This window comes from Metopolophium dirhodum, chromosome 4, assembly GCF_019925205.1.
Source record: "Metopolophium dirhodum isolate CAU chromosome 4, ASM1992520v1, whole genome shotgun sequence".
NCBI lineage: Eukaryota > Metazoa > Arthropoda > Insecta > Hemiptera > Aphididae > Metopolophium > Metopolophium dirhodum.
This window is the reverse complement of record NC_083563.1, coordinates 21018675-21271437: the sequence shown is the minus strand read 5'-3', so window position 1 is coordinate 21271437 and position 252763 is coordinate 21018675. Positions and strand designations below refer to the sequence as shown.

General features: G+C 30.8%; 1 protein-coding gene and 1 pseudogene across 2 annotated transcripts; both read right to left on the bottom strand.

The window, feature by feature from the left end:
* Positions 1-34668: 34668 nt before the first annotated feature.
* On the bottom strand, positions 34669-213328 carry LOC132942430 (discoidin domain-containing receptor 2-like). Of its 2 annotated transcripts, none has more exons than XM_061010787.1 (17): positions 213213-213328; positions 171112-171185; positions 162504-162665; positions 120365-120470; positions 93350-93581; positions 83136-83283; positions 66937-67113; positions 62013-62146; positions 52717-52924; positions 47502-47603; positions 45992-46426; positions 44498-44769; positions 41593-41966; positions 39553-39645; positions 38450-38591; positions 37433-37582; positions 34669-35777 (listed from the first exon to the last, which is right to left on the bottom strand). In XM_061010787.1, the coding sequence occupies exons 3-17, from the start codon at positions 162592-162594 to the stop codon at positions 35598-35600; spliced, it is 2844 nt and encodes a 947-aa protein (XP_060866770.1). In that variant the 5' UTR covers positions 162595-162665; positions 171112-171185; positions 213213-213328; the 3' UTR covers positions 34669-35597. The 2 variants fall into 2 exon arrangements, with proteins under 2 accessions (XP_060866770.1, XP_060866769.1); XM_061010786.1 differs by lacking the exon at positions 213213-213328 and adding an exon at positions 201168-201706.
* On the bottom strand, positions 204066-210972 carry LOC132943593 (uncharacterized; annotated as a pseudogene).
* Positions 213329-252763: the final 39435 nt, after the last annotated feature.

Below are 252763 nucleotides of genomic sequence, written 5' to 3'. Positions count from 1 at the left end.
AGATTGTCAATGTTTAAAATATTTGGCTAGAGGTTAAGTCCTAAAAAAAAAATTGAAAGAGGGTGTTGGCGCCTGCAGGCAAATGCATTTTAGGAAACCAAAAAAAAAATTTTGAATAAATTTAACTGTATGATTACGCATTACAAAGTACAAACTAAAATGCCCAGAATCTTAAACAGAAAAAACTATTCAAAATATTTATTTCATTAAACAAGGATTATTAAAAGGGTACCAGATTGTCAATGTTTAAAATATTTGGCTAGAGGTTAAGTCCTAAAAAAAAAATTGAAGGAGGGTGTTGGCGCCTGCAGGTAAATGCATTTTAGGAAACCAAAAAAAAAAATTTTGAATAAATTTAACTGTATGATTACGCATTACAAAGTACAAACTAAAATGCCCAGAATCTTAAACAGAAAAAACTATTCAAAATATTTTGTTCATTAAACAAGGATTATTCAAAGGGTACCAGATTGTCAATGTTTAAAATATTTGGCTAGAGGTTAAATCCTAAAAAAGAAATTAAAGGAGGGTGTTGGCACCCGCAGGCAAATGCATTTTAGGAAATCAATAAAAAATTTTGAAAAAATTTAACCGTAGGATTACACTTTACAAAGTACAATCTAAAATACCCGGAACATTAAACAGAAAAAACTATTTAAAATATTTATTTCATTAAACAAGGATTCTTCAAGGGTACCTGATTGTCAGTGTTTAAAAAATTTGACTAGAAGTAAAATCATAAAAAAAATTAATTGAAAGAAGGTGTTGGCGCCTGCAGGCATTTGAATTTTAAAAAACAAAAAAAAAATTTGGAAAAAATTTTACAGAAGAAATATACATTTCAAAGTTCAAACTAAAAAGCCCAGAATATGAAACAGAAAAAACTATTTAAAATATTTATTTCATAAGACAAGGATTATTCAAGAGGTACCAGATTGTCAATGCTTAAAATATTTGGCTAGAGGTTAAATCCTAAAAAAAAAATTGAAGTAGGGTGTTGGCGCCCGCAGGCAAATGCATTTTAGGAAACCAAAAAAAAAATGTTGAATAAATTTAACCGTATGATTACGCATTATAAAGTACAATCTAAAATACCCAGAATATTAAACAGAAAAAACTATTTAAAATATTTATTTCATTAAACAAGGATTATTCAAAGGGTACCAGATTGTCAATGTTTATAAAATTTGGCGAGAGGTTAAATCTTAAAAAAAAAATTAAAGGAGGGTGTTGGCGCCCACAGGCAAATGCATTTTAGGAAACCAATAAAAAATTTTGAAAAAATTTAACTGTAGGAATACACTTTACAAAGTACAATCTAAAATACCCGGAACATTAAACAGAAAAAACTATTTAAAATATTTATTTCATTTAACAAGGATTATTCAAAGGGTACCAGCTTGTCAATGTTTAAAATATTTGGCTAGAGGTTAAGTCCTAAAAAAAAAAATTGAAGGAGGGTGTTGGCGCCCGCAGGCAAATGCATTTTAGGAAACCAAAAAAAAAATGTTGAATAAATTTAACTGTATGATTACGCATTATAAAGTACAATCTAAAATACCCAGAATATTAAACAGAAAAAACTATTTAAAATATTTATTTCATTAATCAAGGATTATTCAAAGGGTACCAGATTGTCAATGTTTAATAAATTTGGCTAGAGGTTAAATCCTAAAAAAAAAATTGAAGGAGGGTGTTGGCGCCCGCAGGCAAATGCATTTTAGGAAACCAAAAAAAAATTTTGAAAACATTTTACTGTAGGAATACACATAACAAAGTACAAACTTAAATGCCCAGAATCTTAAACAGAAAAAACTATTCAAAATATTTATTTCATTAAACAAGGATTATTCAAAGGGTACCAGATTGTCGATGTTTAAAATATTTGGCTAGAGGTTAAGTCCTAAAAAAAAAATTGAAGGAGGGTGTTGGTGACCGCAGGCAAATGCATTTTAGGAAACCAATAAAAAATTTTGAAAAAATTTAACCTTAGGAATACACATTACAAAGTACAAACTAAAATGCCAAGAATCTTAAACAGAAAAAAATTATTCAAAATATTTTGTTCATTAAACAAGGATTTTTCAAAGGGTACCAGATTGTCAATGTTTAAAATATTTGGCCAGAGGTTAAGTCCTAAAAAAAAAAATTAAAGGAGGGTGTTGGCGCCCACAGGCAAATGCATTTTAGGAAACCAAAAAAAAATTTTGAAAACATTTTACTGTAGGAATACACATTTCAAAGTACAAACTAAAATGCCAAGAATCTTAAACAGAAAAAACTATTCAAAATATTTTGTTCATTAAACAAGGATTATTCAAAGGATACCAGATTGTCAATGTTTAAAATATTTGGCTAGAGGTTAAGTCCTAAAAAAAAATTGAAGGAGGGTGTTGGCGCCCACAGGCAAATGCATTTTAGGAAACCAATAAAAAATTTTGAAAAAATTTAACTGTAGGAATACACATTACAAAGTACAAACTAAAATGCCAAGAATCTTAAACAGAAAAAACTATTCAAAATATTTATTTCATTAAACAAGGATTATTCAAAGGGTACCAGATTGTCAATGTTTAAAATATTTGGCCAGAGGTTAAGTCCTAAAAAATAAATTAAAGGAGGGTGTTGGCGCCCGCAGGCAAACGCATTTTAGGAAACCAAAAAAAAATTTTGAAAACATTTTACTGTAGGAATAAACATTACAAAGTACAATCTAAAATACCCGGAACATTAAACAGAAAAAACTATTTAAAATATTTATTTCATTAAACAAGGATTCTTCAAAGGGTACCAGATTGTCAATGTTTAAAATATTTGGCTAGAGGTTAAATCCTAAAAAAGAAATTAAAGGAGGGTGTTGGCCCCGCAGGCAAATGCATTTTAGGAAACCAATAAAAAATTTTGAAAAAATTTAACCGTAGGATTACACTTTACAAAGTACAATCTAAAATACCCGGAACATTAAACAGAAAAAACTATTTAAAATATTTATTTCATTAAACAAGGATTCTTCAAGGGTACCTGATTGTCAGTGTTTAAAATATTTGGCCAGAGGTTAAGTCCTAAAAAAAAAATTGAAGGAGGGTGTTGGCGATCGCAGGCAAATGCATTTTAGGAAACCAATAAAAAATTTTGAAAAAATTTAACTTTAGGAATACACATTACAAAGTACAAACTAAAATGCCAAGAATCTTAAACAGAAAAAACTATTCAAAATATTTTGTTCATTAAACAAGGATTCTTCAAGGGTACCTGATTGTCAGTGTTTAAAAAATTTGACTAGAGGTAAAATCATAAAAAAAAAAAATTGAAAGAAGGTGTTGGCGCCTGCAGGCAAATGCATTTTAGGAAACCAAAAAAAAATTTTGAAAACATTTTACTGTAGGAATACACATTTCAAAGTACAAACTAAAATGCCAAGAATCTTAAACAGAAAAAACTATTCAAAATATTTTGTTCATTAAACAAGGATTATTCAAAGGATACCAGATTGTCAATGTTTAAAATATTTGGCTAGAGGTTAAGTCCTAAAAAAAAATTGAAGGAGGGTGTTGGCGCCCACAGGCAAATGCATTTTAGGAAACCAATAAAAAATTTTGAAAAAATTTAACTGTAGGAATACACATTACAAAGTACAAACTAAAATGCCAAGAATCTTAAACAGAAAAAACTATTCAAAATATTTTGTTCATTAAACAAGGATTACTCAAAGGGTACCAGATTGTCAATGTTTAAAAAATTTGGATAGAGGTTAAATCATAAAAAAAAAATTGAAGGAGGGTGTTGGCGCCCGCAGGCAAATGCATTTTAGGAAACCAAAAAAAAATTTTGAAAACATTTTACTGTAGGAATAAACATTACAAAGTACAAACTAAAATGCCCAGAATCTTAAACAGAAAAAACTATTTAAAATATTTATTTCATTTAACAAGGATTATTCAAAGGGTACCAGATTGTCAATGTTTAAAAAATTTGGATAGAGGTTAAATCATAAAAAAAAAATTGAAGGAGGGTGTTGGCGCCCGCAGTCAAACGCATTTTAGGAAACCAAAAAAAAATTTTGAAAACATTTTACTGTAGGAATACACATTACAAAGTACAAACTAAAATGCCCAGAATCTTAAACAGAAAAAACTATTCAAAATATTTATTTCATTAAACAAGGATTCTTCAAGGGTACCTGATTGTCAGTGTTTAAAATATTTGGCCAGAGGTTAAGTCCTAAAAAAAAAATTGAAGGAGGGTGTTGGCGATCGCAGGCAAATGCATTTTAGGAAACCAATAAAAAATTTTGAAAAAATTTAACTTTAGGAATACACATTACAAAGTACAAACTAAAATGCCAAGAATCTTAAACAGAAAAAACTATTCAAAATATTTTGTTCATTAAACAAGGATTCTTCAAGGGTACCTGATTGTCAGTGTTTAAAAAATTTGACTAGAGGTAAAATCATAAAAAAAAAAAATTGAAAGAAGGTGTTGGCGCCTGCAGGCATTTGAATTTTAAAAAACAAAAAAAAAATTTGGAAAAAATTTTACAGAAGAAATATACATTTCAAATTTCAAACTAAAAAGCCCAGAATATGAAACAGAAAAAACTATTTAAAATATTTATTTCATAAGACAAGGATTATTCAAGAGGTACCAGATTGTCAATGTTTAAAAAATTTGGCTAGAGGATAAATCATAAAAAAAAATTGAAGGAGGGTGTTGGCGCCCGCAGGCAAATGCATTTTAGGAAACCAAAAAAAAAATGTTGAATAAATTTAACTGTAGGAATACACTTTACAAAGTACAATCTAAAATACCCGGAACATTAAACAGAAAAAACTATTTAAAATATTTATTTCATTTAACAAGGATTATTCAAAGGGTACCAGATTGTCAATGTTTAAAATATTTGGCTAGAGGTTAAGTCCTAAAAAAAAAATTGAAGGAGGGTGTTGGCGCCTGCAGGCAAATGCATTTTAGGAAACCAAAAAAAAAATTTTGAATAAATTTAACTGTATGATTACGCATTACAAAGTACAAACTAAAATGCCCAGAATCTTAAACAGAAAAAACTATTCAAAATATTTATTTCATTAAACAAGGATTATTCAAAGGGTACCAGATTGTCAATGTTTAAAATATTTGGCTAGAGGTTAAGTCCTAAAAAAAAAATTGAAGGAGGGTGTTGGCGCCTGCAGGTAAATGCATTTTAGGAAACCAAAAAAAAAATTTTGAATAAATTTAACTGTATGATTACGCATTACAAAGTACAAACTAAAATGCCCAGAATCTTAAACAGAAAAAACTATTCAAAATATTTTGTTCATTAAACAAGGATTATTCAAAGGGTACCAGATTGTCAATGTTTAAAATATTTGGCTAGAGGTTAAATCCTAAAAAAGAAATTAAAGGAGGGTGTTGGCACCCGCAGGCAAATGCATTTTAGGAAATCAATAAAAAATTTTGAAAAAATTTAACCGTAGGATTACACTTTACAAAGTACAATCTAAAATACCCGGAACATTAAACAGAAAAAACTATTTAAAATATTTATTTCATTAAACAAGGATTCTTCAAGGGTACCTGATTGTCAGTGTTTAAAAAATTTGACTAGAAGTAAAATCATAAAAAAAAAAAATTGAAAGAAGGTGTTGGCGCCTGCAGGCATTTGAATTTTAAAAAACAAAAAAAAAATTTGGAAAAAATTTTACAGAAGAAATATACATTTCAAAGTTCAAACTAAAAAGCCCAGAATATGAAACAGAAAAAACTATTTAAAATATTTATTTCATAAGCCAAGGATTATTCAAGAGGTACCAGATTGTCAATGCTTAAAATATTTGGCTAGAGGTTAAATCCTAAAAAAAAAATTGAAGTAGGGTGTTGGCGCCCGCAGGCAAATGCATTTTAGGAAACCAAAAAAAAAAATGTTGAATAAATTTAACCGTATGATTACGCATTATAAAGTACAATCTAAAATACCCAGAATATTAAACAGAAAAAACTATTTAAAATATTTATTTCATTAAACAAGGATTATTCAAAGGGTACCAGATTGTCAATGTTTATAAAATTTGGCGAGAGGTTAAATCTTAAAAAAAAAATTAAAGGAGGGTGTTGGCGCCCACAGGCAAATGCATTTTAGGAAACCAATAAAAAATTTTGAAAAAATTTAACTGTAGGAATACACTTTACAAAGTACAATCTAAAATACCCGGAACATTAAACAGAAAAAACTATTTAAAATATTTATTTCATTTAACAAGGATTATTCAAAGGGTACCAGCTTGTCAATGTTTAAAATATTTGGCTAGAGGTTAAGTCCTAAAAAAAAAAATTGAAGGAGGGTGTTGGCGCCCGCAGGCAAATGCATTTTAGGAAACCAAAAAAAAAATGTTGAATAAATTTAACTGTATGATTACGCATTATAAAGTACAATCTAAAATACCCAGAATATTAAACAGAAAAAACTATTTAAAATATTTATTTCATTAATCAAGGATTATTCAAAGGGTACCAGATTGTCAATGTTTAATAAATTTGGCTAGAGGTTAAATCCTAAAAAAAAAATTGAAGGAGGGTGTTGGCGCCCGCAGGCAAATGCATTTTAGGAAACCAAAAAAAAATTTTGAAAACATTTTACTGTAGGAATACACATAACAAAGTACAAACTTAAATGCCCAGAATCTTAAACAGAAAAAACTATTCAAAATATTTATTTCATTAAACAAGGATTATTCAAAGGGTACCAGATTGTCGATGTTTAAAATATTTGGCTAGAGGTTAAGTCCTAAAAAAAAAATTGAAGGAGGGTGTTGGTGACCGCAGGCAAATGCATTTTAGGAAACCAATAAAAAATTTTGAAAAAATTTAACCTTAGGAATACACATTACAAAGTACAAACTAAAATGCCAAGAATCTTAAACAGAAAAAATTATTCAAAATATTTTGTTCATTAAACAAGGATTTTTCAAAGGGTACCAGATTGTCAATGTTTAAAATATTTGGCCAGAGGTTAAGTCCTAAAAAAAAAAATTAAAGGAGGGTGTTGGCGCCCACAGGCAAATGCATTTTAGGAAACCAAAAAAAAATTTTGAAAACATTTTACTGTAGGAATACACATTTCAAAGTACAAACTAAAATGCCAAGAATCTTAAACAGAAAAAACTATTCAAAATATTTTGTTCATTAAACAAGGATTATTCAAAGGATACCAGATTGTCAATGTTTAAAATATTTGGCTAGAGGTTAAGTCCTAAAAAAAAATTGAAGGAGGGTGTTGGCGCCCACAGGCAAATGCATTTTAGGAAACCAATAAAAAATTTTGAAAAAATTTAACTGTAGGAATACACATTACAAAGTACAAACTAAAATGCCAAGAATCTTAAACAGAAAAAACTATTCAAAATATTTTGTTCATTAAACAAGGATTACTCAAAGGGTACCAGATTGTCAATGTTTAAAAAATTTGGATAGAGGTTAAATCATAAAAAAAAAATTGAAGGAGGGTGTTGGCGCCCGCAGGCAAATGCATTTTAGGAAACCAAAAAAAAATTTTGAAAACATTTTACTGTAGGAATAAACATTACAAAGTACAAACTAAAATGCCCAGAATCTTAAACAGAAAAAACTATTTAAAATATTTATTTCATTTAACAAGGATTATTCAAAGGGTACCAGATTGTCAATGTTTAATAAATTTGGATAGAGGTTAAATCATAAAAAAAAAATTAAAGGAGGGTGTTGGCGCCCACAGGCAAATGCATTTTAGGAAACCAATAAAAAATTTTGAAAAAATTTAACTGTAGGAATACACTTTACAAAGTACAATCTAAAATACCCGGAACATTAAACAGAAAAAACTATTTAAAATATTTATTTCATTTAACAAGGATTATTCAAAGGGTACCAGCTTGTCAATGTTTAAAATATTTGGCTAGAGGTTAAGTCCTAAAAAGAAAAATTGAAGGAGGGTGTTGGCGCCCGCAGGCAAATGCATTTTAGGAAACCAAAAAAAAAATGTTGAATAAATTTAACTGTATGATTACGCATTATAAAGTACAATCTAAAATACCCAGAATATTAAACAGAAAAAACTATTTAAAATATTTATTTCATTAATCAAGGATTATTCAAAGGGTACCAGATTGTCAATGTTTAATAAATTTGGCTAGAGGTTAAATCCTAAAAAAAAAATTGAAGGAGGGTGTTGGCGCCCGCAGGCAAATGCATTTTAGGAAACCAAAAAAAAATTTTGAAAACATTTTACTGTAGGAATACACATAACAAAGTACAAACTTAAATGCCCAGAATCTTAAACAGAAAAAACTATTCAAAATATTTATTTCATTAAACAAGGATTATTCAAAGGGTACCAGATTGTCGATGTTTAAAATATTTGGCTAGAGGTTAAGTCCTAAAAAAAAAATTGAAGGAGGGTGTTGGTGACCGCAGGCAAATGCATTTTAGGAAACCAATAAAAAATTTTGAAAAAATTTAACCTTAGGAATACACATTACAAAGTACAAACTAAAATGCCAAGAATCTTAAACAGAAAAAATTATTCAAAATATTTTGTTCATTAAACAAGGATTTTTCAAAGGGTACCAGATTGTCAATGTTTAAAATATTTGGCCAGAGGTTAAGTCCTAAAAAAAAAAATTAAAGGAGGGTGTTGGCGCCCACAGGCAAATGCATTTTAGGAAACCAAAAAAAAATTTTGAAAACATTTTACTGTAGGAATACACATTTCAAAGTACAAACTAAAATGCCAAGAATCTTAAACAGAAAAAACTATTCAAAATATTTTGTTCATTAAACAAGGATTATTCAAAGGATACCAGATTGTCAATGTTTAAAATATTTGGCTAGAGGTTAAGTCCTAAAAAAAAATTGAAGGAGGGTGTTGGCGCCCACAGGCAAATGCATTTTAGGAAACCAATAAAAAATTTTGAAAAAATTTAACTGTAGGAATACACATTACAAAGTACAAACTAAAATGCCAAGAATCTTAAACAGAAAAAACTATTCAAAATATTTTGTTCATTAAACAAGGATTACTCAAAGGGTACCAGATTGTCAATGTTTAAAAAATTTGGATAGAGGTTAAATCATAAAAAAAAAATTGAAGGAGGGTGTTGGCGCCCGCAGGCAAATGCATTTTAGGAAACCAAAAAAAAATTTTGAAAACATTTTACTGTAGGAATAAACATTACAAAGTACAAACTAAAATGCCCAGAATCTTAAACAGAAAAAACTATTTAAAATATTTATTTCATTTAACAAGGATTATTCAAAGGGTACCAGATTGTCAATGTTTAAAATATTTGGCCAGAGGTTAAGTCCTAAAAAAGAAATTAAAGGAGGGTGTTGGCGCCCGCAGGCAAACGCATTTTAGGAAACCAAAAAAAAATTTTGAAAACATTTTACTGTAGGAATACACATTACAAAGTACAAACTAAAATGCCAAGAATCTTAAACAGAAAAAACTATTCAAAATATTTATTTCATTAAACAAGGATTATTCAAAGGGTACCAGATTGTCAATGTTTAAAATATTTGGCTAGAGGTTAAATCCTAAAAAAGAAATTAAAGGAGGGTGTTGGCCCCGCAGGCAAATGCATTTTAGGAAACCAATAAAAAATTTTGAAAAAATTTAACCGTAGGATTACACTTTACAAAGTACAATCTAAAATACCCGGAACATTAAACAGAAAAAACTATTTAAAATATTTATTTCATTAAACAAGGATTCTTCAAGGGTACCTGATTGTCAGTGTTTAAAATATTTGGCCAGAGGTTAAGTCCTAAAAAAAAAATTGAAGGAGGGTGTTGGCGATCGCAGGCAAATGCATTTTAGGAAACCAATAAAAAATTTTGAAAAAATTTAACTTTAGGAATACACATTACAAAGTACAAACTAAAATGCCAAGAATCTTAAACAGAAAAAACTATTCAAAATATTTTGTTCATTAAACAAGGATTCTTCAAGGGTACCTGATTGTCAGTGTTTAAAAAATTTGACTAGAGGTAAAATCATAAAAAAAAAAAATTGAAAGAAGGTGTTGGCGCCTGCAGGCAAATGCATTTTAGGAAACCAAAAAAAAATTTTGAAAACATTTTACTGTAGGAATACACATTTCAAAGTACAAACTAAAATGCCAAGAATCTTAAACAGAAAAAACTATTCAAAATATTTTGTTCATTAAACAAGGATTATTCAATGGATACCAGATTGTCAATGTTTAAAATATTTGGCTAGAGGTTAAGTCCTAAAAAAAAATTGAAGGAGGGTGTTGGCGCCCACAGGCAAATGCATTTTAGGAAACCAATAAAAAATTTTGAAAAAATTTAACTGTAGGAATACACATTACAAAGTACAAACTAAAATGCCAAGAATCTTAAACAGAAAAAACTATTCAAAATATTTTGTTCATGAAACAAGGATTACTCAAAGGGTACCAGATTGTCAATGTTTAAAAAATTTGGATAGAGGTTAAATCATAAAAAAAAAATTGAAGGAGGGTGTTGGCGCCCGCAGGCAAATGCATTTTAGGAAACCAAAAAAAAATTTTGAAAACATTTTACTGTAGGAATAAACATTACAAAGTACAAACTAAAATGCCCATAATCTTAAACAGAAAAAACTATTTAAAATATTTATTTCATTTAACAAGGATTATTCAAAGGGTACCAGATTGTCAATGTTTAATAAATTTGGATAGAGGTTAAATCATAAAAAAAAAATTGAAGGAGGGTGTTGGCGCCCGCAGTCAAACGCATTTTAGGAAACCAAAAAAAAATTTTGAAAACATTTTACTGTAGGAATACACATTACAAAGTACAAACTAAAATGCCCAGAATCTTAAACAGAAAAAACTATTCAAAATATTTATTTCATTAAACAAGGATTATTCAAAGGGTACCAGATTGTCAATGTTTAAAATATTTGGCCAGAGGTTAAGTCCTAAAAAAGAAATTAAAGGAGGGTGTTGGCGCCCGCAGGCAAACGCATTTTAGGAAACCAAAAAAAAATTTTGAAAACATTTTACTGTAGGAATACACATTACAAAGTACAAACTAAAATGCCAAGAATCTTAAACAGAAAAAACTATTCAAAATATTTATTTCATTAAACAAGGATTATTCAAAGGGTACCAGATTGTCAATGTTTAAAATATTTGGCCAGAGGTTAAGTCCTAAAAAATAAATTAAAGGAGGGTGTTGGCGCCCGCAGGCAAACGCATTTTAGGAAACCAAAAAAAAATTTTGAAAACATTTTACTGTAGGAATACACTTTACAAAGTACAATCTAAAATACCCGGAACATTAAACAGAAAAAACTATTTAAAATATTTATTTCATTAAACAAGGATTCTTCAAAGGGTACCAGATTGTCAATGTTTAAAATATTTGGCTAGAGGTTAAATCCTAAAAAAGAAATTAAAGGAGGGTGTTGGCCCCGCAGGCAAATGCATTTTAGGAAACCAATAAAAAATTTTGAAAAAATTTAACCGTAGGATTACACTTTACAAAGTACAATCTAAAATACCCGGAACATTAAACAGAAAAAACTATTTAAAATATTTATTTCATTAAACAAGGATTCTTCAAGGGTACCTGATTGTCAGTGTTTAAAATATTTGGCCAGAGGTTAAGTCCTAAAAAAAAAATTGAAGGAGGGTGTTGGCGATCGCAGGCAAATGCATTTTAGGAAACCAATAAAAAATTTTGAAAAAATTTAACTTTAGGAATACACATTACAAAGTACAAACTAAAATGCCAAGAATCTTAAACAGAAAAAACTATTCAAAATATTTTGTTCATTAAACAAGGATTCTTCAAGGGTACCTGATTGTCAGTGTTTAAAAAATTTGACTAGAGGTAAAATCATAAAAAAAAAAAATTGAAAGAAGGTGTTGGCGCCTGCAGGCAAATGCATTTTAGGAAACCAAAAAAAAATTTTGAAAACATTTTACTGTAGGAATACACATTTCAAAGTACAAACTAAAATGCCAAGAATCTTAAACAGAAAAAACTATTCAAAATATTTTGTTCATTAAACAAGGATTATTCAAAGGATACCAGATTGTCAATGTTTAAAATATTTGGCTAGAGGTTAAGTCCTAAAAAAAAATTGAAGGAGGGTGTTGGCGCCCACAGGCAAATGCATTTTAGGAAACCAATAAAAAATTTTGAAAAAATTTAACTGTAGGAATACACATTACAAAGTACAAACTAAAATGCCAAGAATCTTAAACAGAAAAAACTATTCAAAATATTTTGTTCATTAAACAAGGATTACTCAAAGGGTACCAGATTGTCAATGTTTAAAAAATTTGGATAGAGGTTAAATCATAAAAAAAAAATTGAAGGAGGGTGTTGGCGCCCGCAGGCAAATGCATTTTAGGAAACCAAAAAAAAATTTTGAAAACATTTTACTGTAGGAATAAACATTACAAAGTACAAACTAAAATGCCCAGAATCTTAAACAGAAAAAAACTATTTAAAATATTTATTTCATTTAACAAGGATTATTCAAAGGGTACCAGATTGTCAATGTTTAAAAAATTTGGATAGAGGTTAAATCATAAAAAAAAAATTGAAGGAGGGTGTTGGCGCCCGCAGTCAAACGCATTTTAGGAAACCAAAAAAAAATTTTGAAAACATTTTACTGTAGGAATACACATTACAAAGTACAAACTAAAATGCCCAGAATCTTAAACAGAAAAAACTATTCAAAATATTTATTTCATTAAACAAGGATTCTTCAAGGGTACCTGATTGTCAGTGTTTAAAATATTTGGCCAGAGGTTAAGTCCTAAAAAAAAAATTGAAGGAGGGTGTTGGCGATCGCAGGCAAATGCATTTTAGGAAACCAATAAAAAATTTTGAAAAAATTTAACTTTAGGAATACACATTACAAAGTACAAACTAAAATGCCAAGAATCTTAAACAGAAAAAACTATTCAAAATATTTTGTTCATTAAACAAGGATTCTTCAAGGGTACCTGATTGTCAGTGTTTAAAAAATTTGACTAGAGGTAAAATCATAAAAAAAAAAAATTGAAAGAAGGTGTTGGCGCCTGCAGGCATTTGAATTTTAAAAAACAAAAAAAAAATTTGGAAAAAATTTTACAGAAGAAATATACATTTCAAATTTCAAACTAAAAAGCCCAGAATATGAAACAGAAAAAACTATTTAAAATATTTATTTCATAAGACAAGGATTATTCAAGAGGTACCAGATTGTCAATGTTTAAAAAATTTGGCTAGAGGATAAATCATAAAAAAAAATTGAAGGAGGGTGTTGGCGCCCGCAGGCAAATGCATTTTAGGAAACCAAAAAAAAAATGTTGAATAAATTTAACTGTAGGAATACACTTTACAAAGTACAATCTAAAATACCCGGAACATTAAACAGAAAAAACTATTTAAAATATTTATTTCATTTAACAAGGATTATTCAAAGGGTACCAGATTGTCAATGTTTAAAATATTTGGCTAGAGGTTAAGTCCTAAAAAAAAAATTGAAGGAGGGTGTTGGCGCCTGCAGGCAAATGCATTTTAGGAAACCAAAAAAAAAATTTTGAATAAATTTAACTGTATGATTACGCATTACAAAGTACAAACTAAAATGCCCAGAATCTTAAACAGAAAAAACTATTCAAAATATTTATTTCATTAAACAAGGATTATTCAAAGGGTACCAGATTGTCAATGTTTAAAATATTTGGCTAGAGGTTAAGTCCTAAAAAAAAATTGAAGGAGGGTGTTGGCGCCTGCAGGCAAATGCATTTTAGGAAACCAAAAAAAAAATTTTGAATAAATTTAACTGTATGATTACGCATTACAAAGTACAAACTAAAATGCCCAGAATCTTAAACAGAAAAAACTATTCAAAATATTTTGTTCATTAAACAAGGATTATTCAAAGGGTACCAGATTGTCAATGTTTAAAATATTTGGCTAGAGGTTAAATCCTAAAAAAGAAATTAAAGGAGGGTGTTGGCACCCGCAGGCAAATGCATTTTAGGAAATCAATAAAAAATTTTGAAAAAATTTAACCGTAGGATTACACTTTACAAAGTACAATCTAAAATACCCGGAACATTAAACAGAAAAAACTATTTAAAATATTTATTTCATTAAACAAGGATTCTTCAAGGGTACCTGATTGTCAGTGTTTAAAAAATTTGACTAGAAGTAAAATCATAAAAAAAAAAAATTGAAAGAAGGTGTTGGCGCCTGCAGGCATTTGAATTTTAAAAAACAAAAAAAAAATTTGGAAAAAATTTTACAGAAGAAATATACATTTCAAAGTTCAAACTAAAAAGCCCAGAATATGAAACAGAAAAAACTATTTAAAATATTTATTTCATAAGACAAGGATTATTCAAGAGGTACCAGATTGTCAATGCTTAAAATATTTGGCTAGAGGTTAAATCCTAAAAAAAAAATTGAAGTAGGGTGTTGGCGCCCGCAGGCAAATGCATTTTAGGAAACCAAAAAAAAAATGTTGAATAAATTTAACCGTATGATTACGCATTATAAAGTACAATCTAAAATACCCAGAATATTAAACAGAAAAAACTATTTAAAATATTTATTTCATTAAACAAGGATTATTCAAAGGGTACCAGATTGTCAATGTTTATAAAATTTGGCGAGAGGTTAAATCTTAAAAAAAAAATTAAAGGAGGGTGTTGGCGCCCACAGGCAAATGCATTTTAGGAAACCAATAAAAAATTTTGAAAAAATTTAACTGTAGGAATACACTTTACAAAGTACAATCTAAAATACCCGGAACATTAAACAGAAAAAACTATTTAAAATATTTATTTCATTTAACAAGGATTATTCAAAGGGTACCAGCTTGTCAATGTTTAAAATATTTGGCTAGAGGTTAAGTCCTAAAAAAAAAAATTGAAGGAGGGTGTTGGCGCCCGCAGGCAAATGCATTTTAGGAAACCAAAAAAAAAATGTTGAATAAATTTAACTGTATGATTACGCATTATAAAGTACAATCTAAAATACCCAGAATATTAAACAGAAAAAACTATTTAAAATATTTATTTCATTAATCAAGGATTATTCAAAGGGTACCAGATTGTCAATGTTTAATAAATTTGGCTAGAGGTTAAATCCTAAAAAAAAAATTGAAGGAGGGTGTTGGCGCCCGCAGGCAAATGCATTTTAGGAAACCAAAAAAAAATTTTGAAAACATTTTACTGTAGGAATACACATAACAAAGTACAAACTTAAATGCCCAGAATCTTAAACAGAAAAAACTATTCAAAATATTTATTTCATTAAACAAGGATTATTCAAAGGGTACCAGATTGTCAATGTTTAAAATATTTGGCTAGAGGTTAAGTCCTAAAAAAAAAATTGAAGGAGGGTGTTGGCGCCTGCAGGCAAATGCATTTTAGGAAACCAAAAAAAAAATTTTGAATAAATTTAACTGTATGATTACGCATTACAAAGTACAAACTAAAATGCCCAGAATCTTAAACAGAAAAAACTATTCAAAATATTTATTTCATTAAACAAGGATTATTCAAAGGGTACCAGATTGTCAATGTTTAAAATATTTGGCTAGAGGTTAAGTCCTAAAAAAAAATTGAAGGAGGGTGTTGGCGCCTGCAGGCAAATGCATTTTAGGAAACCAAAAAAAAAATTTTGAATAAATTTAACTGTATGATTACGCATTACAAAGTACAAACTAAAATGCCCAGAATCTTAAACAGAAAAAACTATTCAAAATATTTTGTTCATTAAACAAGGATTATTCAAAGGGTACCAGATTGTCAATGTTTAAAATATTTGGCTAGAGGTTAAATCCTAAAAAAGAAATTAAAGGAGGGTGTTGGCACCCGCAGGCAAATGCATTTTAGGAAATCAATAAAAAATTTTGAAAAAATTTAACCGTAGGATTACACTTTACAAAGTACAATCTAAAATACCCGGAACATTAAACAGAAAAAACTATTTAAAATATTTATTTCATTAAACAAGGATTCTTCAAGGGTACCTGATTGTCAGTGTTTAAAAAATTTGACTAGAAGTAAAATCATAAAAAAAAAAAATTGAAAGAAGGTGTTGGCGCCTGCAGGCATTTGAATTTTAAAAAACAAAAAAAAAATTTGGAAAAAATTTTACAGAAGAAATATACATTTCAAAGTTCAAACTAAAAAGCCCAGAATATGAAACAGAAAAAACTATTTAAAATATTTATTTCATAAGACAAGGATTATTCAAGAGGTACCAGATTGTCAATGCTTAAAATATTTGGCTAGAGGTTAAATCCTAAAAAAAAAATTGAAGTAGGGTGTTGGCGCCCGCAGGCAAATGCATTTTAGGAAACCAAAAAAAAAATGTTGAATAAATTTAACCGTATGATTACGCATTATAAAGTACAATCTAAAATACCCAGAATATTAAACAGAAAAAACTATTTAAAATATTTATTTCATTAAACAAGGATTATTCAAAGGGTACCAGATTGTCAATGTTTATAAAATTTGGCGAGAGGTTAAATCTTAAAAAAAAAATTAAAGGAGGGTGTTGGCGCCCACAGGCAAATGCATTTTAGGAAACCAATAAAAAATTTTGAAAAAATTTAACTGTAGGAATACACTTTACAAAGTACAATCTAAAATACCCGGAACATTAAACAGAAAAAACTATTTAAAATATTTATTTCATTTAACAAGGATTATTCAAAGGGTACCAGCTTGTCAATGTTTAAAATATTTGGCTAGAGGTTAAGTCCTAAAAAAAAAAATTGAAGGAGGGTGTTGGCGCCCGCAGGCAAATGCATTTTAGGAAACCAAAAAAAAAATGTTGAATAAATTTAACTGTATGATTACGCATTATAAAGTACAATCTAAAATACCCAGAATATTAAACAGAAAAAACTATTTAAAATATTTATTTCATTAATCAAGGATTATTCAAAGGGTACCAGATTGTCAATGTTTAATAAATTTGGCTAGAGGTTAAATCCTAAAAAAAAAATTGAAGGAGGGTGTTGGCGCCCGCAGGCAAATGCATTTTAGGAAACCAAAAAAAAATTTTGAAAACATTTTACTGTAGGAATACACATAACAAAGTACAAACTTAAATGCCCAGAATCTTAAACAGAAAAAACTATTCAAAATATTTATTTCATTAAACAAGGATTATTCAAAGGGTACCAGATTGTCGATGTTTAAAATATTTGGCTAGAGGTTAAGTCCTAAAAAAAAAATTGAAGGAGGGTGTTGGTGACCGCAGGCAAATGCATTTTAGGAAACCAATAAAAAATTTTGAAAAAATTTAACCTTAGGAATACACATTACAAAGTACAAACTAAAATGCCAAGAATCTTAAACAGAAAAAATTATTCAAAATATTTTGTTCATTAAACAAGGATTATTCAAAGGGTACCAGCTTGTCAATGTTTAAAATATTTGGCTAGAGGTTAAGTCCTAAAAAAAAAAATTGAAGGAGGGTGTTGGCGCCCGCAGGCAAATGCATTTTAGGAAACCAAAAAAAAAATGTTGAATAAATTTAACTGTATGATTACGCATTATAAAGTACAATCTAAAATACCCAGAATATTAAACAGAAAAAACTATTTAAAATATTTATTTCATTAAACAAGGATTATTCAAAGGGTACCAGATTGTCAATGTTTATAAAATTTGGCGAGAGGTTAAATCTTAAAAAAAAAATTAAAGGAGGGTGTTGGCGCCCACAGGCAAATGCATTTTAGGAAACCAATAAAAAATTTTGAAAAAATTTAACTGTAGGAATACACTTTACAAAGTACAATCTAAAATACCCGGAACATTAAACAGAAAAAACTATTTAAAATATTTATTTCATTTAACAAGGATTATTCAAAGGGTACCAGCTTGTCAATGTTTAAAATATTTGGCTAGAGGTTAAGTCCTAAAAAAAAAAATTGAAGGAGGGTGTTGGCGCCCGCAGGCAAATGCATTTTAGGAAACCAAAAAAAAAATGTTGAATAAATTTAACTGTATGATTACGCATTATAAAGTACAATCTAAAATACCCAGAATATTAAACAGAAAAAACTATTTAAAATATTTATTTCATTAAACAAGGATTATTCAAAGGGTACCAGATTGTCAATGTTTATAAAATTTGGCGAGAGGTTAAATCTTAAAAAAAAAATTAAAGGAGGGTGTTGGCGCCTGCAGGCAAATGCATTTTAGGAAACCAAAAAAAAAATTTTGAATAAATTTAACTATATGATTACGCATTATAAAGTACAATCTAAAATACCCAGAATATTAAACAGAAAAAACTATTTAAAATATTTATTTCATTAAACAAGGATTATTCAAAGGGTACCAGATTGTCAATGTTTAATAAATTTGGCTAGAGGTTAAATCATAAAAAAAAAATTGAAGGAGGGTGTTGGCGCCCGCAGGCAAATGCATTTTAGGGAACCAAAAAAAAATTTTGAAAACATTTTACTGTAGGAATACACATTACAAAGTACAAGTTAAAATGCCCAGAATCTTAAACAGAAAAAACTATTCAAAATATTTTTTTCATTAAACAAGGATTATTCAAAGGGTACCAGATTGTCAATGTTTAAAATATTTGGCCAGAGTTTAAGTCCTAAAAAAAAAATTGAAGGAGGGTGTTGGCGCCCGCAGGCAAATGCATTTTAGGAAACCAAAAAAAAAATGTTGAATAAATTTAACTGTATGATTACGCATTATAAAGTACATTCTAAAATACCCAGAATATTAAACAGAAAAAACTATTTAAAATATTTATTTCATTAAACAAGGATTCTTCAAGGGTACCTGATTGTCAGTGTTTAAAAAATTTGACTAGAGGTAAAATCATAAAAAAAAAAAATTGAAAGAAGGTGTTGGCGCCTGCAGGCATTTGAATTTTAAAAAACAAAAAAAAAATTTGGAAAAAATTTTACAGAAGAAATATACATTTCAAAGTTCAAACTAAAAAGCCCAGAATATGAAACAGAAAAAACTATTTAAAATATTTATTTCATAAGACAAGGATTATTCAAGAGGTACCAGATTGTCAATGTTTAAAAAATTTGGCTAGAGTATAAATCATAAAAAAAAAATTGAAGGAGGGTGTTGGCGCCCGCAGGCAAATGCATTTTAGGAAACCAAAAAAAAAATGTTGAATAAATTTAACTATATAATTACGCATTATAAAGTACAATCTAAAATACCCAGAATATTAAACAGAAAAAACTATTTAAAATATTTATTTCATTAAACAAGGATTATTCAAAGGGTACCAGATTGTCAATGTTTATAAAATTTGGCGAGAGGTTAAATCTTAAAAAAAAAATTAAAGGAGGGTGTTGGCGCCTGCAGGCAAATGCATTTTAGGAAACCAAAAAAAAAATTTTGAATAAATTTAACTGTATGATTACGCATTACAAAGTACAATCTAAAATACCCAGAATATTAAACAGAAAAAACTATTTAAAATATTTATTTCATTAAACAAGGATTATTCAAAGGGCACCAGATTGTCAATGTTTAATAAATTTGGCTAGAGGTTAAATCCTAAAAAAAAAATTGAAGGAGGGTGTTGGCGCCTGCAGGCAATTGCATTTTAAAAAACAAAAAAAAAAATTTGGAAAAAATTTTACAGAAGAAATATACATTACAATGTACAAACTAAAATGCCCGGAATCTTAAACAGACAAAACTATTTAAAATATTTATTTCATTAAACAAGGATTATTCAAAGGGTACCAGATTGTCAATGTTTAAAAAATTTGGCTAGAGGATAAATCATAAAAAAAAATTGAAGGAGGGTGTTGGCGCCCGCAGGCAAATGCATTTTAGGAAACCAAAAAAAAAATTTTGAAAAAATTTAACTGTAGGAATACACAATACAAGGTACAATCTAAAATACCCGGAACATTAAACAGAAAAAACTGTTTAAAGTATTTATTTCATTAAACAAGGATTATTCAAATGGTAACAGATTGTCAATGTTTTAAAAATTTGGCTAGAGGTTAAATCCTAAAAAAAAAATTGAAGGAGGGTGTTGGCGCCCGCAGGCAAATGCATTTTAGGAAACCAAAAAAAATTTTGAACAAATTTAAACGTATGATTACACATTACAAAGTACAAATTAAAATGCCCAGCTTCTTAAACAGAAAAAACTATTCAAAATATTTAGTTCATTAAAGAATGATTATTGAGAGGACACCAAGTTATCAATTTTCAAGTCAATACAAAATATTCAACTAGTCACATTACTAAAAAAAAAAATTGAAGGAGGGTGTTGGCGCCGGCTTGTGAGTGTTTAAAAAATCTATATAGAAAGATCTAGATAGGAATTAAATAACAGAAAAAAATTCTCTGAAGACTTACAAATTTAAAAATATTCATATGAAGAATCAATTGAATTAAATTTATGAAAAAAAATTGAAAGGGGAACATGGGCTACCGCAGGCAAACGCATTTTAAGAAGCAGATAAAAAATGTAAAAAAAATTATATTGCACCAGGTTGTTAGTGTTTAAAAAAAAGATATATATAGAAAATAATATACTAGAGTTCCATGAAGTGAAAAAAAAATTATTTGAGAAATCTGGGTGAAATAACACTAAACAAAAGAATACGCTGGAAGCTAAATACTGCAATACATATTAACTACAATCCAAAAACTAGGTGTTGTTTACATTATAATAATGTGAACAGTTATTATGATCAGAGGTGTATCACGGTAATATATGTATTAGAAAATGTATAAAAATGAATGTAAATTATAAAGGATGCAAAGAAATTAAATGAGAAAAGGTCCTGCACGGACTCTACTATGTGATTGTAATTTATAAAGGACATAAAATGTTTAATTTAAAATAATATTGTGTTTGGTGGGTCTACAGTCAATATTAAATTACAAACTATAAAGTCTAAATGCAAATAAAAACATAATCAGATATCTGTTTTATTCTTTGTAAATATGTGCGGAAAAAAGTTAGATTTAGTACAATGTAAACAATGTGGAAAGGAAACCCTGAGAATTCTTTGACAATAGGATAATAAAACACAAAATCATATATTAAATTAAAATTATTGATTTTATACATTTTCTATTAATTTACAAAAACTCATAAATATTGAAAACCTTATAAAACCCTTATAAAATAATATTTCGTTATATTTTAAAATACATTTTATAATTTGTTGTGGTAAAAAAATCATTATTTAATGTTGGCTGTATTTAAGTTTTTAATAACTATACTGGTACAACTCTTGCTGACAGTCTTTAAGACCGTGTTAAAAACTATGATAATTAGTTAACATCTAATTTCCTGCCCTATCTTAACCTAACCTAACCTAACCAAATTAATAATATTTAAATATTTTCTTTCATTGTTATGTTTACAATATCGAATACCTTGATAGTTAGTAGGAAAAGATCATCGCAAAGCTCACGACCGGTGATGGTAGTCGTCTATCATCACCATAGCTTCAACTAACCATAGGTTTACCTAACTGACCTTCTTATTATTCATTAGGACACTTTGAATAAAAAGATCCCGAGTTACAGGCTGCCGAACTCACGTGTTTGATTATCAAGTTGATCCTTTGATTGTTGACACCTTAATCCATGCTATGGATGAAGCCCATAGATGATAAAGATATGGATAGTCCACGCCTATTTTAAATACATTTTAGGCCGCGTTCTCGGAGGGGAAGGAAATTGAGGCTCCTTTATATTGATAGTGGATACTCGAGTTGGCCTCAATTGTTCCCCTCGATGATCAGACCGCTGATAAGACTATTATGTCCTATCCATTATGTTATATCTTTATTATCTATGATGGAGCCATACCCAGCTCACTCGTGTAAGCAATTTGAAGCACATAAAACCGATCAACGAATCTCTATTATTATTTAAATATTTCAATTCATAATATGAATTCCCAGCCCTGTCCCCCATACTCTGATATTAAAAGCCCAGCCCACCTTCATATTATTCTCTATACAAAAAATAAATTTAAGACAAATTTGTAAATCAATGCACAGTCTCTCTAATGTATTAATATTTGTGATTTCATTAATTTTCAGTATTTTGTATAATTAGATTGGGAAAACATAAGACAATATCATTTACACAAGACTGTACCTTCTATATTTGAATTAATCGTTTTTTTTTTTTTTTTCGAGTACTTTATTGGTGGACAGCACTTTAACTACGGTCCCTCAACTTACTGAGGAAACCTTGAGGCATTTCCTTTTAGGAAATCAATTAAATCCTCACACATAACTCTTAATTCAAGAGTTTGCAACTAATACAATCATATTTATGGACGACACTTGCACCATGGCCCCTCGATATAGTAATGTGGCGACCCGGCACATCTCTTTTAGATAAATGATTAAATACTTAATCAAGTCTTCCAATTTACTAAACATTTATATTTTGTAGATAATTTGAAGAAAAATTTAAAATTGAAGAGAGACTGTGTGAATTAACAAAATTTTTGGTATGAAATGTTTATTTGAACACCTGTTATAATTATATTGAACTTAAGTTAATTTTTTATAATGTACTATAGTAAACTTTTGAACATTTATTACAATATACGTATATTATTCATAGATTTCAAGTATGATTTTTTTTAGTTTTTTTTTTTGAAAGTTACCCACCTAGGGGTGATCCCTATTATTACAACACCGTTACCAATATTCGTTTTTTTTTGGGTTAGTTAATATAATTGCATGTTTTCATGATTTCTTCGTATTTATGCTTATTTTCTTAAAATGTTTTTATATTTTCGGTTCATCCGTTACCTACCTACATACCTACCTACCAAGTGTGTAAATAAAGAATTTTTTTTTGTAAACTAATTTGAATTATAATTTATTAATTTAAAAAAATTTTAATAAAAACGTTTTCATTCAGTATTTTTTTGAATTTTAAGTGCATATTTTTGAATATTTCAGTGCATATATTTGCCTGTTTTTAGTGCATACATGCAGGCAAATATTTAACACTTTTTCATTGCATTAAATTCACAACCCTGCTAATTACTTTTACTTCCAATCATAATACCTACCACAGTTAATGTTAAATGTCAAATTGTCAACAATCAACTGCTTCTTCAACTTGATAACACTAAGAGGATGTCAGATTTTTAGCGCACCATTTATTTCTCTCTCCGACCCAATCATTTTAGTGTTTTCTTAATCGTACATTTGGTATGCTACGCGTGGGTCAAAGATGGAAAACAAATATTGCGCTGACATCCCAACCGGCAACAAGTTTACACGAGTGAGCTGGGTATGGCTCCATCATAGATAATAAAGATATGGATAGGACATAATACCTTTATTATCTATGGGCTTCATCCATAGCATGGATTAAGGTGTCAACAATCAAAGGATCGACTTGATAAACAAACACTTAAGTTCGGCAACCTGCAACTCAGGATCTTTTTATTCAAAGTATCCTAATGAGTCATAAGAAGGTTAGTTAGGTAAACCTATGGTTAGTTGAAGCCAAAGAGTCAATAGGGCCTTTGCAATTCAAGATCTTTTCCTACGTATTCGGCATTCTTAACATAACTATTCTACCTTTACACTTTTTCTTCCCCCGTCTCTCACAGCTATATACAGGTTCAGCCACTCTCATTCCACACCTCCATATGATCGGTATTTTTTCTATCCATCTCTTCTTCAGTCTTCTCGTCCATCATTTCTCCCCTAAATTAACTTCTATAGCCACTCTCACTATCTCTTATTATACAGTGACCGAACCACCTAAACCTATTCTCTCTTGTTTTCACTACAATATGTACACTACCCTACACTACCCTTAATTAATTAATTTCTTATTCTATCCTCTTTTGTACCTTAACACCTTACTTATTATTCTCATATCTGCTACTCTCACTCCACTTACCTACCCTAACCTTACATTTCTTTTTCATCTTTCCCTTTCATACACCAAACATTCTGAAATCCTGTTGACCCATTTCCTTATCTTCACCATATCACACACTTCCTAATTCCTATTCACTCAGTCTCTAGTTACCTACAAGTCATCGTACTTGATTATCGGTGAAAATTTTTAAATATCATTGAGCGAATTCCCTACTCGAAAGAACTGCTTAAAAAAATATCATACCTCACAAATTTTCTAATTTTGAACACGATTTTATTGATAGCCCGAATAGTGTTATACCAGTATAGTTACAATACAAATATTGAAAATTTTCGGGCAATACATCCCCTGATCAATTAACTATAATAAAAAAAACCTACTGAGAAATAAGAAAATACATATCCCGTGACGAAATCAAAATCTGCTACGAAACTTAGTCTTCGAAACACTGAAACGTTCACACATTTCAATCTGCTTATGATATATTATTCCCAGTTTGAAATGTTCACTGAAGAATACCATTTCTGAAATAACACGCATCTTATGCAGTAAAATGTTCTACAATATTCTAATGACCTATGCGTTACAGTCTACAGCTATTATATAAACCTACCAATAAATACCTAATATTAATTTTTATAACACAGAGTTTGTATTTTTAAATGTTGTATTCAAGGATTTATTAGTTTTATTTTTATACCTAACAAAAATTACATTTATTCACAAGTCAGTTATCAACTAGAACTCGACTACGAGTAAGACAGCGTTTGGATTGTTCGGACTGGCGTATAATTTATTATTATTATACATTGCGCTTTTGGTAGGCAGTAGTAAACGTATATGCTTCTACGTTACTTAGTTAACAGATTTTCCGCGACAATAAATATTTAATTCAAGTCTAAAAAGTAAATGTAAGACCAAAATAATATAAAAACAAACTTACGCATAAACATCGACTCTTCCAGTGAAACCTAGCTGTATTGCAGCACACGCTGTCGTCGAAGAAACAGCTATCTTCATCCGTCTACATCTCGCTCCATCTCCATCTCTCTCTACATCTCGCTAATTGAAACTTATCTAGTATACAATACTAGTATCTTTATGATCTGTAATATATAATGGTGTTCGATGAAAAAGACTGAAATAAGATAAAAATACATATTTTTTTGGTTTTGAATATGAAAGCTGTGAGATGATCGATATGAATTTTGTGAGAAATCTAGAGGTACTAGAAAACTGAGACGAGTGTGTTGAATGAAATAAATTAAAAAATTGATTAACACAACAATCGCTTAAAAATTAATTTAATTCAAATAATGAGATGAACCTTATTAGATCATTTAAATTTTCCAGAACAAGCCCCCAGTTGTTGGTCGCATGCCAATTTTAACCATATACTAGACCACAAGGTTATAGACATTCTATAATGCACTCTGCTGCCGGTGGCCCTAGACACTGTTGGGGAAATTATATTTCTTTAGTAATTAAATTACGATACGAATTATAAGTTACATAGGTACTTGTCCAATACTCGACTTCCAGAATTTAAATTAAAGAATGTGATATACCTAGGTAACATATCGATAGATTCTAAAACAGAAACTTAACCTAGGTACAAATAATATCACAATATAAAATAGTGAAATGTGAAAATTTGAAGAAAATTTCCTGTAGGTATATCCCGTAAAACCCCCAAAATAAAACGTACGTTTGAGGTGTTCTCTTAAAATCCAAATATTTAATGCCCGTATCCCGTATGCATAGAAAATGTATGTTTCACATTTATCGAAAACTAAAACTATCGTGACGGAACTGAATTACGAAGAACGTATAAAACAAAAATAATCGTCACCTAGTGATAGGTATAATCTGCTATGTACTTACAAATCATATTAAATAACATTAATCATTATGTATTTTCTTATTTTGTTAGGTAGGTATAAAAACCTACCTTCCTACTTATAAAAGCATTACCTAATCATTGATTTAAAATTTTAAAAATTATTCTACTATAACAATAAACTAACAGTTGTAGGCAAAGTATTATAATTTAAGGTATTTTTCATAATATCCTAAGTTTTGTACACCTATAACAACAGGATTTTAAAAACTACTCTACGTCTAGCGGGTATATAAGTTTGTCTGACAATAAATATTTACATTAGGTCTACCGCGTCAACAGAGTAGTAGGACAAAACTTACGTAATTATTTATTCTTCTGGCGAAACGCGGTCCCTTTGAGTGTATAATATTGTCTAGTGTCAGAGCTGTGCGTCTCCGCCAAGCAAAATGCAGCGCGCGTCTTCATATCTCCGATCCAAAAGTTCAGTCTGGAAGTATTGAGATTAATGACATTTATAAAAATAGGCACCTAGCTTTATAACCAGAATGGAACAAAATATGTGAGTACGTATTGGAATCGCTGTTCGTCTCAAACGATTGTCATTTGCCATAGATTATTTATAATTATAACCTATCCATCCCAATCATAGAAAATATATATATGGTCCTAACCGATGGATGATGGATATTTTTACAATATTTTCAAAAAAACATTTATTTGTTTCTACTAGACGCATATGCGGTAAATTGAATTCAAATTTATAATATATATAACGGTTTTTTTACTTGGTAACCATTTATTTATTACTTGGTTTATAAACAAATTCTAATTGATATAAAACAGTAATTATATAAAAATAGTTTTATTGATCCCAATATTTAAAAATAATGTTTCAAATAAAATATTAAAAAAAATTTAAGATATACCTATTAATTAATATGTATTACCTAAATAACAAAATAACTAAATATATTCGTGTTTTTTTTAAACATTTTCACGCCCCCCCCCCCCCCCCCCCCCCCCCTTACGAAATTGTGCCACTCCTCCTTAGAGTGGTGCGCCCCTTAGGTTAAGAGCCCTTGAAATAGTGCAGAAATATGATTACTGGATTTTAGAGTTAACATAAAGCCATAAACGTATACAGTAAATTCATCAAATACTATAATACCAACTATATTTTTACAATGATGTGTGTGTTTTTTTTTTAAATATTTTTAGTTGTTTTTTCTTGTGGTCTGTGTAAACGATAAGTATTCGTAATAAAGATTCAATTTTCATATATAATATTATATTATAGGCACTCAGTATGTAATCATATATTTATTTTTAGTTTAGTTTAATTGTAGGTATTTAGTAAATAATAATAGGTATACGAAATTGTGTTTTCGAATAGCAATTTATTGTTTGTATTAATACCTACACCATAATAGGGAACTACAATTTTGTAAATGATGTACAAATGTATTTTTGGTGTTTTAAGGCTGCTGTAAGATCAGTTTATGAGAATCCTTGCATTAAATTGTTAGGATTATTTGATATGAATATTTATTTTATTACATATATGTTTATTACATATTGGTAAGTCGATCAGAAACTATATTTACATTGAATGTTAATAGTAAAAAGCTATTAAAAAATCTATTATTTGTATTTATTTGTTAATAATAATTAAGACTTAAATATTAGCAGTAATCTTGTTCCTTTCACAAAATGTTTTTTAATTATTTTTAATTTAATTAACATTTATCCAAAGTTATCTCTGAATAATCATTCAATGATGAATTTAATAGTTACATTCTCGGTTACATTAATTGGATTATAAATTAAAATAAACTACAGTTTCCAGCTTCTACTACAACATTATTTTATATTTTATTTTATGTTTTTAATTTTTTAAACGCAGTCTGCACCTTGTGTTGGTGATTTTACACGTAATATAATAAAATTAATACTAGTGATGAGTACGTAAGTACTTTATTGTTTAATCAAATTATTTACACGATTATTAACTAAAAAAATATCTATGAAGTATAAACATCCGTACTTCCATTAACTATAAATTCATAATTGTATGAGCTATACATGTTACATATATTTTTCGAAAAAACTATTTAAAAAAACAAGAATAATTCCTATTTGATGTCACACGGGTTGATCTAGCAACTGACTGCTACGACAACTGTGCAATTTTTTTTAAGCATAATACTTTTTGAAAACGTCCAGAAAAGAGTTTGTTTTAAGACTGTCTGTCTTGATAACAACTAATTTAATTTAAAGTGAATTTTTATATTATATTATAATGAAATTAATAATTATAGTAAAATATATAATTGCAAGACATTTAATACCTATATCTATAGCCATCTAGGGTATAAACTACACTAAAAAAGGTGTAAGTATGCTAATAAAATATACCTATGAGGTGTATAATGTATTTATGTATATAAAAATATAAAATATAAAGATTAATAAAATTATATTTAATACTTCGCGCAAACCTAAGGTGATACCCGGCATATAGTATAACATGCAAAAAGGTGCGTATTAAACTTGGCGTGGTGAAACGAAGACGGTCTCCCGTATTTTATTCATTGCGCTATTGGGATTAAACTTATAAATGCTTCTACGTCACCTAGTTAACAGATTGTCCGTGGCAATAAATATTTAATTTAAGTCTAAAAAGTAAATGTAAAATAGTAGGTAATAATATGAAAACAAACTTACTCGTAAACATCTACTCTTCCGGTGAAACGTAGCTAGAGTGCCGCCATCGCCGAAGAAACAGCTATCTTCATCCATCTTCATCTAATCATCTCACTCCGATGAGCTGAAACTTGAAAGTATCGAAATATTTTATGAAAATAACCTGATCAAACGAAATTTGCGAGTTTGTGTTATAACTTATCCGGTTTAACGAACTGTCCGTTTATATTAATTTGTGGCCTATTATTTTTTTGTTCACTGAAATCAAAATATACAATATATTATATTTATAATACAATAGTATTGCTGAAATTATTAGAATTGTTAACCGTGGCCGACGAATTTCGACAATTGACGATTGCCATAGATATCATAAAATATATTATTTAGTATGATAAATCCAAAGAACTTATATATTATTATATAAGTACTCAGTATACATATACGGTATATTTATAAATCGTATGTTCTTTTACAGAAATCTTTGTGATCTGCAATGCACCTATTCTGGTTTTCTATTTCAATTATAGTTCGCATGCCAAATTTAACTATACAAACTCGTCCGCAAGTTTATAGACATTCTAATACATTCTCCCGCCAGTGCCAATAGACAAAGTGTTTGAGAAGTTATATTTTTTTGGTACCTACCTAATTAATTTACAATATGAATTATTATAAGTTACCTATGTAGGTAGGTACTTGTCCAAAACTCGACTACCTGCAAATCATTGGTTTTTATGGTATAGCCTTACGAAGTTCACGATTTTCGGTGTTATACGCACCCGTACAACGCTTAAAGTTTATTGAGCTTAAGTATTACAAATTAATTTTTTTTTTAATCTAGGTAAATCAACGTTTTAAAATTGATGATGCAAAAATAATTCTGACACCCACCCATGGTGGTTTGACATAACAAGTCGAGGGATGTTTTTGATTTTAATTGTTCGAGCAAGCGCAGTGTGGTATACCGGGTACATATGAAAATACCAAAAATTTCAATTAGTTTTAATACATATAACTTAAAAATAAGACTGACCGCTAAGTTCAGACTTCCCTGTCGTTTTCAGTTAAAAATTAATGATTTCCGGCAATTATTTTTTGCAATATCGTTCTTAATTCGTTGTTACTTGTAATATATACATATGCCTATTTTAAAAATATTATTCGTGGGTAATTGAAACGTCTAAAATATATTATCATATACAAATACGATAATAAACAAATAATAATAATTCAACTTAACCGGCTACGGTATTAATAATATTTAATAATATCAATATAAATATAGTATACAATATCCTAGGCTGACAAATCGTCTCCACTTAAAATCGTTTTTCGTATACTATGATATTATATCATTGAATTCAAATTTAACACTATCCATAACAGTCACCCACTTGTAACCTACTGTTCAGCAGAGTCACTTCCAATTTTTTTTTTTAGATTCTGAGGTAAGCGATGAATGTATTGATTTTACAATGGAGTGTGTTTTTTTTTATTTTTTTTTGTGTCTGTCATCACCTTTTAGGACAGTTAAAGTGCTTGAATTTTCTTTAACAGTAACTTTTCTGATAGGAAAGTGAATCTAGTTGGTACTATGGGGGGTCAAAAGTAAAATTTTTCCAGTAGTTTTCAAAAGCGACGTGAAAAACAAAGGAAAAACGGGAATTTTTTACGCAAAGTCCGTTTTCGAGAAAATCGATTTTGGTTTTTGGTGCAACTCTAAAACAAATGACCGTAGGTACATTAAATTTTGACTGAATGCTTATATTAGCATTTTCTATACACCATAACATTTTCCAAATATTTTGACTTATTTTGAGCTGTTTACGGACATTTTCAGTTTCCATTTTATTTTAGTTTTTTTTTCTATAAATATCAATAAAATGTTATTTGTTGGTTAAAAAAGCTTGAAAATTTAATCGTAGGTTCCTAGGTTATTATTTCAAAGGCAGATGAAAAAAATTAAAAATCCTTAGTCACGGTTTTTATTTATAAGCATTTAAAGTTCAAATATTGACAAAATACGGAAAAATCACGAAAATTATCAAATTATTTTGATTTGAGAATTCATAAAAATTTTTCTTTTTCAATCTAAGATTCGAAAATGTAATACAAGATTATCCATAAGTTTACCTACCTATATAAAAAAAAAAAAAATGTCTACAAGAAAGTCAAATTAAATTTTTATGAACGTTTGAAATTCATAATTTTACAACATTTGATATTCACTCGATTTCTCATGTAACGATTTTCTTATTTTGTTGTAATTAAAAAACGTATGACTGTAGATACTTAGAAATTTCACTGAATGTTTATATTAGCATTTTCTATACACGATACAATTTTGAAAATAATTTGATTCTTTTTGAGCTGTTTACGGACATAGTCAGTTTTCAATTATTTTAGTTTTTTTTTCTATAAATATCAATAAAATTTTATTTGTTGGGTAAAAAAGCGTGAAAATTTAATATAAGGCTGCTGATATATCGTTCTAATAGCAGTTAAAAAATATTAAAAATACATAGGCTCAATATTTATTTATAAGCATTTAAAGTTCAAATTTTGACAACATTTATCAAATTTATAATTTAATAATTATTTTATAGTTAAAAATTTATAAAATGTTCAACTTTTGTAGCTAAGGATTAAAAATTTAAAACAAGGTTCCACGTAAATAGGTTATATATAAATTACTTTATTCACTATAATATCATCATATATACTTGGTAATATCATAGGCTGACGGACCGTTTTCGCTCAGAATCGTTTTTTTTATACAATATGGTATTATATCACTGAATTCAAATTTAACACCATTCATTACAGTGGCCCACTTGTAACCTACTGTACAGCAGAGCGACATCCATTTACCCACCTTTTTTTAATTGACCTCCCTTTTTATTTAATTCCTGATAAACGAGTTTTGGATAAGTATTTATATGTTAATATATTTATACACCGTATAAACCCCCACCCCTCCCCTCCTAAAAAGTTATCGGGCAGTAGATTAATGGGATATTATTATGATTGAGATGGCAATTAAAATATAAAATATAATTTTCAATTTTTTTAGTATTGCTGATAATTTGATAAACCGGCACGAATGCGAATGCGATTTATGTATTTTAAAATATATTTACTATACATGCAGTGACCGTTATATAATAAATCAAATTAAAGGCCAAAGGGTAAATATTTTCTACGTGAACATTGATTACCTTCTATATGCCCGTACCTATGTATTATATTATACAAACCTATACCGCCCTATACTATCGAACTACTTTGAATTTTGTTGATAATTTGTTGTGATTGATCACGCGTGAGAGTTGTACAATATATGTATACCACCGAGTCCCACGAGTTGTATAATATATCCACCTATAATCATCGTTACGTGTAAACTTCTACGAGTAGGATCGATTATAGACTCGATGGTTTATGTTATTTCTACTATACATATAGTAGTACCTATAATATAATATTATTTTTATATATTATTGTAGCCACTCTCCGGTTTTATAACCCACAGCACGGTCGCTTGTCTGTTGTCGTATTGTTTGTTTAGCCATTTAGTGTTTTAAAAATCACACCCGACATGCACGTAACACGCACACACGCGTGCAATGTATAATGTATATACATTTTGGGCCCGGATTTAAATGCTCTAATAACCGTCGAAATACGCTTTAAAAAATGGCTAAAAATGTCCATAAACAAATGCATTTTACCGCAATAACGCTCTTAAAAATTGACGTATAAAATAATTATTTTTTCAATGCAATTATGTTATATTAGGTACACCTACCTAATTCAAAACGCACAATCAATTAAAAATAATTTATCAAATCCCCCCCCATCTTGAAGATATATGCATTAAAAAGAACAAAATTACTGAAAAATGCAAAATAAATGTTTCACTATTGAAGTATCTAGTTCATGAAACAAATTAACTACTTGGAAAGCATTGTTCACCCAAAAAATTATGTATTTAAACCTGACCCTATATATAATATTTAAATAATAACATGTTTAATGTGTTTAGAATTAAATGTTAATACGTACTATATATTATATAGGTGCGAGTCCAACACGATTTATTATAAACCGTTTTACCTACATGGCTACATTATATACGTAAATTAGTATTAGTAAATATAAATATATTATAGGTAAATCACACAAACAAATACAGGGAGGATATTCATCTATACTGATGCTGAAACTTGAATATTGAGTTGAATGTAGACACGGAAATTAATGAATAAGTGGATATATGATTATACTATATTAATTGCGACAAAACCACCTTAAAATGACTTACTGGTTCAAGCCAAACCATCCTTGAATCGTCAAAATCAGGCAAGTATTTTTTTAGATTTTATTAGCCTCTGTCATAAACTATATATGCGTTCTATAATATAATATAAGAGCTGCTGTTATATCCGTGGCTCATAATCTAATACGACCAGTCCGGGATCCCAAATAATATGTGCTCAAATAGGGTGGTGGGGTAGCACCAAAAATAAAGTTTTTAGACTGACCGTGTATGTGGGCTTTATGAGGTTATGACCCACCACCACCCCCCAGAAATCAGAATCAATTGCTTCTGAAAAACATAATTCGCTACGGCCACTGCTCTGGCATATTCGGAGTGTATAATTTTATATTGGTTATTTTACTTTTTATAATAAATTAATTTTGATATCGAAACTTTATACGATTTTATAGATAACTGTATACGTTGGTAAGTACAATTTCTACTAATATTATCAAATACATTTAAATACACTTCACTTAAGACCAAATGTATGCAAAATGTCGGGAAAATAAATACAATCTCCCGACTCGACTAAGGGGGGGAACCCGCCTAACCAACAGTACGATAGGCGTCGACAGCGCTCCCAGTGTTAATTTGTTTTGCCAATATTACGATATTTGATATTTAGTGGTTTTTAACCATTAAATTTGATTATTTATACATGTAGTTACCTGTATTCTAGGATGACACACCATCTCCGCTCAAAATCGTTTTTCGTTTGCATTATCATCGAATTCAAATCTAACACAGCCATTACGATGACATACTCGACAACTACTGTTGTACAGCATAGCGGAACCCACTTGTTCACCTTTTTTAAATATGGCTTTTATGTATGGAATTTAAAAATATGTAAGCATATTACATTAGTACACTAAAATAAATACTTAACTTAGATTTCCAAAGTTAAAAATCTAGTCAAAGTAAAATAAAAGTTAGTAAATGCGCATTTAATATGAACGCTAAAAGTCGAATGAGTATCCATCAATATATAAATCAAAATATATAAAGTATAACAGTCTAACTGCACTACTCAAATACTCAATAGGTATATAACATTAAAGACAGTAACGATAAATATATTTTTATTATGCGATAATATCGCGTAGGCACTTACACATTTATATAAACAACTGAAGTCATTATTATTTATTATTGTTAATACTTATTTTTAGCCTGTGGGTGCTGTATAGAATTTTAATATTGGGAGACGGATTGGCCGAGCGGACTAAGGCGTCGGCTGCGACGCAGTCGACACGAGTTCGATTCCTCGGCCATGGGCGGCATTTTTCTTCGGACAAGTCACGGTGTCCGCAGAACAAGTGTCGCCATCCCCCACTTGGGCATGGCAGATACCTACGGGTGTCCGATCAAAAATTCTGCCAAACAAAACACACACGTGTTCCTCCCCCTACTGACTTAATAACCTACAGTAAAAAACTAAAAATAGCTTATGGCCTCAGCTGCCGGGCTCAAGATCAATTAAAAAGAAAAAAAAAGAATTTTAATAGTTTGATGTTTTCCAGTTTTTTTTTAAACTAAATTACATTTTTAATTGTAATTTCGGAGTCATACTATACAATTCAAATATCATATTATTATTAATAATATTATATCTATATTATCCAAAATGCTAAATAACGTAATTCATTTAGAACGTTTGAAATATTAATTACAGATAAATAAATTTTGTTCACATTATATTGTATGTATACCGTATATCGTATTGATATTTGTTTTATTGTATTTGTTTTGGAATAAAGCTGTGTCGCTAATTTTTTTGCGGAGACACAAATGTGGAGTCTTAAAGATTTTTATAAACAAAAATATAATAGATGTATATTTTTACTATAAAATGTAATAAAAAAAAACCCAAAGAAACACTCACAGAGAAACATGTTTACAGGTCGTTTTAATCACATTAACTAACGAATTAAAAATAAAAAGAACATTAGAATATTTAATATTAACTAAACAATAGTGTATATAATGTTCATTATTGCACGTCATAAGCCGATCTTATGTATTAACATACTATGTATAATAATATATTATAACACTAATCATTACTATATAATACAGTTTATTGTTACATAATTAATATTAAGCCTAAATAGTAAGACCCTACCGAAGTAATTAGGCCTATTATAATAAAACGTTTTTAATAATATAATATATAATAATATATTACAAAGATGACATCGAAATTACAACCCATTCCACCATATTATAAACAATATATAATATATTATGTACCCTACCACATTGATTGTCTAGCTAACAACGTTTTCGATTATACAACATAATATTTATATTAATTACATAATATAGGTATATATATTTATTCTTATAAAAGTATACACGAATTAGAAAAATACACGATATGAAATAGTTTATGGAAATAAATTGTCACGAAGCATTTGTCCGGCGGTCTCGGCCGGTTGTGGAGTTAGAAAAAAAAATGTGATTTTTCAAAAAAAGTTTTTATCACAAAGTAGTAGACGAAGCAAAACCCTGTTCTCACTTTATATACGGTTAACCTATGTAGGTATCATATAATAATCTATTTCGTTGAATGCTGCAAATCGAGAGAATTTTTTTGAACAGAGCGGGTAAAGAAAATAGGTTCAACAAGAAAATGTACATTCTTCATACATAATATTATACATATACATAATACACATGCAATACACTAATTCCTATACAAATATTACAATTGATTACAAACAATAATAGTAATAATAATGATAATAAATAATAATAATAATAATAAATAATATTATTACGGTTTACATTATATTATAATCTAACAATACAAAATTTATTATATCGGTGAAATGTTGTGCAGTTGCTTGTCAATCTCGCACGAGTACGTTGTGTGATTGCGTTTCAGGAAATGGTAAAGTTGTTTGAACGTTGGCCTTAGGTTTTGATCGCGCTTCCAGCATTGGCACATGAGCTCGTAAATCTCGGTAGGGCACAGGTTAGGTTTGGGTAGTAGTACCTGGAAACACAAGTTATTCGATAATTTAATTATCGGAAGCTAAATAATATATTATAATAACGTATTACGTATCATGGGTACATATTTCATTGTGTAGTAGGTAATAATAATTATTGATTGTATTAGCTAGGTACTAGGTAATAACTAATAAGTATATATTGGAATCGCCCGGAAATATGATTTATTTATTACGTCATATTCATAATATATCAGAAAGACCTGACTGAGACGGTGCCGGCAGTGATGTGCCAAAATTAATTATTAAAAACGAGGTGTTGTCATAATAATTGTTTTTTATTACTCAATAAAATTATTTAATTGCATTATTGAAAAGCAAAAAATAAAAATTATTGAACACCGGTTTCTTAAAAATGCATTATTAATACATGCAATATTGGTGTGACAGGTTTATTAATTATAATTGACAATACGCGTTTCGATAATTTTAATAACCATGGAGTAGAGTAATATCTGCAGAGTATAATATTCACCATTTTAATCTATTTTATTTTATTTGTTAGAGATTTAGTTTTCTAACAAAATACTTACGATTTTTGGTCTTTTCTAATAAAATGTATATATTTTTGAGTGTTATTAAGACTTGACATTTTAATCCATGGCCACGGTTGTCATTATTTAATATTATTATAATATATATTAAATTAACTACAGTAAGCCAAGCTCTCTTCAGAACCATCTTCAAACGAAATGATTTATCATTGTTTTAAAATTTAAACACACTCATTCCAGTCGCTTTACTCAACTTTCGAATCCCACCAGAAACCCTTTTTAGTTTAACTTTAGGTTTAACTTTGATGCCATATATACGTGTCGGTGAATAATAATAATAATAATAATAATAAAAACTAAACATTGTTTACAATCAACATCCAAATATTTTTTCTATTTTCAAAACCTGGACCTTTTCACTGGTTATCGGGTTATCACTATAACAGTATAGCTCCCCTCTTACACGGCAGGTTTCGGTCCTCAAAGTTGTTTTTTTTTGGTAGGGGGGGGAACGAACACGTAAGACACAGACTAATATAATAAATGTATATTACACGAAATAAATTAACGGCATTCAATATGCCTGCACACTGCCACGAACACTCTCACATGCCCGTCGTAATAAATCGAATAAAATTGAAAATAAAACACTAAAATTGGATTAGGATGTCTTAAATAAACTGTACCAGAATAAAAAATATGTACAAAAGAGACAAGGCGAATGAGTGAATAAGATTTTATTTAAATTCCATAAACATTTCGCTAGAGTTGGTACTGGAACGGACTACTATAGTACCTAAATAGTTTATAATTTTTTTCTCTATGAACATTTTGTCTGTACTTCCGCTATTATATTATGAAAAGGATAATTACTGCAGTACAATGAGTATAATATTTTATACTTACTATTATAATAAAATGCATTTTTTATGCATTATATCTAATTAATTATAATGATATCATCCGTTTTACCATTTATACCTCTCGCTTTTTCTGCGGTATATAAGACGTAATACATATGTTAGTAATTTTGGGTATTTATGTAATATATAATAAATGTAGTGTCGCGTGTTGATGGTGTAAGCATATAGTGCATACACAGTGTATATTCATTTTTATAAAATTAGTCATCAGTTTAAACTCACTTGTAGCTCGCCTCCGTAGTACATCTGCTCAGCGTTGTGTATGACCTGCTCGTTGGTGAGGTGCGGGAATGGTTTATCTCTGGCCATGTTCAACAGTTCCCACATTGTTACGGCAAATGACCACACCGTGCTCGGGCACGTGTATCGATCCTATTTGGAGAAAAAAAAACATAAGTATAAAATTATTCTTACAATCGCAACTAAGTGTAACTAGACACGGGTGCTGCTTGATAATATCCGACCATCCACCCGATACCTTTTTCTCGAAAAAAAAAAAAATAATAATAATAATAACAATTCACTACCGCGGGAATAAAGTAATAAAGTATAAGCGAGAAAAATTTGATTGAAAAAGTTGTGTAATGCAATTATAAGCAATTATTTTAGTTAATGCACTACTGAACCACTTAAAACCTCAAAAGTACAACGAATACGAAATCAAATTTGTATTCATCCATTTTCTATGGAGCACTTGCCTACTGCAAGAAATGCCATATAGTTACGCGTTTATATAGTTCAAAAGCATTGTTTTATCGGAATCTTTGTTAAAAAATATTCGAAACTGAATGATATTTATGTAAATATGTATAGTATGTTTTTAAATTTATTTTTAGCATTAGAATAGTAAACCCGATAATTAGCATATAGTACAAGTTTACAGATGTACATTTAATAGTTATACATAATAGTTCATATTTGATACAGGATACCTACATATTATAATATGATTAAAAACAATTGTTTTTAAATAGTTGGTGTAATAGAACGTATCTAAAAGTTTTAAGGTGAAAACAAAAATATAACCAAGATATATTCTTATATATATACTTTAGGGTATTTTTCAGGTATTTGCAAGCTGCGCGTATTAGTTTTATCATCGATATTGCAGTTCTTAGTTGAAATGTTTAGAGATGAAAAATGAGTTATAACAATAATCATCATCATCATCATTTACAACGCATGTTTATGCTCAATACACATAATTATAATACCAATTAATTATTATTATAATATTACCAGTAGTATGCTTTCCCACGGAAGCCATCGAATCGGTGCCGGAGGTCTGTTTCCGATTTCGCTATAGTCCTTTTTATAAGCCGGATTGCACACCGCCACATCAGCCACTTTGATCGAATAGCCTCTCGAAACCAGACAGTTTCTGTTTTCCGGGTAAAAAGAACAATACGCATTAAATGGATTGCAGTCATGTCATGTCATGTCATGTCATGTCATGTTATGTCTAATTGAAGCCAGGGCCGTGTTAAGGGGGGGGGGGCAAAGGGGTCATTTGCCCCCGGGCGCCACAGCTTGGTAAAATCAAGGGGCACCTCAAGCTTGAGAAACCGCTGTTGCCAGTTGCCAGTTGCCAGTTGGTGACTCCTCAATTTATATTTAATAACAATTTTTATGAAAAAATTACGATGATTAATTCCTTAGTTATATATTTAGAAATATACTTTTGTCGTACCGATAATAAAATAAAAATTAATCGAATTCAATTTTATGTAGGTACTAAGGTACTAAAAATAATGATATAATAAACTGGTGAACTGGTCACAAACTTCTTATCTCGAGTTATTTATACTCGCACAGGTTTTCAGATGAGTGACTGCTGAGTTGTGACCCTCCAACCATAATAGTTAATAAATTTGCTAAAGGGAAAGCGAGAAAAAAATCGTTATAATTTGTTTATGTAATGCAATTTTATTGAAGAAAACTAAAGTTTTCAACATTATAACTATATGATAGCTCAATAAACTTATTACCCCCTAAATCTATGTTAAAGTATTGTAAATGCACATTTAAAATTGACCAAATTAGCCATTTCAGTTCTATTTGTTTTATGTCAACACAACATCAGGGATCAGGATCATCAGACAATTAAAAATATAGATGGTAATCTTTTGGAGTCTCCAAAAAAGGTCATCCTATACTTCTTCACATACCTGAAATACTAAATAACGTGCGAGGTAGTCAATAAATGGATGATATAAAGAAAAGAGCGGGACTGGGGCGCTTAGAAATGAGTGCCCCTGGGCGCCAAAAAGCTTAACACAGCCCTGATTGAAGCACAAGATCAATATTTTAAAAGGTTTGCAGGAAAAACGACTTCAGCTTACCTGGCCGCCAAATCTTTGTGTACTACGTTCTTGGATTCCAGATACTTCATGGCCGATGCGATTTGAGTGGCCATGAACATTAGCGTTGTATAACTACAGAAAAAATAAGCACACTTTAGAACGTGACAATTCATTTTTTTATTTAAAACTATGTCAAGAATAAAATTGTTTACAGCGTTACTGCAGTTATTCAACGTTCAAAGGTTGTGATTTTTTTTTTATCTTCAAACTAACCATCGATGATATAATATGGGATAAAAATATGTTTTAATGGAATATTTCAATATTTGGATTACAGAAATCGTTGAATGCGCCATATTATTCTAAATATTTTTCGTTTGTTACGATATTGTTGAGCATTTGGCGAATTAACCACTAAACTTATTATATTCATTACAGAACATTATTCCAGCGCATAATATGATTCTATTCATTATAATAGGTACCAATTGAGAGTTTATTTTAGGAATACATATGAGTTACTTAATTTAAAAAAATTAAACAACTTTTAAAAAGTCTAAATAATTATATTTTAAAAAATCACTAATAATAAGTTTTAGAAGGTATGAAACATATTACTGTATTTTATAAACATCGATCTACCATAAAAGCTAGTGGTATACTTTTAGGCTTACGTTTGGTTTAATTTATAATGATAATGAAATTAATTTATACATTTGTATAGTTACTAATTTACTATTAAAGTACATTTACAGAAGAACCATTTAATAGACGTTATTATAAGTGTTCAGCAACAACACACATTGAACCATCCCGATTTAAGTATTTTTAAATATTTAAACACGAGACAAAGTTTCTGATGGAAATGAAATAGAAAATGTGATGCGTTTAACTGTTGTACGATGGGGAAACCACTGAGGAACAGTTCTTTAGGCGTTGTCGAGGAGAAAAAGCCATTATATAGTTGAGAAAAATGATGCGTTTGAAAAATTTTAAGTCACCACAACGAATCAAAGTTTAAATTTAAAAATAATTGCCTTGCTACAAAAATCGCTCGAAGCAATGTGATTTTATATGAATGATGCCAAATATTAATCATTTTTTTTAACGGTCCGTATTTGTTTTATATATTATAGACGGAGACAAAATTAAACTGTTTTCGATGAATATATAAGTAATAATTAATAATATACCTAATAACATTGTAAAATAATTAAAGACTATTTTTCAAGAATTTCTTCTCAGATGGATGTTTAAATTTTAATTATTTAGGTCCCACAAGTTACATCGTATACTACTTTTAATTAGTACCTATATAACAATAAAATACTTAGACGTCTGTCCATACGATATCCATATAAAAGCAAGAACTTTGGGATATGTTCATATAGGGATAATAGGACCAATGAATTTTTTTATGACTAACGATTGGTTTTGGGTTTTCAGTGATATGAAAAAGCTGACTCGCAAATTATAAAAGTTTTTAATTTTTCACTTATAAATCATAAAGTATTTGTGTTAAGCATCCACTTCATACATTCATTTGAGTAATATGTTCATTATTATTACGAGCTTGACAAACACGATGTAACTGCTATGCAAGAAAAATTCAAATTTTCAAGTAAGTGTGCTTTAGGTCTTAAATTAAAACATAATTTAAAAAACACGTTATAAACGTATTTTGTTGTTATATTATATTGATAAATGTTCTGAATTTATATTGTATTATGTATCTACCTAATGCCTAAATGCCTAAAGATCAATGGGATATTTTATATATTATACATTTTTAATAATTATTAAAATTTTAAATTACGGGTAAAATAAACGATAAATGAAAATTTTTTTGTAATTTTTCAAAATCTGATACGTTAATTTCTAACTAATAAATGAATTAATGAATAAATGATATAATATATTATATACACAATAAATGTCTTGTACACGAATAGATACAGAAAACGTCGAAACGATAATAATAATGTAATGATATTATATTATGTATTTAGAACATAATATTATCATATCGATGTGTTAAAATATGAATACTGATAAATACAGGGCAGGCGATTGACTCACGTGAGCGCAGAGTGCGTCCTCAACACTATGACCAGGTCGCCAAGCTCGGCCGGGTACTCGGTGATCAACCACGGTGGTGACTCATTGGCACACACTCCGAACACGCGCACTAAGTTTGGATCGAGCAGGCTGCACAGGAACTTGACTTCCCTGGTCGAGTCGGAGTTACAAGTCTTGGCCGCCACGCGTCCGTTGTCCGTCAAGCGGACGTCCATTGTCGTCTCGCACACGGCCACCTCCCCAAGGTGCGAGCCGCCCAGCTTGCTGACCACGTTCAAACAGTACCGCGGTATCTGCACAATGTCCGCTTCCCGGCACTTGTACACTTGGCCCATGCTGGGACTAATGTTCCACGACACCGAAGGGGGCGCCATCTGAAAACGTCCGTATGGTATAGACTATAATAATATAGAGTAAACATGGGTAGGATTTCAAATTTAAGTTGGTACGATTCACAAATGGCTAAATCCTAACTTAAATAGGAAAGAAAAAACAATATTAAACGAAATATTTGACTATGCGATTAGGAAACACAAATAAATGACAACACACGGATTGATGGCAAAGATAGAACTTCTATTATTATGCAAAATCCGCGAGGATCACGTCATTTTGACCGAACAAAATAAAATAAAAATAGTATTATAAAAAAATGTATTTTCATATTTCTTCGAATTCTATTGATGGGTAGGTTAATTGAGTCGTCTGAACACCGATAAATTAGCTTACTTTAGATTGCATACATAGAATCAACAAATGTCGACGTCGATTTGCCTGTATAAAATATATTATAATAATATAATAATATGTTTTATAACGACACATAATACTATGCACTAAACCGTATTTGTACGGTTTATTAATATTTTATATACTATGGGTAATTATTGTTTGTATAAATTGATATTCAGATGAAAATATGAAATTCTGAACATCACAATTGTGTTTGATTTAAATAACAATAACTAACTCAAACGAGTAATACCTATATGGATGTATATCACAAATATAATTTTTTAAAGGCATATATTGGTGTATAATGTGAATAATCCGGTATTATAATAATATGTATAAATTCTAATGCATTTCATAAAAAATTATTTATAATACCAGCACAAAAATCATCAGGTATTTTGGTATAATATTATATTTTATATTTAATAACTGTATCCACGCGACAAAGAATTATAATCAATACCGAACGCATATTATTTCACGTGCCTGTGTTTAATGCAAATGAAACGATACAACGATTAATCGATAACTATATATAGTACACAGTAGTGAATAGTGATGGTCTAGATAGTAAGCACTGTACTTTCATTAAACTGATTATAATTTAGTCATTATATTTTAGTGGCAGAATGTGAAGTAAAATTTGGTTTTAAAATCAGTTTCAATATTAAAGCCCATGTATACTATACTTTATAATATCGTCATTTTTATATTACATTGTAATTTATTTTTGGGTGAGGGTAAGCCTGTTAGAAAAGGCCAGTAAAGCCATACAAAATAAAAAAAAACTTATTTGTGATGCCTAGAAACAATACTGGTACTTTCTTTCGTTAAGTATAATATAACAGACATCATTTGATCTAGAAATAATTATGTTCAATGAAATACCTATCAATTAGCTAGCCCATATCATTAATACCTATAGTACTTACATAGCGAAAAATATGAAATAATATTATTGTTATTACACTACGCATAAAATTTCTATGTTACGGTTGATGCATAATATCAGAAATAATCACATCGTACTAAAAAATATTTATTAAATTTAAATATTTATTTATTTAAATATTAAAACGATAAAAAATCATTATGATATATAATATGTAAGCCGGTATAAAAACAGTTACCTATATATACCAATGTATGTCTTATTATTTATTTATTTATGTTACTTATTTTTTTCTATAAAAATAAAATTGTTTCACCATACAATTAGTTCTATGTCTAGTATAAATCATGTAGGTAAATTGCTTTTGGTAAGCAGTATTAAATACAGAAATGTAATAATTTGTGGAAGCTAAATGTTATTAGTTTGTTCGAGGAATTATGTGTTCAAAAAAATAATATAGATTAAAATTTCATCCCATCAATTACGTCTTTATTGCTATATAGTTTCAATCCGTTCTTTCGATAATAGGCAGGCATTTAATATTAGAAACATAATTTGTTTCAATATTATTGAATGAGGATGCCTTTTCTACGAAAAATATAACTTGATACTTTTCATAGCAAACGGATAGTAATGTAGGTATAGACTAGGTATATAACTATATTATACTAGGTAATATGTATATAATATAGACGTCGTCCTTTGTCATTTATATTATATGCTTATGCTTTATTATTACGTATTAATATTATATCGTGGGCGTTCAATCAGCTAGTACTTGAACTTTTTTATTTTATATCTAATGTCGTATACTCGTATTGTATTATCTCTGAAACAGTAGCACGATTTCCGAACGAATATGATAAAATAAAAAAACAATAGTGAAATAGGAACTTCGTATTAACTGATATTTGAAAAAATATATTTTAATTCCAACAGTCGACCATCGACGGACGGGTATAACCGTAGACCTTTTACTAATAGACGCGGCCCTCGTCACGTTTCCACCGTGTCAAGACAGGTGACGATTTTTGGTTACCGAGTAACTCTATTACAGTAAATTTATGTTCATACTATGGATTTATACGAAACGGGCTGAATCACTGCGCCATGTCACACACATACATCAACGTACCTATTTGATATATTATGATGGGCCCGCGGCTTACAAGTAAAAGGTCTACGGGCACAACAAACTGGCAGCAAATGCCGCGCACCGCGAGTACACGACTTCTGCGCATACCACGGTACTGGTTCGGGTGGGTTAAGTTTACTTACCCTGTGCTTTTCGCGGGGTGCCGTGTGAAACCTTTTCCTGGTGGCCGGTACGTCGGTGGCGGTGTTGCACTGGAGGTGTTTGGGCCGAACCGGGGCGTCAACCTGAACCGGCGGCGGCGGCGGTTGGCTCTGCAGGCTTCGGTAGTGCAGCGAAGTGACGCTGTCCCTTGTCGAATATTCGGCGGCTCGGACGTCCGTGTCCAGACTGCTCAGCGATCCGCGTTCCGAGTCGCTGCGACAAAACTCTTTTCCGGAAATCGTGCTCCTCGCGTCTAAAACCGAAACGCGCGTCGTTAGTATCTTATTTTAGGTTAAGTTAGGTTCATTCGAGTTTTTTTTTTACCTCGAGCACTGCACCTGCCGTAAACGAGAAAGCCCAAATTTGTTTATCAAATTTCGCCCCCTTTTCAACAGCAATGATAACAATCTCAAGTTTCACTAGATATTAATTGTCTAACAAACGTGATATTTTAAATTTTTTATTCGTGCACACGATGGGGTGGTGGAAAGGATTTACGAGATTCTTAAAATGATTAAAGTTAGGGTAGGTTAATTTGTATAATTTGTTAATATCGTGATGGTTTAATATCATCTTCTGTTTAGAGTTATATGCCGTCCTCCCACGGACCTATGAAAATACATTTGTTCACTCTGTTCTCACGCGCAGCACATGGTATTCAGAATAGAATAATCCCGAATGGTCCCATATAAACCCGAGCAGATTTTGTTGTGTTCTGATTCAAATCTGTTTATTCTACGTACCGATAATAATCGTATTCAAGAGCACGATACAATAGTTCATGCAGTCTTACACTTTATTTACCTGTCGATTTACCTACACAGAACAAACGAACGAGAGTGATGTTCTCGGGGAGAATTAATTATTATATTGTTTCCAAAACACGAGTGGCTTTGTTTAATTCTAAAGTTTTACGCGCAGTAGCAGGTACACGTATTAGTGTTTATGCATCTTTGAAATATTATTATTTTGATGTTATATAATATTATATATAAAATAATAATGACGTGTGATGTTTGAAGATCACGTTTGTGATTAATTATTATACTGCAGTCACTGCCGAGCGAACACATTGTTCTCATATATAGTTTTAGGGGGAAAAAGACCCTGCACACAATAATCGGATACTACGGAAATAGATAACAGTGGTTTATATTTTTTTAGTTGGTTAAACGGAGATAAACATTTCCAGAGAAACAAATCAATTGTTCATAATATGTTGTAAATATTATATTATTATTATGAGAGTCGATTTTTTTCGATTTGTACGGTTTTATGTATAGTTCGAAATTCTTTAGAATTTATTATGACTATATTTGGGCAAAATATTTCTCCCCCTTCCCCCTTTATGTAGTGGCAAGAAGTGGCTTTTAACAAAATTATTATACTGTAAAAAAATTGACAAAAAAAATGAGCCAACTTCTCGTTAGGTACCACCAAGTACGATGATTATACTTAATACTATCACTACATACCTTTGCTATTGCGAATTGTCTCGTAGTCTTTGCGGGCCAACAGTGGTGTTTCGTAAACGACGTGTTGCGATTTATCGTAAGCATCCGACGTGAAACTGTCACTGCGCATCTGTTCGCCGACCACTAACGGGTTCTCGGTGATGTGCCGATTACCGCCTCCGATTCCCGAACCGTGGTTATGGTTGTTGTTATTGTTGACGCCGGTAGTGTTGTTGTTGTGCGGTGACAGGTTCATGAATATGTCCTTCATGTTTATGGCCACACCAAACGGCTTTTTGAATATCGAAGTGCTGATCGTCTGATGCTTCTTACGGCGGCTCAGAGCTAACACAATGGCGCAAATCCCAAGCAAGATGAGCGTGGCGGCCGTTAGCACGCCGATGAGCACTTCCACCAGCCCTCCACCTGTCCTGTCATCCTTTTCCTTGTGTGCAGCTGTTGAAATTGACGTGTTTTACTTAGTGTACAATGCTCTGTGCTCGAGACTTGTACGTTTATAGGTATTTATTGCATTTTCCCGAAGTAAGAGAAATAATGTTCATACCTTGTGGATGCAGGAAATGTATCTCCCACGGGGATGACATACGAATAGTCCGCCCCTGCGGGATTTTCAGTCTAAAATGGAACCACCCGTCAATAGCATCTCGCTCAGCCCGAGGACAGGTATAGGATTGAACTTTTTTCTAGTCCGATTGCACTCAGGTCAAAAAGGTTAACTTCAAATTGCATTCGGCTTTAAAAAAAGTTTTGTTCGAATTGCACTCAGATCGGGTAGTAAAAATCAAACGAATATTCAACATGACCAAAAGTGCAAATGAATAAATTTTATTTTTGAGTTATTCCGTTTACACATATTTCTGTTGCAACGTATTCGCTAAGGAGTAAATATTTAAGTTGAAAAATATTTTTATTAAGTAACAAATGAATAAAAACTGTGTTTTTGGACTCGAGTGCAGTTGGACTTACAACGTGGCATGCGATTCGACTACCCTACCGGATCGAAACTTTATGGTTTATTTGCATGGTCTTATGGGCCGGGTTAATGGACGATCCCTAATAGGAAGATCACGCTAAAACGGATATCAGTTCCTGGTGCTGTCTTACAGATTTTTGCGAAATGTTCGTATTTATCTAACCAATAGAACAGACCTCTCGGGAAAGAATGAGTGGTGTTATAGTGGTATAGGAATCTCCAGCTGACACAGAATAAGGCGTAAGACGGGTGGTGTGCTTTTAAGGGTATAGTGGGAAAAATGTATAAAAAAGAAACGATATAATATAACGACGGCCGTTCTACAGCAGGTATTCTCATATATAATATATATGTACCTCATAGTCGCGTTCCCAGTCCGAATATGGAGTCAGTCGTCCCTCCAGGGATCATGCCTCGTTAATAAATGATGCCACCCAATCCACTTCCACCCTTCGCTTTACCACCCCACCCAGGGTAAATCGAATAAAAAAAAAATAAAAACAACAACGGTCACATGAATATATTAAAAACACTTACTGGTGTCGGGCGAGTCCCAAGGCGGATCCACCGCTCCTCCGACCAGCTGCTCGTCCTCGAACGGCGCGTCTGGGTCCACCGTCACGTTCTGAGCCAACGGTTCTGCAAAAAAAAATAAATAAATGAAAAAAAAACCCGAGAGCTGAGAAATAAATTCCACAAAACACTCGTACAGTATTCAATCCGAAACGCGAATGCGATTTGTGGCGATTTATGCGTGCGAGTAAACGCGACGGACACTCTGTAAATCATTGCGCACCATCCCGGGGATGGCATCCCCCGTTTCTTCTTCTACCTGTCACTTTCTCTCTCCATCATATCATATATATGATATATACATAAGGTAATAAATCACACGCGTACGACCTACCTTTGTGTATAATATATAGGTACGTACGACGGCATAGCGGATTTGTCGACCAATGATTTGGACGAAAAAAAATATTGACATTCGTTGCTGAATATATTATTGTGAATTGTATATCGTACGCGTAATGAACAAAAACCGCATTGTAATATATTGTGCAGTCGTCGAGAAATTAGTACGCGTTAGCGCTCACGGTGAGTGTGATTTAGTTTGCATTGTGTATTATACTACAATTATATAATTACTGAAATGGTTTACGAACAACAACAACAACAACAACTCTCTATATCGTCGGGGCTGTGTATTAAATTGTCGGTGATTGTATTAAATTGAGGCTGTTCAAGAGTTGCTGCGGAGCAAAAAAATGAAATTAAAAAAAAATAAAAACTCGACGTAAAAGTAATCAACTTTTAATAAACAGTAAATTATATGCAAAAACGGTCAACGAAGAATGACGTCAATCGAGGTTTTTTTAGTACGTCGTGCGTCGTGGTTAGATAATTAAATTATTTTTAATTTTCTTGTAGACGTAAGACGTTCCAACGACGGTCTGCCAGAGTTATAAATTTTATATGTGCGCCAAGTAGTAATAATGATTATAATAATTGAAGCAAATGCTGAATTCCAAAATACCAAAATTCCAAAATTTTAAAATTACATGACGAGCAGTTGAGTAATTATTTTTCTCATAGTTTATCTACAGTTATTATTTTGACCTAGCTGAGCTTACACGTATTCTGTTCATTGCTCGTCCCTTCATTGCAGGTACGTCAGGAGAAATCTATATTATGACGTTATTATTGATGTAAATAATAAAAATTGCGCACCTATAACCTATATACTATCAAATGTTATTGGTTATTGACTACAAACTTATAAAATTCCATAAAATAATAAATAATTTTACTAAATATGCATTTGTATGCACAAAAAAACATGAATATGCAAATTTTAAGAAAATTACCAATATATGCAAAAATATGCAAAATTTAAATACCAAATTTCAATTCATTAGGTTATAGAACAGATTTTTAGCTCACCTAGCTATAAATAGGAGATATAGAAAAAAATATGCAAATCCTATAACTTCTCATCCCTACCTATAACACACGGTCACATCACAAATACCGCTGCAGCCCACTATACCGAGTCGTCGCTCGCGAGTTTTTGTGGTCTTTAGGAGCGAGCTGCAGTGGCGGGATGGATAGGGGGGGGGGAGTCTGCATTTAAATAAAACCGAGTCCGCTGTGCCGGAAATAAATAGCTTCATAAGACGAGTTCCTATATATACTTTCGCATAATCCCCGCCCCATAAATAACCCGCTTATAAAGAAACGAGAGAGGTATACCCGGTACTCGGTCATAACTTATACACACACACACACACACACAAACACCCATATGTATGGTATGTGCATGTTATATGCGTGTGTACGGTGCTCAGCGGTCGAATAAATGATTCAGCTTTCGTACGTATTGTATGTGTGCGTGCGCGAGTCGGCGCCGGGTGGGACGGATGTGCAGCGCTGAGAGAAAGACAAAATGATAATAAAAGAGAAAAAAAAGAAAATCGCAAACTTTTTCGAAACTGCGCTGTGGCGGCGTGCATATAATATAACGTATACACGTATATTATTGTGTAATATAATATATGTATTTTACGAAACCGCTTAAACCTAAATGCGACCGTCGTGCCTGCCCTCCGTCGCGGAGACGGAAGACTTAAACTTGCCCTCCGCGTGTCGCGCGCGCGTGAAGTCTCTCAGCTGTCAAGGTCTCGGAATATTGTGACTGTTAACCATTACCGCTGCAGCTGCTGTTGGTTGTATATTATTATTATCTTATGCTCGTAAAAAATATAATATGGTTATATTTAGTGATGGTGACTTTGATCGTTTGTGCTCCAGAAAAGTCTAGAGAAAAATTGTTTTTTTTTTTTTTTTTTTAATTGTTATAAAACGCATGCGATTTTCGTTGCTAATCTATATTATGTCAAAAACTTATGATTTTTTTTTGTTTAAGCTCATTTTCAATTTCGATAACGTTTCGTGTGTGTGATATTAATAATTTTCACTTCAGTCGTTTAGTTAATCAATCGAAATCATTATTAAAATAACCGTTATGTACCTATCAATGAGCATCACGCTTGGATTATGTTATACTCTGATATTTAATATCAAAAGTATTTATTTTGGATCTCACTGGTCGTTTTGACCGATACATTTGACGTTAATAACACTGTAGTTGTTAAACACACTATCACTACTCTCAGACCTATCCACGAATTGTACAAAATGCGCGTATTTGATTATATGTGTACAATTAATATCTATATTATGACGTTATTATACGTTCGAATAAGAATGGGGATATTAAATTTCATGGCAAATATTTACGTACGAATATTGTACACAGAACGCGAATCTTTGTTGTACAAAGGTTTTATTTTTTAATAATAAAACGATGATTACATTAAATTTATAATAACGTTCTTTGTTACTTTAAGTGTGTTTACCCGATAATACATAAATTATAAAACGTTTCAAATTAATACGGCTGTCGATTTTACTCTGTTAATATTGAGATTCGCGTTGCGAACGCATCTTTATTATTACTCTACGTGCAGTTTGTAATTTATATTGACGGTGTGTACAAAAAGTCCGGCGGAAAATGCATATTATTGTCTTGCTACAAGAGATCTCATCCTCTTTCGGCCCGCGTGGTTTCGAATATGGCACGCAGAACGAAACTTTTTATACGTTGATAAACGACGTAATAAATTTTATGATTATAAGCTTATTGCCGCCGGCAATACACGATTCGTACAATATAAATGTAGTATATGGATAGAACTTCGAAGGGGTTTCTCCGTAAAAATTATTGTTGGTTTCAAGTTCTATACATTTTTAATAACGAATTATTCGAGTGAAATGTAAATCGGTGTTTCAAGCGAACCAGTGAATTGTATACGCCTGTTGTATCCGTTTTTTTTTAAATATTCCATCCGAGAATTTTGAGTGTATTATTATAATATGACTACTTTTTTACGCTTTTAAATTCTCGTTATTGTCGGTTTGTCAATTAACGTTTAGATACCAACTTTATAATATATGAATTGCACTATTATCCAGAGTACTTAGCATTACATACTGGAATATGAAAAGATTTGTCGACGTTTTGTGCCATTATAATATATACAATTATAATTATATATATTGTGCATACGTATATTTAGTTAGGAAAATCGTATTTATAATAAACATAATTTAGTAATAATAAACATAATAAGTAATTCATGTGTTTGGGAGATTATTATTTTGAGAGTTAATGCAGGAATGTTATATTACAAAAATATATTTTGGTAGATATACTTAAAGTTTAAATTCAAAATGAAAAACTTAATTAGATATTGGGTTTTGAAAAATCTCAGTATAGACTGATAAAGTTTTTGGTTTCAAATTTAAAACTTTTTAAAACCTGAAAACTTCAAACACCAAAAATATATTATATTTTATTAGCCCAATTCTGATTAAAACCGATTAAAATGACTAATTTATAGATTAGTACGCATATGACGACGGTTCGGTGCCACTGTGCCGGCACTCATAATATTATTCAAAGACGTCAACCTGCATATGTCAGTTGTCTGTCAAGCGCTATTAAGAATTTAATAATAATATTGTATTGAACTCTATTTAATCGTATATTAACGTCATATGCAGTTGTGTCTGGGTTTGATTTGCATGTGTTCTATATGGTTAAAGTTCTAATTGTCATTAACATAATACACCATTAACGCACTGCGATTGCGTTCATACAATTACAGGTCGATTGTTTTAACATTAAAAACTCGTCATTCTGAAAAGTATTCGTATAAGAACGGCGAGAAGCAAGGCGAACCCTATGAAATTTGTTTTGCGTCACGTTAGTCAACGTTTAACGCCTACTAATAACTAATAATAATTTTAAAAAAATCATTCAATGTACGAAATGTATTCGTCAATTTTTTTTTTTTTTAAGTATTTTACAATATTTTATGCATTTATAAATACAGGATACAGTGGTTCAAGTGTAAAATTGTAATACTAAACTATGACCATGCTTAAAGAAATCGTTGATCGACACACGCGCATTCGTTGGAATTATTACACGACACGCACCATTGCAGGAAAATATTTTTGAAACAAAAAATACAAAATATTACTTGAAAAATAAATGTAATACTGTTAACGCCCGTGTGAATACTATATTATAATAATTGGAAAAATCAATCAATATTATTATGATCGGTTAAACAACAAAATATTTTGAAAAATGCTTGTGCCATATCCTAGACAGCAATTTTTTGTTTAATAATATTATTATAACATTATAATAACGAATAATATTAGTATAACGTTATTATAACACTATTATAATATTATCATTACAAAATGCTAACTGGGATTATTACTACACAGTTATCCGAATACTGCTACAGCACTACCTACATGAAATTATGCGATTGGCTACTTAACCTACAAACGCAAATATTTGAGTGGTTCAGAGAGAGGCGGGGTTGAGAGCGGAAATAACATGCTTGTTATTAAAATGCAAATGAATTATAAGAAAATGCCATAAATACCCAAAAATTATGTGTACACGACCGCGGTGTAGCTAAATTGCCTATTCAAGGTTCCGTGTTACCATAGGTAATAATTTTACTAACATCGATACGCGTGGAAAAATAATATTTAAGAAAAGTTTCAGCAAGAAACATGCACTCTGTGTACGGTGCGTTTAAGTATGTTGTCGCAGAGTTCAGCGTTTTATTATATAAAAATAAATTATGATCTATGGAGTTCTCACCGGAATCAAACTTCACTTCGCTGATCATTATCCATTTGCTGTAGAAGTAAAGTTGGATTTTCACGTACTTGCCAACGTGATTATGCAACTGTATGTCGACATCTCTTGCATTTTCCAACACAGTGTCCGGCATGTACGTATACCAAACCGAACGTCCGTGATAGTGTAGTCCTCCCACGCTGAACTGTACCCTCGCTTTTGAAAAAACCTTGTGGGATTGAAAAAAGTATATAAGTCGTGGTACATATAGATAAAATTATATCCAATAAAAAATATTTATTATAACTACAGGTATGGAAGAAAAACCGATAAAAATAATGCTGATAAGACGTTGACTGAAGAACAACATGATATGAAAAAAATAACTTTAAATATACTTATTAAAAACCGAAGCTGTATAGTAAGTTTTAAGTGTTCCTCGTCATTGAGATTGGTCAGTGATATGGATTTGTTAAATTTGATAGGTTATTAAATAGATACAAATAATTTTTATATGTTTGGAAATGGAGAGTCAGCCCTCATTATCTACTTCCAAGGATTTCTTACAATTATTTATTCATATAGGTAACTATATATATAGTTATACTAATAATTAGTAATTTATTTTTATTTATTTATTTTTTAATAGGAATATGGTATATTGAACTACTTTTGCCAATACACAGGATTTACTATATAATAACTAATAATTCATATAACCAGTATATTTTATCTTCGAGGTAAATAATAGAAATTAATAAAAAATATCTATATTATTATTTTATTTTATTTCAAAATATAAATGCGATTAAATTCGTGACCTTATAATTATTGTAAATGCTTTCTACATTAAATTTTATTGTAATAGTAATTTATAATCCTAAGTGAATTAAATGTTTAAAATAATAGGATGCTATAAAGATTCTATATTTTGTGTTTAATTTTAATAATTAGATGATATAAATGCGCTGGAAATTTCCCGCAATGTTTCCATTTTGTTTTAAGTTTAACAGTGATGGTTTATGGTCGAATACCACAGAAATATGAAGAATTGTCTATAATCAATGGAATTGTGATAGTTTAAAGGAATTTTCATCATCAATTGAATGTTAGAAAAATACAGTTGTTACTGACTTTTACAATTATATTGGGACTAAATAATTTTTATTATTTGAAGAATTGTCATACTTGAATCAATAGATATTAAAAAGTTGCAGAAAATAATTACCACCGAAGGTAGATTTATTATTTTGGTAATAACAGTTAGGTACGTTGCTGTGCGAGAAATATAATAATTAAATTATGCTTATTTAAATATTTATACCAGGCGCAAATTTATACTGCATCGCCTAAAGCCATTTTACATTAAGCACCCTTTTCTATAGACCTCGCACCACGCTACCACTAAATACCAAATTGTTGTCATTAAAATTTCGTTGTAAAAATAAATTAAGTAAAATGATAGAACGAACTAATTATTGTGACAGTTAAAAATGTTTGCCAATGCGGCGTTCATATTTACATAAATAAATCAATGATAAAAAATGTATATAATATTTCTAAGTTTGATCTTTTACAGAATTTCTATAAAAATAATTATTATTAAAAGGGTTTTCTTATAATAAAATATATATATTATGATATTTTTACAAATATGAGTTATATTTATTTCAAAAGAAAAATATTTTATATAATTGTTGGTCAACGACCAAGAGAGATTACTATTAGTAAAAAGCATAATATTATTTAAAAGGATGTCAGAAGACTGTTGGTTTTCTCTCTCTGGCCCACACGCAAAAAAGACAAAGTGTATTAAAACTTAATTCTTTTTTTTTTTTGTTTTGAGTAATCTTAATGAAAAATAACCCATTAAAAAATTATTGAAAAAATAATTGTTTAGGGTATGTCATATGGTATAATAGGCGATTTGTCTAAATAGTACCCAAATATTGATAAACGAATTTAACAACAATTGTACGTCAATTTTATTTATTTATTTTTAAAGTTTTTTTTTTTTTATTTATTTGAAATATACAATCTATACCTATGAGGTACAATGGGTACATGCGATGAGTGTGAATACATATACAAGTTACATTAATACATACTAACATATATTTACAAGAGACATGGGTTGTGAGAAGCCATCCATCAATGCCACTCACTTTGGGTATTTATTTATTTATTTTTTATATTTGGATGGGGGGGGGGGGGGGATGAGAAGGTCACGACACCATTTGTGTTTTAGACGCCTAGGAGGATTGCCAGGAATGGTCGGGACTGCGAGATCGCGGATTAGTGGATTACTATTGCAGGACAGACGGGTTATTTTTAAAGTTAAATATAAATATTAATAAAATATAAAACTCACAAAAATATAATTTTTGTATTATGTGATTTTAGTGATTTTACTCTGATTACTCAAAAATCGCCCAAAAAACCTACCCTATGTTGCACGTGGGTCTAAGAGAGAAAAACATATTGCACTGACTACATATTCTTTATTTTATTATTTGAAAAGTTGTCTATATACCATATTTTGTGTTTGAAGCATATTATACAAATACTTTTAATACTCATAAAATATCAGAATAATGGAAAATTAAAAATATATTTCAGACTAACAATTTTTTTAAAAATGTTTATTATTTATTTACCTATATATTAAAAAGAAAATAATATAATTATATAAGTCTTTGTTGAAAACCGATGTATATTGAGTTATAAAGCTCTGTAGAATTTTAGATTCAAAGAAAAAAATTGTTGTATCTACGTATACGTTTGTTTCCAATAAAGTTCCTAGTTTTCGTATGAACATAATACCTACATTAAATTTGATCACATTTTTATATGAGAATTGTACTACATACAATATTTTAGCATTGTATTGTTTGTTGTTTTCTACATGATGAATGTATGTATCATGTATTACAATGTTTTGAATAAACAAATATATTAAAAACAAATCGAACATATAGGTATGAAGTATAAGTATACAGAAATAGAATAATGTATATTGTAAAATTGTGAATATAATACGAAACAATGTCAAACAGTGTGTTAAAAAACTCTTTAGTGGAAAAAATCATTACTATATATTTAGTTATTTATTATTAGCTATTGTTAAATGTTAGTATTCGTTATTGTGATAACGTTACTTTTTACACACATTGATCACGAAATATACGCACTTACGCAATGTTTTAATATCGATATTTTTTATATGTCATGTATGATGCGTGTCTGTTCGTGACAGTTTTGATTACAATATAATATTTTATAGTAATTTATGTATTGATAATTGATATTATTACAAGTGATTAAAGATGATTATCTTTGGTCAGTTATATCTCTAATGTGATCATGTACACAAACTGGGACATGCAGATATTCAATATACATATAAAAGTTAATATAGGTATCTACCTACCTATCTAAGGTATACTATTAAGTCATATTAGCACGCAATCAGCAACATATAATAATATGTAAGCTCAAATGTATAGTAAAATTTATTTTACCTAGATGTTATATTATATTTTAGTTGGGTGAGCACTGCAGGTATCTCATAAATAATTGGAGAAAAAAAATATAGCTATTAAATAATAATTTTTAAACCATTCGGTAGTCGAATATTCAGTAACTTCAGTATTACAATTTGGTTTGAATTATTTTTTTGATATTATTTCAAATAATATTTTATAGTTTTTGATTGGAATATATTGTTAAAAACATAATGGATATAAAATGACAGAAAAATAATATTCATCATCGAAGGACAATTTCCTATTCGTGACGTTGTGTTATATACAAATTTAGATTATATCTGAACACAACGTAACATTATGTTTCTCATTATTTAAAATGTGTTTAAATATACATTATTGTTGGCCTATACTATATAATTACTACATACAAGGGTCGCGGTAAATACCTTTGTTGTTTTAGTACAGTCCTTAATGTCGGGTCAGGTTTATAAATTTCAAGTTATTTCAAGAAGTAGGTACCTATGAAAATTTTCTGCAACGCTGACGACTATAATAACATGTAATATGCGTGTGTTAAACCTAATTCCTAAGCCTTGCAAAACATTTTACACGGTTGCAGTTTTTGACTACAACAAATGGTTCGATTTGGTTTGGTAATATAAATGCGTATTCATTATTTTAATGCACCTTTTTCTTTATTATACTATACGTCGTTGATATTATAATGAATAGGTCATAATAATATTTTAATGAATTGCTATTTTCATTATTATTACTTCATACGTCGTGGTGTTACATTATAATACAATTTATACAAATTATTTAAAATCCCAATAATCAAATACGTGGTTATCATAAATAGGTGAGATCGCTTAATGTACCAAATGTGTCCATATAATATAATATATGCAATCAGCGAGTCATGGTCATAGGCAGAAAAATGTTAGTATACCATCTCTTTCGGGTAAGCACAACATAAACACACTGTATATCACGTCATGCAAGGCATGTTTTATTCGCCTAGTAACCGTTTATTGTTGTTATTATATTTCTGGAGTAAATGAAACATATACGATTCATAAATCTGTCACTGGCATTACGCGGTCAGGCCTTAAAAGGTCTTACCTACCGCGAGGCTATAAATTTTTGTCAAAACCAAAAAAAAACGAAACCGGCCGTTTAATGGAGTCTCGTGGACCCTATTTCAGCGCCCCATATCGCTTTTAAACACACACACATGCACACATATATATGTAATATACACTAGTTCAGGCATCAAACGTAATTGATATACATTTTTTCATTAAAAAAAATAAAATTGTTTATGTACTAATAGCGCGTATATAAAGATATTAAAAATAAACTGAAACTCCAAGGGGTGGAAGTTAATGCGTGGGGTGAAAATCTGGAAAACGATAATAAAACAAAAATAAACTGTTTAACTAAAATTATGAAACGCTAATACTAAATCATAGTCTTAATATTATATTATTATACTCTCTGGTATATTCGTGTAAATCGACGGTCGAATAAATAACGTATACTTACTGCAGTAAACCCGCCCAATTAAAATTGCGCAATAACTATTGTCATTTGGATAATGAGTGCATTTAAAAATATTAAATGTGTTTCAACGTTTCGTTTATTAAATATTTTATCAAACGTATTTTTTTGGAAATCTTTTAAAGTTATAAACGAACTTAATACAATTTTTTTTTTTATTATTATTAGGGTTAAGGCTTCAACTAGGTACTAGGTTATTAGCCTGGGTTAATACAATTATAAATTGTAAACATATTAACATTCTAATTATTTATATTTTTAGTTATTGTTTTGGTTGACGTTTCATTGTTTTTTTAATTTCAGATGAATTCTTCAATTTTTTGTTTCGCTAAAAGGCAGTTAGTAATATAACAATTTTAAATAACTTTGGCATCATATTTAGTTGGTAAATACGAAATGCATGTATTGTACGTTTTGATTAATTATAGTGTTCGTAATTTATGTTATAAACCTATATTTATTATATTGTTATACTATACTAAAAACTAAGAAATGATAAATGTCAGAGTTCTAATTATGATAAATAGAACGTGGTGAGAATCTATGCGGCTATCTCAGGGTTTTTTTTTTAATAATTTTTTCTGACTACATACTTATTCCCATTCTTGGGTTAGGAATAGGTATAGTAGGGAAATCGTCTACACATGCCAAACCCTACGGACTGTTATTCGTCGAACTGTGTGGGGCGGCTCCAGGAGAGCTCTATCCCCCCCCCCCCCAAAGCTGTATTTCTAAACAAATTTATACTGTTAAAAACAAAATTACAAAAAAATTATCGACATTTTCTGAAAATTATGACATGGTCACCCCCTAATCATGCCTCTGGAGCCGCCCTGTGAACTGTGCCGGTTATACTACCTAGTACCTACTAACCTACTGTCTACTGCCTACTGTACTATCTACATTTTTTACTTTCATGAGACTGCATATAGGTACTCAGAAAGTCAGAAACGATATGTTAACACATATAAATCCTGACTCTCTCATTATATACCAAATAAATCATTTTATATTAATGCACTATTTTTATTGTAAATTTGTAATTAATAATTTTCAAATTTTGTTTGTAAATATAAGTAATATTGACTTTAAAATAGGTAATTTGTAATAATAATTGCTTATAAAAATAAAAACAATCAATTGACTAGGTACCTAATTTCTTTATATTTTTTGTAATAGGTATACTTTTACATCAAATAATAGTCAAAATGATAATTTTTACCGAATCAAAATGCATCTAGACAACTACAACTTTTACAAAGTAAAATTGTTAGGATATGTTTAAGTAAAAATACTTTAATTGGTTCAACTTTAAGTTATTAGATGTGTTACCATTCAAGTCTGTATATAAAAAAATAACTGTTTTATATATAATTAAAAACTTTAAATCCTTTCTGGATATGAAAAAGGTAATAATTAAAATAGAAAATAGGACATTTGGTGTCAGAATGGAGTATTTTAGAAAAGCGTTTGATCAAAAATTCATAGATTGTCTAGGTCCAAAAAACTACAACTTAATGCTAGTAAATATAAAAGGGTCTTCTATACAGAAGGGAATGGAATAACTATAGAAATGAAAAAACAAAATTAGATTTGGTTATTTTTAATACTTGAATAAATAATAAGGAATTATATTTAATATTAGTTAAAGGTATTTTAATTGTATAGATTGATTATTCATTTCTTGTCTGCTTTTCTGATTTATAATTAAATTGTTCATATTATATTATATAACTCTCTACCAACACCACAAGCATGTGCTTAAAGGGGGGTAGATATTTTTTTTTGTTAAAAAAAAAAACAAAAAAATTAATATTATAATAATTAATGATATAAACAATTTTATTTTGAAGTTTACTCAATTATTGTTTTATAATACAATAAAATGTATCATCCTGAAATTCTTTTTTTGTACTGCACAACGTAACAATTTTCACTGCACAAAATGAGTCTCACTTTACACTAAAAAAAACCCTGGGCTGTCCAAAATGTACTATCATAATATCATCTCATATTGATTATTTATTAAATGGCTACTCTATTTTAAAGCAGAAAGTGAATATCAAGATATAGTGTCGAATTTAATATTTCTAACATAAACCTGAAAGTTATAGTTTAATTAATTTCACTATGAGTTAGTCAAAATTGTATTATTATATATTTATATGATTTACTTTCAATATAGTATGTTGTATTTATATAATTATAGTTACTTATAAATTATAATTATATTATATTATATAAAACGTAAGGTATATGGTACCTAGATACTATAAGTATTTATAAGCTTAACTCATAACGTCATAATATCATATTTTAAATATAAAATGTTTGATGTTTGATATTTATTAATTATTATTTTTAATTTAATATTATTTAATAATTATTTCAATTTAATGTAATTTAGTGTTATTTTTTGTTATTATTAATACGGATGGTTACTAATTAGAAGCAATTAATATGCAAATACTTAATACTATAGGTGTATTTATTTTATACACCTCATTGCCATAATTTGGCTCCAAAATAACGAATCGTAAAGACCCTATTGATAAATAAATAGTAATATATAAAGTTATTCTTGAGCCACGGCTATCGACGATGATAAATCATTCATGATCAATGTTTGCGATGTTAAATTATTACTAATCAATACTAATTGTCTATATCAAGGTAAGTATATGAAAATAAAATATATATTTTTCATAATTTCATTAAAATATTTCATGAAGTGACATTATAGATTTTGAAATTCAGAACCCTATTCACATAGTGTCCAATAATAATGTGGAATAAAAGAAACAAATATGATCCAAAATATAACTAAAAAACTGAATAATTATATTTATATTAGATAATGACTAATGAGTATTACAATGAGAAATGTATACCTTAAAATAATTTATGAATTAAAAAATATTCGAAATAATTATAAAAGTTATTAAAAAGTATATTATATTATTATTCCATTTCATTAAAGTTACATAAAAGTTCATAATTATGTAGAAGGAATTTGGTACAGATTAATATTTTATTACGACCCCCTATAATAATACAAATATTATTCCATCGAAAATTTACAATTTTAACAATTTTAAATTCTTATTATACAAATGATTGACATTTTTACTTTTTAGAAACTGTCAACATAACATTATACGGTTTATTATGGAATAAAAAATATGATAATTAATTTATGGATTGAAAACTTTATTATTGTAAACATAGGTAGGAAAAATATGATTTTTAATTGATAGCTAGGTATCAACTCTTTAGTATCGAGTACGTGGAAAGTGTAAATTTTATATACTTGCTTTTACAAAGTTATAATAATGATATACTTCCCTCAATATAGTTGTAATAATCCTTTAAAGGTATAACTTCAAAGTTAAAACATTTAATTGAGTGGGCCGCACCCAATGAATACACATTAAACTGCGATTTATACACATGCAATTACCATAAGCCTATATTGATGATAATTGCCCATTTACGTATGTATACATAATGGTATAAGATACTTAGATACATAGTTAGCTCATCTTTATTTTGATTTATTCAACATAATATTTCGTACAACTCTGTTATTATTATCTAAGTTACTAAGGTACGATTAACGTCTCGCCGTAATTGGTGCTTATTGTATAATTGTGAAGAGTGCTATAGTGTGTTATCATTCAATTTCATTTTGCGACAGTTTGACAAAATATTTTCAGTTTTCATAAAACATATTCAAAAATCACCATGCGAAGTTATTGGGTTTAAATAATTATATTTGAAGCATTCCAAAATAAATAAAAATAGTTTAAAGAGGTCAATTTCGTGTTATTTTATTGATTTTGTTTTTAAATAATTAAAACTAAAAATTATGTTTGTATATTATGAGGTTCATTAGCACATTATTGTTGTTATTCCTCTATTGTTTTAGGTTAGCATGTTAAAGTGTGGTGTGCGAACACGCAGCCATATATGCTCCGAGTTTTTATTGTTACAAGTATATTTTTTTACACACACACACACACACACACACACACACACACACACATTCATCCCGTTTTAAGGATGAAGAAGTTTGTACAACATACTTCAACAGTGCTTGAAACTTACGATTTTTATATTATTTCTAAGAGATCATTAAGCCATAGCCGGCAGGTTTTCACTAGTTTTAGGATTTATTATGAAAATTCCCCTTTGTAAAACAAAATGAAATAACTCTGACGTGTTTTTTCAAATAGCGTAAAAAAGAAATATTCTGAAATTACTCACCTGTACGTTTTTGCTGAAAAAATTGTTGGTGAATATGTGCACAGCCGAAAAATTTCTTACTTCGCTAAATTCAAATACTAGTTCCACAAATCCCTTTGTGAAAGATTCTTTACGCCATCCAACCCATCCGTTACCTAAATCAAATAAAAAACACACATTATCACACCATTATAATTGTATGTCATTAATATTGTTAACTATTTATACTAACAATATTAGTTGAGATTGAAATTGTATTATAAAATATAAGTAGGTAAAAAGCATATTAGGTCATGCGTCATGTACCTTTTACAAATCATTTTAAAACTCGGTATAGACCTGATCAATCTTTAAAGGAGTATTGGGCGATCGTATTAAAAATGCGCAATCACAAAAAATTTACGCTTTATATAGATTATAGGTACAAAGTAAATTATTTATTAGCGAAAAAAAAACACAATTTTCCTATGGAGAAATAATAAAAAAAACATTATGATGCTGAATGTAATAATTTTAATAATATACCTAAACAAATAGTGGTCGATCACCAGGTATTTAAGAATCTTTATGTAGCCCACTTGTTGGAAAAGGGCGACTTCTGCTGTAATGAATGTGTTAAGTTATGATTGTGATTTTAATAAATTATGTCAACATTTGAACATCAAATGCTTATTAAAAAAACTTCGTATTAAATTTTCAAACTTTTTGATCAAGCAAAAAATTTTTACCAACATTTATAGAAAAAGAAAAACTAATTGAAAATTTGAAGATGAACATGAAATGATCATACATTTGGTAAAAAGATCTGGTATCCAAGATCATTCATTTTAGATTTACTACTAAAAACAACATTTGTCTATAACTGGTTTTGCACAAAATTCCAGTTTTTCTTAATTTTTCTTTTATCCACTAGTCAGTAGGGAATACTTGTACAAAATCAATTAATTTCCATAGAAGATAACTATGTTTGGTTGGCTAGTACCTACTAACATTGGAATTTATAATCCCCCTCACCCACAACTTTTAATCAAAATCACTTTTACAATTTTTTTTCAAATCAATTGGCCATTATGTACAGTTATTTAGTCAATTTGCCAATTGAAAAATTAACAAAACGAATTATTGAATTATTGGGGGGGGGGGGGGGAGGGGGGGGTATTATGACCATCCAAACATCCCTCCTAGGTTTACCTTTTTTTACAACTAACTCTTTTACAACATTTCAAAGTATAATATACCTCATTGATATAATAAGTAGTATTTGTACATTGTTATAATTTAAAATAAATTAAATTAACAATAATCGTTATAAATCTAAAATATAATAAATAAAAAAATATTTTGTGTTTAATTGACAACATAAATAGTGCAACACTAGATAAATAATTTGGACATAAATATTTTTATGAATAATTTAGATTCTAAACGGAGGACAGACACTATACTGGTTTTATAATATGATTTTTTTTTCACTTGTTTTTTATTCTGTTAACATTTTTTTATGGTAGTAAAAAAGATCGAACAGTTTAAGGTGCCTTTGTAGATTGGAAAGAATATACTTTAAGCTGGTCGTCTTTCGAATTTCCAAGTAGTTTTCGAAAAAAAAATAGGAAAAAGTAACAAAAAATATAAAAATATGTAGTGAAATGTTAGAAAGTACTGGTTTTATCAACATCATGAGTCATGACTATTCTCTACATTGAATAATTTTTCAAATGCAATAATTTATCATGAATTTAAAATTTAAATATAACCGCTTATAATGGCCCATTTAACTTTTGAATCTCTCATTTCATTTTATTAAAATTAATATTTAATATTTTTAAAATAGAAAAGTACGTTGATAACTAACTATTAATAATAATATCTATTATTATATTTCAATTTGATGAGAACCGTGTAGATACAGAGAATAATGTTTTATATAAAAACCGATATTATGGTAATAAATTGCCACCTACATAGGTGTAATAGTAGCATTGATATTCAGTATTAGATTATGGTATGCATGTGGTTATTTTTTATACTTTTATCCTAAACGTATTTTATATTTTAATCAATGCTTTAAGTATAGTATTTTAATGAGTCTCAAAAACTACACGGTTGCCTTAAATACCTAGTAGGTACATAATGTAAATATAATTATATCAGAGAAAAAATAACTTTTTAAAATACAAAGTACCAAATATTTATTTTATTATTTTTCGGTACGTACCTTATAAGAGTATTTGTTAAATATTAACCACATGTAATTGTGTTACCTATACCACAACCAACTAGCATATAAATCATAATGAACATATGGGCATGATTTATTTTCTTTAAAGTGTTTAAATGATTTTTCGAGAACATAGGTATACAATATGAGTTGAACTAATTTGAACAAATAACAATAGTCAGAAGAAACATAATGACTGACAAATAAATATTATTTAAGAATGTTACTATAGGTAGGTATTGTTTCACAAATCAATACATAAAAATATGTAAGTATCATCACTTAAACGTCTTTTTGGCCATTTATTTTCCATTTTACTTCATCTTTCAAAATGAAATTTCTTGTTTTATGTTTTAAGTTTGTCTGGTTATTCATTCAACGTGATCTATTATAAATGTTATCAAATCTATTTTGATTTTGTACCTTAAGATCTATTTTGCTTATCTTTGCCATAGGTATATTAGGTGCATTACACGTCTTCACAGACAGTGCACATCGTAAAAATCAATGATACTCAACTATTAGAGTCGTTAAAAAAACTTTTCACAACGTTTTAACGACATGTCGCTTTTTATTTGTCTTATATGCGTTAAACTATAATACTGTATTATTATTATTATTATTTCTACGGCATTTACCGTACTCGGCACCGGAAAAGTAACGATACAATTTACTATTATTTTTATATTATTATATATATATATATAAGTGTGAATTTAAATTTAATTTTATTCCTACGACACAGGCATTTCGGTATAAATTATTTAGGGAGCTTGTGTGTGATACAGTCACGGCGGTTTATACTTATAATACGCCACTGTGCTGTGTAAATTTATTATGACCCTAACCCCGTCACAGTTATTATGGTTTTCTCATTATATACTGTATTAAAAATTTCAATGATGTATATTATATACGTAACCCACACACAATATATATATACATATTTTTCTTTCCCTGATATATAATATATATATTATATATATGTATACGTCGGGGAAATAAATAATAATAATAATTATATTATGTGTATATAAAAAAAAAAAAAAACGAAACGGGGAGGGTTATGCGGTAGAAGGCTCAAGGGTTAAAGTTAAATAACTCTTAGAATGCGGCTGTGGCGCGGCGTGGAGGAGAGGGGAGCCCGCAGTCATTACCCGTTGTTCCATTAGTATATATAGTTTTTCCCCGATTTACTTTATCGTATTTCATGTCATGCTCGGAGAGTCGTAATATTCAAAATTATACGCGCATAACAATATATATACATATTGTATACGATATATATATATATATATATATATACGTTCACCTCCGTTCTGTTATAATGAACCCCTACGTTTCCGTCCAACCATCCGCCACCCACACCCTCTCCGTCGCCCACAACGCACCCCGCTCGCCACCTCTCCTCGCACCGACCCCCCCCGTCACTGGCGCAAAATATTATAAGGCTTTCGCGTTTTCCGAAGTTACGCACGTTTATTTGTTATTGTTATTGCCGGGGATTTTGAAACATGAATTATTATTTATATACACGCGGAGACTGCAGCGTGCAACTTTGCAGGGGCTTATTAAAACGTCCATATCATTAGCTTTTACAAACGTCACATTCCGCGAGCACAAACCGGCTGCGCTCCGAAAGTTTAGCGCGCATGAAAAATATATTAATTGAATAAAACGGTCCGTTGCCGTCACACCCGCAGATGCCCGCGATGTTAATAACAACAATCATCATAATAATATACGCGAATAATAATAATATTGTATAATATTATACGGCCGTATATAATACGTACACTGTAAAATATTCACTATGCCACTATCGAAATAAGCGACTGCTATTATTATTATTATTATTATTATTATTATTATTATTATTATTATTACTGTTACTGTTACTATTATACTATTATAGGTACTATATTATATTATCATCGTCATCGTCGCGTAGTCGTTGGTCTTTATAGTAAACTATATAATATATTATTATTGTTATTAATATATAACTGTTCGATACTTTCTGCCGTCGAACACTGCTGCAGTACAGAAGAAGTAAAATTATTATTCGACAACGAGCTATAAAATTAGACAGAAATTTAGGTGCTCGTAATATAATAATATACCTATATATATAACAATGGGTCGTTCGTGAGCGATTACGTATAAGAACGCTGCTGTCGCTTGGATTTATATTACGTGCTTACCGTTCCTGGATAGTATATATTTTGGAGGATGAGGTTTTACTTTTTGGTATATTTTATCGGTTAAACGGATGCCGTTATATTGCATCATAAAATATACAGATTAGATTAATTAACTCTATTATACGGGTATTAGTCACAATATAGTACCAGCGGTGCACCGTAGTCAAAAATGGTTATTACTTTAAAGTTGAGTATTTAATTAATACATTTAATGTTTGTATGTAATATATATATATATACATTAAAAACAATATAATATTATAAGTTATAACGGTTAAAATAATAAAAAAACATGGTTTCGTTAATCGCACAGACTTAAGTGATTTGTATTATAACTGAAACCATTATATAAAACTATTTATCAATCATAAAAGTGATATTTTTATTTACACATTGTCCTTATACATTATAACAATTCAGTTCGTTCGTTGTAATAATATTATTATAATGCTCCTGAATAGTTAAATTGTTTTAATCAATGTGCATACAATATTGCGTTTGTATAATAACAGTATTACGTTACCTTTTCCGTAACCAATATCCATTTTATAGTTGTCCTCCCCGCGCACGCCGTCGACCAAACGTCCGAGACCTCCTTGAATTTTGTCGTCACGCACCACACCGTCGTAAGAAAGGTCCGCCACGTCCGTGCTGTCATTCGCAGATCCGTCCAACGGGATCGTGTAACTGGTTATTCCATCTGCAAAAATATATACAATTATTTTAACGTGCGTAATGTTACAACTGTAACGGTGGAAATACGTCTCGATTATAATAATCACGCGTGATGATTTTTTACAGAAGAGATTTCGAACCACCCGCAAAGATATTATACATGTATACGCGCACGTCAACAACGGGGTCGACCTTTAGGTGAAAAGGTGGTTCGAGGATATAACGATATTATGCGCATGTCGGGTTTGGAATTTCTGCGCCATAGGTACCTGCCTTCCTAAATAATATACAGGGAACTGGGGGAAACGCGACGTCCGTGAGTGATGGACACCCCGAACGTTTGAACGAAAATAATAATATATCGTATTGGCTTGCGCGTATATCCATCTCTACACACACACACACACACACACACAACACCGTGTAGTATATATGGGTAGGTAGTTCGTTTATTAAAAACCAAACGCGAAAAGCCGATGGACCACGAAAAACTATACTCGGACGGCGGGGAAGTTTCACGTGAAAAGTTTTCGGTAGAACGAAGGACCAGAACGATGGTGTGACAGAAAAATCAAACTCGTACGAAGTATATAATAATTGCACGAAAATCGACACCTCATCGCCAAACGGCAAGTTGTAGATATATTGTCAATATAAATGATATAGTACCCAAAACCCGAACGCGCGTCCATCATTACGTCCGAATGGCAAAATAATACTGCGCAAATATAATAATATATAATATTATATGGTATGTGCGTACGTCAGCGGGAAAAGGGTCGTGTGGGTGTGTGACGGAACCGCGAAAGAGAACATTCCACGCAGCGTTGTCCGGTTGCATAATGATCGTTATGGCAGATTATTGTGGTGTTGCGGGTGGAGGGGGGTGTAGGGGTGTCACGTTTTTGATGGGTATTTTTTTCACCAAGAGAAAATATACACACACACACACACAAACTCTAAACTGTGTAGTACCTATTGCACGTCCGCACATGGGACGGGAAAACGTTTGTTTTCCTAAAATTTCGTAACGGGCGTATAATATATAAATAGTGTAGGTATATTATGTATTATAACGCATAGTTACATAACTCTAAATTGTACTGTGCACGAACATAACCAACGGTACTTTGTGTTTGAACGATGATATTGGTCTTAACGCGTTTCTAAAATGTAACACCTATCACATCCATGCCTTCGAATAAATTAAATAATCATAATATACGAAAAACTATAATTTCCATTAAATTGTACCTGGAATATCTATTCGTTTTTCAATTCGCTTGAATAACACGGTAATGAGATTATTATTATATTATATTATTGTATTTGCGTATAAAATATATATCCGACGTAGGTACTATAACGGAGTATAATAACATGCTATAACATTAATACTTATTACAATATACAATATTCATATAATGTCAATTGTTTTATTCGTCTTGTACGCAGGGCGCGTGGTCTAAGAATGACTGTTACCATTTATTTTCTGAAAAGCATTTCACTCTAGAACGCGAGTTACATTAATGAAAATTATATGGAAGTGTATCATTTTAATATACATGCACGCACATTATAGGTCCTTAAAGGCATAAAGTATATAATATAATATGTTATATATTACATCGACTCCCCGGCCGCGACTTCCGACCCTATCGGACTTCATCGTGAACGCGCACGACTCCTTCGTATGGAGTAAGTATATTATACGAACGAATTTCGTGGTAATAGGATGGTGGTGCAAATGACCGGTGTGGGGAAAGGGAGGTCGCCGCGCGTGCCACCTCAGAGGGGGGGGGGGAATGGTCGGTGAGATTGGTGTGGTTAGGGGATGGATGGGTGGTCGGAGGGAGGGAGGAAGGACGTCCGTCGCGGGATGTGTGTTGTACGCGACTGGGAGAGGACTGAGAAGGGATGGTAGCACCCCGTCGCACCGACGCCGCTGGTCAGTCTGTTGTAGGTGTATGTAATAATATATTAAATTCTTCAAAGCCACCGTATATAATATATATATAATATATAACCCAAACTCCCAGGCACGTCATAATATACGTCGCCGGCAACGCCATTTGGGTGCGGTTTTGCCGTTACGAATTTTCACCGACCACGCACAGCAGCTGTCACTGTACATACACGTAGGTATATAGATAGGTTTAGTCAAAGCCGGCGTCCCCGTGCCTAGAAAATAGCTCTGTAGTGGCAAGTTTTTCAATCTTATAGAAGCAAATTGTATATTTTAAATACCACAGTACCGCACCGCCACTATACCACCTCCACACAGTAACACCTTTACTGCAGGGTATTACTAAACGCCAAAGGGACCAGCCAGCGGGGAGTTTTGCGCCCTTCCCGCATTCTCTCGGTTAAATTTTTCACAAATTCTAATACAAATAATCTGCACGTTTATATAATATATATACATAATAGTGTGTAAAAGCGAAAAATACATTTATTATAAACTACCATACAATCAACAGTAATCTCGACGGAGACCCCACGCGGTTATAGTATGTACCGGGTCATAATCTGAGCACAAACATGTGGTGATTACGCACATTAACCACACATATTAACATATCTGTGGTAGTCACCACGCATGTTTACGTATGGTTTCTAATTTATAACTATTAATTATTATCTTTGGATATAACTTAAAGTCCACGGAACTTGGGTATACTCGTCTGTATATCCGCATATATCTGGCAGCCCAAGTAGTTGCTTCGTTGGGTCCAATAATACTCTTTATCGTCTGGAAACTTAGAGCTTAAACGAGACGCGCAAACGTGGTCGAGTGTATGCGACTTACAAAAACTTGCTTGAAAAAAAATTAGAATTAAATGCACATAAGTACTTGTATGCGTGGGGAATTTAATTCGCGACTAAGTCATTTGGTACACAATAAAATTACAACACATTACCGTGAGAATTAACAAACCCCCGGATTGTGCAAATATTTTATTTTTGAGAGGCTAATTTTTTTTAACCAGCCTGCTAGTTTTGTGAATGTACATATTATTATCGTTCCCATTTAATCTCGATAAAATATAATATGTCCGGTGCATATATACCATAATTAACGCGTATATAGTAATATGCCATGGTATGAGTTATGACGTTAACGCGTGTGAGTTTACACAGAATTAAATAATTTAATTTTTGTCACCCACATTTAACAATATTTTTTACAGTGTTTGTAATTATTTGATTAAAACTGCCACGCGGGAAAGGGGAATCATTGAACTTTAGATGGTAACCATTGTTGTGGTATTAATAATATTGATTTAAAACAATTTAATCAATTGGAGGAGGGTTTTTATGAACGTTTCATTACACTGTCAACTGTGATCTAATACGCTGGAATAATGATGGGTGGATATTGCCTGTTATTATAAAGTAACTATTTTTAAGTTTGGATTGGATAATTAGATAATTGAAATTCTAAAGTAAGAATCGAATAGAAACCTATAGCACTAGGAATTCCTTGTGCAATTTAACCAATTGCAAACAATCTGCAGAGCCCCGTATAGGTACTACTATTGTTAGCAATTATTAATTAATCATTTTAAAATTAAAATGAAAATGTATGAATATTTTTAGAAGTAATATCTGGTTCACGTTAAATATATCCACAGTATAATTTAGTTTATATAACTTGTTATAGAATGTATTCGATTCATTAAGAATGATTTTGGTTATAATACAATAGTTGCTGCGTTAAGAAACGTCTTATTTATATTTTTGCAAATTATCAAAAGATATATGCTGCCGATATAAAACCGATACCAGATAATATATGAAAATATAAAAACAACATTTTTGACAAAAACACATGAGCCGATACCACCATAAAACCGATACCATCCACCGATATATAATAAAACCGATACCCGATTACACAAATATTACCTAGAAAAGTGAAAACATTGATTATTATTTATTAATGGTAATAAATTCATAATTATCATTTAATAGTTATCACATGTTTGTTTATTTTCAGCCTTTAATACTTTAATATTAATTTTTCTATAACAGTCTATGAAATAATAGAAAATAACAAATTTAAAAATAATGATAATTATTAATTATGAATAACAAATAACAATAGACATAAATGTCAAATGAACCTTCACTATACATCGTTGTTTAAATTATTATTTTGAATATTATAAATATACAATATGTACACTAGCATTAACTATTTAGTATTTAATAACCTCGTAAGTAGTAACATAACTTACATAACTATCACTAGTAACTGCTAACTAGTAGTGTGACACTGCGACTAGATAGTAGATATTATAGTGATTGTGATCTATTGTATTCCAATTTTGAATTTTTAAAATAATATTGCTGTTAAAATATTAATTATTATTGTAATGTGATAACAACGACAGTCCTACCAATAATCTATAGTATTTGATTATTCATAACCTAACCTGTGCATTTGTGAATTGTGATAATATACTGTATATATATCTATATGTTTTTTTTGGTAGGTATTGGTTGAAGTATCGGTTTTGAAAAAAAAACCGATACTCATAAAACTGATACCACTGATATCGGCCGATATCTAGTATCGGTTTTAGTATCGACCCATCCTTAAATTAATTAATGTGGTTTTTAACGAACATTTGATATTTAAGATAATTTACAATATTATGGTCATGGCGCATTAAGATGACCGGTAAATAAATTAATGAATTCAGGTAACTAAACATAATATTATGATATGCAAGGACACAGACTCAAATAATTTCAGTCGATATTTTATTGCAATGAAATACATATTTCACTTATCACACAATTGACTAATTATATTGTATTATTGTAATTTATTATTCGAAGAGTACTTATAGAAATCTGAGACAATCATAATATGTATTATATAAGTTTGTAGGTACCTATATAATATATTTGTGATCTTAAGTACAAAAAATGAAATTATGACATTATTTTTTTTCTCTATTTAATATAACATTATGTTGTTTGCGCGTTCTGCAAATATATTTGTATTGTTTTTACCTAAGAAACTATATAGGCGTAACGAGTTACAGACTTCCATCGCTATAAACCGATTATTATCACGAATAATGCGCAATGCACATTCAAAGTATATGTCAAGTTGTTTTTATCTACTACTAAGTTTTCTAAGAACTACTGTTGTTATCTCAAACTAAGTTTTCCGAGCAGAATTATAGGTGAGCACATATTTTGACATCTTAAAAACCTGCCAAGAGATTATCCATTTATCGGAGAAACTGTTTCGAGTGTGATTCAAACTTGTGTATCTTTGACGAAGTTTGCTCTAGTAAAACATCCAAAACACTTGAAACCAGAAACAAGTCAACTTAAAGCGACAAAGGTCCAGATGTAGTGCCTAAGGGGATTTGTTATATTATGACTAATCGCATCATCCGTTTAATAATAACTTAGGCCATGATCTAATTTCATATTTTAAAGTTTTCTGCTATGCTACACCAGTTTTAGATATTCGCTGAAAGCATAATTTCTAATATACCTAATAATACACCTACACTTAAGATTTTGAGATTTTGTAAAGATCCATTTAAGTTTTATAATGATTTTTTAAAACTGTTTAATCCTCATTAAACTATTAGTAGTTATTAAATATTTTAATTAAAAAACTGAGTGACAATTTGATCTTCTGTCTATGTAACACCATACAGCTGTACTTCTAGAAGTGTCTTTATTCGATTGATCAACCTTATATTTTAATTTTTTTTTAAATTTTTTTATATCATTATTTATATTTATTTATAATATGTAAATAATTGAATGACTAATTTAGCACGTTTATACTAATTAAACTGACGAATCTGGATACTTCGAACCCATAGTGGATTTACCGGATTTACTTCTCCTTTAAGTTAATATTCAGTTAAATTTAATAAGTAGGTGTAGGATAATAGCCTGCAATGTAATGCAGCTTTTCTACATGATTTAGTAGTTGTTTAGTGTTCAGTTATATTATGCAACTAAGATTCAAAATTTTATGGATATGAAAATAATGAGATAAATATGTTTATGATAAATACCATGTGACACATATAATATATTTTTATATTTACAGTTTTAAAATGTGTAGTTCTCTATATCATTGTATAACTATTATTAACCAACTGTATTAGTCCTATTAAGATACCTATTTCATATTTTAAAATATGAATAATTTTATATTTATGTTAAACAATTTAAATAGCAGAATTAAGATCGTTCAGATTAGTAATTTGTGTAAATAATAATAATAATAATAATAAATTGCTTTTACCTTTTCTTATTATTATATTGGTACCTACGTAATATAACAATAATACAAAATACCATTTACATTTTAACATTTACATATTGGTACTTAGGTACCTACATAAGGTCATACTCGATTTTAACGTTGGATGATAATATAGTATTAACGTACTACATAAACTAATATATTATTAATTATAATCAATAACTAAATTATTTTTCACTAAATGAAATATTAAGACTAGATGAAACTTTTTCATACGTACTGAGTTAAATAATTTAATTCTAGATTTATGGCATATGTATTACCACCTACATACAGAGTTACGCAGTAAATAATTTAGTTTAACTCTATTTAGAATTTAATATACCTGAATGATTTTATAATCATTAATAATATATTATTTCGTGAAATTTATGTAGGCTTTTCAGCAAAGTTACGACATTTAACTTTAAACTTGTATTCGTTTATATTTTCTTTAATTTTAAACAATATCATTCACTAACGGTGTGGCTTTATAATTAAACTGTCAGAAACTTAAGCCCAATAGCTCTACTGAATGGAAAATCGAACATAACCTCTTAACTTCCAGTTTTAATGATAATGGCTGAAAAAAATTTAATTTTCAAATGTCAATCAATATACGTTTAATTTCCGAGTCATCCGGAGAAAAAAGTTATAAAAATGAATATATATTTATATAATATGATTTTATAATATACAAGTTTTCAGTGAAACGAAGCAGGAATTTGTAAAGGTTTAATATAAATTCTTTAAGTACCTACCTTCTGAAAATAATAATAATAAAAATTACAAATAAAGAAAAATGTCAATTCAAAAGTTTTGATATTATTATAAAAATATTTTTGGCATCTTTATAAGCTAATACTTACAGCCCAACAGTTTACTAAAGGTCAGTAATAAACAACAAAATACTAATGGGTTTTTTTAATTTTAATTATCGAGCCAATCTTTTTTTTACTTATCTTTGTGCAAGGCTATTGAATTATTAAAATTTACAATTCCATTAGGTTCATATATTTTTACTGAATTGTAGGTTCCTAAATATTTGATACATTCAATTCGGAACAAATCTACTATAATATATTTTGTTCCTGTACCTACATACACGACGTAAATAAATAGCTAATATTTATTTAATACATACATACATATCTTTAATCTAATCTATATTAATTTTGACAAATTTTCAAATTGACAATCCCACGTACATTTCAAATTGCAATGCTATATTTATTCGGAAATTTGTTTATTGCCATCGTATTAATATTTAATATTGATAAATAACTAAAAATACTAATATAATAACTAACCTTCTTTAAAACTATTCTTATATTTTGAAAAAAATAGAAAAAAAAAATGAGTTTATATCAATGCAACTTTTCTAATAATGTTTGCAGCACGGCGTTTGTTTAATAGTTTTTTTATTTTTACTTTGAACGATCAAACATCGCATATTATGGAAAATAAATCTCGGAGTATTTTTAATTTGTTTTTATATAATATAAATTATATTATATTATATGTTGATGGTACTAATACGTCCTATATAATCATCGATTGAAGAAAAAAACGTAATATTTATACTAAAATCGTACATACTAAAATATACAACGTTTGAAATTTCTGAATAATATTAATATTATAGTTCTTCAATTATAATTAATACAAACGGCTTAGATCAAACACGTTCAGTTTTTTATTTGTGCAAAAGGTCAACAAGTTGGTCATTGTATGGGTATTGTAACAGTAACAATAGCATTTGCTGTAAGAGGCTCATAACACGGTCATGAACCAGAAACGCGGACGTTTTATATTAAGTTACCCGACAAAGCCAATTTGTGTTCATCGGCGAAACGGACAAGCTTAAGTCAATTATTCACTTTATTATTACCGTCTCTCCAAATACGACTACGGTCAAAATGTCCGACGATCAACCAAAATTCCCACATAGTTTATTAATTAGCTGATCGATTAATTAGAGCGCTTTCTCCGTCAAGAACTCCAGTTATCGAATTACGCACTCTGAATCGTTATATTATTATCGTATGCTTTTGCTAATAAGATATTATTTTTAAAGGACCTGTCAAGTTATTACAGGTATAGATGTAGATTTTTGTAGTATTGGTTCTAGATTGCTTTTTTCATTCAGATGACACCCATTTCATATTATTTAAAAATACTATTAGATGTATTGTTATTAATATAATATTACCTAACCTCTGTAGATGTCAATTGTGGATTGAATATTATTGGATTGATTTCATCTATTGATTATATTATTATTTACATGAAATTTGATTGTTTTATTTGTTTAAAAAAAGTGAAATATTAATAAATTACGCGTGGATAAACGATTTTAAATTTTTTCATTCCGCGCCGATCATTAAAAAGAAACACGAAACACTTTTATCGCTAATTTCCTGTTAGTATTACAATATTTAAATGGAAAGCTACTGTCTCACTCTTTATATATTGATTGTGGCTACCATTGTTGCCAATTAATTAAAAGAAAAAAATGTATATAATATATATATATACACCTATATTATAACGGATTATATATATAAACCGTTAGTCGCCCCTAAAAGTTTGCATTCGTTGAAACAATAACACAGAATTGGAAAAGACGAGGAGAAAGAAAAAAACCCGTCCACCGACAGGAAACTTTTCAATTACGTTTGCACGCAATGGCTAAGTTTTTCATCCTTTTTTTCTTCAACTTGCGATCATTCTTCTTCGTTTTATTATTGTTTATTCTGAGCGATTAATATTGGTTTTGAAAACCGTCATCATAAAGTACTATAGTGTATTCGAACTGATCACTATTCACAATAATGTAAATAATAATAATATGGCGGGACAGGCGAAAAAAATTGTATTTCTAATGTAAAGATGTTACAGTTACACGACGTAGACGTCTTTTTAATTATATTATATTATACCATTGAGTATAATGTAATATGATGGATACTATCGCTACACTCAATTGTTATAGATATTGCTACGAAATGGTATTATTCGGTTAACTACGGACGAACGTCAGTTTATCCTACAATATTTGTTTAAAATACTCGACAAATAATATATTTTATGATTTACCAAAATATTGTTATATTATTAGGTGGATAGACATTTTGGTATGAAAGAGGAAATGTTTTCTTAATACATTACCTACTATTATAACATCAATATTTTGACTTGTAAAAAAAAAAAAAATATTAATATCATATTGGTATTTTTAAATTTAATAAAACCGATCAAAGTGGATAATTTTAATTACTTACTATTTCTAAAGGACCAATCTGATAATTTTAATATTTATTAGAATATTGTTTAGGTGCAGGAATCATATTCTTTATTCTCGAGGATGTTATTTGATTTCAAGGTTTCAGTGAGCTATTGTTTAGAAGATTAAACATATCTAGGTACACTGCACTACTACAGTAATTAGGATTTTTCGCACAGTTTTGAACTTAAGGGTCTCTAGTAAGTAGTAACTCAAGTAATTCAACACAAACGCATCGGTGATTTAAAGAATTGAAACATTATCAAAGTACGGATGGATTTTCACTACTTTTATCAAAATATGAATAATAATATGTAAATTCAATTATTAAAAATTAAAAATTAAAAAGATTATTCTATTGTTATTGATACAACAGTAAATCAGGTAATATTTTTACGATGGAATCGGTTGGAAGAATAATGAGAAAATGCATAGGATTTTATTTTGAATTTAAATTGTAGTCTGTATTTACAATGATATAATAATAATGTATTATGTATTATTTTTTATTTCTTATAAATCAATAATAACGGAATAATATTAATTTGCATATTCGTTTATTTAGTAGGTACAGGGTAATATCTAATATATACAGTTATTAAAGTTTTTAAATATTTAATAAATCTTATAAATCTAATATAGTATAAATATTTTGTAAATCTTGAATGTTTTAGAGAATTATTTGATTAGGGGAAAAATTATTTAAAATATCAGATCGATGGTTATAATAAAAATATAGTATGACAATACGCAATACACAATAAAATCGATACGCAATACAAATGTAAAACAGAGTTGTTTTTTTTTTTAAGCGAAACGATATAAATTAATAATTTAAAAAAAAGTAATTGTAGAGTGGATATCCATCCAAATAAAACTTATTATCATACGATATCATACGCGATATTATAATTAATTATGTGATGTTTTTTTTTTTTAAATTTATCACTGGCATTCGGAGTCAATTAGCCGGATCATCACAATTATATTTTCAATATTATGTTTAATATCCGACCAGCTGACCCTTTTCAACGTCCGATTAATACAAGCCAACACGAGCCGCATTATAATCCGTTAAGGATTTGTCTGTATCGGATATATACGCGGCGGACGAGGGAGGAAAAAAAATCCTAACCCCAGGTAACTGTTAGGGGTCGAATGCTGGTTATTATTTTGGCGTTTGCTGAAACTTTGGTACTCGGAGTAGTGTACACCGCATGGCGAAACGTGTCCAGCGTGATTAATCGAAATTCCGGTCGGTCGTTCGGTAGTAGAATATTGCGAACCGCGGTGTGTTTGTCGGCAGACGATGTTTGTTACGGGGGGGGGGGGGGGAATTCGTGGCCGCCCATATTTTCCTTCGTTTTTGTTACGGTATGTATATATAATATACTGTAAACTATAGTGTACAGTGGGTATATATACAGACTGCTGCAGTGGTACAACACACAGACAGTTATGGTTAGAGGAATATTGCCGTCACGTACGGAAATCTCGTATCCATATATTGCGTTAAGAGCCAATTTTTTCCCCTCGCCGACACTATATTCGCTAGGTTATAAATTCTAAAATGAATTATTGCCGTTCCGTTAGGAATCGACAAACCTAAATGAACGGCAGGCCGGCCGGCTCTCGTTGCGCGAACTCGACCGGTATAGATAGCAACTGCGCAATACGTATGATTTAAAAGTCAGAGTTGTTGGAATATCGTACGAATCACGGATTCACGCCACTTAGGGCCACATATAATTATACATATTATAGCGGCTTAAACGCCCTTGGGCGAAACTCTGCCACTTTTGTTGATCCGCGCGGTCGATTGCTGGGAAAAATTTTGGCTTTTTGGCTATTTTTTGGCTGTTTTGACGATTCCAAAAACGCGGCGGCACGTTTCAATAGCTATGTGTGGCCCTTACACTTCTATACTGATATGGGATACATTTATTTGCCGTTCGTTCCAATGTCGTAGCACGCCGTTATCATGATGTATGCAAATAATAATATTATTATGTACCTATATCATATAATATGAGAAGTCGCCAGAATGACACCGTATGGGTGACTTATTATGTACTTAATGTAATGTAAATTAAATTATTAAATAATAATTAGATGGTGTTCATATACATTTGTATGTTATCTGGTCGGTAAATAACGAGATGTATACACGCTCGGACAATTCAGACAAATCGAGAATAAAGGAAATACGCCTTAATGCTTTATAGTTCATGTATTGATAAGATGGATAAAGCAGTCACCGTACGCACAGTAGGATGTACTCTGAAAGTGCAATAAAAAAAAAGAGTGACGAGGAACGCAAAAAGGGTTTTTGTTTAAAACGAGTAAGCCTTTGGGGGTACAATTTCTTGTTAGCCACAACTATCAAAGGTGCCGGTGGTAAATGTAGCGGGGAAATAATATATTATTATACCGATGGTCCTTTGCGGACCAAAAGGCTTTTAGGTACCGTGCACATTGAAACACGCGTGCAAAGAATTCAACTGGGTCTCGGTAACGGCCAATACGTTCTCGGGGAAAAATTGTTTGATAAAATAAAAAAGGGCGAAAAAAAACATTTCACCTGTTATTTTCCAATTCGTATTTTCCATTTGTATTATTTCTCTTCCAGCCACCGACACGTATCTATCGGTAAATATCAACAGAATAGAAGCTAAAATCTCAGAGACACGTGCGCCATCCATTTATATTATAGACTACAGTACAAACAATAACATTTTTTAGTTTTGATTCACCCAACAACGCTTGCTAAAGTACTTTTGCATTCTGCATATTATTGTTTGAATAAGTAAATCTTGCAAAATCAATACACGCCATGTTTCATTTTATTTTTTTCCTTCATGCAAACAAATTCAATTCTAAACTTATGTTTTTAAATAATATTGCATGGAATATTGTAATGGGCTAGGTTTTTATACATATATAAAATATAAATATATATTATATTTATTATACGAGTGCGTAGTGTATACATACGTTGTATTTGTATATTTTTTTTTTAAATAAGAAAACACATTGAAATATGATTAAATCGTTGGACTGAAATGTATTTAACCAAAGATATGATGCATTGTTCAAATATTGTACAGAGCTCTGTAACAATAAAGCTTAATCTTAAATGTAAAGGCTAAACTGTTTTCATTTAAAAAAAAAATCGATTTGTATTTGTGTGGAATAAAATAACTGTTTGTTAAGATGGTGCAATAGTAACAATGTCTTGGGGTAGGATACTATACGAATGCGTGTTCACTAATATAATAACGGTTATCACAAATACATTTAACCATACATCAACGAGAATAAGTAAAAGATAGTATAATATTATTTTTGAAAATGCTTTTTTTTTTATATTAACGACATCAACAAAAATTTACGTCAATAATCCTGAATATGGAGTAGGTATGAACAACAATATGACACAACCTTCAGTGTTATTTTACACTCGTACCGCCAAAATTGATTTTATTTTGTGTCAAATGACGGGTGTGAGGTCTTATATTGCAGAAACTCAACGCATATAATATGATATAATATAATATAATTGTATTATACCTACTTTAAATGAGGGAAAAGATGGATGTTCTTTGATAAATAATTGGTTATTTTTTTTTTTTAAATTTCTAATAGATTTTATATAACTGTTTCCGATATTTGAGTTCATATTGATATGTATTGTATCAAAACCGTACTAACTATAATATTAAATGTTTGGATGTACCTACACATTATGTGCGCGTTAAATGGGTCATAAATAACAATTTTATTGATTTTTGTGCGCGTGAGACCCTCGAGTAATACTTATTTTAAACATTGGAATAATTTGGTTAATAATTACAATTTACATGTAATTAATAATCGATTCCTATTCTGAGTTTTAGTATAACGCTCAAGTACACTTAATTAATTATTATACAATTTCAGTGATTATAATATGGTTATATTATGACGTATTGCTGTACATTTGGCAAATGTATAGTTTGCACAAATATTATCGGTTATAAATTTTACTGCATAAAAAGATCTGTGAAATCCCATGCACACAAATCCCATGACACATGTTGAGTCTTTATAATATGTCATTTTCAGTAATTATAGTATAGAATATTAGCATGAATGTACAAATTTGTTTATATACAGACATAAATTATAACATTTATATTATAATTTTTATTTCTGTATGATCAGTGTCAGTCTGGCCCATGATTTGGACCCTGGCCCAGTAATTTTTAATAGATTACATACTATAAAAAAAAATAAGTGTATTTTAATACCTACATTGAAATATAATTATTTTATTGTTTTTTAATAATTATTATTAAAAAACAATTATAATCAATAATATTTAATGTAATTTTTTTACATTTGTACACTTAAAAAAAAATATTATACCTAGGTTTCTTATTGTCAAAAAAAAATATTAAAATAATAGTATTTTTAATTAGTTACTATTATAGGATTCTAACTTACCTACTAATATTTTATCTTTGTGTTTTTACATTTAATGTCATCTTCAAGAAGTAGGCAAGTTAAAAAGAACTTGGCTTATCGAATATCTAATTTTTAATATTTTATGTTTTGAAAATGCTTGTTCACACTTTTTATACGTAAGAACCTACATCGAATTATAAAAATGTGTTTGAATGATATACAGAATGTGTTGAAAAAAACAACATTTTTAATTATTTGACAAGAATTCGAAATGTCCTAGTGATTCAAACATTAATTTTCCTATATGGCCCCCAATATTGAAAAATATGCAAGATATCCCTCCCGTGCATTCGCCGGGTGGGTCAGACCAGTGCTGAGTATAATGAAAATAAATGTGTACGATACAGGGGCGGACTGGGAATAAAAATTGGCCCCGGGGAAACAAAAATTCAGCTCAACTTTGGGCTAATAATAAAATATTTATGAGTTATCAACCCAAATTTGTTCAGGCAGCCCAATTTTTCATCAGGCCCAGGTGGAGATCGATCACCCGCCGGCCGCCACCCTAGCCGGACCTCCCTGGCACGTTGTGATAACTGCTGATGACGTATAATTTCAATACATCACAATCGTCGGAAAATTGTATAATAGTGATCGTACGGTTAAGGTCTGACGACCGACAGTGTGCACTGAATTTATAATTTAAGTAGGTAATTTAATTCTACTCAATCCTATCACTTAATTCACTTATACATCTTTGTGCACTAACACCGGGGTCTTACTCGTTAATTAGACCACGCGTTTCGACAAGACGCCTATTTGTTTATTCCGCGAGTCGCGCTACGAGGAAAGGTACCTAAGTATTTGAACGTAACACACACATATACACACATACACACACACACACACACACACACACACACACACACACCACACACACACATAAATAATTGTACAGTGTCATATCTCTGTGACCTGGATCGTTTGAATCAACGACTTCGTTATATAGTGACACGGCGAATGTGGAGGAGTAATTTGAGCGACGAACGTTTCGCGCGCACGAAAATGATCAACACATTGAGTGTGCGCGTGTTCTCTGTTCGACAACATATAGTTTCCGATAGTGTCTCGTTATAAATATGTTTTTATGCGAATTGTTACCGGAAACAGAGCAATAACAATTATTATTTTATAATCACAAACAATATATTGTCGGCAACTCCGGTCGTTTGGCATTTTGGCGCACGTACGACACTTGTCCACAGCGTCTATTGCGCAGAGCAGTTTTTATCGGATACGAAAAAATCGCCCCGATTTGTCCGTGACAATTATTGACGTAAATTTGCTTTTTTAATTCTTCACTCGTGAAAATCGCATTATTATATAATATACAATTCATTATTATGAACCCACCCGAATCACATAATATTATTACGATTGTACGATTCGTAAATCATCTCGCGTATAATATATTATAATATGAAAATATTACACCAATTATATACAGCGTGTGCGCAAGTCCATACAACTAACCGACTTATATATGAAATAGTGAACCTAGGTTTTCTTATTTAATAATGTATTTTATCGGAACATTTTTCGGTCTTCTAAGCGAAGACGGAATTACAACGATATTATACGTCTTATATACCAATACGCTTGTACGCTTATACCTAATATATATATATATATATATCTATATATACACGGAAGACTCGCCGTATATGTACTCCCTCGTGATTTTGATTTCGACGATATCGATTTGAATGTACTGTGCCCCTTTCTATAAATATATATATACGCGGTGCATATACGTGCACAATATGTTGTTTGCGCCGGAAAAGTCTCCGTCTCTCTCTCTACACACATATATATATATATATATATGTATACATAAATACGTACAAACGCACACGGAGATGTACAACTACAACAGTCACTATATATATATTATAATATATACTATTATTATACGACTGCGCCGTCGTCGTTGATATAATAGAAGTCTACGATTATTACTCACGGTCGGACGGGCATCCTCTGATCTCTGCCCTCAGGCAAACGGTGCGACGGTGAACGCTGTACGGCAATATGCGTACTTGCGATGCGTAGACGGGCGGAAGCAGATGGTGCAAGACCACGGTCGAGGTATCCGTGTTGCCGGACATTATCTGAAATAAATCAAACGTATACATGCCTTCAGCAATTTTCAATAGGACGTGCATTCGGTTTTCTATTCCGAATAATAACATAATATACATCATACGGCAGCTAGGTATAATGTGATAGCTGCAGCCTATTCTATTGTACGGCGCATAAAATTATTCACGGTCAGATCGGGGGTTTCCCCCCCCCCCCTCCCGATGCGAAGTCAACGCATATTATTATTATTGTTATTATTGTTATAACATCACTGGGAATTGAAAAAACCCAAATATAATCATAACACATCATGCGCCATTATATTGCACGAATAAACGAAATAAGTACCTAGCTGGATCACGCACCGCATAATATTATAAAAATATATATTATGTAGATATTTACAATGGCGGTAAATGCCTATCTATATAATAACTTTCAAAGAAAATGTAGTTTTAAAAGATGTTACGACCAAAATAAATAATGTTTTACATTATAATTTGTAAGATTTTTTAAATTTAATTTAATACATCTGATTATGTCTATAATTTGAATAATATTAATAAAATATTTTAAAAAAAACCAAGCACTTTGCATTCATGTCTGAAATTTGCGAGTTTTCCCTTGGGTATGCTATAAAACATCATCAGTATGACCCGAGATGGATAATTCGTTAATTTCGGTTGGCAGAAAATTAAAATCCAGTCTTTAATGAGTTATTTTTTTAATTTTCAAAGGCAAAGATTTTACTTGCAGTTTTTTACCAGACTCAATTTTTTTTTATTAGTTTGCTTATTCTTTTACAAGAAATTTGAGATTTTATGTTTTGCTCAGTAACAATAAATTCAAAATAAAATTACATGAACGGAATATTTCACTTTGACTGTATAAATCAAAATCTATATAAATGTATTTACCTAAAATTGTTTTAATTGAGAATAAAATGTACTTATAGCAGTGCTATTAAATATATAAGGTAAGATTTTAGAAACACTTTTTACATATTTTGTTTAAAATCAAATTAATATCTGAATAGCTACCTGACTTTAAAATAAATTGCTTATATTAAATTGTTTGAGATCAATTTTGACTTCTTGAAACCTGGTACACAGATCGAGGAATAAAAATGAACGAGACCAAGCTCATTCACTGTACCATCACTCTGTGACAGGGAATATGCGATAACAAACTTTTCCCCAACAACCAATCTCCATCTTATGCCTAATGCATACAATACGTTTACATTTACATTGTTGACCGTCAACTCGGTTACCTCACTTAATAATCGACTCATCTATCTATGTTCTATGCTTACATTTAAAATTATAAAATTACCTTCAACCTACCTAACAGATTTACTGTTATAACTTATAAGACCCATTTAGATATGTTATGGAATTGAGCTTTGAGGTGCAGCTAAAATCTCCAATAATACATTTATTCAGAGATTGAAAGATTGCAGTCAAAGTTAACTTAATTAGTTAAAAATAGGTACTCAGTGTCACTGGATTAGGAGACAAGCCAAAATCCACTACAAGCGCTTCAACAATCGACTCTCACAATTCCAATCATCCAACCACTCAACTTTCAGCAGAAAATAACCAAGATAACTCCAAAATAAGATTAAAATTACTTGTCATCATTGTATCTAATATTATCAATTATTAAGCTTGTAACTCAACAGAAATAAAAATTATTTTTAAAAAAAAGTTAAATTTTGTACTCCAATTCATAGTAATTTACAAATAAATGGTAAATTCTAACGATACTGCACAGAAAATTATATAACTATTATTTCTCATTATTTTTCATAAAATCGATATTGAATTATTTTTTATCAGTCACGTACTTATAGGGATAAAGTTAAATAATTTACGGAAATGTATACTCTACATGTGTGACGGAGATGAACAATTTTAATATATAGGAATTGTTTTTTATATAGTAGGATTAAGAAATTGAAGAATGTGTTCATTTAGTTCAAACGTTACAGTTAATAAATATGAAAATTCTTGAAAATCCAAAACTTAAAAACAATAATCAATAATCAGGTTTTCTATCATTATTACCAACATTGTATAGGTAATTAAATTAAAGTAAATCATAATTCATGACACCTTAAGAATAACTATTTTTAAGTGACAGGTTATTGGTATTACATAATAATTTGGAATTTTGAAATTTCTACCGAAAATATTAATTCGCATTAGGCTGTTTGTATATTATGTTTTTTTAATCCCTGAGTCGGAGTCAATTCGATTTTATCAATGGAATTAAATAATTAATGTGCATTAGCCTAATGTGAATTAAAAAGTCATTTGTATGCACTTAATGTTAAAAGTTAACTCAATTTACATTAACAATTGTATATAAACAAGAGTAATACAGTGTAAATAAACGTTATTATATTTATACACGTCGTTTTTGAAATCCCATGTGAATTATCGAAATGTATGTCAATGCAATTTCCTACTTATTTTATTTAGAATATCGCAGAATATTACCAACGGTTGTAATTATTGTAAATCACGCTATAGTAGGTATACTTCAACAATGAGAAGCACGATAGACATCTAATGAACTGTTTTTTAAAACTTTACACACCGTCGTGTCACATAAGTCGTACGGTAAGTTCGAATTACGAGTGTAAACAATTATGATATAAGTGTGCATATAACAGTAAGTTGTTGAATTCAGAAGAAGAATATCACCAATTTATAATAAATTATATATTGTAAGATCTTTATAAGAAGGCATGTAGTATCGTTTTGACAATAAAAAACGAATTTCGTTTCCTCGACACACGATTTCTGTCAAAATAGAAAAACGATAATTTTTTTTAAAAAATGTTTTTACAAAAGTCTATGATATTAAAAGTAATATGTAAAACAAATGATTCATCGTTGGTACGTGAAAAACAATTGGCCTGTTTCAATTTATATATTAAGTATAATAATATTATCTAAATTACGAAATCGTTATATCGCTTGTTGAACATTGTTTATACGGTAACGGTAATATCAACAATATAATATTATGATAGTATTAGTTGAACATTTTGGTAAAATATTATCGTTTCAATCAGAAACGATTGGGACCCGTTAAAAACCGTAAACTTTCGATTGCTGTTGTACTGTCCCACTGCTCAGAGGAGCGTGGTAAGAAGTAGGTTCGCATGGTGGCGTAAAACGTAGAAATTATCGGAGATTTGTCGTAGTAATCCAAACGCGGGGGCCGCCCGCGCACACTTGTTACGCGCTAACCGATATTGACCTACTGAAACTTGTCGCCGGTGATATATATTACACACACACACACACACACACTCAAGTTTGTTGCGTGTGTGTGTGTAAGGGTGGTCGCGACGCGGAACGGATGGCGACGGGGGATGATCAATTGAAACGTAAACGTCGCACTTTTATACCCGCCGAGATCGCTGCAAAGTTTCCGGAATTACAAAAGTAGTAGTGCCTTCCGGGTGTAATGTAATAGTCGCGCGCGCCACGCCACCGTTTCAATGTGAATTTATATAAGACCGTACACACACACACACACACACACACACACACACACACACACACACTTACAGAATTTATGCGTATAAGTATGTACGTCGTGCGAGTTTGCGTTTCCGGTCTTCCACGAGGGATGTCGGCGTCGGTGGGGTTAGTGGGACGGAGGACACGTCGAGATTTCCATACACATATATATATATATAATGTGTGTACGCGGGCAGACGGGTCGCCCGAGAGTGCTGGGCGATTTGTCTTTCGGGCCAACTTCTGCGTAATTGCTCGGATAAATCGGAAAGAACGACGATCCCGGGGCTAGACGGGGCCGGCGCGGGGCACCCGACCCGGACTCGAAACCGAACTCTCCGATAAATTCCGAAACAAACTGGGTCGGTTGGCCAGCTTTGTGCAGTGCGGGCGCGTTCCGAACTGAAAGTAATGCTATATATTATATTGTACAATATAATGCTCCATCTCTCTCTTTTTATATATTATACAGATAAAACACATAAATATATTATTATGACCACGGACTTGTGTTTGTGCTTGTCTATCGATCGTCTCGACTCACACGATGATTTTTCATTTCAGTGCTGTGTAAAAATGCATTTTTGATTTAATTTACACGTTTGTGGGAACGAACAATCGACAAACATTAGTACCAGTTATCGTGTCTATTAGAATCTAGCGTAGGTATAACTAAATTATTTTTTTTAAATAACTCATAACTTATGAATCCAACGACTTTGAAAGGGTGATGTTTATAAACCTATAGGATCTGTAATTTATAAACATTCAAATTGTGAATATTTTAGCATGAATACAAATAACTGAATACATTTATTTATGTTTTTCGTACGGAATAACGAGCACACATTTTAATGTTTGGTAAAAATTACTCAGAAAAACTTAATTAAATTGAACAATGTTTGCAGCAATATTATAGCGTAAGAATTTGTGACAGTAACGTCGTGATAAAATATTAGAGGCACTTATAATATATTTGGTCTTAATCATCATAGTGTTATTGACTATATGGTAGTTTGTATAATAGTTTACTTGCTGTATACTTTTTTATTGGATATAAATCAGTATTATAGAAAATCATCGTCGTTAAGGAATAGTATCGCATTATCTTGTCTTATATTGTTGAACATGGGTGTAAGGCGGTCGGTTTTTAAAAAATAAAACCCTATTGATATAATAATATGATAATACATATAATATAATGATACATAAATATTTAATACTGTACCTACCTACTGACGAATATCGAGGAGTACGCGATGAGTACGATTTTGGTTTTGACCGAGATTTTATTTTTTGAACAGTTTGTTACAATATGTTATATAATATATTTAATATGTAAATCGTGTGCGTTTATACTATTGAAAGTCACTAGAAAAGTTTATGTTTGTTTGAACAAGAATTACGGATAAAAAGTTGACAGACAGCTTTTTAAATAGATTTATACTAAGCTTAGCGCGATGCGTAAAATGTACTTAACGAAACTAAAAATTGAAAGAGTTAACCACTTCTGTTTAACTTTCAAAACTATATTAATATAATACAACTTTTGTTTTGACATAGGATTACGTTAAAAATTAATTATTACTTATTCCGTAGTTTGAATTTAGGAATTATAGCCACAGTGAAACGTAACATTATATACTTCTACGAACGGATAGCTGAAGCATAAAATACCCATTGGAATTTCACGGTGAACGGTTATTTCTTATTTGACACCTTATAATACATAACTGTGTGAATACAGTAAATTATATAACTGTCACATGAACACATTTTAGTTAAAAATAATATCGTATTGGTGTAACTTTATAATAATATATAATATTCACGGTAAATCGTGTTATGTTTTCCATTTGCAGTAATGTTGTAGTCGAACTAATGCAATTTATGTCACACCCACGCAAATACGCCAACCGACTACACCAAAAGGGTGTAAAAGGGAGTTATATATTATTATTATTATGTACGTTTGTGCGATGTTATTGAAAATTATAAATAATATATTATATTTTTTCGGATTTGCTTTTAAACCCGTTCAAGGGCGACTGGGCTCACGTTTGTACATAAACATATAACATATATATATATAGATATATAGATATAAACACCTATATAAAATATCGAAACGTTAAGTGGTTGCGGGCAAATGGCGCGCCGCCGTATGACGATGAACGACGCATGACAGACGTACAAGGTTTAGCATTTATACGAGTTATAAAATCATCAAAAAACCTTTGTTGCGTGTTGAGGGAAAAAGCATTTTCCTGTTCTCTAAATATATATATATATATAAACCTATATATATTTTCGAACACATTTAGCCAACATAATATTTCTCCGGAAAGGTACACTCGCACGTGGTATATTTACAGGCTACATCGAGTTTCGTTAATTCGACCGTGCCACACACACGATACACAATCGTCGATGGCGAGAACGCTGGCGTTTAATATTTTCCGCTCGAAACGGTCAAGTGGGCACGTCCACGGGTATAATAGAAAAGTTAACGTATACCATAAACCAGGATCGACTGTTAATGCGTATCGTACACAGTGGTGGTTTCCAATATTTCGTATGTATGTACAGTGCGGCTATATTATATTACGGCCGTTTATATTGTTGTACGATATTATTATTATTATGATACGAGTACCTATACGGCATCTCACCGCGGGATCCACACGTTGATGCACGCGCTAGTAAAAAATAATATTATGTTCTCATACTTTTGACACATGAATGTTAATTGAATACTGAAATAATCGTCTATTTTGTACTATGTAGGTATAGTGTGAAAATCGTAAATTTTCCAACTCCGCCGCACATCTAGTAGCAATATTAAAGTGTTTGACAATAATTATTATTACGCTGGTCCTACAAACGTCCAGAAAAATATAATGTATTCATCATAGAGATATGAAAAAAAAAATACATAATATTATACGATTTGTACGACACTATACACAGAATAAAAGTGAAGACAAGTATGCCGTTTTACTAATTTTTCAACGGTACCTACTTTATTTATTTTTCGCTTTTGTTATTCCTTGTACGCAATGATAATAATTATCCATTGGTTTCTATCCTGTGCAGTTAATCTGAAATACTTATTTTGTCAACTCGACGAGGTCCATAAACCTCTGTCTTGGCCTCCTACCGAGTTTCCCTTTACTATTGATTTTTTTTGTATAAAATAATATCCTTTATAGAAGGTTATAGTTATATATTCGACTAACCTATATTTATTTTATTTTCTTAATTTCAACTTTTTCAATATTAATCAAAAAGAACGCGTATAACATAGTATGTACTCTATGAATATTATTAAAATTCTGTTAGAACGTAATGCAAACACACACCATGACAAACTATTTTCTATTTATATCAGATATTAAACTTAAAAAAAAAATATCTACAGTTGTGTAATTTAATGTTGATGTTTAAGCTCTATTCTTTGACATAATTTAATACTAAATTGAAAATAGTATTGACATATTTATTATTATAAAAGTCTGCGTTTGATAAATCATGTCATCTTGTATAAAAATATACCTACAATTTTTGTAATATAATGTTTTATCTATATATGCCAATATTATTTAAAATAATTAAAAACATAAAATAATAATTGAAAATTGTAGGTATTGAAACATTTATTATTAAAAGTCTATGTTTGACAAATCATGTTATCTTACATTATTATGGAATATTATAAATGCTAATATTATGTTTGTATATTATATTTTATACGTTTTAAACTATTATTGTGTTGTATTCAGTAATATTATAGCTGATAACATATTATTACCATGTAAATCTATGACAAAAAATAATATACGCATAAATGTAGCTGTATTGCCTATACATTGCGCCGGACAACTAATGTGTTAATTAAGTCGGACTCAGATACAATAGACAGCAGTGATAGGGTGTTGAGAAGATTCATTGCTTCTTTAAAACTATGATGAACTGAGCTAAATTTATTTACTGAATTTTTTATGTGTATATGATCCAGTTTAAACATTTTAAGTAATACATATAAGAATAAATTGATTTATATTTAAACAAAATATATTATTCAACGTATATACGTGTTGCTTAGTTATTGCGGAATAGTTGGTGGAAACTACAAGTATTTATGATTATTTAATGAACTAAAACAATATAAAGCCGTCTCATTATAAACGGGAATGCTGTAATTGAAATAAAATTTTTTTTCCTACCAGAACACTTGACACACAGCACTTTCCAAGGAATGATAATAGAAAAAATGTCATCGTAAATTCAAGTAGGTACATATATTTTACATGAAATTGAATCTAAACTTAGAGTTTTAATACTAAAACAATATTATATTTAATATGAAATTAATAACTATTATGTATTTAAAATAATAGTTTTTTTTTATATATTTTAATTTGTTTAATGTTTTAAATATTATTAGTTATTACTAAACATAAACATGTTAATTTATTATAAATAGATCTATTCTACTATCTAGACATCGTTGTATGTATTCGAATTTTTCTCATAATTACAAAGGTACAATTTGGTAGCCTAAATAAAACAATGTATGAAATACAACAATAATTGTTATTTTAATTATTGAAATGTGGCATAATACGTATGTATTTAAATTGTGATTTTACCTCGAGTGGACAGAAAACAACGAAAGTGGCTTTATACCATAGCTTCTTACCAGAAACTGTAAAGACCTCGTAAATATGTTTTAAGAAAAGAAAAACGTTCCAAAATTTCAAAACACACGACGGTGTAACTGTACTCAGGGTGTGAAAGTTTTCGTTTCGGAACTATTGTCCGCTAACGTCGACCTCGAGGGCAGAGGAGAGATAACAGGGCAGGTCGATATTATTGTTATCGTTCCATAAATTTCCCGGTGTTTTTAATAACGTGCTCTGGGTCCCTAAGTCTTTTGCCGCTGCCACCACCACCACCACCACTGTCACCGCCACAGCCACCGTCACCATCGCCATCGCTATCACGGACTAAAGTTTCCTTATGAAACTCGTAAAACATTTTGTCCACTGCTGTATTCACCATGTACTCGATGTCGTCATTGTTTTCGGCTCGAATAAATAACTACTCTCTGCCCCCCGAAAACTAAAATAATAACGCGTTAAACGTCTGGGACCGTTGAATCTATTGTCGACGAAAGTAATTTTTATTTTTATTTTAATCGTTTTAGGGAAAACAATGAAACAAAAATGTATGTAAGCTGATCAACATAACAATTATATCAAGCTGAAATACGTATGGCTTCATGCAGCCGCGAAAAGTCATTTTCTTGAAGTTTTAATTTTTCACGGAGAAATATTTATTATTAATTATTATTTATTTATTTTCGCTCCATTAAATCATAAATTATGTAAGTATAGAGTGTCATAGAATATTATTTCTATATTATCTATATTTTAAATTTGGTGATCATTTTCTGAAGCAGACCGATTGAGTGTTTTTGGTAACGCCTCCGTCGCTGTCCGTCGGTATTAATATATAATTATGAAAATAATGGTACTCGTACAACTATTTTATTGACGATGACAGTACCTACACGTCAAGAGGTATTGAAATATCGTGAACTATAATTTATCGTTCTCGTTGATGTTACAGTGTTAACAATCACGGCGTACAACGTTATAATATATTTTAAATCCAACTCTAACTTTACTTAGACGACGCGACGGAGGTTATAAAAACGCGATTATCGCCGCAAACAGAATACACAGAATACACTTGATAGTAACAATGACATATTATATTGTCTGGACACGTCCTGATAAGCTTATTTAAGTTTAAATATTATTATTTAAAAAAAAGAAATCCTGTTTTTATAAAAGTAATATTGTGCTAATGCATAACGTGACGTTTTATAATATTACTAGCTGACTATAATCCGACTTCACCTGGGAAAAAATAAACAAATATAATAAATACTACAGTGCTTTATCGGTATACCTCGCACTGTGAACTAAATCGACCGAGAAGAGCAATCCTACCCTGTGTCGGATTTCATGTACCACTTAAAACATATTTGAATGTGGTTAAAACTATACTCTAAACTTTCCTGATTTCTTTGAAAACAATTTCTGATATTTTCATAAAAATAAGCCGAGTTGTTTTTGAATCTACAATCTACAAAAATACAGACAGTAGTCAATGGCACCCTATATTATAATATTATATACAAAAAAATATTCGAATTTTGCGAGCAGAATCGACATTTGCGTATAAGCATTATTGAAATCTATACGGGTGTAACTGACGAAGCTATTGATACCTCCTGAGGGTCAATGATTATGTTTTTACGATTTGGTGCCGATTAGATCAGTATAGTGCATTAGTATGTGCCTATCTAGCATATCTAGCATTAGTATGTGCCTAATCCAAACGTATATTCATTTTTATACGTGTAGATTTTAAACTAGGCAGTGAAAACACTTCTACGCGTTAACCAGAAGAAAAGTTTAAAAAATCTGAATAACTTTAACCTTAAAAATTATAATGATAGATATTTCAATCGTTCGGTTCTCACCTGTTTTCCGTCCCATCTCTTGTACGGTTTCCATTCCGCCATCCCTGGCCGCCAGTACTCCAACGTGTATTCTTCGGCATACTCGAGTCCGCGGCCGTGGCCAAATCGCCCCTGCGTTTGCACTCCTGTGATCATGTGCACTGTCTCAAAGTCCACTTGCAGCCACTCGCGGACGCCTTGTTCCACCGGTGGTTTGGGGCACCAACCACCTCCAGCACGTTCCACTTTTAACCTGCGAACAGATCAGACATATAATATTATTAGAACCGTTTTATATTTGCACAAGGCGTGTGTGTTTCATATGCCTATATTATACACCAGGTATTCTTTTGGAGGACCACCTAGCCAAATGCTTACCAACATATCGTACAGTGGTTACCGATAATATCTAAAGGCGGCTTTGTAGTAATAACACGATTTGGCGTACATAAACCATAATATGTAATATGTATCTACTGCAGTTGTGAAACATTCAAACATTTAATAATTATCAGTATGATATCGGACAATATTGAATATAATGTAAATTAAAATAAACATTTATTTACTATTATAGCATTGTTTAGTCGTTATGTCTGTTGAAAAGATAATTCTAAGAAAAAAACTACTCAATATAACACATAAAATCACCTTGAAAATCTATATAATATTATAATTTATACGTTTTCCGTCGGTACTAAATTAAATATTAAAATCTAATTATAATCATAATATATACTACGTGAGTGAGTGTTCGTGTTTGATATCATTTTATTGGGGGATCAAATATATAATTGATACATTCAACAATTAATTATTGACATGGGAAATAAATTATAGTTTATTAGAATTTGCGATATATATTTTATAACGCTGTGCGTGTCTTATACTATATTATAATATAATATGTAATTACCTATGTTTCTTTTTTTATTAAATTAGTGACTTTTTTCCATATCAAAATAGATCCTACTTTTTCCAGTTTAGTTTATGCAATATTAATTTATTATACTACTACCTACTCAAGTGTTTTAAAATAAAGTTTTATTATTATAGGTGTTCAATGTTTTACAAATTGTTTTGTTATTTTCCTTGGTTAATTATTAATTAATAACTCACACAAATGTATAATTTATTACTAATTATACGATACGAGAGTTTAAAATTAATAAAGTTCAATTTCGTAAATTGACAAAGGTGTACAAGGAATAAAGATAGCAATGTTCGTTAAACACGATACTAACATAGATAATTCTTTAATCACTGAAAGTGTTTTCGTTACAAATTTTTGAAAGTCGTCGAACGCAACTTTTGAATAAAACAAGTTTAAATTAAATTTATGTACAAATAAGTAGGAGCGATTAGCAAAACCGTCAGTCCGACCGTGACTTCAAACCAACGTACATCGTTGTATACCCACTTGAAGAATTTAATGAAACGTTGTTTTTGTTACTCTCCTCGAGAATTATTTGGCTTGCGATAAGTGTTTGGATTAAAAATTGCTACTTTAATTAAACTTTCTCGGTATACCTAAACCGACTATAATGGTTAACAGTTTGTCGACCCTTTTGTCGACGGACAAACAATCGACAAACTATTATGTGGACAACACAAAAGAGGGAACTATCACAGTGACAGATGTATTGCTGTTAGGACATTTTTCCAATAATATCCCTTACAAGCTCCTTTCGTTGTTTTTATTGCGACTTAAACCGAACATTAATCAGCTAATCGCGATATTATATCCCGTGTAATTAAATTATCATACTATTATTTTAGCAGTTATATCCAACACCTCCGCCACGGTATTTGTTGTAATAATAATACGCAGCCGCCTGCCACTCGACTGTTGGTGGGTTTTTGTCAAAAAGTTTCTCGGCAAACGTACAAAAACAACCGAAACGCACGTCATTTGCACATCAAGGTAGCATGTGATAATTCAATAAAGTCTTTGGTGTGTATCAAATTTCAAGGGTGCATTACACGGAGTAATTATACTATTTTATACGCCATGCTTCGGGCAACAGTTAAATTTGAAACACGTATATTATATATTGTCAAGTATATTCGGAGTGATTATTATTTTAGCAGTGAGATCATCAATTGAATCGGTCAAATTGTGCGGTTTTAAGAGCAATGTTTTACTATGGCCTAAAGTAGGCACTACTAAAATAACGAACTGTATTTAAATGACCAGAAACGCCACTGTAAGAATACATTTTATGAAAATTAGTTTTTTTCACAAAATATTATGTCATGCAGCTTTACATTTTTATTTAACTATATGTATTGAACATTTTTTTGAAAAACACAACATTTAGCCGAGATAATGAATGTTAACTATTAAAAATAATATCTACCTCAGTATGTACGTTATGTGGTTCACTCAACAACTAGAATGGGTTTTGTGTTCCTACGAGAACAATGTTTTATATTTTTTTTTTCATGTACAACTCACTACTACTATAACAGTTTAAATGCGTTTTCAGATTAATACATTATTGTATTGTATAAGTGGAATTTATTATGAGTTATACACTTATACGTATTCAAAGTAACTATATTATAATGTTTTCTTTTAAATGAAACGCATTTAACACCAGGAACATAGCGGTGTCCATATAACAATGGCATATTATTATGTTAAAACCATTCTGTATAATTTGAAGGATATTCAAAACCGCATTTTCATCGGGATATCAAGCTAAATATAGGTCAGGTTTATTTTCATAAATTCTATAGTAGAGAAGAAAGTTGTCTGCATTGTATAAAGAACAAAAGTTGAAAATACAGACATAAAAAACGACATTGTGTTTTGAATACATTACACTGTTTACTAATAATTATAATATTATTCATCTGATTGTTTATAAAACATGAATAATAATACATTGATTTAAAATTGTACGTTTAAAACCAAATTTCCTTAAACATTTACAATGTCAAATGTATAAAAAAACGTTATTGGTTTATTTTTTGTATATATTAAAATTTATCTTTTTCATAATTTGTCAGATTAATTAAATATTGTAAGCAAAATTGAATATCTATTTAGGTATACCCATATGTTTTTTTTTGAATAGGCTTTGTTTCTTTATAAGAAAATATGAGGTATATTGCTTTATCAAATATCACGAAACTATCCCATATAACCCATACGTTAACATTTTAAAAGTTTAAAAGTTAAAACTAATTTTTGTCTAATATAGGTGATAGGTATAAGAATTATATGAAAAACAATTGAATTTATTTCATACATTAAATTAAAACCATTACATTTTAAATTCTTTAAAAGAAATATTTTCGATGAATTGGTACACAATATTTTTCAACTTTTAAGTAATTTAATATAACCTGATATTTTTCAATTTAAACCTGTATGTTTTTAAAATATTATAAAACAATTTCCTGTTACATACAACAGAAAATACGAAAATATGCATTTAGATTAATTTTTTAATGTGTGTCCGTGTTGTTTCTTCGTCTTCGAATGTATTTAATGTGTTGCATTGAATATTATTCAACAAAACTACCGATAAAGTATTAAACTACAAAATACAATGGCCAAGATCCAATGAAGACCCATGCTATATTATTTACTAAAATAAAATAAAATATATTATATTTTCATATGATGATTCGTTAAGTTTGAGGTCAAATAAGTTTTAGAGGGGGGCATTTTAATAATTTATTTTGTGTGAGGAGTACCTATGGTATGAACTATCAAAATAGAGTAACAGGCAACTGCTAGCTTCGCGGTCATCCACTACATAGGTCCCTCGGAATAGAAAGTCCATAATAATTATCATTAAAATCATAATAATTATTGTTTACGTGCAAACGAAAACCAACAGACAGTAATTAATTAGTTAATGAACAACTGAACGTTAAGCTTACTGTCAAAAACAAATTAATTAAATTTACGAAGACAAAGCAAATTACAAGCTTAGCTATCAGTTGAAAATAATAACTTTTTTTTTCATTTTGTTATGATTGACAGTCAGGTCACCATAATTATTAAACGAAAAATAGGTAAAATGTGCGTTTCTTTTACTTTAACAGACTATCACTTTATCTATTTCAAACTTGGCTTTGTATATTGTTATGTTAATACATTTTTTTTTCTATATTAATATAATTGATATCGACATGTGTTGCGTACATTTAGAATTGCACAGAACACAATATTCACTTTTAATGTACATTAATTTTGTTGTATTGCATATAATTCGTCGTCCAATAAAATATAATATGTATACTGTAATACATACAAGCTTTCTATTTTGAACGTAGTTGACCATCTTATACCAGTGCCCTAATATTCCTACCAATTTTCACAATGCTTAATAATAATAATACGCATTGAATATAATAATATATGATATTAAACACATAAAAAAGTTCAACATTATAAACTATTGATACCTATTATAATACACACGTCTCTGCAATAGGCAACGTTAGTCATTCTCGGCCATTCCAGCCCTGCAGTCTCGCGACATCATTCAACCCCAACCTGACCCGTTTTTCAGATTCACACAAGTATATAATATGTTCCTTTATGCAAATAATATAGTTTCTATAACACATTATACTAATATAGTCGATCGGTTTCGTATTACAATAACTGCGCGTCCGCGTGAACACAATCATATAATAATAACTAATAATATTACACACGCCTGATAACAATGTTATATATTATTATTATATTAAATATTATATACGATGGGCGGATGGACGTTTGAGCGGGTCCCGTGTCTTCGCATTACATATAGGTACGAATAACGTTCCGACGACATATCATGTTTTTTTAACGATCCGAATCGTTTTCGTATGGCGTGTGCGATATTTTTTATTATTTCATTTTTTATTATTTCATTTTATATTTTCGTAGGGCATGGTCGCGTACTACACGCAAAATGGCTATACACTGCAAATAGATGCTACTGAACTGCTGTACATATTATTTTTATTATGTACATACCCGATACAGTCACATACGTGTTTTAAATCGAGTTTGCTAAAAACGCCCCGACACGTTCACATGCCATCTTGGAAGAGAGAGAGAGAGAGGAGAGTGAGTGGGGCGCGGGGATGCAGAGAGTGAGGGTTTGAGAGGGTGTGAGTGAGTTTATCTGTCACCGGAAAAGAATAATATAATGGGATAAGCGCGAGTGTGATCGGAAATTTTTGTAATTTAATTTTAATGCGCTGAATTCGCACAAAACGAATGTATGCTGCCGAAGAAAACGTATCAAATGGCATAATTCTGACGGAGAATTTCCGCCCGAAGACACACGCGCGAGACGCACCGCATACATATATTATTATTATCGTACGTATATCATGGCACTGCCGGCATATTGTCGTCATACGAATGATTCAATTTTCTCGTAAAACGCGATGTGACGTGCGCGGTACAAGTTTAGTCGTATACGGTAAACACGATACGCTGTACGACATAATATTGTGTTATATAAATAATACATGGCGTGTGTGTGTGTGTGTGATGTGCACGATGAGAGACTTACTCGAGACGGTTTACAGAACGATCCCGTGACATTATAGGTATATTTAGTCGAATATTATTATTAAGCGAATTCGACGCGTTTCCGGTACACCGTTGCAGGATAATAACATTGTATTATTATGTCCACAGCCGCAGGTGAATAATGCCCATCGCCAAAGTCGACCGCCGAAATATTACAATGCGCATTATATAATGACGTAAACACCGTATAGTACCCAGACACATATTATTATATTATTATAACACTATGGATCGCAAACGGTCTTCGGAGTTCAATAGGTCTCTATGTCAGAAGGTACTCACTTTGTGTTGCATTTATTCATCGTACAGTGCACAAGTCGTATGATTGTGACATTGTGTGTGCCCAGTCAATGATGTGAGTGCGTGCAACACGTTACGCTATTATACCGAAGCGCACAACTTCTCTGCACTCACATGCACATTTTGACATTTTACGAGTAGGTACCTATATTATATTATTATAATACCGTAGTGTATCCAGTTGAAGTTTGTAAGTACTTAGGATATAGGTGCGCCAAACTAAAACCTAGATAAAATAACGTTCGTGCCCTCGTAACTTCGGTCGACTATACGTATTGCTTCAATATTAATGATACAATATTTGTGTATTCATAAACATACTTTTGCTTTTATTATAGTCGTATTACGTTGGTTTTATTGGTACGATTATTCACGGATTTCGGTATAATAAGCGCATTATCATAAATTTTTTTCTTCATTTTTAATATCTTATAAATAAAACATGTGACTACTCGCTGTTGCTGCTGCCACCGCGCATTGGGACTACTAAGTTTTCTCGGGGACTAAATGTTCGTTATTTTTTTACCCTCTCGTAAATATTAATTATTTAAGATTTCAGCGTAATAAATACTTAATCAAATGTCTTATCTCTGCTTATTATGAATACAGCGTGGATATAGCACGACGTTTCTTGGTTTTATTTAGACGTTATAGCCATGGCTTCCGACCGTTGCTACTAATATGACTAAATAAATACGTGACAATAATAACAACTTGAGGCAATATTATTCAAAAGTGGCGTGTTACGTAGCCGAAAAACCACAAAGGTAAATAATTATAAAAATGGAAAAGAACGCATGCCAAAGAGAATTACTTTGAAAAATATATATTTTTTTTTTTATATTAATTTAAGTTTTCCTGGCTTTGGAATTCTTCATTAGTTATTATTATAATACAATTAGGTATACTTCCAAAACACACAAAAACACTGCATGCACTGGGTGTGTTATATATAATATATGTATTATTATTTATTAATGTCGTCTTTGTGAAAATGCACGAGTGATGCTATGCATATTAATGCAAAAATAAAATAAATTGTGTATAATATTATATCGTTTGATGTTGGCATGTTGCTATAATTATTGTTCTCGAATGATATAATGTTTTATGCAATGCAATTTCTTAAACTTTACGAACATCGTTTTCAAGCTATAAAATTCACATGGATTTTGTTTTAAACTCAAATATTTGTAGATTGAATTTATAATATAATATTAAGACAAAACAAATGAGCGTAACACAGTTTGGTATGAATATAATAATATGCAGAAAACACAAGTGGATAACAATAACGTTGTTTGACTTTGGCTACTATAAAGTGATATATATTATGTGGGACCTGGATGCGATCCGTGCCACAATGTCGAAGATTTGTTATTAATTCCGACCTAGTCGACGAATTAGTGACGTTTGCTTGTCGATTGAATTCCAGAATATACGAATTGGTTCCGAAATGTCCAGATTAGACATCACGTGTTGTTACGAATGGTATATGATCTGTGTACGAATAAAATTGGTTTCCTGGTTGTTACAAGAGATGTATCCTAATTGGTTCCTATATTTTAAAGCGAAATTTAAATTTGTTTTCCCGTTGTATACGGACTAAGGACTGTTTACACTTAGAAGGAATGATTAAAATCTTAAAAATTATGATAGATTTATTTGATTCTGATATTTTTATGATTTATATACATAAATTTGAAAAATACGTAAATATTAATAGATATTCTGAATCATAACCAAATATAACGTTACATTTCGTCATTTTATTTTACAAAAATTGTGTTTGAAATTTGCATGTGTGATGCAAAAATATCGGGAAACGATTTGACTGTCAATTTTTAGGTATTGGAACAAATTTGGATTCTGCCTAGATTTTGATCAGAATATATTTGGATTGCAGTACTAGTCTTATTTGTATTAAAAAAGTATAGTAATATAATTGTGTAAATTTATATTTTAAAACCATTTTTTGGAGGGAAGGAATAATATTTTTTTAAAAACAATAATTATTATGATATACACTATGATAGGCAATAATGTTCAGAAAAAAATGTTTCGTAGGCAGGCATCATGTATGGCACACATTTGATGAGATATTATAATATCATTATATGTAGGTATATACAATCATATACTAGATGATATGGGAGTTCAAAGGGCGTCTGAATATAATAAGCCAGGTCACATATTATATTATATTCTGATGCCTAGTACAAACGACAACGTCTTGAGTTAGAAACAGTTGTTAGTTTTGAGCAATTTAAATAATTGAACATTTTATTAATCACTAAATATTTTTAAAAAATACTATCAATACTTTTCAAGAGTGTAAGCTTTTTCGATTTATTTGTTAAAAATATGACGATGTTCGATCAAAATCCTTTGTACAAAAGACATCAGGATATTATAGGACATTATTATACCCACATGTAAGACGGATAATTACAACTGTCTACCCATATAGTTATTCTCTATACTAGTACTAGTATAATATAATATGCTCTATACTATATACACATAATATATTATAATGGTACGTACAGTGAACGGTCGACGACAATCGATACAATATTACACCGTGTATAATAATATAATATAATACACACACATATATATATATATATATATTGTTATATTAACCGATATGGGCACAGGGGTGCGTTGCATCTTATACCCTGGGCACACGAGGATATTATTATATATATACCATGCGCTCTTCTTCGGAATCCTATTATTATCTTTTCCAGCGGTTGGCTTAATAATGTATTATATAAATCTCCGCTCCACCGCGTGTATAATGTCAGGGCTTATCCGCCGAATGGTTTTCAACGCCTATAACCTCACGCGAGCACACCGCCGTCTTGGTTTTCGTCGTCGTCGTCGTTATTGTTATCCGCTAGACATGTGGCGTTTATTTGCACGGTCGCCCGAGCACGCGCCGCCGTCAAAACTCGATTTTCACTTGAGCTGCTCCTCCGGATGAGACGAAATATATATACATGGTGACGACTGCTATAATATACTGAAGCGTCGGTATTAGATGATGTTGTCATGATGATATTATAATGTATAGGTGCGCGTCGTTCATTATAGCTGCTACACACTTTCCAGCGAAATCGATTTCAGCGACCACCCCTGAAATATTAGATATGCGGTATACTGCGGTATATGGCGCGGTATACAACAGGTATTAATGATATTAATGACTGTCAAAATCTATTTTTTAGATTCATATCCACTTATTAATCTATTTTCAAAAACTAGCGTCAGTTTGTTTTATCATCGACAAACCGTTTTTTTTTGCGCCTGGTCGTACCAGATTGCGAGTGTGAAAAATATACTGTAAAAAAAATACAATGTTACCCGCCTTATAAAAAGAAATCTCATTCGAAATGAAGGTCGTACCACAACAATATTCATCGTGACCTTTAACTCTGGACGAATATTATTATGTACAATATAATAGTATAACAATATAACAGTGCCAGACGGGGTTTTATCGATATCATCCCAAATGCCCTTCCTGCCCAACACATATCGCAGGCAAAATGTAAACGCGTATTATACTACGACGTATTCCTCTCTCTCTCTCTCTCTCAAGTCCATTTTGTTTGTGTGCCCACGTGTGAACGTCTGTACGGTGATTTTAATGGCGAATTCGTGTTGCATTTGCATTTGCATTTTCGCTCAGGCGTCCGACGAACAAATGCCACCACACATTCACGTTTATTATACATATATAATATGTATATGTGTGGGTATATGAATTATGTATATAGAGGTCTATGTAAATAACACATAGTTATAATACAGTAAAAGACGTGTAGATATATATATATAATTATTTAAAAGAAGTTGCCAGTAGGTATTCAATATGCGCACAGGACAGTATTGCGTAAGTGCCGTCGACAAATAAACCCACTGACGCGTCGTTAATGACAGCAGAATGAGTGTGAAAAAATATTATAATATGAAACTATATGTATAGACAAATATGTACATGGTATATATTATATGTATACAAGAGTTCGTACACAATAAAACATAACTGTTTGGGTTTTATAAATTTTTTATTTCTTCCGGCGCACTCATGTATATTAAAAACTTATAAAAATATACATCGCACTCGATCTCCGTACAATTATTATTATTTCCGTTTGGCGTGTACCTATAGGCTATACGGCAGTATTTTTATTTTTTAGGAAAACAATAATTCGAACACACCAGAATAAGCTCAACTTGTTTGGAAGACTTGCCTTCATTTCACCCGCAGCTATGAACAAGTTAAATTTGAATGTTTATAATATGAATATGATGTACCTACATACTCATAATATAGAAGTATTATATTACACATATTATGTTTATACAAGTATAATGCCATTATTTCCATTGAATAAAAACGCATATAATATGAACTTTTTTGTTTAATAAGGATGATTGAAGAACCAAATTTCAATTTATACGAACCATATTTTAAAAAATAATTTACCTATCTAAACATTTTTAATAATTTATCTCCAGCGACCAGCGTCAAGTACTACTACCGTATTCAATACAAACGATTAAAACTCAAATGTTCATTTTGTAGAGAAAATATAATATAAAAAATAAAATCCCTTGAATAATGAATATAATATATCAGTTAAATCAGTATCATATTAAATTATTTTTTCTTTAAACTTAACGATAAAATATAATTTCTGTAAAATATTCTATACTTTTTTGCAAAAAATCTTGCATCATTTCAGATTTAGAATAAAATTGTAATGACTATTTTATATGTTTATGACATTTTTGTTTTTCATAACCACCTTTATTAGTGGTTACTTTATTATTTTTTACATTAAGAATTCTTAGCATTCGAGTTCAATGTTTTATATTTTTAATCATTTAAAGCCCGTGCATTAGTGGTACAATAAGCATAAGTGCAAATAGAATAAAATAAAGACCTATACATTTGTTGAAGAAACCATCAAATGAGAGCACATTGGACTTCGCAGTTCGCAGGATTAAATATAAAATAATAATCATAGGGTACCTACAGATATTTGGTATCTTGTATCCACCTTTAAATAATAAACATTTGATAAAAATATGAACTTGTAATCGGGAACATTTAATGTTAATATACAGATTATTATAAACCAACACACACCTAAAAACTAAATAAAATATTTTTTATTCAATATCATTTGTCAAATATTATTCTTGAATATTATACATAGCTATGTCAGATAAAATAAATAGATAGTTTTGAATTTTAAATAAATAAAAATTCGCTTTAATTAATTTTTGAGCATAAATCATAATTATTCATAAGTTTATAGTATTCCGAATTCGACAATGAATATTATATAAGTTCAAATAAATAACGAATCATCCTATACAATAATAAAAGAAATAGTAAGCTTCGTATAGACTTCAAGATTTATCAGTTGATATTATTAAGTATTATTTATTTCATGCGACATTAAATTCGTGACGTTTTATGATATTTATATAATTTCTCTTGCTAGTATAATAATAAAATATAATAATATTATAGTATAATATGCAGTGCTATTACAAAAATAAGTATCCCATCAGCGTTATTAAGCCGATTATAATAGCCTTTGTAGTAAAAATGTAATACATTGGTTATGCGCAGCTAGGCCGTGATTATGATAAACCTTTACCCGACTGCATAAATACCGCGATATCTTACCATTAAAGATAACTGTAAAATATACGCTTGCATACGTATATTTATGTATTTATGTATTTATGTATATTTTCTTAAAACTCGAGCAACGGACTGAAGTAGATACCGAATATCATCTTTCCATTATTCAGATTAAACATTCTCGGAGCGACGATCTGGGAGTTGGAAGTAAAAAAGAAAAAAAAAATAAGATAAAATAAAAGTATGAAGTCAATAACTACGCGAATTGAAACGAACTCCACAGGCGAGCACACACACGTCGTCGTGTTGAAACGTTAAAATGTTTTTAATATTTTTAGTAGTTATTAATACTACGATTATATTATAATATCGTACAGATTCTTCGTCGGCCGAATATGATCGACATCGACTCATATTATGACGCGCAATACTGACTCGTAGATTGCGGAAAACACTCGCACGCACAATTATTATTATTCGTCTAAGTCTTATAATATACCTAATTATTAAATGGTTTGTATACCTAATATTCAAAATTATATTTGTAAGTACACAAGTCCTCGGAAAAATATTCTTCTTAGCATTGAGCAAATTAAAATGTATTCTTATATAATATATTGTCATTTATAAAGTAAGAACTTAAAAAAATGTATAATTATATAGAAAATAATGAAAAATTAAGTTTTATTCAGAATCGACGTACGGTGATGACTTAAAATTACGAAAACTTTTTTTTTCTTCAAATATGCACACATTTTGTATTTACCGAGAAAAGTAACAGCACATTTAGTTATACAAATAATCTATACCTGGTATGTACTTCATTATACCTATATACTATAATATAGTCATATTAGCGTCTCAGGTTGGTATTTTCGTATATTATATTATAATAGATACTGTATACTGTTTAGTTTACTCGAAGCCCCCCACACACTCCCCTCGACTCGCCGTGATATAAGAGTCGGATAAGCAGTGGTTATACCGGTTAAAACCAAAGTTTCGCCGTGCCCCAGAAGTTTTGTGCGCGCACTGAACCGTCTTGGTCGTTGTCGTCGTATCGAAGCGGACGTAAAACTATAGTGCCCTCACGTGACCATATCATTATAATAATATATTGTATTATGTTATTAATAATTATTATTACAAGGGCGACGTTATAATATTATGTTAGCAGGACCTGTTCTAGTAAATACCCACAATGCTGGTATAATATTATTTGACCTATAGAAATAGTGAATGTGAATATATTTTGTTTTTTTCTTTTTTTTAATAAGAAAGGTATACCTACCTACACTTACCTACTTATTTTTAGCCTCGGCTCCCTTCGTTTCCCCTCATAGACGATCAAGTAACCACCACGCTGATCTTCTTTCATATTGGCCGCTACGCTTGTATTTTATCATATTTTAAGTATCAGTGTTATTACAACAGACTGTTCGAGATGGACCCTCGTTATATAAGTACTTGTATTATACTTTCGAGACCGCCGTGCTGTTGTTCGATACGTAGTACATACTACATATAATGATATTATTATCTATCACGATATTATCAATTGATAAAACTTTGAGATAAATATTTTTATTTTAATGATCATAATATTTTACAAGATTAGGTAGATAATAAAATATCACGAACATAATATAATAATATATAGTAAGGTAGTTGAAACTTTCTTCAGGGACGAGGGACCACGCTGATTGCTGCTTATATATACATAATACCAAATCTAAATAGTTGATTGTATATGTACAAGAATAGTGTAAGTGGAACAGGAGCGAATGGACCTCAACTTGACCGAAACTCTCGACTTAACCCTCGGACCAAACCCAGACCAGAACAATAAAATCCTGACATTTTTAAAAATAACTAATTTATTAGACAAAATGTAATCGTATTGTCAAATTAAAAATGTAATGTACTTGTAATAATTGTAAATAGTAATTAAGACATGTTAACTAATGGCTTCTACCACCGAGCTGTATATGAGATAAAAAAAAATAGTGCAAGTAAGTAAATAATTAATACTAATACAATACTTAATAAGTCAATAATCATTATTAAGATTAACTGGTATCTAGCAAAAATGTCTTCTTGTTACAGATCTCGATGAAATAATATTATCTGTTTAGATTCTAGATACATATATCAGATAAGTTCAGTTATATATAAAAATTATATCATTAAAAATATTCTATAGTCTTAACGCGTCATTTTAATAATTTTCTCCATATTATATTAACATTACAATTTTAGAAGCACATATTACATAGATATATACTGTTTATTCACCATCAACTTATATCCTGCTGTTGTTAACGTTGAATTATCTCAATAAAATTATAGCTCAAGTTAATCATTTTCTTTGAAAAATAACCTATATGTACTTAAATTATTTGTACGTTCGGATTATTTCAACTGTTAATTTATATGGTTTTATATTTGAATATTATGTAACCTTCGAACGTAATATAACTATTTGAATAGATCATTATTTATTGATAAAAAATAATTTAATGAAATGTATCGAACACATTTTATTCGAACATACCGAATTCATATGGCATTAGAATACGTGACCACTGCTCTCTATTAATACATGAATAGTATTATTACTGTAATATTCCTAATTAAAGTGCAAAAGCTTCGGAAAATAGTGGCAGCGGTGACGGCGTCGGCTGGGGTGATGTACGCACGGGAAAAGGGTCGGAATGAATGAGAGGGCATGGATAGGGGGGGGGGGAGGGGTTGTTAGTGAAAGCATTACTAAATGCAATTCCTGGGATTTTATTCGGTTAATCGGCCTATTCAACAGGCGTTTTAAACATAGGAAAATAGTACGCGCCAGTGTGTTTAGCCTGAAGTGGATAGTATCGAGTGCGCGCGCAGCGAACGGCCAACATTTTTGTGTAAAATGAATAATGAAAATAATAACTAACAAATAATGTTCCAGTAAGTATAAGCTCGAATTATAAACCTTTGTTTGTTGAATACTATTATGTGTTGTGTGCGTGTATGGTATAGGTAATATCGAATATTATATATATATTAGGTTTAATATGTATTTGTATCTACCTATAATATAATATTATTATATTTACTTATATTATACAGACCATAAAATGTTTCACTGCGGTGCCATTGAATTGTATATATATAGGTATACAATATTATGCACCTATGTATATATATATAGGTACATGCATAACAGTATAACGCCTATATGTATATAAACTGTACGCGAAGGATTTAGATTAAAGTATACTACCGGTGTATACTATACGCTCGTGTTTACTTTTACAATTCGCGAACAAATCGTAAAAATAGCGTGTAGAGTTCATATATTTACTTATTAATATTATTTTATTGTTTTTAATATAATATTCGTATGGTGGTATTATTATATTTTATCATTTGAATTCGCGGAGGGTGGGATACGATACGAATATATCACAGTTCTGATAACGTTGCGTCGTCTAAACTATAAACATAGGTAGCAGTGTGTTGAGAAGAACATATTTTAGGAAGAGACAATTTATACCCATGATATACATGTGTAACGCTCATCTGGAACGCACATTTTTTCATTTACATAATATATGGCATGTGTATTAAATAATATAATATGCTTACATTACTATATTATCACTAGAGATAATGATGAGGAGGAATATAATGAAGAAACCCAGGAAGCTGAACAGACTGAAGAACCTGTGTGAAGCGTGTATACAATTATTCAGAGTTTTTTAATCAAATAAAACAATTAGTTCTTTTTATTCTTCAAAAAGGTGACGTATACGGTTTTAATTTATTAAAAACAGCAGAAATTCATTTCGAAAAAAAATTTTCAGGTGATAAAAATGTAAAACAAACTAATATTACTAGATTTTTTAAATTTTAATATACATACATAATATGTATAATATGTTTAAAATATACACAAATTTTAAATTTTAAATTGTACGTAACTCCCAGTCAAGTGCCACCAATGTGTGGCTTCTTATTCAAGTAATCATGCATTATGTATACTGTATGACCCTTGTCTTATATGACTTATCGTGCACTAATTTGTATAGATTGTAATTTTGTGAAATTTAAAAAAAAATGTACATAATATATAATTTTATAAGTAAATAACTCTTGTTACGAATACGTTTTTTAGTATGTGCATATTATTGTGTGTGCATTTGGTTTTTTTTTACGCACTCTATATAGCGGTCATCTGGAAGTGTTGCATTTATATTAACGATCGTCGGTCACCTCTAAATAGCGGTAATTATTTTCTGTCCCTTCGGCGACCGTTACATGGAAGCTTAACTGTATTATATAATTTTATATTTAAGACACGATATGCCAAGGTGTATCGAGTATGAAACAATATTTTTCATTCAGAAATACCTCCCCCTCCCACTACAAAGACTGTTAAATTTTCGACGGATATTTTCAGCTTTCTATAGAATGTCTTAAATTCAGTGATATATGTATACGATAAGTGCTATCTATATACATTGTAGAATAACTATACGACACAATGTAATGTAGGTAGTGCTAAACTATTATAATATTATATTCATTACCAATTAATTTTTAATGTACAGTGATATTGACGTACGTTGTAAAAGCGACGTTATTAAACATTGAAAAAAAAACATTATTATATCTTATTACGTTAACTTAAATATTAAATGTGACCACACAAAAGGTCTAGTTTTTTTAACCGAAAATACCCTATAGACGCATATTATATTATACGATATCGTTTCATTGTCTCGTATAGGAGACAGACCACCATTGGCTTATATATTATACAGTCGATACTTATATAATATATATAGATAGATATGTTTATTTTATTATACGGCTCGGGTTGTAGGTGGTGCCCGAATGATTTATTTATCATAATATAGCCGACCTTAGGTTTATAACGGTCGCTATTATAATTTAAAATTTCAACATGTGAAATCGAGAAGAGCCGTATAGCCGACGCACCAGGTATAATATGATATTAATTCGTAATTTATTCAATTGAAAATGAATAATAAATGCACGCATACACGCTTGCGATACAATGATATTGTATATTTCAGACCCAGGTACGACCATATAATTTGTAGTTGAACGAGTATATAATATTGTGCGAATGTAGGTATATATATATAGTATATATAACAAATAAACGAATTAAATTTCGAGCGAATATCGCGGAGAGTTGGTTTTAAATTTATATATTTTTTACCTGCGTACAGTTGTAGCTGCTTGCAATAATTGGAAGGTAAAAATGTAAAATACGCTGCAGCAGACTCGTCGGGCTAATAATTTCGTTACTCTCTCTGTCATATTATTCTCTCTCGTTATCCGTCATGTACCTACATAATTATATTAATACACAATAACGCAAATGTAGGAAGGTACGTCACCGTGTGTTTTATACCTATACCTAATCCACACATCCGCCCGACCGCTCGTGAAAAACAAACACTACACGAAACGACGCCGCGGCCATAAAAAATCCGCGGGAAAAGCGTTTTAAGTTTCCGGCCGAAGTTTTTCCGCCGCCGAACCCGCTCCGAAACGCACGCAGCCGTCATGTGCACCACCCACACGGCGTACCGCGACAGTCATCAGTCGGAAAATCGCGGGGAGGCGCACAAACTATATATACGTCGACGGGAAATTAAACTCGGCGGCGGGCACGCGTGTTTCTGTCGCGCCCCGACGGACGCCTCTCGCACGTCCAAACTTTTGGGGCCATAGTAGCTGCTGTCGTCGTGTAAACAGACAATGCCGCGCGACATTGCGCACGAACGACACGGCAGCACGTCAACAACTTGTGTGCATACAGGGTGATTCGTACATAACAAACATGTTGATGTGCTCACTCGCCCATTATTCGGCCCTTTCACGCTTTGCCTGTTCATCATGTTTTTCTGATTTTTGCGATTTTTCAAATATACGCGTCTCGTCAAAGACAATAATATTTACTGTTTCTCGAGGTTTTTCCTACTGCTCGAGCACCTGCAGTGTCCTGTTGCGATTTAGACTTCTGTTTTTCGAATGACGCCCGCTCTCTCCCCCTCCGGTTATTAACGTAAATTATTCGGTGGATATATTATTTTTAAAACATTGATGATGTCCCCAGTTCGAAATTAAAACAAGTAGCCCATCGGTTGACAAAACGTGTACACTAAGGAAAACAAGCGGGGTCGAACACGGTGAATCGCCCTGTATGATATTATTATTACAATGATTATACTTATCCGCATAATATACGTGCGTGGGTATGCCTCCGTATCAAAACGACGATGACGGGTGCCGCACATTGTGTCTCCGCGAGCTGTCTGTCTAATTTACAATTACTCTCGGCTACACCAAATATCACTTAGGGGCGCGCGACGATGAGGTTTATGCGATGTTATATATAATATTATATGTGCCGGATCGGCGGTGACGGTGCGAGAGATGACGACGGCCGTGCGGTGACTACACCCGCGGCGAATGTCTACAAAGTGGCCCAGTTACACTCGTTAGCATATTATACGGTCTCTCTGCTACGCATGCACACACATACAACACCTATATATATATATATATATATGTTCAGCTTTTCGTAAAGGTAAATCTTAAGTGCGTCGTACCCACTCGCGTATAATACGTATTATAATAGTATATATGTATTATATTGTATACCTACATAATATATACATAGATCTCGCGCAAGTGTGTGTGTGTGTGTATTCTCGTCGTATATAATACGATTCACTGGTCTAATTAGTAGCCGAGTCTGTGCGGACGAGACGATGAGTATTATACACGCGACGAACGTCAACCGAACAAGACAGACAGACGCACAGACGCCGAGCGAGAGAAACCATTGGGTCCCGTGGAAATGTTTATGGAAATATGGAAATATTGTTTAGCCGGTAAAAATGAAAAGAAAAAAGACCACATCTATACACCGGCGTTCTTTATACTATACCATGTGTGCGTGACTCTTTTATAATATTTTAATATATTCGCGTTTTCAATAGTATACCTACCTACCTACCCGTATATATACATATAAATGCCTATAGTTTCATTTTAAATAATAATATAATACAACGAATACTGTGTAATATTATCGTTGTATTAGTATATTACTATGTGTATAATACGCATTCACATAAACCGTGTTTTGTGTTCCTACGAGCAGTGGCGTTCTTTATTTATTTAAATAATTTAATAATCTACGCGTATAAATAAAGATTAAATTATATTATGCAGAACATGAGAGCAGAGTCTAAAAAAAACACACCAAATGGATTATAATTTATAGCACGGAGAAGTGTATAGATATATGTCCGCGAAAATGAACGTTAAAATATTGGTTTTAACAATTATTATTACGTTTCAGCTGTGTGAAATGATGTTAAAATACTCAACTACAAAATATGTGTCTTAGATGGTGTTTCATTTTGAGTTCGAATGTTTAAAAGGAACTTTTATAATCCACAACACTTCCGTGTTAAAGTTTCAACCGTACATTTCTAAGAACATACATTCATATACATTTATCGATTACTTTCAATGTATGAATCAAAATAACTTTCAAAGTTCGTTGTGTTTTCATAAACTCGTTGGGAAAAAATTTATTATACGTTTTAGAATTTACGACGAATTTCAAAGTGTTATACGATTATTTGAATTTGTATAAAATAATAAAACAAAATTTATTGGTAAAAATACAATGTATAAAGCTGTTTGATAATTTTGTGTGTACATAATAATATTATAATGAATTTATTATCATACGATTTGTATTGATTTTTGCAACTGATGTTAATATATTATTAACTTATTACTGATTATTCATTAATTATTCTTAAAGAAAATACATACTTATAAACACTAGGTAGTTAGTAGGGATAATTTTACGATCACGACATGTACCTAGTTGTAATGTATATCAGGTTAACTAGTATATATTATAACGGTATTTTTTTTTAATATCAAGATACTCTTTCAACTAGAATATTTTAATCAATATGATACAGTACTGTGTAGTTGTACTAATACAATATTAAATCTTGCACGCGCGCACACACATAATAACACAAGTTTATTGTAAATATTATATTATATTAAATAAACTTCATATTGATAGTAGGTACTAATACTTTATCCATTACTCATGGATGCGTTCCATCCATATAAGTAAAAAATCAAAATTACACATTCTATTTCAAATTTACATATTTTTTTATGCTAAATTAAATCTGAATCAAAGTCTTTAGTAAAGTTTAAAGTAAACATAATTCTATTCTTACGGATTAGAACGTTTTTGAGAAAATCTCATTACCAGGAGTAAATCGTAAACATAATATTATTAATTATTTCAAACTCGGAGCGCTTAAGATTTGTGTCATAATAAATTAATAGTTTTTTATTCAAAATTATGATTTGTTTTTATCAATATTTATTTATATTTGCAAACAAAATTAAATTAAATTGTCTACAAACAAGAATCACGTTTTTAATGAGTAGTGTATTTGATAAATATTACAGTGTGATTTATAATTGGCAATTTAAATTAAATAATTTTATAATAATTATGTAATTACTTATTCATTAAGTCATGTCTTTATACCTGATTTAAAGGATCGTATCAAAATGAATTTAACAAAAGAAAAAAAATTTATCAATGTATACTATACTGTTTTATTGGAATGTGAAAACTATTTGAGGGCGTTTAAGTATTGATCTCAAATATTAGAGAAACACGCGCATCTCTAATTCTATGTGAAAATTTGTCATGACACAACTACGTTACGGAAAATTACGAATTCAAATCGGTTATTTTTCATTTCCATCGTAGGTACCTATGCCCTATTATATATAGGTACCTAGTGTTCAGAACGAATACTGCGCGTAATAACCATAATTAGGTATATGTCAGTCAAATTTAAACGCCAAGTCGATTTGATCCGATTTTAAATTACACGTCATAATAATATTATTATAATGTATCAAAGTTCCAGTGTTGTTTTTTTTCTAGGTTAATTATTGTTTGCTCGCCATAGTTTTATTTTATTTACTTATTTTTCTTCTTTTTTTTTGGAAACCGTCCATAACGCGCAGAATAACCCCGACCTTAAAAACAGAGGGCAGACAGAGGCGTGCTTAAGCCGGGCAAGTCAGAAGATTGTATTGTTGCCGCGGCCAAGTCCCTGCTAATTATGAAATAATGCCAGGAAGGTCGCTTAATTTAATCAAATCCGGGTCGGCACCGGTAGCAATAAAAGTCATGTGGTGTTGTTTTTCCGAGCGGGATTATATACCTATATATTATATAAGTACTTTGTATTTTTTGTGTTTTATTTTTAATCTCCTCTGTACATGTACACATATATGTATATATATATTATAAGCAACATAATATACGAGACCGCATACACATACACATAATATACATGCACATAGGTATATACCTACTGCCGGGTGATTCTTTTAACAGTAAACTCTCATTATCTCGAAAAGTACTAACGTTTTTGATGGTATTTATTTTGCGTAATTGTAAGTCATTGGCCCGAGTCGGCTTGGGTTTCGTATACGGAACAGCATTATTGAAAAAAAATGTATTTTTACTATTTATTATCGTCATCATTTTTAAGTCTTTTTACTTTCCTGAACGGAGACATACATTTCAAATTTAGTATCCTACACTAGAGTATTTTGTGAGGAATTTCAATTATTAAAAATAATATGTCGTGGACTAAAATTTTGCGGAAGTATTCATGTGTTTCACCACTCAGTTTATCGGACGGTAAAAATAATATTATTATTGTTTAAAAAATATATAACTTTACAGTATAAGCACAAAAACGTTTTGTTGTAACCGCATACAAATTACAATAAAATATTTTTAAAAACATTTATATTTTTTGAAATAACGAGTGTTTGTCGTTAAAAATTCAGTCCTGTCCTTTATATATTTTATGCATGTGAATATAATGACGTAGGTATAGACGCGTATATTATTATATCATTTTATAATATCGTATGTATAACAGGTTGACCGACACGGGTTTTTTTCAAGTTACTTAAAATCGATTTTGAGACTCTATTTGGGTTCTCAAAAATATTACTAGGATCGACAATTGAGACCCCATTCGGGGTCTGACTGAAATCGATTTTCAGCGAAAGCTCGTTTAGAGTCACGATAATCCGTAATCTCTAGTCGGATTTAAAATGTACAGTGCTACCACTTTCTGATGGTATAACAAGCTTGCAAATATAATTATTAGTATTTTTTTTTTTTTATTATTAATTTTGGTTTAAATCGTCAAAACTGTTTCCAAGTAAGCCCATGATAAAACCCCGTGGCGTCAGGTAGTAAACTAGTGAGAGCCCAAAAAGGGGCTCAAGGCGGTCAACTTTATAACATATTATACGCACGCTAAGGGAGAAAAACGCTCGTCGTTTTCCTCTTTTTTCCCCTCGACGTCTTAAACCAATATAATATCGTTATGCGTATATACGGCTAATTATAACAAATTGGCTTCTCCGGTCGTCTGTAGCTCACAGCTGCTGCTGCTTCTGCTGTAGGTGGTGTATATTATTATAACAACGTGGGGCGGCTGTTACTGCTGCCTCTGCAGGTATTAAAACGCGGTTAATTAATATATCTATATATGTATATATATATACGTGTTTCGACGTATACGTTTCACAGTCGGCTGCATTACGGTGATGGGCCGCGCGTATATAATAATGCTTAAAACGCAATTTATGGCGTACACGCGACTAAGAACCTTATAAATATAATTATATATATAATATATATACAAGTTATATAGATCGCGGGAGTTCTGACGAAGTGCATATACGAGATGTATAATAATAATTGTGTGCGCCGCCTCCGAATTCCATTTCACTCGTGGGGGGGGGGGGCAAACCGCGTTTCACTCGTGGGGGGGGGGGGCAAACCGCGTATGAGTAGGTATAGTAAGACGAGCCCGGGGGACTTTTAAACAGTGCGTATATCAGCCATAGGTAACTAACCTATATATAGGGCGATCGATTTATTATTATTTTACCGTCGATGGACCGGCGGAGGGGAGTTCGATCTCTAAGCACACTTTTAATCGGAACACTGCAGGTGCTGCATTTGAGCGGGATATTCGTAAGACCTACTTTCTACCGCATAATATCAAACTGCATTATAATTTATAAAATATCATACGCGTAGTATCAACGTGTGTGACAAAAATGAAAAAAAGATAGTGGGACAATTTACCACGCGTGTTTTACCCACTTACGACGATTTGTTTTTTTTTTTTAGTAAAAATGTAACCAACGACGCGTACACATATGACGAATGTAGAAATCGCAAACGAAATTATTGCCAATCGAAAAATGTTTAAGATACACACCTTTCAGTGCCTATTTCCAACAGGGTAGTACGTATGCGTGACAGTGCAGCAGTGAACACCATATTATTATAGTACCTAGCCATATATAATTCAGCTATAACGAAACATTTTAAAAGCGATCGATCCGAGGACAAACGAAACAAAACCGTGTGTGAATTAAATCGTTCGTCTCTCGGTCAGTCGCCAAATTGGTATAATATAATATCAACCTATTATCCAAATAACTCCAACTGCAGTTGAGATTTATTTGTTTGGGGTTTAGTTTTCGAACGACGGCCGACCGCCAATATAAACGCTCGTTTGCGATTCATATGTAAATAAATTATTACCGTATCACACGTTTGATGTGGGCCAACGACACATATTATACGCATTAGAAACCCAATGCCAAACTAAAACATTAGGATGCCTCTCAACCATATAACGGCCCCGTGTGACGGCAGAAAATTGAATGTCCGGTGGAGTGCAATTTGTAGTCGTCATCTCTCGCTATCGTATCGCCCGGCGCTAAAAGCTAAGCTGTCGTTCGCTGCAGTTCGGCCGAACGGCTTCGGTTCGTAATAATCAAACATGAGCATAGTATAGTATCGTGTGCATATATTCTAATAATAATATGTGCAGTTTACGCGCAAGTGCAAATAATTGCATTCGACGATCAACCGAGCTGTGTGGCTCGCGAGGTTTCAGGATCAATTAGATACAACGAACGTATTATACGCATAGGTACCTACCACGTGGATTATATTATATTTCCATGGGTACTCCGACGATGATGAGTGGTGTGAAGTGGCCGAGTCTCCATATATATATGGCTCATGAGAAGAGCTATCTCGTCGATGAATATTATACTGCTGATAGTACCTGCAGCTATTATAATGTATATCATATTATATTATATTACTGACTGATCGTTGACAAATTAAATGCCCGTGGATCAACCCATATTCCTAAGCTATCCGTTAAATGTAAGCTCCACATATTTCTAACACAGTCATTTGTGCGGTTTTGGCCCAAATATAAAATACGGATTTAAAAAGTTTGGCCTCCAAGTGCACATCCTCAGGGAATAGGTTTACCTTTTTTTAGTTTTTATCAGATTTCAGAACCATTATGATTATGATTGACTTATTGGCTGTGGATCACATTCACACACAAACAAACATTGCCTTTTGTTAGTAATATTAATTCCTCACTAAAATGTCCATAATAGCCCCCATATCATCCAAACCCAAAATTATATATGTACCTACCTGTCGTTCTAAAAAAAAGTTAGTAAATAGTTAATAGGTAGGTACAACAAGAAACGACGCAAATCACAGTGTTTCTTTGTTTATATTAGTAAGATTACAACCTGACTAAATTTGACACATGCCAACAAAATAACGAAATAATTTATTGAGCCATGTTACCAAGGTAAATCAACAAAAATAATTCGATTATTATTATGGTTTTTTTTTATTTATCTAAAAACTTGTTTAGGGAGAGGGCTGTAGAGGGACTAAAATTGATACGAAAACCTTTAGGTGATTATCAAGAATATCTGTGCGAAAATTCAGGAAAACCAGTTAAATAGTTTTACCGTTTAGCGTTTATAGTAGCGATAATACCACTTACTACTTTATATATTAGTATTATATTATAATATAGTACACATATAATCGAACGTGTTCTGACTGACTGATCAACGTAGAGCCTAAACTGTAACTAAGGACTTGACATTTTGACAGTATCTGCGTACCACCATGCGTATTGGTACACTGAGAAAGGATTTTGAGGATGTCAAAATGTGATCAAAAATATTTGTATTGCAAAATAAAATCCCAGATCTGATGACAAAATCATATTATATATGCCACGCGTGCTCAATGCTTAATTTGAGGGTACGCAGTACGCTAAAAATTAAAATATTTATACTGTATATATAATTTTTAATTTTAATAATAAATAACATCACGATGTACATTATATTAATATCTACACATAAAATTGAATAATCGTTATTGACCGATAAATAAAGCCATAGGTATACTCATAATATTATGTACCTCAGTTTCTAGGTAGCTCTTATCATAATTTAATGGCACGGTTGAAAAAAAAAAGGTAATTTTTGGCACGTAGCGTCAAAATAATTTGCCACCCCTGTTATATGCCCTAAAATATGCCAAATTTGTTAAAATAAATCATACAACAAGTATTATAATATACTTTGCACACTGTAAAGTTAACTATGTAGAATGTGCACAATATGTATACAAATCTATCCTTTACGACACACATCGTTATACATTAGAATTTCGCATTTCGCAGACCTATAATATACTATTTAATATTTACCATTACAGTTCTCAAAAATACGTTCGACATTATTTATTTTAAATTTATTCTTTTCTACTAATTATAAGTATCTACGGTGTATAATGTATTTATAGACATTGTTTTATCAGAAACTTTTACGCCACACGCCCACACACTATCATATTATATTATTGAGATCATCGTTAATCTTATTACAACTCGTATACTTGGAGTGAAAAAATAATCAAAAATAACACATTCCAGCCGAAACGATCGAATATTTTTATACAGCACACAAAACTAAATTTTCAAAAGTAAAACAAATCGAGCGCGCAAGATTTGATCACAGACAGACGTGAAACCAAACTTAAGAAAAGTGTTAAAAACATATTGTTCGACCTTGGAGTGCACTGTACACAGCACAATAATAAATTAACCGACGGTAGGGTATTTATAAAAACTGAGCGTCAACTTGGCCATTTTTACTTTATATATAATGTTTTTTTTACGATAAGTACTGTTGTATTCAAGTCATATTTTATTTTTAACCTGATAAACCAATATAGTTGTCTCGACTTTTTATTTTGTAAACATAAATCAAACACGTTATTGCAAACCACGAATCTACTTAGAGTTTAATGAATTATGTGATGGAAATTATTTACGAATTGTGTTATAAGCGCTCCTCGTTGTTTTCTTTGAACATTTGAGGCCAACCAACAACATGCATAACCTATTATTTCATAGTCAATGTCATAATATTATATAACGATAATAGTGTTATATTATATTTTATTTCATATGACGTTAGACAGAAATATTAACAGTTGCGACATTTCAATATTATACATTTTAAACATCTCATAAATATGACGATATCCTATAAAAACGATTGATATATTGTGTACTTTATTATTTGAATTTATTTCTCATAGTTCGTGTTACATTTTATTATACACAAATAAATGCATATTATATCGATATTCTAATGGAATACAAAATTCTATGAAAAATAAATATGACATGAAATATAAATGATTAACTGGGCTGCAATGCACCATATTAATATGATATGTACAATAGCGAAATATAGAATATAGGTGGTACAAAAGAACAATATCGATAAATGAACAAAATAGTCGCACGCAGACACATAAAAATCTTAGGTATGTGTACCTATAATAATGGGAAACGATGGTTGGCAATAAGGAAATCGCGGGAAATAGTTTATGTAGGTGCCGAGAGACGGAAGTACGTCTCGAACAGCGAAGATAACAAATACATATATATGGGATAAAAAAAACAAGATTCTTCACGCAAGAGGACACGATTTCGCGGGATTGCCGTGATGTCGTTTTCGGAATACAAATATATACGTATCTATTATCACTCGTTCCAAAGGTACTCTCGGAGTGATCAATCTAATACTGTACACAGTATAACTCCCATCCATACACATATATATAAGGTTAGGTTTATAGACCCTCGCGTACATATATATAGACCACCTATATATATGTATATATTATACGGTGTACATATATATAGCGATGGGTTCAAATAAGTTATCTACCGCCGTGACGTGTGTACACATTTTTTCTTTTTTTTTTTTTTTTTTTCGTAAATAACTGCGCTGTAAAATTAATGGTTTTAGACGTTTTAGTCATAAATAACATGTGTTACCATCGTTGTTTCGGATACACGTGTGAACAGGGCTTATAGTCTGATTATTTTGGTAATTGTTAGTAACATAGTAATAATATATATAAGTATATAACAATATTGTTATTATGCGTTCCTACCTCCCGTTGCTGGGTCCGACATTTGGCACGTTGTACGACGAGCTAGCCGTCAACGCCGAATCCGGGATGGCACCGGATTCCATACCCAGAGCTTCATCGCATTCTCCTGCAAAAATGAGAAAAAAAAATGATTAATAATCGTCTTTAAAGTTTATACAGATTTACAAAACATGGTATATCAAATCACGTCATGTCTAAGAGAGAGAACTGCATGTAACTTTCACGTGACGTGTATAAGAATAACAGTCTGGGGAAAAAAAAAACTTTTAATTTCGTAAACATTGTAAATAACTTGCGAATTCTGGTAATGGCCCGACCCGAAAGACGCGAGTTTGCCAGAATAATGTTCGTCAAAACTTTTTACAACTTCGCGTGGCGCAGACGACAGTGAGCAAACAAGAAACACAGATGATTTTTTTTGAAAATTTAATACAAACTAATGCTTATCGTTTATAAACGTCGAATGATAGAAATGTCGTTCACTGTTTATTAAGTTTCATATTGTTCACAAAGTTTGTACCTACTCCATATTTCACGAAAGAAAAAAAAAATAAACCCGTATATGTATAAAAATATAATAATATTAAAATACGATTTATAAATGTTATCATATATAAAATACTAGCTGTCCCACTCGGCGTTGCCCGGGCAAAGTCACCTCCGGTGAAAACTGATATTTTTTACATTGACAATATTATATTAGAAAGATAATATGAGTATTAGTTAAATGACTTAAAAACGCATTAATTGTATGTACATTATGTATTTTCAAGATTTTCTATTGTGTATAGCCCGGCTTCGCCAGTGTTCGGTTTTTTTCTGTGGAAAATCCTATATATTATGACCTATACGGCTATACACTATATAGGACATAGGTGACATAGGTGTATCACAGTTTTAGCGTACCTTGGTTCACGGTAAAATCGGCGTCAGCATACCTAGCTTTAAATAATTCAACTTGATTGGCAACCGCAAGTCGAATTTAGTACTTGGTATATTTTTTATATATTAAATATAAATATAATATACATTTTTGGATTTAATATCGAATTAAAAATATTCTAACATCACAGATAGCTTAAATAAATTCAAAATATACAAGCTGATCCATTTACATGTCTACACTAATTAAAACTTATTCATTTCTTTATTTTTTGAATGACAATACAACATTTTTTTTATTTTAAAAAGCCCTCGACAACATGGTAAAACGGGTGTAGAAAATTTTAAAAGGTTTTTATATACTTATGAATTTACACTTAAAATTTTAACTTTACATTAGGGACATAATATATTATGTACTTAACATAAATGTTATTTGAGATTTTGGATTGGAGTTTGACGTCAGTGACGAAATTTCAGATGACTGGAGGTTATACTGAGGATGATTATATAGAATTTCGGCTATCGATTCGAGAAGATTGGAGATGTTCTTGTGTCGAGATATATTCGAAATTCAGTAAGTATGTACGTGTTTGACGGTGATTTTCTGAAGAAATATTTTTGGGGTAATCGTATACATAAAAATTGAATTTCAAGCGAGTAGTTTAACTTAAAAATATTCAGAGTATTGATGAGCACAGTAATGGACCAACATTTTGTGAGATACTCTAGCTACTCCTGTGTCACTCTCTCTCATTTCGTTTGTTCTTTAAATTCATCTTAATATAACTAATTAACTACTCGATTGAAATCTCAATATAAAGAAATTGTCCAAAAAGTATTCTGCTATGAAAAGTATGTCGTCATTCAAAAAAACTAAAACTTAAAAAATTATAATGATATAAAATTGTAAAAATATTACTTTTATTAAATCAAATTATATTGTAAAAATAAACTTTAAAAAAAGTTAAAACTTTTCAAAATATTGAATGTATAGACACTTAAATGGATCACCTTGTATGACATAGTTTTAAATTTCAATACTAGTTAATATATTATAATAGTTAATTTAAATCATCATTAAATCATAGTAGGTACATAGTATATAAGTGATTAGTCATAACTATATAATATTTAATGATATTTAAATAGGAATTTATTATTTCTCACTGAATCATCTAATAAATAGAACCATGATTATCTTGTTAGATAATAATATTTAACCGAGAATTTTATTGTTGACGGATGGTAAAAGAACATTTTCAGTATGGAATTAATATTAGGTACCTATCAAATGATATTTGTTTGATATATATTTGTTTTCCTAAATATCACATTATATTGAATGAAATTATTTCTGTAAAATAATAATAATTATTAATTAACAAAACGACAAGACTAATTAAAATATGATTTTAGCTAAGTAAGTATTTGACGTACTCGGCTTACTTCAATACAACAGTAATTATCTTAGTGAGTTAGGCCAATATTAGGATTTCTGTTATAGTGTCCCGACTTTTATATTATTAACAACTATTGTTATATATATAGTAGGGCTGTGAACGGAGGGCTTTGATTGAAGCAAAACTACAGTCCAAGTTGAAAATCTTGTTGTTTGAATAATTACGCAGTTTGAAAAGTTTTGGGCATCGAGAACGTCATCAAACGCGTAAGGTAGACATCTTGCAGACTGCACTGCGATGAAGTGTTTTGTCTGCAATGTTCGAAGGAATGCCACTCGGCTATCTACGTGGTTATGAGCGAAAATGCTTCGAAATCTTGTAAGGTCTCGAACGTATAATGATCCTCTTTGTGTTGGTAATTTTAAGGGGAAAAACAAATATTCGTTTCCACCGCTAGTTATTCGCTATTGTCCTTCTCCGCTGGTCCTTTATCATAAGACCGAATAAATTAGACTTCACGTTTCTTCGGAGTTCGCTGAACATTTTTTCAAGGGTGAAACCTATTATGATTTCTATTGTTTTTTAATTACCCCGTCTTGGCATAAACTTTTTAAATCCTTTGAATTCAACGCATAATTATTAATTACACCATTGCGGTGAAGTTATATATATTTTTTCGAATTTCGATGTAAAAATCACGTAGGTACATCAAATCATATGAATGATATTATGATTAAATTGATTTGTACGGATATATAATTTTCGCAGAAGTATTGTTAACATTTGTAAATAATTGAATTGGTGGCTATAATGATTGATTTATTTGATAAACATAATGATATTAAAGTGATGGTATATCTAAATAAAAGCTGTCAGACATTGGTTAAAAGCATAGAAATTGATTGAATAATAAATTACCATCTTCGATATCTTGCGTATTACTTAAAAATTAAAACGCAATGAATGGATAATTTTTTACCAAGTTTTCTCTTTTATTCAAACTGTTACTAAACGTTCTTTACAGTTTTACAACAATTTTTTTGACGGCTTCGTTGTAGAAGGTACTTTATATAATAGCGTTCCTACTATGAAATATAGCACTTCTGGGACCCATAATTTTAATGTCACCCAATCGATCCTTCCTAAAGACTGCCGAAAGCGACTAGGTCATGGAATTTACAGTGTACAACTACTAGGTATTCTGTTGGTTTTTTTTTTTAACGTTTAGCCATAGATTTGTGATGAAATTGAACTAAACCCTTATTTCGTGTTTGCTTTGTACCTACATTATATAATACTGCTATTTGTTCTGTATATATTCTTAATCTGTCGTAGGTAAATGTTGCTTCAACTGATTAACAATATGTGTGTTTACGTGGCTATACTCAGTATTATAATATAGTCAGTATAAAATAATAGTAACAACAATAATAATATGTGCATCGGGGAGCTTTCTATCTAAATTTCGATAATTCTATTGCACTTGTGTAGGCACAATTATCGGCAAGAAACCAATAATATATAGGCACATGTTCATACATACGATGTGCACACAATAATATAGGATAGATACGCAAACTGTTAACATTTACGTTACCGGTATAAGCGCATAACTCACCTATAAAATATACGTTATGTTGTATGGCTCGAGGTGATTATACATGGCAAAATTAATGGATTGTGAATCGTACAGTACGGTTGGAGGGTGAAAAAATATATCTCCACTCACACACACACACACACACTATACAGCTCTAGAGCCATATCATATCGTGTATAATAATAATAATAATAATAATAATAATAATAATAATAATAATAGTAATAATAATAATATACCATGGATAGGGAAATATAGTTCTATACTTTATAGACTATGCCTTGCGTGTCGTTTTCCCGTTGCATGTCACAAACCTACTCTTGTTTGGAGGTCCGATTATACATATATATATATATTATACTATGTACACATACACACCAGGCACACCAGGCACCCCTAACTACCCTCCAAATCACGTCACGCTGCAGCGAGAGGAAGAGGAAAAAGTCGTAAAATTATACGATTCGTAAAAACAAAAATACCTATTACACATGTACGTATAATATTGTATAGGTCTGTATGTGATTTACAATGGTCGCGCGCGTATAGAGAGGAACGCTGCACGGCACTTTTCTTTATTTATTTTCATGTTTTTCTTTTTTTAACGGGTAACATATCCGTGTAGGCGACTATACTATACTATATTTTATCGAAACGATAAGGTTTACGAACGATTCCACGTAAAAATGTTGTTTATAAAACTGCTGCAGTTTGCTACGGGTCTTAGATTTCTTATCAAAAATTAAGGTGCACTTATGTGTGGTATTCCGCGCACGTATTTTAAGAGCCACCCTCCGTATTCGACTCTTTGAAAATAATGTTTCCTGGTCATCACTTACTCACGGAAACGTCCAAACCGTTATAATTTATTTACGATGCTATTTTATAAATTGGCTGCACTAGTTTATTATATTATTATACATAGTGGCGATCATTACGTGTGACGTTACCGCATGCGTCGAATTCGCTTCGGTTTTTTTTTAAACTTTTTACTTTAGTATTAACAATAATACTTATATAATATTATATACATTTGTCTATTATCATAATAATATGCTGAAAATTAATATTCAAATTTTATATCACTAAACAGTTAAACATGGCGATGGCACTACAGAATTTTCGTCAATGTTTATTACATATTCAATTCAAACTCAAGTATAATATAATATGAATATTCAAATAAGCTATAATATTTCTATAATATGGTTATTTATTCAATATTTTGATAAATCGATTTCCCTAATCGCAATAATATTATATTTACTGTTCGTATTCATGCACTATTTAATCAGTATATTAATTATTATTAATAACCCATAACCTCTAATAATCTAGTGATTCGCTATATATTTTGCCAAAGGATTTAATATATTTTGTTTCTACGTTATCGATTTTAGAACATTTGCCATTAATATTAAATTAAAATTGCAATTTCATGATAATTATTTCTGATTTTTATACTCGACAGCTGCGTATGTACTTTAATGGTAGGTTACTGATGTAGACAATATCGCGGTTTAAAAATGAAACAGTTCCGTCTAAGAGTAATAAAATCATTAAGTACTTATTTCTTATGTTGTACACCTAATAGCATAGGTACATTCTTAATTACAGCTAAAAACAGAGAGTTCATGTGATTTTTTAAAAATCAAGAAACGTTTCCAGAAAATCGATTCCATGTCGTTGTCAGTTATTACAATACTTGCCAATGTGCAGCATTCTGTCAGATTTTGTTTATTATTTTCATTCGAACGAATGGATTTTTTCTAAATAATACACAGCAGCAAACAGACATTGAAAACGAAAACGTTAACCCCGAAAAGAGTTTGTGAAGCCGTCGGCGATGTATTAATGGTTTTGAATTTTTGATGAACGCCAAGATATTATTATAATATAAATAACGACCGTTTTTTTTTTCTGCGATAACTAATAATAATAGTATAATAGGGGTGTGTGAGCCGTAAGGTGTGTTTTAAAAGAGCAACATTATTATATTATGTATTAGTTTTTGGGGCTGCCGATGTAATTATTTATGAACGATTTAATGTATGTCAACGCAATGCTATCGATCGTTTAAAATGTCGTATTATAATAATATTATTATTATTATTATCATCAAGTAATTTCAAAAAGCAATAATATTATCGTGCCAACTTGAGGTCTATTTATTTGAAAAGTTTGCCGAATGCCAATAAATATATATGATAACACATAATACACAGGTACATGAACGATGGTATGGCTTTTTATATAGTATATATCACGAATCGTTTAAATTTACGTCAATTGACAATCAAACTGCGCCCTGTGGTATATAATGATATAATGATTGTTTATTTACAATAATAATATACCAATATAATTCATAATAATTTATAATACTATTTTTTTTATTTCTGGCGCTATATGTTAGTCTAATCGTGCATTTTATGTAACGTGTATTATACTGTATATAGTATATACAGGTACCATTGCAGTCATGCATACGTGTTATTGGACAATAAATCCATTTGCGCACGATAATAATTTACTTATTTCCATTATTACGACTTAATAATGCCATTGCATATTATAATGCGCAGGACAACACGACATGGTCAGATTAATTAACATTTTATATATTTTTAATTGCCCGAATGTTGCTAACGTTTTACGGCGTTTAATATTATGCACAGTTGACCTTTTAAGTTTCCTAGAAACGCTGTCATATTAAAAAAATAAATGCTCAAATATTTATTTTATAAAATATTTTTTTTTTTTTTTTTTTTTTTATTGGGTAACCCGCGGCAACATAGGCCATTGGGTGTGGGGAGGGCACTGTAGGTTTTATATTGGGTAGGTTTGGTAGGTTTTATATTGGGTAGGTTGGTACACGTGTGTGTTGTGTTTGGCAGAATTTCTAATGGGGCACCCGTAGGTTTCTGCCGTGCCCCGGGGTGGGGGGATGGCGGCACTTGTTCTCCGGACACCGTGACTTGCACGGAGAAAAATGCCGCCCAGTGGTCGAGGATCGAACTCGGACCGGCTGTGCCGAATCCGTCGCGTTAGACCACTCGGCCACCTCGTCCCCCCTTATAAAATATTATAACGTGGGTTATCGTATATTATAATAATAATATCAAACAATTATGAACAAAAGAGACGAGTTTTGGGTCAAATTGTATTTATAACAATATTGTGTTCAACTATTATCGGTATAGAGGTATGCGAGTACCTAGTAGATTACGATTTCGAAGAAGAAAAAAGGTTGGTTTTCGGTAAAATAAACTTTCATCGTAAATATATTAAAATAAAAAACAAACTTTTAAAATTATCAAATATTATATGGGAACGCTCGAAAATCAATCTAAAAGTCAATAATAATAATTTGACACGTAAAAGGCAAAACAAATATTTATTTTGAAACGAGAAAATTGACGGGTACAGTTATATTATATTAGATTGATTTTAGGTCAATCCGATATCAATCGAATCAGTAAAAAAAAAAAAAATGTTACAAAAAATAAAAAATAATATTAAAAGTTATTTAAAAGTCGTAACATTAAGTAGATTTTAAGTTTTATTTAAATAAATATATAGGAGGGTAGTCTGATTTGAAAATGTTTAAGAATTAATTATGATAATAACAGGGTTTGAAAGTTGTAGGAGTTAACAGATAAATTATGCACAAAATTCTCAAAAATCAAATAAATTATGTATTTATGAATAACGTTAAGCGTTTTAAAATTATTACGAATTAAATTTACCTTAAGTTTGGCTGGGATCGTTTCGTACGGTGAATTTTATTCACCAAAATTAATAATGAATAGCACAACTAAATTAAAAAATCCACGCAACGCACGGGAAATCCATCGAAAAGTTACGTGGCCGTTTTAAAATTCACCGCTTTGGCTGCGTGCAACAAAATAATTCTGAAGCGCGCACAGAAACCAAACTCTCGCGAATTTCGAGCATCTGTAGTATTGTAACAGTTTAAAACAATATTTTGGTAGGTAATAAATATGTATATGGTGTTTGGGGATGGAAAAATAACCATCACCTATAATAATGCACGATATCGATATATTATACACATCCGTGGTCAGCTGTGCGGACATACTACACGCGTATAGTTTCGACGAAAACGGCACTGCCACGCTGGCAAAATGAAATTGCAAGAACTTTAATACACGTGACAATGCATTTATCAAGAGATGTATACAACACACAGAGCGAGTAGTATCGGAGAGATAGATAGAGAGAAGAGAGAAAAAGAGAGAGAGGGAGTGAGAGAGAGAGAGAGAGAGAGGGGCAGAGAAATTCTTTCAGAGCTCTGCAGAACTCCCACCGGACCGCACAAAAAAAAATCTGTTATAGCCGTATATACATACAATATATATCGTACAAAGGTGTAGTGAAAATAAATACGCACACGGTGAGTGTATTGAAATCAAATGGACCGTTTCGGGGTGAAATGCGTTTTTTGATCAAAAGTCATTGGCTATTTATTTTTAGCGTGCGTCGACACGACCCGACGAGGGAGCGGATGATAGTGTTATATAATAATAATATACACAAACACGAGCGCCAGAGCACACCACTAACCGCGCATGATACAAAGTCATCGCCGGAAGCTCTGTCGGAAAATGAAAATATCTAATAGTTTTCCACGACGGAATAATAGGAAAACTCGCGGACGCATTTCCCGGTATTTTATTTTTCAATCGCTACATCATTATAATAATATATTGTAATAGGTGTATATATTGTATTATAATAACGTGTATACGTCATACGACAATATAATAATGTAAACGCGCATATAAAGTTCGCGTAAAGACTTTTTTTCGAAAACGACTGAACTCGGTGAAAATGATTTCGTGATGCATTGTAATAATAAAGCTATGCTAAAATTATAGAAGCCAATATTCATACAGATAATCTATTACATACATTTTACACAAATTAATCTCTAAAAGGATGAACGAATATGTTGATAAACGATTTTTGAGACCTTACGTATAGAATTATGGTTGTAATGTTGTATAGTCGTTAGCGAATACCAAAATGTGATGGTTGATCATGCGATTGTTTACTATATAATATTACATCATAACTAATCTCGAAAATTATAGCGCTTCGTACGATTATAATATAAAATTATTGAATTAAAATTGACAACATTTTCGATGAACATGATGCATGAGAGATCAAACGCACCACCGTCGCCGTATTTATAGTGATGTAGTATAATACCATACATCGCAACTAATTCCGAACAAGTCGTTCATTGTTATAGACCGCACTGCAGTTTATAGTTCTATAATATAATCGTTTCATTTCCATTCACCTAAACGAATAATTTGTGGACGTCGTATAATATAAAAAAACACGGGTAACCGGGATTGCAGTCGCGGTAACCGGGCTCTCGTATTTTCCACGGTACCGGGTATAATATGTGTTCGAATCAAGGTATACTGCACATTATATATATGTATATATGTACGCACCGGTTCGCCAGTCGCGTTTGTAAACTACGTTCTAATTTCCTTTATGAATAATTAATCCGGAGGATTTGCATACATAGCTATGTGTACGGGCGTCCACCCTCCGGCAGAATCCTATAGTGGTCGTCTATACTAAGCGTAGACTGGGTGGGTGGCGGGTAGGGCCGGTGGTGGTGGCAGGCGTGGGTGGTGATTTTTGGTCTTGTTGTTCTTTTACACCCGACGCGCGTGTCGGTGGGTGTCGTCGTCGGCTTCCTCGATTTAAATTCAAATCCCGTCGACGTCGTTCGCGCCCGGCTATATAATAATAATAATAATAATAATATAACAACATCGCCCGCCTTCCAGCGTAAACTCTTTTCGGGGTTTTGATTTTGCGGACCTCTCCTATCGTGCGTAATATACATATATTATGTATACACAGTGCGATGATGATAATGACAATAATAGTAATAATAATATATAACAGTCGTAATCATAATCATAATAATAATGGAATTACGATATCGGCGACGACGGTGGCAGTACTGCTGATAACTATTTGCCCGGGAGGGGGGGGGGGCGTTATATAATATTATTATTATGTATACAGTACAGTCACAGCGCAATATTTTGATGGTAATATTATTATTATGCCAATCGCCTGCACCGTCGATGAATATATTTAATTTTGAGCGAAGGCCCCGACGTATAGTTTTTCTTTGGGACCCGTCGACCGTGCACACCGTCGTGGTCGCGAAAGAGCGGACTGGTGTGATTATTATAATTATATTAAATTTAAGGCGCCGGTGCGAGGAGCGTGCACGGCCTATATAATGACATTACTATTGTTATTATTATTGTAAATGTATTACACGGGACGATAGGTCCGAGCAAATTTACCACCAGTTCGCAGTGTATTATTATAATAATTTATTGTTTTGAAACGACGACGCGATAGTGATGGCAATAATAATATTATCATAGATTGCAGCGTAAATCCGTTAACGGTTTATTTATTATTTTAAGGCATCTATACTTCTGATTCGTGCTGAATTACCTTCATAAAACAAAACATAACTATAATACCATACTGACTATAGTCACTTGCAGAATACAATATATTCCTTCAATACGTGTAAAAAAATAATACAGTTATTATAATAATAATTATGATTTTAGCTAATATAAAAATGATGTTATTTTTAAATTTTTGAACCTATATAGTATCTATACATTTTGTATAAACGTTAAATATTATGATTTATTTTCCGATTAAAAGTAAATAATATTATTTTGCTGAGCATTTTCAACCAATTAGTTTGTTTTTATATCATTCGATTTTTTATCATACTTTGTTATTGTTTGTTGCTAATAGGTACCTATATTATTTGTCCAACCTATTCCAGTTTATGGGTTTTAAATACGTGATGAACTACGCTTTTAATTAGAGTACATTAAAGGAGTCATTCAAGTGCAAATTGATGAAAACGGTTTATTGATCGGAATAAAATACTCTTTTATGAATTATTTTTTAACGATTTAGATAGCATACAAATATACATAGAATCTTCAAAGATCCGATTAAATTTTAATGAAATGACAGAATTGACAAGATTTATAGATAGATTTTACAATCAGCGCACATACGACTTAGAGTCATACACATTTTGATATGAAAATCACAAATTATATGTTTTATTTATATGGTAAAGTATCAGATTCATTATTGCCATAAATCATAAACGTTTTAGTCACAAGGTGAGGAATTTTAAAAATGTATATATTTGTTATTATTGTTTATTATGCCTAGTATTAACTATGTTAAATCCGTATTATTACTTAATTTAAATTAAATTTTAAAATCAGAAACATTCAAATTTATAGAACTGCATTACAGTGTTTTTCATATTTAATTAGTTATAATGAAACTGCATTTGACTTAATGCATTCAAAAATAATATTAATTTCAATACAATATTACACAGTATCATTACACCTACTTTCAAGTAAATAATGTATGTAATTTATTATATTCGAAGTGTTGGTAATAAAAATGATTTCTTAGTGATCTAGTATCACTATTACTAACATATGGTAATATCATATGTTAGGTTGTATTATATAACCTAACCAATATAATATTATATTTTATTTGGGCCAAACCCTTTATGTAACAATAAATGAGTGTTAAATTAATTCCTATTTCTCATTGTATTGTAATTCACATTTAAATACATTTGTTTTTCGATTAACCTTATTAAAATATGGTTTGAAATTATTGTTATTTAGTCTATTAGCGAAAGTTCCCTCTTTTTCAATAGGAAAATTTAATTACTACGGCTTTTGGACGTTTCTCAGTTGTGCATATTGCATTGTATTATTGGTTTGACATATTTATTCACGTTAAATATAATATAATTTGACAACATTTACTGTTCTAAATGAAACTTCATACGACCTTTTCGAACGTCAAAAACAGATACATATATATATGGGCACGTGGACGCGTGTTAAAACGTTGAAAGCGCACGCGATTTTAAATTGTGAACCATATCGACATAAATGTTGTAAAACTTTACAACAATTATTATTATTGTGGTGTATAATAGCCCTAACTTTATACATTTTTTTGCAAAAATTTCATTAAAATATACGGTTTGTCGAGATTGAGTTGTGAAACACGCAAATGCGATTGTATGGTATGTACGTGGTTGTGATAGTTCGGTAATAATACTATAATATATTATAATACCGCTATATAATTTAATATGTGACATTAACAAGAATCGAATAAAATTATATTAATATAAAATCAATGCACGCTGTATATGCCATGTTATAACGACGTATAGTATAAATATGACATTAAACGTACCATTAAATACGAACATTTAAAATATAAGAGTAACACCTATATATAACCACGTTCATGTTGTAACGACTATCGGCTGCGAATAGTATACGCATAAAATTACCATATTATTATTATCTACCATGGGAGTACCAAAGTGCAGCCGATTTCAGACAACGATTGTTAGATTTTCAATTTTGTACGACAACTAGTGATAGAAACGCGTCAAATTTTGTTATGACAAACTTGATATCGTTATACTATGTTTGTGATATACGTAGTAAATTATATTGTATTTTTGATTCGTTTTTTTTTTTTAAAAAAATAGATAGTATATTATACTCGGGGGAATTAGGTGTCAGTCCCAACACGACGGTTTAGAATCCGACCGACCACGAAAAACTCTCTCTCTCTCTCTGGGCAGGAGATTGTCCAGTAAGTGAGAGAGACCATCATATCCCCTGTGCAGAAAGCCACGAGAAAATACTGCACAGTACTATTCCTTCTCTGGTGTACAACATTTTAAATTGTTTAAAATAAATAAGACTGTTTTCGAACCAACCAAACGGTTGTAAAGTATAAAGAACAAAAATAAAAATGTAATTATCGTACTCACCACATTTTGTCTCAAAAACAGAGATAAAATCAAAAACATTTATAATGGGAATTTCAATTGAGCATTATTCGTTTGTTGAACACGGATGAAACCACTAAATAGCTGCACTGAATACGTGACGATATTTTCAATAACGCCTCCGGTCGTTGAGTAATACACCTACGGATTTATGTCCATGACTTTTTATTGATGCAAATACTCCACGAGACCGTTCAAATAAAACCATTTATAATCGATTAACTAAAAATCATCAATTTGAATATCCCAACTAAATAATTTAATGATATTATAATAATATAATAAAGAATAATGAGCGCATCGATAGCAGCATAATAATATGCGTTGGACGAGGAAAATTGTATCTATTTTGCCTATACGATACGCCGTGTAACACGCATTCCGTTGAAAAACAGCTAGAGAGAAACGTTAGACAGAACGTATCAAAACACCGATTATCGGTAGCGCGTCTTACATTGAATACTTCGCGGTGGCAGGAGTTAAGTATTATTATACAATTGAAAGCAAAATACAATGAACACATTCGATAACGATTTTGAAGTATAAGAGCGGAAGAGTTTGTGAAATGACTAAAACTGTTGAAGTTTTTTTTTCACGCCGATAACCGAATGATCAGCTGTCTCTAATCCACAAAACCACGTCAATTACAATGCAATAACTAAAATCGATTATTTTCAAATACAATTTTATATCATATACATATATAGGTACACTCTTATATTTGTAATACACTGCTGGCTTGGTAATCACCGTAAGTCGGTGTTCTCGTGGCCGGCGTGAAGAATAATATTCCTTCTAGTCACTATCCACGTCAAATCCCCTGAAGTCGGTGTAGGTACAGGAAGATCGCGCAAAGTCAGTGGCAGCATAAATCAAATACGTTTACGTCAAGTGCGCGATTTGAGTGCAGTGTGGGAAGGAGGAGGAAAAAAGAGGAAAATATAACACGTACACATATTATTATTATTATTATTATTATTACTATTATATACAGTGTTGCACGCATACAACCGTCTTGCGAAAAATAGCCTCACGTTAAACCGGCTACGCCCGGCGGGTTTTCCGATTTACGATCGTACGTTGAATGATCGAACGGAGGCGGTTTGGCACCGTACGCGGTGACGAGAGGCGGTGTGTGGGTGGGTTGGGGTAGGGGGGGCGGGATACACGGCATGGCATTTGGGTCGGAGAGATTCGCCTTCGCTTATTTCGCAATGTATAATATTATATATATATATATATATAGGTAGGTGTATCGTAGAGTGGGAATGCGAAAAGGCCAACCATTCCCGTCATATTAGTGTATAAAATATAATATATTATAATATTAATTTTATTCGCGTCGAGATTTCTGACTCGCGTCTTCGTGATATTTTTGAACCGATTTGACGTATATACATATATCTATAATATATACTTGTTCGGGCAATGACGTCGTCTCATGCGTGATCGAAATCGAAATATAATAAATAATGTATAAAATATATAGTATAAACGTGAATAATGACGCCGGTTCCCGATCACATACACACAATATATTGGTAGGCTTACTTCAAAAACCCAATGTCTATCCGGACCGAGTGAGTCTTGTCGCCTCGCAGCTCGTCAAGTTTAATTTTATATCACGAGTTAAGTTGGTTAGGACGTCCCGAAGAAATCCACTTCAAGTCTATACCTATTTAGATTTATCGGCTGGATCGTCGAACGAAATGAGTTCTGCGCGGAAACGCATTGATTTCACGTTGTAATTAAATACGTACCTCAGGCAAATATATCAGTATAATAATAATAATATGTTAAACTCAAAATCCTGATATTATTTTAAAGTTTATGTCAAACTTTAAATTAATTTTATGAAAGCCGGATTTAAAATTCCTAAACGCGAATCGACAAAATGATTAATGCTTTGCAATGTGCAAACTGGGATTAATTTCAAATGTATTAAAAAAAAAAAATATCCTCGAAAGCTAGAGCAATACAATTTACAGGGATTACATCGTATTTAAAACTATACCGGTTTAGGTAATATATATTATTTTATTTCGATTTCCAATTAATTATTTACTGGCGTTCCAATAATTACTCGTTTTAAAATCGTATTACAAATTTTAAAATCTATTTGAGTTTGTAAAAGCATATGGGGACATGGGTGGATATTTTATCAGGAATTATAATACTACCAAGTATAATTACGATTTTCAAAAGTAAACAATTACAAATGGTTTTTGAAATAAACACTAGAATATAATTTACTTGAATATAAATATAAAATGCGTTGTTAAATTTTTACGCTATTTCATACAAAAATTTAAGTTTATTTATTCATATTTTATCGTTCATAAAAGTTAAATACTCGCAACATCAATGGGCCACTACTGTAGGTTGATGTTGTTGGATACTCCACGAGCTTCCAAAATTGTTTGTAAGTATTTTACCATACATTTTGACATTGAAAATTTCCAATTTTATTGTTGATAGAGTTGAAATACTATGGGTTTGATAATATTATGAATAATTTATTATGACGTACCGTTTACATATTATACCAATTATTTAAAATGCATATAAAAACCTTGACATCAGGCTCCGAGCAAAAAATTGCTCAGCTGTTATCGAGCATTTCAAATTATCATTTTTTTTTTATCGATCACATGCAGTTAAAGGTTTTTCGGTAACCTGGTCACGGTATGCAGCCCATGTTTGGACAAAGATTTTTATTGCTACTACTAAACCTCCTTTCACAACCAAAAAACCGGCCAAAAACTTGAAACTGTTTTACTCTCACATTTGCCGGGTGAAAACACAAAACGCATTTGTTATGTAAACCGTAAACGTCGAGAAACTACACTTTACCCTGCCACCGCGGACGCGTTTACCTCCACCACCATTACGTGCCATTACCGTTTAATGAACTTTCACTGGGTTAATGGTACACATTAGACTTCCGTAAATTTGATCTACAATTTATTCACTTTGTAAATCGCGATGTCGATGTTCTGTCGGTCCCGAGCACGTTCTACATTAATAATTGCAGTCTATTCTTAGATTAGGTATAATACACATAATTTATTAATTTTTATTAAAGGTACCTCCTAATCATTATTGATAGTAATTTATATGATCGGATGAAAATCCCATCTATCTCCTGAGCAGTTAGATTGTAATGTCAAATAATAACGTGCAGCGTACGTATATATTAAAATTAATTTACGTGAACTATTTGACATCATAAATTAGGCAATTTATCGGATAGACGTTTATAAAATGTATAAATAATTATTAAATTACTGTTATTAAATTTAAATAATTTAAAGTATTGATAATTGTATTGCAATAGCCAATAATAAACAATTTAAATGTGTAGTTATCTGTTGTAAAACGTAAACCTATAATACTATGACTATAATAATTCTAGTCCAATATAATTTTATTTTCAAATAAATTATTACTCAGACAAATTAGATTTAAAAATATAAAATACTGTAGAATTGTTTTGTGAAAACTATGTAGATTCCATGAAAACTATAGAGTTTTACCATAATATATCTTAGTTTTAAATAGGAAAATTAATATTACTAGATACTACAAATACAAATATTATTTACTACATCATTTCAATATAATTGTAACTACACTGACCACTAATTATTACTTATTTTATATTGGCTAATAATAAACTGTAGGAAGTTAATTAGAGAAAATTTGAATAACATGAATCGAGTATTAAACGATAAAATAAAATGTCCTCGACAATTGGGAAAAAAGCATAACAATTTACCCACTAAATATGTAGATTTTTCCAAATGATAATTGACATTATTTTAAGTATTCACAGTGGGTCATAAAATAAGGTTGAATAATTTTATAGAATTCTCAAAGGTGTCATTCGAATATTTAACTAACAATAATATATAGTAATAAGTACCTACGAAAACCATTCAAATCAACTTTTGAGTTACCTACTCCTGCTTAACTATAAATTACTATTAAATAACTATGTAAATCATATTATGCATCTTTTTTAAATGTTTAATAAATGTATGTGTCTTATTAGTCAATTTATAAATAAATACCTGTCATCTATGAATTTTGTCTATACAATATTTAAAAATGATGTATTGAAATATAATTAGATTCAAGTTGACTATCAGCACTTTCACACTATATGCACTATACAATATATTTTTATCGTATATTACAATGTACACTATATAATATGAAATCGAGTAATATTATAGGTGAGAATTACATTAAGTTTACTTTTGTCTTAAATTTGATTACATATAGAGTTTCGAGATTTCCCATGTGAAATCCCAATCGCCTCGAAAATTGTGTAAACTTTTACGTAGACTTTTGTAATTGAAGTTTATTGGCACAGTCGTTCAACGTAGTGTGACCAAAATCATTCAATATTTCAATAGAGAAAACGTAAAACGCGTTGAAAATTCAATGAGTTTTCGTCGTTGATGGCTGCAGTGGTGAACATCGGAATTCCGAGGAAGTTGGGCCGAGTAATAATTCAAAAGGTCCTTTGTTAAAGAGTCATCTCGTCAGAAGAGTCAAAACTGCGTGCTGACAAATCGGCGTCCATTAGTTAGCTGGTGCAGAAGCAGCAACAGTATTATATGGGTGGTTGTCATATTTTTTTCTCTCTCGGCGGCGCGCACTACTCAAGAATGAAAAATCATTTGTAAACCGTACTTGCAATCCGAACGTAAAGGAATATTAATGACACGAAGTTGAAAAAAAATAAAACCGATTGGTCGAAATAAATAATAACACGTCCGCCGTCGTGTACGTGACGGAATCCGATTAAAAAAAAAAAAAAAAAAACATATCGGTCAGGCCGATAAGTCGCGATAGATAGTGACTATATAATATACACTCCATTTATTCTGTTTTTTTTTTTTCGTTTCTGGGTCTGTTGAATATTTGTTAGGATTAAAATTATTACGAATCGACTCGGCAGCAAACTCGTAAAAGGGAAACCGACGCTTTTTGCAACAGGCAATGGTGGCAAATGTTATTTAATATAATATAAGAAAGAAACGGGGAAAAAAATGTGTCCGGTGACAAGAATTATAAGGGAATATCGCGTCATTGTATCATTATTATTATTATGTACAGCTGTGATGACTAATGCGTTTATTTTGTATAGGGTATCCGACGACGACCACGGACCCTTTGCAAAGGTTCGTTACGCACCAAAAAGGTCACATATAATCGTTTACCCGGAGGAGTGCCGGGGAAGTGAAGGTGCACGTTTCGTATTTCTAGACGAGGAGAAAAAAATACCTCTAGTCTTTTTATTTATTTATTTCGTTTTTTATTTTTTTTTTCTGCAGTGTCGCCCGACTTTTCGCTTTTGTCGGGTCCATTTGTCGGTCCGTCGGCCAAATGATAGATTGCCAAGGCGTCTTCTCTACCGCACCACACCCATTCAACCACCGGCAGATACAGCTCAAAAGACAACCCTTCACCACCGCAACCAGGCGCACCTTCGATCTACATCCAGATGGTTTTTGGACCAAAAAGCTTTCTAGAAATACTGCGAAAACAGATTTTCCGCGATGCGCGTAAATCATATATACACACACACACACACACACACACACACACAAATACATTAATGGCAGAGAGACTCACTTCTAATCATTTTCAGGTCCTTTTAAGAATACTGTGCCGGTACAGGCGGTACCGTGATTAAAACCCTGGAGCTCTGAAGTGAAACGCTTTGACGAATATTCTTGATTAGTAACGAGCATCTGTGCACAAAAAGGCTCGCCGCGCCGCCGTCTTCCGAAGATATCGTCAACCAGAGTTAAAAGGGAAAAAGACGGTCGGTTGTGTGTATAGATAAATAGTGGAGAAAATAGAAAATGTTTCAAAAGATATCCTGGTTTGTTGGTGCGTTTTACGTAAATTAAACAAAAATCGTCTTTTCCTGCACGGCTCAAGCAAACCGCGAACACTAGTACACTACCAATCGATTTACAACACAAGAGAATATCATGCGATTTCTATGAATTTGTCGAATTGTAGCCAGTTTATTTTATACGTGTAATGTGTATATAAAATGAAGTTATGATTAACGACCGATATACGATACACTGATGAGTGATGACAATCAGAACACAATAGTCATTATGAAGTACAAAGCTGTATAAGAATAACGAAAACGAATGTCTCTTAAACAATTAATATAAATAAAAAATGTAATACAATGCTTATCCGATGACAATACAGCATGTATCGAAAGTGTAATATTGCAATTGCTAAAAATGTAAGTACTTACTGTCAAATTATAAATAATTCGTTATTACTATTAAAACCATAACTATAATATTATAATATACACAGGTAGCTAGGTAGGTTCATGATTGTCGTGGTAGTATGGGGGAAAAAGCTTTGAAATGAGATTGGATGAAATTCTGTAGTTAGGTACCTAGATAGTTTGAATAAAATTATTACTCACCGAGATCATAGAAGGAATAAATTTATAAATACCAATAAAATGATTTCTATATACGTCACATGTAATAAAAATAATAATATTGTTTAGAAATAATCTCGTTAAAGCAAAACTTTGCTTTATTATTTATAGACACGTACTGTTTTTAGTATTTCCAGTATGTCCTATTGATGTTTTATACTTTTATTTAGTATAAATTGTGTCGATATATTTTATTGCAAACGAAATATTATGAACAAATTTTAATTTAAAATGTTATTGGTATCTGATTTTTTCCCCTTTGCGTTATTATCAGAATTAGTCTACATAATAAATATAGCTATGAATAATATTTATTTTTAAATATAAATTGATTGAACTTCAAACCCAAATCAACTTTTCGGTATAATTAAAAACTAGCTTATATTAGTATTTGAACTAAACGTATTACTCGTTTTTCAATCACAACAACTGATAAAAAAATTACTTCATTATGCTCAGTATAAATATTAATTAAATTGACATTAGTAACCAATTAATAAAATACAATACATGTATAGTATATTATATTAAATATGTGTAGTGTATAATTTATTGATTTCAATATTTCACGAAATTTATAAGATGTAATTTTTTTTGTACAATATTGGTAAAAAATAATAATTATAATAATTGGAGATGGAGATAGAATGTCCAACATTTTTGTTTTTCATTTACATAATATGAAACCTCAATAACAAGATGATAACTGTGTAAGTCAATATTGTTTATAATATTCACTATAATATTAACTATTTGAAATTAAATAATTTAAATATGATGAAATAATACATCATATATTTGGGTGTAGGTGTGATTTTTTAACAATACCGAAGACTAGATGAATAGTAAATTATATACTTTAGCATGGAAAGACAATACTAATTTGAAAGGGTAAACATTTATATACCAAATAAAAGTATATTTGAGAAATTAATTTTTATGTTCACGATGGTCCAATACCACTGATACGTTACATACCTGGTCGATGCGCCATATCATATTCAAAATAAATAATTATATTTTTCAATATTCTACCACTTGATATATTTCTTTCAACATAATTATTGAATTATGCACAAATGTCAAATAAAATCAAAAACAATGTAATATTTTTTCGAAAATTTCCACAAATTAATTTATGCTGAATAATTTTGATAAAATATAAAAGATATATTTTGTTTTGTATAGTATACCCATCGAAAACGCATATAGTTGGTTCTTAACATATATTCACGTGAAAAAGCACCCTTATAAAACGAATGTATTATAGTACATAATAACCACTATATTGTAATCTTCCTACTTATATTATATTATATCCGATACTGATCGTAGTTTTGGAAAATATAACGTGCTCAATAGTCGTCGTAAACATTCATCTTTCAGCAGTTCGGGTGATTTATTAAAACTATTTTTTTCCGAGATGTTCTAAATATTTCAATAATAATACGCACGATTTTTACGTTTAAAATGATGTTCAAGCATCAAAACGGTCTGTTATTCTAGGTCGTATTTTAAAACGCATTTTATCATCTTAATTTACCATCGTTTTGACGCGTACAACAGTATTAAACTACCATATCGTTTACGTGTTAGAGTGATAAAAAAAAAAAGTAGCCGACCGCGATAATCGCATTCGCAAGGTGCGCGTGTACCATCATAGTACCTATTATACAGTTCGGGACTTGGCGGCAGCGGTGCACTTCCACTGCTTTCGCATCAATCACACTATACACCGCGCGGGTGCAGGCGGCTCTCATAATAATCGGCAATGGTGCGCGGTGTTCGTGGGTGGGTGTTGGGGTGGTGATGGTTGGGTGGTGGGGCGGGGGGGGGGGCTGGCGTATGGTAGATCGACGCGGCGTGGCAGTCGGGATAATATGTGGTGGTGGTGGTGGTTGGGCGGAAGCGGTTGTAGCGGCAAAGTCAGGGGAGGAGACGGTCTCGTGAAATATTTCCGATAAGACTGAAACGATCAGGTGGCGGGGGTTGGACGAGGCGGCGGAAGTACCGGCGCGTCGCTATCCATCACGCGGCGGTGGTGCGAGCGATGCAGTTTCGTGAGGGGGCCGAGTATAAAACACGAGTCTCGTCTCATACACGCCCGGCAGAGGTGGCGGCGGTGCCCGAACGTTGATAAAAACACTCACGCGTTGCGTTTCCGGTGTAGGGGAGCGGTGTGTAGATTCTTGGTGTGGCTGCTAGCTGGTTAGGTTGGGGGATGCGGGGGGGGTGAGACGAAGGATGATAGCAGAGTACCGGTCCCCCAACCCTTCCCACTCATCAACGTTATTTTTAAAGGAATGTGACCTTTTTTTCCACACCACTCGCCACCACCACTGACACCGCCCGAACGACGGTACCGGAGTTCACCCGCGTTCTAGAGCGGCAGTAAATGGGCCGACGCGAGAGTTGAATACAAATATTCCTATATATATATATATATACGCACACACACCTATCTATTTGCACCGGCGCCCATCAAAATCGGGTCGAATCTCGGACGCACATACACAATAACGGACACGTATATTATTATTACGTGCCGGGCGGAAAACGCTCCTGGAAAAACTTAAACTAAAAATATCACCTGTGTGGCGGGATGGCAGGATGGTTATTTATATATATATACAGTTTTTGGGGTGCTACCAGTGAAAAATCGATCGGACAGCACATAATTTGTTGAGTACATAATATATATATTTATACCTTATACGCGCGTGTCCTACCCAGCTCGACTGTCTTAAGAGATAGAAAGGGGGGAACGAGAGTGTGTGAGAGAGACAGAGAGACGTTGCAGTTTCCTCTGCACCCGATTCATTTCATTCTTGTTTATCGTTTACCCTCTCACCGTGTTCGACACCGCTCGTCTACGTGTAAAAACCAAATTCCGAACGCAATTACTATTTTATTATTATTTTATTTATTTATATTTTTTATTTGACGCCAATTTCGAACTGCGCTGACTTTAAATCTTAAATTATACTTGCAAAATCGTAAAATTGATACGAGAAATGTAATCGTCTGATGGTTCGATTCGTAAAACCGTCCGTCAAATTTATAATAAACAACGTTTTAACATCACAGGGAATAAGTAAATTAAAGTATTTTATATTATTCGGGAGTGTTATTTTCACTGAACATTTACAAATTAAATTAGATTTACATAAATAATTATAATTATCCACTAAATTCATTACCTATACTTAATATTTGTTATTTAAAAAAAAAATTACAGTGTATAAGAATTTAAAACCAACTGAATCGGAATCATTGACTTTGTCAGCCGACTATTTGTTTTTATAATTATTTGATCATGTTCTAAAACGTTCGTTAAAATCTTTGAATATTATTCAACTATACTTAGGTATACTGTAGAAACTGATTGGTACCTGACATTATGATCTATAAGATTGAATTCATTGCAAGAGTTCATTGTGAGCCAAAACTACTGAGAATATTAATAATCGTAACGAAAAGTTTTTTTACCATATTACTAGTATACCTAATTGTAATTCTCCGGGTCAGAACTTTAAAACCTTTTAAAGCTTATAACACTTTTAAATAATAAATTAATAACGATTTTTTGTAATTTTCGTTTTCCGTTAAACAAACAAAAGTTTTTAATGATTTTAAAAACGCAGGTCGAATAAGTTTGTGATGTTAGGTTTTAGCGTTGGACACTGATTATTTAATCTGTAAGGTATCAGAAGTCTCATAATAAGGTACCTATTTTATTAAAATAGGTTTGTTTAGTTTATTTAATACAACAAAATATATTATTATATAAAAATAATAAGTGTTATTTATATACCTAGTCTATTATTGTAATTAATAACATACTGATTTTTAAAGTACATTGAGAACATCAATTAAATGATACGTACAAAATAATACGTATAATTTCATACAAATTTGCTAACTATCAAATTTTAAATAGTTAGTAGATTAACATTTTACATTTATATTTAGGTGAACCGGTTTTGTCGTATTAGAGTACAGTTTTTTGATTTGTATTTAAATGTACGTGTGTATTGTACACATGAGAAAATTATGAGTAGAATTGCAGCATTTTTTCCGTTTTAAGCTTGACAACATTCAACGACTTATAATTCATTACTAACCTATTGGGCTATTAATTATTGTGGGAGGATAACACTGCATTTATACTTCACCGGTCAGCTCACTATATACTCACCTCGACTGTACAATAGTCACACAACTATAAGTGCAAATCATTGTACAATGCAACTATATGATAATATGTCATATCGGGTTAGGTAAAGTGCTGTGTCAACATGGCCATTATTATAGCTATACGCCGTTAATGAACGATAGGTACTGTTATTTGTTATGCTATCTAGTCAAAATTCTTAGATTCGTCGGTGCAGGCGAAAATAAAGCCAAATATCTAATTCGAAAACTAAACAGACGGGGACGAAAGCCAATATTTTGGTCCCCTCCCCCGCGAACTCACTCGCGCGCGGTATACCACAGAGTATACCGCAAACAACCGCTGCGGCTAGTGTCTCGGCGGATCGGGGTCGTGACGAACAAAAAGGCAAACAGCGCCGACGGCCTCGATGAGTCGACTCCGTCCGCGTAGGAAATTCACGCCGCGAAGGTCGGGACGGGCGCCTCGAGGTCTGTCGGCGGCACTGTATAAATAAGCGTATTATTGCCCACGGGAGGGGGTGGCAATAATATAGTTGTTGTATATTCGTCCCACTCTCTTTCGCGCCCTGCCAGCTTTGTGTGCAAACTAATGGACTACAACGAACGGCGGCGTACGAGTGTGTGTGCGTCGCAAAAACAACACACACACACACACACACACACACACACACACACACACACCTAACCGCCCGAAGAGTGAAGTGGCCGTCCGTTAAGTTGATTATTACCGGGCTCGGACGGACAGATTTAATTGGTATACCGTGTCCGGCGGCTACGGCGGCAAAGGCGACCATGCGTGTGAGAAGCCTTTATCGGATTAATATAATACTCGTAGCACCCGTATGTATACACACGCCGCACACGCACACGCAAAAGCACACACGCAATAATATAATAATTTCCCTCCTGGCGACAACGACTCCTCGCTGGCGAATACGGCGGCAGCAGCGGTCATGTACGAGTGGAGCTTGTTCCGCCGCCGCCGACAGGGATTATCGTTAGTTGCGGCCTGTGGCGGCGGCGAGAGGGTCTCTCCGTTTATGGAATTATGTCAAACGACTCCTGCTTTTGTTTTGATTGCACATCGGCATGATGATATTGTTTTTTTTTTTTTCAATTTAAATCGCTTTCTTTTATTATTATTCATCATTTTGTCACGTCATATAATATTATCTGTTCAGACGTAATGTTATTATAGTATACAGGTAGTCAATAATGTCTTTAAATTTAAGTAAAATATAGATACTGTATGGCGTATGGTTATCATTTGTTAATATTAAATTGCTATTTTTTTTATCATATTGGTATGGTTAGTTAATTTAGATATTGTTCGTAGATTTATTTAGGTTATCATAATTCGTATTTATTATATTTTAAAAAGGCACCAGTTTTATTCAATTTAAAATAATTAAGCTCTATCGGGAAATTGTGAATGGTCCAGCCTTTCTCGTGCCTAAGGGATTAAATATGCATTTTTAATTAACACCACAGTCGAGAACGGATCTCTTGAAAGCAGGCATCCTACTACAATATTGTATTTGTGTACAAACACCCTATTGTCCGGTAATATGGAGTCCATACTATTATATAAGTGATAACACAAACGACTTGACACGTTAGAAACGCCTACTTTTCCCGGAAGAGGAAAACCCGCATCAAAGGCCATCATGTGCAAACTAATTCAAAACCCATCAACCTTGACACCAAATACACATAGGTGCAGAGATCTGGGCCTAGATGGGATGATTTAGTTGTGGAGTGGTACAAACCTCTTCTACCGATAACCAGATGATTAGTCACGTGCACCGATTTCGAGTGTTCAACCACATAGGTATTATAACAATGATGGTAATAATTTGACGTGTACAATATTGTTCTCACCCTCCCCCCACAACCATTAGCTACCTACTCAACCGTTGCACTCTATGCACGTAATAATATATTATTAAAGTGGGGGACAACGACGGAAGTCGTATCAAAACTCTTAAACAAGTGGTCAAGTTCGAAACTATAATAGGTATAGGTAATTACAATTACTTGAAATCATATTACTAATATAAATCGTGGGTGATAATACTATTAAATGTTATTGTATTTTATATTTTTATCATAACTCATAAACGATAGGTATAGGTATTATGTGTAAGACGTGAATACGTTTATTAGATACTATATTATACTTTCCATTATTTTCTTTGAAGATAATCTATTCAGATAATAATGAAAATATAATCAATGTATAAGAGATTATTATTTCACCAATCTAAATTGTAATAATAATTTTATAAAACAATACGTATAAGTATAAAATAAATGATGAAAACAATATTAAAATATCACCATTTAAGAACGCATTATTAGTTATTATTATATTGTTAATTTGTTATTTCATAATTTCTCATCGTTACTATACAAATACATTTTTTATTCAAACGTTTTGATATGATAATATATTTTATTTACAGATATATTTTGATATATTACTCATACTTTTTATATTCCCAACGTGCGTGTACTATAAATTCAATAGCGTACAACGTTAAAATAATAAAAAAAATATATATAATATATTTTTGCTTCAACTTTCGAGGTATTTAAACTCTCAGGGGGATGGATTGTAACGGGTAAAAGTTTATAGGAGAACTTTGGTCTGATTTTTCTATTTGGGTCGTTTATCCTGTATCTATTCTATTTTGTACCGTAAAGAACTCGACGATGTAAACCAATTCGGTGGGAGGGCGTACTATATAAGTTCCAACGTACACTTGGCATCGGAATTCGACACGTTTTTCTACTTTTACGAAGTGGATGAGGGTGAATAGTTGATATTTTCGAGAGGGAATGCGCTCTCTGATAGTGCCATATAAAGTACGATTAACACACGATAGCAGTAGTATATAGTGGTGGGCGATAGCAGTGGTGCTATAATAGATTTTGAAGAAAACACTATAGATACGTTGAATTTTCGATTAAGGAAAAACAATACAGTTCACATCATAATATTAAACGCAAAAATACCTTCAACACCAATTGTATATTGTTTGAATATTTGCATAACATAATATAAACTACCTATACATTTATCAACTGCTTCTGCTTACTTCTTCGCGATATTCGCATTTTACTATGTAATTAATTTTCAAGTTATATTTTGAGTACCTACTCCAGTGAGTTTAAAGTTATATTTGTACAATAATGTAAACGCCGTAGTTTACGGCCAAACAATATTTATAGTCGTCGATGTCTGTACGGGCAAGAATACTTAATTTGTATGTCCCGGAAACTTAATGCTCAACATTATTTACAGAGCAATATCGTGCATTAATCACGTCTCGAAATACAAAAATGGTTTACAATAATAAAGCAAATCATAAATTTGTGATTGTATGCCTGGACGTCATTACTTTAATATTATGGCGAACGAAACACAATGCGTGTCGTCCAGGAATAATTTTTTTCACAAACGATTTGGGCGACAAGATTACTGGAATCAGATATCGGATTTAGGTCAGATAATTCAACGGCTAATGGTCCCCTAAGCAATTACTTGGCCGAACTAACGGGCTCACCACAAGTCTTTGGACCGTGACGACGAACCGAGCTACGTGTGTGGGTCGTGGGTGCGCGCAGTATGAGGGACGCAAAAAAAAAAGAAAAAAAAAGGTGAAAGGATTTTGTTTCTGCGAAAACGACCTTTAATTACGAAGCCAACTCGTAACCCGGAACAGTTGCAATTAGTCACTTTTAACCTGCTGGGCCCGACGTTATACAAGTATATAACAGAGAAATTCGTTGAACCCGAACGAAAAATTTGACCGAGTTAACTAAAGAATGATTTCAGAAAAATCATAAACACTGTTTTATAAAACAAACTTTTCATTTGTAAGAAGTTACATTTTAACTTTTATGTATTATACATAAATGTAACAGATGGTATTATTTTGTTTTGATAACAAATATACATTTCTGAGAATTTGATTACGTTTGAGGATATCGAAAAAAATAATGTTTTAATTATTGAATTTCATCTTTTTAAAACATCTTTTTTTTTTGCAAAACATTGATTGTCGGAGGCTAAAACGAACGCAATTTAAAATTGTATCAACCACATAATATTATATTCGTTTGTTGAATGTTTAGGGCAGCTATTTAATTATGTGTTGTTTGTAGGTGCACATTTTATCCGGTTGTATTAATGACATAATATATGCGTAAGATAAAAACCACGTAGTTGAAATTCTAGAGTCTAGACTTACGGTATAAAAAATGACCAGGCAAGTCATTAGATTTAATCGTCGAAATGTTGTATTTGTAAAATATAGAATAAAAAACAAATGTTTGACCAAAATTGTGGTAGAAAAAACTACGGCCACGGTAACAGACAGCTGCGGACCTATGCGGGTTGAGTACGATATAATTAAATTACCTTTTTGCGAATCCTGCACGTATGGCTTAAGTTTCCAAACATATGTATTGTTTCGATCCCGCAAGTAATTAGTTTCTCAATTCACCTCGTTGAGCTTAGAGAACCTATTTAGTGTCTCTCGGAAGCTAAATTTGTTCGTTGAACTGGAACGACCATACTATATTATTGTACGGTAAACCTCGGTTTTCGTTTTGAAAAAAAATCGTTTATAGGTCGTAATATGAAAATTATTATTATTTCGTTATTCAAAATGCATTAAATTTATTGGAATTACCTACAACGAAAGGAAAATACCTATTTTAATTTAATTTATTTTTAATTTTAAGGCTATAATTGAATCAAATCATGGTCAGTAAAACGAAATGCGGTGGTCTCGTTTATACGATATAACTTTCTTTGAAAAGTTATACAACCGAGTCTTAGAAACGATATATTATTATCGTTTTCTAATTTTTATTCTATTTAGCTGCATAGGTATTATATTTATCCGGAACGGGATTTTTTTCATGCATCATCATAAGTACCTAGATATTCCCAAGTTACTCTGGTTTTTTGAGGAACAAAAATAATATTTTGTTGTATTTTACAATCATATATTACAATCAAAGTTTATTTACTCACAGATTTTAGTCCCTAGAGAATTATCGACCATAAGATTATATTAATACATGTTCAAAATTTAAATTTAAAAATATTCACGTTAGCTTATACGAGTAGGTTGAATAAGCTCATTAAAGTGCGCAACAGTGAGTGCTCAGAGTTATCCTGTCGGTACCTCATAGAAAGCTCTCAAAAACTATTTAAATTTACTATATTATGTGTTAACACTCACTACTAAATTAGACTTAGGTGTAAATCCACATTTCACGAAGCGTTATTTACCTAATTTCAAGTTTTAACATTACATATACCTATTCTACGTATTATATTATATTTTAATTTGAACACAACACATTATTTACGAATAAGTCTTGAATTGTATATGAATGTAATAGTCCATTATAGATGTTTACCTAGTTGTAAACAGTTTAAATAAACGAATTTCTCTGTTCGACTTAATATCCACAAAATCCAATTGAGATATCTGAAACCTTTAAAATGTGTACACTGTACCTAGTATCAATTTTATTTGTATTTCCTTTTTTTTTTTTGTTGAGAACATACAGATGTCTAAACCAAGAAAGGTCTGTATCTTTGTACACATGAATACATGGTTGAGTCATCCAGAATCACATACGTGAAATGTAAACGTGTCAGTTACACAAACATAATATTATAGAAGATGGAAATAGGTATTTTATGAATAACTTACTTAATAAAAAACTACAGGTTAATAGGAAAATATTAAACTCGATTTACAAAACTATATTTAATAATATTTTAATATCTCGTGTTAAAAGTATGGAAATATTAAAGCGCGAAATTGTGTTAAATATTATATATTCTAAAAACTGAATATAACTATCAATATTAAAAAAAATAAACTAAATATTTACAGTACCTTTAGCTTGAATATTATAATATTATAATAATATATTAATAATATGTAACATCAAGATTCAATTAAGAAGGTTTCACTTCGTTGTATTAATATTATGTACTTATTTGATGTATCGCAATATAATATTATTTTATCATAAAATATAAATTAATCTGGTATTACATTTTCCATTACGTTCATCACTGTAATATCAATGCTTGACATACATTGTTATATGAATTTAATATCTTATAAGATAATAGAGCAATTATTACAAAGTCAAAATTGTAGTAATATATTTGCAGTATTTATAGAATATTGTTGTACTTTGTAGATTGAATATTTTGTTTCTTTACAAAAGTACGCTATTTGTTATTTTTAATTAAAAATTAAAATATATTAAATAGTTTTACGTATAGTAAGTAGGTACTTATACATTATCTTTATTAGTTTGAATAAATAGTAAAATGACTCTTTGTATAGGTTTTGACAGTAAAAGTAAATAATATTTAATAATAGAAAAATACAATTTTAGAAGGAACAAAATGTATATTTTACTTAAAGTTATTTTATTGAACAAATATTTTAGTTAAATGTTGTTTTTTAATTGTTTCAAATCGTCCTCAAATCACTGAGTTGATAACGAGACTAAATTGAAATATTATGATTTAATGAATGGTGTTGCAAGTTGGTACAAGCGTATTAACATTACCTACGATATTTGAGCAAAATATAACAAAGAAAACGTAGATATTATTATATTTTAGTAACACAAGTAGTCCATATATATCATTTGTAAATTAATGTTGATAAATAAATTATCATAGACTGATGCCGTCTGTTGATTTTGATTTGAATTATGATTTTATATTACACTTGATATAATTAAAATATAAAAATAATAGGGCTTTTCCAGAAATGTTATTATTAACAGATACATAATTTACAATATAATATGCGAATACGTAAGTAAATGAACAAGTTATTAACTAAAACAAAGAAATCGAGAATTAAAAGGTACAATAAATATTATTAATGGCGCCTGCACTATGTTTTATTCACACTCATCAAAAAACTAACATATTATTAGGTATATGAAAGTCAAAAGCACTAATAAAATGTGAAAATAGTTTAAGTTTTTATTTTAAAATTCAAAAACGAAGAATACATTTTTTTATCTACCTATATTGAAAATACAATAACTCGGACGCTTTTAAACTTTCAAAACATTCCTGAATCTCGAGAATTAAAACTTGGATATTTCGATATTGTTTCAAAAAAATAAATCCTATGCATATATGTATAACATTGTTTTATCAACAAATTTAATTAAACTAAAATAAACGATCAGGTATCTAGCTTAAGTACCTATAACGATTAATGCACGTGATAATTGTATTATCATAATATTTATAAAATACAAAATTATGCAATAATAAAATTGAGAAAAAAAGAATTGATAATATATTATTGTTATTCAATTTCCGATACTATATTATTTTAGTTGTGTACGTGAGACAGAAATTATTATATTATATATACTATTAATAGATCATTTTAGTAATTTATATTGAACTTTCTCGTGTACACTACAGTGCAAAGTATTAGTTTTAATGAGTATTTAATATATGTGGTTACATTTGATCATCAAACCGATCATATTTAATTATGTAGCTGCGGACTTATTGTTAGTTGGTTATTTACAATACAATTAAAATATATAAGTAATAGCTGATAATAATTTAATAAATTAGCGATAAATTATTATGCTGGGGATTTGTAGAGAATGCATTATTTTTTAGCATAGAATAAACTTCTTTAACAAAAAGTTTGAATTAGGAACTAATTAATTTAATTTTGAAACTTTTATTTTGCAATTTTGACATTTTTAAATTTTAGATCTTTTTTTGTTCTTTTTGTGTCATTTTATGGTTTTTTTTATTACTTTTTTTGTTGATATTCTTAATAATTTCCATCAATTAAAACTTTTTACACCACATTTTATGAATTATTATTTTAATTTTCGTCTTTATAAATATAAATATTTTATACTTTCCGTACGGACGTGGTACTCAATTAATAATATCTTTAATATAAAACCGTTTACCCGGATTTTATATTTTTTTAAATTATAATTCTTTAAAATACTTATATTACATGCTATACTGAATGTTTTGGCATTTGTAATCTTTTTGAGATTTTTAGTGAATTTTATATGGCATTGATAGAGTTTTAGAGTGAATAATTGATGGTTTTAATGCGTTAAACTCAGAGTCCTAGTCTCAATGAATTAGGTTTGATTATCAATTTAATATTTTATTATACAAAAGTGAAAATATCTATGAAATTTTTTAGGACATTTCGTTGGGGGAGCTTGGTATACTCACGTATATATAGGGCCGCGTAACCTTCCGGGTGTTCCTACCAACACAGCTATAAACGAGAACTTATAACGCTGTCGTTTTCGAAAGTTTGAAACCCCCGCAAGAACGGTTGCGTATACGTACTGAAAACGGAGACCGTTCAATTGATTTGTTTGCGTTAACCCCGCGGTCACCGGTCGGACCCCGAGAACAAAGTATGTATATATTAGGTATATGAGTGCGTAGGTACCGCGAATGCGGTTTACCGTGTTTCCGGTTCGGAGGACCGCGGACGACGGCGACCGTAGCAACTTTGGTGGAATGCCCGAGTCCTCTTGCTTACGCCGCCGCTGGTCGGATTTCATTGTCAAAGGCCGACGACGACGTTCTCCGAGTTTTCGTCGTCAGCGTTTTAGTTTCGTCTTTATCGCCGTGCGACTATGTGCCATCCCCCCAAAGGTTCCATACACGCGGCCACTTACTCTTATAAACACTGCAGCTGCTGCAGTGGAACTGTATACGATATAATATAAACTGTACGCCATAGGACGATACCGTATAGAAGCAAACACACACACACACACAAACACTTACGAGTGCGCCCGCCACAACCACGGAATTCCGTTAAAACTATGCGAACCATCCTACGGCGGCCTTTTCGACGTCTGGTGTACGGACCATATATGGGTCTCGCCAAGAATCCGGTATACGGTCATTAACAGGTCCTCCGCCCCTTCAACCCCCGAGTGCGCAGCTTTTCGGTATCTACTCTGGTATCTCCTTTGTTTCCGGTCGCAATGTGAAAAATCGGAAACGTTCTCGAATTCCGATCGGCCGAGCGCTGCATACGGTTGGTATATTATTGTCGAATTCGCATAACAATACACCTAGTGCAACTTGCGCGCGTATAGTTATAATAGTTGTTATAACCGGCGATAATAATAATTGTTATATAATATTATTATTATTATTGTCTGAATCCTCGAACAAAGTCTCTACTGTTGAGCTGCACCCCTTTGTAACCGAGAATACGTATCGGTATATATCGCGGTCGAAGACGGAACACGTTATTTTGTATATTATAGTAAGTAGGTACCTACATCGTACCTAGTTTGAGCTATTTTGATATTGTGTATAATATAATTAACTGCATTTATATGAGGAGTGGAATAATAATAACTACGATCGTCGTCAGTGAAGGATGATAAAAAATATTTATCCAACATGCAAAGTAAAATATAAAATTTAGTAGCACCAATTCATCAGAAAACTACGTGTTTATCTTAAGTCTTGCATAATTTAAAATACAGTATTTAGGGCTCAAATTCCCTTGAATATTAAAGAAATAATCTTATGGATTTAAATATTTACCATACTTGTGATCAAAGTTATAATTTATATAAACAGAAAAATAATTTGTGTTTTCGATTATTGTCGACATTGATTTTCGAATAAATTACTGTAACTACGTAAATATAAATTCACAATTTTAAACGTAAATTGCGTTTAATTATATCGAATACTGAAAATAAATGTATCTTTATAAAACTTCCATTAAATTAAATATCTTATTGGCTAAAAAAATATTTAAATTCGTGTGCAGTATTTTTCCGTGATAATTTATAATAATATTGTTTAAGAAACGTTCATTGGACGCAACCTAAGATTTTGTCACTTAGATTTATTTTGTTTCTACAAGTACCTACCATCAAAAGAGCATCTTTATTTTTTAATCTAATACATTAAATCGTCGATTCTGACCCTTCTCTAGGCCCGAGTTCACGAAACAACCTCAATTTAGATAAATCCGAATGAGCATTTTAAAACAGGGTAGATTATTTATCTCCAGGTCGTTTGACACTAAAAACGGAGAGGGGTGCAGTGTATTCGTGTCTGAGGTGATAAAAGAAAGCAACAGAAAAAAAAAAGAAAAAGGCATCGCGACAAGAGAGGCGTACATTTCGTTGAAGCAATAATTGAAAAAAAAGAGCGAAAAAAATTGTTTCTCTCTCCGGCGTTAGAGCACAATAAATAATCCCCCTGCTCCCATGACGGTGCGAACAAGTGATTACGGGTAGCGTGCCTGTTGGACGTTACAGTCAACAATCGATACTTAACCTAACACAAGAAGACAATATACACGGTGGCACTTCATTTACACCGTACGGAATTCGGCGAAAAGCTAAATTAACTCGTATGCTGCGGCAGTGTTAAACCGCTACTTCTTTGAAAATTTCATCATGTTTTAACGTCATAATAACAATTAATAACTATCAACATTATTTTGTTTCATACCTACTTTCAAGCCGTAAGTACACCTGCTGCATTCGCAGCACGAAAAATTGGCCACACGTGTATTTCTATCATCATAAACGTCACTGAAACGCGTACCGTGTGCACTTTTACCTACTCGAGTATGATAATTTACGTAGTAATTCTAATTAGAAACTTTTGTACAACAACAAAACGTCCCAGAGGTTTCCATCAGTAAGTCATCAAAGTTTCTAAAATCACTCTGGGGTGTGTTAAATTTTCATTTCCAAAATAATGAATATAACTCTAGGTTCTGCTAGTAGGAAATATAAATCTCCAAGTACTTCTGTGTTAATATTTTAACAGTGCACTGTTTGTCTATTTATCTTTTAGTCAAAGTTAATTATTACGTCAAACGAATCTCATACGTCACGATGATTGCTTGTGGTCTGTATTTTAAAAACAATATATTAACGCATTTATTTGAAAAAATAATTGCATTTTTTTTCTAAGTATTTAAAACACATACCAATAAATTATGTGTATATATCATGGTCTCAAACTTGGATACCTCGCGTAACAATGCTACAAAACAACAGTATATATTATAATAACCATTACTCTGCGAAATAATCGAGTAGGTACAGTTTAAACTACAATAATGTAGGAATTCAGTAGAATGATAATATTACATAATAATATTTGGCTATAAACTTCCTGCCAAATGTATTTGTGACTCGAGTCACGGTAAACTTGCGCAAAGATATCAAAATTAAAATTATCATTTTCCATCACGAGCGCTCATATAGAACTATGCTTAAACATTCCGAAATAGTTATGTTTCTGTTCAGTCAAAGCTAATGATTAATTAACCGAAATCGTTGAATTACTTATGTAAATCCGTTACTACTACAATAACTACTACACTGCTACTATTCAGTAATAGTTTTCAAACAATTTCTCATATAGTATCGGAGCATTTAAAAGGTTCAAACGTATATATTTTTGGAACGCGAAATTCGTTAGTCAAGCGAATTATAGAACCAAATTAATACGAAATCTCAACACATCCATCGAATGCGTCGTTGCATTTTATCGGACGGATCGAGCTCGACGGCTTTAGACGGCGCCGGCTGTCAATCAGCTAAACAAACACGATGGGTTTAACAACGAAGAATAAATTGTAAACAATCTGCTTCGGTCAATATTTCGTGAAGGTGGTTCGTTCGTCGTGTAAACAATAAATCGAAAATGACGAGGAAGTGTGTGCATGACCTCTTCACGAAAAGTGACGGCGATCAAACAATACTTTTCAGATATTTTTCTGATACAATCGAAAAAACATCTTCCCGACATGAATCGTACAAAGTAAAGGTAATTTATTTGTGCAAATACAAATTTTAAACTGAAAAACTAAGAAGTATACATGATATAATATACATATACTCTAACATTGTTCTATACATTAATATGTGTAATACTACAGGGAATACGTTCAAATATCGTTCGACTCATCGAGAAAAATTAAAGTTACCCAACGTAATTTTTAATTCGTTCAATATTATTTGGTATATCGGACAGATTCGTTCAACATAATAATAATATAATGAAACAAAAATATTATGCCGGAACGTTTGATAAACAGCTACGGCGAGGGAATATTATGGATATTATTTTTCTTAGTAAAAAGCATTTCACATAATAATTTACGATGCATCAACAGAGATGGCCGGTTACGTGCGCACACTGGAGTGATTTGTTTCTTTTTTTTTTTAGAATAAATACTCTTACTAAAGAAAATCATGATGGACACACATATATATACAAGTATTGGGTTTTTTTCTTCCAGTTTTTCGATAGCATATCCTTTTAATGCAAAGTGATCATTCTTTTCTTTTTTTTTTTTTTTTGAAGAAACATTGTAATATTTCAAACAGTTTTTTTCGAATATAGGTACTTTGCAAGAAGAAAAAATGATGGCAAAGTTAAGGCCGATTTGAAAAAATCATACTGAATAATTGCAACTCGTTAGGATTATCTATCAATTATTTGTTCAGGAAAATATTTATAATATTTAATTAACTATTATTATATTTTTGTCTGTTAATCGTTGATTGTTATCAAATATAATTGATATGCGTATTGTTTACAGGCATGATACAGAAACGATGAGTTATTTTTTTTACAATTAATACCTAAAAAATGCTATCCCTCGATCGGAAATGTATAAGTAGATACATACACTACCAAAGTTGTATCAAGTGGACAGATAGTACAAAGTTGCACTATTATCTAACTATAGTAAACGACTATATACTGGAAGATCCTTAAAATCTTATTGCCTACGAAATTCGCACTCTATCCGATTGTACCGTCTATCGGCTATAACTATACTATATAATAACGTTGTGGTACGCATCGTATATAATTATGTATCTGAATAATACGAAGCAGCGATAGTGCACAATAATAATAATTAATATTTATTATATCTGTCACGTGGCTATTTTAACAAGGATTTCTAATACTCTGAAATATATGACGTGAAGTGTACGTAAATGTAATACATTATAAATTAGCGTCATGGAGGCATAATATCACATCGTCGCTATGACTACAAAGTAAGTACACGGAACCTGTGAATAATATAGGTAGGTAACTGATGTGCATATTCAACCTTTATACAAGCAGCCCGTGGCGTACATTTTAGAAAACGGATAGCGCGTTACATCGAGCAGGAGATGATAATAATAATAATAATAATATGGTGGTTCAGACTTGTTTCACAGAAACGTTGTCACATTAGTGTACAACATCACTAAATAAATAAACTGGCAGACGCAACAACGGTCGTCGGTTAGAGATCGATATTTCCGACCGGAATCGTGTACACCTACTGCGCGTACGTATCACGAGCGGACGCGGAAAACGAACAGAAGTTTAGACGATTTCGGTTGAAAATATTCGGAAGCGGGCTCGGAAAAAAACTTGGACTATTTCGTAAAAACGATTACCGCGGTCACGGTCACTGCGGTATATATACGATTGCCGTACAACATCGTTTTATGGTGGGCATAGTCGGAGCTGGCTCTGCCGACTTATGGAAAAGCGTGTGAAACCGACGAGTTCGGACAGTGCAGGTCCGGAAATCCGACGGGGGTCTTAACATTTAGCCAAACGTGCTGAAAAGTTGAGCTCGCAGAAGCCGCGAGTTTCCATACCATATTACGTCGGTAAAGTATAGAATATGTAAAGTCGAATATATGTTTGACTCGTAGGTAACGTGTGTGACCTGCGTATTAAACACACACGCTCATGATAGCGACACGGTGTGGTGGAAACCGTCGGCGGTTTACGGTAACTCGCGCGTAACCGCGATGTTCGGTATCGTTCTTTTATACCACAGTTGGTTTTCTCAGCATATCCGTCTCCGCCGTCACGTCTCGATCACACCGTATTCGCGCTGTTTTCCATTAGCAGATATAGGTTTTTTGGTTTTTGGTTTTTGGCGTTTACATCTCCGTGCAGTGCGACAGAACGTCGGGCCGCGGTTCTCGGTCTACAACCGATTTCACGTCACCGTTTTCGAGTACCTATGAATTTATATCTAGTGTTGTGTTGTGAGTAAACAAGTCTCGATCGTCGTATCGGTCACTAGAGTGTATATACGAATGTACAAAATTCGTTTTTCACCGCTTTCGGTGACGGCTCAGCTTCGTCTGAAATCTGCATCACTAGCACCGAATGTCCGGATCACGTACAACGCCATCCCACATTTTTGCTCTACATAAAGTATTATGACAATGGCGTATTTCTCACGGCCACATCGATTCGTTGTTTGAAATAGATATTTTTTGCTTCAAAATTTGCAACGAGCTATACCACTTTTTCGTCGGTAGCGCAGAGTAGGTATACCTACTGTATATATATATACGTAATTTATGGCATAACGTAGCATAATATAAGTTTTGGCAACCAGACCGGAAATTTTTTTTCCACTGATCGTTCGAAATATTGTTATTGTTATTCTCACGAGGTATATTATTACAATACTAGGGAAATGTTGCGTTATGTTATTATTTTTCGACGTGTCCACAAAATCAATTCTATAACATTATAAGTAGTATCATTATATATATTTTTTGATTACTTATCCAAACGAGTTCTATTTACATGGCATATATATGGTTCTCATCAGAAATAAAGAATTATTTTCGTAAATTTCTTTTATGGAAATTTAAAAATAAGAACTATGGCAGTTTAAAATACAAAATAATACCAATGGAGTCGCTCTGCAGTTCTTTTATTAAATTAATTAAAATTAACTACAAAAAAGTTAACGATTTTATTAATATCTCATAAGGATGTCTATAAGTATCTAATAAAAACAAAAATATTTTGAAATTTTTATTATGTCTAGAATATGTAATATTTGCTAAAAATGTCTACAGTTATTCTTTTTTGAATTAATATAAAAAAGTTAAATTTAATTCAGTCGATAACTTAAGCAGCACAATATTTCCGTTTTTCTTTTTCTAAAATATTTTTTAGTTTTTTACGATTATTAAAATGAATACCTACGGTGAATTCTTTACTTTTTACTTTCCAAAGTATCAACTAGATCCAAGTAACAGCTAGAAACCACTCTCAAAGTTGAAGTTAGAAATTTTACTGCTCCAAAACACGATGGTGGATACAAAAAACACATATTATTTTAAAATCAATAACATTTTCAATTCGCTTTGAAACTAAAAAGCTGTATTAAAGTTTAAACGAATTAATGTTGTGAACAAAAACGTTAACGAAAATATCTTTTGAAGAAAAAATACAACTATATTATTTAAGAAACACATTTTTTTAAAAATTACAACCGGGTATGAGAAATCCTTAGAATAGACTATAAGATGATAAGTTTTATGTCACTTTTTTTGTACTAGTGAACCACCCCATTCTTAATTAGTAAATGGTACGACAGCTGCACTCGGTTTCCCACTCAAATTTCGCGGTTCAATAAATTGGAAAAATTAAAAACTAAAAGTTTTAGTTGAGTTTTTTTGTTTTGAAAATCTTTGGTGGGGAAATTTGCTTTTGAGGGTTTTTTATGCTGGGAGAGACAGCGTTAGCTATGGTGGTTGTGCGTGGCTACTATCAGTAAGTTGACACAATGTTCGAGGGTGACAGAAAACTATTAAGATAAAGCACTTTGGCGTAGATTCTCTTCTCGTCCATCCACCCGCAGATATTTTTTCGGGTCATGTGTCACAGGGCCCTTTAGAGTCGAGTGGTTAATTCAATTGCCCACGTGGTGAATTATCGAGTTCTCCAGTAAACCCAATATGTATTTTTCGTTTAAGATAATAATAATAATTGAAATAAAAATAGTAAAAAAAAAAACTGAAACAAGCAGTTTAGGTACTACATAAACCATTTTGAACGTTAAATTTGTGAAAAACCATTTAGAAAACTGCACTGAATGCCCAAACCAATACTACTACTGCCAATGCCGTTATACTTCTACCACCACCTGCACCCTTAACCATCATCACCAACACCACTGCTTCTGCAGCAGTGTTTTTCATCCCTCACACGCCGAGTCGCTTTTGAACGTCCAGCTGCTACTGAAGGGATTTTCTCTCAGCCTTTTTTCCACCCGTCTACAGTTACCGTGCCCCGAAGGAAGGAAAACGCGTGAAAAAATACTCGCGCGGCAAATAAAGCGAGTGCATAATGTATACATTTTTTTCCATCATATATTTCATTATGTCCCGTACGCATAATAAAAGTAGAGGGCCCTTGGTTTTTTTTTTATATATATTATATACTTTGTAAATAAAACCCCACCACCGCCTTTGTGTCCATTTACATATGTCCTCCCGCTCTTACTCTTTCCCAGACTTAAAAACAATATAATATACACACGCGCGCGTGCGTTTCGTATATAATCCGAAATCCTCTTATGCGATCAGATTAACGGACACTTGTATATCTCGTGGCCGTAATAACGAAGTCGGTTAAATTATTCAAAGGCCGCCCGGGCGATAATAATATAAAACGCAGCGAAACATAGCCTACTCACACACACACACACACACCTACACACACACACACACACACCACACCACACCCGTTCACGCACGCACGCGCATACTCACAAACTAACTCGTGTTTGCGGAAATCCATTATGTGTGACTATATAATATACGTGTGCAGTGTGTCCGTTCGCAACACGACCCTTCGAAGGACCCTAATTTTAATCCTGGCAAAGAGTTATAAGCTTATTATTCGAAATTTTTGTCCTCCCCGGACAATCATCCTATACGGTCCCTGCTATATAGTCGCGCCCGGGATGTTTTAAATAATTAACAAACCGACTTATTGGGAACACCACGGTTCGGATGAGCTTTCTTTTTTTTTAATATTTTTTTTTATCCTCACGCCGATATTCGTTGTTTCCCGACCACATTAGGTCAACGTTTTTTACGGTTCCACATGAAATACCTAATCAAACACAACAGTCACTACTGTAGAGTAGGTATAAGACGTAATATACCAATAAACCGTCGTCATTCGTTTTACTATCCTCAATAATATCAAATATGTGATAAAAATAAATGATATACCATAATTTTTATTTGAAACGAATATCATCTAACATAGCAGTTTGTTTTATAAGACGATTGCCTAAAAACCCGAACGAAGCACTCGTCGCTCTACTCAGAAGCAAAAAAAAAAAAAATATATGAACTGGGGAGGAAAGTATTCTTAGTATACAGAGAAAAAAAATGTTTCTCACACCAATAATGCAAAATAATTTTTTAAAAACAATGAACTCCCAATGACCAAGATGCTAAGGGTTATTTTTATTTTGAATAAAAATAAATATATTTTACTAGCCGGTATGAATTATTTTTAAATAATGAAACTTGTGTATATTATCTCAGTCATCCTCTGAATTTAGTTGTAAATACTATACTATTTACAATTTACATTATACAACATACATTGATACATATAGTATATACTGCTGATACTTTGTTATTAGGAAATTATGTTTCATTATTTTACTAGTATATTACCATTATTTTATGGATTATAGTTTTTGAACTATAAGATAAACTAACTGTTAAATAGTTTTTAAAATTTAACATCAAAACATGTTTAAAATAATAATATAATTTACAATATATGGAACGTTTTAACCACGCCAGTACTAAGAGTATATACTATTATACAGAAAGTGTCCACAACAATAACGATTGGTCCTAAATATTTGAAAATTATAATTTTTAAGTTGATATTAATTTAGTATGTCGTGTTTTTTTGGACATTTTCTTTTATTAGGTACATATAGTTCTAATTGCCCATATTAAACCGGTCGTTTTTGAGAAAAAAAAAATAAAACGAAATACGCATACCGATCATGACCACGGCGTTCACCAAAACGTGACGCTCAGCGTAGGTATAGCATAACATAAGACGCCGAGTGCTTACCTAATACATAATATAGGAATGGTCGGGGATATGTATACAGAGCGTTATACGATATCCTGCACTACGGTGACGACGGTGGTGCACTTTGGATTTAATGGTTACGGGAGCAAAACGGCTTTATTATTCCGGGAAGGGGAGAGGAGACCGCTAAAATTTCACCACCTACCGACCGACCCCGAAATCGGATTTCCGGAACCGTGGGCCGTAGAGTGTGGGTGGAGTGTGCGGACAACGATCGTCCGCGGGCGCGTTTGGACGTGAAAAATCCACCCTCTCGCCGTACAGTCACCTACCCATACCGACACCGCACACTCGCGCAGGAAAAGTTTTTATTGTTTCGTTATTAACCTATACGGAGAAGTGAGCGAGACGGACGAAAAGAGAAGAAAGAGAGAGAGAGAGAATGAGAGAGTGAGCGAGTGAGCAAAGGGGTGGCCAACAGCCGGCGACGACGACGGCGGTCGCGGCAAATAAAGCGCGCGGGGAACGATGACGATCTCTCGCCAGATGGACTCGGACCGTTTCACTCTCACGACGTTACATTATGTATACCATACTGCGGCGATGACGGTGAGGTGTACCGATATAATATAATATATTGTTATATACGACTTACTTATGTGGATGCCGAGCGTCAGTTGGCCGATAAAACAAGCGGTGGATACGGCCAGGATGATGGAAAAATCACGAACCCCTCCGCGTCGCATGATGGCTGTGCGGTGGTGATTCGTATATTATATCCTTTATTTCCTCCCCTCGTCGTCCCAGCGTGTGTATACTGCAAAACCAAAAAACACAGCGTTCGTACAATAATAATAATAATATACATTATTTTATACATATATATATATATATATATATAATATATTATATAAACGACGGACCATACTGCAGACATCGTTGAACGATATAACATAATAATATTATAGCCATCAGGCCAGCACAGTCACCGGTTTTCTCTGATATTTTGGTGTACAATAATAATAATAACATAATACTATTATATTGCGTTTCCACGCGAAAAAATGCCGACGCAAAGGTGGCTGTTTATAGATAATTACAGTTTCCATTGCAATGTTGCTTTTTTCGTTCACTTAATTTGAAAAATAATATGCAAATATCGTAATAATTATTATATCATAATATTGAAATCATGTTTATACGCATAGGTACCTACCAAAGTTCAAATTAAAAATTCATCTAATATTTTTTTGTATATAATCATGCCGTATACCTATGTATAATGGTTTTAAATCTAAATCAACCGATTAAATTTTTCTCCATTAAATAATTTATTTGATATACAAACACGTAATTGCCTAACCACTGTCCACTGCACTACAATAGCTCTACGCATCTTTTGTAAGATTAGTGCACTGACATAATATTAAGATAGGTTATATTAGAATCGTGGAAAATAAATGAATGTTTAACGAAATAATAACTTATTCATGTATTATTTAAACTTTAAACCTTTTGGATATTGTACAATCACTATAGTAGTGGTACCTATCTAATTAAAAATAATTAATACTTATAAACATTTTTAGAGTTGAGTTAGTATTTTTCTTAACATAAAACTGAGTTACCATTAAATTACAACTTGATGTTTACTTTACTGAACTAAATTACCTTGACTTTTTTTTTCATAAACTTGCTTATCTATATATATGTGTCCCACTATTTACCGTGATATAAATGTTTTGACCGGAAATTATTCATCCTATTTTAGAATATTATATTTGCTCACCTAGCTTTATAAAATATATAGATATGTATTTTTAAATTCATTAGTTTCCTAATCATTTCAGACATTATAAGTCCGTAATATGTTCGGTTAATTACACTCGTAGATAGGCTTATTTCTGTGATATTTATTTATTCACAGATAAAATATGTATGCATACATTTAGTATTATTTATTTTTATAAATTCATAAATTTAATATCTAACCGAGAACCAAGTGATTTATTTCTTTTAAGGCATTCGTAAACTCGTAATTCGAAAATAGGGAGTCGACAAAATTCAAACATTAATTATACGATTTTTAAATTGTATTTTTATAAACTACCTATATATATTTCAATATTTGTTTAAATGACTGAATATAGTAAGCTAGAGTATGTTTTTTTTAATTTTTAATTACTGGAGAAATTTAAATTTAAAATTAATAAAATACTTCAATACCTGCCAATAAATATGAATAATTAGAAAGTTCATTTGGAATAACTAATAATGTGAATATAAAATGACGTATTTTCAAGTGTTTTTTAAAGCTCACTAAAGATATAATGGCGTTCGTTTAATATCGATTTCGTGAAAAAAGTCAGTTTAAAACAAGTATAAAACCACACAATGGTCTACGAATTGAAGATGCCAGAGTGCCATTCAAGTTTGGTCAGATCGTCAGTAATTTCTCTTGGGACTGTTTGTCGGAGAAAATTGGAAACGATCAAAGATTAACGTGAGATAACAATTGTTCAAACTGTAAAAATGGACGATGATAGTAGGGAATTCGATCACGATAGAGTTTCAAAAATTATTAAATATAGGTATAACATATTTACAGATAACATAACATGTTATGTATTAAATTATAAGATCGTTAAGCTTATGTTTGAAATCATAATTAATTATATTCATCGTTTATTTAAAACAAAATACATTTTAATTTATTTTATTATTACTATTATTAGGTATATATAATTTTTTAGAATTTAAAAAAAAATATTTGCCTGATTAAACATATTTTCTTACTATTATATTTTATATATTCTCAGTGTATTGTATTAATTCATTTTTAAACTCAGATAATTGTTTAGGTGCATTCCACGTATCTGAAAGACTTGTATTTTAATTTCTTTAGGTACCTATACCGTCTTCAATCAAATATATTTATAATAATACTTACATCACATCAAAATTATTTTGATTTAAATAAATTACATTAAAATTTGAATTTTCCTTATAAATTCACATTATTATACTACCTAAAGTGTGATAAACGATGTGTGTATATAACCAGTTATTGTGATGGATCAGTTTGAGTTTTCAAATCATAAGAATACGTATATTATTCAATGTTATTATGTATCTATAATCTTATATTCTTATAAGCTTAGAGGTTTATCTTAAGTCAATATAAAATATTAAAAAGCCTATTCAATCATAAGTCAGAAATCGAAGGGAAATAAATCAACGCACTACAGATTAGATATAATGGAAACCGACGAGTGTAATGGATTTGTTATGAATATAACAATAAGTTATTTTCACAGGAAACTGTGATTATCGATACCTATTCGTGAGTTGTATTAATATTTTATATTTTGTAACAGTATTATTATTCGGATTTCAACAATAATGTATGTTATACCACATTACCACCTAACTACTGTGGGGCTTGTGTATTAATAATATTAACATTTTATTTTGATCTTATTTTATATTGTGATTTTACCATTTAGAAATGAGATCGATTCAATGTGAAGGAAATAAAAGCATGCCGTCATTATGACTTCCTGGCCTCACATTATAGTCAAAAGTAAGGACATCGGTGGTCCCATTACACCATCCCGACATCCTTTGCGGACACATCCTTTTAAAGGATCAGACGGCATTAAGGGTTGATCGGTAGACAGACAGTGGTAGTAAAGGAAAGGGGGTGATGGCATAAGGGTCAGTGCAGTATGGAAAAAAGAAGCTTTTGTTAAACAACAGTAAACGTATTTTGACACATCTTTTATGCTCAACTATTGCAACCTTTTAAGATAAAAAGAAAAAAAACTAAGTACTGAGAAAATATAACATAACCAGAGAACGTCATTAATTTTATTTTAAAATACAATTTTTTTGCTTTGAAGGGATTTCTGTACAGTAGACAATTCATACAACGCAAAATTATGGATTAAATGTACATTTTTTCACAATTGAATTAGCTTTTACGGGAGTGCAATGTCGGCAATGGATAAAATAGACAACAACATTTTTCGCTAAAATACGTACATGTGCACGTAAATATATTATATACAAAAGAAAATGGTAGATGGCCCATGCATAAATTATAAGCTAAAGTGGCGTTCGTGTGACTGGAATGGTTATGGCGATAGACGGTGAAGCACTTTCTAGTTTAAAATTCATCATTTCCAAAACTATGCAATTTTAATTCACGCCCACATCAAATTTGGTAATCCATATCTTAGTAATAATCTATGGAAACCTATTTGAAAGCTAATCCTGTTATAGGTCCAGGGACTCTAATGCGTTAGGTATTTCGGGCCATTGTAATGTCATAAGATTCACCTTCGTTCCATGTAAAATTCTATAAATATAAACGTGGAGAACGAGTTGTTCAGAAGTTTCTTTATACATTCACTTGGAGGTATTTTATTAACTTGGCCAAATGGCGTGCACGCAGTATTGAAATGACGCGACCCCGCTTTTTCTATGGCCGGTGGATGAGAAAAAAACGTATATGTATAAATATAAAATATAAATATGTATATTATAAGAGAAAAAGAAATATTTATTTCCATAAGGACCTTTTTGGGTACCCTAGGTATTCTTCACCTCTCACCAACACCCCCTCACTTACTCCATAAAACAAAAGTCATCTATCAAATGCATTCCTGCAGCACAGACGTCTTTTTTCCACTAGTGTTTTCAACAAGATCCAACGAAAAATACATTTATAGCTACACTGTTATTCGACCAACAAAAACCTCGGTGCACCTCTAAAAACAAGTTGTCCACTTTATGATTTAAAAATACAGTCATTGAAACCGCAACAAAACATATTGGGACACCCCTCAAATACTGTCACTACAATAAACTGAAAGAGTATAATTTATTAAATTGTACTATCCACCGTAATTAAACGACAAAAACACCGTTTTGTCGAGAGCGGAAGTAAATCATAATTGTATAGGGCGTGGTGGAGTTCGCACTAAAATGTGGTAAATCTGCAAACAGTGGTAAGAGAAAGGATATATTTTTAAACGATTATATTAAAATATGAAAGCAACTCTATAATATTTAAAAATAATAATTATGTTTACAATTTTTTTTACCAACAAAAAATATTATTTTTTTTAATGCTCATGCTCGGTTAACATTTCTGCATTTTAGTATTTGCTCAACGATTTCCGTTTTAATGAGGCAAAAATAAAGTTACCATGTTATATATGTACAATTTGCTTACAGTCCTTGAAGGTAGAACTCAGCATATATAATGCGTGATATTATTTTATTTATTTATATTTTGTTTTGTGCCTAGAGAATACTTTATTCTATAATGTACTTACGCTTGGTCCTCTCCCCTCGGACAATTCGTTGACACTTTTTTTCAAGAATTATTTATTAAAGCAAATAAAAGAATAATTTTAAATTTGTATATGGTGCAGAGATCTATAGCATTAAACTCACTTAACCTCGTCTCTTTCCTAATATCTTAGTACCTTATCATTCACAATCACGCCACAAGCTAAGAGTCACTAGTGGGTGACTTCTTAATCACGTCTACTATGTTATTTTTAAGTCTCTATCACATATACCTATTATGCTAAGTACCTAGTATAGATTGTATATTTTTTATAAAAATAAAAAATATTAGTATAATTAGTTTAACACTAAGTTAAATGCAGTAAGTTTTAAATAACCGTGCCTGCAATAAACATAAATAATATTTTTGTGTTTCATAAACAAGTAATAATTGATGATTTGGCAATATTATACATATTATTTGATATTATGCCGATTGTTATCACAAACGCATCCATATATCAAAATATTAAAGCACCCCTATATTTTTTTTTATCCGACACCAATTTTTATTGTTGATTTTAACTTTCATAATGCTGAAGATTTAATTTTAATTGTATCAAGTAAATAAGTTAAATTTTAATTCAAGCACTCAAATGTGCATTATGTGCATCTAGGTGGGATTTTGGGGTGGGTTTCCAAATATAAAATGGACTATAAGTCACGAAATATATTTACTTCAATGAAGCACAATTGGCTAAAAACAATATTGTGCAACCTAGACTTTTTCTAAAATTACGATAATTCAATATTGAAAGAGATATTGGAAATTTATTTAATAAATAATGGCGATATATAAAAAATAAAATATACATAATTTGAAAGACGGATAATTTTTTATTAAAATTAAATTTTAAATACTGTTGATTATTTGTTTATGTTATATTGTTATTGTAAATGTATATTTATAATAATACACAAATATAAAGTTAGTCCTATAGTTGCACTTGCACCTCTGCACGTATTCTACTTTAATGTTCTATAGCAAAAAACTTGATTGAATTTGACTTATATTCAAAACAGTAAAACAATAAAACCCTTGAATTGTAATACAATTGAACCTTCGATCTTATTACAATAAAAACTATATAGGTAACTTTGTTTACAACACGTGCTTTTAATGTAAATTTTTAATGCGATTAACATTTGTATTTTACGGTACTCAACCGGACTTTGCAATAAACCAAAACTTTTATTACTTGATACTATTAATTAACCATAAATAACAAACTAATTGAATGTTTGTTATTATTATTTATATGTATGACGTTTGACTTAAGTTTCAAAGCTTAAAAAAATTGCGGATCACAATGCAATTACCAATTATAATCATTTCATTAGTTAGTATTAAACGAAAATTATTTAGTCACTTTACATTCATGCAGTATGCAACGTTTTATTGAACTAAAGATGTATTATTTTGAATTTGAAATATCTTTTATTTTGGGGTATTTTGTAGACATTGCATTATATATTTAGTCTGAATTTGTGTTTGTATTGGATACTAGATATTTACTATATCCGTGTACATAATATAATATGATATATTTGATTTTGCATATTCATTATGTTTAAATAATGGAAATAATATAATATCTGAAAAATAACAAATTTAATTGTGACAGACTTTTAAGGAGGGTATATCGTGTTCATTTTATTTCATCACTAAACACTGTACTCGAGGTACGTTTGATAATTTATATAGTGGCACCCCATAAACAACTCACCCACATACATTTAAAATAGTGTAAATATTTAACTAGAAACAAAAACAAAAACTGTTTACAATACTCACCGTATTATTACAATTTAGTTCTTGAATCTATTGTAAATAATAAAAAAAAGAGTATGATGTTTATACCTAAGTATGTAATTTGTGGTAGTAAATTATTATAGTCTTGGAAGTATATTACTTTAATTGCAATATTTTGATTGTCTTGAATTGTATTAATTTATAAATTATTATGTTGCAATTTAAAATATAACAATATATCGACCTATAAGGTGACGAGACTTGATTTGATCAGCGTCGCTTCTTTCAATTCCGATGAAATAACAATTTCTATAAATTACCATGGCGTATCTGACGTAAATTTGTATTAATTATCAAGTAGCGTGACGAGTTTTGTTGTGTTTTTCCACAATATATAATATCTATTATAGGAAACGCATTTTATTGTTATTACAGATTGAATATGTTATTGTGTTTGCATATTTTTTAGCATAGATTTATTGCTAGGTAATCTAAAAATTAATATCATGCATCAAACGTTTACCTATAGAGTTTTAAGCTAAATATTTTATTTGCAAATCAAAATCTTTTTTTATATTAGCTGTTACTTTTAATGGCATATAAACTTCATAAATTAAAAATAAAGACATTAATTTGTAATTTTAATCTAAAACTTTTGTTATGAGATTTTTATTTTACAATGTCAAGTATTGATTATAGATTACGTAAATAACTCAGTAGTGATTAGTGAATCAAGTTAATATTTTTATAATTTAAAAGTGACCTATTTCATAACTAATTATAATGATCGATGTAAAAACATGCAAATCCAAAACTATAATGGGTGTAGTGCTTCGAGCTTTTAAGTGCATAATTGCATTCATATGCTTAGAACATTTAAGTTCATGCACTGGTTATTAGTGTGTGTTGTGTGTGTGTGTGTGTGTGTGTGTGTGTGTGTGTGTGTGTGTGTGTGTGTGTGTAATCGTCTAAGTGCACAATAAAATAATGGTTGATTCAAACTATACTATAGTAATGTTAGTAGTAGCCATACTATTATATCATTATTAAGAAGAACCTTCGGGGAGGACCGGGGGACGATGACTACCGAGGGTGCGTCGTATGCACACTGCACGACGCAAATGGAAAAAGTCAAAATTAACTGGACACCGGTGCGACCGAAATTTTGGTCCCCAGTTTACTTACGTTCTAAAGGCGTCGCAGAACATAGAAAAATGGACCAAAAGCGTCGTATCGTTGAAACATAACATAGGAGCATTCGATGATCTAAATGGATAAATAACACAAGTTATATACCTAAGAGAATTCGAGATTTTAGTGAGTTGAAAAATGTATATTTTGTTTTTTAAGTTATATTGTTGCGTTTGATTTAACTCAATTGATTTATTACTATCTAGACGGCTATTAGTAACGATCACCGAATCGCAAATTTATAGTAAGTATGTATAGTATATTGTTATATAATTACTATTGCATAAACAATGTATATTATTATTTTTATTTTTTATTCGGACCAGTCGCCAGAAAACCGTGAAAGTTGTAATATAATATATACATATAGAGAGAGTGTATCTACCCTAAATACATAATATACATAATACACATAATATATCATATAAATATATAATATTGGCTTTGGGTTTGGCCCTGAAAACAATATTATCATCAGTCGAAGGCCGTTCTGGACTATGTACATATCTGACATCGCCTGATCAAACACTGAAACCTAATGATACTACTATATTGCGAACATAATTATCCCACTCGGTGATGAAGAGTTTATGTACACATTGGCCTACGGCGTACCATATTATGTTCGAATATATTATGGATGTGCAGTTGGTATAAGGCAGATGTCTATATTTGAAACTGAAATATATTCAATCGTGAAATAAATTTCCACGGAAAAAACCCAAGGAAAATAACGTACGGAAGAATATTCACACGGGAAAAAAAGCACACGAAACAAAAAACCCATCGACTGAAAAAATGTACAAATTTATAATAATATTATTTTTGTAGAATATTTTGAAACATAATTTAATGTATAATATTTGTTGTAAACTAAAACTGTCCATATGAAGTTCCAACTTTATACCATTATTGTTTAAATTTTAAATTTTAAATGAAATAATATCAAATAAGTACGTACTTTAATATGTATTTATGACTTTTCAATAACTTCAATATTTTACACGCATTGAAATTTTATTGTTGGTGACATATCTGGAAAAAAAAACGTTTGTTTATTAACTTGCTTTTAAACTTAATATTACAAATTTAAATTATTATTATTATCTCTATACAATTGCTACTGCTAAAGTTGTGTAACTGCAACACCCACTTAGGTTGAATTTATATATTTTTGTACATTATATTGGACTCACTGCCCGTAATAAATAAATAAATAAAAATAAATAAATTTCTTGTAATTTTATGAATGCTATTAAATATATAATCATCGAATGAATGCAACTATTAAATCATTTTTCGATTTTAACTCAATGAATATTTAATATTATTATAAAACATTCATATAATATATCAATTGATGGGTATGACGTATTCAAATATTCACCGTATGTCTATATGTTAACAGATGGACGTTTCAAGTAGAATGTACGTCATAATACATTCAATAATCACCGAAGCAATTTTAGTCTTATCTTTAGCAGAATAATAATTGCATTGCATTTTATCACTTGCCCACGTATTTTTGTTAAAATACAAACCGGAATTAAATCAATTGGCTTAGCAATTAACTCACGACGGGTAAGCAATGTTTGTGTTCCCCCCCCCCCCACCCGCCGCATTTCCTACAGCTGTGCGGCGGTGACATGTCAAAATGGATATCAACGATATAATTCGTTTTTCGTACGAGATTCGCCCTCATTGCCACTCGAGTCAAAAACCGCAGCAATTAACTCACTGGAAATTTTGATTGTGGTTATTCTTGTCGGCGGCAATATAAGCTCTCTCCGTTCCGGGGTCGCTCGTAGACGCGTATATAGCGGTGAGGGGCTGGATGAAAGGGGGGGGGGGGGGTGAGGCGTAGGTTCGCACGGGAGAGACGAGGCGTATATATTATATACTGCGCTGCAGTGGTGCGGGAATAAGGGAAACCAATGGACCGTAATAACGAATTCCAGTCGTCGTTCTCGCACCGGGTCAGTATATTGTGCAAAAAAAAAAAAAATAAATAAATAAATAAATAAAAATTGATAAAACGGCACGCGAATCACACACACGCATTTATATATATATATGCGACGAATGTGAGGAAAAAAATCATCGTACCGGAACCCATTAGGCGAATTCGCCAACACAGTCGTTTAATAGAAACCGATTGAAAACACATTGGCTTGGGCAATTTATGGCGGACCCGTTCGGCATCGGCGGGATCACACGCGCCCACAAATTCTATAACAATATAATATCGTATATCGATTATAATATTATGTATTTGATATTGTGTGCTCAAATTAACTACAGCGAACATCGCATGACAGGGTGAACATATCCAGAGCAGCGGCGGATGGGGAATCCGTGAAACGTTCATAATTTGCAAAACTGACTTGAAGAAATTTAATTATTTTTGCTATCTAATAATATTTCTAATTTCTAAGATTTTTTTTTTATTTTTATTCCGTTTGGCAACGACCGACTACTTTGAGCATCGTGGTGGAGAAAAGCTGTAACGTGTATTTTTTTTTCATAAATATTAAGTTTTTATAGACAATACCGCGCTGGCAAAAAATAGACAAAATATGCAATAATATTATTTGACGAGCAACTAAACGAAAAGGTTAACCATCTCTGATTTAGATCGTAACTACCTATAATAAGAATATAGGACAAATGTGACAGTATTTTAGAATGACACAAATAACTCGCGAATATTATCGTTGCAATTATGGCAAGCTGTAATAATAATAACAATATGAGCGGTGTCCGCCGGCCACTACACCTGTGTTAATGGGTATATTATTTTAGACCGTGACCTATATAGACACACGGGATCAGCTGTGATATGCATTAATATTTTGTATATTCGACTGCTGCACATATGCGGTGTCGTGATACGAGTGATCGATATAATATACGTCATAGTATTATAATATACACAAATATTATTGGACCGACGTGCCAAGGTCTATAATTTCCTATCGGCGCGAGAAAATATTAATCACTGCGCGTACAATGTATGTAACTGCAATCGTAGTTTTGCAATGTTCTTGCCATCCTCTGTAAATAGGGTCGAAACAAACACTCGGAGTAGTAAGTTGTACACAAATGCAACCGTATCATATATATATATATATAATAAATAAATAGTGTATACCCAGCGTCATACACGAACACGTATACGAGCAGTGAACGTATCAATAGATCGGTTGATAATGTCTGCACAAAATACGAATCGGTACATTACACGGGGCCACATCTATATTATATATCGTTATTGTTGTATTATACGCCCTAGAACGTCGTTTTGGTGTAGGAAAACACTGAAATCCATATTACACTTCGCACGCGTGGTTGTCGTGCAGAGGTTCTTTCCGCTTTTCTCATTACAAAATATATACAATAGGCACCTTGTATATACCGTCCAAAATCGGTGGATGTCAGATTTTTTAATCAGTGCATTTCAATACGAAATAAAAATCCCATCTATATAATATCCGGTCCAATCGAGAATATTTTGTAGTTGAACTTACCTAGTGTAACTATAATAATACGTAGGAAGTACCTATGTGGAAAACATTTATTGTTCGATGGAATACAGAAAAAAACTCATGTTTCTAGCTTTTTCTGAGAGCGATCTGCAGTAATAATGGTTAACATTATCCAATAACACCTACCTCCAATTACAGATATATTAATTTTACGGTAACAAAATTGATATTTTTGGCTAGTTAAAATTTCAAGTTGTATAATATAACTACTCATTAGGGATGTAGACAATTTCTAAAGAATATTGCACATACATCTGTTTTAACGCTCGTGGTCTAGTACTGCAGTTGTGTAAAGAATAAACGATAATTTGATTTAGTATCCATATTTGGCAAGCGTACAATATTATATGTCGTCATTATATTTAAAAAAAAAACAAATATTTTATTCCTACGAGAAACTATCTTAAATTATTTTAGACATGATTTTAGACCTAAATAAAGCTTTATAAAATTACACAGACTTAAAATAAAATTTGTTCTATCTATAGAAGTTGTTAAGCTCATTGACAATATTTCCAGGCTATTATTGAAGTTAATTTTTGAATCAATGTTTCAACATTTTTCACATAATAAATTAAAAAGAACAAAATATGTCTACAGATTTTAGATGCCATTAGTCTAAAATATAGAAGTTATTTTATCGGGGTTTTCTAAATCGCGAAAAAATAAGCTGCTCTTCCAATTGCCTTGAATTGAAATTTATTTTCACTCACAAAATTTCCTGAGTTTTGCAAGCGTACTGAATACGTCCGTGTAAGCATTTTTTATACTGCAGCAATACCTTCATGATACATCGTCACGTATTATATTGCATGTGCTTCAGGTCAAGTAAAATTTTATCGCATTTTTCAGTTGCTATTATACCCATTTGTTTTTTTTTTTTTTAAAGTAGAGCAGTTGCGAATCAATTGAGATGTTTTAAATTAATTGTTTTGGAATTTTTAAAAATAGGTACCTGCATATTATAATATATTTTTTACATTAGTATAATATAGAGGATGTTTAAAAAGTTTATTCTGTTGTACAATAATAAAATACCCGTTGTCATTATGGATTATTTTTGTAAATTACACTGCCATGTAGGTATTTATAAAATTCACCGTGTCTCTTTAAATAATATGTTTTTACTGTAACGGTATTTCAAATGTTGAAATTTAATCTATAATTTACGAAAAGTGAAAGTGTAGTGAAATATTTTTTAAACTTTACTTGGAGTTTTAAATAAATATATACTATATTATAATAATGTGATCTATAATAACTTAATAAATATAAAAACTGTGAGATAATAAAATTCATCCAGACATTATACATAATTGTTTATTCAGTTTGGCGCTAAAATTCTTTTATGCGAAAAAATTGAGTGGAACCAATAATTTAAAAAGTTTGAATTAAAATCGGAACGGTATGAAAAAAAAAAGTAATATAAAAACAAAGAAAAACATAATATAATAATATAAAATTATTTTCAACTGTTTATTAAAAATATATATATTAATATTAAATGTATAAATAAAATATGATATTATCACCAACTGCAATAAAGAATATGAAACTTTAACGGGAAAATATAATATTATACTCGCCGGTGCTCGGCGTTGGAATTCTTAAGTGTAGTGAAATTGCATAACCGGAACGCCGGCTTAGAACCACCATCGAGAAAACAACTTAAAATAATATGGACTATTATAATATTTTACTTCTATGGATTTTAATCTTTAACATATCTACCTATCGATATATATATATACATGTTTATTTATTTTTTTACACTAGATTATTATTACTAAAATAATATTTATTTTTTACGTATTTTTCCCACCGCCCTTAACAAATAACATTCACCGGAATTCGTCCGGTTCGTTGTTGCGTGTCGGTCTGCGTCGTGTTCCGCCCACTTACCCCCCTGCGCCCTTATCACACGTAAGAATCGGTAGCCGGTTGCCGTTTTGACCGTCAACGGTATATCTGCACAACCTCTCCTTCCACCTGACAAGGTCTTTACCCCTTAAAATATACTAACCCCTCTGAACAAATTGCCGCCGTTAATGGGGACCCAGTAGAAAGGGCGCGAATCAATAAAAACGCAAACCGTCGTCGTGTACAACATAATATTATTATAATATTGGTATACAGCGGCACGTGGACAAATGAGATGATGTTCATCAGTACTACTATGGAATATGTCTTACACATTATAATTTAGGTACGCCGTAACGTCGTAATCGAGTTTAAGCGGTTATAACAGCTAAGTCTTATTTTCTCGCAAAGACGGAGACGAATTATAATTTTAACAATAATAATATTATCGCTTCACGGTCCTCAGCGATATTTTCAAGTGAATTTTAACTCGATGTAGAAATGGTAAATATATAAGTCCACAGTATTCGGTTACGGTACATGCACACGGAAATATAAGAGGGGTGGGCTGTCAGCGGAGAGAGCGTTAGAGTAGGGTTCCAATCGAATTATTTATTAACGACATTTCCTGAAAATCTTCTAAAAACATACGATAAACGACCGACCGGGGTATAGGATTATAATATATTACGCGTACATATTATTATTATAAACATAAATCGACGACATCGCTTTATAACCGAAAACCGATTTAGATAAACATTACAAAGCAGTCCGGAACAAACGGTAAAAATAAAAATATAAATGTTATATATATATTTTTTAAAACGATGTACGAATTGTTATTGTAAAATAAATAATGTATCGATAAATGTGAATGGGAAAAGACAACAACTGAACACGCAAAACACCTCACGCGTGAGATACGGTTAAAAGAGATATTATGGTACCGGTGAAAACGAGAGAGAAAATATCTAAAAAGGAAGAAAGCGAAAGAGTGCGAGAGAGAAATAATAAAGAAACAGACAGACAGACGCAATGAGAGAGTGGGAGAGAGAGAGAGAGGGAGAGAGAGAGATAGACTGACAGACAGACACGCAGAGAGGGAGAGATAGAGATGGATAGAAAACGATTGAAGAGGTTAGCTGGCTGCTAAAACACTGTATATATATTGTCAAATTCAAACCGGCGACAAATTGCCGTTCGTTGCTTGTCTGTAATTTTACCTCCGCTCCTCTTGGCCCGCCGCTAAATCGCCTTACCCGGGAATTAAGAGAAGATTAATGTGTCCTGGTAACAACTCTGCAGTGTGCATTTAATCGCGATTACGTCCCCGCGTGTCTAATCACTCGACAATCAATCCGCCGAATGTGAACAGCAGCACCAACACCGGCACAGGGACAACGACTATACGGCGAGAGAGACTTTATTCTTTCCCCAACGACACGCCACACCGGAAACGATGTACCCGGAAATGAATCCGCCACTACCGTCACGCGTGCCACGCCGTTACCTCGTCCATCTACAAATCGACTGCTTTTGGTCTTTTTTTTTCTCTTTTTTTTTTGTCACATTTGTTCTTGTCGTCCACTACCCTATCCCCTGCTACCCGTTCGCGATTTGAGAAACGATTAACGTCACTATATATAGGAATTGCGATTACGACGCGTTGTCAGAGACTCTCCGTTTCTCTCGCTCTCGCCTTGTTCACCGCTCGACGTTCGCACTCCACTGACTCCCGCACCCTCTTGCACATAGTATATATAGATACACCTGCTGTCTAAAAACCGTAAATAATATATATATATATATAAGTATATGAAAACTTTCGACTGACCAAGTCGATGTTGTAAAATAGGTCGTTGATAAATGAATTGGTATTTTTACCCACGTTAACTAACAAATCATACAGACAAATAGTCCATCTCATTTACTGCTACGACTTAACTATAATTATTATAATATATTGTAATATAGTATGTAAGCGTAATATTATATATGTTTTGATATCAATCCATAATTTATCGTTTCATAAAGAAATTATCATATAAAAAGTGTTTTAAAATAATGTAATATGTAGAAATCGGCAATACAAAATTCATCTGTCAGTATAAATATAATAATATGCAAGTAAACTCGTAATACTTTTAACCCAAAATAAACTATATTTTAGTTCTACAGACTTAACTCGTTTTTTTTTAATAAAATAAAAATGATTTATACATTGCATCGTTACACTTATTTTTAAAACTTTTAAGAACCATTAGGTAATTATAAAATCATACTTATTTTTAATTGTTTATTTAAATAAATATATTATGTATATAATAAACGATCACGTTGTATGGAGTTATGTAACATTAAACACTAGAAGTAGCGGATATAATATATAATATAGTTTTCTAGTGGTTTTGACACATTTTATATTACAATATTATTTATATTATACGCGTTTTGTGAAGTGCAAAGTAAACTCTGGTGTCGAGAGAATTTTGTTTTCATAGTGTTATAAAATTAAAACACAGTGAAAGCATTGCACACCGAATATCTATATCATAAGTAAAATATATTCCGAAAACTCTATTGCCTCTTATTTCATCCCACGATATTATACTGTACACAATTAATTATTATTATATTTATTATTGATATCCGTGACTCCATAATATTAGAAACCTCGACTACAGTATTATTCATCTTAGATATTTTTTCATTTGGTTTTGAAATGAAGTCTTAGGCTTTCATTATTGTGTAATGTTTGTGTATTAAATAATGTATATATTTAATATTTGTTTGTGTGTGTATTTTATTCGTTTATTTATACATATGCCTATAGTGTTTTTATGAAATTAATTAGCTACTATGTATTAATAAAATTAGAGTGTACCCACATAGTAAATATATATATATATTAATTTTTGTAGGTACATAAATCCAATATTCAAATATGTAATTGATTTACAATAATTTGGTTACAAAATCTAAGTAGGTATTCTATATTTATATAACTAAAATGTTTGCTTAAATAAAACTTAAATTATTGATCCAGAATTTAACATATTCAAACAAAGGAATATATACATATTCATTATCATTTTGGATCACATTATTTCAGTCATATTCAGAAAAATATTTTTCCAATATGGTGGAAAGTATTATTATATTTTTTAATCGTAATGGCACTAAGTAGTTATATTGCCACAACGCTATTAATAACAATATACATATTTTATATATTATTTTCCAGTTAATCAGAAAAGATTCAATGTGACTTAAAACAATGTTCACGTACCTACCTATACATAATATTAATACATTATTTCATATTATAATTTATAATTTTACCTACACGACGTTCAAATCTTATTTATCATGAAGATTAAATTAATGTGACACATAAAATAATTTCCAGGGTAATTTCGTTTTTAGAACCTATTATTCTTCAAAAAAAATTATAATATATTGCGTATCCTTATAATAACGTATTAACGTATATGAAAAAAAAATCACCCTATTATATAATATATTATATATATGTACGTGCGCACGAGTGTATGTGTGTCTGTGCCTGTGTATTATTTATTATTATTCAACGACTCGTTTTCCTTTTAAGTCGTCACACGTCGTGCAAATGTGGTGGAAAAAGGCAAAAGACAGAGAACTCCGTCGGTGCAGAGTGATGCAGCGGATATGACTGTTCCCAACTCCCAAGACTCGAGAGAAATTTAATCAATCTCTTATCTCTGTTGTAATGCAATCCCGTTGATTGCGTGGTGAGTCTCCATACACCACGTAGTCGACCACACCTTACCCCTCAGGAACGTATCAAGGAGGCGTTTATTTCAATCGCGTGCAAAAGGGTCGGTTTTTAATAATCATTAAGGGCCGAAGTAAAACGTATGTTCCCGGCAGTCGTTATTTTCTAGGGTAAAAACACAAGGAAATCGCGAAAGGGCACACCATGGCAGGGTGTATTGTTGGATGTGTAGTGTTGTTTCGCACCGGGTCCCGCCACTTAAACAATCCCATCAAAAGGCATTAATTGAGATTCAGGTCTTGAACGCCGTGGCTGTTCCTAACGAAAACCACACAGACGCACACGTACGCACGTACATACACACATATACAGGTAGTGGTCCCGTGTGTGGGCAAAATTGCGTCCGAGGGTAAAATTCCTCTTCGAAATTATCGTGTGGTCAAACAGAATGGACGAGGAAGAAGAGAGGAAAAGAATTCCGTATCGATTTCTGTCCGTTCGTAATCCAATCAACCGCTGTTTTTACCACACTCAGCCGTACGTACTTGTGGTCCACAGCCACCGTTATAAACATTTATTTCCACCGTTTTCAAAAAAAAATAATAATAATAATAATAAGACAGAAAAACCATTATCTCTACGGTGGCCTTTTTCCGGCTACCGGATATAAAACCTACCCCACGAGTCCCCGTCGTTTTGCTAGCGCCGCAAAATGTTATATGTGTCTTATGGATCGTATAACCAATACTTAACTCTTTAAATCCAATAAGAGTATATAAGCATATCATGTATCTGATAAACAATAGCCTCGGTAAAACGAATACATTAACAGGACCGGTTAATGTTATTACTATTATCGGCTACTATATATTTTTAGAGTGCCGTAATCGGCTTTCTGGTCGCATATACATTCGTAGCAACTTCGCTGTCAATGTCTGCAATACTTTAATAATATTTTAACTCTACACCGTCAAATCAGAACGATATATTTACATAGGTAATCCCAAAATTGTTTGCATAATTTGAATAAGAGTACTTCAATAGTATTCATACTTGTAGCTATAATATACAAGTAAAAATAAACAAACGGTTTCTGTTTGGAATAGTTTTGGATGAAGACCCCGCCGAGAACTGAAACCGTTCAGTTCCGTTCCTTCAACTTTCCAGCGTATATGACGCATTAAACTATAACAAGTTTCATTGTTGGAACTGACGTTAAGCGTAATATTATAATGTTATAGTGGTCGGCCTGTGCTTTAATTTTAAACGTCAAACGAACGTCGTACGTCGAACTACTTCACCGCGGTGTATTGTTCTGAAAACAGTCGGTGGTCGTATTGATAAAACGGAACGACGGATGGATTTCAATTAGTTATTCAGTATTATTTCTTTTTTTTCCCTAGCTCCATGACCTCGAGGTACCTATGTGCCGTTCAATTGTGATGAGAACATAAAAAAAAAAATCAATAGGGGAGCGTGTTCGGCCCGACGACGTCGATTGGAGGGGGTGCAGGTAGGTGCGTCGGTGAAGAAACACGGGGATGGGAATTTACATTTGTTTGAGCTCGACTACCTGGAAAATCAAATAAACCGTAAACACAAACCATGTATACATTCTTACGGGGCATATTATTGGGTTTGCATAAATTTGTTCACCATTAGCGCCGTTCGGCGGGGTGTAGGTTGACTCGTCATTTGTCACGTAGTCGCTCTATATACATTATAATAATATGTATACCGTAGTAGATATGGTATGACGTATAAAAATAAATATATATATATATATGTATATAGGACACGAAAATAAAATATTTTAACAACTCGCGAGACGATATCGTGTATATACACGTGCACGTTCGGAGTGTATATAGTAACCGTTGGCTGTGTTGGCGGCACAAGTGGCTGGATAGAGCATACGGCGACGGTATTATTGAATTCGGTCGCGTGTAAACGGATCCGATTTCGAGTTACGCTCCGGGAGAGACGTAATTCCACGCGGAATGTCTCGGATAAGAGAAAAAGTCGCGGAGTAGTAGACAAAACACTAAGCGTGCATGTTGGGGGGGGGGGGGGGAGGGAACGGTATATATTTTATATTTTTTTTTTCGTTTATATTCCCGACGGCGTGCGGACATGTCGTCAGAGGTCTCGTCAACTGGAAGGGCATTTGAATAAATATTATTTTTTCGCCAGCACACAAAACACACACAAACACACTACACTCAAACGTTAAACCATATATATAAATATATACACGTTAATGTGTAGGTACTCGCGTATGTATTGTGTGTATACGGTTTCGCCTCGGCTGCCCACCGACCGCGAAAAATACACACACGCACGCGCACGCGCGCGTATAATAATAATAATATATTATTATGTGCGGGGACGACAGAACAAACAATACCGTTCGTAAAACTATGTATAACCACTACCGCCGCGCCGTAAGCTTTTCGTCGCGAGCGATTAATTAGACCTGTTTATTCCTCACCACCGCCACCACCACCAGCAGCTGCCCGGCCAGAGGGCGGGGGGTTGTGAGCTGACTTACGGTGGGTGGGGGAGGGGGGAGGATTGTGGGCGCACGGTCGGGCCGGACTCGTTAAGCGCCCGCAGAAAACTCTATGGCGTAGTCGTCGGCGGGGCGCACAATGGTCTCGCGTTGCCTCGACGGAAAGAGATGTAAAGGAGATATTAAAATTAATTCATATACGCGCGCGGGCACAAAAGCGCAGCAACACGGAAAACCGGACGATTAAGCCGATTCTCCGACGCCGACCTCGTCGACCCCTACACACACCCACCGCCAAGTTCACAGATTAATTACGACAGCAATCATGGGTCTCTCTCGGACTGTAAACACCGAGTGTCGGGGTAGGGTGCAAACCATCGCCACCGCCATCGCCACCACCCATCCACCCACACGACCGCCGTCGCCACTTTTCATCGTGCCCCCCCCCCCGCATATAATTGCTCGAGACGAAGTCCGACGATAGTTATTATTTCGGTCGGGACAAAAGAATAATTTGTCGGAAAAATTATACTTTCGGTCGTGTCACCGAAAGCTTGGTGTAAAATACAATAAATTGTACGATATTTTTCACTGTCATTCCCTCGGTCGGTTTTCGCGATTTCGAATTTTTTCCACGATTTGTATTTTATTTAAAGTATTAATTAATAAACAATTTAAAATTTTTTTTTGTTTTTACTATTTCTCAACGACGGTTTTTATTTAGCTCTTGAGCTTATACATTACTTCCACCATTGTTCTTAATATTGTTATGTTTTAATAAACGATGAACAATTTCAGAGAATGTAAAATAATTTATAATAATTTATGTTAAATAATGATTATTTAACCACAAGTTAATTTCAGAAACCATAATTTCCAAATATTATAATATGTTTATACTAGGTATTATATTATAAGGTACAAAGGTATATTATATTGTTTCGAGTAGCACCTATAATATTTAATACTGAGAATACGACATCGTAGATTATAATTAAATACTATGGAAAAACGATAATGAAAAAAATAATGTTCGGATTATTAGATAAATGAAAAAATTTCAATATTTCTCCAACATTTTCTAGGAAAACTTATAAAAATCCACAGTTAATACGGAAGTATTTTTTTATAATACGTGCGCATATGATATTATAAAATACATATATTATTATTGTATGTCACACAAATTATCTTCAATATTCTGCAAGCCATTAAATTCACTGCCAGTTTATTATTTTATGATGCACCCGTCGCATATCAAACAAATATTTTAATCACAATGATTGTTTTCAAGGTAAGTTATTTTAGTATTGTTTTGAGAGAGTCACATGAATTATTTCGAAACGGTAAAATCAATTGAGAAAATTAACATTATTATACATATATAATATGTCATATTGCAGGTCGAAAACGTCAAAACATAATATTAGGTATTTGAAACAATTACATTACTAAATGACGAGGGAAAGATTTTAAATATGGATATTATCGTTAGCATGTATTGTACACATTGCACATACATTTGAATATTGTACAATAAGTCATTCTAGTCATCCCCAGTTGAGTTGTGACGCCTTCGTGAAAACGGGACCATTTCCCAGAATAAATTAACTAAAGCGACACTCGATCTGTGAAGCACACAATTTACTTTAGACAAAAGCTTTATCGAATAACATTAATTCGAGTCTATTCAGCCTATTTGGTTCATAGTCTGTAGTCCCTGCGTATTATACGAATTTCGGACGAATTGAAGACCTAAACTGTACTTGATAATATTATCTTAAGCTGACGAGTAACCACAACTTATACTTTCCAGTGGTAGTCACATGTGTAATATTTATCCAAGCGTACAGTGTGAAATAAAATCTGAGTTAGTTTTCGCAGTGTTATAGAACGTAACTGTAATATTTTAAGGGAAGGGATTGTCGTCAATCATTTAAAATATATATAACTTTTATCATTATTTATTTTTATTCCAGCGCTATAAATATTTCGAAGACCATATTCTCAAAGTGTGCAAAGCTGATATGTGACTGCGAGACGTGTTTTTTTCTAATGGAAGTCTTAGTGAAAATACTCACGTTCACTCGCATTCCTTTTTTTTTTTTATAATATTTATTTGTTTTCGTTTCTTTTGCTTTTGCTGAAGGGGTAGTATTATTTTGTCCAGTTTACAGAAGAAGACTCCTCCGCATACGTTTTTGTGTAAAATTCCATAGTGTAGTACGTGTGTGCAAAAGAACGTTAAAGTAATATAAAAATCGGACACTCTTTGAGTAACCTAATCAAATTTTCAACAATACGGTCTTATAGTGTTACGCGATTGAAATAATGATAGAAACACGTTTTTAGCTCGAGAGTTTTATAAATAGTATTTTACAGATTATTTCATTTTAACGTTATTTAAAAATAATGGGATTGATACTATCAGACATGACTTGTGCGAAGTACGAAATACTGACTAATTCGATATTATATTAATTGTTTCCGTGTGTGTTGGTTGCGTAACCATGCCAAAAGAACAAGAAAATTATTACTTTATATCATTCTATAGTAAATATATTTTATAAAAACATTTATTCTCGTTCGAAATATAACCTCCACTGCTGTATGTCTCTATTAAAGATAATAAAAGATAATTATAACATATTATGATTATATTGTACACGAATTTTGATTTATATCGAGTTCTATAATTATTATTATTCTATGACAATAATTGAGAATGTTTACGGTTTTTTCTTTTTTTTTTAATAATCCATAAATAATTTTATCTTGTGAAAAATAATTTTAAAATTTCTCGTTTTTATATCATGGTAGCACTTGTAATATAATGTACAAACCAAATATATGGTTTAAAAAACTTTATACATTTTATAAAAATTGTATTGAAAACATCACTGCCACAAAGCATTTTAGAGGATAACGTGTCCTATATAAATGATTTGGCATTATTATAGAATATCGAACATCGAAAAAAAAAATATTTACGTTATCAAAATCAATATAAAATGTATCGGAGCTAGTAAAATTCACACTTGTGTGGAATATTCAGAAAATGAAAATAGAAAATGCTATGCGTACCTATAATATTACAATATGTTTGTCGTTGCAGAGTTATTGAACATTTAAAATTATCAAGTTCTTCATATTTTAGTGTATTTATATAAACATAAATTATACATAGCGGATATATATATATATTATGACATTATATACTGTTTTACCGGTGTACGACAAACGTTAAAATACACGTTATCACCGTTTAGTTTGTCAAACAAAATTATGGAAACGAGCAAATAGAAAGAAAAACGATTATTTTTGACCTCGTATCACTGAATAAAAATAAAAATAAATACAAGGGTTGTAATAAATATATATATATATATAGAGAGAGAGAGAGATAGAGAGAGAGAGAAATTAAAAACTCGGAAAAAATTTTTCCACTATTTTTACAATTCTTTTTTTTTATCGTCGAAATGCCGCAAATTAATTTTTCACAGACACTGAACGAGTTTGTGCATGTTTGATCTCGGCAAACGCGGCGAAATCAGAGGAACCGGATCCGAGTGGAAATATATACGTAAAACATCGGCGGCACTCGTATAATGTTTGCTTCGCGTGTTGTTTTACCGTCTGCCACGGCGGCAGAAAAACCTAAGTCTCGCGCAGTAATAATGGCAGTGGCGATGGCAGTTGTTGTTGTAGGTACAAAAAAAAAAATTATTCACGGAGGCGGTCGATTGTTTAGCACCCAACGGGCCGTGTAAATTTAATGAAGTGCTTTTCTCGTATATAGAACCATTATATACATGAACATCGTACAAAGTGCATTTGTGTGTGTGTTTGTGTGTGTAGGCGTGTGGGTGTACGTGTGGATCGTGGGTGTATTATAATATAATATTAAATTTAATTATTTTAATATTTGACTTCGGACAACATTGCTTCGGAAAACCCTTCAGCATCAGCACCGGTTGTCCTTCTGCCACGGTACACCTCGACTTACTCTACATAGATATATAGATAACGCCGTATCCCTTATTTAGATACTTCGCGGGAAACACGGCATAAGCAATTTTTGTTATATCATATTATTTTGTATACGGAATTCGTTTTACCGGTCTTGTCCAATATTTGTGTTTACCATATTATTATTATTATTCACCTTAACGGTTAGGGTGTACATACGAGGCAAGGGGGTGAATACCTAATCAAAAACGGGGTGTTGTTGGTATACTAACACGAACCTTTTTACATGATTAAAATTATAAATTATATTATACTTACGGAAACTATTTCCGTGGCTGAAATAACAACTAAAAATGCCTCTCAAATACATTTTTGACACGCGTTACTATTGAATGACAGACATTCTCTTAAATGCACTAACTTTTTGCTGATTAGTATTAAAATAGTATATTATTTTCCATCGCTACTGCCGATAGTTTCTATAACGAAATAACTCTGAAACGTATAGAATATATTAATATAATTCCTCGCTAAATTAACAAATTAGTTAATGCGGATATTTATTTCACGAACAGTCAATTGAATATAATATATGTACCTACCTACCTGCATAATAATATACTTTTTACGTAATTAAACTTTTATCCCACCATTATTCATTAAAAGCGACATTTTTATCGGATATATTCCATTTTAATTATATCTAATAAAAAAATAAATAGTAGGTAACCTGGGTGGGACACACCAGGTTATAATACATATACCAATATACATAAACATGTTACTATAATTAATTAAGGAATGCGTTTCAACGATTGTAAAAAGATAATAATATCTTTTTACAATCTATGCAAAATTCAGTCTATGCAAAAATGTATAAATATGTTTAATTTGAAAAAAATAGTATTTTTTTGGCGTAGCTAGTTAGTTAATTTGTATAATATGTAGGTACCTATAATTATCATATAAATTACATTTTTTAGTTGAATAACTAAAAATCTGAACACCAATATGTACCTAAAAAATATAATCATTAAAAAATAAATACCACCTAACATTATGTCTGAATATATAGTTTACGACTTAAAAACATTTATAAATCATAAAAACAAATCATCGAAACATCTTTTATAAAATTGTTAGCTTTTAGTTTTATATATAACTCTGAAATCAAATAAAAAATAGATAATACTACAGCTGATTTAACAAAAAAAACCCCATCAACATAACTGAATACCTATATTAATGTTTCATAGGCATTAATTAAATTTTTCAAAATATTAGTGAACTGTCTATAAATTATCCTCGAGAAATGATTTAACGGCATGTCGTTGTTCAAAGTTGGCACATTTTCTTAAGAAGTTTATTGAATTTATATATATTTTGTTTTGTTGCACATATATTATATTCACCACCCTCGGCGCAGTTTAGTAGTAACAAATAACTGGATTAATTTAATTTCGTATGCCTATATGGGTTATAACCCTTAAGAATAGTTAGTACTTTCTGGCAATTTACCAATTTTATTTTTAGCCGTAAAAATTTACTCCGAAACCCTCAACTATTGCTTGATAATACCTACTTTCTCCTGGATAATCGTTAGATTTTTTAAACGTACAATATAATCGTACCCCTTTGCTCTGTGTAGCTTATAAATTTGGTCACTATATACAACATATAATATTGTTATCTTCAAATACATAATTTTAGAAAACGTAAAACAAAAGAACAGTCAAAGTTCAAATAAAAAAAGAATTTATAAATTCATATTATTATTATTATTATTATTATTATTGAAATGATTTAACAAGAGATTAAATATACTAAACCGCTAATGGTTTCATTAGCATAATGATATGAGGTTCTTTGATAAAATATTAAAAAATAGATAAGCTACCCTACATTATTCATAACTTGTATAAAAATTACAATACTTTTCTGTATGAATTCCATGTGGATGGTAATATTATAACTTAAATACATTTTAGTATACATTCTGAATATTCCCTTATCCAATCTTTAAATATGTATTTCAGAAAATATTAGTTATGTTTTGATTTCAATAATTTAAACAAAATATGTGTGGCACAGTTTAATGAAATTTAGATATAAAAAATGACTATATGACACGTTTCCCATTTGATGTTATGGTTCAAAATTGTATTTTATGTTGTTTTTGAAGACACTTTGAGTTTTAAAAATATGCTTACAGAGCATAACTTAAAGTGGATATATGATTAATTCCAAATACAAGAAATAGAATATATTTGCAACTCAAACAGGTGAAACTCAGAACGGTTCACAGAACTCTTTTTAAAAAGTTAGATATTCTAATTAAAGTAAACTAAGTTTTAACTTTTAAGTGTTCGAAAGTTTAAAAATAAATAAACAAATATTTTAATTAAAATAAATTATTTTTGTAACTATGGTTTAAGAGACGGATTAATGCAAGCACAATCAACTTGTTAAAATGGTTATATGAAATATGCATCTTAAAGTTTTGATAAGCTGAATGCAAATAGCTTATTAATTGTATATTATATTGCTTACCTGTGTATATAATTTTTCAAATAAAGAAATAACTAAACAATATCCTCTTAAAAAGTTGAACTAAATACACTAATACCTCATTTCATATTTTGTATCAAATTATATTTGAGAATTTCAAATTTACTGCATAGTGACTGTTAAATAACAATACATTTTAACCCAAAAAAGTATAAAATAATCGTATAAAAATGACTAATTTTAAACTACTATATTAATTACTTACACAATGTAATAAATAATTAATTTTGAATTATGAATTATAATTTATAACAATATAATACTATTGTAAACATAAAAACTGGATTGTTTTGGACATGTTATACACGTAACCTTCAAACGTTTTCGATGACGGGGCCTTTACATTCTTGGTCCGGGTAGGAACTAAGAAGGGATGCAAGTAAATCCTTACAAACGACGTAGCTTCCGAGGTCAACAACACCACAATAGGATGTAAAATCCTCAGGTTTTCGTCAGCTACACGTAGGAGGGTTACGCAGGAACTGTCAGAGTAGCTTTGGTCCGTGCACAATGGGGGGTTGTGAGGGGGATCAACGATTTGCAGGCACAGCGAACCGAATTGTTGTCGGTATTTGATTACCGGGATCTGTCTCCGCGAGAGAGGATTTGCATATCCCAAGTCCCAACCAAAATCGGGCTAAGGAGAAATACAACAGGTAGGTTTAGGTAGATAGGTAAGTAAGGGACGATTTCCGTAGATTGGCCGAAAGGACTACAAGGAATACACCCACCAAAACCACCCAATGTACATTTCATTGTTATAGCTACAATTTTACAACTACAACTAGCACTAACCAATACTCCTATTACTTTTTAGCCTTACTATGGATATCGGTGGTATTCTGTATTTTTTTTCTAAAAGAAATGTAAGTTGTTCAAAAATCTACTTTCTCAAATACCTAGAAAAAATCATTCTGAGTAAGCATATTATAATAATTTTACCCTTTAGGCTTTTAGGCTTACATTTATTTAAATAGCTTTCTTGTAGGAACAAAATATTAAATTGTTTTAAATGCAACAGCAATAATATTTCCTTGCGTGTGCCGAATATGCAGGCGATGTAGAAGACAGATGATCGCTTATTACTCTCGCAAATACAGTTGTAGTGTACAACGAAACTTGTTATAAAAAACGTCGTATCAGCTAATACAATAATTTTCTTAAATAAAAGTCCGATTACATTGTGCCTAAAGTATCGAACGTGATTTTCTAATATTTTCAAATAAAATATTCGTAAAAATAAAATACGTTTTAAAAAAATCAAATTGTAATTAGTTGAATATTATTATACGAAATGTGTGTTCTACACAATTATATTTTATATAAAACGCAATCTTATACTCAAGAGAGGAATGAAAACCATTAAACAATAAATACTAGTATAGGTACCCATACTAGGTACCTCGTGCATTTCCATTTCAATTAATATGTTAATTAGTTTCAGAACGACAAAAAGTATATAATTTCGATTAGTTACGAGCTGTTGCACATTTTTTTCGGACCATTTATTTTAAACGAAATGCAACGTTGTTCATCTAATCAAGTGGAGGGGGACACAATGTGGTAACGGGATTTTGGTGAGATAATATTTCACATATTTGTTGACTTTTATTGCAGTTGAATGTTTAGTTCGCTACAAATGCATGCAAAACTAATTAACACAGAAATTCGTAAAAGTATTTCAACACTATTGAAAACATTTCCAACAATTATAAAACGTAATGTGGTTACAAATTGGTAGTAGAAATATTTTGTACAATAAATATGTGTTTTATAAATGCAGTTAAATTTTAAATTAAAATACGATGCTCATATCGAATTATTAACAGTTAAAATAACACTTTCAAATTTTATATCGCACTTTGTAAATAATTTGAACAATACCACATATTATATAATATACATTATGCATTTAAACGTATTATGTATAAACATGTTTATTGTTTATGTTAAATCAATACCTTATCAATAAAAACAAAAAAAGACAATACGCACACTAATTTATTACCAATCTAATCAATACAACTACCCATTAAATTATATTATTACGTTTCTCACTTTCTTTTCAATTCACAGATATGATACACTATATCGTGTACCAATATACATATTTTTTATACACCTTGTCTGCGGTAAATCACAAAGAAAACAGGAACTATGAATATTATAACACACGAATCGTTAAAGTAATTTATATTTAATTTATCACGCTCTAGGGACGGCCCGAACAAATACATAAAATATGTATATGTATAGAAGGTCCCCATTACACGATTATGCAGTTAGACGTATTATAATAATATGACGTACAATATGATTTACAGTAATCACTATATCCCCTGCAAGAAGGTGGAAAAACATCGTAAAATATCGATGTTGTATAGAGCGATTTTAAAACGCAATTCAAACACCAATGAAATAAATTATTGTCGTGCCTACATTACGGCGGCGTTACCTATACATCGAATATCGCCCACTCTTATTTACCGTGAAACTCGCGTCGAATAAAAAAAAAAAAATTGGACGCGTAGTCTCAATATGTTTCGGTGCATAAATACTAAAGCAGCATCGCTAAGTTTTTGTTGGCAGAAGTGCCAAACTAACGTGTTTTTTTTTTCGAAAATGACTCCACTGAAGTTTATGTATCACTTCTTTGAAACCCTCCGAGACCATAATAATACAGTTGCCCGAACTCCGATACGAAACTTTCGTACGTGGTCGTTTTAACTTAAGACGTTCGAATATAGAACATCGCCATACTTATGTGTGGTTGCAATGGCTGAAATGTACGAGTGCAGGACGTTTGTTGTGTTGGCACTTTACGTACCAATTAAAACAACTCAATATAAATTACCGAGAAACATTGTTTTAAAACTCCATCCAAGTATAAATACGTTTTAATCTCGCTTTTTTAACTATACAAGATGTGCGCAATATAATAATATTATATAATATATAACGATGTAAATTAAATAATCGCAGGATATAGGTAGGTAATGTCTGCAAGAAAAGTAATGCGTAAAGTAACCTACCTACCTAGTCAGAACAAACTTTGCTTCATGAGTACAATAATAATAATAACCTATTTGCGTGTTATTTATGAAAAATGGTTAATATACATTATACCCTACGTCATTTATTACTACGAATTGTTAGATTGTAAAATACCTATATAAAAATAATATTATACCAAAGATTATGTTATATTTTTAATATTGTAATAATATAATATTATTACTTTGAATACCACGTAATAAAGTTGGTACCCATAGTTAACTTTATAAAAATAATAAAAATAATTTATTCATTTATTAAATTGAGGTAATCAATAGAAGACAACAGACATAAAATATTATAGTTGTTTGTATATAGCTATAAATACTTATAAATCAGTTAATAACTATAAAATAAAATTACAATCAATTTAAATATTAGGTTTAGAATAATAAAATTGAGTTGCTACATCAGCCCAAGGTCTAATAAAAAGTGGTGGACAAAATCTGCATTATAAACATTCATGAATTTGGAGTATATAGTATATTATCATCAAAACCTATTAAATGCATACTTACTTAAAAATTGAAAGCTTTAGTCATGTGAAATATACATGAAACAAAGATTAAAATAGTTCAATTTACCTATCAAATAATCAATTTATAACATTTATAGTGGAGCGAGAAATGTATAATTGTTTGTACATAATTGGTGTTCCAATGGACTTATGACTTTGGTTTTTAATATTCAATAATGGAAATTTAGAATATGCCTTTTAAAAATATAATATAAAATCAATACGATAGAAGAAAGAAGACAGCTTTTTTGATAAACAGCTTATACTTTAATCAGATTTAAAATTAGTTACAAAATATTGATACTATATAGCTGGTATATGTGCCTTGTGTTCAGCGGTTGAGCCCATTTCGGTACATTTAAAATGCACACCGACACTATATAGGTACCGCAATAGAGTATAATATAATATTGAAAGAATAATGAATATTAAAATACTTGAAAATCTGTTTGGTTTCAACACGCATTGTCAATATATTGAATAAAACCGCAAATAGAATCACGTGTCGTAATAATTAATGGTTTACGCTACATTAGTCTTAAAGCGGACACCGCGTTATTGTTATTATAATATTAGCTCTACACAATACACGCACCACACACGAAAGGGGCGGGGGGGGAGGGGGGGGGTGTAATAATGAAAATAATAATTCCGTCGAAATGACAAGAGCGGTGGTTGTGGAGCTGTGCGATCTGCTGCCGAAAACGTTTACGGATAAAAAATTTAAAACACAATTTCCCGTGGAAATGGCACCGCGCGCGTTTAGAGATAAAGCGCGTGGCTGATCCTCCACCTCATCCACATAATATTATAGACTCTTACATCCCGCACTCTAGATGTGGCGAAGTACACAATATGTTCGGGGGGGGGGTCGCGAGTGCCGCATTCAATATACATGAGATTCTAGTTTGTGCAGTGGGGTTGTGTGTGTGCACCCCATACCTGCCTATGTGTGTGTGCGTACTGCATACACGTTTGTGTATATATAATCGGCGATGCTGGGGGGGGGGGGGTAGGGAGGATGGGGCGACGCGACAGCAGAAGATATAGTCATTCTCTCTCATATAATGGAGATTTAATAAAACGTCTTGGAAGCGAATTTCTGTTTTCCAATAAGTGTACGTACATACATACACATACATAATAAAACCGGCCCGCAGATTTAAGCGCCGCTGGCGGAATGCACCCCAAGAGCTCGTGCGCGGCTTTATTCGCCAAAGACCGCACGCGAGAAGACCCTGTAATATTATATTACATGTTATCATATACCTATAGCTACCACCGTCGCAGCCGTCGCCGTCACCATATATGTTGACAAGAGGGGTTGTCCGTGAAATTACAACTGCTGCAACTGCTACAAACTACTAATAAGGTACTACTACTACGACTTTATTATCATTGCTATATATATTTGATATGCACCGGCGCAAGAGGAACCTGCAAGATGCGCACACACGCGACCGGAAGTCGCGGCAGACACCGAAAACCGTCTACAACAGAACCGGAAACGATTGGAGGGATGGCGCGGACGATGTGCGTGTGCGAAAAATTTAATTTCGATTTACCGCCTTTTGCTGGCTTTCGTATACTCTGCGCGCGTGCACGAAATACGCGTACTGCGTCGGACACACGCGCTGCAGCTTTAATACGCTTCAAACATCAACAACAACATATTATTTTTTACTGGGTAATCATCGTACGCGTAAAGTGGCAGGACGTATGTAACAGCAATATTATTTCAGGCTGAACAAAAATGCGACGGAATATTCATCTGAAAAAATAAATTGTCAAAAACACACGAAGGCGGTATTAAAATATTCTGAAAGAATTCGTTCAAATACGTGTGGGTTATATTATTATTACAGCTCATTCAATCACATCAATCTACTGCTGTCTGTTCGGTCGGTAGTTAAAAAAAAATATAAATAAATAAAGAGAAACAAAAAAGTAAAATGGATAATGGTTTTGGTATTTAAGGCAGCCAAAAGTAAATCTTTGAATATTGCCTTAACCTGTCATATTTGCAAAAAGTGCGATGATTTATTCTTTTTATTACGTTCGAGGAACTCTGCAGCAGTGGGAATGATAAATATTAAAATGAACTTTTTCCCAAGGGCAAACGCATTCCCGTGTAGTGCACCGTAAGACGCGTTTTAAATAAACTTGTTGTGAAGTATTTGACGTGTAACGCGTGTAATTAAAACAACTTAGAAGTTTAACACGAATGTTTGACTAATTCGACCAAATCCTACGTTATTACTTACAGTAAAACGTGACCGTGTACATATAGGCTGTTGCCAGTTTATAATATAGTGTACGCATGTAGGTAATGAATTCACAATTATTCACACAGTGGCTTTGGAAAAGCGCATTTCGAAAGGTTCGATATATAAGACATACACCGAAATTATAAAAATGCGTCAGTCCATTTTGTTGATGTATCCAAAATACTTTTTATTGTAAAATAAAATAGCGGGTATCACATGAATAGGTACCACATTCGTTGTGGTATTTCTGGTTACGTATTTATTATATATACATTGTCTATTTTAGATGTGCATTCGTGGGTTTTTTAATTATATTTGAATACCAAACGCTAGTTAGAGCTTTCGGGATTAGGTATCAATAATAATAAGGGCTTTTAATTCGGTATTGACTCGACAAACCGTACTTCGACCGGTAAGCGTATAAAGACTATAAGCCAATCGTCTGCTTCTTTGGTGCATAATATATAAAGTGAATAAATCAATCGTCCTATTACAGACGGTCCATGAGTAAACTATAGACATTTACGTATCCTGAAACCATTTGCGTGTCTCGATCAAAGGATCGGTTGTGTTTCGATGGACGGACGCAGAGTATACTCTAGACGATGGAGGACGTTGACCGGAAATGTAGCAAACGGTCTTGTATATACCATATACGCTAGGTGGTGCATCTCTGGTTAGGCATTTGGTCGTGTTTAATCCGTCTATAGTTCGTATTGGAACTAGGAAATCGTCACGATTTAAAAAAAAAAGCAGTAATTCAAAGACTGAGCGTATTATATTTAAAAAATATCACAAAATCCTACGGACTAATAATATATTATGAGTGACAGACTAAACTGGACGGCCGGTTATTACCCACTGTCTCTCCGGGGAGGGAACATAAAAATGATAATAACTTTTGACTGAACAAACTTACACCTCAGCACTTGCACGTCACTCGTACGAGTGTTATAATATAATAATATTATGTTGTTTCCCGCCCACACCATAGTTGCGATATGCCGATATCGCACGTCGTCATTGTAGGTACCTATACTACCTACCACGAAAATCCCGTCTCGTCGCCTATCTGCGAACTATAAAATTATAATATGCTGACCCAAAATAATTCTGAACACTTAAACGCCACAATTAAAATCACCCACCGTGCCACCGATTCAATTAGCATCCGTCCTCGACGACTTCGCCTCTACCCACTCGAACCACAGAGTGCGTGCGCGCGTTCCCCATTACACACGCTTATTATTATTTTTATTGTATAGGTACACATTGTTTCCCCTCCATGAACTACCCCCATCACCCACCATTCTTGTCCTTGGAGACGGCCGATTTGTTTTTCTGGGTACACATCCACCGTGGCAGAGGCGGCGAAAACGAGTGTTTTAATTAGATCCGCCGCTATTCTTGTATACACAATTTTCGCTCGAGACATGGGCAGACCGCACCGCACCTCGGCAGTCTCTTAGTCTCGCCTCATCCCTCCTTACATTATTATCCATAAACAAAAGAGAAAACTGCGGTGTCGGCCATAATATATTATAATATAGACGTATAAATATATTTATATATATAATGTATACGGGACTTCAGACGAGCACCAATTAACCGGGAAAAAGACGGCGAAATTAATAAACATATTATTAATTTCTCATGTCACGGATGCGGCGGCGGTCCCGTCGTTGGCTCGAGTAGATATTTCATTTCTTCTTTCGGCGGTGCTTTTATTTTTAATTCCTCCCCTTTTTATCGCAGTTTTTTATTAATTTCCACGAATAAAAATAATAATGTAATTTATAAATACTGGTATAATACCTATATAATAAGTAGGTAGGTACAGAACAAAAACATACTGTTACGCAGACACTGCACAGTTTGGGTGGTTGTGTGGCAGCAGGAACGACGACGATTCAGGGTAAAATAAAGAGGTTAAAATTCCATTGAGTCGACCGTTGCCGAGCATTAAAAAAAGTTTCGTCGCCACTTGGCGTATGCTATTTTTTGTATGTATTTTGATTCTTCGAACGACAACGATATAAAACGTTTATCTATCCGATTTGCATGACTATAAAAATAATAATTGTTACTATCATAACAATGATATAATACCCTATAGGCAGCGATGTTTCCAAAAAAACTTGTTTATAATCATACCAAATCGACCTGAAAACGTGAAAGTTTTTTCATGGTTATATTATGAAGCGGAGAGGTGCAGTTGTTAATGATTACAAATAAAATTGAAATCCAATTATTTTTCTATATGAAGTTCATGAAAATCGATAAAATATATTATACTTTTCAAAGCAGACTCATTCTATTATTTTCTGAATTCCAAAGTCGATCAGACGAGATTCGATGTTACCATCGGTTCAGATTTGTTTCAACAGTTTAACAACTTCTTTATTCGCAAATTGCTCTAGACGCAGTGCACCAATGGTTTTTTTTTTAAAAATTTCGAGAGTATAATACATTAATACGTACTGCAGTGTACCCGCTAAGGACTGTATGTGATTAGGCCTGGTGGAGGAGAATGTGTGCCAACTTTCACGATGTTATCAGTTACGGCGGCGGCATTTGAGAGTCCACACAGAGATACATACACGTTATATAGGTATATACTTTTGTCACTCGACACCCACGTGAAGTTTTTGGCTACCCCGGACTGCGATCCTGCCAGTGATAATATTGTACGGATTTCGGTGTGAATCCACGTATTGTACCTGTGGATTTAATGTGGTCTTTGTCTTGTGCGAACTCCTTTTACCGACCATCGACAAAATCATCGCTGTATTATATTATATAATAGACAATCGTTTTTATTTTATGTTTTCCAGATTTCGGTTCGTCAAACGTCAAAACGATTATTTAGGATCGTCCGTGAAATATAATATCTAATACACATTATAGAAAATATCAACACGATAGATACAACGTGTTGGTTTAGGATTTAAATCCCTAAAATATAAAATATATGTTCTTAAATTTATACTATAGCTGTAGCTTAGTAAATATAAAATTTTAGATAAATTTCTGTTTTCTTTTTCTGTACTGAAATGTATTACAATGTATCGGATAAATGATCACATTAATTAACATCTTATTGTATTTTGTAGGTTTGGTTTGGTTCGTTTTTTAAATATTAATATTAATTTAACATGTACTATACTATACTATAAACTAAAAACTAATAAGATATTCAAACTCCATGACTCGATCTATTATTAATTTGAATGAATAAAAATTCTAACATTTAAACTTTTTTAAACGAAGATCACCATCATTATATAATTTATGTTGATAATTACAAGATGTATAAGCACTAAATTTGTTACAAACCTTCACTTCATCTTATTTAACGAAAAAACTTTTAGATACTTAAGACAAATTAAACATTTCTTCCCATTTTGCTCAAAAATATAGGTACCTAAAATGAGCTAACTAAAGTAAGTTATTTCTGAATTCCTCTATGAAATCACATTTTCCAATTTTTATTGAAAAATATGAATTTAAACTGATAACTTGGTATTAATTTAATGTTTATATCATACCTGCTAGACAAACCTATTTTAATAATACAGTAATACACTTTTGGATTTTATTAAAAAATGTTTTTTTTATTATATTTCATATTATTTATGTTTATTAATTGAAAATTTTATGAAAGTTGTACATTTATAAAACAATCTCATAATTGACAAAAACTTTTATAAGATCATGCAAATGTGCGTGTTGTAGATGGATACAACATAACTGTACTTAATGTGTATCATCAACAATATTATAACAAACATTTAATTTCTAATCAGAAAATGTATATTATATGAAAATGATTTGAGCGTTAGTATATACGAATGAATTCAATAATAGTGACATCATCATCGTTATTATTATTGTAAACTGTATTATATTTTTACGATCCAAAATACAAATAAGTGTATAGTGTAAAAGTTAAATCGATATTTTATATGGTTGTATTAACTTGGTTATTACCTACGATACAGTCTCATAAAGTTTCGGTGCTCGTCCGTATCCATGTCATAATGGTAAACCGCAACTAGTGGCATATTTGTCACACTTTTCAGGGAAGGAAGGGGAGGGGGGGGGGGTGATAAGTTATTTTTCTCCACCTAGTCCTTATTGCCGCTGTTCACGAAACAAATATAAAATACCTACACGCAATATAATATGCGAATTTTATAAATTTGTTTTTCTCCTATAACTATGTCTATATAAAAGCGTGTACAAGTATAGGTACAACAGACGTATAATAATATTATGTTTATGTACTCAATCAAATGCAATCACATAAATACAAAATAAAAAACTTATTATAAAAAAAAACCATGAACTGTACACAAATTTTAATTTTAAAATAATTTCGTTTTCGTTGAAAGTTCGAGACTTCTAGCGAAATCAGTGAAAACAGTGTACGAAATAATTTATATTTTATTATTACATAAACATAATAATTTGAAACGTGGGTATGTAAGTATATAAGAACAATAGCTCATTAATAACCCAATAATAAGTAAAAACACTTTTAAACACGTTTGACATTTGATTACTTTCAGCAAACAGTTGGGTAGCAGATACATTAGTCTTCGTGACTTCAAACGGTCTAAACTCGAAGAAACAAGATAAATGACTAAAATCTGAGTACTGATAATACTAATAAATAACAATAAACGAGTGTTTTGAATTCCTGAACGCATTTGGGTGTAAAGCTTAGTATATAATTGCTAATTTAAGTCATTGTAATTTTAGTCTACTGTTATTTCAGGCATTTATTAAACTTAGTAATATATTTAAATAATGTATTCTAAAAATGAACAAATCGTTAAAATCAGGGTTTATGCTCTGAATAAAATCGTATAAATTATTTTCAAAGTGTAATTTTAAAACCTGTTTATTGTTTATACATTCGGAACACTATTACAAGAAAAAAATTATTTCCAAAAATAGTTGTCCTAATACTTTTTATTCAAAAAAATACAAAATTCTAACAAGTTAACAAGTAAATTGTATGTATTAAAAGCTTTATTTTTCATAAATTATGTAATTATATTAATTATAATATCATTAAAAATGACTACCTATTCAATAAAAGTACCAAGGTTTATATATTGAAGGTGGATAAATTATATACCTAATTTCACTAAGCTCGATATAGAACATTATTGTAAATACATTATTGCCAATTTGTTATTAAACATGAACATTCAATACCTAAAATATTTTCATTAACTAATTTATTGCACTTTTTATATTATATTATAAATTAATACCTATTCGGTTTTAATTTTTTTTTAGATAATTTATTACGAGTAGTAGGTATATCAGCCATAAGTTGTATAAATATATACTAATAGTTTTATTCTTGATGAATAATTGTATGTTCGTTGAGAATAGAAATTGTTATAAATAAAATATCTATTATATCTTTCAATTGCATATATTTTTAATTATTATATAATTTATCAAAACATTTAAGCAGTTGACACTTTGTTCCTTTATCATAACCTAATGTTGTTGGTCTTGTTAGTCAAACAAATTGACGTTGACCTAATAGTGTAAATTATATTTAGATACAATTCAGAATAATATGTTCTGCTCATTATAATAATTGTAAACATGTAAAAGGAATCCATTTAGAAAATATAAGAAAAATGATTTATTAGATTATAGTTGAACAAAATGTTCAACCATATTGTAAGTTTCCTATAAGAAATGTAATAGTAGCTATGTACTCACGAAAATAAACAATATTATAGACATTATAGTACAGCAATATTGTACAAGTATACTTAAATCAACACAAATAGCAACAACTTAAGTACTTACCAATAATTATTAATTATATTATATCAAACCGATACAAAAATACCATTAAGTAACAACACTATAAAATATGTTCATTTTATCGATATTTCTGAATTTTAATAAATAAACTAGAAATGCATAAAATGTACTATTTCAAAATTAATATCATAAACTAATAATTTAATACAAGTGTCCTTATAAATCATAATATAAATTCATACCCGATCCAAAACTGTGGTGTAGGTACTTAATTAGTTCAAAATCAAGATTATATGATTAACTTGTAGATTCCTGAATTTTCTAATAAATGTATTGAATGTTTTACTTTTATTTAAGTTATAAATGTAGTTTTAATAGTTATCTGGTATATTTAAGTTAATTCAAATACATATTATAGTAAATAAATACATTTTGTTTCACTAAAGAGAAAATAATTAAGAGGTAAAAAACAAGTTAAGTCACAAAATAAATAAAACGCTAATTTGTTTAAATTTAAATTTTTCTATTATTTGTATTAAATAATAATAATTAATCTATCTAAATTTAAAATATCAATTAATATTATGTAAACAAATCTGAAGAAACGCATTTATATATTTAAACAAAATATATTGATAATGTAATACATTTTGTTCCGAAAGTAAAATTTTGAATATGATTGGTTTCACAGCTTATAAAATAACAGTTATTAAAATTGTGTTCTTAAGAACAAAGGTTTTAAAGGTCTAATGTAATATTAAACATATATTTCAAGTTTAAATTAGATGTATTTCAATTTAATTCCAATATTATATAGTGTAGTGGTGTGGTACATATTGTCACAATACTTGTTGAGCTTGAACATTATAATGCTATAGCTGAATTTATTATACATCTATAATTTTCCAAAATAAGCGAATCAAATAGAACACCATCATCGTCGTCGCGATGAACATCTAAATTCTCGAAGAACGGAAAAACCAAGAAACTGAAAACCCGTGATCGACAAGACCCTGTGTCCAACACACACACTCACACACGCACACACACACACACAACACATATAATAGCTACTGCACGAAAAATATACCATAAATCTTAATATTAAATATATAGTGTTATGTATGGTACCTAATATTATATTTATATTATTATAATATTATTCTCACTTCGACGGCGACGACGGTAGATACGGTAGGTAGTAGTATAGCTGTCGTAGCAGAGTTGCGTCCACGGTCGCTGTCGGTTACGGACGTGACACGCGGTGGTAGTAGCCGACCATGGCGCGCGCGGTCTCCTATACCGGTAGCAGCCGAAGCGCGGGCGACGGCCCGGAGAGATTTCGAGCGAAAAATTAATTCGAAAACGATCGTTTCTCGTTCTCAAAAAACCGGACGGGTTATGGAGACGGGCATCGTGTCGAGGGAGAACTGTGTCACCACCTGAAGGCGGTGGGGCGGTGCGTACCTTTATAATATGATCAGCTCCCCCAAACGGGCGCCGAGAAAAAGACTTACCGCGTGTTCGGTATTTTTTGAATTTTTTTTCGAAAACCGTTTTACAATAATTTTTTTACGATTTTCGCGCGTGCGAGACGTCGTGTTCCGACAAGCCCGGTCGTTACGTCTGGCGGATGCGTTGTCGCGAAACGGCGTGCGGTACGTAACTGTTCGCGGCGTGTGCGCGGGCTACCGACTCACGCGGCCGAACTATACCGCGGAGGGTTGTTTAGCTCCCGAGTGGCGGCGCTCAAGTCACACGACCCCTCTATCATTGTCCGTCTGGATAAACGGACTGAAAAAACCCCATGTTTCTTATACACATATATATATATATTGTATTTATGTAATGTGTATATATAAATTCGTACGTATGGCCCGTGTCAATCGGAATTGTTAAAAAAAAAAAAAAAAGTGGCACCCTCACCAAGACGATTATATGTATATATATTGTTATACGCTCTACTAAGCCTATCGTTTTTTTTTTTTCGAATCGCCTGTCAACAGTCTGTTATTTTTATAACGAATCGACAAATGTGAACATCGTGTTTTTATCGTCTATTTGTGTATATATTTTAATGTTGAACTATATTATAATATATACTTTATAGGTATACATGGATCCGATAACATCGAGACCGACAACTATGAAGAAATAATCATTTGAAGATTCGTCGGGTAACGATCGGATGCTCGATTTGTTTTATTTAGGTACACTCAATAGTATGATGTTGTGATTTTATACACCCTTATTTAAAAGAGTTTATTCCGAATGTTTTCATTTTTATAGAGTGTAGATATTTCATATATTATACTCAACTGCAGTCTAATCTTAACTATACGAGGCAAGGGTTACATACTACAACCCGTGGCACGCCATCTCTTTATTTCAGTTCCGAGAACAGATTTTAAGCATAGAATGTATACATATATTATACGTTATAGTAATATTATATTTACCCTGATATAAGATATTTAATTATTTATCTGTTGTGTTTGAAGTAATAATGGCATTTTATGTTTAAATATTACAAATGTCTGTAGAAAAAAAATCAACAAATATATATCATTCATATTATATTGTTATTTGTTTACACAATATGATTCAGGAAAAAATACAGGTTGCTGCTCTATACATTTAACTATTAAATTGTATTAATATTGGAGTACCTCGTTTAATTAACCTCAAAACATAACATGGCAAACACGTAAATCAGCTTGTACTTTATAATAATTAGTATACCTACTATAATGAAATAACATTTTTGATTTCAACAAAAATATATAATTATTCTAATATTATTGTAAATTTTGTGTTGAAGACGAGTCTTTATTTTATATTTTAACTTTTGTAAATCCGTTTTATTTAAGCTCTTACCAATATAGTACAATGGTTTATTATATAATACAATTTAAATAAAGCTAAGACAAATATGTAGGTACACAAATAGAAAATTATAAATGTACATCAGTGTAACAGTACGATAAGAAATTTTAATAGAAATACCAGTCTCCAGAATTAAAGAGTTTATGTAATTAATTACATGTTCAGTATCAAGTTGATACTTACACCGAATACAAGATATAGAATGGTTGAAAATTGTATGAATTTAAAAGGTCGAATAGAGTAGTGCGCTGGAAAGAAAGGAAAGTTCAACCGAAGAGTATACGACGAGACATAAAGGAGACATTTTCGTTGATCGCGAACCAACGAGCTATTGTTATATGAATTTCTAATTTAGTAAAATAAATTCAATTTCATGTTATTCACAACGTTTATGCTGAATCCATTTCAATAAACTTTAAATAATAACATTTAAAACTGTTTTGTCTGTAAATTATACATGGTGTTACTATTGCGACACACAGATACATTTCATAGAAGAAAATACTTTTCGAAATAAATATCTAATATTAAATGCATTGTTAAAATAATAACTACTCTGTGTATTTACTATCAATATAACTCGAAGATAGTTTAAACAAAATGTGTAGCTCAAGAATTCTATTAATACGTATAACTTTTTAAATTTAATACATTATGATTAATATAAATTATAACGTAACCTCATTTTTTCTTTATCAAATAAATTCAACGGAAAATATGAATTATTGTATTATTGTATATAAATTAACAATTGAAAAAAATTAAATAAGAATCCTAAGTAGAAAATGGAGTAGAGTTTTTATTGGCATAAGACACTAAAGACAATTTTTTAATGAATGTACCCAGTGTCATCAATTCATCAACATTCCATGTATTGAATGATTCTGCGAATGTTCTAAAGTACTAATTGTATGTAATATAATGTATACGTTACCATTATTTTTAGTTTATATTATATTATAATATGTTAAATCCAAAAAACAAAAATGTTAATACTATATTCAATAAAATATTAATTTACAAAGTTGCTTATTTAGTATTGTGTTAAATTTGTTTATTGTGCGTAATTTGTAACAAATAAACATTTTATATTAAATAAATAAATTATTATAAGAATGAGCTTGCCATAATGTTTTGATTATAAATGAAATACAAATACACTATTAAACAACATTACAGTATTACATCATAATCCATTTAGGTTTTAATAGTATTAACAACACAACCGAAATGCACGCGGAAATAGATAATGGACTATCCCGGTGGGATTCGTGGACCAAATGAGAATATCCGTTATTCCGTTCTTTCGTTCTAAACTACGTAGAAACGTTATCAAAGGTATTACAGTCAATATTGCACATTATCATTATACTGATAACATAAAACGTAGGTACGACCCCGGAAGTTACCCATTTGACACCCCGTGAATACATTTATTGAACCGACAAACAGTTCCCGGAAACATCTTTGGATTTCAATCATTTATAATTACCAACGATTAATTTCTTGCCAGGACCAAAGTCAAAAGAGATTAACATTTTAACTTTTCAGATTCCCTACGTTTATAGGCTACTTAAACAAATATATGTGTTAATATCACAGTACCTACGTAATAAATATGTATTAACAATTTATGGTTTCTATATAATTTTTTCGAGGATAATTTATAATTAATAATACCATTTTTATAAAGTTATTTAAATATTATATTATGGAAAAGTCCCAAAGTATACAATTCGTAGAGAATTAATTAAACTTTGATTTACTAGAAGACGAAGACAGGTCCAACGCGTTGAATTTATGTAATTGCATTACATACTTATATTATAGATAACGAAGAAACCCTCATTGGACATTTATACGAAATAAATATAATTCATACAAATTAATCGACAGAGTTCGTTTAGAAAACCTTACAATACAATTATAACTTACAGTAAAATAATATTATTTCCCAACATTTTTTTTAACGATTCAATGTGGGGGAGTATCAGATAATGTATACAGTATACTCAATAACCTGGTTTAGATTGAGCATAAATATTCAGTTATTTAAAAAATATCAATGTAATTTCCAGACTTTTACATACTTACAATAAAGATTATGAATTACCAATGAAATTATTATGTTATTTAAAAATTTTAGTAACATATTATGAGTCTGTACTCTAATAATCTGGTTACATGTTATGTATTTAAGCAAATTGTATTTAAATGTATGTTTAAGTGATTAATTTAAAATGTCATACTATTAAATTATATCTCATTAATAATTACAATAAGTTCTCCTAAAGTACATTTTATAATTTTGGTTGTACCTACTTATAATATTATCCTTACTCTATAATATGTTTTAAACAAATATCAGATTGATCATATCATTCAAATCAAATCTTATTAATTTCATACTTTCATTTTTCAAATATAAATACCTATTTAATATTAATTTATTTTCAAACTTTAAAAATGAAGACTAGAATTTACTTTTGATTTATCGTTAAGAGCCATTTGTAAAAATATGATAGGTACTCACCATCAATATTGGAATACATTTTTCTCTTTATATTTAAAAATTGTTTAATCAGCATAAACGTTAACATAAAGTTAACTGTTATAGTATTATGTACTTACACGAGATATCGTTTTGCTCTGCTAAGCGTGTGAAAAACAAAGATAAGAAATGTAAATGTTGGGATCGTTTCAGTTAAACTACCGTCATAAATGTTTTCAGTGGACCATTTGAATTTGATGATAATTTGAGTTTGCAAACACTAAACACTCGTTATATGTAAACGTAAGTATGTATTATATTTACCTCCAACCCAACCTTGGCGATATTTTTTAGATTCATTGCTGTTATTTAGTATTTTTGTGTGTAGCCGTACAGGGGTTATTTATATTGTTTTTTATAAAACATAACGAATTTTCCTCATAAATATAATTGAAAGATTACTATCTTAAAAGTTAAAGGTGTATATATTCAATTTTTTAGTTTCAAAATGACAAACCTAGTAAAAGTACTATTATGGCACCAAAAATTATCACTCAACAACAAATTTTTTCAAAATAATTTAATGAACGTTGTAAAAAAAATATTTTAAACAGAGACCAAATAGTATCCTTGCATAGTTATTTCAGTTTATTTGATATTGTGTTCTAAAAATTTAGAAAATTAAACAAATTAATTTAATACGAGTGTTGAAAGTATTCAAATTATACCTAATAATTAATCAAGGTATTATTTTAAGCTTAAATATTTTCGTAGTATGTATAAAAATAAAAATGTATAGATACCTACCTAATTAAAAAACCTATTCGAAAAATGTGTCAATATATGTGTGGTGCTAAAATGAAAACAATCAAGTCTCATGATGGAAAACATATCATTAAAGAACACTGCTCAATAGCTGGACATTATCATGGTTCTGATCCTGTATTTGTAGTTGAGGTCAAAAAGTTAAATAAAAAATAAAAATTATCGCACGTAATTCCGATTTACCAACATCAATTCACTTCAAAACAGTATCTAGTTCGGTAAGCAAAGAAAACCTATTTTAGAATATAATATAGTTGTCAATAATTTAAAAAAGTTGCGTAATTAATTAGGAAATATTTAAATTATATTTATGGCTAAGATGTTCATATTTTATAAAAAACATTTTTACGGAAACTTAAAAATATAACTAAAATACTAATATGTATATTTTTATGCAATCATATAGTACAATATTTTGTTATCATGAGATGATAATATTTATAAAATATTTTTAGTCAAATATTCAATATTCAAGCACTTTAAAATATTCACAAAATATTATCATTTCCCAAATACTGTATGGGATGTGTAATACACTATGGGGGATACATTTTTGGTAAAAAAAAAACAAAATATATTTTACTTTTTCAACAATTAAGAATTGTACGATCTTACATATTAAATCCAACTGCTAGTTTAAAGTATGTCCAAAACTCTTTTATCAAGTACAGATTAAATATTCATCCCTCTAGTATTTGCCTTGATGACCGGGAAAAATCAAGAATACGCAAATGTTTTCATCAATTATTAATAAGTATACTGTACACAAAATAATATAAATGTAACAACGAATGCAAATTTAGAAGTTGTGACCATTTTTTAAAAGGTGGCTATTAAATCTATAGATAACATTTTTCCATTTTAAATTCATTCAACAAGTTTATTTACAATTTTCTCAAAACATTCATCAAACAATTCAAGAAATTGGGCTTTCAGCAAGAAAAAATGTCTTTTTCTTTCTAATTTTTTTTTAGCAGTATCTAGAATTTAATTTACTTTCCATACATTTACCAGCTATGGCATTTTTCCCTGTTAGTAATGTATATATATATATATATATATAATAGGTATATTGTTTAACGTATATATTATATAAATAAAAAATATTAAAGAAAAATTAAATATATATTGTTAGATATGGATTATTTTATTGTAATCTCTTGGTTAGGTTCAAGAAATACTGATTATTTTAAAAAACACTTTTTGGAGATACTAACGAGAGGAAAACCTAGACGAGACAATAATTACAACCCACCAATCTTCCCTCCAGAAATGTGGTCAGTGTCAGAACGATTAATCCGAGATTTGCATAGAATAACAAATACGATAAAAACAGAAAGATAAGTAGAATGCATAAATGCATGCATTTTTCTAATTGTATTTGTTTTTGTTTGCATAAATATTCATACAAAAATATTGCGAAAGTATCAAAATGAAACTGAAGTGACAATAGAGATATTAGTTTGTGGACAATGAACGAAAAAAACGAAGAAAATAAATTATAGAATCAAATTCAAGATTGAAATCAATTCATGCATAATATATTGTTCTTTTAAACGAAAATTACAATAAATTAAAATATTTACGTGCCAATCACCCACCATTTAAATCTGTAATGTAGGTATAACTTTTATGAATGACAAAATGTTTAATATTTTTTTATTTAAGTTTAAATTCGTTAAATCCTAATGTTGAGGTTCTTAAGGTTGACAAAAATACAAATATTTTTTTAATATTTTTATATTTTGAACACTCGATCTCTCGTACACAAAACATTTCTAACATAATAATATGACCATTCGGTCAGTTTGCATTCGAACACAATATGACCTCCGGACAGACCCTATAATATTCGAACTGGTAACTGTCGCCCGAAGTAATTGTCTCGGTATAATTTTAATAATAATATGTAACTCGGAGGAAATTAATACGCAGCTACCCATACGTCTATCGTCCACGACGTGCGGTGAAAGGTGACTTTGTATAAACACAATATTTAAAACTCGAATGTGTCACTCACACAAGTAAACATAGTGCACAATTGTATAGGTACTCCGTCCGTAATACGAACCCACGAAATCGGATAACGTATTTGTCGACATTCGATTATTGTTTGTGTGAAACAATGCTCGTGAGATGATACACGCACGTCGTACATATTATGTTTTCCGTTTAACCGCGTCAAGAGTATAAGAACGATATCATGACGGCTGTTATTAAATTATATTATCCACAAATGGGTTAGAAAACGTCACATCGGATTAGCCTCCTTCCCGAATGCAGCGCAGCGTCTCAATGAGTATAGCAGTCACAATATTATACCTTTCGTGCATGGTATTTAATATATATATAAACTGGTCATAATACTGACGGGTAAAAGTTCGTTGGATTAAGTTGACACTCGTGTTAGAGCCTTTTGATCCTGGACGGGAACGGTCACAACGGCCGTCGTTCTCAACACTGTGAGTTGAAATCCCGTTGTTTAAAATAATATATTTTATCAATTTCCGCCAGTGATCCCAAAAAATGAACACTTCCGCTTGGTAAATCCCGTGTTTCCCTTAACGCGTATGTATATATTTTTTAAATATTGTTTCGACGAGATAAAAAAAAAAACGTACGAACAAACAAGGTACCTACCTATATAGTTTCAACACTACCCTAGATTATTATAATATCGTTGGTTGTGATATTTTTACACGTGTGTTATTATTAAACAGGTTGATCGTTTTTTAACGTGAAAACGTCCCTACTATCTCGGTGAACTCAAAAAGTTCCTAACGCTCCTCTGTTTAAAAAGTCCATAATACACGACACACATAATACGTTATGTACTATAATCTTGTAATCCAGACATATTTACTTTTCTTTTTCCTCACACACTCAATACCTTCTACATACCATACACATATTATATTTTTCAGAAATGGTATATCTGATAATATTGTGATTTATTTTACAAGCAAAATGCTACACGAATAGCGTTTTAAATATATTAACGGTGAATTTTCATACTACACGATCTTACTTATCCACTGTGTAACGTATATTTTACAATACTACCACGTGCGTTATCATTATTTTTCAATATTATTATTTAGACTTTTTAAACATATAGAAATAATTATAGTACCTACCTACCGCAACCGCATGCAGTACAATACCATATAATTATTACACATACAATAAAGTTTTACATTACATATACAAAACAATATCCACCATTGAAATGTCAACGTTAAAAATATATAATAGATATATGTATGCGTATTGTTTTCATTGAAAAGATGCGCATATATTCATGTAATATAATATAGCATTAGAAAATAAATTACTGTTTCCTTGAAATTAATAAATAAATAATTATCTTATCGTGATTTGTGAATTAACAAAAAAAATCCACAACACGCTAATACTACGAACAATAATACCTATCAGAAAAATTAACTTAGTAGTCCATCTACATTCTACAACACCATGTGAATATAGGTATTTTGATTATAATTTTACGATAAGAATGCATTGGAATATATTTGCCTTATGATTATAATAATATCGAAATAACAACTATCCAGCTAAGTTTAGTAATAAATGGTACTCCCCCCCATTTTTTTACTGAATCAATATCCATGAAAGATCCTTTTTCAAAATTGAAATTTCCGAACGGCCCTGTTTCCGAATGTCAATAAACTCAAAACACTTTTTCAAAAGTGTTAAAATAAAAATTAAAATAAATTTCAATTAAGTAAAAAATATTCATTGTAAATTTACAAAACAATACTATACTCAGAAATTCAAACTCCTGGTAAATGTCAAAATGAGTAGCAATGGACATAATCGTCCTTTGAAAATCCTGCCATTTACTTTTTGGCTGAGCTCATACATTTTGTCCTAGACTCAGTTCTGCGATCATTATCTCTGCACCAGCTTGCACCTTTTGGAATCCAGTAAGAGCAAAGTAAAAGTCAGGTTGATGCTTACTAATATTGAACTGAAAGCAATTAAGCCACCTCTCGCTCACATTATTAGTCTTATGCAAACCAATAAGAACTATTTTGTGCGGATTTTAAATTACTGGTAACGTGAAAGTATCTCGAGCTGGCACCCCAAAAACATAATACTTTTCAAAATTACCAAAAATTGTCAGAAGATCTTGAGGTGCATCATTCTCCAAAAGCAAGAAAATTCCATGGACCTGTCGTCAAAGGCACGAATGCCAATGATATCATCATATGAATATAGATTTTCAATAAACAATCATCAGATCGTTGTATGCTGCTTGAAGTCCGGCAGACTGGATTTATCGACAAACTCACTGGTCAAGATTAAAAAGTACCTAACAATTGAGAGGTGGTTTTGGAAAAACTTCTTCGTAGGTTCATATCAGTCGTGATGTTAGTCGGTGCACAAGCGTCCTGTACTTGTCAAAATAATATTGTACTGCTATAAGGTCAGTGGTATACTGAACAGTTTTGCAAAAACAGTGCATTGTGCGTACATAAATCACACAGCAGCAGCTATGTAATGAACACCACGCTGCTTGCATCAAGTTCTATTAACAAGTAATATTTGAGCAGGTTTTCGCTATGGCTGGTACTCAGCCTACCAATTTAACAAATATTTGATGATATCTACCTCATACTCAGGTTAGGAACATGGTCGTGATCGTCCAACAATCCATACGAAATAATCTTTATTTTCATAAATATTAAACGCAGTAATAATTTATTATCACTTAGCATTTTTTTTGACGTTATGTTGGGGACTCCCATGTTATGGCATTGACTAGTAATTTAGACCACGTATAAATAAACTACCAAGGTTTTGTCCCAGCGAACATTAAAAATTCAGCCATGATAATGAAATAAAATAAATAAACAAATTCCAACTGACAGCTAACTGACAAACAACCTTAGCTGTGGAGTAAATAGTGTTACATTCGTTTACTCTATGTATTTACACTTAGTGTGAATTTTATTTGAATTTTTTTCATTTCAGAAACAATAACCGTCGAGGAAAAGGCTTTCAGAATAAATATTTTTTATCGGATTGATGGTCTTTTGGTGAAAATACAATTGGCGAAAAAGGTCATACGAGAATTTCGATTCATGCGAAATACGATGAATCGTGATATGTTATCCTGAGAATGGACCGACGACATTTGTGTAATACAAACTGATTCTTATTTGATTACCGTTAGGTTTTCGTTGAATCGAAAATATAGTTACAATTCTTTTATAATATTATTGTACGTACCTACAACACTAGACATGTTTCAAATGTCAATCAGTTAAGCACTCGACCAAGCGCTTTCTAGAATCCTTAAGAATATCATAAATCCTGGTGGTGCTTTTAAAATCGTTATAGTATTGACCTGATTACGTGTATCCATTAACTTATACTATTAAGGATAATACGAGGAATTTCGGTCAAACTGAGGTTACGTCAATTTTTCTATACGATATAATGCATTGACATTCAGTTCAGTGTCACGATGGGGGTATATTGAACCACGTGATGCACAAAAATTGTTATAGGGATATAACAAATTAACATGTGAGTGTGATAAAGAAAGTCTGAGCTACTACTGATGCAGATAGCGTGATTTGGGCCATGTACCAATTTGGGCAGGGAAGGGCAGAAGTTACCGAGGAAATTGCGTACCCCGTCACCGTCCCATCACATCGTTTCCAGTCCTCTCTATCTTAGTCGGTGCTAACTAGACAGTGATGAGTATTACTAACTTTTAAATATTACATAGTTACGATTGTTTGGGAGAACACACGAATTGTTATTAGTTTTTACTGGCGTTTAATATTTCAGTCAGACCGTTATAGGGTAACGGCAATGTTGAGACGCGGACGTATTCAAATTATAGCGCACACCCTATTCAATTTATCAAACACGTTTGGACGACCAACGACTGTTGATAACAAACAGACCGTAACCGCCAAAATACTTATTAGGTATTTAATTAAAAATAAACAAAGGATGGATTTTCGATTAAAACTTTATAATAATATTTGCAAGATTATAACTATTATTATTGTTGTTGTTTTTGTTTGCTTTAATCCTCTTTGTAATCCAAGACCAGGCTCGATGTGCTTATAATATTATACGGAATTTTATATTCTGTAAAACGAATTAATCTAGTCTGACCAAACAAAATACCTTAGTGTTATATCGATTATCATACCGATTGAACGTAAACATAATTTTATTTTTACATTATCAACAATTATAAATTATCTTCATGAATAATAAAGTAAGTCATTTTTTTAAAAGCTAAAAAAAAAATAATATTTGATTATGACCTACCTGTATTGTATAAAAGATAAACTAAAATATTAAATATTCAATAGTACAGATACTTATTATGTTTAAAGAAATAGAATTTCTTACGTAAGCATCCAGCTTTATTACGTCTAGTTATAGCCTGTAGAGTTGAATCTAGTAAAATATAAATGCAAGTAAAATTGCTTTCGAAATTTAAATAATAGATAGGTCAGGTAAATCAATTGTATTTTTGACGTTTAATAAGAAATGACTACAAATTACGATTATTTATTCATAGTAATGTATAATACATAATAATTATTTGATTGTTTAATAATTGTAAATTCGTTAAATCATTAATCAATGTACTGACATTTCATAAATATTAAATATATTGTATATTGTATTTATATTATATACTACATAAATAGTATGCACAATGCATAGGCTATTTAATATATTATTTAAATAATAGTATTGCGAATGAATTCCTAGAATATAATATTAATTGATAATATTAATATTGATATAATACGCTCACAATGTATTTCTCATCTTAAAAAGTTACAACGCAAATAATTTGGTATTTGTGTTTTAACTTCTTTTTATCTTTAACCAACGGGATTGTTTATGCTTATAATTAAAAAAAGTTGTCAATATAACATCTAAATAGGTACTTACGCTCTTACAACGATTATTATTGTACTAATATCAATAATTAAAATATAACTCTTACCTTTGTAATGATGTTTATTTCAAATGTATAATAAATATTCCTCTACATTTTAGAATGATGCACTAAAATAAAAACGAACTCAGTCAAAAAATTCATGGATACTGAATAATGTATAATGAAAACCTTTTTTACGATTTTATAACTATAGATACACAGAACCAATTTCTAAACTAAATATGTTTCCAATTATGTTTTCATTCATAGGTCATTTGATAACAACATTTTATATTTTAGTAGGTACACGTATATGTTTTTAATATACATAGTTAAAATTATTTAATATCAATTATAATAATTAGTATATAAAAATTAATTATGTTATATGTTAATAATATATTATGACCTATAATATAATATCAACTCAAGCGTAAACATAAACTTGTTTTATAATTTGGTGGGAGTGGTGGTGGTTATTTCAAATATTTAAAAAAAATACAAACAATTTTGTATATGGTGGAATCCTTATAACTACATATTATGTATTATACGCAGTGCACCTGTATATACTTTATTTTTAAATACCTTTACTAATTATTATCTTATACCTATGGGGTATGATCAATTAAAATATATCAATATATTAAATATACAATTTATTATAGTACTAAATGTTTAAGAAACAATAAACATTTAAAAATATTTCACTTTATAGTCATTTTTAGACATTATATAATAAAGTAGCAAAAGTACAAAACAGTAATAAATTTCTCAATCGATTATAATTATATGAACATAGTTTTTAAGTTTTTTTTCTATTAGAGCTATAGAAATTGTATAGATTTGTAAAATTAAAAATATAAAATCAACTCAATCGATTTCAATTCTATGTTTTAAATTTCTAAGTAAAACTACAGACTATAGAGTGATTACCTATACATTATTAATAATTTATCAGATAAAAATGTTATTTTGAGCATCCTTACAAATAATAATATAATAAAATATTTTATATACCTACCAATATCACCCTGAATTAGTTATTATAGTGACATAATATAGTTTGATACTTTCATTAATTTTAATCATGTTAAATTTTACTTTTTCATGTTTAGTAATTAATTGCTTTAAAGATAAAGTATTTTATAGTTGTGTCACTTTGAATTGCTCATAGTTTTTTTTTTTATCTACAGCCATTTTATGGCCCTATTAAAATAAGTGATAAATACTCGAAAACACCAACAAATTGTTAGTGTTGTAGATAATGTATATTGGACATAAACAAATTAATTCGACATAATTTCAATTCAAACTATAAGCTTAGTCTGTTCATAATATTTATTCATTTTCTTTTATTAATATGCTAAGCGAAGCTAGACTAACATAACCTAAACTAACAAAAAATTTGATTGAATACTTATAGCACAAGAACAGTGCGTTTTAACATTTTATTTTATGAAAGATTAAAGAAAAACATTTGAAAAATTTGTACAAATTCTTCATAAATTGTAAATAACACAATTGAAAATATCAGATATACATAAACATAATTCTTTTAAACAAAATCACTCAAAATTAGATATTATTTGTAGTTAAAAATGTATAAAATGTTCAACTATAATAGCTATTATTCATGAACAATGAACATTCAGTGCAAAGTTTTTCATAAGTTTTTAATGCCGAAACTTAATAATCTCAAAAATAAATGTATGTAATTTTGTTTGTATAGACATTATGAAATTGGATGTATAAATGAAAAATAACGATTTTAGTTATTTTGTTATAACTCAAAAAATATTATTCGTATGGCCAGGACATTTTTCGACACTTCGCATATTATTATTTATTACCTACACACAGTGATTTTTAAAAATACGGTGATTCATTTCAATCTATATATATTTGTACCACGAAACTTAACACTGTTTAACGGACAACGTTACGTCAGTTTTGACTTATAAGTAAATAACAGCTCAGTAACTAGCTATATGTTTAGTAGCTTATTTGAAATAATAATATTTATTTTTTATTATATAATAAATATACGATGTGTTTTTGGGAAAAACCTTCATTATATTTAGGTACCAACGGGATAATGATTTACTAATAGCAATATAAATTGAATATAATAAAATACCCTTAGAATAAAATAAGCTAGCTGACGGTCTACGTTTAGAATCGTTTTTCGTATATATACAATAGTTATTTATCATTAAAAGAATTCAAATTTAACCTAAACATTACAATAATTTTATGAGGGACTTTCCCAATTGTATAGTTGATTGTCATTTGAAATTTAATACCTACCTACTTACTATTTTAGTTGATATGATAATAGCTTCGTCGTAAGTAGGATTATTATAAAAAAAAAAAAATAGTAAAATATATGAATATTATTCAAGATGCATTTTCACTGATACTATAAAAAGTTACTTTGTATATTATGTATACATTGAGTTTAAAAAAAGAACCTTAACTTATTTAAACCTTTAAGACTAAAACATTTATCGCACCGTGAAATTTTAAAAATTCACTTTATGTAACGAGAAATAACGGCATTAAAAAAAAGTCATTAATTGGTATTGCAGGAGAAATGCAATAGCTATTTTTTTTTTTTATCTACAAGTAGTTACTACCTATAGATATCCTGAAGACTTTACTGCAATAACATGGCACTTGCCCAACGCATCTACCCTCCACGAACTATGTATATTGTATATATATTTATATACTCCTATGCTTTTCGATATTTTTATTGCTCCCAAATGCCCTAAATTTTTTTTTCTTACTCCACAAACTTCACGTCCATTACTATTCGGGAGCTATAAAATTGTTTGTAAATAATATATAAGCCAGGGGAGCAGTGAATATTTAATATGCAGGTGTATCGCGATAAAAACGAGACGAGGAAAACGATTTTGTGTTCGACGGGAAAAAAGTACCATCCCAATGAGTTCACATTTTGAAAACATATCGCACACGCGTTTGCGGGGGGGCTTGTTTACACGTGTAAATATTCGGCGAGATTAAAAATACAACGTAAATCAATAACACCGTTTATAATACAATAAGATATATACTATATCGCCGATCACCGTGGGGGAGATGTGAACACACAAACTCGTCGACGTTAATTACGTTATTTATTGTAAAGAGCGAACATTTTCCGTTGCGCGTGTGACGATTTCAATATAATTATTTCCACCACCACCACTGTCAATGTCCAATGCTGCTTTCTAGCCCAACCCTTGTGGGGCATACAGACACGCGAAACGACCCTTTTGCGTACAAACAAAACGATAATAACCAAAATAATAATAACTGTTACACGTCATTACAATAACACGACCATTGTCGCGGCCATTTTTCCTTTCATTCATATCATATTATGCAATTATTATATAATACCGATAATGGTATTTGGGGTCGCGCGTCGAGCACCCTGACAAACTTCCACTGTAGTCCCGTCACTTCATCGACAAAGTGAATAGGAATCGAGTGTACTATAATAGTGGATAATAAGTGAGAAATGAAAAGTAATTCAGAAATAGCAATAATGCAGTGTTTGAATTTCTATTTACGAACCAACAAACATATTATATTGCATAATTTACAATGGAAGGTTGCAATTTATTGTTGTTATTTTTGTTAGATTTTGGTAACCTAGCTAAAAAACATTCTAAAATACAAATCTAACGCTATACAAACTTCTAATAAATCCTATAATATGTACACACGGTCTCCTAATCTGGAGCTATGATCAATAATAAATATTTAAAAAAAAATCAAACTGCGTGGGACGTAGGTATACAAAATATAATATTTAAGCACTCTCACATGGACTTTCATTTGGAAAACAAAACAAAAATGCGCTTCATTATCATCTGCCCATGACTTTAATTTCTTAAGAAATCATCTTACCAAAACGTTAAAATCTTATCGTCGGTTAGGGGCGGCTTTTTCTTCAAGTAACTAATGCTATGTTTCCTTTCCTCCAATATCGTGTAGGTATGCTTATCGTTCAGCTTATTGTTATGTGGATTTAATATTTCATATTAAAAGTAAAAAAAAAACATACATTATGCAATAAATATTTCCATCAAATAAATACTAACATATTATATTATACGAATTCCGCAAATATAAAAAAAAAATTGCATGCAAACAAACACAAATAATCAAATAGAGGCGCTCGCCATTGTTTCCTCTCCTCAGAGAAAGACGAGTAAGTCGTTCAGCGTTGTGAATTGTAATACCTATACTTAGGTTTTACATACAAATAATTTACGTTTAGATATATGAAAGCAATAAACTCATTGCATTATAAACCATAGTAATAACAATATGTATCCAAAAAAATTTACTATGTATACCTACTTTTGAGTTTTATACGAAAATGTATCCATACTAATCATTGTAGGTATTATAATTTCTAAATTATAATAAAATGATTATGTTGCGTGTCCCGTGCAATAATATGTTTCAAAAATAAATAAAAAATATAAAAGTCGTTATAATGTGGTCAGATGAAGGTTAAAGTGGAACATGAAAACAAACTCCATAAAGGAATTGAATTTAAACTTGTAATATTTTTCTTTTTAAATCAAGATAAGAAAATAACCTTTACTTTTCTTCGGACCAAATAGCAACAACAGCTAATAAAGGTAAAAACAACATAAGCTCGTTCGGTCAAAACTTTTAGTCTCTTGAGACTTTCTAACCCAATAAAACTATCGTTGTTCAATATTAAAATAAATCCAATGAGATAAAATTGGAATGTCTTCCGAAGTTATTTACAACAACACATAATATGGTTGTGGGGTAGGTACCTATTATTAATTTAGTCCTTTATGATGACAATTAAATAGAGGTGGTTCGGTAATAGACAATGGGTGCTGTAGTTTATAGAAGTACGCGTGTTTTTAACACATTTAATAATACAAATATGTATCTAATTAAATATGTAACATGCATTAATGTACATTAAATTTATATATACAACGATGAATCGATGAGATGGCTATAATGTTAACATGTACTATATAATATATACGTAAGTATCATAATAATGGACATAATAGGAAGGTGAACAATATACACGTTGAAACATTACAGAAAATAGTATGTTGTTGTGAACACCGAGTATTATGCTTACAGTGCACACATACATATTATATACATATTCAATGATATGCATATTGCATACTTCTTTAGTACAATATAGATATCTACCCATATGTTTGCAATCTATAATGCACGTCGTCAAATTGAACTCATAGGTAAGTGCACTATTATTGTCACTTTGAACCATACGGTATACCATAAAAGTGTCGTATTCGTGTGAATGTATAATACACGTTTAGAATAAACTATATTCAAAGAAATAAAAATATAAAAACGGAAGTGAAATAACACACCGTATGCATTATTTATTGCCGAACACGTTTTCTATAATCTATCCCCCCGAAGGGTGGCGTCTGTTGTGATGCGCATGCGATAGGTACCTAACTATTTACTCATATTTTCTGCATAGACGCGTCAAAAGTAAACATTTTTACTTTCTTGATTTTTAATCAAGCTTTAATATAAAAAAGGTGGGTATGTGGATATCGCTCTGCTGTACAGTAGATTACAAGTGGGTCACTGTAATGGATGGTGTTAAATTTGAATTCAATGATATAATAGCATTGTATAAGAAAAACGATTCTGTGCGAAAAAACGGTCAGTCAGCCTATGATATTACCAAGTATATTTGATGATATTATTGTGAATAAAGTAATTTATAAATAACCTATTTACGTGGAGCCTTGTTTTCAATTTTCAATCCTTAGCTACAAAAGTTAAACATTTTATAAATTTTTAACTACAAAATAATTATTAAATTTGAAATTTTATAAATGTTGTCAAAATTTGAACTTTAAATGCTTATAAAAAAAAAATTGTGGCTATGTATTTTTAATATTTTTCAACGTCTATTAGAACGATATATCAGAAGCCTTATATTAAATTTTCATGCTTTTTTACCGAACAAATAAAATTTTATTGATATTTATAGAAAAAAAAACTAAAACAATTTAAAACTGACAATGTCCGTAAACAGCTCAAAAAGAGTCAAATTATTTTCAACATTTTATCGTGTATAGAAAATGCCAACATAAACATCCAGTGAAATTTTCAAGTATCTACAATCATACGTTTTTTGATTACAACAAAATAAGAAAATCATTACACGAAAAATCGAGTGAATATCAAATGTTGTAAAAACGTGAATTTCAAACGCTCATAAAAATTTAATTTGACTTTCTTGTAAACATTTTTTTTTTGATAAAGGTAGACAAATTTATGGATAATCTTGTATTACATTTTCAAATCTTAGATTTAAAAAGAAAAATTTTCATAAATTCTCAACTCAAAATAATTTGCTAATTTTCGTGATTTTTCCGTATTTTGTTAAGATTTTAAGTTAAAATGCTTATAAATAAAAACTGTGACTAAGGATTTTTAATTTTTTTCATCTGCATTTGAAACAATAACCTAGGAGCCTTCTATTAAATTTTCAAGCTTTTTTTACCCAACAGATAAAATTTAATTGATATTTATAGAAAAAAAAACTAAAATTTATAGAAACTGAAAATGTCCGTAAACAGCTCAAAATAAGTCAAAATTTTTTCGTGTATAGAAAATGCTAATATAAACATTCAGTCAACATTTCATGCACCTACAGTCATTTGTTTTAGAATTGCACCAAAAATCAAAATCGATTTTTTCAAAAACAGATTTTGCGCAAAAATTCCCGTTTTTCCTTAATTTTTCTTTTGTTTTTCACGTCACGTTTGAAAACTACTGAGAGACAAATACAAAGTACCAACTAGATTCACTTTCCTATCAGAAAAGTTACTGTTGAGAAAATCCAAGCACTTTTACTATCCTAAAAGGTAATGACAGACACAAAAAAAATTAAAAAACACACATCATTGTAAAATCAATACATTCATCGCTTCACTCAGAATCTAAAATTCACACATCATTGTAAAATCAATACATTCATCGTTTCGCTCAGAATCTAATATTAATGAGAGGGATTTGATATCACACCCAAGTGGTAGGTATAACGATTTGAATCCATAAATTCCGTCGGCGTGAACAGTCCCAACATTTCTATTTTTTAACTTTTCTCCTAAACTATGATAGCTAGAAAGTTGGTTGATAACTCATTAAAATGGGATCATCAAGTAAATACAAAATGTGGAATTAAAAATTTAAAAAAAAAATTATTAAATTTTTCACAGAAAAAAAAAGAGTTATTTAGTGAGGTCGATTTCCAAAACTGGAGAACGGATTAAGTTGTTTGGTTAGATTCACATTAGATAGGAGAAGTGCAGTGAAGATTTTCAGAACTTTATCTTCAACCGTTAATTCACTACATGTTTTAAAAGCTAAAAAACATCAAAAAACGCCCAATAAAATATGTTTTAATTTTTTTTTTAAGTTTCTGTAGTGAATTAACTATTAAAGGTTAAGTTCTGAAAATCTTCACTGCTTTTCTCCTAGCCGATGTGAATCTATCAAGACCCCAAACAACAAAATCCGCTCTCCAGTTTCGGAGATCTATCTCACTAAATGAAAATGAAAATGATTTTTTGTGCTACTGTTCATACCGACATTTTTCTGGATAAAATTATTATACCGCTTGGATGTGATATCAGTCTGACTTGGCAATCGATTTTTTTATATATATTCAAACAATTTATGTTACTGGTTTTTCATGGAATTAATAATATTATTATCAATCAATAGTATTATTATTTCAAATAAACAAATTTAGTGAAATTATAATCGTTAGAATGAACAATAATTGTTCCTATATATATGTTATAGTGAAAAAATCATAATTTACAGTCATTGGTCTATGCTATTTAATCAGTATTATAATATATTAAAAAGAAAATCAACATTTTAACTTTAATAAATTAAAAATTTAATAAATATTCCATAGCGTTATACGTAATACACAACACAATTAAATTTAAAACTATAAAGTAAATAACAGATGGGTAAAATGTGAAATGTTACAGATCAAATAAGTAATGAAAATACGATAATGTACTTAGATCCTAAAAGTTTTTCTATTGGTTTTGTAAGTTTTGGGAGAAGTGGATCGTAAATCAAACCTACTAGCCTAATGAAGTCTGAAGAAAGATATCGATCATTTAACTCAAAAATAAAGAACAACTTACAAATTGTTTCAAGGTGGTGAAACTTTGTGACTCATGTCAAAAGTAATTTTACAGTTTGTTGCTTCCAATGTAAACACAATATTATTTATTATTTATAAAATTAATTATAAAAATATAATTATGTCTCCAATATTCATATTATATGCTCCTATATGTTGTGTGTTAAACAAGTTTAATTCTTTTCCAAAACTCATATTTATATGTAAATAGGTAAAAAGTAAAATCACACAATGATAAAAATAAATATTATTTCAAAAACTATATAGTTTTCACGAAAAGTGTTCACATTTTATTTTAATTAAACTAAATGTTTTTATAATATGCGTTTACTGAACTTAATATAATACTCAGATCTATAGACAAACATTTTACTTTTGTCTGCTTAAATCAAGACACTGCCTAAACACGACGAATTAATAAATCAGTTATTATTATACCTACTAAACGTAAACTATTATAGTTTACGTTTACCCAATTCGACGTTATAATGATAGCTTTATGATTTTAATTTATAGTTATAATCAAATCATACACTTACCCACGTCGCAGATTAAACAACACTTTTAATTATTTTTTGATTTATTGTATGATGATTATAAACATGTTATAATATATTATTAACAAATTTTAAACATGTTATTTTTTCAAGATTAAGTATAAAATATTAGAATTAAGAGAAATACGTAAATATAATATATATTTTGGACATTTTTTTGAATTTTATGTTAGCATTATTTATTAGTTTAGCTAATTAGATAATGGAATGAGGTGAAAACACCCGCGGGTCTATGATTAATTTTAGGTAAAAAAATCTAACCACAGGACATTAATCCTACGTAGGTACGTTACTGGCCAAGCATAATAGTTGGTTTGATACACTAAAAAATTATAGACTCTTCTGTAAATGAACAGTAAAAAAAAAACTAACATGTTTATGCAAAATAATATGTTCCAGTACCTACATATTTTAGTCCATGTGGTACATTTTTTTTCTTTGTAAGGTTTTGGTTTAGTTATGAAATTGTAATATACTACACAGATATGTTTAATGTTTTGCAGTCTTTCTCTATAAGATGAATGTATTCTATATATTATTCATATTCCATAGTATTATAATATGGTGAATCATAGTTGTTCTTGCAGGAAATACAAATTAATAATTTCAATAATTATACCTACTTGTATATTTTTTATTAATTAAGTTACACTTATAAATACACAGTTTTAATAACAATTTGGATTTTATTCAATATTACTTCGTAATCACGAAGAATTTCATGAAAAATCTGTACTATTATAAGTTATAACTATACAATCATTGCAAATTATATTATTTTCAGTCAGTCATTTTGATGAGTTACTTTGTATTTCGTAACTTATGATTAACCATAGTCCATGATATACAAATAAATATGATTATAATAGATTTGAAATAATACAAATGATTTATTATAAAGTAAGATTACCTAAATTAAAGTAGATATTATCATCTTCCTCGAAATCAGACTCATCACAAATAATACAAATAATAGACTATTTGAATACTTTTGAACAATTCAATTATTATGAGTCAAATCTTATCCATCTATAATTACATCAAATTATCTGACGTAATGGTATAATAAACCACCTAAAAAATAAATAAAAATAAATTATGACTAGATTCGTTTCATAATTGAGTAGTATATGATAATCCCATTATATTTAGATACTTCTAAAAAGTATCACATTAATATCTGTAGTGTGAATTGTTTTCAAGTGATCAACAATTTTTCGCGTCAAAGCACAATACTTAAAAGTCAATATTTTTAATATAATAATAGTAGGCATATCATTATAGAGGAAGAATTTTTTAACACTAGATTTATGTAGGTATGTTGCAATATAATGGATAAAAAATAATAAAATGGTCAAAAATCGAAAATTTTTAAGCAAAATCAATTTAATATTATGATACAACAGTTTATTACTAAGGATTAATTTGAAAAGACAATAACTTTTAATAACTTTTTGTTATATTTCTTAATTCATAAAATTTAATTTTTAAGTTTATAGTCCTAGAAAATTATTAAAGATATTAACTTACAAAACAACTACTATAAAGTACTAAGTAGAATAATTAAAAGTTCAGTTCATCTACTGAATATCTGTTTGTTTTTCTACAACATAACAACTAACAAGTCTGTGTTTGTTGATTAACTTTAATTTAATATATATTTGAAGAGAAACTAATTATAACCAAGTTTCAATTTATCACCGTGAATTGAGTGATTAATTAAAGCTCATAAATACACATAAACATTTACGTATTTTACTTTACAATAGATAATTCAATTATTACAGGAGTTGATAGCTAAAAAACATAATTATTAGTTATTTTTATACACAGACTGACAGACTATTATAGTTATTTTTAATTTGTATTTATTCATTTTCAAGTGTTTGATATACATTATGCATCTTATATTATTTCACCATTGGAAATGAAACGGTATACCTAATTTATAAAATGTTTCAATTTAATTTTTACCAGCTGCTATATATTGAATTTAATATGTTATTTTTACCTTCATTTAAAATATGGAGAAAATATTAAAATTACCATTATCTCTTCAAACACACATAATGAAATACCAATTGCATGCACGTAATTCGATTTCATATTATACCTACCTACCTTTATAAGTTTAGTATTAAAATCATATTAGTATGTGACTAATACCTTACGTTTTTTTTTTTATCCGAGGTATATTTGTACTGTTAGTTATTGAGTACGTATCTCTAAATAGAATAAAATATGAATTGTATAGGTACGTAATCAATTTGAACAACATATTTGAGTTCAACTATTTTAAAGTGATAACATCTTGAGATACCTACCGTGATTCATGGGTCAGTAAAGATATAGATATATTAACAAGTAACAACATACACGTGTGTTTATTAGTTGATATTAAGAGCACATGAACAATGAAAAATTAGTATACCTACGTAAATATTGGTGTATGATAATTATTTATAACAGTTGAAATTATTATTACTCGAAATAAAACACATTTTAACATTTGAGTAGGTACTTATAGAATAAACTCCTTTAAATTCGTGATTTTATCCGAAACAAAAATAAGTATATAAAAGTACAATCTGAGTATGAAAAACTTTTCTCGTTTAATAATGTTCAATTTTGTTCAATTTAATTTAATTTAATTTGTTCTCTAAAATGTAATCTTTCTAATTGCAATTCTAAGATTTTCGATAAATTAACCACATTAACTGCATTAACAAGCAAACCTTACTTGCGTCACAGGAACGTATTCGAAAAATATTAGATGATTGCGAAAATTTATTTTTAATATTTTTTAAAGCTATTTTTTTTTTATAGCGACTAGGTAGCGTTTTATTCTTATAGTCTATTAGTAAAAGTGTATACAAATATCAGTAACTATCCTTTTTAAGAGATTTTGATAATTGTTTTTATTGTTGATAAAATGCATCACTAAAATAATTATTAAGTACGTGATGGTTCTATTTTTAAAAAATTACAATTTTATTAATTTATCTGGGGGAATAAAAATATATCTTTAACAAATAATGCATCTATTTAAGTAGGTACTTGAATTAATAATAGGTGCCCCATAACTGATTCGATATAAATTGTGTTATTACTATTATTTTAATCTTAAATACCCTTAGACATATAATTGGACGCTAATGAAATGTAGTACCTATTATTATTGACACAATCAAAATGAATGTCAAATTTTTAAAAATGATTCATCACAATGATACTATTTTCCTCGTAGTCACTCTTTACCAATTACCACCAGCTACCACCCACCGTATGTAATGAATAATGATTTATTATGGTGCTATACATAATATACAGAAATAATACAATTTGAATGGCAATTAAAATATTATAGAAATGCTTGAATTCTGAATCCCTTCATTAATATACAAATTTTAAAGAAACCATAAATGATTTGTGAATCTATTAGTAGATTTTATTATCATAATATTATATACATTTGGTATCAACTTCCAAGCTTTAAGATAATTCAAGATGATATTTTTTTACTGTTGTCCAAAAAAATATGAATATGTATTAATTTATTTGTAAATATTTTGTGGTCACGCTAAATTAATATTTCAAAACATATTTGCATAATGCATAAAAAAATGATTTTATAAAATAGGTAGTATAGTAAAAATTGTTTTATGGATCTATACTTCCATAAAATACTTTTAATGGGTCATATTTAAAAATTATGTTTATAAAAATATTTAATTTGTATTATATTGATTAAACATAATAATAATAGTTAGTCATGAGTAATAACTCATAAGTATTATACAGTCACCATACACATTTTTCAACTAACCTTTATACAAAATTTAAGTTTTTTGTATACTGTAGAGCGCTGGTGTCTCTACATTTTTGTCCTTATCAATACTCACCCCCTTTCTAATATACTGGTTCGCTTTCTGCCTAAACTTTATCATTTACTTGTATATATATTTGAATGTGTCAGCACCGGGAACTAATAATTATACTTTTGAAATATTTACATAAATTACGTTTAAAAATCTTCTCGGTTATCTTAGATCTTTAAAGAAATCAAAAAACAAATAGTTATATATTTATTAATTCAAATTACGATAAAAAAATTGAATTTGAATAACTGTGCTGTGGCCCTGTAATACATTTATATTTTTTTAAAACCCAATCCAAATATATTAGGGAAAATATTTTCGACGAGCACAATCTTATGCAGATATTATGCACAATCACGAAGAACCTGTTTGTGTATATATATACATTTTACATATTATATACCTAGGTATTCATATGATTTAGATTTATTATTTACTATCATTAAAGTAATAATAATTTAGAGTTCATGCTTATATTATTATATTCGATATAATTTGTAATGAGTGGTGCAAAGTCTAACACGACCCACATGATTCAGAGGTCCACGTGGACTTATTTTATGTGATAAATAATACTAATAATATCATATTAGCATTCTCCAACGTGAATAAACATTAATTAAATACAATTAATTTTATAAGAAACCTGTGCGTATGTATATTATTTAATAATTATTATAGTATTCTGATATAAACTTCTTTTTCCATCTAGATAAATCATTGAACATTTTTAAACTGTTATGACCAGTACTTATATGTTATTGCAAAAATATTGTAAACTGAAATGGAAATCTTTCAAATCATTAATTAATGTATCTTAAAAGATACAAGACTACTGATAAATGATTGTACGAGTATTAGACGATCATCATAAATTTATACCTTCATATTAAAGTGAAGTAAATAAAAAATATTTTAATTGAGTAAGGCTGTGACTTTAATCAATATTAATTAAAGGTATGTATAAAGTATAAACTTTAAAAGCTAATATCTTATTATGAGAACACTGAAACGTATTGTAAGGTACTTAGGATGAACTACAAAATCCATTTTTAAATGTTTCTGAGTAGATACGCTAAAACTTAAAAGTAATAAAAAATAAATAAGTCTTTATTAATAGTACAAACTATTAATAAAGACTAACGATGTGCGTACGGATGAGGTAGTTTCCTCTCTTGGGAGATTTTTTAACCATATTTAATTTCTAATATAAAATTACTAGGTAATACCATTGAGTATAGATATTATCCGTACTCAACGGTAATACGTTTAAAAACTTTCAAGGATTTTTAGTTTTTGATAGACAATGTATATTTTAAAATATTATAATAGTTATACAATTATTGGTCTTTTAAAATAAACTTTTTGAAGCCTGCTAAAATAAAGACAACCATGGTTCATGGGTCAGGTAAGATTGGACCGTTGGTTCTTAGCCATATTTATAGAACAATAACATGCCTAAAGCATAAACTATGAAGAAACCATTGACATAATTAATAAATCTTTACGGCCAAACTTCAAGAAAGTTATATGGAACTTTAAAATATTGTTTATTTTAAAAGTGTATCAAAATAAAGTCTTATTGTTATTGTATTACATGCATACCCATCATAAATAATATGGTTGTCGCTTTTATGATAATAATATTGAATACTGTAATTGAACTTAGCGTAGACATTATTTTATGTATTAGTTTAATTAATGTACATATTTTGCTGCTATACGTCTCCTTTTCGAAGTGGGTACCTACATAATATACATGAATGATCCATCAACAGTAGCAGTAACCGAATTAATTATTTTAATTATTTTTTGGAGGTGAGTGAAAAGAGCAAATGTATATTAATGTCGTCTGTGCGACGCGGGATGCCACACCAATGTCCCTGTTTTATTAGTGCGCACGCGAAGCACACTTGAGTAGTCGAGTACCAATATATATGTACACCACCATAAAGGTGAATAAAATAAACCTGACGATGACATACATTTCCAAGTCCCAAGAGACATACAACCCTAGTGTTGCAAACATTTATACAAATATATTATATATAATTAGGTTCCTAGATTGTATTCGCATCGTTTGTCATTCGTAGGTACATCGATCGGGCCACTGGCCACATCATCCTATGTCAACGAATAAACTTTTGTAACCTTTGAATCGAAACGCGTTCGAGGTAAATAACCCAATATATAAGGCGCTACAATACAACCACGATCAAAACAACTTATATATACCTATAGCAAAATGTAATTATGCATCAATAACCTCATATTATACGAAAAGGCATAGACAAAACACTGCTTAACCTAAGCTGGCACCTTCTTGAAAATCTTGCAGAGCGCTAGGGCATACTATTATCGTAGGTATCAAAACTATTAGTTTAAATTTGTAATCCAGGACGAAAATAAAATAAATTAAAGAAAACACTTCAAATATCCTAAATATATAATGATATAGTTAAAAATGTATTTTTATAAAATATAAGAAAATAAAAAAAAATGTTACTTATAATGATTTTAAATTATTCACGGCAATAAAGGCGTGACTACGGGAGGAACCGACTATGCACCTGCTACACTCGTGAATACTTGCTTAGTTTCTTCCCCCATAAATTCTATATGAATTACATTTGTTATTATGTTGTCATTTATTGTTATTATACAATTGCATTACATTCAACATTTATTATTCTTATTATTTTTTTTTTTTTAACAAAATTAAAGCTAACAATTATTAATATTGAAGGCATACATTTATTAGTCCCTTAGCTAGGGATAGAGGAAAAGGATAAATTATTTTGAGTCTGGCGTTGCCAATGGCAATAAAACATTTTTGTAATATTAAAATATAGTTAATATAAACATAGTTAATAATTTATTATTATATTATAAAATAGATACGTATTGTGATTTAATTGTTTATTGAACAAAATTTCATTATATAAACTTCAAATATTTTTACTTGAATAATTAGGTCATACAATTGTATTTTATACAGGAATTTATCACAATGAATATTAAAATAAAAACATTTTCTAAAAAAGTAATAAAACTTTTTTTTAGATTTTCTTTAAGCAGGTAGTTTTTTTCTAAAAAAATGACCAACCGTTAAAATATTTATAAAAATATATTTCATAGTTGACAAATTGAATACTCGAGCAGATGTTTTAAAGCTAGTAACTGGCGTTTTATTCATTTTTTACACATTACAGGAGATTTATAAATAAATGACAAGTGACACCAACAGAAATGGCGTAACACCAGGATTTTATCCAAATTTGATATACTAAGCCACACGAGTCCCCGAAAATGTCCCCTCGGTGGGATAGTTAATTCGAACCTCGTTTTAGTTGTCTGTGTAAATATATTATAAAATAAAATAAAATTTTAAATAACCTTAAAATAATACTTAATTGTTTTAGATTCTGAACTGAGAGATGAATATATTGACTTTACAATGACGTATGATTTTTTAAACATTTTTTATTGTTTATATTCACAAAAAGTGAACACTTGACATCTACAGTACAGCAGAACAATACCCACACTTTCCCACATTTTTAATAATATTTATTGTCCTTAAAATATATTTAAAAAATAAAGCTCCTTATATTTAAATAAAAATTCAAAAAATAACTGTCAATTATTGTATTTAATAAAAGACTTATTTATTTCTGCATCAGATTAAATATTAATTTAAACAGTGAAAGTACTTGAGACTTATTCCATCATAACTTTAAAAAAAATAACTGTAACAAAAAAATCGAGCATTTGTTTCTAAAATAAATTCATAATACTTTGTGATAGGTTTTATTTATTTTTTAATACTTTTGCGACAAGGACAAACGACCGCTTAAACGGTGACAGCTTTTTTAAAGAGTCTTTTGTTAAAATGCCAACGTTTCAAAGTAGGTCATTTTTAAGTTCCACATATTATATTTTCGTTGACCACCTATAGCCAGCAAGGATAGAAATACTATAGTATTCACGTTGTATACAATGAAATTTGTGAACAGAGTTTTTCAAAGGAAAATTGAATGATAACCAAAGTGTGTAAAACAATGTTATTTTTATAAATATTACATTCCTTATGTGAACTAGAAGTGTAATTTCAGACTACAGATGATTATTTTATCCAAATAATTGTTAATTTAAATTTTAACATATCTAATATATCTGTAGTAGGCTATAAGGCAAGTGAAGATCACGAGTGATAGTAAATATCACTACCTATATCATTACATTTTCTGAGGTATGTAGCTGATTTATGATACAGACGAACTAACAAATATTATACTAATATATATAGAAAGGATAATTTTATCTATAAGTTTTGATGTTTGGAGAACATATATTATATATTTATAATACAATTTTAAAATAATGTATTTGTACATTATACGATAAAACCATCATTATTTCTGAAACTCTTAACTTTTATTGGAAATTTGGGCAATTTAAGATTTTTTATTTTTTATTTTTGATTGATTGAAAACTGTTCATTCATTACTTTAATAGCATTCCCAACAAAATTAATTAAAATAGATATACTAAATTTCAGTTCTTATAGAAACAAAAATTATAAACATGGATGAATCGAAAAAACCTCTATAGGTACTGAAAGTGTATACCTATTACAGTCATTATATTGTTCTTACTGTTCAACCATTCAATTATAATATGGAAAATGTTTTCACAAGTTCTTGATGTTGACATATTGTTCTTTGTTATTATTCAGACATAGTTATGTACCTTTCAATTACTAATCTTACAAACATTATTTCTATGTGAGAAAGCGTATACCTTCTACACGAGTATACCTGAATGGGGCTGAGATCGTGTTTGACGAACGACAAAAACAACACAAGAAGAATGGTGTTTATTTATGTCAACAAGAAAATATTCTAACCCTTATCTTAACTAACTAATTATGTATTATGTAATTATGTAATTATTATTTTAAGAAAATGTAATATTCAACGGTATCAACAGACGAAATATTAATTTATTTAAACGAAAAATCAACTAATTCATTATTGTACTATAGAATATAGTAATATTGAAAAAAAACCACACAGTTTTGAGACTGAATGTTTTACATTTATCACGCTCAGTTCAGTTTGACACAAGACTGTTATGAAATAATTATTATTTTATAAATCTAAAAAAAATTAGGTATAAATCTCGTATAATTCAAAAAACGAAACAGAATTAATATATATATAGAAGTACATCTTACATCTGGTATTTTTATTTATAAATGCTCATAATAAAAATAAACTTTCAAAAATAGAGTAAAAAACTCACTTTTAACATTTTAATTTAATTTAATTTAATTTCAGTTTTTTAGGATGGTAACAAAAGGTTTACGTAAATTGTAAGACCGTTGAAAATTAAAAACTTACAAATTAAGACAGAACTAAATTGTTGTTGCTAAATAATTTGATATCGATTAAATATAAAAAAATTAATACTTCAACATTTTGAACTTTAATAATAATACATATCCCTAAACAAAATTGAAAATTCTGTTTATTGTTGTAATTGTCAAGCTTTAATTCCAAAAAGCAACAAGTCTATTTAAATTAATAAAAATAAAGGGGGACGAGGTGGCCGAGCGGTCTAACGCGACGGATTCGGCACAGTCGGTCCGAGTTCGATCCTCGACCACTGGGCGGCATTTTTCTCCGTGCAAGTCACGGTGTCCGGAGAACAAGTGCCGCCATCCCCCCACCCCGGGGCACGGCAGAAACCTACGGGTGCCCCATTAGAAATTCTGCCAAACACAACACACACGTGTACCAACCTACCCAATATAAAAAACCTACAGTGCCCTCCCCACACCCAATGGCCTATGTTGCCGCGGGTTACACAATAAAAAAAAAATAAAAATAAAAATAAAACAGTCACGGTTAAAAATATTTTTACATAAGTCTCATTATTTTTTTTGTACTGTACCACTTTTTTTTTAACTTCTACAGGTTAAATTTAAAAAATTTAGTCCAAATCACATTTTATCACTTATTAGTCAAATTATTCGATGTAATGTCGATTTTTTCATCATATTGTTATTGTAATTATTGTATAGGTATACCATTTTTTTACTGAAAACACATACACCACTTTCAATTTATTTAAAATAGAAACTCTAAGCATCAAAAATGTCATATGCGGTATACATAAGTATTTAAGTCGGAAGCAGTGGCAAAGTATTTTACCTACCAATACAATTATGATTTACTAGTTGATCCTGTGCACTTCGTTGCCCGTCAAATGTACCAACTCTATATGACTCAAACTTTGTTCAATTCGTTATTTAATATTCGGTGTACGATGTTCAAAATCTATCTTAACTTTTCTGTTACATTGAATAAAAATTCTGATTCGTAGCAGTATATTATCAGGTAGGCAATCTACCTGCGGTAGATCGCGGACCCTGTGCGGTTTGTACGTAAGTGTATGATTTAACTCTAAAGTATCAAAGTTATACCAAGTTTATTTTGATATAATACGGTGGATTAATGTAATCAATTAATACATAATCCTAACCTAACCTAACCTAACCGTACTAAATTCCGAAGAATAAAAAACCAAATTTAACCCTTTTTAAATTAACCTATCTTCTTCCTAGAGATCTGCACACAAACATTAATTTATATATAATATAGACTATAGCTGATCCTGCGCACTTTGTGGCCCATAAAAAATGACAACTCTTAAACAAATTGTGATTGTTCAACTCCTTTTTGGTGTAACTCACTGCAGTAAGTGCAACTCAGCCACCCTGGTAGGCAATGTGTGAAAATTCAATTTTATGCATGCTTGTACCTGATCTGCCCGATTAACCAATAGCAACCAATAATAAATAAATACTATTTCTATTAATTATTTCTCCTATAACCAATAGCAACCATTTATAAACAAATATTTCCATCGTTAATCTCAAAATCCCTGTTTGAGCACTTCTATTAAATGATCGTAGCGTGATGTTATATAGCCTATAGCCTTCCTCGATGAATGGACTATCCAACAAAAAAATATTTTTTCAATTCGAACCAGTATAGCCTCTTACAGCCCCTTACAGCCCCTTACAGCCCTTTTTTAGTATTAAAAAGTAGCCTATATTTTTTCTCAGTGTCTAAACTATCTATGTACCAAATTTAATTTAAATCGGTTCAGCAGTTTCGGAGCCTATTCAATACAAACAATCAAATCTTTCCTCTTTATAATATTAGTATAGAATCTATATCTATCATCTGATGACCTACCTATACACTATGAATTAAGTATGTGACCTACCTATGCTACTAAAATAATTAAATATTAAATGTGTATTTTATATAAACTTGTCTATTATATTATTTATAGCAAATCTAATTATTTATATAAATAATTTATCATAACAACATTATTATTTATTAACTTTCCTCTTACTATCGTCCATCGTATAACGTTTGTAACAAATTACTACTGGACATAAAGAATGTTTTAACTAACCGTAAAATAGTTATGAATGTTTTTTTTCTACTTCATCAATAAAATTTTCAAAAGCTGTTAGTTCAGAATGGCAGGATCACTATCACTCTTTTTAAAGCTGCCTGTCTAGTAATGAGGATGCACTCTATTTGTTTCAATATAGATATTATTAAGACTACATAGTATGTCATCAAAGACATTTAATTGCTTAAATATGAGCTTCTGTATAAGGGCCTATAAAAAATAAACGCTTTCCACTGGTCACTTTTTATTTTCCTTGCTCTATTTTTAATTGTATAGAAGGCAAAAGAGTACCAACTTTTTTCTTCATTTTTTTTCTAATTATTCATAAATAATATTATTATACAAGTCAAAATTTTAGAGCTACATACGTTCATAATTTATCCAAAACGTGTAAATCACGTATGATGAAGTCACCGCGGCCAAAACATATTTTAGTATTTATTTACGATGAAAACCACTGAAAAAAACACATTATTAATAGATTTTTTTAAAATAAATAATAAAGATTATCTCATTGTATCTATTATTATAAAAATGTTATGAGTATACATAGGTATTTCATAATTTCAGACCCATTTAAACGGGTTTAAAAAAAAATACTTATAAAACAACACATATGGCTATCATTCAGTATTTTAATCAAAATTTCAAATCTCGTGTTCTTCGTGTGAAAAACAAGTAAAAATAAAAAATGTAACATTCATTTAAACTATGGTATACTGTTTGCGCAGTGCTCTCGAATAGTGTCATTTTGTACAAATTTATCCTGGTTGTCATTTTTCATTCTACTTCAAGTCCGAAAATTGTTTTGCAGATGGAGTGAGAATGTAGGAATAAAAATATAATATATCCATATACTGCGCGTACACATGGAAAAGGATTTCGCTCCTCCGACGCGATGGTCGTGTATCATTTGACAGCCCATTCTGAGACAAACCCTTTAATTTCGCGTTACGAATTGTGTTTGGGGAGTATAAAAATTCATTTGTCATATTGCCCCGTCAACCATCTAGCCCTGGCGGATTATGTTCTGGTAATGAGTTTTTGTCCTCGAGTACCCCATTGTACCTCCCCCCACCACCATACTCCTTCATTCGACACTCGGATGTTCCTGAACAGCTGAGTAGCCATTAAGGCCAAAGATACTATCATGGTTGAAAATTTTTAAATCATTCGAGCCCTTTTTTGTACCTTCGACCGAGTGCTTCGTGCTTGCGATCGTGGTGATAACGCACAAGTCAAATAATAGGCCTTTTTTTCCACATCGCCTCCTACAACTCTACACTCCGAGAGAACATCAACTTACTGGTAATTCCACCTGGTTACTTATACTATACAAGGACATTATACCAAACGTGTTCGTAATGCAAATGTAGGTAATCGAGAGATATTTGATACGCCGAAAAATAAACATTCGCATATATTATTATACCATCTACTAAAAGTCCATTACCAATCCCGTCAATCTAAATGCTTGGATCGAAACAATAATTTATGTTCAAGTTAGATGTTATACCTATAGTTGTAATTTATGTCATTGTTACACCATTAGTTTTATAAAAGTCTATATCATTTAAGTAGTGTACAATGTATAATATCATGATGCATAGTTAAATATTGGAATTTATTAACTTTTAATAAAAATTCAATTAGATACAAGAAGGTGTAAGTATTATGTCTGTAGTCTGTTTATAAAAATATAAAAACTTATTTTACTTAAATATCTTTTTAACTAAACTATAATACCTTAATTTTTTATTCAAATGTATTCCTTCAATTTATATTTTTTTCCATTTTGATTTTAATAATTTGATAAATATTTCAAATCAAGATTTTACAACCCTATTCTTGATTAAAGTTTTTTGGTTGAAACTATTTATTTATTCACAATGACAATTCATCATACATAATAAACCTACGTGTCATAGGTGTCAAATGTGAAAAATAATTATAAATCGGTTTCTAAAATGATAATTGTATGCAAACATTGATAATAATCTTACTATTTATATCGGATACAAAATATTTTAATATAAAAATTAGTAAGTTAGTAATTAAAAACAAACATAATTCCTTATTTAAACCGAATAACTAAAAAAATGTCTATTTTAATTTTTTAATTTTTTCTTGTAAAAAAAAATATCAACTTTTTACTAATTCAAATATCCAAATTTTCAAATTTAAGTAATTTTTATAATCAAAATAAGCATTTCAATGTTAGAAGTTAAGTGCCCGTAATATATGTATGTATTAAGTACTTATAATGTTCGTTAATCGGAACAAAGGTTATCTTATATTATGTTAGGTGGTTATAGCAAGTTTTCTGTCTCTGAATAAGCAAAATTTAAGTTCTAGATGTGGATATAGATATGGATATGGATACGGATGTATTTGATTATCCACACATAAGCCCCTATCGTCGTTTATGGTATACCCTCCAAAACATGCTGGTATCAGTCTGTATATAATGAAAATCCAAGTGCCCGTAAACTTTTTCGTGGTCAACATACGAGCTTTTCATATTATGACATTTCCGTGTAAACAATTGTGTGAATAGATACGAACTGATTAGAATAACAATGGAAAATCTAGGATCATAAATAATTTTAAAATTGAGTGGGCTTCCTCATCAAGCAAAGGGTCAAAGGCGGGTAACTTCTTAATCACGCATACCATGTTTTCAGTCGCATATACTTATTATGCTAAGTAGTATAGATTGTATATTTATTATAAAAGAAAAATTGAGTAGGTACCCACGATACGGGATTGAGTGGGTCGTTTTGGGGATTTACATTTAATTATAATTAACCTTAAAATATTTAAAATCCATTACAATTTGAGCCATAAATACATATATATTTTCTGATTAAAAAATATAATAAACAAAGTTTTTTAATTATGTTATAGACAAAAATATATCTCTCTATCTTGTAAAAAAGCTATACATTTTTTCCCAGTTTTTATAATTGCCATGGCAATCAATAAATAATGTTTAAAACAAAAAAAGACAGTTACAAGTATTAAAAAATAAAAATGTTTTTAGATAAAGCATTAGAGGTCCTAGAGGGACCTAGCATCCTAGGGGGATTGGAAAGTATAGCGAGCATGATGGTGTACATATTGTATGTTTAAAATATCTGTAATTTATTATAATTCAAATATATTAAAAATACATACAATTCATAAATAAATATTAACAAATTATATAGATACTATTTGGTATCATTGTACTTCAATGTAGGTACCGGATTTTCGGTAAGGCATATGAATAATTTCACGATTTTTTATTTATATTAATTTTTTTTTTTCATGAGCTTAATATTTTATTATATTCAGCTAGTATATTATAATAGTACAGACCATAAATATTATTATTTAGTCAAACGTAAAACAAAATAAATAAAAGTTGTTTTTAATCAAAAGGTTATAAATTAAAATTTATGAAATTGATAACTCGACATTATTGGATTTCGAATCGTATAAATGTATAATATTCCAACAAATAATTAGATGACATAATAATAATTTCCACTTAAAAATGTTCTATATTAAGTCTTAAGACAATATTTTTATTAATACATTATACTTATACCTAACTCATAATATTATATATTATTACAATATTTATAACACAAAAAAAAATCTTTTGAATATTTATCCCAAATGGAATGAGAACATAATAATATTATATGAGGGACATCAGCGTGACCACAACCGATTACTTAAAAAAAATAAATTCAAGCTTTAATAATAAATACGGTAATAAAAATGAAATATAGGGGTAATGAATTCACACTGAGACCGATTGAGTCGGGAAAATAATGAACACGAGTATCAAAAATCGAGGGTGAATAAATGATTTATGTATGTAATGTGGTGATAACAACTATGAGCTACTACAGGAGTTGAGGTTTTTTTTTTTTTAGTTTATCGAACACATTGTGTTATATCTGAGAATTTTAATATCATGATTGAAACTTACAAGCGAAAAAATTACGACCATACAATGACTATTATGTTATTTTCATCGATCGTTCCATTCGGACGTGTGGCAACTATATTATGTGCGTTTTTAGACATGGGAATTTGCATATTTCACATTTCAATTAAAAGCATAATATGAGAACGCACATAAAGAAAAATAATTATCTAACAACTAAGCGAAATAGTAAACGTTGCACCTGCAGTCAGTTCATGAAATAACAGTATAGGTATGCATTCATTTCTTGTTCCATAATATTCATTTTTATTAATACTGCTATGTAGTATGTATCAATAATGTAAACCTTTAATAAGTTAAGTCTATTGGACATTATGAATTATTATAAACTAAAAACCTTAGTACTTCAGAGTTGTAATATTTATTCAATGTATACCTACTGCTTTAAAAGTTTGAAAACTGAACAAAAATTATCCTTATTCATTCGAATTTCGCAAAACATTGTGAGACATTATAATTCAGGAAAAACGCAATAAATATCAAATTAAATAGTGAATAATCTCTATTATTTTTTTATTATTATATTATTCACAGTCGACTGACCATTTTATTTGTTTATAATATTTTAATAATATAATATTAGGTGCACGCATAATATTAAAATTACATATTATTACAACCTATTCATGTAAAATGCGTCTAATTGACACGCATTCAAGTACCTAACGTATTCGCCCATTACTATTGACGTGCTTCTGGATATAGGGCTTTACAATACGCGTATACGCATATTATAATAATATTGACGCATGTCAAAATGACTTGTCCGATTGATACAAAATATTATACATTTATAACATTCTCCGTATTTAAATGAAAAAACAAATTATATTTCCGTATTATACAAGAACGGTATTATTTATAAAAAAAAAATTATATTTTTAGCTATATAGAAAGATGTCGGATAACACAATATAAGGATCACCGTTATTATATTATTATGTCTTGCCTTAAAACCAAGTCAAGAGTTAATAATTAATAATCCACTAAATTATGCTGATAGATGTCAGCGGCTTGATTTAGATCTTTATTGAAGTATAAATGCTATTTTCTGGTAAACTACAGACAAATTTTAAAGTTTAACCCATTTCAAATAACACAATTATACAATTAATTTATCTGATTTATAATCGATAAAATGGTCGTACCTTGTACGAAACATTTGCATGGTACTTATTCTACCAAAATTCCAATAATTACACATTTAAACAGTATACAAAATGGTTTCCAAAGTTCCACTGAAAATCTAAAACATCCTAACAATTGAATTGTTTTGCAAAACGTCTTCCTTTCACGGGTACAAAATTATACAATGACCTTTTTTTATGGATTATATTTAGCGGTACCGCTAAAATATATACGCAATACACATGCACCTAAGTTTAAATTTGTCTGCTGTTGTATACAATATTTTTAAAAAGTAGTATTCAACCCAAAAGCCAGATCCAACTTTAGGAATTAGGTTTGACAGGTTTTAAATTTTAAAACAGATTATGATTATTTGAAAAGTTTACCAGGGTCTAAAATATAATAGAGGTGATTAAAAAATTGTTTATGTCGTAATAAAAAATATAAATATAAAAAACCATATTTTTATTAATACAATACGCTAAAAATCGCCTCGATTATAGCTTAATGACATTTATTTGTTTAACGAAAAAAAAAAATTTAATGTTAAATTTTCATGACATTTGAAACTAACAGGAGTACAATATGTATGTTCCAAACAATTTTTTTTTTTTATTAATTACAAAATTAATTTGGATTGTAGATACAAGGCGTCAATATAAATTCACGGAATGGAATTTACACAGAAAAAAAGATTAATTGCCTCTCACTTTGGTAAAATAATATGATGACTTATAGAATTAAAACACCACTAGCCAAAATCTTTATGAATATATTTTGTTACGGTTCATTTAGTGGAAATCGTGTAACAGATTATGGATCATAAGATTATGAAAATCCTAAGTCTGCTGGAATAATAACTGGAACCTCAAAAAACGAGTTTACCATTGGGTTTAATTATTATTGTTCATACAGATTTTCCAGTTCTAGCTTCTCATCTGGATAACTTGGTTAGTGAGGATTCACCTGTTGAAATCAAGTGTTCAGCGTGTGCTAGAGACCCGAATAAAGTAAATCAACAAAAATAAATGAATAGTTTTTAAATTGTAAAATGGGAAATTTCGATTTAAATGCACTGATATTTAATAACGAATAAGAGGTCAACTTTACATTTTAAACAGAATATTTTGTGTTTTTTGTATTTGAAAACCTATATTTTTTTTGTTATTTTTATCCTGTATGAAAGAATTGAAAAAGACTATCATTTTGGGGTAACAGTAAGATGTCTAGCAAGTAGTATATATTTGTATATTCTGAGCACCTTTTTTTCAGGGAGATTCCTTCAATTTAAGCGAAAATGTCTACATGCTCCACCGTGTAACACAAAATTTTAAAAAGTATGATAACAGATCACATGTCATCACATGTATAACACATCACAGAATTGTGTAAAGGTATCTATATCGTTTGTTACACAAACAAAATATTTATGTAACTTTTTATTTTTAGTTTGGTAGTACATATTACTTTTTTAAGTATAAAAGAACAATTTGACAGATATATATTATTAATTAAATATTATTTTATTTACTAATACAATTGTATAATATTAATTCTAAAAATAAAAAATTACATAAATATTCTGTGATGTGTTACACGATCACATAAACTGTTTAAAAATCATACTTTTTAAAATGTTGTATTACACGACGGAGCATGTAGAAATGCCCGATTAAACTAATGAAATTTCCCTGTAAAAAGGTGCTCAGAACATACATCACACTTTTTGAGATTATTTGTTACACGGTGGAGCATGTAGAAATTCCCACTTAAATTGAAGGAATCACTCTGTAAAAAAGGTTCTCAGACCATACAAATGTATATACTACTGTAGCACGCATACGCAGTAATTTCAATACACTAACAAGACGTCCTATCGCACGCAGATCAGATATCCTATCAAGCATGATGATTTACCTGTACAACCCTTGTCTCCACCGTATGGTGCTCTGTAGATCCAATCAGTGTAATTTATTATTATAGACTATAATACTATATACGATAAAAATATATCGACGCACGTATGAGCGATCATAATAATCTGTCGACAGTGGTCGTCGTCCGAATGTGGTCGTAGCCTTTGTCTACCAATCCAAATGCCCCCCCTCCTGCAGTAATGTTTAGTGTTTACTCTATCATATTTACTATACATAAATAGTTCGTTATAATGAATGTTAATAAATATTGTATAGTCGTTTAGATCAATTATACGTTATAATATTAATAAAAACATACAGTCCACTAACGTTAAATTATAACTGTTGCATTCGCGGTTACAACCTTTCTCAGTTAATAATAACAATTATTATCGTCTAGAACCGAAACTATACCTACCTTAACTGATTTACGATTCTTCATTCCTTGATTATTCCGTTTCCTACATTTATTACTTTCCTCGTAATTTATTTGACATCAATCGTTTGTTTTCAATCAAGCCCTCGAAGTTGTGTGTGTTGTTCAATTTCCTCTTATTTTAGACTTTGTTCACGTTTAACTTTCTATATCAATAAACTTCAAAATCGTTATAATGATATGATTAGCTTCTGTAGTCGAATTAAACGTTCTACCACTTGTGGTACATTATTTGTTCTGGGAAAACTTTGTACAGCAGCGCAATGTCAGCACGTGTATATAGGTACAAATTGTTGTTATTGGAAAAATGTGTGCCGTATCTACACTTTACAGTCTACTACTTGTTGATCGCAATGTACCCACCAGTAATAATAACTAACTATGATCGGTTAAAATTGATTTCCTTCGCAGTGAATCTGCATATTGTTAACTGGTATATATATATTACAGCGGAATAAAATATAATATTTTTGTATGCATTTCAAATAATAAATATACATTTTGAAGAATAGACCTACATTTATTTAAATGCCAAGTATGAAATAATTATTTTAAAACGCAAAAACCTTTAGTTACCCACTATAATAATTATTTTACTTGAATAAATAAACGTTCCTTTAAATTATTTCATGCATTTTTGTACAAATTCTATAATAATTTAGGATATTGTAAAGTTGTAAATTTAATTCCAATATATTAATTTGTTTGAAGGCTTCAACATAAATATTTGTAAAACAAACTTTTTAAATCGAAATTATTATTTAAATTGAAATGTTCACAAAAATGTACCACGAGACACTTAAATCAAAAATAGTTTTATTCACGAATTCGTCGCAAACCTCGCAGTACTTTAAACTTTTTTCGACTTATGTTTTCATTTCTTTACGGCGATCAACAAAGTATTCATATAATGGATCAAGTTTTTTTAGTTTTTATATAAATAAGGTACCTACTCTCAAATTCTCGGTAGTTCAAAGTCTACTACAAATTATTAAAACCAATATAATATATACAATAATGATAATTACATTTATATTTTTAAGTAAATTGCAACAATATGAAATAATAATAATATATACTATACTATATGTATAATATGAACGGAGGATATTAAATACTGTAGACTGTAGTGCACAAACCTAAAAGAACCATAATATACAAATGAGTTAAATAAAATATTGAATTCGTCTATAATATCTGTGGATACCCACACTGAATAAAAACGCGACCTAATAACAATAAATTATGCAACGCATGACCAAAGCTTACAGATTTCAACAGACAGCTGAATGACAATATTTCATTGGATTTTTTTTTCTGCTGAACTCAAAATATGACTAGTGCTTTACGCAAGTAATGTAACTCAGACATTTTCCATGTGGAAGCTGCGCACACAAAATAATAATCGTTATGAAATAGTTACCCATAACAGTATATTATATCGTCATCCAGTGTAGCATAAAATAACTAAACATATTATAGAGATATGACACACGAATCGCAATAGTTAATATTTTGGTCCTGCAATGCCATTTTTCAGTGGCGACTTATAAAAACGTATTGGTCGGTCGTCTTAAAAAAAGGCGGACGGTAAAAAAATCATAATTTGGTCTTATTATTGTTGGGCAGACTACTATTTAGCAATATGTTATGACAACGAACCAATTCTTCAATTTTTGACTATAATATTATAATATTATCGAGACACAGAATTCCGTCGGCTGGAAACCGGACATGATATTATAATTATATTATACAATTGTCACAATATTACATATTATAATATTTCATTATTGTAATGTAGGGTCGTGCGTGTACCATATTATATTGTATGAGCACGTACAATGTTAAGTATACAGTTTAAACCGTTTGGTTTTGGTTGTAGTGGTGGCGAGGGGGGGGGGGGGGGGGTTGTTGGAGGTGGGGTGGTCGGGGGGCGAACGAAGTGCGGTAAATCACTAGGAACAAATAAATCGACCCGCGAACCACGTTGATTGCAATTTTATGGTCAAGTTTTAGACCTCGGATTACCTCTTACCGCGTGTAACGACCGTAGGCCATTACCGGCGCCGACACCGCCGCCGCTATGGCTCCGTCCCGTGCCAACCTACTTATATTATAATGTGGCCTGGTCTTAAATTTCACCTGCGCTAATCTCCTACACCCCGTACCGCGGCGGCCACACTAATGCCTAGCCCCCGCATATACGACGTGTATTATACGCATTTGAGCGCACTTACATAGGCGTGTTTTAAATATATTAGCCGTATAATAAATCGTATTACCTATATTATTATTATTTCATTTCTTTACGAAATGTTCGTCGGGAACGGCGAAGGAGCCGGGAGGAGGTAAACGCGCAATAATACAACATGCTATTATTATAATAGTTATGTAATACGAACGCTGGCAAAACATATTTATATACGCGTTTTAAATACACGTCATAATAATAATAATATCCGGGACAATGGCTGCGATATAGCGTCATTTTTTCTCTCGTTAATAATATAATCACAATGGGGGAAAGACCTGGCGGATTAAATTTAATGGGCTCGTCATTTACGGCCTCGGAGGACATATTATATTATTCGCGGATAATTTGCCGGAGCTCGGAGTGTACGGGGGCATGCGGTGACATCGAGTCGCACTTTGTCCCATCGAGCGTGACCTTTTGCCCGTCATCCACCCCAACGCCCCGGCGGTGCGGAAGCCCACCTCCACCTCCACCACCACTACCACGGTATATATTCCCGCGACGGTCGTTTTTCGGTCCACCGCCACAGCAGTCGGGGAAAGGGACGCCGACGGGACCAGATCCGTCACAGACTTCACACGCGGTCCCGTCCCTGCTTGTGCATACATCCTTATGAGTTATAATAGTATCAGTAAACGGGACTTGTGTCTCACGCACCGTCGGCACTCGGCACTCGGCACGCTGCAGACGAAACGACATCACCCAATCCCGAATGAAAAATTAATCGGTACAACCGGCAGCCTGGTAATATTATTTAGGTAATCGTCGTAATATATGTATACAAATATATTAACGTATTGTATACAGAGTCTATTCTTTATATTATATAGAAGATATCGAATATTAAAAAAATTAAGAAATCGTTATTTTTACTAATAATATTTCTTAAAACTTCAATAAAGAGTGATCGATCCGACGATCTTAGAACTTGACATAATAAATTTTTTGACAACAAATTCAACGACTCGAGTAAAATGAATAATATTGGCAAGCAGAATGTTAGGTAGGTAGGTAGGTGGGTAGGTAGGTAGGTAGGTAGGTGTTCAGAAATAAATCATCGAGTGTTATAGTGCTATATTGAACAATGAGGAAACTAAACAGAAGCTTATTATAATTACGGACAGCAGTCTGTAGTTGGTAAATACTAAATACAAATGAGTATCAAAGTATCTTGACATAATCAGTTGAGTTTGCTTTTAGTTGAATTCAAGTGAAACAGGTGCGCTTGGTCAGAGGTTAAATCCTTCAAAGATAGAGGAGTTATACGGGTTATAGTTATCTACCTAACCCACCCGTGATCGTAACCAAACCTATACCTAACTATTATAATCCTCTGTAGTTTACGAGTAATAAGTCGACCAAATAACTTTGCTAACTTTGCTAAACTGTGTATGTGTACAATATGTATGTATCTTAGACGAAGTGTCGGACTATAAATCTTGATATTCTCGAATATATTTAGGTTAGCGTTATCGATATAAAAACATTAAATATTAGATCATTGAACCACCTAAGCACAAAATAATAGAAATACTACCATTTTTTTATATTTTGTGTAAAAACGTATTAGGTAGCTAATTGTGTATAATACGTGTTTAACAAAAATCATTCATTCATATAAAACTTAATTTTTGATTTTTCTGTTACATATTATAAAGCAGATTTATAAACACGTGTACCGCCAGTCTACATAAACATTCACCAGTCTACAATTCAAAATATATATTTGCTGTTAAATAACTTCATTATATACCACCTATTTTCCATTGTTTTAATAATGAATAAGGCAACTTTTAAAAAGGGATATATTTATTTAAAAATACAAATTTTTACATAGACTTGTGATAGTTATTATTGAGTATATATGAACTATTTAGTTGGTTTAGTTTGCTCGCTCGAACTGATTTAATTAAAAATACCTAAACATATTGCAATTACTATGAACTGAACGTGATTCAGTTACAATGTTTGAACTCAACATTTAAATTTTAATAACTTAAAATCTGAATTGAATATTTTATTACTCATTGTAGCCTAAGTGGTGGTTTGCCAAACGAAACCAGTAAAAATGTCCTCTGAACGTGCTCCGACAATTTGTTTATGATCAGTTTACTTATGAAAGATCCACAGGAAAACACGGTTATAATAATTGTATCATTTTATACGGAGCTTCAGAGCCCAGAGGTCAATTCTCAAAGATTTTTTTTGTGAAGATACCTTGCCTATTATTTTGAACAGTTTTCGATTTGATGAACTATTAAATTATAATGTGGACAAAAGGTTATGGAAATAAAAACTAACAAAATAAAATAAACTGAGTGAAAATGATTGGTCAAAACATCCGTGAAGTTATAATGAATAACAAACGAGTACCTAAAGAAATAAAACTAAAAAGAAATAAACTATAACCTACCTATAGAATATCAAGTCACTCGAAAATTATCAACAATTTTTAGAAATTCGAAGTCACTTGCAAAACGATGACTGCACTGCGTGCAAGATATTGTGTCTGGGCTATACTGCAATGTAACCTCCGCGCATTGTCACTATGTTATAATAATAATTAATGTTTAAACGTATCACTAATATTATTTATAAATAAGTTAAGGCGTTAAGAAAATAAAACACTTTGTCGCGCCGCACCGATGTCCGCCCGCGCTCGACGTCGTTATCGGTTCGACAATAACAATAATTAATGTTTTGTACAGTCGCCCATATACATTTGCGGAAAGCGGTGGTAATTTTATTCACAGTCCTTTTCACAGGGCGATAATAATTCGTTCATTAATTATTATAAGGTTTCGAAATTAAATATTTAAATTTTTCGGCGCCGTGAATTTCATTTCGGAATAAACACGCCGGCACTTTGGCAACAGCACGGCACATATTATACACTACACACACGCTTAGGTTATATATATGTATAACACATAAGTGTCATCAATTTATAACGCGATGGCTATAGTCACCGAAACGAGTTGTCGTGCATCACATTTGCGACGGCGGGTTTTAACTACTATACATAATAATATGGCTCGTCTCCAGGGTCATAGGTGAACGATATGCGTTATATAATATTATAATATATACTGTTACCAAATTCAACTATAACGTTACTACTATACCCAACGGGGATGGCTGCTGCAGATTTTTATTAATTATTTATCATCGGGGATGATGATAATAATAATAATAATAATAATGCCTCCCGCCGGTAAATGTTTGTCGCGTATATAGATGTGTATATTGTATATATAATTATGCATGTTTACCGAAGTGTACCTGAAATGAACAGTGAACACATTGTCGTTACGGTGATGATGAATAGTTTTCCCCAAAAAAACCAACCATTAAAAACTATAAAAATGTTTTTATTTTGTTTTATTTTTCGTGGTTTTCTATCAATAGAATATAGGTATACAATATACATAAAAATGAAAAGAATTAGGTACCTATAAATATTTTAAATATTTTAATAAAGAAATCAATAAAGTCTAAAAGATGTGTACTAACAAGTCATTATGTATGTTATTTTGCTTATTCGATCATTTTTATATTTTCCTACATTATTTGTTTTATGTGTAATTTTCGTTTTTACTAATTAAAAATAATTATTTTAATTGGTTGCTTTGAATATTGAATTACAATTCGTTTAGGCATACATAACCTCCCTCACAACATTATCGAAACCTAAGAAAACTCAGTTTTTGTAAATATGTTGATCATGACGACAGTGGCGCGAGAGGTTATCCTCAGTGGTGACTGGTGAGATAGGCCATTTAACTATGCTATATTTATTTACTTATTGAAAATTGTAATTTCTTGGTCAATAAAAATAGAATTATTATTATGGTTTATAATAACACCGGTAAACTACTATACATTCACGTGACCACGTTTCTGGTACTTACGCGGTTTTCGTCCTGGAATCCCGACTTTGCCGCGACCGCGTCCTCCGTCGAGCCGTGTCGAGGAGTTGAAAACCGGTTTTTGTGCCGGCACGCCAGGAGGAGTCGCTCACCGCCGGACCCTGAAACGTTGCAACGGTTTCCGCGGGTCCGCGTGCGATGCTGACGTCCGTGTTCCTCTATATAGCTCCATCGCTCGCCCGTCGTGTTTTGCAGTCTCCGCCGCCGCCGTCACAAATCGCGTCTCGTTGCAATCGACGTCGCATTTCCGATAGCCACAGCCGCCGCCGACGTCAGGATGTCTATTGTTCCGGGGGTCCAGCAGCAGATAAACGCACATCCACGCCGTGAACGTACGTAGCGCCGCTACGTATCCACGGCGTGGATGGGTATAAAACAGGCCGGACGTCTGTTCTGTTGGTAGGGCCGCCGATGGGAATAACGGCCAGCAGAATCCCGCCCCCGCACCTCGGCCGACCAACACCAGACGAGACGGCGGCCAAACGGAGAGTGTTAAGCGCCGCGGCCGGACGTTCGCCGGATCGGCCAGCCGATGGTCTCGAGTTTCGGCAACTGCCGAGAGTTTGCAACGCCGTCGACCGCCGTATCGTCGTTCCGCGGAGTTAATCTGCAGAGATACCGATATAGGGTGACTTATATACCACCCGGGCGGCGTTTTGCTGGCCGTTATTCCCATCAGCGGCCGCAGCAGCAAAACAGACGTCGGGCCTGTTTATACCCATCCACGCCGTGGATACGTAGCGGCTCTACGTACGTTCACAGCGTGGATAATATGCTGGACCCCCGCGGAACAATTTACATCACGCTCTTCGCCGACGTTTCAGCCACATCCCGGTGTCCACCTGCTCGTCTTTGGTCTTCGCGGCTCCATCTCATCCGCCGATCTCCTGGAGTACAGCCTGTCCAAGCGGCGATTCGGACTTTCCGCAGGGCTGCACTTCCAAAAGCTCGTCTTGAGTGATGACGGCCCCGCTGACCATCGACACCGCGAAGTCACCCAAATCTCCGTCGAACGCCTCCTCTCCGCTGTCTATAACTTCGGGTTTGTAATCGTTTGGGAAACGGCGTTCGATTTTGTCCATAAGAGCGGCGACAACGTACATGACAACAACGTTAAAATAGTCCCTATATAAGGATCTGATCGTCGTATTCATGATAGTGAAAACTGTGTGTGCTTACTACTCGGAAATGCAAAATATAATGAACGCAAAACTAGAAAATCGTCCTAAGCTGTCGCAGAAAATACAAATATTCCCCAGGCAACGACGGGGGCCGAGTTGTTATTATTCTGGCCAGAGAGTACGCACACGATATATGTTCTGATCTGTCGGCGTTAAAATTTCGCGTCTGTTTATATTTTCAAATCCGTTATTGTTGATACCTATATATTATAGGTACACGCGTATATGTATGATAATAGAATATTATATTATAATATTTTAACGAGGATTCGTATTTCGATTTTTATCAGGTGTACTGCAGTGCTCTATAATGTATAAATGTTATGGAAGTCTTTCAGATTCTGAACGGAGCGATGCATGACGTTTTGTTTTTCCAATGATGTGTGTTTTTTTTTCCGTATGTGGTACGTTATATGTATAATAATTCAATCTCAAACTTTAAGGGTTATTTCTGATAACAAATTGAATTTAATTGGTTCATCAATATTGAAAATACTTTGTCTTTGTACTGTTTTTTCGAACATTATATTACTAACAACTATCATTTACCTATCTATAATATCTGCAGCTAGAACTTGGAATATAGTTCAATCATTTCGTGTGATATTAAATATTTCATCATTCATATATTTTAATAATCCTATCACTGGAGGGAATGGCTTTTAGGTTTACCAATTATTTTTATATTAACATGTTGTTTTGATCGATGTCTAACTGCTATAAGTAAAGTATTATTATATACGAACACCCAAAGCAATAAACCAATAATACTATAATAATTACATACCTATATATATTATACTAGCTGATCCTGTGCACTTCGTTGCCCGTCAAATGTACCAACTCTGTATGACTCAAACTTTGTTCAATTCGTTATTTAATATTCGGTGTACGATGTTCAAAATTTATCTTAACTTTTCTGTTACCTGGAATAAAAATTCTGATTCGCAGCAGTGTATTATCAGGTAAGCAATCTACCTGCGGTAGATCGCGGACCCTGTGCGGTTTGTACGTAAGTGTATGATATAACTCTAAAGTATCAAAGTTATACCAAGTTTATTTTTATATAATGCGGTGGATTAATGTAATAAATTAATACATGATCCTAACCTAACCTAACCGTACTAAATTCCGACGAATAAAAATACCAAATTTAACCATTTTTAAATTAGCCTATCTTCTTTCTAGAGATCTGCACACAAACATTAATTTATATATAATATAGACTATAGCTGATCCTGCGCACTTTGTGGCCCGTAAAAAATGACAACTCTTAAACAAATTGTGATTGTTCAACTCCTTTTTGGTGTAACTCACTGCAGTTAGTGCAACTCAGCCACCCTGGTAGGCAATGTGTGAAAATTCAATTTGAAAAAGTATATTATAGGTAGGTATACGAATTCATGACGTTCGCCGCCAACCTGTATCAAAATCATTAGTCATCAATTTGTCATTGTATTGAACCATTTTCAGATGACTATTCCCTACAGTGTAAAGTAGACATTTACGGGCGGCGAACTTGTCTTCGGGAATCTCAAGTGACCGTGTCAACTGAGTGGCGTAGCGAACTTAAAATCATATGGAAGCGAACAAATTATTTATGACCTACCCCACCCATTTCTAACTGATGTATATGATACTCATATGCTCAAATAGGGGGGGGGGGGGTAGCGCCCAAAATTAAGTTCAAATACTGACCGTGTATGTGGGCTTTATGAGGTTATGGCCACCACCACCCCTGGAAACCAGAAGCAATTGCTTCTGAAAAACATGATTCACTACGCCATGCCACTATGTCAAGTGTATTTTTAACCATCGATCATCTGTTTGAATAATTTAAAAGTTCCACAGCACTACGGTATAACACACGAAGTTCAGAGTTGACATGTCGGTCAAATAATTATCACCGACAGTGCATACAAATTAAGGAAATTACTGGCAGAGACCATTCGTTCACTAGAATTGGATGAATAATTTATAGGATAAACACTGTCACTGCGACTGGTCAAAGGGTGAACACGCCGAGTGCAAAGACTGAGAAAGTAGAGGAGAAAACAAATACAAATGGCCAAACAAAGACCACGCGCATTATTATTATTATTTCATTGCCATTATTTATTCTACAAGGCGAACTGGTGAGAAACAGTCATCACGTAGCAACATGGTATTTTCAGGCATATTATTTATTTTTAACCAACACATAAGTCACAATCAACAGATCGAAATGTGCCTAGGAGAGCCAGTTACTATGAACGTGTTCAATGAATGATACAGGATTTATTTTATTTCAGAATTCAGAATTGAATATAAGTAAGTAAGGAAATGTACAGTAAGATTATTCAAAATAAATAAAAACCTTTTATTTAAGTACATAGAAATCACAAAATAAATATTCTGTAATAATATACCTTTAAAAATGTACAATATCAAAAGCAGCGTTAACATGTATTTATATATATAAGTGCCAAAAATATGAGTAGGTATAGTTGTAATAACACTAACTGAAGTTTCATTAATATATATTGAAATAATATAATATCACATTAAAATATAGGTACTCTATATTGTATAAAGTTTTTCATCAGTATCTAATTAATAATTGAATACGTTTAGATTGAGGAAGAAGAAAACAATGCTCAAACTGTAAAGTACAATACAATTTGTTACTAGAACACAAACATGTAATAATATAAAAATGGTTAGTATATTTGGGTGAAGAGGGGATGGTTATAGTTCGTGTTCAACATGTGAATAGTAGTATAATAGTTAATAACCTTTTCTCAATTATTACAATTTTTATTATGATCCAATAAGTTCGTACACTTGTCCGTTTCTTCGACCTCTCATAACAACGCATGTATTACGTTTACAAAAGTAGGTTTTTAGATATTAGATTTATTAAATTAATAATTTATATTACTTTTTTGTAAATTAATTGACGTAATATTACATAAGTATACGGTACGGAATAAATACAACAAATGATTATTTACGAACATTATAAATTAATATTAACATATTTAATCATATTATATACTCCCAAATATCTTAAGAACATAACTGACACACCCGATAGTTTTTATAACGTTTTTTTGGTAAAAAAATTTTTTCTAAAAATGTATTGTTATCGTTTCTTTAAATTAATGAAAACCTTTCCTTGAGCTTATTCAGTCTTTTCCAATTAACAGGCATTGTTTGGCGGGAGCCTCAAAAAGTTTTTGCAAATACTAAACATAATAAGTTAATTTTGGCCTTTGAAAGATTTTACATAATCGTCCAAAGAATTATTTGCTTCTCTTTTTGATTAAATCAAGTGTACGGAAATTCTCAAAAACTTTGTTCATAACTATATGAAATTAAAAAAATAGCCAGTTAAATAATAAAGAAAAAACTCATTTATCGCACAAAGGATAAGCACAATAGAAATGCCCTATAAGTTCGCCTTTGATTACTAGAATACATCTTTTAAAAATCAAAATTTGTCTTCCAGCCCATATTGTAGTAGCTGAGATATTGTCTTTTGAATTATTTCTAAATAAGCCGATTTAAAATATAGAAGCAAAAAAACCATTCTACGAGTAATGACAAAAATACTCATTTTTTAAAAGATTATTTTTAGTTTTAGTTCTTTTCAATAGGTACTTTCGAATTAGGTTTTACTTGAAAATTGGTTGTTTAAAAATTAACTATGATAAGTTTCTCGATATTTATTCTCTTGACTGAAAATAAATCATATTATAATATTTATTTTACTATCTTATTTTTTTCTATTTAAAAAAAAATATTAGAAGTGTATATTCTCATATTTAATAATTGACAAATTTGAATACCAAACAAATATTTGTTTAATACAATCGTTAGTGAGTGCCATTATTAAGTGATACATTTTTATCGTGATCCAAAATACTTTTTACTTATATTTACTAAATACGTATCTTGGATTCTGAGCAGCGATAAATGTATAGACTTTACAATGATGAGTGTTTTTTTTAATTACGGTTGTTATCACCTTTTAAGATAGTAAAAATCTTTAGATTTTCTTCAACAGCACCTTTTCTGATAGGAAAGTGAATCTAGTTGGTACTTTGGTGTGGGGAGGGAGGGGGGGTCTAAAGTAAAAATATTGAAAATTGTTCGATAAAATATATTTACCTAATTGTATTTTCTTAATTTTTGTTGTCGAATTATTGATTTTGTTTTTATTATTTAAAAATATATTTCATATAGTTTTACAGTCAATAGTTTTAAATTTCAATCATACAATTTTTCTTACAATGCAATTTATGCTGCTTTATGTGTTACATCTATCAAGCTTAAATTGCTTTAAAATAAACCTTGATCGTTGATTTAATATAAAAATAAATTAAGGTGGTTTGCGTGTCTCGTTGGCTGCTACTAGTCATGCAATGTGACTGAGAGCAAGTAACGTCCGCTGCTACTAGTTTCCGGATGGGTGACCACCAGGGCTTATAGTAGGAAAAACCTTGCCACATATACGTCTTGATTATCTACTGTAACAACAGTGACAACCTTACCGTACCAACCCTACCAACCATAGTTAATAACCGTTACAATAGCTAACGACCATAGTTGCTG

Excerpts from the sequence above, each read along its gene's own strand:
- LOC132942430 (XM_061010787.1), bottom strand. The coding sequence starts at position 162,594 with ATGCGACGCGGAGGGGTTCGTGATTTTTCCATCATCCTGGCCGTATCC. Across the intron at positions 67,114-83,135 it reads CAGAGGATGCCCGTCCGACC|ATGGAATAACCAGTTACACG; the intron begins GTGAGTAATAAT and ends ATATTTTTGCAG. Across the intron at positions 35,778-37,432 it reads ACTACGGAGGCGAGCTACAA|GTACTACTACCCAAACCTAA; the intron begins GTGAGTTTAAAC and ends TTGTGTTTCCAG.